At 35.0% G+C, this 288,358-nt stretch overlaps 11 protein-coding genes across 27 annotated transcripts in view; 5 read left to right on the top strand and 6 right to left on the bottom strand.

The window, feature by feature from the left end:
- Positions 1-106,441, top strand: part of LOC106672101 (trithorax group protein osa) — a 198,004-nt gene extending 91,563 nt beyond the window's left edge. Inside the window, exons 5-21 of one of the 4 annotated variants that reach the window (XM_014403244.2) lie at positions 75,001-75,133; positions 91,405-91,647; positions 92,023-92,165; positions 92,238-92,445; positions 92,661-92,798; positions 92,868-93,079; positions 93,652-93,693; positions 94,860-95,051; positions 97,107-97,323; positions 97,384-97,509; positions 98,543-98,635; positions 99,917-100,052; positions 100,113-100,642; positions 100,710-100,891; positions 102,490-102,630; positions 103,908-105,593; positions 105,790-106,441. In XM_014403244.2, the coding sequence (XP_014258730.1) occupies positions 75,001-75,133; positions 91,405-91,647; positions 92,023-92,165; positions 92,238-92,445; positions 92,661-92,798; positions 92,868-93,079; positions 93,652-93,693; positions 94,860-95,051; positions 97,107-97,323; positions 97,384-97,509; positions 98,543-98,635; positions 99,917-100,052; positions 100,113-100,642; positions 100,710-100,891; positions 102,490-102,630; positions 103,908-105,593; positions 105,790-106,170 (4,803 nt within the window). In that variant the 3' untranslated portion in view covers positions 106,171-106,441. Of the gene's footprint in view, positions 1-75,000; positions 75,134-91,404; positions 91,648-92,022; positions 92,166-92,237; positions 92,446-92,660; positions 92,799-92,867; positions 93,080-93,651; positions 93,694-94,859; positions 95,061-97,106; positions 97,324-97,383; positions 97,510-98,542; positions 98,636-99,916; positions 100,053-100,112; positions 100,643-100,709; positions 100,892-102,489; positions 102,631-103,907; positions 105,594-105,789 lie in introns of all 4 variants that reach the window. The other 3 variants (XM_014403243.2, XM_014403246.2, XM_014403247.2) reach the window with 3 other exon arrangements.
- A 7,485-nt stretch (positions 106,442-113,926) lies between these two features.
- On the top strand, positions 113,927-122,188 carry LOC106672134 (multivesicular body subunit 12A). Its single transcript, XM_014403311.2, has 7 exons — positions 113,927-114,387; positions 118,060-118,258; positions 118,322-118,451; positions 118,834-118,923; positions 118,986-119,304; positions 121,068-121,118; positions 121,184-122,188. The coding sequence occupies exons 1-7, from the start codon at positions 114,289-114,291 to the stop codon at positions 121,220-121,222; spliced, it is 927 nt and encodes a 308-aa protein (XP_014258797.1). The 5' UTR covers positions 113,927-114,288; the 3' UTR covers positions 121,223-122,188.
- Positions 122,189-123,659: 1,471 nt separating this feature from the next.
- On the bottom strand, positions 123,660-130,750 carry LOC106672137 (RNA pseudouridylate synthase domain-containing protein 1-like). Its single transcript, XM_014403315.2, has 4 exons — positions 130,365-130,750; positions 126,895-127,138; positions 123,958-124,231; positions 123,660-123,903 (listed from the first exon to the last, which is right to left on the bottom strand). The coding sequence occupies exons 1-4, from the start codon at positions 130,545-130,547 to the stop codon at positions 123,765-123,767; spliced, it is 840 nt and encodes a 279-aa protein (XP_014258801.1). The 5' UTR covers positions 130,548-130,750; the 3' UTR covers positions 123,660-123,764.
- A 2,000-nt stretch (positions 130,751-132,750) lies between these two features.
- Positions 132,751-134,024, bottom strand: LOC106672116. Its single transcript, XM_014403287.2, has 3 exons — positions 133,834-134,024; positions 133,600-133,733; positions 132,751-133,538 (listed from the first exon to the last, which is right to left on the bottom strand). The coding sequence occupies exons 1-3, from the start codon at positions 134,021-134,023 to the stop codon at positions 133,269-133,271; spliced, it is 594 nt and encodes a 197-aa protein (XP_014258773.1). The 5' UTR covers position 134,024; the 3' UTR covers positions 132,751-133,268.
- A 27-nt stretch (positions 134,025-134,051) lies between these two features.
- On the bottom strand, positions 134,052-146,709 carry LOC106672113 (isoleucine--tRNA ligase, mitochondrial). Its single transcript, XM_014403281.2, has 17 exons — positions 146,430-146,709; positions 143,779-143,901; positions 143,545-143,701; positions 143,338-143,489; positions 143,214-143,263; positions 142,852-143,159; positions 142,538-142,704; positions 142,245-142,481; positions 142,029-142,183; positions 141,844-141,976; positions 141,629-141,786; positions 135,303-135,446; positions 135,019-135,235; positions 134,848-134,954; positions 134,641-134,786; positions 134,381-134,577; positions 134,052-134,322 (listed from the first exon to the last, which is right to left on the bottom strand). Exons 1-17 carry the CDS (start codon positions 146,619-146,621, stop codon positions 134,101-134,103), a joined length of 2,865 nt encoding a protein of 954 aa, XP_014258767.1. The 5' UTR covers positions 146,622-146,709; the 3' UTR covers positions 134,052-134,100.
- Positions 137,236-139,180, top strand: LOC106672115. Of its 2 annotated transcripts, XM_014403286.2 has the most exons (3): positions 137,238-137,464; positions 137,527-137,636; positions 137,703-139,180. In XM_014403286.2, exons 2-3 carry the CDS (start codon positions 137,594-137,596, stop codon positions 138,290-138,292), a joined length of 633 nt encoding a protein of 210 aa, XP_014258772.1. In that variant the 5' UTR covers positions 137,238-137,464; positions 137,527-137,593; the 3' UTR covers positions 138,293-139,180. The 2 variants fall into 2 exon arrangements, with proteins under 2 accessions (XP_014258771.1, XP_014258772.1); XM_014403285.2 differs by having other exon boundaries at positions 137,236-137,636.
- Positions 146,710-146,745: 36 nt separating the features above from the next.
- LOC106672114 (FK506-binding protein 15-like) lies at positions 146,746-153,805 on the top strand. Of its 2 annotated transcripts, none has more exons than XM_014403283.2 (15): positions 146,746-146,888; positions 148,823-148,975; positions 149,050-149,194; positions 149,270-149,368; positions 149,429-149,581; positions 149,640-149,753; positions 149,826-149,962; positions 151,357-151,501; positions 151,560-151,721; positions 151,781-152,017; positions 152,086-152,317; positions 152,376-152,563; positions 152,915-153,392; positions 153,491-153,549; positions 153,617-153,805. In XM_014403283.2, the coding sequence occupies exons 1-15, from the start codon at positions 146,845-146,847 to the stop codon at positions 153,707-153,709; spliced, it is 2,439 nt and encodes an 812-aa protein (XP_014258769.1). In that variant the 5' UTR covers positions 146,746-146,844; the 3' UTR covers positions 153,710-153,805. The 2 variants fall into 2 exon arrangements, with proteins under 2 accessions (XP_014258769.1, XP_014258770.1); XM_014403284.2 differs by having other exon boundaries at positions 152,915-153,059; positions 153,617-153,764.
- Positions 153,806-157,131: 3,326 nt separating this feature from the next.
- Positions 157,132-222,185, top strand: LOC106672135 (sodium- and chloride-dependent glycine transporter 1). Of its 3 annotated transcripts, XM_024225230.1 has the most exons (16): positions 157,132-157,310; positions 160,195-160,352; positions 186,775-187,412; positions 190,053-190,292; positions 217,979-218,121; positions 218,186-218,316; positions 218,400-218,547; positions 218,606-218,782; positions 218,864-219,024; positions 219,083-219,305; positions 219,365-219,651; positions 219,716-219,847; positions 219,941-220,168; positions 220,234-220,434; positions 220,658-220,833; positions 221,043-222,185. In XM_024225230.1, the coding sequence occupies exons 2-16, from the start codon at positions 160,338-160,340 to the stop codon at positions 221,437-221,439; spliced, it is 3,297 nt and encodes a 1,098-aa protein (XP_024080998.1). In that variant the 5' UTR covers positions 157,132-157,310; positions 160,195-160,337; the 3' UTR covers positions 221,440-222,185. The 3 variants fall into 3 exon arrangements, with proteins under 3 accessions (XP_024080998.1, XP_014258798.1, XP_024081000.1); XM_014403312.2 differs by lacking the exon at positions 160,195-160,352; XM_024225232.1 differs by lacking the exons at positions 157,132-157,310; positions 160,195-160,352 and adding an exon at positions 175,609-175,950.
- An 816-nt stretch (positions 222,186-223,001) lies between these two features.
- On the bottom strand, positions 223,002-224,440 carry LOC106672089 (erythrocyte band 7 integral membrane protein-like). 2 transcript variants are annotated; one of them, XM_014403222.2, is made up of 7 exons: positions 224,212-224,440; positions 224,049-224,152; positions 223,845-223,997; positions 223,691-223,788; positions 223,475-223,636; positions 223,258-223,423; positions 223,002-223,197 (listed from the first exon to the last, which is right to left on the bottom strand). In XM_014403222.2, exons 1-7 carry the CDS (start codon positions 224,252-224,254, stop codon positions 223,099-223,101), a joined length of 825 nt encoding a protein of 274 aa, XP_014258708.1. In that variant the 5' UTR covers positions 224,255-224,440; the 3' UTR covers positions 223,002-223,098. The 2 variants fall into 2 exon arrangements, with proteins under 2 accessions (XP_014258708.1, XP_014258709.1); XM_014403223.2 differs by lacking the exon at positions 224,049-224,152.
- Positions 224,441-233,397: 8,957 nt separating this feature from the next.
- LOC106672127 (band 7 protein AGAP004871-like) lies at positions 233,398-255,674 on the bottom strand. Of its 7 annotated transcripts, none has more exons than XM_014403298.2 (8): positions 250,224-250,311; positions 248,414-248,605; positions 237,495-237,598; positions 237,272-237,427; positions 236,992-237,089; positions 235,610-235,771; positions 234,930-235,095; positions 233,398-234,869 (listed from the first exon to the last, which is right to left on the bottom strand). In XM_014403298.2, the coding sequence occupies exons 2-8, from the start codon at positions 248,553-248,555 to the stop codon at positions 234,759-234,761; spliced, it is 939 nt and encodes a 312-aa protein (XP_014258784.1). In that variant the 5' UTR covers positions 248,556-248,605; positions 250,224-250,311; the 3' UTR covers positions 233,398-234,758. The 7 variants fall into 7 exon arrangements, with proteins under 7 accessions (XP_014258784.1, XP_014258788.1, XP_014258785.1 ...); XM_014403302.2 differs by lacking the exons at positions 248,414-248,605; positions 250,224-250,311 and adding exons at positions 252,170-252,251; positions 255,490-255,674 and having other exon boundaries at positions 233,703-234,869; XM_014403299.2 differs by lacking the exons at positions 236,992-237,089; positions 248,414-248,605; positions 250,224-250,311 and adding exons at positions 235,950-236,047; positions 252,170-252,251; positions 255,490-255,668 and having other exon boundaries at positions 233,703-234,869.
- A 1,559-nt stretch (positions 255,675-257,233) lies between these two features.
- LOC106672100 (E3 ubiquitin-protein ligase UBR4) lies at positions 257,234-287,202 on the bottom strand. 3 transcript variants are annotated; one of them, XM_014403240.2, is made up of 56 exons: positions 286,682-287,202; positions 281,003-281,100; positions 280,623-280,931; positions 280,318-280,505; positions 280,059-280,240; positions 279,733-279,938; positions 279,530-279,660; positions 279,289-279,455; positions 278,997-279,228; positions 278,814-278,937; positions 278,558-278,721; positions 278,100-278,489; positions 276,652-276,778; positions 276,150-276,595; positions 275,891-276,066; positions 275,684-275,828; positions 275,332-275,476; positions 274,841-275,259; positions 274,620-274,777; positions 274,325-274,549; positions 273,107-273,501; positions 272,885-273,047; positions 272,622-272,816; positions 272,293-272,551; positions 271,573-272,217; positions 270,914-271,501; positions 270,511-270,645; positions 269,743-270,439; positions 268,904-269,321; positions 268,685-268,837; positions 268,429-268,627; positions 268,197-268,365; positions 267,687-268,133; positions 267,401-267,621; positions 266,604-267,249; positions 266,398-266,542; positions 266,113-266,332; positions 265,494-265,916; positions 264,861-265,427; positions 264,591-264,765; positions 263,868-264,532; positions 263,521-263,805; positions 263,236-263,447; positions 263,037-263,172; positions 262,620-262,979; positions 262,344-262,563; positions 261,878-262,266; positions 261,439-261,807; positions 261,153-261,374; positions 260,676-261,077; positions 260,214-260,348; positions 259,504-260,144; positions 259,276-259,434; positions 258,851-259,217; positions 257,694-257,853; positions 257,234-257,620 (listed from the first exon to the last, which is right to left on the bottom strand). In XM_014403240.2, the coding sequence occupies exons 1-56, from the start codon at positions 286,795-286,797 to the stop codon at positions 257,556-257,558; spliced, it is 15,795 nt and encodes a 5,264-aa protein (XP_014258726.1). In that variant the 5' UTR covers positions 286,798-287,202; the 3' UTR covers positions 257,234-257,555. The 3 variants fall into 3 exon arrangements, with proteins under 3 accessions (XP_014258726.1, XP_014258728.1, XP_014258727.1); XM_014403242.2 differs by having other exon boundaries at positions 268,706-268,837; XM_014403241.2 differs by having other exon boundaries at positions 268,904-269,303.
- Positions 287,203-288,358: the final 1,156 nt, after the last annotated feature.

The raw sequence follows: 288,358 nt of genomic DNA, 5'->3' as shown, positions 1-288,358 counted from the left end.
TTAAATGTCATCTTAAAATCAACGTTATGTCATCCGTGAAACCCAGTGAACCGCAATTTGTCTTTTAACCCGAATCCTATCCAATCATCCGCTAACATCCAAGAACACCTTGAGCAAAATGAAGGACAAGTCTGAATGAGGAAAAACACACCCAGTGCACTTTGAAAACATTGAAAAAAACAGCCTTATCCTCCACTATAAATTACCAAGGAAGCTAGTTCCACTCAGGTCTAATAAGACTATACATACACGGTATGACGTGGAATCCTCCCACAAGACTTAGACAAATTGCCAGAAAACTTGGATAACCACGAAGACTTAAAAAAAGGCCGAATTATGTTTTGAACGTTAGAACTCAACTAATTGTGCAAGATCCTGGATCACTTTGGTCATATCTAGTGTGGAACTGTGGGGTTTCAAGCCATCCAGCATCCAGCGGAACCAAGCTTTACAATCAACTTTAGAGAAATTGCCATCTCTTTTGTCACTATCTACGATTTCAGTATTCCTTTGTCGGCGGACAGATAAGATCCCGCTTCCAAAAGTTCCAGACGAAGCTCTCGATCCGTCCTAACCCATAGGCCCCTCCCTAAACTCCCATCCCAAGAATCTGCCACGTTGCCTTAAACCCCGATGCCGTCGCGGCTGGAAATAAGACATTAGACAAAAATGTACAAATTGTAACGAAAAATAACCTCAATCACTCTTTAAAGACTATGTCTAATATCCTATTAACACAGGTTCAACTGTTGCAAAGGACCCAGGAAAGATGGTGTCTAGAAAACATAAAGTAACCTCAGACATCTTAAACGATATATATTTTGGCATCTGATAAAAAGCATTACTTTCCAGACAAAACATAACTTAAAGAAAGGAAAACCGAAGTAACCGGAGACAATTTTTAAAATATTCTCATTTAGACGTTTGATACTATTGACATCTTCTCAAGACACTTAAAGAACCGTAGTACATATAGACCAAATATAGTTTGGCAGCTAGGGAAGGAAAAACTAACCTGACGTCACCTTAAGGTCCAGAAATATAATGGGCATCAAGAAAATAGAGAAAAACTAAATTAACCTCAGACATCTTGAAACGAAATATATTTTGACATCTGAAAAAAGCATTTTACGTCCGTACCCTCGTCATAAATGTTAACGTTACCTCAATATTACATTCAAGACGAAACATTCCTCAGAGAAAGGAAAACCGAAGTAACCGCAGACAGCTTTTAAAATATTCTCATTTAGAAGTTTGGTACTATTGACATCTCAAGACACTCAAGTACCCTGATGCATCTTAAGACCACATTTTGACATCTACCGTCAGGAAAACCTAACGTGACATCTCATTAAGGACCAGTAATCTAGGCATCAAGAAAATATAGAAACACTAAAATAACCTCTTAGATCTTAAGACGAAATATATTTTAACATCTGGGAAAAGCATTTTACGTCTTAAAATGTTGGTTAAGATAAAGTAACCTCAGTATTATTTCCAGCCAACATATCTCAGAGAAAGGAAAAATGAGGTAACCTAAAACAGCTTTTAAAAAATTCTTAACTGTGAGAACCTTATTAAAGTGATCGATGTTCAAAATCAAGACACCTCAAATTTTTACATATCAAATGCCTCCTTAAGACGATAAAATATATAATTTTGGTCTATCTTGGTGAAGCTCGACCTGTTGATAAGGAAGGAATAATAATTACCTACTTAAAAAGTAGGCCAAAAGGCGCAAAAGATGAAAATACGAAGGTCTCGAAGGTCAAATGATCGGTTTAACCATTAGGGTCATAAATTTATCGGTTACAGATTCTTATTTGACTGTATTTATGGGAGAATCGATTAGGAGTTTTCAAATCAATCATATTTAAAGGTTTGGTTATTTTCCGTTGCAAAAAAAAATCTAGGGCATGCTAATGACCATTAGGTGCAGCCTGGGCTGAAATGTCGAACTGGAAGCCTGCTCACCTTGAGGTAAAAGCCTGAAATCCAACGAGCTCTAACGGCTTCTTGACATTTCCACTCAAAAACGATATAAATCATAAATATAATTAATTTACAACCACAAAACGTTTTTACGTTACAATTATTAATGAAAACTGCACTCTTGTTTTTTTTTTTTTTTTTTTGCAAATGGTCAAGTTAACTTTCTTTTTTTTTTAATGGCTGTAATATGTATTAATTATTGTTTGACCTGCTAATGGATGGTTTGTTCAGTTTGTTTGCATCTAAACTTTCTGGTCCGCCTAGTCTCGCTACATATCGCTGCCAAATTCGTTCAGGCAATTTAACATAACAGAACAAATTTTAACACATTCTAAAGGCATGCAAAGCATATTACCATATTAATTTCAGTATAAAGGTTGTTGTTTTATTTATATATTCTGTTTATATATTTCTTTATATTCTCAATTAAATTGAAATTATTAGAAAATTCTATTAATTATATTTATATATTTTTTATCGAGAAAACTAGGCAGTCTTCACGTCCGGTTAATCATGTATCGATGTATTCTGCCTGCGCCAAATTATGGAAGAGATGTTAGCGAAGGGTAAAGACTTCATGCTGCTGTGTGTAGACCTAGAATAGGCATTAGGAATCGGTACCCAGGGCAAAGATTTAGGAATATCTGAAACGCCTTGAGGTCTCCCCTGGCAATTAAAAATATGTATGCCGAAAATCGCTCCATTATAGAAGGACGAAAGTTGTCCTTTGAAAGCGTTGCGGTGACAAGAGGGTTGAAACAAGGCTGATGCCTATCTCCCACTTTATTCATAATATACCTCGAGAGATGGGATAAAAGCTGTGGAGGTATGGGAATCCCTGTAGAAGACCATCGTGTTCCATTCACTTGTTTCTGCAAATGACCAGATTTCCGCAATAGCCGAGTCGTTAGCGTGATAAACTCGTTGGTTCAATTCCCACAGATGCCCCTGATATTTTTTTCATACTCCCCTTCTCTCAAAACCAAAACTGATAGCGTTTTGGTTATGGAAAAAATAACGTAGTTAAAAAAATAAATTAGGAAATCGGTAAATCTTCATTAATAAAATTACTAAAAATTTATCCTTACGTCCGATAGATATCTTAATCTTCCTGAACCTATTTTCCATCTGACTGATGTGATTTTTTTTACTTTTCTCTCGGTAACTAAACAACCCCTTTGGGGTGATGGTATGGGGTGTGGGGCTTAAAAATGTCCCGATTACAAATCTCTAAAAACTGGGTCATTGTCAATCCCCCTCAACCGCCTTCAGTTAACTTTTACCTGTTTAATACACACATACAAAATCAATATCCTTATAATGTACTAATTACTTTTTTGCTTCTTTTGTTCCAGGTAAGTCTCCTTTCTACAAAGGTCACGAAAGATGAAGGTAAACAGCCTTTGGTCCTGGGGGGGGGACGATTCACCCTTCATTTCGGCTTCACCCCCAACCAACAACCCCCCCGGCGGAGGTTAACTAACTTCCGGTTTTATTGGCGACCCAAGTTTGTCATGTTAGGTCAGTTACCTCGAGGGCGGCCTTGTCTTTTTGCACCCTTTTGCCCTTGAAACCATCCCTTATTATCACAACATTGTGTTTAAACATAAATTATTGCTAAAGTAGGGTCATTTGAGTTTCGAGAAGACTTTGAAACATCATTTTTTTTTACCTTTCTGCCCCTTGTAAAACCTTTTGTGACTTTTTCCCGTGAGTTTATTCGTCGTTAAATAATTTTTTTTTTAAATAAGAAAAGATATTTTCTATAAGAAAATCTCATGACGCATCACTTTATCACCACTCGAGCCTTACATTCTATACAAATAATCCTACCTCTTTAAAAACCCATGTTTGCTTTTTTCCACGCTTATCTAAAGTTGCCCTGGATTACTTTATTTAATTAGGGGAACGTTATATATATTATATTATTGGCCAGAAGATTGATATTTTCTCGAAGAAATTTCCTAAAAAAACTCAACAGCCTACCTTAACCATTAATTTACTCACTATTTGGATGTATACGTTACTATCCTTCGCTTGTTAATAGCTGTATCCGCTAATCTGTACCTATAGTGCGACGGTGAATCTTAATTCGTCAAGAAATTAGATCTATTAGGTTTCGTGATTCGATTGACCAAATAAATTCTTTTCAATTAATTAAGGCTTTGGTTGACATAAAAAAATGGCAAAAAGGATGGAAAATTCAAAAGGTGGGGGTTGAGATGGGAAGTTAGTGTCCGAATGGATCAAGTCACGATAGCTCAAGTGGTAGAGCAGCGGCGTATCTAGCCAAATGTCGTGGGTTCGAATCCCGCTCGTGATACTGACTTCTTTATCTCAACCAAAGCCTTAAGTAGATTATTAGGTTCGGCTGCGGTGGTTGTAGTTCTTCCATGGTTGCCGTTGTCCTAAGGCACTTTCTTCTACAAACTGTGTTCGGGTCTCATTTACTTGCAGAGCACAATCTTTCTCAAATATCCTTTTGATGAGTCTTTTCCTGCTCTCTATAGTTTCTTTCCAAATCTCGCAAAAAGGTTTGGATTGTTTGTGCTCAGGGTGTGATTCCAATTGTCCCTAGTCGGTACAGTTAAAAAGATAACTTTTCTCCTTGGGACAACTTCCCAGACCAGAAGTTGAAGAAATCTCGCCTTAACCGTATACAGGCATGCATCAACAAAGCCGGGAAAAACTTAGAACCATTGCGGATCTGTTGGTATACCGATCAATGAAGCAATTAATCTGGTAGTCAGTCCCACTTCCTATGCACTGCCAAGGAAAAAAGTATAATCCGTAGTAGACAATTTGTTTGAAAGGAGAAAATGTTAACTTTTGGACAAAGAAAGCATAACTTAAGGCGTTTATGGGTCCCTGGACATTCAGGGCATAGAGGGAACGAATAGGTTGACCTGTTGGCCGAAAAGGGAACCAACGTGACTATGGGCCCAGAACCCTACTGCGGCCTAGCAGCCTACCACAAAAAAGGATACATCTTAAAATGGATCCTTAATGAGTTCAAAACCTGGTGGAACAATACCGCAGATATGAGGCATGCGAATTCTGGTTGGCGCGCATGCAGATACTGCCAGGAAGAGGAGGTGACCGCAGAAGACATTTTTTGTTTCTGTGAAGGTCTATGTAGGTGCATGTTCTTGCAACTAGGACAAGAAAAACCATAAGCAAGATCTTACACCAAGGAACCGCTGGCAAAGCTGGAGGCTGGTTAATTGTCTGAAGCTGGCCAGCGAGTTATAATTAACAGAGTAGCACAATAGATGTATTTAGGTCGAGGTGCAGCAGGCCTTGTGGCCGCCTCTCGCCGTTGATGTCATACAATCAACTCCTTGATTTATATCCTAATAAATCATATTTTAATTTAGTATTTTCGAAATGAAATAGTTTTCTAGTTAATTTAGAGAGAGAGAAACATTTCGGGCACTTCCTTACACACCTGCCACTAAGTATCCAGGCGACTCACTTTGTTACTAAGCAACTAGCTTGTCACCTCCAGTGTGGCCTTAGCCTTAGTTACATACGAGGTAATAATTCGGGGTGATGAACGCTACTTATTAACCATCCCAGCTACTATAGAAGTGTAAATTTGTTCATCCCCCCGTTTGATACTTTATTAATGAATTAACAGGCGAGAAAACACTTTAAGCTGTTTGATTATTGCTGGCAAGTTTTACTCTTTCCTCGAAGTTCACGAAGAACATTCGCTGTTCTGTTTGGGCTTTTAGTAATATTACATAAAATTTATTTTTATGCATGTTTTCCTTAGTTCATATTAATTAGGACGATTTCGGCAGTAATGGAATTATCCACCCAAGACGTTCTAAAGAAACGCTTTCATCGCTCGTTGATTCCAATTAAAGAAGGAAATCGTCGGGCTGACGTCTGATTAAAAGTCGGCTCGGTACTGAATTCTTCTTTTTTTCTAGGAGTGCCTTCGGCCTGTGCTGACTCTGCGGGTATCCGGTGACCGAGGGAAACTGGAAATTCGAAACCGTCCCGCACCTATCGGATATCGCCCGGTTATAATCCATTCCCAGCTAACCCCCTGCATTTAAGAGATTTTCTCAAGTTGAAATTCCACTTCAGCAAATAAGTTAAAAAAAACTGCCCCGCGTATATTTGAACATGTATTAAGTACGCTTTCAAATACTCTGATATAAACAGATTACTCGCAATCTTTTAAGGTGTATCATTTGGAAAAGTTGGAGGCGGTACAGTTTTTATCGAAGAATTGCGATAAGCTATCGTAAAGCAAAGTTCCGAATGAGCTCAGTTAGTTTAATTTACAGCAAGGTGTTGTTTGTGACTATAAGCAAAAATTATTTATTTTTTATTTACCATACATCAGATTCGAAGAGCATGTTGTAGGCTTTATAGAAAATTACTATAGATTTATGCTATCAATAATTTCAAAAGTGCGAGTTATAAAGACATTCGGTTACACCAAAAATAACATGAACTTATGTACATTTAATGTTAATTTGCCTGTAGATGAACCTCAAAAGACCACTGGCGATCGGCACTTATATCATTTGCTAAATTTTCTGTAAAATAATTTTATGTGTTTCTCGAATTTCATTCTCTCTCTATCTATTTATCTAATCTATCTTCTCAGCTATCGTTCATCTTTTACTATCTCCTTTCCCATTCTCTCATGTCATATTCCCTCTCTTTTTCTCTCTCTTTCTTCCTTTCTCTCTCTCTTTCTTCCTTTCTCTCCCTCGCTCTCTTTCTTCCTTTCTCTCCCTCTCTCTCTCTCTCTTTCTTCCTTTCTCCCTCTCTCTCTCTCTCTTTCTTCCTTTCTCTCTCTCTCTCTCTCTCTCTCTTTCTCTCTCTCTCCTCTCTCTCTCACACACACACACACACCTTCTTATCTCTTATTCACTCATTTCTCCTCACTTTGTTTCTCGATTATTATGTGCAAACATAATTTTGGTCCTCCGGGCCGGATGTGGGACAGACTTGAAGCAAATTTTCAAGCTTTTTTGTTGTTCGCCCTGTTGTTTGGTGTGTTTGTGCATGTGCTTATGGTGGCCTTGGATTCCCTGGTTCGGGAGAGTACCGATGATGTTTCTCCCGCTTTCGTTTCTTACCACTTCTGAAGCCTGTGGAAAAGTGAATTTATCTCAAACAATGAATAGTAAGATAGTGAAACCGATCGGTATTTTAGTCCCTGACTGATGGATCACTCAAATTACAAGAAACTGTGACAAGTCGTCGAAATTCCTTAATTTCAAATCTCCATCTTGTAGCCAGAGTTTTTTCAAACACACCACATCAACCAATCCAGTGGGGAGCTCGGGCTTGATCGAGTTTAATTCCGGTCGGCGACTATTTTTAGACGAAAAGCTCCTACCCCTGAAATGCGGGGTAATTTGGGCAAAAACTCCCACAATTCCCCACCCCGTAGTCCGGCGGTTTGTTTTCCCCCGTGACAATGCGTATGGGAATAAAACACGAGAGGGGACCCCGAATTATTCGATTGTTACAGCTGCGTGCACAGGACGCCAATTAGTCTCGCATGATGCCGAGTTTTGTTGACAATCGGCCTGTCCTATCTGCATCGCATTCTCCCCCCCCCCCCCCCATGGACGGACGGCCGTACCCGCGAGGGAAAAAAGGCAATTAGTCCTGGCCTGAATTAACAATTTTTTCACAGGTTTGCAGTTAATTAATCATTTTATTAGGGCATCTAACTTAGAACTGTCTGATTACTTAAATAAAAAAATAAATAACTTGGATGCTAAACAACATTCATTTTTTAAACTAATTATTTATAGCAGAACAAATGGGTTCATAAAACAAAATTATTCGCTACAGCAAACTAACAATTCTTAAGATAAGCTTGATTTCCTTGAAATTTATTTTAACGTTTAAATAATGTTCTCTTGGTTGTTATCTGGGATATGGTCAAAGAAAGATATTTTTAATTTTAAATCTTCGCTTTCAGGACTTAATCGTACCTTCTTCAGGGCTCTACAAAAGGATATACATTTTAATTTTGGCCAATTTAACATCAAATATATAAAAGAACAAGACACTCAGTTTTGATGCGATGATTTTTAATCAGAAGTATATAAACCTAAATCCTGTAATTTCATAATAAGACTGAAAAAGTTTCACTTTTTTTCTTCACCTTTTCAACTATGAAATGACATGACTAGTTTTGTATAATATCACAGACAGTAAAAATAAAAACAATGACTAATGTGACGTTTTTCTCAGGTGCGGTTTATATCATGTACAGGGAAAAGCTTTTTAGCAAATTTCCCCTCCCCTTTGCTTTTATAAAATTCATAAATAATAATATAAAAAAATAAAATAATATAATAAAAATATTATCTATAAACCTCTTTTAATGTACTAGTTTAACTATCTTTTTATAAAGTGAAAATGGTCATCATTTAAAATCCCACTATATATTTAACATTGAAAAGTTTTTCAGTGTTAACATGAAAAAAAAAAGAATTTAAGATTATATAGTTCTGACTAAAAATCAATAAGTAAAAAAAGGTGTACATATTTTGTTGAAGTCGTGAGGAGCGGTCAAGAATGAGGTTGTTTAGAAAAACAATTTTTTTTTTTTTTTCCTTTCGGCCTTTATTCGGGTCATCTTCAGGGCCTGGGTAAATTGCAAAACATATGTTGATTTAAAAAAATACAATTTAAGACGTAAGTATAAATTTTGAACCAAGTATTAAAAGTAATATTCTTTGGTCACATCCCTGATAACATCCAAGAGAACCACTGCATAAGTTGTTCGATAAATCTATAAAAAGTGTAGAGATTAGTGACCGTTAATCGATAGTTATTCAGATATCGTGAGATGCGGTCGGGTGTGATGTAGGTTTCAGAAAAACCTACATCCCACCCGACCGCATCTCACGATATCTGAATAAAAATCTACAAAACTTTACGTTCAAAGCCAAAGTTTAATTTATTTCATTTTTTAAAAAGAACAATAATAATTATAAACGGAAACTTATTTTATAAGATTTCATTGATTAAAAAAAAACTTTTCTTTTCGTATCTCATAAAAGCATGTTATGTCATTATAAGAAGTCAATGGAATGTCTAAAAAAGATTTTTCCGAGTTAACATAAAAACAAAAGTACACCGGGTTTCGTTAGCCGCAAAGTTCCCCGAGGGGAGTTGTGCAATACTGAAAACAACCCTTTTGTGCTGGTATTGGGCAAAAGTTCGTTGTCCTTCGGTGGTAAACCTTTTTCTGATTCGGCAGTTTTATGAAAGATAGACGGGGAAAGGTGATGTCCCCAGCATCCTTGGTTGATGGACCGTCGCCGATTTCCGTCTACATTTTTATGATCTAAATGAGTTTAGCGTAAGACTGAAAAACATACAGCAGTTAAAAAATATAATAAGAAAATAACTAAAAAGAATAACAAATTATTCAAAAATAGCCCTATCAAAGATGATATTGACTCGAACATTTTCCTCGTTTGTTAATAATAAAAAATGGAAAAGGGCGAGTTCTGGCATAATTGATTTTATTAAAGCTGAAAGTCTGGTTGTAAAAGACATTTATTTAATAAAAGGCTATCTGTATAGGAAAGGGGTGTCCTCCGGCTGACTGATTTTATTAAATTGACCGTTTTAGCTTTACATTCACATTTGTCAAAAAATTCTATATGAATGAAATTGTCCTGTGGTACAATTTGGTTGTCTATCGTTCTACGAAAGTCTACTGCTTTTATAAAAATCGTTCTAAATCCTACATGTTCAAAATGTGCTCAAGACAATAAATTTGTTTAAAAAAATATGCTACCAATCAGGGATAGTGCCAATTCGTCGAAAGAAAACTACAAAAATAAATAATCTTGGGTGATATTTTAACCATGGAAGTGTCTCCATCTTTCTGAGAAATTCTCTTACAAAATTCTTTCCAAATGACATTCTTAGTCTTCATATATATTAAAAATTTATTTGACCGCAGATTAATTATTTAAAAGTAAAATGTCCACTAGAACGATTTAAATCCGAAAATAGAGTAGAAATGGCCAAAAATCAACTGTTTTTCTTTCTTGGTTGATAACAAACCCTGCAAATACTGTTATTACTAATCCATATATGTATTTAATAGTCAAAATTCACCGTATTAATTGTTGTAATTATTTTTTTATCGAAGGTCTTGGTTGAGATGACAAAGCTTCGCGTCATGAGCGGGTTTCGAACCCATGGCGTAAAGCTAATATGCCTTGCTGGAAAAGCACAAAAATGGTGAGAAATTTGAGGAAAATTAAGGAAGACGTTTTGTTTTTAAACAATGCTTTTTAGAAATTCAGTTGAGGAAATTTTTCGATACATTTTCATTTTGAGGGGGTAGTGAATGATTTTCTAATATTTTAAATGGTTTGTTCTTTGTAGCAGACGTTTGATGCCCTTTTTCATTTATTCACTATAAAAAAACGTTAATAAAAAAAAATATTAACTGTGTTGTGCAGGCAAAATACAAATATTTATTTGTAGCAAAAGATGTTTTTTTTATTTTTAAGTTGAATTTCCCGAAAAAGAGAAGGGTGAAAAACTTCCAGCTAAACAATATTTCGATTAAAATTGAAAAAATGGCGAAATTAAAGCTAAAAGCTTAAATTGTTAGCACAGCCTAAAATAAGACCTTTTTTATCGTGGTTCAATATCTTGTCAGCCCTTTCTTTCGATTTTTTTAATTTTTACTTAATACAACAGAAATCGACGGTTATTTTGAATTTTTACATGGGAGTTAATTAAATCTTCGAATGGCAAATCCCAATTTTATGGCTTGATGATGTTGAATGAAAGTTGAAATAATGAAGAACGCGAAATTGAAGAGAAAGACTCAAATTATGCTTAAAATTCGCCCGGATAGCATAAAGTAAGACTTGTTTCCTTTTTCCCGATGGCAGCATCTTTTCAGTACTTAAGTTCTGCTTTATTTGCATATCAATCAACCAGAAAACTATGGCAAAGAAAGCGAAATTAAAGCTAAAAGCTTAAACTTACGTTTAAATTCGTTAGCACAGCATAAAGCAAGACCTTTTTTTAACATGATTCAATATCTTGTCAGTCCTTTCTTTCGGTTTTGTTTTTAATGACTTAAACTTAATGCAACAGAAAACGACGGTTATTTGAACTTTGGCTTGGGAAGAGTTTGCAAAATAATGGTCAAATTTTGGCATATTCGACTAGAATTAGGAACAATCAAAATCCCTTCTATCTACATTAATTAGATCTTCGAATGGCAAATGACAATTTTATAGCTTGATGATCTTAAATAAAAGTTGAAATAATGAAGAATTACGCGAAATTGAAGCCAAAGACTCAAATTATGCTTAAAATCCGCCTGTATAGCATAAAGTAAAACTTGTTTCCTTTTCCCGATGGCAACGCATCTTTTCAGTGCTAAAGATCTGCTTTACTTGCATATCAATCAACAAAAAAGTCTATCTTGAATATAAAGACTTATGAGGCTTTTGTAGAACATTAATAGCCAAATTTTGGCGACCAGTGTTAGCTTAGTTGAGGGAGGGCAGCGTTGGCGCATTGGCCCGCGCATGCGGCTATGCTGGAGCGAGGAGAGCACCTATAAACGATATCGATATGGAATATAACTCCTTGTAATATTTTTTTTCTCTTTTAATTCCCGTTGGCTCTATTTCATTTATGATATCACAAATCGACGATTGCAGAACAGAGATAGAGAGAGAGAGAGAAACAAGAGTTTGTTATACCATGCAAGCAAAATGGCGAAGTAAATATGTTGTTTTTTGTTTTCATCTGAGAGAGAACGGCTGACGTCCTGTACAAAAAATACCGGGAGAGTGGCACGCGAAAACAACTAGAACGTTAGATCAATAGTGATCTGGTGACGCAATTTCCTCCAATCGACTCAAGCATCATCTAAAGATGACAAAGGAAAGACGGATTTTGATTAATTAACCAAAATTGTTATTCCTTTCATCATCCAGAGAAGTAGAAATCCTATAATTACTACAAATTCAACTTTAAAGATTCTGTTAGACAACTGACTACAATGCGCAAGCTTTGCTTTATAAAGTGCTTATAAGTACAAAGGATACACGAGTTGATACATGGTGGAAAGCTTCTCTCTTTTCTTCCTATTCTTCACTTGCCTCCTATTGATGGATAGTCAGAAACCTAGTGCACTTCTACGTCGCTATGACCCTACAGAGTACATCAGGAGAATTGGTACAGAGATAAAACGTCTTGTTTTTCTTCTGAACCTTCACCTACTCCATATCAGTTGATACCTAGTGACCTGCCACGTCATAGTCCACTATGAGCGTGGAGAGTCGACACTCATATAAAAATGTCTTTTTGTCTACCAAACCTGCACATATTCCATATTGGACTTCCCGCTTATGTCTGATCCTTCACGTACACCATATTGGCTGATATTTGCTGATCAACCCTAATGACCTTCCACGTCATAGTCCACTATGACCGTAGGGTACATCAGCAGAGTTGACATTCATATAAAACGGTTTTGTTTGTCTTCTGTACCTACACATACTCCATATGGCTGATATTTGCTGATCAGATATATAGTGACGTTCCGCGTCACACAGTCCACTATGACCGTAGGGTACATTAGCAGAGTTGACATTCATAAAAAAAGGTCTTGTTTGTCTTCTGAACCTTACATACTGCATATTAGCTGATATTTACGGAGCAGATCTAGTGACCTTCCACGTCATAGTCTACTTATAACCGTGCAGAGCATATCCACACGGAGACTTCTCGCTTATCTTCCAATCCTTCACATCACACCTCATTGGCTGATATTTGATGATAGATAATTAGTGACTTTGCACGTCATAGTCCACTATGACCGTAGGGTACATCAGCAGAGTTGACACTCATATAAAACGATATTGCAAGTAGTGTTTGATCCTGCGCTTTTCTTTTAAGATCGCGAATGTTTTGCGCTATATTGTAATATTCTTACATATTTTGTTTGTGATCCATTTAGATTTGTCTTGTTTTACAATGAACCTTGTTGGACTTCGTGTGCCCATATGTTTTGCGTTTTGACGACCTTAAAGCCCGCATCTTTTTTTTCTCTCTCCCTCTTCCAATATCGGTCAATGTAATACTCGCATACTAATCGTTATGGACGTGGGGAAGAAAAGTAGGGCTTTGTGACGTCGATTAACGAGGTCGTGGGGAGTCTATTATGAGAACGGGCCGTATCGGGGCGAGGGTGGTTTTTGAGGCCGGCTACCCCACCTGGCACTGCTACTCGACTCGACACGGCATCCACATTAGCTACAGATGTCCCATTGCCGACAGTCCTCCCGTCCGCGGATAACATGATGCATAGCCGTGTTCATCCCCCGGCCCCCGACTCACGCATTCATCACCGACAGGCCCGACGTCCCTAATTAAATTTATAGAAGGGTCTAGCGACCCCAATTCATCACCGGCGACACCCCCAATTATCTCAATTAATTATGAATTATCTTTGATACCATTGGGCTACGTGTACGCTTTCCTCTTATGATATAATGACCGCACAAAAAAGACGAAATGTTGGTCGATTCTTCAATATAAAGTTTGATCCAATTTAGTGTCAATATAATAAATAATTGAATTGTGAAATAATCTTGGGTTCACATCCACCGTTGATTAAGCATATCTATTATTCGTGTTTGTCGCTTCCGCGATTTTTGTTTCATCCAGGATGGCGTAGTACTTACACGTCGTAAATTAATTCTATTAAAAGGCCGAGAATACTTAAAGACAAGTCATATCTTTGCGAAACTAAATCAAAATTGATCGTTGTTTGTCTTGTTGGGTAGATTCCAGAGGCAAACGCCCAATTTTAATTCTATCAAATTACAACAATTCTTTCACTCTATTGGTTTAATTTTGCCACTAATAGGCAGAAAAATGCCGGCCAAGATGCAGACCAGCGAAGGACATACCAAATAACAAATAGGATATTGGCCCGATAAAAAAATAATTGTGTCAAAGTAAACTTCCGATCAGATAACTCAAAAGGCCAGAGTTGTAAGCAAATATTGACAAGGTTTGGCTTCCCTATCAAAAATGAAAATGTTACTACTCGACTGGTGTGTAATAAAAGATTCTGACTTTGAGTTAAATGATTAAATAACACATTAATACTACTAAATCGTTCGTTAAAATTGATTTTTCTGTTTTTATCAAATTGGCTTTAAAACTGTTCATACTTAACTACACCAAGGCATAGATTTTATTTAAATCAAATTTTATTGATCCTTGCTTGACTTTTTTCTCTCTTTCGGTAATTTTAAACGGTAAGGGTTAATTTTTTTTTAGTTTTGGCTTTGTAGTTTGTCAATGATTGGCGATCAATTCCGTTCGAAAACGCAAACGATCTTTTTTATTTTTATAGCATGTGTGAGTCAAAATCCTCTCCCCCAAGGGGCTGAGCAAATATTGGTTCAGTGACTACCTTTATCAATATTAAAAAGATCGCCATGCTTGTTTCAAGTTTACCCTTATAAAAAGAACAATAGTAATAAATAAGCTTATTAATTACTGTAATTGTGGGGGGTTGTGTCCTTAGCGTTAGGGCGTTCCATTCCTGCATCTGTTATGGTGTTGGTAGTTTCAGTTCGGAATTAAAACCCAAAGAACCCAAATTTTAAAAAAACACGTACAATAAATTCATTCAAAATTTCCTTAAGGTTTTTTCCACAATACCAATCCGTCAGCCATTGAATTTTCCTTTTCTCCATCTTTCAATTTCTTCATCTTTGAAAAAAGTAGTTAAAAAAGAAATTACACCACTATAATGTGTTTTAAATGTATACGTTTTCTGAAATTGGCTGGTCCCTAGGTTTGGAAATAGAGAATCACCATATTAAGTTTTTCAACTTTGAAAAAAAAAATTTCATAGTTCTCGTTACTAAAACGCTAATTTCACGAACGTTTACAAGTTTAGATTGATAACATCCTATTGGAAAATCTACGAAGTTTTCAATGGTATCAACAGATTTGTCCAAAAAAAATTAGTTTTGTAGTTATGTTCGTTTGAAAGGTCATGAAATCTTTAAAAAATTAGAAGAAGGGGAATAACTCCGAAACTGTTAAGATTCGGACCATATTCATTCCGACATATTTAGCTGCATGGTATTATTCTTTTTTTTTTCATTTTTGTGTCCATTCGTTTAGCTTATTACAAGCATTTTGAAGGATTTTGGTTGAATGGTTGCTAGTCGGTCATACTATCACCGCTGTGTCATCTGCAAACGTTGCAACTTTTGCTACATCAATTTTCGGGAAATCACTGGGGTATAACAAGTAAAGATGTAGACCTAATATGCTACCTTGTGTCACTCCTGCATTTATTGTTTTTAATTTTAAACATTGATGTTCTTGTTTAACTCTAAACAGTCTGTCAGTTAGGTAGGGCCTGATATCCACATACCGCTTGGTAGCATCCCTTTTAGTTTATTGATGAGTTCTTCAAGCCAGTTCTTGTCAAAATCTTGTTACATGAAGGAAGATAACAGAACGAATTTGTTTTTCTTCAAGAGATTTTTTTAAGTCCTTTACTCGGTGAATTTCGTATATGTCTTGTTCGGAATCCAAATTGGAGGTCAGGGATGATTTTTTTCTTCTACAATTGGTTTTATTCTTTTTAATAATAACTTTTCGAAAAGTTAGACAGTCGGTAGTAGTTGGTCTACATGATTTGACTTCGTTTGCCGGTTTTCCCGATTTTTTGTATCATAATGACTTCTTCGAATATGCTAGGAACATATTTCAATCTGATTGCAGCATTAAATAGGTATGTTAGCTTAACTATCCCCTTTTTTGGCAATTGTTTTAGTATTTCTCCAGTGTTCAGTTTATCCTGGAGTCGTTTTAGCAGGTAAATTTTTAATTTCTTGTGCTACTTTTTTAGGTGTAACTAACTTTATATTTTCTTCTTGTGGAATGGTCGTTACTTCAACTAAGCTGCTGTTGATGTTTTCATTTGTTTGAAAATTTCAGCAAGGTGACTCCTCTTTCTTTAACGGAGGAATTTGGGCATTGTGTGTATATAATGATGATATAATGTAATAATTAATAACTATAAATTCAATTTTTGTAAAGACCCCTCCTTATATTATTGCATTATTGCTAGTGCATTGTGTTCTTTCCCCTGATAATTAACCATTTCTCATATGGTGTATAAGCCTGCAAGATAAAATTTTTCCATGTGTGAAAGGGTTAAGGTCGTCGTTAGTAAAACCGAGCCTAGTGTGCATGAGAGGATTGAAGGAAACAAGCCGAACAAATTTACGAAAGGATGTGCATCACGTTCGCCCATAGGAGCTGAATTATAATTAAGCACACCGCGTAGCATGATGAAACTAGACACTGCAAATAAGTAGAGGAAATCCCAACAGACCTGCTGACACTGTTGCTACACTTCTCACAAGGAGAAAGTGTTTTGGGTCCTGCGGTTGAAATAAAACCGTTGCAGCAGTCGGCTTCCTCGACGATTGGTATTAATCATTGAAAGGATGAACATGCAACCTGCGTCGTCATCACTGTTGCGTTATTGTGGTGTGGTCTTTGTGCTTTTTTATGCCTAATTAGTTAAATACACTGTCAGTATGTCTCTTCACCTGTGTAGACAATTCTGATCACCTGCACTATTTTTTTCATTGTCTCTTGTTTACTAGTTTATTGATTGCGTCTAGCCCTTTTCTATTGTTAATATTTCGTTCGTATTTCTCGGTAGTTATTGTTTTTGGTCAACCCGTCTTCTATTTTTATGCCTACACATCTGGGGTGAGTGGTTTCAGTCAGCTCTTATGATGTTTTTTTACTGTTGGTTGTATGTCGAATGTTATGTATAGTTCTATAAAAGTATATACACTTATGTACACTATTGTGTTCGGGTTCCGCATTTAACGTGATATTTTTATGTAAGGTGTATTAGGTTATCATCAAGTCATTAAGTTATCGTCATCATCACACGATTGAGCTATATCATCAGGTATATAGACCTTAATTGGATTCTTCATTACATTTGGTCGTTTCTGGTCGTTATTTTATATGTTATTTCGCCGTTTTAGTTTGTTTCAACGACTGGCCATATTCAGTTCTGGATTCTGGATATAACCAAACTACACGTTTCATCTCCCTGTAGGCCCCTAGGAGGATGTTTAACTAGTTGTACAATGTTTCATCATAGATTTGATCAAAAATCCCGTTGATAGACAGACCGAATTAATCGGAGTACAAGCCCAACTCAGATCCCAAGAAGAATGACAAAATGGATGAAACTGAGAGGCAAAAAAAGGGGCCACCCTATTAGACAATTCTCTATTGAGTATCTTTTAACAATATTTGGTCCTTTTTAAGGGATTAGAGGTAAATAAAGCACAGATACAATCTCGTACTTGTGTTTACAATTAGATTTTGTAAATAAATCTTTCAACAGTCACTGTTCTCCCTGTTGGTTCTTAAAGCTTCTTCCGGTGGTTTAAGTTGTTTAAGTGATGGTCTTAAGTGATACAGGCTAGAATTGTTGCAAGATGGAAGAAGTCAAGCGTATGTGGCCAGTGTGCTTAACATTTCCAGATTCCAAGGGGTCTTTCATCGCTACCAAGATACTGGAGATTATTCGAGAAGGATCAAGTCGCCATCGTGTCATCTTACTCAGTAATCAACATTCTACCGCTGTCGAGATCAAGAAACGATTTCATCAAGTTAGAAATGTTAATGTCAGTTTACGCACTGTATGGCGAGGACTTTCAGAATATGGATTTCGTGCGAGAAAGGATGCCACGGGTCCAGAACTTCCGACAAAGCACAGAAAAGTTCAGTTAAGTTTCACAAGATATCATATCAATTGGTCTGAGCAAGATTAGGTTAAAATCTTGTTTTCGGATGAGTCAAAGTTTTGTTTGAGGTCTGACAGCCGAGAGAGGCTTTGGAGGAGAGGGGAGCGATAACACCCGCAAAATTTTCACTTCGAAGAAGCTGTGGACGTGGTGGTATTATGATTTGGACAGGCATTTCTATGGAAGGTCGCACAAACTTGATATACATCGAGGACTCCCTAGCAGCTGCGCAATCATTGAAGATGTGTTACCAGAAGTTGTCCCTTAAATGCTTCTAATTGGCGATGGCTTTATTTTTATGCGTAACAACGTAAGGCCTCACATAACTAAGATGGTTAGTGACTATTTGGTACGGGCCATGGAAGATTCAATGTTTGGAGTGGCCAGTATGTAGTCCCGACTTAAACCTTTGGGACAAGTTGTCACAGAGGGTACAAAGTCGCCCAGTGATGCCGAAGATTTGCGGAAATTAAGAATGGCACAGTAAAGAGCTAAAAATAAAAATTATAACGATTTAAATCCATTATATTTAGAGGTCTATTGACCAAATTACTTCTTTCAATTAATTAATCTTTTTACGAAAGGTTTTGGTTGAAATGAAAAAGTTTGTGTCACGAGCGGGATTCGAACCTACGACCTTCGGCTAGTTATAACGTATTATAACGATGTATAAATAACGATTGCAAGTATTTTTTTTTTAACCCTCTGTCTCTCACTGTTGTAAAACACTAGTGGACAGGAAGATATAATTATCTGGTATTCTTGATATAATATTTTTTTTAAAGCAATCTTCCTATTATCGCTATTATGATTATGCGTGTTGTTATCGAATTAGTGCTATCTCACTGAGGTATCTGCGATCTCCAAATCGTCCGTTTTTAGCATTTACCAGTACGATTTATCATTATTTAAAGATCGTGGTACGAGGTCCGGTGTGATGTAGGTTTAGAAAAACATTTTCTTTATCGTACCAACGTTTCGATCTTTATTGAGATCATCTTCAGGGCCGGGGATTTACAAGCATTGCTTAGATTATACAAATGCATTTAGGTTTAATCGAAGTTATTTGTTCGCTCAAATGTGCGTGTTTTCTGTGTAGATGTGAGACGGTTGTGTCGTGTTAAGAGTGTTAGTGAGATATTAATATTTTTTTGTTTGTGTATATTTGATTTTGAAGGAGTGGGGAAGGAAGTAGGGATAGAAATCCATTTTTCTACGAGGAGTCGGTTTATTTGAGGTGGAAGGGGGCGACAATGGAAAAAAAAGGGTAATGGTTTGTCGTTCGGAGTTAGTTTGCCTTTCGTGATTATTAGGGAAAGGAGAAATTGGGGATTTAAGCTATGTAGAATATTAATCCATTACGTTTAATGGTCTAATTGACCAAATTACATCTTATAATTAATTATTCTTTTCATGTAACGTCTTCGTTGAAATGAAAAAAATTAGTGCCACGAGCTGGATTCGAGTCTTAGGTCGTGGGTTCACTCGTCACACTAACTTTTTCATCTCAACCAAGACCTTACATAAAAATGATAACTATGTGGAATTGTTTGATGTGTGGAGAATGATATTGGTAATCATATGTATATTATTGATATTGCATTTAATTTATGAATATTAACGTAGCTGCGGCTGAGTTTACATGTGTCTGTTATATATTTGATGCTGTTTATCTCTGTTGATGTAAACCATTTATAAAAAGTTACGTTTATGTCTGTTTTGTTCCGTGTTTAATATTTTTGGATTGTTGAAATCGAAATTGTGTTGGTGTACAAAATGGTGGGTAGGCAGTGTTGTTTGGATTGGATTTTTTTTTTGTAATCATATGTATGTTGTTTTACCTTCTTATCCACATATTGGGATGTAACAATTCCGATGTATGTTGCCGAACAATTTATACCCTTGATTTTGTAAATTACATCAGTCTTATTTGTAACATGTGTGGGATCTTTATTATTACTATTTATAGCCTAACAGGTAGTAATTTGAAGAGTGGGCGATGGTCCGGGGATTAATCATTTTTTGATTTATTGTGCTCTGCTCGGTTTTGAAGGAGTCAGTCGACCCGAGGTTAGATGTTGAATGAAGTTTTACTATGAGACGTGTGTGAAATAGAATCTGTGATGATCGTGGGGCGGGGCGGAGGTGTACCCTTGGCCTTTTTCCGCTCGCCGTGCGAACGTGTTTGACGGGAGCGGCTGTGGCGGGGCCGGGGGGCGGCGAGATCTCCCCGACGGTGTTGCCGCTCCGAACCCCACGCCCGATGAGGGCCGTATTGATTTTCCCGGGGCGGCTCCTCGACGCGCAACGTCGCAGACCCTCCTTCCGCCGCCCCCCTTTTGACCAATGAAAAAGACAATAGGCCACCCTACCCTTCGCTTCATCCCCCTCGTACTTCAAATTAAATAAACTTCCACGTCGGTGGAATTCTGAATTGTCGGTCACCGCGTTTGATTTACTGCTCCTCTCTCCTAATATACTACCTCGTTAGTTGGGAATTTAATATTCTAGCGGCGGCGGTACACTGTAAATAGGAGATGGGAAGCCTGTTTGCTTTATCAATGTTTCAATTGGTTTCGATTCCTAATTGTCTAGCCCTATTACTCCTTTCAGTGCATATTTTCAAACAACTCAACTTCCTTTATTCTACATAATCTCATTCCGTTCGCCCTTCCTACAATTACCGTAATTGTTGGCCGAAAATAATTCCACCTTCCCAAAGTAGTTCTGCGAAGGACAATGTCATATTAATTCGAAACATTTCATCTAGTCGTAAAACTGATATATTAAAAATAAAGCGATATTAATGTTAAAAACCTAAATTATGCTTATACTATTGAACAAAGCATAATATTTTTTTATGCAATTAGTAGAACAATAAATCATGTTTATTTAGACGTAGGTACTCATAAAATAATAATTGCTCAACTTGGTCGTCGCATATGGTTAGGAATAGGATCTATCAGAAGTAGTTCGTTAAAAGATAATATGTACTAATCGAAATCTTACAGATAGACGATGGTTCCTTTAAAAATGCACAAGAAAACAAAATTACGGCTAGAAAAATATTGCATAAAAGTGTTTGTAAAATAATAGCCAAATTTTGGCCAATTGGACTGAGTATAGTGACCACCATAAAATAAATCGTTCACCATCGTAATATTTACACCAAGTAGTTATTCGAACTAATGTAATATAAAATCTGCTTCGACATATTTTTGTTATCAATTTTATGATTTTTATTGTTGTGGCAAAACCGTTTCCTATTTACTCAACTGTTCAGATGTGTTAACTTTTTAATATAAATAACTTGCTTTTATTAATAATAAAATTGGCAATCCCGGAAACAATAATAATTACTAAAATTGCGGTGCCGTGACACCCAGCTATAATTAGAGATATTTAACATATTTTTCTTTTTGTCTCATGGTTTCTACCGTATGTTAATGTATATTTAACAATATTGTATCCTTATCTGCATTTAAATGTCCCTAAAATGTTCCAAAATGTGTGTATTAGTGTCAAAAGTAGTGACTTAACAGTTTAGACCAAGAACATTGGTTTAATATTATATTTTTATGTGTTCCTACTCAATTTGGCTTATACCTATTTATAAGGTAAACATTTCCTACTAAACTAACGTTATGGGCATACATGCCAAACCTAAAACTTATACTCTAGCCGATTTTATACTTTTGGTCATTAGGCCACTCCGTTGTTCCTACTGGATGTTTCGTTCGGAATGGCAGGCTCCTTAATCGAACTCTGGGTCTCAACTGATCGTCACCGATATTTTACTTGGTCCGTCTTCTATTCTCGCTGGTTTATACGCCGGTTATTAAGTGATCAATGTCGAACTGGTACCAACTTTATCTCAGTGACTGTTGATGTTTATACCCAGTTTGTTGTTATATGTAAATTTATCGCTCAGAGGAGTACCAATGAGCGATCGATTCGTGTTAGAGGCGTGGGTGTATCTTGCAAAGGTAAGCCTTGGCCTCAGCATGTCCTTTTCTCTCAATCCAATTCCTGGGACTGTGTGCAGTAGGTAGGAGACTCCAACAGACCCTTCCCAACCCTTGATTGCAAGGGGGTTTGTTTCCAGGCTCAAAATAATGGTGTAGTCTTTAGAACGTGACGCCCTCTCTAAAGCAAAGGCTGTATTCGTGTTTCATGGCGCGCATGATCGCCTTAAGCACCTTCAGCGTGCATTTGGATGATAGGAACAAGGAAGCGTAGAGCACTCGAGGATGCAAAGACTACGCCTACCTAATCGCTAAATGTGTTAGGGGAGTTGTTGGCTTGAGAGCTGGCCGCGGACGGTGGGTGCTTGGATCAGCGGCACACTGGGTTAGGATACCAGGTCCTGTCTGCCTAGACGGGGGAGGGTGCATAACTAGCTGAACGACAGGTAGCTCGGTTCTTCAGTACCAATTACAGTAGCGTGCTAAGTGGGAATGGTTTCGTCGTTGGAAGTAGGTTAGACCATTGAGGGTTCCTAGAGAAGAGGCTGTTGTTCAGTGGTGCCCGCATGGGCTTCCTTTACCGAAGGCAGAATCCTCTAGAGTATGGTTAGAAATTACACGTATCCGGCGGGGCCCCACTCAGGAGGATAGAGTTGTAGTCTCATCTAGGGAGCGCGTTAGGAGACGGGCTGATGCATTTTAGCTTTTTCGGGTATCCCTTTACGTGCGGCACACGGTTGAGTGCACTATGTTAATCCATCCCTTTGGACGGGGCAAGCTGGAGAAGTCAGCATGTCTGTTTGATTGGTCTGTGGATTTGGTGGCTTCTACACCTAACCTCACGTTATCACACTGTCAGCCGTGAGCGGAGGTGAGTCGCTCCTAACTTGAGAAACGTGTGACAAGGCCTCTGTGCCAGGTGCGCACGTTAAAGAACCTCTTTGTAAAGCATTGCGGTCCTCAATGGGAAACATATGTCATACGTAAATGTTGATTTAATGCCCAATACGTATTTCACAGTTTTCTTTACTGTTTCTTTAAAACAAATGTAATTGATAGTCATTAGTCATTTAAAATGTTCACATCTTAGGTTAAAAAAGAACATAAGAGAATGTTTCTTCCCAGTTGCAAATAAAATCAAAACCACAGTTGAATAAGAATCTAATAAAGTTATTTGTCGGTAGGTTTGTATGTACAACAAACAAATTACCATTTCCCCCTGTGCACATTATGAAACGTTAAATATGAAAATAGGAACGGAAACTGTGTTTCGACTTGTTTCAGGTGGATAATCATTTTCGAAATCCAGTGCAGTTTAGCTGCCTGGAAGGGATCGCTTCTTTGTCTGGACGGAATTCACCCCGGACGTCTATTGTTTTACTTCGTACACATCTCATGGCGAAGCTTGGTAATATTGAAAAGACAATGTCCCTGTCGTTTGTAGGGTCGGCCGTTAGACCGGGGTGCGTCCGTAATGCCTTTTGTTCTTGTGCGAAGGCGTAAGTGGTCACTTTTTTCTGCTGCGGAGTCAATTCTGAGGTTGACACTGTATGGCCCGGACACTAGGGGATGGAATTACAGACTTTTTTTTTACTCTTGTAAAATTTAACTCCTGAAAAGAAATTATAAACATAATTCCATAAACAGAAAGTTTTATTTTATTTATTTTTTTAAGTAGCCTATGACATTGTATGAATTGGGATTTGTGTAATCGCCCTGTATGAAACAAGGTAAAAATTTATTTAAGGCTAGCTATTAAAAATATAAATAAATTATGGCAGTACATAATGAAACGAACATTCTATTAAATTTGCCGCAAAAGGCCATAAAACGTAAACTCTAAAAACCCGCTAGGCTGTCGGTTTTAAAGCCCGCGGGCTATTAAAAAAACGTCAGCGGTTTTTTCACTCCTGTTTTCGCAATGCAAATTCGGCTTGTTTAGGAGACTGAACGTTATGACTGGTGCCGTGGATTCGAAATCATTCATGTCCTGGAAAAAGGGACAGCAAATAGAGGGTGGATGGGCGGTGGGCCATTGGATTATTGAATGCCGCCTCCACGTGGCCTCTCCTATCGACCAGGGACAGCCCTCTTCCCAACCTACTTTCCGTTTCCTAGCAGCTTTTCTGAATATGGAAAATTTATCTTTACTGACCTTGCATGTTTAACCTGGTGGTGATTTGGAAAATAATTGAAAACTAACAACATGAAATCCACTCGGTTTTATTAATGAGATTGTAACTAAAAGTCGTAACACTCATGATTATTCTCTTTGAAGGAGTACTACGCGATTTTCGGCGCATTGTATCTAATAATTAGCTCACAATTGGGTTAATTATATTTAACTGTTTTATTCTTAGATAACAATTAACAATGTGAGGACGAGTTAACAGACCTTAAATAATTAATTTTCGCGTGAACAATTTCCAAAGCTTTTCTTCTTTGCTTTTCTTGAACGCAAGTGGCATAGGCGTTATTACTTGATGATGGATACTAGGAAGTCGGGGTTTTTTGTTCCCCCAACACTAGCCTTTTCGCACTTGTGGAACTATCTATGTACCATATCATGTATCTGATGACCTGAATTCTTCTCCTTTACAGTCTGTTGAGACTCAATCATGTAGTCAGTACTCAGTTCTAAGAATGGGTGTCTGATTTTATTAATTATTGTCGTGTGCCCGAGTTGTTTAGTTCTCCATCAGTTTGACTTTTTGTGGAGCCTGAATGGGCTGTTTCTATTTGCCTAGAAATACCTTGATTAATTACTTTAATGGTAATAAAATACCCAAAAGAACAGATCCAATATGGCCGAGGCCTGTGGAATTACAGATATGAATTGGTTCACGAATTTAATTTTTAATTTAAATGTTTTTTGTTTTCTTTTTGAGTAAGGAATAGTGGGCTATTACTTATAATTTGTTAAATTTTGGCGTTAATTTCATTTATTCTAGGGTAAATAAATTTCCTTTTTTTGCTTATTTTATTTACCGGTTTCATTCGTAACTGATATTGAGTTTTTATCTTTATTCTTATTCATTTTTATTTTATCTTTTAGTCTATACTAATTTTCATATTCAATTTATGCTTACTAAATTTTAGGCTTTTATTGTTTCAATTTTTAGTAGCAACCTATGTTTATATTAAGACGCCATTACACATACATTCTTGTTTCTTTGTGCAACGACCTCCGACAGACGGACTTTGTCCATTTGTATAATATACTTTTTCTATTGTTGTAAATATTAATACTATTAATAAACGTATCTCTCTCTCTCTCTCTCTCTCTCTCTCTCTCTCTCTCTCTTTTTCTTTCTTTCTTTCTTTCTTTCTTTCTTTCTTTCTTTCTTTCTTTCTTCCTTCCTTCCTTCCTTCCTTCCTTCCTTCCTTCCTTCCTTCCTTCCCCCCGTCTTTTTCTATTTCTATCTCTATCTTTTTTTTTTGAGATTTGTAGCTATTGTTGTTGGGTCTTTGACTTTGGGGAAAAAATGTATGTACTGTTTTATGGTATTTAAAGCTGCTATTTTATTGTGTTCTGAGGAGAGAAATTTACTCAATTCGTTTGACAATGCGTGGACGAATGCAATGGACATATACATAATACATGTGGGATGTGAAAAAAATGAATTTATACAATTCTAGAAATTTTAGACTCAATCAAAATATTTGTACTTGATACTTGTACTTTGATTGAGTATAAAATTTCTAGCATTGTATAAATTGACATTTTTTTACATCCAACATGTATTTGTATAATTTAAACAATGTTTATAAATCCTAGGCCCTGAAGATGATCTCAATAAAGATCGAAACTTTGGAACGATAAAAAAAATATTTTTCTAAACCTACATCACACCTGACCGCATCTCACGATCTCCAAATAATCATTAATTAACGGTCACTAAACACCACACATTGATATTGTTTTTGTGTAGTGCTGAGTATTGTTTATGATTATGTTGATTTTTAAGGTAGTTCTTATATTTGTTTGAATGTTTGAATTTTTTTAGGTGAAAGGATTCACGATTTAGAGATCAGTGTTCATAGGTTTTTGGTACCAGTTTGTAATTAGTGTGGCATCTGTTTTATTACCTTTGCGCTAGGAATGGTATTTTGTTTTTTGTTTAGATTTATTTATAAATCCTAACCTTGAAACTTAGTTATTGGGGCCGAATGCGTTTTACACGGCAATGGCCTGGCTAAAATAGTAGGGCCGTGTTGAATTGTTTTATAATCAGGGCTCACGCAACTTTAGGATCTTTACGAACGTTTAAGATGTTATCGCCCCAATAACAGCGAGTACAAAAGTGTTATGATTCGCTAAACGGAGAATCCTCAATTAAGATAAGCGGTCGGAAAAGCGCCCAGCGAGAGATAAGAGCCCTTGTCAAACTTTTAAACTAGGGCGAGCAATTACTTTAAAATTTACTTTGCCGATTACGAGACAAACAGGGAGCAGTTAATAAAGCACACACTCCTGGAAGGACTTGTGAAAGGGAATCGTTATTCATTAGAAGGCAGTTTAAAAAGAAAGAGAGCGTGTGAGAGGGAGAATTGTAAATAAACCTCCTCCCCTTTTTCCCAATCCACCCGGCTGTTTCATTGACCCCGACGAATAAATCTGTTCAAGGTTGAGACTATTACTCCCGCTCTTCAAAAAAAAAAAAATGGACTTACAAATTTCTATTTACTATTTTTCCTTTGTATTTTTCCCCCATTGATGAAAAAAATTGTTTCAAACGGGCAAATTTGTTTTAATTATTGTATTTTGGTAGGTAGTCAGTGCTCGGGTGGTTACGTTCCTCAAAATGTAATTCAACCGCGATTATTTAAGTGATGTTTAATTATGTTTTAATTAATGTACAACGGCAGCAACTCAGTTATGAAGTTTTTACAATGCTAATATAAAAGAGATTTTACTTACGTATTCATGCAGCTCGTTTTTGACCATTATACAGGTCCACCAACCTAAAAAAACTAGCTAAACCCCTCATAGAAAAAAGAGCAATTGCGATATTTAATTTTGAAATTGAGAACAGAAGTTTTCTTTAGACAACTACGTGAAAAACAAATTCGATTGTTTTTGCAATTCAAAGTTAAAAAAAATTTGTTTATGTAATTTTCTCGTCTTAACGGTTAGTTATTATGCAGGTCTACCAACTCAAGCAAAACAGCGCCAAGGGGCGTAACAAACATTTTATAATTACTAAAGATTCAATTTAAAAAATATATAAACATTATGTTTTGAATTGCAAAAATAATTATATTTTGATGTCCAATAGGACTGAAAATTACTCCTAACGGGCGATTTTGTTAATTAAGCTATCAAAAATGTAGTATTACTTTTTTCTAAATACTTCAATGTATTAGATATAAGAAAATAAATTCATTTTATATGCGTTAATCGGGAAAGTATGTTCTACAGTTACATTTTTCCGTCTTAACCTAGAGACGGGCAGTTACTATTGTAAATTGAGCAGTTCTGAACGTTTTAAACATTTCTTTTTTTATTGTGATGTGTATTTTTGAATCGGATTATTATTATTTCTATCGGTAATAATCCATTCTTACGAAAACAAATTACATCTCTTGAATAATGTTTAACTAAAGCTAGTTGCCGCAGCTTCCATTTCGACGCTATGCAGGTCTACCAATGCGCGCAATGCAGGCGTACCAATTCAAGAAAAAATAAAGCCATGTTTAAAAAAGTTCAGGAGACCCTTCCATAAAATATCAATTAGCACAATTAATAAACCATTAAAAAATTACATTTCCTTTTAAAATATGCAAATATTATTTGCATTGTAATATAGTTTTAACTTATAGAAGATAGATTAATGCTGAGAAAATAAGAGAGAGAGTAAAGCCAAGATCGTGGAAAAAAAATCGTATTTTAATTGTCAATACTGTCTGTGTCGTATTTTTGATCTATAGAGACGATATCGTTCCATAAACTCTGCAAGGTTTGTAAACAATTCTGAAAGAAATTATCTACTTCAGATGTACACAAGCCGAAATTCCCGACGTAGTTTATCAGTCAGCATTCTATTCCAATAGAAACCACTGGTCAGAATGTTAATACAGTTTAAAAATAGGCATTGTATAAATCGCCCTGCTGTATTGTTTCGTACCGATGCAATATTAGGGTCACCGTGTCCCCGGCCGGCTGTCAATTTATGTCATCGATGTCGATTTGACACAACGCCCACACGCGTTTACATGCAAGTCAATCAAAGCATAACCGATTTTACTTGCTTAACAAACAATTTCCAGTAATTAAATGTATACTCTCCCTTTGAACAGACTGTGAAAGGACAGAATCAATGTGCGTTGGCGTTTTTATGGAACGTTGCCCCCTTTCTGTCAGGTCGAATGGAAAATGAAGAAGTTTTCGCATTCATAAGCAGAATATTTAACCAGGCCGTGCCAGTTTTATTTAAAAACTTATTTTTATTAGCATAACGATTAAAGTGTTAAGCAGAACGATCTGAGACCATCCCGTAGGGTTTGTGCCTTCAAATTACAGCAGGACAATTGGTTTTTAAAAGGAGATACAGAACAGAACGTTTCTCCGCTGTGTTTGCCTTGTTAAAGATCTGTAGAAAGGAAATTGATGCTCGACACGTATTTCATACATCAGTTCCGCTTTACGCGTCTTTCCTCGGAGCTGCATGACATTTTCGACTTTCTCCAGATCTGTACCGGGGCTCGGCGATGTGTAATTAATTTAAATTGATTAATTTCCGATAATATTGAAATTATTGCCCGCGATTGATTCACGTCGGATGGTAAAAATGGATTGAGCTGTGGTCGAAAGCATTCAGCCGAGAAAACAAAACCGGAAAGCGGATGAGCAGACACGCTTTGTTCTAAAAAGTACACATGTGAATGTCGGCTTGAAACGCTGCTCAAAATTACCATCCTGTCGCATGGATACTTCTTTAAATTTTATTATGTAATATAATCGTTTATTAGCTGAGAACCGATCAATAATTTTAAAATAAAACTTTACTCCAACCACAAAGTTGCGTTCTGGTTCTTTCAGCTGCCAGGTTGGTATTTTATCCTGGCTGATATAAAAATTGAAACGTCTGTTTTTATCATTTTGCTTAAAAAGAACAAGATAATTTCTATCAGAATTTTTCATATTTCACCAATGTTAACATAATTAATTTAAAGTGTAGTTAATACCACGGTGAAATAATTTTTTTACCCCAAAAATTAATTTAAATAGATCCATTATATTTCGTGGTCCGATAGACCAAATAACTTCTTTCATTTCATTAATCTTTATTTATGGTATTGGGTGAATTTAAAAAGTCAGTGTCACGAGCGGGATTCGAACCCACGACCTTCGGCGGAGCAGCGGCATATAGAGCCGAAGGTTGTGAGTTCGAATCCCGCTCATGACACTGACTTTATTATCTCAACCAATACCTTACATAAAGATTAATTAATTGAAAGAATTTAAATAGATATGATTAGTTGACAGTATATTATTGTACATGATTGAACATTGTTATACGTAAATGTTTACGCTTTTGCGCCTATTGGTAGACCTGCGTAGCATCTATAAACTATCAACCACAGTTAACTAATCTTTATTTAATTTTTTTAAATTTATATTATTTATTTAAAACAAATCTAGTTGCTAAACAGGCCAGAATTTCAAACAAAATAAGTGCGGTAAGGCTTAATATCCAAAGTCCTTAAGTTTCCGCAGGGTTGGCCTTGCGTTATCATTAAGTTAGCGGTCCCTTACGGTTAACCAAAACTGTGCAAAGAAGTTGCAGTTTCCCGTGCATTTTGTCAATTTCTTGGCAATATTTCTCTGCTATGATAGTTTCACCATAATTCAGGCAATTATAGTGAATAAACCCCCCAGCAGTACCAGACCTTCTTTGGGTGCAGATTTGGTTTCGGGAAGTGTTTTGGCGATTCATCCTTGTCCGACCACTGACCTGTACGCCTCCTGTTATCATATCCATTTGTCATCGCACGTGATGAATCGATCGAGAAATGGATCGTTTCGGTGGCGCAACGGAAGAGATTGGCAAATTTCAAAGCGCCGATCTCTTTTTGCTTCGGTTAATTCTTGCGGTACCCACTTGTAGAGCTTCTTTAATTTACCAGATGACAACAACAGAATATATCCTATGTATATACACATGCGGGGTTTGTTTTGTGCGGAAACAGCGTATTTGCCAAGTGCCGTGAGAGTCCTCAACGTACTACCAATTTTGACGCACAACAGTCATTGCTGCAGCTGCGGTTATTGCTTTGTGTAGTCCGTTTCCACGCATCGAAAACCTCGTTCCAAAAAGAGGGGAAAGTCGAACGGTTGTAGGTTTTGTTGGGGAGTTGGTGTCCGAGAGATCGAAGTAACGATAGCTCAAGAGGTTAGAGCAACGGTGTATTGAACTGAAGGTCGTGGGTTCGAATCCCGCTCGTGACACTAGCTTTTTCATCTCAACCAAAAACCTTAGATAAAAAGAATAATTAATATAGCCACTTACGTCCACTAAGCAAATACGGATTAATTTAATAATTAACAAGAAATTACCACTTCACTAACAGCTCCCCGTGGCCTCTTCACAAGTCACTGAGAATCGAATCCTGATTACACGCCATTTGAAAATATGGCAGAAAGAAGGAAAATTCGTCTGACTGTAGGTTGAGATAGGGAGTTGGTGTCCGAGGAGATCGAAGTCACGATAGCTCAAGTATTGGGTTGTCCGGAAAATAATGCAGGATTTTGGTATTAAACAAAAAAAAAGAAACTAGTTACTTTAAAGCAATGTTCTTTAATCAAAATAATTTCCCATACTCTCAATACATTTCTCCCAACGTGTTGGTAACTTATTAATTCCGTCTGAGTAGAATTCAGAATTTTTAGAATTGATAAAGTCAATAAATGCATTTTCCAGTTCCGTTTGATTTTTGAATATTATGTGTTGTAAGTAGTGGTCCAGGTGTCTAAAAAAATGGTAGTCAGTAGGCGAGAGGTCCGGAGAGTAGGGTGGGTGAGGCAAAGTTTCATAGCCAAGCTCCAATAATTTTTGTGACGTTACACGTGACACATGTGGTCGAGCGTTGTCATGCAACAAAATGGGCCCTTTCCGATTGACCAAAGAGGGCTTCATTACTGCCAATTTCTGATGCATGGTATTAATTTGGTTACAGTATGATTCAGCATTGATGGTTTCGCCAGGATTTAAGAAGCTGTAGTGTATTAAACCAAATGAAGCCCACCATACCGTAACCATTACCTTTTTTTGATGAGTTGGGGGCTTTGGAAAATGTGGTCAGCGACGGTCGTTTTACTGACTTTGAGTTGCTCTGCAAGTTCTCGAACAGTTGTTTTGGGGTTTTCTTCCACCACTGATCGCAGAACATCATCATTAAGAGAGGAAGGCCTTCCACGACCTTCTTCATCTTCAAGGCTGAAATCTCCCTCCCGAAATTTTTTAAACCACCTTTGCACAGTGCACTCATTAACACAACCCTCGCCCCAGACTTGGTTAATGTTTCTAGCCGTTTGGGCTCCGCTTCGGCCGAGTTTAAACTCGTAAAAGAAAATCGTACGAAATTCTCGCTTTGACATTATAAGGATGACTGAATTATTTCCAAGTAGCGGAATGCTACAGAGGTAAACAAACAATATCATTTGGAAGAGGATTAATAAGTGTTGACATTCATACAAATGAGTAATCCTGTAAACGTAAACAGAATATTTTATATAGATTTTTTTTAATGAAAACTTAAAATCCTGCATTATTTTCCGGACAACCCAATAGTTAGAGCAGCGGCGTATTGAACCGAATCGAAGGTCGTGGGTTCGAATCCCGCTCGTGAAACTAATTTTTACCTCAACCAAAAACCTTATATAAAAATAATAATTAATTAGACAATTATACTTGTACAAGCTACCTGCGAAAATATAACAAATTTTGATAACCTGCATTTATTTTGCACCAATCCAATAGAACGACTGTCGTAGCGGGTTAGGTACTGCCGAACCTTGTTCTGCTATGTGTGAATGAAGATATGAAAAGGATTATTCTAAAGGAATCATGTTTAGAAAAGAAGTTTGAATAGGTTTTTTGTCATGTGAAATCAATAGACGCCATATGTTGGGTTATGTTGTTCCTGGACTGTTCAGGAGACAGGTGGTTCCAGTGATGTACTACGATTTGAACATAGTCGATCAGGGTAGGGTTTATTTTAAAAAAATAAAACTAGAGAATTGTAAATTATTTTTCTGTTTGAATTTCTTGGCAATTTCCTGCTCGGCGAGGAGGAAAGCCGGGGCGAGGACCGGGTATTGGCAGTTTTGGTACGGAGTGCACATGCGCTGTTGGTCAGGGCCGCTCGCTGTAGTTTCTAGACCCGATCCGCGGCGTCCTTCCCGGCTCGATCCGACTAAATTTACTCGGCCGGATTTCTCGGAAAACGGCCGAGAAGGAAAACAGCCTGGGTGAAAAATCGATTTCGACCCAAGTCGTTTTTCCCTTCATTGACCCCATTCCATGTTGAAACCGTCTCAATACGGTTTGTCTTCCCTATTATTTTTCCTTTGGTACAAAGAAATCTTTTTTGTATAATAAGAGACTAAACTCGGAACAATGGTACGAACTGCTGGTTTTTTCCCCGATATAAGACAAAAACCAGGGTTCACAGTTGCCAATTATCGGTTATTGTATGTACACACCGCCCCCTCGTTCGTAAATGTTTTGTGAGGTCGAGGGCCCATGACGTGTCCGCTGATTGATGGAGGGTTCAGCCCTAATCAGCTGTGACCATTGTGAGAGGTCATGGAAGCCTTTCGGAAAGCCCAACTTAATAAAAATTCCGTTAATTTCACGAAAGAATTCATTCAGAGACCAGGAATGGCCGATGAATTTCAGCCGACATCTTCGACATTTCGGTATGTAACGGCCCTCGGAACATTATGAATATAACCGTGTGTCTGCCTTTCCTTAAAAAAAAAAAAAAAAAAAGGAAAAATCAGCACGATGCCCAAACAAACCAAAAACATAACCAGGGTGATAGGAAACGACCTAACTATACTTTCTTTATAGCTGAAGCCCCCTTACCTCTGTCCTAATTGTTCATACAGAAATCTCATTAAAACACACATAGGTACCACCAAATGTTCAAAATAAACCGTTGGCTGATACCTACATAGAAGTTGAGTTTCAGTGTAGGCTACTGGAGTAAGAAGTTTTCCATTTTTCTAGTCAATATTGGCTGTTTTGTACCTTCAATTTGGGAACAAGCTAAAGAGTGTATTGAAGCGGTTTTGTTTTGTGCTAATGATATTTAGGAGCCTCTTGTGCCAATAGACCGTCCTATCTGTTTTGCAGCCTTGTGCTTCTATTACTTTTACATTCCGAACTGAGATTAATCAGTATGACAAGGCGAGTCAATGACGGTTGAAAATTTTCTTTCTACTCTGCCTCTCGGGTTGCCACCCAAAGCGTTGACCGGGGCCGGATTTATCTCATATCATCATGATGATGCCGGAGGGGGGCCGCCAGGAGGGGAACATGACCTTGCAGCAGATGAGTCTGACAAACTTAGCCCATGCACGAACTCCGAAACTTACTTTTCCCTCGTCCCGCCGACTAACTTCATGCATCAACTTCAATCTTAAACGTGTGAACTCGTCCCCCGAGCTTGTGCCCTGCGGATAAAAAAAAAATTCAAAGAGCCCAACGCGAGCGGTTTGTGCTTATAAACAAGCTTAAATGCTTGTGCTTAAAGGCGTGTACTTCGGCAAAGCACAACACCCTTTGATAAATTACCTACGTTTAATGTGTCAACCGACGGCGTAAATGGCTGGTTAATGGTTTAATTGAGGTGTCAGTGTTTCTAGCGTGAGAATAAGGCATTCGGAATAAAACTTCCTGTTTAATTAGAATAGTTAATTAAAAAATATTACACAATGACTGCCGTAGTAATTTAATAAGATTTAAATTAGTTTAATAACTATTATTAACTATAATTCTTACGATTTTTTTCTTTGGGTTTATTTTAATTTTTTTCTACACATGTGAAAATTTGGGGATTTGCTGTGTAATATTTTACAATAATTTTTATACTTGTCATTTTTTATATTAAGAATATGATTTCTTTACTGCCCACAAAGAAAACCCGTGCTGCGTAATATTTTACTAATTTTCCTTTTATTGCCAAAGTTAAAATGATTTATATAGTTTGTTTTACTTGAATTAGTCGAACTTTTTTTCATGATAGTTTGATTTATTTTATTATTTAAAATTTTATATTAAAAACTTAAAAAACACCTAATTAAATTGCGGAGGGGCGTTTATCGGTATATCGTGTGCATATCGACGGCTGGCAACACTGCTCAGAGATTTCGCGGACCATCTGGCCTTGCAGTTTTCAATTTCTCCCTGAGCGCTTTTTCTCAACGAGGATGCAATAAAATTTAAAATTTTTGATTAATTTTAATAATTAAGTTTTCGTAGAAGAAATTATTTTTGTACACCATTCATACCATCATGTTTTGCATGTATGTAGACAGTTGGCAGCATTGTTTCTGCATGGATGTTTTTACATCAGTCTGATAGAGCTTTTCCCATGTTTCGGCAAGAGTACTTTTTCATCTATTTTCTAGTCACGTAAATTAAAGGTAATTGTACATAATAATTGTTATGGTTGCGTTTAAATTGATTAAATGTAATGTTTAATGTTTTGGATTTGTTAATGATCGTTTGCCTCAGTTGTTGGCCGTGAGGAAATTTTCGTTTTGCATATGATTGTTATAAGATTGCATGTTTTTCTTGAGAAAGGTCTCTATTTTTTTTCATTCTGTATAGGGATGAGCAAAAAAATAGACATTGTTAAGAGAGAAGGGTGGGTTGGGCGTGTTGATAATTTTGGGTAGGAAAATACTCATATTTTCACCGTTGACGTCATATTGGATAACAACGCGTGCCAAGGCCTATCCCGCCCGGACCTTCGGGAACACGCGCACACGTGTTTCCGTGTCAGCAGTTAAACAATTTGAATAAAGGAGACGGGAACGACGCCGAGAAATAAAGTTGAGCTCAGCCGGCTACGTTGGGATAGGAGAAATATAGCATGGGTCGGAGCCGCTGCGTTGTCGGATCGTGCCCCCGGTTTGAAAACCGCCCTTCGCCAAAACTCCACCGAGTGTCGCCGCCGACCTGCTGTCCCGTCCAGTGGCCGGTTGGCTTTTTTCGACCAGTTTCCGAGTGTTTCCCACACGGAAAATCGACTGGAGACGGCGGACCCAAGGGGCGAAAATCCGGCAACGTCGGAAAGGAGCGGTTGTTAGGTTGGGGCCGCCATCCCCCACCCTTCTTAACGTTCGTCGCTACATCCCTCTCTCTCTCTCTCTCTCGCTCCCTCCCTCTCTCTTCTGTATCTCCCATCTCTCGCTCCTTCCTCTATGAACCAGTTCCAAGTTGAGGGTAAATTTTCAATTTCAAAAAGCACAACCCCTTGCCTTTTCAAAAACGTTGATTTCAAATTAATTTTACACAAAAACTGTCCAGAATAAAAATTTTGGATCACACATCATTGATTCTCCCACAGACATTATCATAAATCCTTTTTACATTTTATTGAAGTATGTTATCCATTGTAAACACTATTCTCATCATAGATGCTGAATATATACACTTAGTAAAAAAAATTCTGTCCACCATTCTAAAACACCTACATATTGACTTAAATATTATTTAGACTATTTCAGAAACAACCACTCTAAATATTTATTAAAGACTCTCAAAATCATTACAAACAATTTCAGATTCAGATAATTTTAGAATATCCCTAAATTCTGGTGTTCACAAGCAAAAATGTGTCTACCCACTATCAGCTACAATATTGTAACAAACTACATATTATTTAGATAAATTTTGAAACAACCAGCCTAAACATTTATTAAAGACTTTCAAAATCATTACAAATAATTTCAGATAATCATAGAATATCACTAAACTCTGGTGTTCATGTGCAAAAAAAGTATCTGCCCACCCTTAGCCACAATATTGTAAATCAACTACATTACTTATTATTTAGATATTAATTAGATAAATTCAGAAACAACCAACTCTAAACATTTATTAAAGACCCTCAAAATCATTACACATAGTTTCAGAAAATAATAGAATACGTCTAAAGTCTGGTTGTCATATGCAAACAAATGTCTCCTCCCACCTTCAGCCACAATATTGTAAAACAACTACATTACTTACTATTTAGATATTAATTAGATAAATTCAGAAACAACCAACTCTAAACATTTATTAAAGTCTCTCAAAATCATTACAAACAATTTCAGATTCAGATAATATTAAAATATCACTAAATTCGGGTGTTCATAAGCAAAAATGACTCTACCCACTATCAGCTACAATATTGTAACAAACTACATATTATTTATATATTATTTAGAGAAATTCTGAAACAACTAACCTAAACATTTATTAAAGACTTTCAAAATCATTACAAATAATTTCAGATAATCATAGAATATCACTAAACTGTGGTGCAAAAAAAGTCTCTGCCCACCATCATCCACAATATTGTATAACAACTACATATTATTTAGATGTAGATGTATTAGTCGGCGTTTGATATACTGCGCCCTTTAAGAGCTATTGTACCGGTGAGTCCTACTTCATAGAGGAATTTGAATGTCTTCTACAGTCACATTGTACATCCAAAACACTTCCTCCTGGGGCAAATGTAGCAGCACAGTTTGTCTATGGGTGTGTTGGTGTCTCAGCCTCTTTGCTGAATCTGCATATGCCCTCTTAGATCTGCTTTAAATGTCCATTTAGTTTGCAGTGTCCTGTTAAGAATCCTGTTAAGATTCGCAGTTTTTCCTGTTTCCTTTGATACATTCTGTCACTTATTTCCTTACGAAACACATAATGCATCATCTGGTGTTCTTCTGCAAAAAAAGACACCGTATAGTTTTTTATATTTTAAACATTTTTTTAAACTAGGTTAGAAATTTATTGCTCCTCCTTTAGTTTTAATTACTTATTTCAATCGGTTTGGCACAGAATGGTCTGATTTTTTTAATGTCACTTCAGTAGAGATTTGGTGCCACTTATGCATGAGAGCATTTTTCATATTTGTTTTTTGCATGCCATTTTCGCATTTGCTAGCCAATTTCATCTCATAAATGTCCTATGGCGTTTAGGTCTGGAGACTGTTTTGGGGTGTACAAAGTCGATGGGGGCTATTATACAAAAGCCATTCTTGTATTTTTGTGCACAGCGTTTCGGGTCGGTACCCTGTTGAAATGGAAAATTATTTTGTATATTTAATTTCCCGACGCTTCATTAAATCTCTTTAAAAATATTATTTGTTCATTACACCATCAGTTAATTTCAAATTTCCTACACCGACAGCACACATGCACCCACACACCCATTACCCCTCCGCCACATGCTTATCTGTTGCTCTTAATTTTTTGTTTCAAGATGTTAGTTTGGTTTTCTACAAACTTTATCTCTTCCATCAAAACCATAGACATTTTTACTTTTATAAGTCGGAAAATACGGAAATCGGGTTATTTACATGTTCTTTTGCGAATCCTTGTCACTTTTACTATTTATTTTGCTAATGTAGGACTTCCGGTATGGCGTTCGACCGTGGTACCAGCTTCTTTGATCTTATTTTGTACTCTCTGGGCTGTAACTTCAATATTATAATCGGTAGCGGTCATTATAAACGATGCTATTTCGGTGGCACTTATGGATGGTTGATCTCTTATGTGCCCAGAATAAAACGTTTATGAACATGGAGTTTTTCTGCCAGGCCTGATCAGAACCTATTCTTCACATTTCCTTATTCACGGTACTTCTTTATAGTATGTCTAACAGTCGAAGACCTATAATCAACAATTTTACTAATTTGACGCAAAGATTTACCTTGAGATTTTAATTTCACAATTAATTAGTGTATTTCATGTCTCACTTCCGTTGCTATATGCAATATAATATCGGTTACTGAACCATTTGTGAACATTTATAATTTTTTTTTACGCAAGGTACTCCTTAATGTCTCTCTGTCCAACAGCCGAGTGGGCAGACTTTTTTTTGCACCCGTTAATTTTCTTAAACTGTTATATTTTCATTGTTAATATTGGAATTTAATTTTAGAATTTGTGAGAATGTAAATAATTGTCTTAGTTTTCTGTTTCAATGAGTTCTTTTTTTCCATTTAAAAAATAACACGTATAATAATTAATAATATAATAATTTTTGCAAATTCCCAAGGGGGGGGGAAAGGCTTTTTTTACTAAGTGTACGTATTATGTACTTTTAATTCGGTTCCTTTTGGCTATTTCGAAATCTTTTAGTTTGACATCAGAAATTGAACACGTTTTATCTATTGTCTGTTTCCTCCAGTTCGATGGATTCGTCCTTAATTTGATCCTCCCCCAACTACTTATTGGTCTGTCTCCCTTTATTCTTTGGTCTGTCAAGCTCGTTTCTTCTTCATTTGTCAGGTGCACATTTATTGATGATTTTAGGGCACCCCTTTTTTCTGTAGTTCAACCGGTTTCAACATGAGTACCGCCCAATTTGACAAATTCGGCACATTCATTCTGCAGTCGGTCGACCAAGATGCGTATATTCTCTCTTTGAAACATTAAACTAAAGCATCACCGTCATACAGCATAAAAATTCGAAGATATATTTTAAAATTGTCTACTTCACTGGTATATTTGAACATTAGTTCTAATAAAAAGGTGCTTCATTAGATAGTAAGAATTACAAAAATTGTTTACATACTTCAATTTAATTTTAGTTCTAATTCATAGACACTATCAGTTAAAATCAATATTGTTTGAAAAAATTACATACAATCCAACCATGTATCACTTGCAACAGTAAATATCACAGACATCGCACACCAAATCCTCCTATGGTCATGTTTTATGCATCTAATGGTAGAATGTCCTCCGTCCCTGATATCGGTTTGCGCAACGGTGGAAACCCATTGCCATAACTTATGGCGCGATGAATCACATCAGGGATTTCCATGAGCTTTCTCATCCCGTGGAAAGTTATAGGATTGAAACTTTAAAGTTATGTCCAGCCGGAATCGAATCATTCATTTTACTATTTTTCTTAGATTGCCTGATGGTATAGTATAATGGATAGAAAGTTGATAAATACGGTGGATATTTATTTAAACCTTCAGCTATGTGAAAGCATGCTGGAAGGTTGTCAATATTGAAAATAGAAACATTCATTTTATCATGTTTCTCAGATTGCCTGTTGATGGTACTACTTAGCATGCCTAGTGGAATGGATAGACAGTTGATAAATACTGAATAAATCTTCTTTTTTTTTCAGCCTTCAGCTATTTGAAAGTATGCTGAAAGGTTGGACAATATTGAAATTTGATTGCCGTTGGGGGGGGGGACTCCATGCCAATTGGTAATATATTTCCTGATTTCCTTGTTTCTCAGATTCCCTGTTGATAGTACTACTTAGCAAGCTTAGTGGAATGGAAAGACAGTTGATAGATATTGAATTTTTTTTTAAGCTTCAGCTATTTGAAAGTATGCTGAAAGGTTGGTCAATATTGAAATTCGGTTGCCGTCGGGAGAAAAAAACCCTCAAACTTCAACCCAATTGTTAATTTATTTCCCGTTTTGCTTATGTTTCTGTTTGACAGGAAGAGTCAATTTAGGTTGCAAAATTTCTCCGTTCAAAATTTATAAATATTGAAGATATCTGTTATCTTACGAAACCAATAAGCTCTTTTAAAACAGGCGACAGTAAAAATTTAAGCGCTTGGCGAATATACATTTCTGGAATGATGTTAAAATGTCTTTGGCTATATATACAAGCGCACTCATGTATATTGGAATGTGAGATAAAAGTTAATATTGGTTTAAAATAAAAAATTATCAGTTCGACATCATTGATTTTTATTTGGATAGCACAATTCCACGAAGACTGATCTGTTAACGTAATAGTTTATTTTTGTTATTTAAAATTACTAAAATTATTTTATATACTCATTCTTACTCGCGGATTATAAGCCTATTAACGTTATGAACAACGCGTTATTTCAGTTCCCTTTACTAAAAAAATAGCATATTATTTTTAGGAGTTAGCCTGTTGAGCATTCGAGCGGGCTTTTTTTACATTTTAACATGCACAGTTTTGTTTATTTAATGACGCGAGACTAAGCTGGACCAGGATAAATGTCAGAATGTCCCAGCAAAATTTAACAGCATGTGTAAAATTTTCTAAAATTCCGTTACTCGTGTTTGCAATATACCATTGTCGGAAAAGGTTTTACGTTGTTCAAATTCGAAGTCAATGCTATTTTTGCTGCTTCAGGTGATAAACTCCACACAGATGTATAAAGTAAAAGAGATAAGGGGAAGATTTAAATACGATGATTTAATATATTATTAAGTGTGAATTAATTACTTTGTCCGATATAGAAATTTTAAAACAATAGTTTTGTGCAAATAAATGGATATTTGTTATTTTCACGTACATATATATTAGAAAAAGTGGAAATGCATTTTAGGCGATATTTATTTATTTAAATGTACCTCGAAATGTATCAAAGAAAGTGCATATAAACATGAAGAGTAACATTAAATGGAAAAATGTGACATATTGACTTTATATAAAGATTTGTTATAAATATAATAAAATCGATATTTATTCAAATATCTCGTTTTATGATCAGATTTAGGCAGAAAGGAAAAAATCTAAAATAAAAACTTATCTCGTATGTATAATCATATTATATCAAAATTTATAAATGAAAATTAATAATAACAAAGGATAATAATTTACGTATACATTTTTTGTATCTAGGTAAGATTCAATAGCACATAACTTTAGTTGTTTTTTTTTCGCTTTTTGAAATTGATATTTGAAATCTTATGACACTAATTTCACAGCCACGTAATTCTAATTGTATTGGTTATTCTTACATATTTGTGTTTATAAGGTATGAAAAATGGAAAATTATTACGGTATTCGTAATATGAAATAATTTTCTTTCGAAATCGATTCTCCGGGAAGATTTGCCTCTGTCTCGTTATAAGTTTTTATTTTTCATATGAATACGAGACAGAAACCTTCCACATGTAAGTTTAATAATTTGATTATTGAATTCCTGATGTACTTACTTGTAAAGCAGTAAAAAATACCTTCATTTATATAGTTATATAGTGAAGTATACTTAAGTTGTACGTTATGTAAAATTGAGGGGATAATTCAAGGGTTAGTAGGGAAAAAAGGAAGAGAAGCAGAATTTTCAGTCGTTAGTAAGGACACGGGATGTCGTGGCGGTTCAAAATAATATTAATGTATCGTTAACTTATACGTTATGAGATTAGTTTATAAAAATGCGGGATAAGGCAAGGGTTAGTAGGGAAAAATAGAAGTGAAGCATAATTTTCAGTCGTTAGTAAGGACGCTGGATGGCGTGCGGTGCGGTTCGAAAGGGGATCGGGCGAGGCGAGGGCTCGGCCCGGCCGGGTAACGTCGGCGTCCCCCCTCCGCACGGCGCGGCCCGGCCCGGCCCCGGGCGGCCATCAGTCGGCCTCTGCCGGTCCCACGACTTCAATTGGATCCGCGGACGCGGTTGTGCAACGAAACGCGCCGTTCTGCCATCGTCCGCTGTGAAGTCAAATCTACGCCGCGCCACCACGGCCCAGAGGCGGGTCTACGTAGGCTCCTATCGAACGTTGCGCCGGCGGGGAGCGGCATCCGCCCCAGCCCGCTCTCAGTCCTCCCTCTACGGTCGATGTATCCGCACGTTACCGCTTTCGACTCGGCCCGTACTCGAAAACAGACGAACTGGCAGGGAAAGTCATCACACAGTTGCCCCATCAGGACTGGGGGGCCCTCGCTTCCGAAACGGCAAGTACACATTTATATAACAAAGACAAACAAACGAAAAAAAAAAAGGAAATGCCGCTCCTCGGATCAGTCGCACCGTACGAGAAGCCCGGGGGCGGTATAAAAAGTGCGACGAAGGGGGTGAGCGGCCACGTGGTCGCCCCACCCCCGGCAATCAGCTGATTGTGAAATCAGTGTCAAGAAGAAGTGTTTTTCCATGGCCGGAGGGCGCGCGAGTGTGTGCGTTGCCGGGGCGCGTAGGCGCGAGCCGATGCGATCCTAGCGCTGGGCCGCCGACATTCCTCCGATTAAATCCCCCTCCTTGACATTTATCCAGGAGCCCGTCTCGCCGATTGTTTATTATCCGACGGGATCAGCTGTTTTTGTTGTCTGCACGTGTTTACGTCGACCGGCACCGACGGAACAACACCTTAGCACATAGCACAGGCCGCCGGCTCTTCTTTTCGTTTACACTTTCCTCCGACCGATAGCAATTATGAACCATCCTTTCCTTGTTTATATTGATTTGGCAAGAATGGCATATTTTTTAAATTATAGGTCATTCTGTGACAAGATTATCTGCACATTGTCCGATCACCTTTCTACGAGTAACCATACAAAGATGATTTCGTTTCTAATAAATCGAGGAATAGTATTTGTCAAAAAAAAAGGCATAGTTTACAAATTACTGGGTCAATATTGCGTCTGTGGATATTTACTGAAAATCTACGTTAGCTTTTTCTATTTTTCTTTGTGCGACCAACCATACAAAGATGATTTTAAATGTTATAAATGTAGGAATTTTATTTATAAAAAAAGACATTTTGCAATCTACTGGGGCAGTACGTGTTTGTGGTTTTCTTACTATTACATGCTAGCTTTTCTATGTGTAACCATACAAAGATGATTTCAATTTTTATGATTCTAGTAATTTTATTTATACAAAATATATATTTGCAAACTTCTGGGTCAGTATTGTGTCTGGATATTTCATTAATTAATCGTTAGCTTTTCTATGTGTAACCGTACAAAGATGATTTCAATTATAATAATTCGAGGAACAGTAAGTACTTCTCAGAAAAAGACATATTACAAACTGGTTTGTACGTTTTTGTAGTTGTTTCTTTATTATAACATGTCAGCTCACATGGCTCCAATTTTATTAAATCAAGGAATTTTATTTGTGAGAAAAGTATTTTGCAAACTACTAGGTCAGTAGTGTGTATGTGAATATTTACTGAAATTCGACGTACTCTTTTCTACATGAAAGATGATTTCGATTATTATAAATCAGGGATTTTTATTGATAAAAAAATACAGTTTACAAACTACTGGCTCAGTATTGTATCTGTTGCTATTTAGTTAATTAAACGTTAGTCTTTCTATGTGTAACCATACAAAGGTGATTTAATTTCTGATAAATCATGAAATTTTAGTTTTAAAAATGACATTGTGCAAACTACTGGGTCAGTATTGTGTTTGTGGATATTAAACGTTTGCTTTTCTATGTGTAACCATACAAAGATGATTTCAATTCTTACTAATCTAGGGATTTTATTTATCAAACATGGATATTTACTGAAATTCTTCGTTATCTTTTCTATGTGTAACCAACCGTACAAAAATGATTTCAATTATAAATGTAAGCATTTAATTTATAAAAAAAAGAAGATATATTTTGCAAACTACTGGGTCAGTACGTGTTTGTATTCTTACTATCGCAGGCTCGTTTTTCTATGTGTAACCATTGAAAGATGATTTCATTTCTAATAAATCTAGGAATTTTATTTATAAAAAAAACAAACATATTTTGCAAACTACTGGATCAGTACATGTTCATGGTTATTTTCTTACCATCGCAGGTTCGTTTTTCTATGTGTAACCGTATGAACATCACTACATTTCTTGTGAATCAAGGAATTTAATTAGCCTGAAAAGTATTTTGCAAACTACTAGGTCAGTATTAGCTATAATTAGCCATTAAATGCAGTAATTTTCTTTATAAAAAAAGAAATATTTTGCAAACTACTAGGTAATATTGCGTCTACGGATATTTACATAACAGTATACGTTAGCTTTTATATGTATAACCATACAAAGATGATATACTTCAATTCTTGGAAATCGATGAATTTTATTTATCTAAAAAAGACCTATTTTGAAAATTACTGGGTCTGTAATGTGTCTTATGTATATTTTCTTAACATTGCACGTTTGCTTACTAATTGTGAACGTATAGATGAGTACAACTTCCGTCAGCTCGACTTTTGATTGAAGATTGTATTTGTTATATTGTACTCTGTAGGGCCTGATGTCGAGGAAGATGGATTTTTAGCCTTTCTTCAGCTTGGTTTTAATTATTTAGTTTTGATATTGGTTCTTAACATTTTGGTCAATGAGGGAAGGTTCGATACAATTTTCATATGAGCTTAAAAACTTCATGGACTCAATTTCGTTTATCTGTCAGTTTTTCCATACCAAATCTTGTCATAAACGATGATATTTGAGCAATTTCTACAGGTGTAGAATACTAAAAAGAAGCCCTGTTCCGTTACAAAAATCATTCTGTTTTGGCATTAATTCTTCTTGATCAATTAGTCTAAACAAATTCGATAATTGGCTATTTTGAGATACAGTATAAAAACTGTCAAGTGAATATTTACCCGAAATAGGAGGATTTCATTATGAAATGGGCCATTGATTTATCTACCATGCTGGTTTTTCAGACTTGGCAGCTTGATAAGGTCTTTTTTCCTGGAGTACCCGCACGTTAATCCCTTACTGTCGACAGGGGCAGATCTATTGTATATCGACCCTACTTTATGGTCATGTCCACTGGGAATTTAAACAAAATATCTTAGATGCCACTTGCAAAATGACCTGACTCAACAAGCTTGTTTTGTTATGGACAGGTGTGACAGAACATTATTATAAAACTGGCATTTCAAATTTTAGGGCTGTTTCTGTAAAATTGCTAAGTAATATCGGGTTGTAATGTTTATGTAGTTACGTTATGCCCATTTGATTTGCATTGGTGAAGGTGTTACTCTATTTCTATTGAAAGCTTGTACGTTGATCAGTTTTTCTTTGTCACTCTTTTTCTTTTGGTCTTATTCACGTTTACGTTTGGTACCAGGAAAAATAAACTTCGTTTATCCTTTTTATTTACTACCATCGTATTGTACTTTATCATGATTATTACATTATTGCGGTGTCGAGATCACGCCAACGAGGACAGCAGCTATTTCGTAAGGCTACAATTTTTTTCCAAGAGCGTAATGTGTTCTATTCCGACAAGTGAAGGGATGTGGTTCCCCGGGACAGATGGCAGGAGTGGATGGTGGCGTCGGGAAAGTGTAGGGAGAATGGAACAGCTGGCCTTCGGGAGATGGACATCCGCTCCCCACCACGGCTTAAAATAAGAAGGGTTAAGCCTTCTCAGGGGGATAGAAAATTTCAATTCGAAGTTCCAACCATCGGAATGGGAATGAGAATGAGTCAGGTAGCGGGTTTTTCGACCTGGCAGTGGAGCCGTTTCGAAAATCGGCTTTGCCCCTTTCTCAAAACCGGCCCTTTCTCTCTACCAAATATAAAACGGATTTGTTGTTTTACTGTTTTTGGCCTAGTTCATTTATGGATTAAAAAGTCAATATCGGTTTTGGATTTAGTTGTTCACGTTTCACCGAGTTCCGTCTTGGTACAGCTTATCACCCGGGCCCTCGTCGTCGAGGGGAATGACAAATACAACAATTATCTCGTAAATTAGCATCAGGCTATTAGCATACATTACCTCGGACGTCATGGCACTCCCTCGGCCGAGTGTCCATTCGACACAATGCTGCCCAAATTAACTCGGCGGAGAACGTTCGCCCTGGTGTTCAGATTTACGGGGTGGCAAATTCCTGCCCGTCCTTTCACTGGCGGTCAGTTGTGGCCAACAGAAATGGCAATTTCAAAGAACAAATTCGTGCTATAAATCTATGCAACGAGAGACACAATCATACTCACCTGAATAAAATTTAATGATTACTGTTTCCTCTTGAGATCTGCGGAGTCATAAATATGATCGTTTCCGATAGGCAGGTCAAAATGATCCAAAGAAACTGCTTATATTGTTGTGACGGTTGGTCTCTGTTATTGACCATTAGGGATACGGATAGCCTCACTATGTTTTCTATATGAACAGTTAATCTTTACTCCAAATCCTTCTGAGTAATATAGATCGATGATCAGAGTCGGCATAAACAAGGATTATGCTCAATATAGCGTTTTTCGTGTAAAAATTGAAATCCGCGTTTCTCCGAATCTACATCAAACGAGTAAATTAAGCAGTTCAGACGATAGCCCTTAAACTAAAATAAGCCTTGATAATCTTATTTACTTCATATGTTGTTAATTTTTTGAGAGTTTATATAGCTCTTGCTACAAGAAACAAGCTAAACTAAGCTGGCCAACAATAAAAAGAGTTAAATTTTAAAAAACAAAACAATCCATTTTGCTTCACAGCTCGCTTAATTTCCAAAGCTTCCTGGTTTTCTGTCGTTCACTCAATAACTAATAGTGACTGGTCTCGGGAAATGGTTTATAACTAAAGGATCGAGTACAACCTATGCAGACCCACAGTATATTTACAGATTAAAAGATATCCTTATATCAATTAATTATTCTTTTAGTGTGTCTTGATTAATATTCTTATATCAATTAATTATTCTTTTTGTGTGTCTTGATTGAGGTGAAAAAGTTAGTGCCACGAGCGGGATTCGAACCCACGACCTTCGGCTCAATTCGCCGTTGCTGTAACCACTTGAGCTATCGTGTCAGTAGGGGCGTATTGAGCCGAAGGTCGTGGGTTCGAATCCATCTCGTCGCACTTAACTTTTACGTCTCAATCAAAACCTTAGATAAAAAGAATAATTAATATGGACAATTGTGACCGCTAAACATATATGGATTGATATCCTTATAGTTAATTATTATTGTTGAAGTATCTGAATTTTTTCTGTAACGTGTGGTGTAACGCGCTTAAATTTATTATATGTGTGCATTCCTTGAGTCAAGGATCTGTAGGTGAAAGCTAGCCTGACTTCTAAGAACCCAACGAAACGTTGCGGGTCCATGAGGAAAAAGAAATCTTGAAGGGAAATTAAAAAACGCATTTTGTGCTATTATCCGATTGCTCAATTATTCATAACTTGCGGATTTTCATCAAGATTGATTTTTTTTTTTTTTTAACTAACTAATGTTCATTCAGAAAATTTTTCTGGAATTGGATTGCTGATTTGTCGGAAGGCGAAAAATATAGCGAACCGTGCGGACCTTTGTGCATTATTAAAACGCAAGTTTTTACAACTTTATTATTTTTAGACGTATTCGAAGTTGCAAGACGGTTGTCCATTATTGCTCGTGCGTAGCGTGGATTTTGGCTCAAGGATTTGTAGTAAAAGTAGCTACAGTAGCTATCCGGACCAATGAAAAGTAATTAAATAACTAACCATCTATAGGGGCAACAGAACGCCCCAGAAATAGTTCTACCCGGCGTGCTGTAAATTCAGATTTTGTGTGTTTGGCACAATTTATTTAAGGAACTATCACGAAAATAAAGTACATATGTTGTTATAATAGTTCATTATTGTTTATATGTGTTACTTTAACCATATCGTTGTGAAAAGTGATCAGTTCAATATATAGAGTACGTCTTGATGATGAAGGGTTGGTGTGGTCGCTTCCGATAATTTTGTTATTATAGAAATCACACAGACCGAAGAAATAGTGACAGTAAGAAAATCGAAATGATCGGAAACGTCCAAACTATTGATAAGCCTGGATAATTAATAGCCTTTTTTCATGTGTCTGCTAGCTTTATTACAGTTTTAATGTTTTCTAACAGTTTTTTTTCTTCTCTGTTTACAGGTAAGTCCATGAGTCACTTCCTACACGGGAGAGGAAAGAGTTTAATCGCTAGAAAGGGTAAGCTTATTAAAATACCTAACCTGTCCCAATCGTTCTAAATCATCTGGGATGTGGGTCAGTCGAACCGCGACCGATTATGTTTCAGGAGTTTTGTAAGGTTGTGCTGGAAAGTGGCCGAGTGGGGAGCCGATGCTGTAGGAGTTAGGTCCTTTTTCCCATTCCGTCCACTTCCGAACGGGTCCTAATTGAGGGAAGAAGTTCCCTCACATTTCATCCGTAATGTATTCCTCTTAATAGGCTTCTCTTCTTCTTTTTTTATGTTGTTGTACCGTTTAAATCCCACTTTGTCATAATTGCTTCGTATCTTTGCCTCTTTTTTTTTTTAACCGTGCCCTAAAGGGTAGGGTGGCAGTTTCCACCTTCGCCCGTTGTCATAATTGAATTATTTTTAATGATTTACTACCATACGATATCGAGTTTTTTTTTTTAACGGAACATATCGTGTAAATGGCAATCATCACAATTTTTCCGTTATTATTGTCCAATGTCCAATTAATTCACTGTTATTACTTATCTAGCCCCTATGACAATCCTAAATTGTCCTGGATGTTGATCATATTTCTCACTGTACATACAAAGCATAGTTTAATACGGTTTGGGCCTAAGCCTGCGCAGAAAAAGGTTGCTCGATGTACCCCACATAATAGTGGCGTGTCATGCCTTGGCTCCATACAGAGAGCGTGTAGGTAATCCGCCGGATTTAAGAAGTTATAGGACACGGTAGCGAGTTCAGCTTTTTAGGGGAATTGGGATTTTTTTATTGTATATAATGGTCAAGATATGTTTTGTATTTCTGTGTTTTGTATGAAAGAGTGTATTAATTAGAGTGAATGGGGAGGGGCTGATGGTGAAATAGCAACCACATCGCCTCTCAAACTGTGTACGTGTCTTGGCTCGATGGCGGAATATTTATAAAAGAACCCCATCGACTCCAATTAGATTAGTTTGTTATTGTATGCAGGTTGATGAAGAATATTGAGTACTACATGTACTAAACAGAATGAATGCAATGTATGGTGTGAATGTATTTATTTGTGTGAGCGTGTGTTGTATTTTGCATGCGCTCGGGGCTGAAATGACCAAGCTGTCGGAAGCCCCTTTAAAAAAAATTAATAATAAAATAAGGTCTGAATTTGTATAATCAAGACATTAATGAAAAGAAGCACAGCGAGATTTTGTGGATGGATCAAAATGCAAGTGTTCAAAATATTTTCAGGCCTCAGTGTTATTTTATTTTTCAATTGTAAATCCGAATTATTGTAGTATTCTTTGGGTCTGTTTTCGCGGTTTTAGTAGCCAACATAGCTCTATTGGCATCAATGAAAGGACGAAAAAAATGTCTACTCTACAATAAATAGTATGAATATTTGGAAACCTTCTGGTTAAAATGAGCCAAAAACAAAAAATTAAAAACAATTAGGGATCCTGTTTGATAAGAGACCGCTATGATCGAATAATCAAATTACAATGGGAAAAGATAAATGTCGAAAGTCTTTGATTTTTTAGCGCTCGTTAATTCCAGGTCCGCGTAATCTCGCTGTTTTAGTGTTTCAGCTACGCTCCTAGCCTACTGATAACTGAATAGCGAAAATAATCGCTGCCACACTAATTTTTAATAAATTAAAAATGAAAAGCATTTATTTCAAAATTAGTCAATAGCATATAGGTTAATAATAGAGCAAGCCCTATTGGCATCCATGAATGTACCGAAAAATATGTTTATTCTACAATAAATTGAATGAAAAATTAAAACTTTTTGTTTAAAATTAGTAAAAAAGAAATGAAAACAATTAGCGTTCCTGTCAGATAAGAAACCGGGATAATTGAATAATCAAATGACAGTGGGAAAAAATGATGTCTGTGATTTTTCAGCACTCGTTGATTCCTGGTCCGCCTAATCTCGCTGTTTTGGCGTTTCATCTATGCTCCTGGGCTCCTGGGCTCCTGATAACTGAACAGCGAAAATGATCGCTGTCGCACAAATTTTTTGTAAATTAAAAATGAAAAGCGTTTATTTAAAATTAATCCGTATTGGTTAATAATATAGTATTATGCCTATTCTATATTTAAAGAGTATGAACCCTACAATGATCTGATCTCTTAAAAAGGTCATTTGGACGGGAGTAATTAAAACGCATAAAATATCCATTGATTAATTACATTAATTAAGTATTAACATTGCTCATTTGTACTCCCCCCCCAAGTTTAAGCATAATAAATTAGGTAATGAGAAGATTTTTAAAAAGCATTGTAAACGAATTATTGTACAATCGTTTGGATTAAATAAATTATTTATCCTTGTAAATTAAAATTAGTGAACATTTATTACATTAACGCTAATTTATTTAGAAATCGTGAGATGCGGTCTGGTGTGATGTAGGTTTCTGAAAAACATTTTCTTTATCGTGCCAACGTTTCGATCTTTATTGAGATCATCTTCAGGGCCTGGGATTTACAAACATTGTTTACATATAACAATTACATTTTGGATGTGGAAAAGTGAATTTATACAATGCAAAATATATTTTTTCATATATTCAATCAAAGTATTTCTACTATTATAAAGCTAATATTAATTTCCTTAATTTTATAGACTATTATTATTTGTGATAATCAAAAAATATATTGTACTAACCGTTCATTTAGGGCATTCTTTTAGTAGTAATTAATTCTTAAGCGAAATATTGGAAATTATTTACAAAGCGGTCATTGTTAACAGATTGCTTGATGTGCTCACAAGGAAAGAGTTAATTTAAAGGTACTATTTTGTAATATTACGTGTTATTTGATTGAATATAATAGAGACGTGATTATTTGATTGTTCTGAGTTATAAATTTATTTTGGAGGGAGGATGAAGGCGTCATTTAGTATCTGCAAGCGATTTTGTTAGTCGTTACAGGTCAATTTGTATGTAAAGGGAAACGCGAGAACGCCTTTTTTCCCTCCGTTTATATTGAATTTGGCGGAAGAAACGAGGCGGGAAGGGCCAAAGAGAAAGAGAGAGAGAAATGTAAAGAAAATTGGTTGCTCATCAGAGATTTCCAGATCCAATCTAAACTCCCAGCCGTCCAATCGATTCCATTTCTCGGAAAGGGAAAAATGAGAGATTGTTTTCGCAATTCATTATTGAGTTTGTGTAGTCTTGGCAACTCCAGGAGACGTGGATCAGGGTTTGTTTTTCCTCCCCACAAGAAATTCCACAAAGAAGCAGACCCAGCTTAGGGAGGAAACCCCGCTTGTCTTGAATTTTCTACTATTTCCTTCTTTTTGCAATTTATTTTTATATTACTATATAACTTCCTTGCCATTTCCCGTCGGCGGTTTCCGCGGCATATGCAATTTCCTCGCGGTAAATGCCAGGAGGAAAAGGGGCACTGGGAAGAGTAGCTGACGGGACAGCGTCAAATTCAACCGAAATATTTCATTATCCGTGTTATTTATGGGAGACCCGGCCACCGCGGCAACCCCGCATAAATTACACGGCTCACCCCAGTTTCCTCAACAGGACGATGAACCTAGGGGGGAAAATTACGTGCTAGAATTTCAAATTTTCCAATTCGATGCAGGTATGATCGTGACCTTTAAAAATTATCGCTTGATTGTGAAGGTTAAGAAGAGCGCGTGCTGATCTTATCGGCTATTTGATCATTCTGGTCCGCCTGTTATCGCTTTTTCTTCTAAATGGATGTGAAGGGAATTCACAATAAAATCTAACCCAGGCTTAGATAATTCGAACTTAGACATGACACCTGCCAGAACACCTGTAAAGAAATAAGCGCGAGATTTTCAGATTATTTCCAACCTGAAGTCAACCAAGATGAACATGACTTTACATAAATCCACCTACATTGTGTAAAAAAATATCTTAAATTCTCTTTTAAAGGAGGGCATCCTGTCATCCTGGTCCACTAGATATGTACGAGATAGTGAAATAGATGTCTTAAATGAAATTTACAATAACATGAAACCCCAACAGGTAGGAAACATGCCAGAACGATAAACATGGAAAAAAAGGATTGCCTTTGAAATTTTCAAATTCCAGCCTTATATGGAGCAGAATTATGTTGAAAGTCCCTTATCCAGAGAGTATGACTGATCCCCCCCCCCCGTTTTACTTTTACTGTAGTTAGTGCTATGTAAAAAGAATAGCAATAACATTAAAACTAGATTGGATAATACGACCTATGCTTAACCTTTTCGAAGAGTAAGTCTGATTTTCCTCCGGTTTTACTTTTACTGTAGATAGTGCAATGTAAAAAGAATAGCAATGTTACAACTAGGCTGGATAATACCACCCAAGCTTTTCGGCAATTGGATCAAACTTATCTCCGATCCTTCTTTCAATGTAGATAGTGGAATAAGATGTACGAAAGGAAATTCACAATATTATCCAAACCAGGCTTAGGTAACAACAATCTCAGGCAGGGTACTTGCCATGAAGATGAACCTGGAAAAAAGATTACACGTGGACAATCAAATTTTCAAATCCTTACCAGAAATGGACCAGGTGTAAGGTTTTATCTTTTTTTTTGTTCTTTTAACCTTTAATAAATTTGCATAATTGTGAATAATCAAATTGAAAGTGAACTCACTGGCCCAATTGAAGTCTTGGAGACGGTGTATACAGTGGGCAAATGAGGTATTCCTAGGGTTTATTGACCGGTCCGTCTGTTATCGCTTTGTTCTTCAAAAGATCTTAATTTGATTTTTCAATTTATGCGATATCTAAACATTTAGTCGGTATTTCTACTTATAAGAAGTAGTGAGCCTTTCTAAGCCCTGGTTTTCAGTTTTCCTGTGAAATGAAACATTTTACACTGGAATTATTTTGTCGAATGACTTAACCATTTTAGCTTCACTTTTACGGCTTGTTGATCCAATGGACGTCGTTAAAAAAAAATTAAACATTAACAAAGGTGGAGCTAGCCACCTGCTCCTCCGTTCACCTGCTTCTTCCCCCCTTCGTTTTCGTTTATTTATTCACCGTTGCAAGCCTAACTTTTCCCTTCCGTAAAATTAGTTCAGTCGTTTAAGCGACAAACCCATTTGATTATTCAGGCTTTTTATTTATCTGGTTGATTTCCCAACAGCCTTATAGCGAAAAATTATAATTGGCCAAGCGATAACATTTAAGACACGGTTTAGCCCATAAACAAGTCAAAGGCACGAGTCAATACGGCATTTGGATTAATTAGCTCTTCGGATGTGATTGATACTCACTGGCTCAATTAATCTTGTTGACGAAGACGGTGTGTACAGAGGGAAATGATGACCTCCCAGGATATTTGTTGACTTAGCTGATCGTGGGTCCATTTGTAGCTTAATTGCTCCCGACTCTCTAACGTTAATCCCATCAGAGCAAACGGCCCGGGAGCTGAGAGCTAACGCTATTTGAAAGGAGACCAAATTGTTTAAATCGTGTCAATTCGTTTGGAAAGTTTAAGACGTTTATTTATTTATTTATTTATTTTTTTTTTTTTTTGAAAACTGTTGTTCATTTTTGCTTTTCCCTTGAACTTCAATGGTTTGATACACTTGTTTTTTGTTTTGTTTTTTAAATGTTTTCTTACATTTTTTGAAATTTTTCCGGTAATACGGTCCATTTTCTTTTCATTGTCGGATTGTACTTGACAGAAAGAGAAAATATGCTATAGTGTGTGTTGACGAGAGATAGATAAAGAATGTGATAGAAATAAATATTATAGAATATTTACTATAGATTTAAATATTATAGCAATAGAAAAAAATGGCAGAATGGAAGAATAATCTTATTAATATGAATATACCTATGCATATATGTAACATATGTTATTCTGTCAATACCAAATCAGTTTGAGTATGTTAGCTTTTGTACAGTTATCCTCAACCATCAAACAATAAATACATAGATAGATATGGGAAGAAAAAAATATCTTTCAACTTCGATTAAGCCGTCTTTCCGCCAAAATTTACTCCTGGCGAGGCTCATTTCTTTTTTCCAAATTAAATCGAACTTCTTTAATAAAATAAAACAAATCCAATCCCCCCCGGGAATCCCGTTATCCTCGAGGACATAGAACACATGATAATGCACTGCAACAAATATTATTCTCACAGAACTATCATTTTCAATGACCTGTACAGAATGCGTGACGTAGAAAAGCCATTCACAAATCACTGTTGGCTGCGGAGGACAATAACATTTACAAAGCCCTCCTGAAATATATGCACGATGCGGACATGCCAATTTAAATTGAGGAGCGTGATTGTTAAAAAATGTAAAGAAAGAAGAAATTAAGAAAAAGAAAGAAAAGATAGGGAGCTATTCTCTATAATAGGCTTATTCTCTATAATAGAGTTATGGCCAATTGGTAATAACAAAGGTAAAAAAAAAAAAACTATAATCCCTTCTCTAATCCCAAGCGCTGTACCCTCAAATCGAATTTTCAGTACGACATTAATTATTTATTCTTATCTATTCTTTACCTCCCGGATCGTTAAAAAAAAGGAACGTAGGATAACATAGAAAATTAATTATTCAGAATTCGTGAGATGCGACTTTTAACTGCGAAGGAAATATATTAATTCATTACGGTTAAAGCCCGAGAGCGTTAAGTTGACGAGAGAAAACATACTTTAGCGGGCTTAATTGTTGAAAGTAGTACAGATTGTTTAAGGTTCTATTTCCATAAATCGAAGAATATTTTTAAAAACCTTAGTTTTCGTGAAATTTAAAAAAATCCTTATTCTACCTGCACATATGTTTATAGAATTTATTATTTTTTGACTATTTTGCTGTTTTCCCATTCAACCGGTTTCTCTCTCTCTCTCTCTCTCTTTCTCTCTCTCTCTCTCTCTCTCTCTCTTTCTCTCCTCTCTCTCTCTCTCTCTCTCTCTCCTTTCTCTCTCTCTCTCTTCTCTCTTCTCTCTTCTCTCTCAACATAAAATGCCTCCATAAATCACGTTAGGTGGATAATAATCGAAAATCCCTTGNTCTCTCTCTCTCTCTCTCTTTTTCTCTCTCTCTCTCTCTCTTTCTCTCTCTCTCTCTCTTTTTCTCTCTCTCTCTCTCTCTCTCTCTATTTTTCTCTCTCTCTTTCTCTCTCTCTCTCTTCTCTCTTCTCTCTTCTCTCTCAACATAAAATGCCTCCATAAATCACGTTAGGTGGATAATAATCGAAAATCCCTTGTCAGGTCGGGGGGTAGAAGAAGGACGCGGGGATTAGTCCTCGTCAAGGGTTTTATCCGGTTCTCCTCGGAACGGCGGGACCGATACCCTGGCCCTTTCATAAACCGCACAAAAGCCCCTTTTCGCCTGTATTAGGGCCAGAAAGGGAGGGAAAAGGGAATCCAACCGGGCCGGGACACGTTCCGCAGAAGGCAGCGACCCTAAAATGTTTTTACCTGGCCGAAGGAATTTCCCGTTGGAAAATTCCCCCGGGTACGCCACTTGACCCGGGCCTTTAGACCGCTTAAGGAAACGTTCCTGCAAGGCAATTTTCCTTTTACTACACTCATTTTGGATGGGGAAGAGAATTTAAAAAGTTGTTTTCGACAATTGGTAGCTAATTATATCCTGCGTATCTAGAAGAAAGTAGATAAATGTCTTTAATATCGCGAAATAAGGCAATTTAATCCTCTAAAAAAACATGACCGATAATTTTTATTTGCATTTACAATAAAAAGTCCTTGTAAATTTAATTTGATGATTTTATCATCGTTTGTTGGAATCTTTTTGAACTTTATATACCATCAAACTCCCACCTGGTACTATAGTTGTGTTCTCAGTGTTCTATCGTTAGAAGTAGCTTGTCCAGGCGGACCTATTGAATTGGCCCATACGATAAATATCTGCCATTCCAGTCGATCCCCGTGGTCGTGAAGGTTTAGCATCTATGCCGTGGGTGTTTCTCTCTAATGGGCTTTTTCATCGTTTTGTTGTGCCGAGGGGGAGATCAGTGGGTCTTTGGGTAAACGGGCGCCTTCCCGTTCGAGAAGACCAGTTTTTACGAGTTGTCTTTTTTTCTTTTTAAACCCCGACCAGCATCACAAGTGAAAACAAAGCTGTCCTTATTTAGGCCATTGCTTTTTTTTCTCTCTTTCAAAACCCCCTTTCTTTCCTGATCACAATGAATAACGATCTCGTTCGTTAATTAATTATCACAATGGATGTATCTGGTCCATCCACGAGGTTATTATAAATAGCAAGTTCTTCTTTCTAACCCTCTTGATAATTCAGGATTAATATTTGTTTTGTTAAACTCTTTGTCCTTTTGTCTTCAAAACCATGATTTATTTTTCTATTTCTGCTAATATCAACTGCTTTTTGGGGTTTTAATAATCGACGTAGCACCGTTACGTTTTGGCCAAGTTTCAGGACACTTCAAAAACGACGTGCGGTCCAACAAGCTACCCAGAACGTATTGACAGCGGTCAGTAGGTAGTTGTATTGACAGTATGAGAGAGAGAGAGAGAGAGAGAGAGAGAGTGAGAGAGTGAGGGAGTGAGTGAGTGGAACTGGAGAAATGTCTAACACAAGACGGTACTGTTTGTCCCTACAGTTTTGCCTTTGCTCCTTTCATTCTTCATCAACCGTCATCTGTTTTCTATATTTTTGTTATCAAAATATCTTCTAATTAATATTTACACCTCTTATCACACTCTTCACCCACATATACTCAGTTTTGTCTCTACTTCCTTCATTCTTTATCAATCGGCATCAATATATCGGTTTTTCTCTTTCTTTAGCAATCTTTCTAACTAAACTATTTAGACGTTCTTATCACACCCTATCACCCACTTATGCTACCTTTATCTCTTCGCACACAGGCCTTTCTCCCTTTATCAATTTTGTTAAAATCTATTTATATCTCATCACACTGACCATTTATTTCTCAACAACACACTTTATACCTATCTTCTTTTCTCTCTTCCTCTCTATTTCTCGCTCTCCCTTTTTATTTACGTGTGTGTGATGTTTAGTGACCGTTAGTCAATGATTATTAGGAGATCGTTAGATGCGGTCACTGGTGTGACGTAGGTTTTAGAAAAACATTTTCTTTATCGTGCCTACGTTTCCATCTTTATTGAGATCATCTTCAGGGCTCAGTGTTCGTTTTCCGTGTAGATGTGTCATTCTTGTGAGTCGTGTTGAGAATGCCTTTTTATTTACCTTTCATCAACACATTATATACATTATCTTCTTATTTATCTCTATCTCCCCCTCCACTTATCTCTAATCATCACGCACTGTATATATTATCTTCTTAATCTCTCTCTCCCTCTCTTTTTTCTTACTCCTTGTGTGCTATTTACTCACCTCTCCTCACTCTGTTTCTCCGACCTCCGATTCCCCTCTCTTCTCTCTCTCGCTCTCACACCCTTTCTTTCTCACTACTTATCTCTTATGCACTCACTTCTCCTCACTCTATTTCTCCTGGCTAACGCTTCTCCCTTTCTTCTTTCTCTTTCTCCCTCACTCTGTCCTATCTTCCAGTCTCATCCCAATAGATTCCACCACTAATCTATTTTTTAATTCGATGTTCAATATTTAATTTATTGTTTATGTTCTCTTTGTTTAATCTATATATCTATTGATCTATATAACTTAATTATATTTTTATGTAAGGTCTTCTGTTAGTGTCACGACAGGATTCGAAGGTCATCGGTTCGAATCCTGCTCGTAACACCAGCTTTTTAATCTCAACCAAGACCTTAAAAAAAGAATAATTAATTGAAATAAGTAATTTCTCTTTCTTATTTGATCTCTCTCTCTCTCTCTCTCTCTCTCTCTCTCTCTCTCTCTCTCTCTCTCTCCATCTCCATCCCCATCCCCATCCCTTTCTTTCACTCGGTCTCACGCCAATAGTTTCCACCACCTATCTATCTTTTAATTTGGTCGATGTCGTATATTCTTTAATTCTCTATCTTTCTTGTTTGATTTATCGATCTCCCTCTCTTCATTGAACCATTCAAGCTTGTAGCACTGTTTTGAATTATTGGAACATCCAAATTTTATAGATAGCGTGTCTCCAACGTGGATAAGAGTTGTGCACCGTCTGAGATTGCCTCTTGGTGGTGAGTTTCAAAAGGAGTGTCGTCTCGCCGCTATAAAAGGGAAAAAAAGTCTGGGGTAGTAATGGGAGTAGAGCCTTCAAAAGGCCCAGTTTCTGAGGGTTGTCAACCCCTCCGGCGGGGGGGGGACAATAGCGTGAGTGTGGGGTGGCTGCGTTCTCCGGAGTCATGCATATGTAAATGTTAGCCGGTGGCGGCGGGCGTGGAAAAGAGAGCCGTGGCTCGGATTAGTATTCAAGATCCGGTGTTGTTCCGTGGTGATCTTGACCCGGTTTGTGCCCTTTGGAGATCAGCTGATTTCTCTCCCCCATCACATATCTTCCCTGCCCACTTTATCAAACCCCCTTCGCCCCAGGCAGCCCAGGCCCCAGACCGATTCATTTTCCATTCCCCGCCCTCGTAAATCCCTCGACGCTACTTTTACTACTAAGGGCTCGGGTTATTTTTAGATTTTCACGTCAGGATCATTTTTCACTTTCACACTCATCCTTCTTTCTTTTTTCTTTCTTCTTTTTCCTTGTAGTTACCATTTTTTCACATTCGGCCTACATTTCGATCTTTGTCAATCACCTCTGAAACTGAACAACTGAAACAATGAATTCATATTAGATATATTCCATATAATATTAAAATAATTGCTACGCTCATGCTCGATATATTTCGGTTAATAACTCAATTTACACTAGATAAGAAAAGAGCGATTAAAGTTCACCCACTTCAAGAATTCAGGAAGGGTTCTCAGTCGTAATAGCCAATTTAAGATGTGTTCTTTGGTAGTAGTAGTCATTTCAGTAAGGGTAGTTTTTGTAGCATTGGTCAATTCAAGAAGTGTTCTTTGGTATAATAGTCAATTTACTCAGGTCATTTATAGTAATAGTCAAATCAGCAACGGTTCTTTGTGGTAGTAATAGTCAATTCACAAAGGGTTCTAGGTAGTAATGGTCAATTCAGGAAGGGTTGTTAGTTGTAATAGTCAATTTAAGAAGTGTTCTTTGGTAGTAGTAGTCAATTCAATAAGGATTTTTTGCACTAAAAGTCAATTAAGGAAGTGTTCTTTCTAGTTACATCAATTCAGGATGTTTATTTTATATATACATATTTTTTAGATAGTAGTAAGTGAAGTTAGTAAGTTTAATAGTAGTAATAAATTAAGAATGGTTCTTGTTACTAGTAATAGTCAATTCAAAAGCAATTGTAAGTAAAACGTAGTTTCCAACATCGGATCCAATTAGTTTACCTATCCGCATTGGGAGACCACCTCCTAAAAATTAACAGTTATATTGTTATTATTATTTTATACGTTTTTTATTTATTTCTTGAAGTTCAGACTGCCGATTTAATGTGAAACAATATTAATTATTATGCGTGGTGATTAGTTACCGTTAATAGATAATCATTCAGAAATCGTGAGATACGGTCTGGTGTGATGTAGGTTTCAGAAAAACATTTTCTTTATCGTGCCAACGTTTCGATCTTTATTGAGATCATCTTCAGGGCTCAAAGACTTGTGACTCTCAACACGACACGCAAGAATGGCACAATTACACAGAAGACAAACACTTTGAGCCCTGAAGATGATCTCAATAAAGATCGAAATGTTGGCACGATAAAGAAAATGTTTTTCTGAAACCTACATCACACCAGACAACATCCTACGATTTCTGAATAATTATTAATTATTATCCAAAAATGGCTTTGGAGGGATGTTCAGACCTCACTTTTTTCTACTTTTTGATATTAATAGTAATATTTTTCAAAGGGAAAATTGAATATTTAGAAAAATTATGCATATATTATAGATTATTGTCCGAATACGGCATTGGAGGAATTTTCAGGCCTAACTTTTTTTCTACTTTTTGATATTAATAGTAAAATATTTACTCGGAAAATGGATTATTTAGAAAAATTATGCAAATATTATAGATTATTATCCGAATATGGCATTGAAGGAATGTTCAGACCTAACATTTTTTTCTACTTTTTGATATCAATAGTAATATTTTTCAACTGAAAATATATAGAAAAATTATCATTGAATTACCAAGTAATTTTTAAACTTTTTTAGTGCACAAAAACTTTCTTAGGCATCATAATAAATAATGTATTTATATATAACTCAAAAATATTAATATAATTAGGTGAATGATACAACCCTTCGCGATTCAGGTGATGAAAAAGTTGAAAATATGATTTGGCTGGTTTAAGCAGGCATACGTTTAGATATAAATGTGGATAAATCTTTTGTTAAATTAATTTATTTTATTTGTTTATTAAACGTCAGTCCTGTTCGGGTATTTTTGAATAAAAATTTATTAGGTTTCAAATAAACTCTTTTCAATTAATTAATATCTAATTAAGTTTGGTTGAGATAAAAAAGTCGGTGTCACAAGCGGGATTCGAACACACGGCCTTCGGCTAAATACGCCGCTGCTCTACCATAGCTCAAGTGGTACAGCAGCGGCTTATTTAACCGAAGGACGTGGGTTCGAATCCCGCTTGTGACACCGACTGTTTTATCTCAACCAAACTTAATTAGATATTAATTAATTGAAAAGAGTTTATTTGAAACCTAATAAATTTTATCCAGCTTGTCTCACTGACTTTTTATCTCAAACAAAACCTTAATTAAATATTAATTTGTATAATAAGTTGATAATCGATCACCAAAATTGCACTCACAAAATGTCTAAACATGGTGTTGGGTAAATTTTACAATTAATCTATTTACAATATACAATATGTATGTTTTTCAATGAAATACACAATATTAACAAATACATAGTTATTAATAATACAATAATAATTATCAGCAAATTTTCGTTTTCTTTTGTCCCAACATCGATTTCGGCTCATTGACAGAATTGTATATTTAATTAGACCCTATCCTCATAATAAAAACATTATTTATTACTATTTCGGGCCTATTAGCCTAATCGTTCGACAATTGATTACAGTCTTAACCGGACACTTAAGATATAAAATCAACATTAAGGGATACGAGGCAATTAGTAATAAATGTAATCCAGTAATTACTTTTGGTAGATGATGAGTTGGACCAACTTCCTAGAAATTAATTGGACAATCTTTAAACAAATCGGGCTAATTATTCGCTGAGAATTAATTTTATGTGTTGTGATCATAAAAATATCTAGTTTCTCCATTGTTGTTTAGTTTTTGACTGTAGTTGTCAAGTTTTTGTTTGTTGTCTGTTTTGAGGGATGAAGTTAGAAAAACGTTTTTTTAAAGTATTCGTCACTACAGTACGAGGTTTATTCACAGAGATTATTTGGATATATAGTTGAAGTTTGTTCATGGCTATAACTAGATATATTTTAAAACAGGGTTTTAAATAGTTGATTTTGTTAGTTGGTATTCTGGACGAAGTGTTTCTTTGACGATGTGATATTTCTCTTTCTGTTTTTGTACTGGCCTGTTGTGAGTAATGATAGTTAGGAAAGCTGTGTTAAAGTTTTTATCTCCGTACGTCACGAGAAAACGTCATGAAAGTAATTTTTCATGCGCTCACCTCAAGGCGAGGGTTGAGTATTTATTTTGATAAAATACTCACGGTTTTAATTTTATCTGTTGCTTATTTCTAAACGGTCATTGAATGATAATGTCACGTTAAAAGAAATTAGGCCTAAAAAGATTGAATATGTCAGTTCTATCGGGCCTGACCATGCTGTCTATTTTCACTAAATTTAGGCCTAATGTTTTTCAATTAATTAATCTTTATGTAAGGTATTTGTTGAGATAAAAAAGTCAGTATCACGAGCGGGATTCGAACCCACGACCCTGCCTCTGCTGTAACACTTGAGCTATCGTGACTTCGAGACGATACTGGGATACTAACTTGCCATCTCAACCCCACCTTTCGAATTTTCCCTCCTTTTTGCCATTTTTTAAATGTGTTATCAGGATTAATTCTCGGCGACAAATAAAATAAATGGCCCTGGAGAGCTTTCGTGAAGATATACTTCATTTTACTTATTAAATTCATTAGAGTTCGTGGTCCGATTGAACGAATTACGTTTTTCAAATTAATTAATCCTTATACCTAATCATTATATATGGTATTTGTTGAGATAAAGAAGTCACCGACACGAGCGGGATTCGAACCCACGACCCTCCGCTAAATACTGTCCGAGTGGATCGAAGTCACGATAGCTCAAGTGGTAGGCAGGTGTATTTAGCTGAGGGTCATGGGTTCGAATCCCGCTCGTGACACTGACTTTTTTATCTCATCAAATACCTTATATAAAGATTAATTAATTTGAAAAACGTAATTCGGTCAATCGGACCACGAACTCAATGAATTTAGGCATAATGTTATAACTGTCTGTTTGGGTGTAAACTCTCTTAAATGGTTTAATTCGTTCTTGGCCCTTTTGTTTCCCTCAGGGACAAACTTCCGCCTCCTAAATATAAACTTTTGATGCAGATTTGCCCCCTGGCAATGTCATGTCTCGGCCTTCTCTAACTCTGCAAATAATTGGGCGAGGGCGGGGGACCAATTAGCCGTCGGGCCAAGTGTCTCCGACCGGAAGTTGGCCAAATTTACATCACCTCGGCATACCTAAGGTCATGGCACCGTTAATAATAAAAGAAAAATCCGACGCATCTTTGTTTTCGTTTATTTTTAATGCCGAGCATGAGAACGGCTTGTCAAAACATCGCGATATTTTAGCGTAGCAGTGGGCATTTCGTTTCCAACGTCCGTATATTAATTTTGATGCCAGAGACTGCTTGAAATTCGCAATGATATCACTGCTCAAACAGGGATAACAGGCGTTATTTATCGCTGTTATCAAAAGAATCCTCTTGTTTGCCTTTCCCGAACACATTGGGCCGTTGAATCCCAAGATACACTAAAGTAACGCGTTTACTAGAAGGGGAAGAAAATTTTCAACAGCCAGCCGCGCGATCGGTTTTCAAACGGCACAAATTGACTCACCAAGGCTACTGTGCAACAGTTATCCATTTAAAAAGGAAAAACCTTGGGGAGTTTTCTACGCTCTTGCAAGTGATGTAGTGTTCTTTTACAGTTTTGACGTAATCCAGTTATTCCTTGTTTATCAGTGGTGATGTCAATGCCATATTATGCTATAGAACCTTACTGGGATTTCGCGACCTAACATCCTTCCTATCAGATGATTTTTCAAAATTAATTTATGGGCGGTTATTATTTAATACTCGTAATAATATTTAGTTGCCAATCCAGGGAATATTTGTTTATAGTGATAGTAAGTAATTTTCAGCAGCACTTAATACTTTGTACTAATTGTCAATTCAATAGTTGTTCGGTCTTTGTAATAATTTATGATAATAATCTGTTATAGTTGAGTAGTAGTTTTTTTCAATAGCAATTAGGTATTAACGACCCGTTTATATTTTGTAGTAACAGTCAATTCAAGATTTTTTTACATTTATTTATTTTCATTTTATTATTATTATTTGTATTTATTTTGTCTTTATTAATTTTATATATAATAGTGTAGTATATAATATAGTTTATTTAGAAATCGTGAGATGCGGTCTGGTGTGATGTAGGTTTCAGAAAAACATTTTCTTTATCGTGCCAACGTTTCGATCTTTATTGAGCCCTGAAGATGATCTCAATAAAGATCGAAACGTTGGCACGATAAAGAAAATGTTTTTCTGAAACCTACATCACACCAGACCGCATCTCACGATTTCTAAATAAATATCGATTAACGGTCACTAATCACCACACATATAATATAGTATATAGAAATATGACAGTAATTCAATATTTTTTTGTAGTAATATAGGCTTTTCACGAATTTGTCGTTGTAAATAGTCAAACTATTTAAACTATTATTTATTTCAAGAATTTTTTGTAGTAATAGTTCATTTTTTCCCCAAGGATTTTTGGCAGTAGTAGTTAATTCAAGATTATTTTTTTAGTAATAGTAATTCAAGAATTTTTATAGTAATATGGCTGTTCAAGAGTTTGTCGTAGTCAATGACAACTTTTTTGTACAAATAGTAATTCAAAACTTTTTGTACTAATTGTTATTTCAACAATTTTTTGTAGTAATATTTGATTCGTTTTTTCTAGGATTTTTTATATTAGTAGTTAATTCAAGATTATTTTTTTAGGGATAGTAATTCAAGAATTTTTTGTTGTTATATAAGCTATTGAAGAATTTGTAATAGTCAATAAGTAATAGTCAATTCAAAAATTTTTCGTATTTCATCACTTTTTGTACTAAAAGTCACATCAAGAATTTTTGGCGGTAATGGCCAATTCAAGATTTTTGTTGTAGTAAATATTCAATTCAAGGATTTTTTGCATTATTAGTCAATTCAAGACTTTTATTTATTATTCATGGTCAGTTGAGCATGAAATATTTTGATAATCCATTTGGAGGAACCCCTTTGTAATTTGCGTCAATTCATTGTATTAATGATCAATTCAAGAATCGTTAAGTCTTGTACTATTTATAGTCAATTTGGAATAGTCTTTTTTTTAATTACTAACAGGAACAGTTAGTACTTATTTTTTGTAATAGTCAATTCAAGATTTAGTTACGTCTTGGTAGTATTATATATAGTCAATTTAGTTAGTATGTATAGTATCTATTTTATAGGAAATAGGAATTAGCTGTACGGGAACAGTTAGTACTTATTTTTTTATAATAGTCAATTCAAGATTTAGTTACGTCTTGGTAGTACTATATACAGTCAGTTTAGTTAGTACATATAGTATTTATTTTATGGGAAATAGGAATATACGGTACAGGAACAGTTAGTACTTATTTTGTCGTAATAGTCAATTGAAGAGTAACCCTTTCATCAAACTATTTACTTGAAAGAAAAGGGCAAAATTAATTAACGATATTTCAAACAATCCGATAACCCTCAAAACCTTTTACAGCTGGAGTTGGTGAAGTGTGAAACAAGATTCAGCACAAGTTTAAAAAAATTGCTTAAGTGAAAGATAGATATAAAACGAAAGTGGAAGTTAAAAAAAATTAAGCTCATCGGGAAATTAGCCGCACGGGGTTAAAAGAAAATGAGGAATTTAAATTAGGAAAAAATGCTTTATTTAACAGTCTGTTGTTTAAATTTTCTCTTTAAATTAACAGCTACTGTACAATCATCATTTATTGAAATGTATAAAATTAAACACCATTGTCTTTAATTGGTGGCGAAAACGGAAGAAACTGCCGATCCAGTCGGACTGGTCAAAAGTTGGCCGAGACTGGATAAGTTCACCTGGAAAAGGACATGATCGGCGTCACTTAATAAAACGGCGTGTTCTGTTTAAGAAAACTGGTCTCAGAAATCGGGATATCTGATAACCCAAAGGGGTGTCGCCGAAAGTTGTTTTTTTCTCTCCATGTGACTCAACAGTTTGTCCATGACACTTGAGGTCGGTTATCGAAAATGCTGATAAATATACAAAGGGTGTTCCTATCCCAGAATTTGCAGAACGAGGCCTTTCAACGAATCTCCAGTTAAATTTCATTTTTTCCTGATGCTCGTTACGTAGTCGGAGTTTTTAATTCATTTGTTCCATAAACAGATTCGTGATAATTTCTATTTTATTGCCACTAATCATCTTGCCTTCTATCTGGTAATCGTTAACAGTTTTTATTTTAATATTAGCCTTGTTAACGACAAAATTCCTAGTAAGGCTTTTAAGCTACAGTTTTCTTTTTAAAAAAATCAACAATGAAAAAACTGATCTAAGTTATTCCAAAACTTTTGATTTTAATGATCAATAAATACTGTCCATCAAAAGAAAAAACCGACCACCTTGTTTAGCACGAAAAAATGGCCAACTTTGTAAATCCATGTTTTCTCAGCCTTTTAAGTCCTGCTCTAAGTCTCATTTTTTAGAAAATTTTACGCTGAACAAGACGGCTTTTTTAAATGGTTTCGCAGCGTCAATCATTCATCAGTTCAAAAATTGGGGTACACGTTAAATTTTGCCCTTTTTACGCAAACTTCAAATTAAGGTGTAGAGCCAGGAAATCTGGTGCGGCGCCCTGTAGCAATGGAAAGGAAATTGTAATAAGCATTTCCATTTTGCACGATTTCTCAACCGTTTTCGAGTTATTCGCAAATTTGGGCAAAAAAACGTACTTTTTAAATTAATTAAATTAAATTTAAATTTTGAACCGGCGTGTTTTCGCAAATTTTACGCTATGCGACTTTTGATCCGAGCACTTTTTCAAAACAATGATTTCAAAAAGTGATCAAGGAAGCAACAATCCTTACATTTTCTTACTAAGACCTTTTGCGATGCGGAATGCTTCTGCTGTCGATAAATACTTCTTTACCTTATTACGGAAATTCAACTCTTCTTTCCGATTTCACAGGTGTTGTGGCAGTTTGGCTTCGAATAACGTATTGAAATAATAAGTTGATGTAAAAATCGGGCAAAGTGGAAGGTGTCCAATTGAAAGCTTATAAAATTGTCTATCAATTGCAATAGGACGCCGCTCCAGGACGATTTCCAGGCTCCACAGCTCAATTTTAAGTAAAAAGTGCATAAATTAACATGTTCCCGAATTTTTGAATTTACTCATGAACGACTAAAGCTAGGAAAACATTTTAAAAAAAGGCATCTTTATCTAGACTGAGTTGTCTGTGACTTAAAAAGGCTGAGAAAATATGCATTTCAAAATTTGGCCACTTTTTTCGTGCAAAAACCAGGTGGTCGGTTTTTTATTTTTTATTTATTATTATTTTTTTTATGAGCTGTGTTTTAGGGCATGCCAAATATACTCCTCCAATTCTTTTTGAAAACTACATCGTTATTGATCACTGATCACCAATCCGTCTCTAAGGATCCAATGAGAAGATGGCGTCGTCTCATGCCCAACAGGGAGATCAGGCGGACCTGCGTCTCATAATTACGTTAATTTGGCGGCATGAGACTTTTGAGAATTACATAAGGGACGGCTCGTTTTATTTCAAAGCTGTCTTTTATCTCGTAGTTCTATCCTTTTGTGCCAATTCGGATGATCGACCGGCCCCGGCGGCAGTGTCATCAATTATTGCCTATGACCTCCGTATTTAAATCGATCCCGGTCCCGACGTCGGCAGCATTTCACGTCCATTCACCCGTCAGTAGAAAGGGGCTTCGGTTTCGAAACGTGGCCCCTCTCCCCCTCATCTTCAATGTTTGTTTATCGAGGCCGGCGATTATTTTTCCCTTAACGCGGCGCCACTCCGTCTCTCAATTTATTCCCCCCGGCTTTTGGCCCGAGCACACCTTTTCTCCTTTCCGGACGATCAGACATCAGACGATCAGAGATTGTTTGTTCTTTTGGTTTTGCCTCTTGAGGAATAACAAATAAAGCCTCAATTGCCTGTAACACCTTTCTCCAAAGGCTTGCAATGCCTTTATCCTAGCTTTGATGGAACGCCATGAAAGAATGGCATAACAATTTTCGGCAGAATGTTACAATGGACCCACATATTGAGAGACCGCATGTGCGCAACTCTTCCGTTGAACAGTCTAGTCCCCATCAAGCATCGCATGAACAGTTCGTACATCCTTCAATTCACTTAGATAAACAACGCGCCCCGTGTACACTATAACAGCCTATTTCATCCGTTGAAACTCACTGCAACCGTCTAAACTATATCAAGCCTGTCAGCCTTATCATGGCTGGTATTATCTAGGTTCTTCCAATCGACATGACTCTTGGGATTTCGGTAGTCCTAACCATTCAGAGTAGTTGCGACCATAGCTTTATGTCATCCTTGTCAGTGTGTTCTCGCCGAAAGCATGCTTTTTCAACATCTTCCCAGACTTCAATTTGCACTGTAGAGGATGATGGTATTTATCATCCATTCGGTAACTATCAATTACAAATCATTTATTTAAATAGCAGCAATAGTGCTGGTTAGGTTTTTGACGATAGTAATAGCAATAGTCTATTCTAATGAAGTTCTTTGATAATAACAGTCATTTTAGCAAATATTACGTAATAGTATCATTTCAGGAAGTAATTCTTCGCTAGTAATAGTCAGTTAAGAATGTGTTCTTTGTAGTTATAGTAATAGGACTGATCACTATTACAGTCCTTGGCAATGTTGGGACTGAATCGGTCTTTAAGGTAATTTGAGATCGCCTGTAAAAAAAAAGTTTCTTCATTTTCCCTGATAATGACCTTAAAACAGGTCGAAAGCTTGGCATTAGCAACTAAATTTGCTTTCTTCTTCTTCAAGATCATACCTTGATCCAGAGTATTAAGTGAAAAAGTGGTAATATTTCTAACATTGAAAACAGTATTAGTAATTTCAGGAAGTGTTCTTTGGCAGTAGTAGTCACTTCAGTAAGGGCAATTTTTGTAGTGGGCCAATTCAGGAAGTTTTCTTTGGTAGAAATAGTCAGTTAAGAATGTGTTCTTTGTAGTAATAGTCAATTCAGGAAGTGTTCTTTGGCAGTATAGTCAATTCAGTAAGGGTAATTTTTGTAGTATTGGTCAATTCAAGAAGTGTTCTTTGATTGGTCAGTTTAGGGAGTGTACAGTACAATACCCTTACTATTAGTAGTTCTGTTAATCTAAGAAAGTGTTCTTTGCAGTAATAGTCAATTCAGGAATGGGTTCTTTGTAGTAGTTATATGGTCACTTCAAGAAGGATTCATTTTAGTTACAGTCAATTCTGGAAGGTTTGGTTGTTTGTCGTAATAGTCACTTCAAGATTTTTTAAGTACTAGTCAATTCAGAATGGGTTCTTTGAGGTAGCAACATAGTCACTTCAAGAAAGATTCTTTTTAGCTACAGTCAATTCAGGATGGGTTCTTTGTAGTAGTCACATTGTCACTTCAAGAAGGATTCTATTTAGTTACAGTCAATTCAGGATGGGTTCTTTGTAGTAATAGTTAGTCACAATTGTATTAGTTAGGTCTTATTGGTATATACTATAATTAGTCAATTCAGAACGAATTTCTTGTAACAGTGGGCAATAATTTTTCAATAGAACACATTTCATTGATGTGATGTTTGGAATATAGTCAATGCAGCGGTTTTATTCATCGTGCTCTATAGTCAATAGTCGATTGGTAGTAATACTCCATCCAGAAGCAATTTTTTGTAGTAGGCACTAGTCATTTTATTTTTGCTTGTTACTCTATTGTTTTGAGCTTAGTTCTCGAATGGTAAATATCATGTATTTTAGTAGGAGTTGTGCAATAGGCGATGTCACGAAATGTGGGCGTTTTTGCAGTTCCTTTTATACGGTTTGTCTTTCAACCCAGGCTTTTGGCTCGTTTCGCCGATTTAAAAAACGGCCAAATGGAGTCCAAAATTGACTCTCTCCTCGGAGTAATACGAGGAGTTGGAAGAAGCGTTTCGTCCGTGGTGGTCGGAAGGAGGGGCAACTCCCCACCAGGGCCGCAGCGGGAGTGCGCCTCATGGGGCACATGGGAAAATAACGTTCTCCAACGCACGCAATCATCAGACGGCGAGAACGAAAAAAACAAATGTTCCAAAGTGGAAAATATAAAAAAAAAAATTTCCCCTTTTCATTTTCAAAAAACTTGGGAGAGAATTTAAACAACCAGATTAGGCAGAACCGGTCAAATGAAATGGAAGCGAACACAGATACTAAGAAAACGTAGATGGTTGAATTCTGTATCTCCTATACAATATCCTAAATACACAGCCCTTTTGTTTTCTTAATAAATTTTTCATTTAAAAATATTAGTATGCCTGGATCTTTCGATATTGGGCAAATAACGATTTGGATGTTTACATAAACCCTATTTCTCTTCTAGAAAATAGCACATATAGATTCCATAATTTCTAAAATTGAAAAAGGAATAAGTATCTTTTTAGCCGTCTTCTATTTTCGTTCTGAGTTTTAAACCCTGATACAATTTTCAACTTTAAAAAAATGAAGAAATCCGTTTTCCCCATTTTTCACTATCACGGGCACAATTTGTGTAGTCATAAAGGAAAAGAAGACTATTTGTGAATTACTTGAACGAAAATATCTCCCTGGCCTCCTTGGTCTTGCTATTTTCTTCAAATGCGCAACAAATGTTGAATACTTCGCATAAAAAAATAAAATATTTAAATAAAGTTAAAATAAAATAATAAATAATTCCTAATTATCTCATGTTTCAATATTTTACGAAGTTTTTCAGCCTAATATGTAAAAATAATGAGGTAACTTAGATTGTTTCAATTGTACAATTAAATTAATATATGCTGTAGCACGTGATTTTTACTTTGGCTGGGAAAAATTACCTACAACATGGAAATCTGATATAATTGACATTTCCACGCCAGCAATAAAACTAACGCTGACAATTATTCCTATGAATGAAAGTTGAATTTGGTTTCCTTAAGTTGGTAAATGCTGATTTGATTTGAAAAATAAAATTTGATGCTTCATAATTTAAAATCTCGTCAAAGCCAACAGCAGATTAGTATACAAAAATCAACTCCCCCTGGTGCAGCTCGGTCGCTAAGACTCGCTGTGTTCACTTCAAATCTATAAAATATCATTTTAGGATCAAACTGAATATTTTAATAACTCACAGGCCATATAATGGAATCCAATATTTATTTAAGAAGCTTTTTTAAACCAAAGGAACGATCCTCACAGTTGTTTCCACTTGAAAGTATTATCTTAAAATTTAGACAGTCCTTTTTTTAGGAGAGCATTCTTACCTTAAGCTCAAATATAATAAATTTTGCGAGCTTTTTTTTTCTTCTTCTTTTTTTTTTTCTTCTTCTTTTTTTTTTTTTTTTTTTTTGAAAATGGGAACGAGTGAAATAATATCGGTATTAGTGGTTGGTCTGCGGGTGCGTGAACACGTTGAACTGATGGATAGTGCGATCAATTGAATGGGCTTCCGTCTATTCTCATTTTTCATCATTGTCAATCATTCCATCCATTCGCGAACGAAGCAACACTTGGCTTTTTGAAATGGGTGGGCACAGTTCATCACTGAAGATGGCGTGAAGCCAAAACACGACCGGGTGAATGTAAAAGAGCGAGAATAGGCGGACCAGTCAAATGAGCCTGTTTTTTATGTTTTTTGAAATTTTGATAGACGTACTTAGGCAGTTTTTTGTTATTTATGCGGATCTACTCTTATTGATTTTGGTCCCGGTGGTAATAAACTGATCCAGATTATTTGGTTCATTTGGAAAGGCAAAACTCGGCATAGGGTGTCTTAAGGTCATGGATTGATTCAAAAACGTGTTTATTATAGTTTATATGAAAATAAAATAAAAAAGGAGAGGGATTCTGTTTGGAATGCTTCCAGAGAATTTATTTATTCTTTTTTTTTTAAGGAGGATCAATCGTCGGGCCCAAGTCCGAAGTGTACGTGGTGATTCGGGTCCGCCGCGTCTCGCCCTGTCGAAAAATGCCCCCGGGTGAAAATGGTGAAAATCGAGTTGGACGTCGAGCGGAGGAAAAGGCTGTTGAGGCCGTGGGGCGGTAACGGGTAGAACCGGCAACCTCTGCCGACGTTGCCGTTATCGCCGGGGCGGTTTGGCAACGGGGCCCGGGCTCCTTCTCTTCTCTTCCCTTCCATGCCCTGCCGTTCCGTTCTATCTGCATAAGGAGTGCAATTTGCCTCGCGCCTCGGCACGTCCTGGCCTTTTTTCTATCTTTTTTTTTTCGAAAAATTAGAGAGAAAAAATCCACCGTGAAAAACCCCCCCAGGGTGGTTTTTTGTTTTTGTTTTTTTGAACAAGGGGCGAAGGGGAAAACGCTAAACCCGCATGACGGCCGGGCACGCACGGAATTTTCCTCAGGCCGACTTGAGTTCAAATGGAATTCCAATTTGATGAAAACCATTTATCCCAATATTAAATCAAGCTTGGGGTTACTGAAATCTAAAATTTCATACCTCAATGTTAAAAAATAATATCATTTTTTCATAACTACTTTTTACACCATCACGGTATGGTATGGTAATGAGGATACTAGGAAGCGGGGTTTGTGCTCCCCAGGCACGTATACCATCATACAACAACATTTCACAAAAATCCGCACTATTTTAACAAAATTATTGCTTCGAAATTAATAAAATATCCCAGGAGATAATACGCGATTTGAACACGTCATCAGCGTTTCATAAGTCGTGAACAAGGCAACACAGCGAGACCAAACGGACCGGACTCGATTGAATCGTTTAAAACTTGTATTATTCTTTTTAAAAAAGGTGTCACATATATAATAAATGCGAAAAAGATAGAAAAAGAGTTCAATTAATAATAAGACATGTTTACTTGTTAGAATTATCAAAGTAAATCGGCTCTAGTCAAGCCGATATGTATATAACTGTGTATATAACAGTGTATAACTGAATTTTTTTTTGTCTGAAAGAATATTTCTTGCACAATTTGATTTGCGTTTGAAATGTCCACATTCATTTAATCTAAGAAAGTTACCCGCATATGTGTGATTTGGATATTTGCTTACTCTGCACCCTTTTTGTTTGGTTTTTAAATCTTGTTTAAATCCTAGCGGATAAAATACGGCATAAATCGCAGATTATCGTTTTTATATCTGTCATTAACTGCTACAAATACAGTAAAATTTCTATTTTTTTAATGTCCTTATGAACTTTGTATATTACCCAAGGAACGTTATATCTCATACGCGATGCGTTTTTTTTTTTTCGTGGGAGGGGAAGGGTTGCGTGAAAAAAGGGCCAGGGGCGACGGTGGGAATCGAACCCGCGACCGCGGGGTCTAAGAGTCTAGAGTCACGCTGACCATTCGACTACTGCAGTATTATTAATTTTTTCTCACTCCATTTTTTCCTTGTACCCCGTCGAAATTGTGCATAGGGAACCAACAATATGATCGGAAATTGCCTGTTTATCAAAATACAAAAACGGTACTACATAGTTAATCAGAAAGAATGGTCCAGGAAACCGTGGACAATACGTCCCCGTGTGGTACGGGATCTGAAATCATCACCTAATCGCGATTTAGGAGAAATAATGTTACTGCGACAAAGATATAGCGAGGAGTGGGACAGAAAGGGTGATATTACGGTTACGACAATATCGTCAATTGTCATGGGCGAAGAATTAAAAAAAGATATTACGACAAAAACAATTTGGATGGGGGAAAGAATAATTTTACGGTTAAAACAGCAGGGTTGGGTGTATAAAACGATATTACTACAAAGACTACGAGTTGGTAGGGAATTTTTTTAACTTTATTGCAAGGTGATACGACAAAAAGAAAGGTTTTGCAGAACTAATCGACTAATAGGTGATACAAAAATCATCATAACAAAGACAATTGCTAGGAGAGGGGACAGAAAGAATGATTTTACGGTTAAGACAAAATTTGGGTTGCGTGAAAAAAGGGCCAGGGGCGACGGTGGGAATCGAACCCATGACCGCGGGGTCGAGAGTCGAGATTCCATCACGCTGACCATTCGGCTACCGCGGTCCACTTACGTTATTATTAAATGCATGTTTGTTTTTTTGTTTTTTTACTCCCTTTTCCCTTGTACCCTTCCCTTGTGTATAGGGAAAAAGAACAATTAAGGGAAATTGCCTGTTCATTAAAATAAACAAAACTGTACCTACATAGTTAATCAGAAAGAAAGGTCCTTTAATCTGCAATAACTGCGTGGCACGTGATCTGCAAAAATACATCACCTAATCGGGAGTTAGGAGAAATAAAGTTATTACGACAAAGATATAGCGAGAAGGGGTTAGAAAGGATGATATTACTGTTAAGAGAATATTGTTATCGGCGGGGAATTTAAAAAAAATTAAGACAAAGACAATTTGGAGGGGAAAAAGAATAATCTTACGGTTAAAACAACAATGTGGCGGGGGTGGCAAAAAATGTTAAGACAAAGGTAATTGCCGGGAGGCAAAGAGGATAATTTCACGGTAAAAACAACAATGAGGTGGGGAAATTCAAAATGTTATAGAAAAGGCGGTCAGTGATGGATACAATACATAAATTATCACGACGAGGTAGTAGATTGATTACGATGAGGTAGTAGAGGTGATGGGACAAAAAGAAAGGTTTTGCAGAAAAATCATCGACTCGTAAGTGATACAAAAATCATCATAACAAAGACAATAGCTAGGAGAGGGGGACCGAAAGTATGATTTTACGGTTAAGACAATTGTATCGTGGGCGGGAAATAAAAAAATATGTATTAGTATAAAGACAATTGTTGAAAAGAAGAAATTAAAAAACAAATATTATCAGGATCGCGTGATTGATTTATTATAAAATTTATTACAAAATCAAATGCGAGGGGGTAGGACAGAAAAGAGATAATAATGCAACTCTGTCGAGTGGTAGGTGAAATAAAAATATCTTGACAAAGACAATTGCGGGCAGGTAAAGATTAAAAAAAAATGATTTCACGGCAAAGACGATTTTATGAGCGTGAAGTGGGTCGAAAGAAAGAATATGACGCCAAGACAATTGCATTTAACGAAGTGACAAAGATATATTTTACAGCCAAAGTTGTTCGTGAGTCAGTTGTTATCGTTGAAATGTTTTTTTATGTTTGTATGTTTAAACATTCTGAAATTATGGATGTCGAAGATAAGGGCGTTATTTACGAGGGATCATTTTAATTAATAAACATCCGTTTTTATTATTAATGTTATTGGAGTTGTTGGTCAAAACACGAAGTCCTGGTCCGCCAGTTCTCGCTGTATTTTCCCAGGTCAGGCACGTTAAAGTGGTTACGAATTTTAAGTATGGTTAATAACTGAAATTTCTCTTTCTCTTTTATGGCAAAGAGGATTTTTTTAAATTTTAGATTGTACTAAAAAAACTTAATTGAGCAAGAATATGGAGGAAATTCTTTTAATTAATTACTGTTTTATGTTACCCTGATTCATTTCACCTTTTTGCTCTCTTCTTAGTCTATAGCAATTAGTTTAACTCGGTTAATTACGTATAATTTTAATTTTAAAAAGTGATATTAAACCAATTTCGTCGTTGAGATCACATTTATGTCTTTTACCATATATAATGTTTACTTCATCATGATATTGAAATTTATATGAAACTCGAAATAAGGCATTTCATGTTTTTTAATAAAATCAAATTGGTTGAAGAGTTCTAAAATAAAGCAAGTAAGCTTTATAGTTTGTCTTTAAAAAAAAATATTTATTGGTAAATGAAAATTATCTTGGGGGGGAATCCTCAGGGAAGATTTTTCTATGGTTTGCCTTGCTTCTTAAAGCAAGAATTTTTTGTTTGTTTAATAATCGAACAGTGTAATTTTGAATTCTAAATGTTTTTTTCGTGTTACAGGACCTGACAGGGCAGAACAGCAATGACAGTTCGAGTGGGGGCCCGGCCCCCGGGACACCCAACTCCCAGGGGATGAGGCCGACCCCTTCTCCGACGGGCTCATCAGGATCCAGGTCTATGTCACCCGCCGTCGGTAAGTCGAATCTTCATTTAACTTGATTCTCGCGGGGGACGCGCGGCGTCCGGGCCGGGGGCAGAGCCCTTTCAAAAGGCTGTCACTCTCCACCTGGCCCGTTTCCCCTTTATCTCCGGAGGACAGGACTCCATTCCCCGACAGGGGAAACCTTTTACCGACTCGGGCAGTCGTGACTGTTCACTTAAAGGACGCCTTTTTTCTTCCCCTCTTTTCAACGGGACGGAATCCCCTGAAAGGTTTTGAACTTTTCTAAGGATTTTTTTTTGTTTAATTTCGCTCCCGGCCTCTTTCGCTGATATTCCCTTGAAACTCTACAACTCTTTAACAGCCTAAAGAAGCCCAAGAGGAGAATTAACTCAACTGCCAGACTGTATTGTACACAAAAGCTTTCATAAGCAACGATTAAAGGTAGATTTACACACATCAGTGACGTGACAGTGCCGTGACGGCCACTGTGACCGTACAGAGCTTTCTATTCCCTGATCAGTATTTCATCCGTGCCTTTCAGATGATTTTGAGTGGCCAAAATGGCAATGTTTTCAGATGATAACTTTTGATTTTCGTACTGATTTCGATAAAGAAAATCAACTACAAGCGAGAAAACGGAAGTACGTCCATCAAGCATGGACCAAGAGAGGGGTAAGAAGGGGAATTTGCTACACTTTACAAACAATTAGTGTACGATGGAGCAAAATTTTGCTTGCTATATAACTTAAGTCTTAAACTTGTTAACATATAAGAAATACGATATACGCATGTATAATTACGTTACTTCCCAAGTGGATTCGAGGAATTAAAGTCGAACACTATCTCTCTTGGGGTTATCAAATGCCCATTTTTTCCTTTTTCCTCCAGAAAGATTCTTGAAGTCTGAGTCCATATATTTTGAATTTGCCTGATCAAAGAACACAAATGATTCGCACTAACTCAACGGGTTTTTCGTCGTTCATGTTTTACGGCCGTGAAAACTAAAATATCGCAACAATCAGACGATCACGGACCGGTGACAACGGCAGCACTGTTTGCACGGCCGCGGTCGCGCTCCGGGCGAATGTGAACAGTCAGTTTCCGAGAAGAATATTTTCAAGCCCACCGGTGAAACAAAATGCCGGTCACGGCACTGTCACGTCACTGATGCGTTTGAATCGACCTTAAGATTTCGCGATACCAAATAGGCCAGTACAAGACAGTTCATATCGTTTTGTGTCATTGCAAGTCAATGTCTCAAAGAGAGCCCACCCGATGAACATAAAAATACCGTCTGCGCACACCTCGATCCTAATCGCGTCCATACGTTGAGCATCTAGATTTTCCACGAGCCCTGTCTGTTTTATATCTTCCAAAGTCCAAATATTGATGACTGGTACTTAAATACGATAATGTGTTTGTGATATTGAACACAGTAAGTCTATAAAAAACGTATTAATGATTGCAAAGAAAGACAAAAGTTTATAAATTCCAGTGGGGATCAGCTGTGGTCGTGAATGAAGGCTTAGGAAGCGAGAAGCGATGATTCAATAATTGAAAATCGCCGTCCGTTCCACATTTAGAAACGGAAATTACTGGGATTAAAATGTATCCTTTTAATTGGATAAGTAGTGGTGTTTTAATGTCTGAATGGGCCTCCGGACTAGGGAAGGGGATACTGGGTAAATGGGCAATGAAAGTGAACATCTTCCGTTACCGGAAGACAGGTTCAGCTTCCCCCTTCCAATTTCGCTCTCGTCTTTTGTCTCATTTCGAAAATATAACCGCCGAGATCTCCGACCGCCCAGCCCATCACTCGCGCTTTCGGGGATTGTGACTTCCTAGAAATTATCCTCGGTCGATATGCAAGTTGTGAGCTGTCAATTTTTTTCTTTTTTTGGGGGTGTTGATTGTATATACTTTTAATTTCCATACCGGCCAGTTTCGTAAATGCGCAATGGTCTTGTATAATATCTTCAAAATAGGCCTGTCTTCTTTCTCACAAGATAGACCCTAAACAAGTTTCCGAGTGCGTGATAGATCAGACTGTTTTAGGTTGATTTGGACGACCTCAGTACATGATGGATTGAGCAATTCTTACACGCATCTATCCTCGGCACTTGGTGTGTACCATAAAATCTTCACGACGTCACGGGTCTGGCCAGATTGAGTGCATGCAGGTTTGGGCAATCTTCATGTATGGCCATTTTATGGTTTGATTTGTTCACGTTCAGTACATGATAGAGCTTGAAAAACTGATGGATCAAACCGATCTTTCTTCCTAGATTGAGCAATGTTGAATCTTGTCCATTCTCGTCACTTGACATGCTAGACAATCTAGCGCGTGATGATTCAAGTGTTTTAACTAGATTTGGGTAGATTAAGTACATGATTGATTGGACAATCTTTAAGCCCATCACTACTTAGGTAAATTGATGGACTAATCCATTTATGGCCAGCTTCAATACATGTTTGTACGTCTTCAGTAGTTGGTGTACCAGACAATCTTCACGGCGTGATGCAACTATAATGGTGATAATTTTCAGTCCATGATGAATTGGGAAAACCTGAAACGTGTCCATTCTCAATACTTGGCGAACTAGACAATCTTCACTAAATTAAGTGCTTGGTGTTTGGGCAGTGTTGAAGCTTGTACTCATCACTACATGGGATACCAAGGCGTGATGGATCTAGTTCTGGTCATTTCAATAAATGGTCGATTGGGCGAAGCTTAAGCGTGCTCATTCTCAATACTTGGCATACTAGACAATCTTCACGGAGTGATGGATCAGGTGTTTTAACCGCTTGATGGAGTGGACAATCTCCTCCACCTCAGTACTTGGTGTACCAGGCGGTCTTCACGTCCTGATAGATTCGCTAGGGGAGGTAATCTTTAGTACGTGATGGATTGGGCAATTGAAATGTTTCCATTCTCAGGTCTATCAGACGGTCTTCACGATGTGATGATGTTTTGCACCCGGAGGACCCCTGACCAGTTTGAGTGTGTCAGTTCTAGCAATTGTTTAAGGCTTTAAGGGTATTTCACCGTGGATATAGATAGACTGATTAGTTTTGTTTTTGAGAATCAGTGTTTCTGGACACGAACAACAAAAAATACAATAGAGATATTCTCGGCCAAAGTGGGAGAAAGTTTATCAAGAATACACCAATAAGCCACATTTGGTTAGTGGTCATAATTAACCATATTAATTATTCTAATGAATAATTCTTTTTATCTGAGGTTTTTGGTTGAGACGAAAAATTAATGTAACGAGCTGGATTCGAACCCACAAACTTCGGCTCGATATGCTGCTCCTCTAATCACTTGAGGCTATCATGACTTCGATCCCCTCGGACACCAACTCAACTTAATCTACAACCATTCGAATTTTATCTGTTTTTGCCATTTTTCAAATTTCAATTCATATGGTCAATTATGACCGCTAAACAATTTTTTAAGGGACTAGCAATTAGTTCCTCGTCTCCTGTGGAAAATAAATGGTTAATATGCCCCGTTTTTCTTCCAGCTATCAACAATAACTTAATCAACGGACTTTCAAGAAAAAACTTCATTAAGTTCGTCCGTTTTGCTGGGACGCAGAAACGTACTGACTCTCAGCAAACGCGCACAACGTAACCACCTTGTTCTTAAGAGAATTTCGGACGTATTCGTCAGAACAAAATTTCGCCAGAATTCGCATCCATAGTAACAATTTATTTTGAGTGCATGATGGTTAGGGATGGATCTATTTTGAGTGCATGATGGATTTGGTAATTTTTGTCGTCATTACATCATTGGATCGGATCTATTTGCAGTTGATAAACCTTTACATTTCTCTTTAATGATTAAGGGAGTTGTTGTTTTGAGAAATAGAGCATTAAACACTCTTATTGCTCTTTTTATCGAATTTATTGTTCATTTCCGTACAAAACTATGAAAGTTTTGAATCTAGTGGAAAGTTTGGTTCTAATTGGTATTTCAGCCCTTAACCCGGCTGATTAATAGAGAACGGCTATGGCAGTTAACTCCTTATTAAACAATTACGGTTTTCGAACGTCCAGAAAGTGAAGAAATATCTGAAGAGAATGGGACTTTCTCCTCTCCCTAAAAGGATTAGCGACAAAAGGACCTCACCCTTTCCCATTCCAGAGTTTTCCTTCTTTCTCGGTAATTACGTCAAGTCCTCCCAATTAAACTTCCACCGCCGTAGACATACCAAAAAAACCGAGGAGTGCACCGATGGATTTTGTATTTCTGCTGAGTCGTCCTCCGATCCTATCTCGACGCAGAACGGCCGTGAACGTCTGGGCCCCCCGTTCAAAAGGGCAGATGAAAGTCGCCGATTATATCGCTGAAGATTTTCTTCCTTTACAACCGGTACGTGGATGACAGAAGTGTTTCCAACTTGTTTAGGAGAGAATATTCAAAATTCAAGATCTTTTGTTCAAAACAGACAAGCTTTACGACTTTGTTGCGAAAAGTAAGGGACTGAATCGCGTTGGGTGGATTTGTATTTTACATTTTCTTTTTAGATGTCAGGGGCAATGAAGAATATCTTCTGTTGTCAGCAATGTAACTTGAAACTACTGCATAAAAAGAACTTAATTTTCCCTTTAACATTGGGTAGTACAGCGATTTGCGATTCCCTTTCGAGATGATGAATGCCCTGACGGGCTGGAAAAGCAAATTGAATCGACTGCTATCACATTTTGAAAGGAATTAGGAAGACATTTGTGTGATAAAATACCCGGGGGGGGGGGGTTGAGTCGATTAGGGCTGGCAAATGCCGGGCATTAACGTTTATTCAGTAATGTTAGGTAGGAAATCGAGGCTGGTGGAAATAAGACGGAGGAGCCTAATGAGAAGACAGTCGTTAAGATCACGTTACGCCTTGCCCCGTCGTCCTCGAGAAGAACATTTGGCCGGAATGGGGGGCTCGTCTGGGCTTCCAACCGCCTCGGAAACTCGAAATTGATCGAAAACAAATCGCCAAGACTGCGAAGTCGGCAATTTTCCTCAAGTCACAATTTCATCCAGGACCCGGGGGCATGTCCTCGCTCCTTTGGCTGGCTCCAAATGCGTCCTCTTCGGAAGGCAGATTAAATTTTCTTTCCGGCCTCGGGCTAAACATCGCCCTGTTCAGTCCTACTGTTAAGTCTTAAAATGTGTTTTTATCTAAATTCTCCCTTTAAGTCAACAATTTTACAACAACAGAAATCGACTTGTTAGATAAATAATCTTGGTCCGCTTTATCTCGTTTTATTATTTCGACTTCTTGACTGAACCGTATCTACGTTCAGCTATGCAAGCAAATACCCTCATTATTTTAATAAAATAATTTATCTGTATAGTAAAACTCTGTGTTGTTCATTAATTAACAAATAGCTGATCTTTGGTCATCCTGATCCGTCAATAGTTTTTTGTCCATTTTAAATGCCAAACATTGAACCTTCACAATGATGTGAATGGGCAGGAAAATTCGTAATTATCACTAAAGCTAAAGACACGTGGACTTCACAATCTTACCCTTCTTCTGTCCTTACGCGTTGTTTCTTTGTATTTTCCTTGTTGCTTAATAAATTTTTTAATTCTTGCATTTTTTGTGAAAAAATTTGCCTTTTTCTTAGCATTATTTTGTTCCATTCACGTCGTTTCTCTTGTCTTTCTTTATTGATCAATATATTTGTTAATTTGATGAATTATCCGTAGTATAAGGGAGAACCTAAACCCAAAATTCCAAATTTGCCAAGCTTTCGGCCCGAGTTTCTAGATCTAGCCCGGGTCGAAAGCTTGGCAATTTTGGGATTTTGTTTTCATGTTCTCCTTTGACCACCTACTGATAATACGTCAAATTAATGTCCAAGTGGTCGATACCTTCCGTTTAGTATATTTGTTTTAATTATTGCCTAAATTTTAGAATCTTGGCCTGTTTCTTATCTTAACTGCCACGTGGTTTATATTTTCTTAGTTGGTCCTGCCCTAATCCAGAAGTTCAAGGATGCTTTCTTAGGCCCCTATTGACACGGAAATTTAGGGATGGTTATAGGTATACTTCGTATTTTTGTATTTTATTTTTTTGTATATTTTTCTTTTCTCTCTTTTTTTCTATTATTCTCTCTTTCTTCTCTAAACTGCATATATATTTGTAAACTAATGACCTCTGGCAGACGGATCGGGCGATCCATGTCCATAATGCTTTTGTTCTTTAATACAACATCAGTTTAAACTACGTAGGTCGATCAACGTCAACTAGAATAACGAAGAGTTTTAATTTTGTTTTAATTAAGCAATTATTATTATTACACGGAAATTTGACTTTTCAAATTGGATTTTTTTTTCTAACAAAAACTGAAATCGTTGGTAGAATCAACCTGTTTTCAGTAATTAACCCCCCCCCCACGAGAAACGTGGGTTCATAGTTGGACATCATGCAAAGCCAAAAAGTGCAATTCGCGAATTAAATCACCTAAACAAATAATCTAACCTTTCCCCTTTAAATATTTCCCGGCATTTCGTCCAGGGACGACTAGTCTCATAGCGAAACACCCTGTATAAAAAGCAACCGTGCACCACACCAACAAATGTCATGCCGTTGTTATTTATCTTGTGTAGTAATAAAGAAAGTTTTCAATGAATTCTTGCCCCGATTACGAAAAGAGTGTATTACAGGGAAGCTTTTTTAGATCTATATTGTTTTCCCTATACGCTAGTACTAATTAACGTATTATATGCATTTTTTTAAATGCGAGATTGAAACTAATTTTGTAAACCCTTGTATGTATATATTTTAGTTAGCGTTGGGCTTTGAAACATATGTTGTTTTTTTTGTAGTTGGTTTACTCTTGTCCAGGAGTACATTTTTCTTCATGTGGAATGCGCATAAGGACGGATGAGTTATTTTATAGAATAGTACGTGCATTTATGTTAAGCTTGGATTCCTTGGTTTTCCTGCTTTTGTGAAAGCGGTTCGAACTTGAGACGCTTGTGAATTTGTAAATTTTCTCCACGGACCGGTGATGGAGGAGCCCGTCAGTCAACACTCCCACATGAGCCGAGAGAGGAAGGATGAGGGTCCTTGACTTGCACAATTGCCGGGGCCACAACTACGGCCTCGGGCAGACTGTTGGAAAAGAAAATTCAACCAGTCGCTCTCCACAAGAAACCCGTTGAATTCAAGCCCGTTCGGCCGAGAATACAGAGAAAAAAGAAATAAAAACAAAGTGAAAAGACGGGTGGATTAGACAACAACCCATGACGCAAGACAAAACAATTTTCAACGATTATATTACATTGTATCAGAATAAAATTCTATTCTACAATGAAAAGAAAAGGGAGGTAAGAAAACATCCTTGTTAGCTAGTTTTTCTGCAGATAGCGTTGCCCCTGAACCTATTTTAATGAAAGAATAAGAGAAGAATTTTCAATTTTTTGGCGTTATTATTTAATGTAATGAAACACTACTCCCAAATAAGCGAGTTCACCTTCCAAATCCTATTTGCTTTAAACTTGATAGGATTATTAAACGATCAAGTTGCTGAGGCCCAAAAAGTATGCTTTATGAGTCGGCAACGGATTCATATTTTTGCCCTTTTCCTCTTTTATTTATCAACAAAATTTGATGAAAACTTTGCTGTATATTTCGTCTATCGTCAGTTAATACAAAATGTGTACTGGTTGATATTGATATTGGTTCTAAAAGTTTAGTACTGTCTACTACCGTGTTCTAAAATAAAACTTTGATATTTCCTCTAAAAGTATAACAGAATTTGATAAAATCACGAAAATAAATTGTTCAGCAAGTCTAACACAATATACGATGTTTTGTCAAAATTTGTGCTGTTGATTTCTACCAGGTCCTAAGCCTGATTCCTGCCTTCTGACGTGGACACCCCCCTTAGGATGTTTTTTCTTCGCTATCTCCCCTAGCTTTTCAACAATATTTGATCAAATTACGGTTAATAATTGATTGCTTATAATCTCACCAATCTTCAAATTTTTATCAAAATCCGTGCTTGTGCCATCGGGGTACAAAACTTAAAGCACTGTCTTCTTATGTGGACAACCAATTAGGATGCCTTTTCTTCGATATCGCCCTAACTTTTCAACAAAATTTGATAAAATTACGGTTAATAATTGATTACTTATAGGATTAATGATCTTCAAATTTTTGTCTAAGTCCATGCTTCGGTTCTCAGCCATCGGGGTACCAGACATGTAGTGACCAGACTAGTGGTGCCTTCTTATGTGGATGTGGACAACCACTTTTAGGTCTTTTCGTCGATATCTCCCTACCTTTTCAACAAAATTTGATAAAATAACGGTTAATAATTGATCGCGTATGGGCTTAGTTCGCCATTCTGACTTTTTATGTCAACCACTCCCCTACGATGTCTTTTCTTCCATATCTATCTAACTGTTCGACAAAATTTGATAACATTGCGGCTAATAACTTATTAGCTTTAGGCGAACTAATTTAGAAATTTCTAGCAAAATCTGTGTTGTAGAGTTTTGGAATCGGGATCCTAAGAACTAACGGTTCAGCCTTCTCATTTTGGGAATCCTCAAGCCATTGCAGACTTCATTTGCTGAAGCATAAAAAAAAACGTTCAGAAATTGACGTCCGGTTTAACCGATTTTTAAAAAGCGAAAATTGTATTCATCCTACAATAATCCGAGAAAAAGTGTCAACGATTGGAAAAGGGTTTTTTTTAAGAGACAAACCATGTGGATTAAGAAACGAGATCTTGTAAAACTTAATGGGGGTACCTTTGTAGAATGTATTTACTATGTAAATGGGGGAGAGAAAGAAAGCAAGAGACTCATTCAACTGAGACCGGGTAAAAGTTAGTAACCCACCCCCTTTCGACCTTTACCCCTTTCCCATCTCCCCTTTTCCAACCCCCGGTTCTCTCTAATTCCGTGATCAAAGTCAAAGGAACAGCTGATCCAGCGTCTGATCCTACTCTGCGTCCAACCACCCCATATGTGCCACGGGTCCATTATTTCTTTATTCAGATCTACCCTCTCGCCCATTCAACGGCCTTGGACGATCTGTTTATTTGTTTTATCATATGGTTGATTTTTCCTGTCCTAAAGAAATTTATCGAACTGCAAACTTTTTTTTTCGTCCCTTAAGGATATTTGTTTAAAAGATGATCCGTTCTGAATTTCCAGTGTTTGGGATCTTAATGCCTACTTACACACTATAATTTAATATATAGAAATGTTTTAAAAAATATACCATATATGCCAATAAATAAAAATGGACATTTCTGTATGAAAGATCATCTTTATAGGCTGGGGTGTTAGGATAGAATTTCCAGAAAGTATGCCGAAGCGGAAAGAGGAAGAGGTGAATCAGGGCACGACGACATGCCAAGTGCTCTCAAATATATAAAAAAGAAAGATAACTCGATAAAATCATTAAAAAAAGAATATTTTGAAACATTTCTCGTTCGTTAATCAATTTTAAAATGAATGTTCACTTGTAACAAATCTCCTAAAATATAACTGAAGAAGATAAAATAAAAAATGGTCGGTTTCTTGGATTATTTCTTTGGCACTGAGAGGTAGATCGAAATGGAAAAACAAAATAAGCAATAGATTGACAAAGACAAAACGGTTTGGATCCTTCGGTAAAGTATGCGGCTTTGATCTTTCGATAAAAGATGCGGCTTGGATCCTTCGATAAAAGATGCGGCTTGGATTGGTCGGTTTCTTGGATTATTTCTTTGGCACTGAGAGGACATCGAAATGGAAAAACAAAATAAGGAATAGATTGACAAATCGACAAAGACAAAACGGTTTGGAACCTTCGATAAAGGATGCGGCTTGGATTGGTCGATTTCTTGGATTATTTCTTTGGCACTGAGAGGTACATCGAAATGGAAAAACAAAATGAGCAATAGATTGAAAAAGCGATAAGACAAAACGGTTTGGATCCTTCAATAAAGGATGCGGATTGGATCCTTCGATAAAGGATGCGGCTTGGATCCTTAGATAAAAAATGTAGAGCTAGAGATTAATTAAGAAAAAAAGGAAATCTAAGTAGCGATAGATAAAGGTTTTTAGATAGATAGAGGAAGATGTAGGTATTCGATAATGTTAAATAGATAAAGACAGGGTAAGGGAGAAATCAAGAGGTAGATAAAACACAGTAGAAAAGTAGACGAACCTAATAGATAGACCAAACAAATAATATAGATAGACAAATAGAGGTAGAAGAGAAAGGAGAAATAGATAAACAGACGATCTGTGTATATATTGCATTTAGAAGGAATCATACAATGAAAGGAAACGTTTAGACCTCCTCAGTAAATAGTATAAAAGCGTTTCTTCGTACAATGCAATCTACATTTTAAGAAAACTAGTCAATCACTGAGTCAATGACTTTCATGTAACACGTTCAAAATACAATAAACGCCTTTGTGGTTTGTTTTTTATTTCTGTAAAAAGTTACAGCGTAGCACGTTTGCTTCTTGGAAAAGAGTTGAATCACAACGCTTTACTACCTGCTAAGGCATACCAAAACCTCAGCAAAAAAAGATTATTCTCAGTAAAAATGTAAATAAATAAACACTATCTATTATTTTGTGATTATTCCCACACTGCCTTTACAAGAGGCTGTTTTATGAAATCAATGAATAAAACCATTTTATGATTGAGCCAAGCCAAACGCATATTTTAGCTGTTTCCATTTAGATATTTGTAAAGTTTGAAATATCCTTGATTCTCGCTGTATCCGTTGTTTAGCCTCTACGAGACCTCTTCTTAGAGAGGGACAAACCAGCGAGACTGGGCGGACCTCGGCCAGGGACGATCAGTCAGCGTGACAATCCCTCAGAATTGATCGTTCGGCCGTCGTCGACTCTGTAATAAACTAAAAACGTCCAAGGCCCCCGTGGCAACTTTCTTCCTCACTTTCACTCCGACGGCTTCCCCTCCCTCCGCTGGGAATTTCCTCCGGGTAGCCCCTCATGAATCATTCTCGGAGAGTCGGGCATAAAGAATTGCTCACGACCGTTCCCAGGGACTGGCTCGCGGAAAAGGGCGAAAAAGAAAAAGCCTCCGGTCCTGAAGAAATTACATTGCATTATGATAAGTATGAATGAATTGCAGAAGTGAAACTGTTTTTTAAAAATTACCCTTGTAAGTAGGTCCGTTTACAATTATGATAATTAACATATAAAACTCCTGGGAAGGTCGTGCTATATTGTTTTGCTCTTCTAGATGCCTGGTTTTCTGCCCCCCCCCGCCATTAAACCAATGTAAACTATAATATCTCATAAATACATTTAAAAAAAAAACCACTTTTTTCCCATAAAAATTGGAGAAAAATCACAATGTTTGAAGAAAGGACCACCTTTGGAATCTTAAAAATCTCTTGAAATTATTGTCGAGCTTTATAAAGTTTGCCCCAACCCTTGTATGTCTTATCTTCAATACCTCCCTAACTGTTCAACAAAATCTGATAAAGTAACGGGTAACGTTTGATATGTTAGAAGCTGACCAAAATTTTTTTTCCAAAATTTGTGCTGTAGATTTCACAATGAGGTCCTAATGTCCTAGAAGGCATCCTGCCTTTCGATGTGAACACCCCTGGAATGTCTTTTCCTTCTTCTTGACAGAGTATAGGCTAACCAGTATACAATTTTTTTTTTTTGGTCAAAATCTGTGCTTTGGATTTCTCCTGTTGAGGTCCTAACATCCCATGTGCTAGAAGGCGTTGTGCCGTTTGGTGTGAACACCCCTGGAATATCTTTTCCTCGGATATCTTTCGAACTTATTGACAGGATTTGATAAAATTACAGAGAATAAATTGAACGGTTATAGGCTAACGAATATACAATTTATTTATTTATTTGCCAAAATCTGTGCTGTGGATTTCTCCTATTGAAGTCCTATTTTCTCATGTACTAGAAGGCATCCTGCCGTTTGATGTGAACACCCCTGGAATGCCTTTTCCTTAGATATCTTCCGAACTTATTGACAGGATTTGATAAAATTACAGAGAATAAATTGAACGGTTATAGGCTAACGAATATACAATTTATTTATTTATTTTTGCCTAAATCTGTGCTGTGGATTTCTCCCATTGAGGCCTTTATATCCCATGACCTAGAAGGCATCTTGCCGTTTGATGTGAATACCCCTGGAATGTTTTTTCCTCGGATATCTTCCAATTGACAGGATTTGATAAAATTACAGAGAATAAATTGATCAGTTGTAGGCTAAACAATAAACAATTTATTTTTTTATTTGCCAAAATCTGTGCTGTGGATTTCTCCTATTGAAGTCCTATTTTCCCATGTACTAGAAGGCATCCTGCCGTTTGATGTGAACACCCCTGGGGAATGTCTTTTCCTTGGATATCTTCCAAACTTATTGACAAGATTTGATAAAATTAGATAGAATAAATTGATGAGTTATAGGCTTACCAATATAATATTTTATTTTTTTAATTAAAATCTGTACTATGAATTTCTGCCGTCGAGGTGTGCTAAACTTGACGTCCTACCTTATTTTGTGGACCCATACTAGGATTTTTTTGCAAACTTTATGTCCTGCCTTCTGTTTTGGAGTCCCCTAAGACATAATTATAGGCTTCATTTGTTGAAGAGTCCTAACATTAAAACCACCCTAAATCTCCAACACTTCCACAAGATCCATATATCCTTCTGATGATTATAATTAAAACAACTACTACAAATAAAACACTTGTTTTGCATAAAAATTCTGAGAAAAAACCGTAAAGTTTGAAGGGACTATCCTATGGATCTGAAGTAATCTCTTTATCACTTGAAATTTAAATTATTAAGTTTCATTCTATAAAGTTTGCCCCTTGGATGGATTTTTCTATCCTCTTGCCCTAAAAACCAATATAATTTTATTATTAAATATTTATCTCTCTCACAAACACACGCAAAACACATATTTTGCATAAAAATTAGAGAAAAAATTGTCAAGTTTGGGAATTTTATGTATATCTTTGGTTGTTGGTAACTATTTTTCTGCATAAACATTAAAACCTCAGAATCTTAAGTTTTTCTCTTTCTAGAGGAGATAGCGCAGAATGCTAACATGCCCTTTATTTGTTCTCTTGCACTCAAGGCAAATATAATGTATTGTTAACTATTTTTTTTCTGTATAAACGTACAGAAAACCCTAAAATTTCATACTCTTAACTGTTTCTCTTTCTAGAAGCAATAGCCTTAGAAGCTTAACATGGTTAAAAAAAAAATAGACCAAATGTGACTTAATGAAAAAAGATCAAAACTGTCTTTCGGAAAATTTAAACTGCTCATAATTTTTCAAATTGAAAGCTTGCTAGGCAGTTCCTCGGGTCGACTTGAAGCCTCCTATATAATATTCATACCTCCTCCGGCCGTTTGTCATAATCAAAAACCTTTCGGGAAGCGGTAGGAGACAAAAAGAGGAGAAAGGGCTAGGTGTGAAAGACGTGGGGGCCCTAATTGGCCCGGCAATGACCTGGGTCAACCATTAATAACACATCAGTGCCGAGAAGGCTTGTCCAGAATATGCAAATCTGATCAAAAGGGGTTCTATTGGGTTGTCCGGAAAATAATGCAGGATTTTGGTATTAAACAAAAAAAAAGAAACTAGTTACTTTAAAGCAATGTTCTTTAATCAAAATAATTTCCCATACTCTCAATACATTTCTCCCAACGTGTTGGTAACTTATTAATTCCGTCTGAGTAGAATTCAGAATTTTTAGAATTGATAAAGTCAATAAATGCATTTTCCAGTTCCGTTTGATTTTTGAATATTATGTGTTGTAAGTAGTGGTCCAGGTGTCTAAAAAAATGGTAGTCAGTAGGCGAGAGGTCCGGAGAGTAGGGTGGGTGAGGCAAAGTTTCATAGCCAAGCTCCAATAATTTTTGTGACGTTACACGTAACACATGTGGTCGAGCGTTGTCATGCAACAAAATGGGCCCTTTCCGATTGACCAAAGAGGGCTTCATTACTGCCAATTTCTGATGCATGGTATTAATTTGGTTACAGTATGATTCAGCATTGATGGTTTCGCCAGGATTTAAGAAGCTGTAGTGTATTAAACCAAATGAAGCCCACCATACCGTAACCATTACCTTTTTTTGATGAGTTGGGGGCTTTGGAGCTTCTCCTTTGTCGAGCCACTGTCCAGAACGTCTAGTGTTATCGTAGAGAATCCACTTTTCGTCACATGTAACAATTCTGGCCAGAAATGGGTCATTTTTGTTTCGACAAAGAAGTGATGCACAAACATCAAAGCGCTGATTTTTTGGCGATCGTTTAATGAGTGTGGAACCCAATTTTCGAGTTTTTTCACTTTTCCAATCGCCTTGAGGTGGTCAGCGACGGTCGTTTTACTGACTGTGAGTTGCTCTGCAAGTTCTCGAACAGTTGTTTTGGGGTTTTCTTCCACCACTGATCGCAGAACATCATCATTAAGAGAGGAAGGCCTTCCACGACCTTCTTCATCTTCAAGGCTGAAATCTCCCTCCCGAAATTTTTTAAACCACCTTTGCACAGTGCACTCATTAACACAACCCTCGCCCCAGACTTGGTTAATGTTTCTAGCCGTTTGGGCTCCGCTTCGGCCGAGTTTAAACTCGTAAAAGAAAATCGTACGAAATTCTCGCTTTGACATTATAAGGATGACTGAATTATTTCCAAGTAGCGGAATGCTACAGAGGTAAACAAACAATATCATTTGGAAGAGGATTAATAAGTGTTGACATTCATACAAATGAGTAATCCTGTAAACGTAAACAGAATATTTTATATAGATTTTTTTTAATGAAAACTTAAAATCCTGCATTATTTTCCGGACAACCCAATAATTAGACCATTGGAAAAAAGTTTTATGCTGCATTTATATCCCTTTTTAAAAACTGCCCAGAGTGATTTTATTTAATGAGCCACAGACTCAAAAGACATTTAGACCTTAACCATAATATTGCTTGTTTTTACATATAATTTGTTGGTATTCCCATTAATCTAGGGGATAACAAAATCCCAAAAGGCAGGAAACAACTCAGATCACTTATGTTACAACTTAAATTGACGTTCTATGGGTAGTGGTATGGAATTAATTTATAAATAAACTTCCCGGTGATAAATGAACCTGGCTATATTCCATCATGTCATCCCAAAAGTGGCAAAAGAGGAGGTGTTTAGATGAAGATAAATAGGCGGAAATTTATAAAAAGGTTATGATGCGTCTTGCTTAATTGCCGTGTAGAAAATAAATTAATTTGTTAATGTATCAAATGTCTTAGAAAAAGCATGAATACTCTTTGAGAAAAGAAGAATAAGCGTGTATTAAAGAAATAGTTTAATCTTGGGAAAATATTTAAATGAAGAGAAAGAGACTAAATTTATAAAAACCATGACATTACACAAAAGTAAGAAAGTAGATTAAACTGTCCCAAGTTATTAAGGCAAAGAGTTAAAGGGTGTAAAGGGTTTTTTCTATTTTCTCTACAGCAAAATACAGAGCCAAAATTCTAAAAACATTCTCTATAAAAAGTAGAATATATAATTTTGTATGTAGCATTTGTAAACGTCCTAAAACAAGAATAAATTGTTCAGTTGTTCAAATAAAAAAGAAAAATGCAAAATTAGAACTTAAAGACTATAAAGGTTTTGCGTTTTATTTTTTAACTTTTACATGATTTCAGCTAATGAACCAAACGAGACAAAATTTTGAAAAGAGCACATAGCTCTTTCATAATAAATTTACAAGAAAGTTACACTTGAAAGAATGTTGAAATATAAATTAAATGTACAAAAGGAAGAATAACTAATGAAACAACAATTGTTCTAGCTTTATCCTTAATCGCTCTATGTTGGCTTTAAGTAAAACTGTCCAAATTTGTGTGTGCTGTGGCCCAAAAAAGAACAAAACTGATAAAAGAAGTTGTAAATAGACAAAATAGGCTAGATAGCTTCTTTCGCAAATTTTCTCTGGAAAAAATGCTGGAAATCTATTTATTTCCTCCATTTTAAGCGCACCGCATCAAGAATATACTCTATGATTGAAGGAAACTTATAAGACAAATTAATACAACTCTGCATTCTATGGATTCACTCCTCAATATTAAAATAGTGATTTTAGTCATTTTTCTATAATTCCTTTAAATTAAGAAACTATTTTTCTACAAGCATTTGTGATTTGAAATGTTGAAAACTTTTTTCACAACAGTTTTATCTCTTATAGTTAATTGTTGATAAATGATTTTTCTTGTAATTAATTTATTGAATTAACGTGTTTAATATTTTTCTCCCCGTTTTACAGGCCAGCAGAATATTGCGATGCCACCAAGGCCTTCAAGCGGTCAGTCCGACTCTGGGAACGGTCCCACTCGGATGAGCCATTCTCCAATGGCCAACCAGGGCGGTTATCCGGGAGGCGGGCCGCATATGCACAACTATAAAATGGCACCTCATCAAATGGCACCACATGCGCCTCCTCCCCAGTCGCAGCAGATACCACCTTATTCGCCTCAGGCGCCCCTTCAGCATCAATATCCCCAACAAGGTATTTTAGCAGTATGAACATTTTTAATTATAACTGAAATAGGTGGCTTGTGTCTTTTTCTTATGTTTATTTACATAACAATACAAAAAATTTTCCGAATGTGACACGATCTTATCTAATCGTTATTATTACACTTACAGTTTCTGAAAATAATAACTTTAACATTATAAATCATTTTTTTATCCTCTTTTATTATTATTTATTATTTTTATTGGTTACGTACATATTTCCTTAGCTTGTCATTTTTGTATAAAATGCAAATTATGTCAAATTATGTCCCATACTTCAATATTTCAGGAGAACTGATCTATCAATTTATGTGAAAATTCTGTAAATAATATTTAACAACTGACATTTTTTTTTAAATTTCTGAAGGTAATTATGGTGTACGAGGAGGCAGTATGGGATATGGTAGTCCTGGGTATCAGGGTCCACCGGGCGGGATGCCCCCACAGTCACAGTATCCGCCGCGAGGACCGATCCCCAACCATGTACAGTACCCTCCATCTCCTTATCAGGTAAGATGAATCGGTATACTTTTTTCTTTTTTTTTACAAGCATTCTGCTCAATTCTGAACGTGTCTTTTTAGCACAAAGTCGGCTACAGCGGCAACATGCCTCCAAGCCCAGGCAGCTACAATTCCCACAGCGGTGGTACAATGGGCCCTCCGGCACCACACCACCCAGGGATGCCACCACCTCCTCCTCCACACCATGATGGTCCAATGCCGCCACCACCACCAGCCTCGACTCCAACACATGAGGTGCACGATTCATCAGTCACAACAACAGTAGCCGGTTAGTATTTTTATCATTTCAAAAAATCTATAGTTTATATTTTAGATAAAATAATCTAAGAATCTATAGTTTATATTTTTCTAATAATTCTGGTCTGTACATTCTCACTGTTTTGTGAAATCACTGAAGATCCAAGATGATAAAAATTGACAAAATTACATATTATTACTTTAACCTCTTTTAAAAAGTTTTATGTTATTAATTATTTTATTAAGGATCTGGCATGAGCAATGTTACACCGAGTCCAGGTGGACCAGCTCCTGGCAGTGTAACATCAATAGTAACTACTGGTCCAGATGGAGCCTCATTAGACGAGGCATCACAACAATCGACATTATCAAACGCTTCAGCTGGTAAGTTTTTTTTTTCCTTTCTTATAACTGCATCGTTCGACCAATTTGTAGTTTTCATTTATCAAACAGCATCCGGTGATGATGGCAACTGCACTCCAGGCAAGAGTAGAAAAGAAGGCGGCGGGGGCAGTGGAGGCGGTAGCGGCATGATGGGCTACCACAGCCACCCCACTACTCCGCAGAGCACTGTGCCATCCCCCGGTGCGGCAAGCCTTAACTCGATGCACGAAGAGTACCCTCCTGACCACAGCCCGACTTGGCCGAGAACGCCAGCCAGTCCGGTAAGTCCACATCAAGTCTTTTAATCATACAATTTAACTTTAAATCTTATTTATTATCCCCCTATATATGATTTTGAAAAAAAAGTTATTACTGTGCCCCCCCCCCCCCGATGATATATAATTAGTTTTTAGATTTTATAAGTGTTTTTATCTTTATGCGTTGTATATATATTATTCTTATATTTCCATGTTTTCTTTTTAAATGTGCATGAGCAGTGTTTTATTATTTTTTTATTATTATTTTATAAATGTGTATTCAATTGACACTTTTATCCTTTTACGTTAAGAAAACACATTACAATTGCTTTTCACATTTTTATTTTTAAACACAGAACCTCATTTTTAGATAATATCTGATAATATTTTTTCCCCTTTAAATATTAAAAACAGTTACAGTTTCATACATTAGATTTCAACTTCACCTCCCCCTTTTTTTATATGTGTTTATGTGCTTATCAATGTTTTTTTAACTCCCCCCCTCACAAAAATTGTCTAAAGTTGAGAAACACAATTAATTGAATTATGTGGCAAGATAGAAGGTATGAATCTTGTGTGTATTTGTTTGATTCCAGGTGTTTAACAGTCATGTCCCCCAAGATCTGTACAGGCCGAAGGTTAATAGTTTTCCGTACATCTCACTTTGCCTGCTTTGTCTTGAATGCTATTGTAACAACCGCCCCGTGTCTTGCGCTATCCCGTACCGAGAGGCAAGGATGGCCCCAACGGAAAAGCGCAAGTCACGGGCACAATTTTTTTTTTAAATTTTTTTGTTGAGATAATTATTTAAAGAAAACAATAGCTTCCAGAGGTCATATATGATAGCACCGTGTGCTTTGGCATGCCTATGCCTCAAATTTTGATAAAATTTCATGCATTTTTTTTCTTTTTCTTTGGAAGGGGATTGTTATTAACATCCATTTCTTTTATACATAACAACCCTAAAACTTCATTTTACATGAAGGATTATTTTTAATGTTAAAAAGTTTATAATAGTTTCTGGGTTATTATGTATGAAAAGTGGTGTATTTTGAGGCGAGCCACTAGCAATTTTGCATTCGAGATCTAGGTTTTTTAGGTCTTTAGGAAGGTTAGAATGAGAAATTTTAAGGAGAAAAATGCATGTCTAATGCTTTAAGCATGATTTTTTTTCTTTTGTTGTGTCTTGGCTCTATTAATTTCTTTTTTTTTTGTTTCATTTTATTTGTTTTTTATATTTTAATCACTTTTTAAGAAGATTTTAATTAATCGAGGTTGAGGTGGGCATGTGTTTCAATTTTGTCATTTTACAGAAGAAAACTGTGAAATGGCACAAAAAGGAAAAAAGAAATTGTGGGTTTGTGCAAAGCCGCATGGATTTTCATTTTCACTGCAGCATGCAACTAAACATACAGATTATATATTTAAAATAAGAAAAAAAAAAAGAAGTAAATTACAAAAAAAAAAATACTTTCTCTTTTCTCGACACTTTAATAAAATTAAATATGAGACTCAAAAGTATTAAACTTTATAACTGGATTACTCTATATCTACCAGAATCATTTTAATTTTGAGCAACATTATATTAAAAAAAAGAGAGAGAGATAGGAGGAAGTAAAAAACAAACTTTTTGAGTGATTTAAACAAAAAACAATTTAGTTATTTTTAGTAATTAAAATTTAAAAAAATTAAATCCATATTACAGTTTTTGTAAATAGTCTGAAGTGAGTAAATTAACCCTTTAAAACCATTTTTTAATTTTTTTAATCTTATTTTGAATTAACAGTTTGAATTGTGTTTTCAGAAGCAGCATGATAGTTTAGGTAAGCTGTATGAAATGGACGAGGCCCCCGAGCGCAGGCTGTGGCTTGACAAGCTCCTTCAATTCATGGAGGAGCGCGGTACGCCGATCACCGTCTGTCCGACCATCTCCAAGAACCCCCTTGACCTCTTTCGGCTCTACCTTTACGTCAAAGAGAGGGGGGGCTTCATGGAGGTATGCAAGGTGCAGTGTAGTTCCATCATGGTACCTGGTTTCTTTTCCTAGATTATAAGTTTTAACCTTTTTTTTATCAGTTCTTTTAATTTCTTTTTTCAATTTATTCTGATTCAAGTGGGATTTATTGCATGCCCAGGGGGAGAAAAAGTGTTTCTTTTATCTCAGTAAATACTTTTTCCTCCTTGTTTCATTGTTTTCTCTTTGGGCTTGGATTTTATTTTATTGTTTTGAACTAACTTTAATTTTTTTCTATCTTTTTTGTCATTGCTTTTTGCACCTTATGCCATATTTTTTTTAATATATTTGATTAACTTTTTTTCTTCTTTGTGGAGGAATTGGTGTTTTCTTTACCCGCAAACTTCCCTGCTTCGCGTACCCTCAAACCTCCCTGACCCCACCTGAAAAAAAAGAGAACTACAGTTTCACTGCACATTTATTTACTTAATTATAATTATATAATATTTTTACAATTTAAAAAAAGAAGATAAATATGTTTTTTTAATTTTTTATTTGGCACTTGGGTTTAGTTTTTACCCATTTCACTTGAAATCGTAAGATTTTTCTTCTCCATTTACAGCAGCTATACTTTTCTTTTTATAATGTTACTCTAAAAAGAATTTAAGCTAAAATCATCCCTCATAAAATTATTTATATTATTTTTATTTTTCAATTTTATACACATTTCTTGAAATTACATATAAAAGTGGTATGCGTATTAACAAACCTAGTGCCTTTTTTTTTAATGATTTGTATTATTTTAATTTAGAGCTTTTGATTTGTTTAAAGAGTTTATTTATTTAATTAAGCTGCACAGTTTAGCACATTCAGTTATTTAAATTTTATTTTTTAATATATTATAAAGCACATACCCCCTTTGTTTCAAGCCAGAAAAATGTTGCTTTTGTGTTCGTTTTTTAAACTTATATTTTTAAAAGATCAGTCTTGCTTTATTTGTTTCTTTCCTTGATTTTTTTTTCTGTTGAATTATTAGATTTTCAGTAGTTGAGTCACAAAGTAGTTTTTACGTAGTTTAAAGCTTTTTTTATTTATTTATTTTATTTTTAGTGAATTGTGTTTGTTTTTTATTTATTTTAGTTTTCTTAATAATTCTTCATCTTAAAAAAAAATTAATATATTGTTGTAATGTTTTTTTTCTCTAAAGCAAAGTTGCAGCATAAACGGCTGATCCTGCGTACCAATCAACTTCAAAAACAACGCTAATAATGTATTTTCTAAAATAATTAATTTTATTCTTTTATTATTCTAAACGAAGAGCATAAGAATTAATAGTTTTTAAATTTTTGTTATTTTTTTAATGCAAACATAAACTAAAATAGAAATATGTTTATATTAATCTTTTTAATAACAGTCATTGCAACACGGTTCGTATTTTTTCTCTCTCTCTCCTTTTTTCCACAATATAAATTTATCAGCACAACACAGTGAATCATAAGAAAAACCCTCAAGCTTTTATAATAAAAAAAAAAAAAAAAAATTAACGATTGAGTCTTGATATACAATAGGTGATTTGTTAATTTAATAATAAATATTTTTCACTTATCTCCTCAAGAAGTGCAACGGTTTGATCCCACAAAACGGTAAATCTTGTTTAAAAATTTATTGCTGGTGTTCATTCTTCCCTTTAAAACTTACATTGAGTGGATATTGATTCATTTGTTCAAGTCTTACTGAGAGAAGCCCCTGAGATCTGAGCCTCTTGTTTCATTTATCATGTACTTAAAACTTAATATCCCTTTAAATATGTTTTTTATCTTTGTTCTTTATAATTAATAGTTGTAGTGAATAAATAAAATATTAGACTTATTAAAATTGTGGTTTGTAATTTAATTTAAATTTTTTATGGTTTATCTGCAATAGTGTTGATTCTAAGATTTTGATTGGCAATTGGGAACAGCCAGTAATTTTTTCTAGTTAGTGTTGCTATGCTTTTTTTTTTTTTTTTTTTCATTTTTATCATTTTTTTCTGAATTAATTAGACAAAAGTTTATTTAAATTTAGACCAGACTGTGTAATAATGTTGATAAAAAATAGGTGACCAAGAATAAGATCTGGAAAGACATCGCCGGCCTGCTGGGCATCGGGGCGTCATCGAGCGCTGCGTACACGCTCAGGAAACACTACACTAAGAACCTACTGCCTTTTGAGTGCCACTACGACCGAGGCGGGATCGACCCGCAGCCGATTATAAACCAGGTCGAGGCATCGTCGAAGAAGAAGAGCACGAAAGCCGCCCCTGTTCCTTCACCAGGTAACGGACGCTTTAATAAACTTTCTAGGTCCCTCCGCTCACCCGTTCTTTTCATTCCAGGATCGTCCAACTCTCAAGATTCATTTCCAGGACCGGGCAGTGTGAGCGGTGGGATGGACGGCTACGGCTACGGTTACTCACAGGATTACAACAACCAGCAAAGGCCTCCTTCGCAAACCAACCAAGGTAGCTTTTTTCTTCTTTTTTTGTAAATATAACATCTAAGTTTGTTTCATTCAGTTCGTTGTTAAAAAATATTCTTTAAAAAAGTATTGAGTTGTAACCAACAAGCTAATTTTTCTTTTTGTTTTACAACTAACCTTTTTTTATTTATCCAATAATTTTATTATTTAAAAATTTCTGTTTGATTGGGGGAAGGAAGTCATTACATATATTTTAATTTGGCTTATTTTGAGCATTACATTTCATTTTTATTTGTTTTTTGTTTTTTTAAATACAAGTGATCATCTCAAAATATTGATTGTCGTACTGTTTGTTTAAATATAACTTTAAAAATTATTTCATAATTGTGGTTTTTCAAATATTTGTAATCATTGAAAAATGAAATGAATTAGCTTGAAAGAGCAAGGTTTTTGTTTTAGAATTTTATCTTTGTAAAATGATCGTTTGTTCGTTAATTTTTAATAATGATTAATAAAAGTACAACACCTTTTTAAAAGATAATTGCCATTGTTTTCTCAAATTAAAAATTAATTTTGGAGTAATCACTTTTAATATTGATTGCATACAGATTTAATATACAAGTTTCTATTAATTACATTGCATTTCGTGGTTTTAATCAATTTATTGTTGATTGTTTTGGAAATCGGGTAAAAAACAATTAAAATTAATGGGCCTGGGATTATGAAACATTGTTTAAAAAAATTCCTTGAACGGATTGCACACTTAATTAATTTTTGTTTTCCTTTTTATTTGTATTTTAATTTTATTATGCCATCTGTAAAATAATTTTACTTGCGTTAATTTCTGGTGTCTATAAGGGAAAAATTTTCACGTGGAACTATTCAGATTTATATCCTTTAACCCAGAATTCTAAATAATCAACAATCAAACCACAAGATCTGCACGACGCTACAAATTAACTCTTAATTAAAAGCATAGTGATTACAAAAAAAAAAAAATCAACCTCTTAAGTAATCATTGAATGTACTGGGTTTACTGAGTAAAAAAAACGGCCTTATCGTCTTGGTTGGGATAGGTGTAGGCGTTCCGAGTCAAGTACCTGGTGATAACATTAGCGTGTCCAACCCATTTGACGACAATGCTGCGTCGCCGAGACCCCCTAGGCCAGGTAAAAACGATAAAAGGAGTCTATGAGGTAGTGTGAGTGCGAGAGAGATTGGAAAAAAATAAAGGTTTCAAAGCCCTAAAGAAGGAAGCATGACCGTTGGAACCCGTTTTTACTATTTTGTTATGTTTAATGGGGCATGTGATCGAATTTTATGTCTTGTTAACTCGTTTTTCTTCTCTAGCTATGTGTTTTGTTGTTTTGATTTTTTCAATTTTACCATCGGTGCACTCTTTATTCAAAATTAAGACTGCCCGGGAGCAAAAGAAACATCACTTTTGTGTCATTCAATATTATTTATTTTACCCTATATTTATAAAGGACATATTAAAATTTTAAATTGACCTGTAATTATATTATTTTTCATAATATAATTAATTCTATATGCCTATTCTTCATAATAAGAAGGATTTGCATGATTTCAAACAATTTCATAGGATCTGTGGATTGTTTTAATTTTCGCTTCACCATTTAGCATTAGTTTTAATAACAACCGTCTTCACTGAAAATTTTTCATTTAATAACACCCAGATTTTTAATGAGGGCGAAGAACATAACCAGTCTTAATTATGAACTTCAGAATGCATTAGAATCACTTGAAAGAACACAGTTTGCTGTTTTTGTTTTTTTCTATCTCTCACATTGTATTTTTGTCAAATGCAAGTTTGTAAACAAAGAGAGTTTTGAGTTGTGTTTACAAATAAAGATTAGACATCGAGACGCGTGACGAAGGCACTGGAAAAAATAAATCAAAGACGTCATTTCTTTGGTTTTGTATGTTTTGTATTAATTGTTTACATCAATAACATATTACACGTAAATTTGTTATCTAACATTTTAATATTTGATTGCTTATTATATCATGTTTTTTTATGTTTCTTTAATTTTTCCGAAATATTTGTGAAGTATCTGTATGTATGTATTTTTTGTTTTGTAGTTATTTTTCTAATTATTTTTTCTGTTACTTTTTTTCTGATCATTCATAAGGAGAGATTTGTTTATCTAGCTTGGTGGTTACTTCTCTGTTTTATCTTTTCTATCTTCATTATAAATTAGATGAGGGAGAAAACAAAATATTAAATATGTTTTAATTTAAGGGGAAAAAACGCTGAGTTTACAGTAAATTCTTGGTGGTTGGATATTTTAGTTTGCAAGCAAAAGTGTGCATTTGAAATAGTTACTGTTGGAATACTTTATTAAAGTTGCTTTTCGTGTGTTTTTTTTTTTTTAAAGTCTTTATTTCTAATGTGTTGTTTTTTAATATTTAATAATTGTATATTGAAGGTATGCCCCCTAGTGGTGGTTACCAAGGGCAGCAAGGAAATTACCAATATGGTGAGCAATACAATCAGCAATATCCAGGTGGTTCTTATCCCCCAGGAAGGCCAATGTATCCCCCTTACGGTCCCGAGTCAGACAGGTAAATTTATAACATTTTTTTTTTTAAGTTTAAAATATTAAAATGTTCATGTGCAAGCAGGGTTTACAACCAAAGTAGTACAAACAATAGTGGAGTGCCACCGCCGAGTGGAGGACCAGGAGGTGGTGCCGGTGGACCACCTGTGACTGGCGCGCCGCCAAGCGGAGATTACAACAGATACATGCCCGGGACAGGGACACCGGGGCCGCCTAATGCTGCTGGGCCTACTTATCCCGGCAATCGAGGATATCCTCCACCGAGTCAAGGGAGTGCCAGCCCGAGCGGTACGCCGCCAACGCAGCCACCTCCTGTCCCTGGGGTTCCACCGACGCAACAGCCGAACCAACAGAACCAACCTCCGACTCAGCAGCAGCCACAACAGCAGCCTCCTCCAGGTGCACCGCCCTATCAGCCCCAGCAGGAATACTACCGGCAGGACGGCGCCTACCCAGGCCCAGGTGGCTATCCTCCGAATGCACCGAATAAAACTATGCCACCTCCTGCACCTCAGCCGAGGCGGCATCCTGATTTTGTGAAGGAACCACAGCCGCCTTATCCTCCGTACAACCAACGACCCAACATGTATCCTGGTAAGTCCAACAAAATCCATTGTTCAACTCGTCTTATATTTAATATATAATTTTTTTTCCTTTCAAGCTGGTTGGTCAAATAATAACAACAGCGGCGCATACAGAGGACAATATCCCCCTCCAATAGGAGGAACCCCTGGACCTCAACAGTGGGGCCAAGGGCCTTCCAGGCCTGGCGCACCACCCAATCATCAGCCCAACAGTCCACAATGGGCAGGACCACAACCGCCATACCAACAGCCACCTCAGGTACTTAAAACCATCAGTTCTGTAGCTATAATAAACTGTAAACAAAAATATATAACTTTTGCTATTGGGCTGGTGCAAAAATAATGCAGGTTTTGAAAAGGCAGTCAAGAAACTCTTCTTTTTCGGTTGTTAACTTTTTATATTTCTTGGGTTTCTTTTCAGGAACTAGACAACCATCAAAATCTCTTTTTTCCTTTTTTTATTGATTCAATGGGTTTGATGGTTATCTAGTACCTGAAAAGAAATCCAAGAGATATAAAATTATAGTTAATTTTTATAAAACAAAAAAAAATGTATTCGATAAAATTTCCATCACAATAAAGGCGTTTTCGGCTTCACCGTATTCTCTAAAAAAAATTTAGCCATCAAAAAGCAATCAAAATGTCTAAAAAAAGTAGTCTATAGGTTGGGTGAATATGGAGTGTGCGGTAAGGTTTCATACCCTAATTGCTTAAGTTTCCACAGGGGTTGGCATTACATACCGCCTGGCATTACTGTAAAGTAGAATCAGCCCTTTACGGTTTATCAATGCTGGACAAAGACGTTGCAGTTTACCGTGCGTTTTGTCAATTTCTTGCCATTATGTCTCTGCTTTGATAGTTCCACCGTAATTCAGGAAATTATAGTGAACAACCCCAGCAGTACTCCACCAAACCTTTTTTTGGTGCAAATTTGATTTTGGGGAATGTTTTGGCTTTTCATCCTTGTCCAACCTGTACGCCTCCTGGTTATCGTAAAATCCATTTCTTTGGACTTAAGTTAGTTCTTGCAGTGTCAATTTGTCGAGCTTCTTTACTTTACCAATTTACTCCTGATGGTGAACAAACAGTTGCGGAGTCAACACTAAGCTCTTCTGCAATTTTCCATGTTGTCTTAACGTGATTTTTCTTCAATCAACTTTCGAATTGGTCATCGTGTACAACAGAAAGCCTACCACGACCTTCCCTCAATCGAAATCTCTGAAAATATTGCTGCACAGTGCGCAAAACTGACTTTATGTTATGGCTGCTCTTTGCCCATGTTTAAATTCGTCGTTAAAAAAATAAATTAGCCCAAAATCTAATTTGGATTTAATTTTGCAGGCCCTCACTCTTATAAAATTCAATACAAACTAAAATGTTTTGTATAAAAGATAACAATTAAAAGTATTTATTATAATCCATAAATTAGATTTTTGAGGATTTAGCTTTGTGTACATGACAAGCACTTGCAAAATAAAACAAATTTGCAAAACCTGCATTAGTTTGCACCAACCTTTGGTTAATTTCTTTCTCTTTTTAACTCTGTTTACAAACAAGTCACTTTCAGTTAATTAACTGTATATATGAATCTTATAAATTTTGACAAATTTAGCTTTAATAAACAAGCTGCCAGGGCTTAATTTAAAAGTGTTAAATAAATTCTTACTACAAATATTCACATGATTTATATAAATAGAATTACCCAAAGTTAGGGTTCAAGGTAAAAAGTTAGGCTATTAGTAGTCCTACATGTTTTGGCAATTATTCAGCTTCCAATTATTGTGTCACCTTTGACCAGCTGATCATGTTCAATGTTTTTGCATAAGGTTATAGTAAAAATTCAAATTTGAATTTCAGACTCAGCAAGGTTGGGGAATGGCGACACCGGGAGTAGCTCAGAGCTCGCCTCTCAGGCCACCGATGGTCGGGCCGAGGCCTCCGTTCAGACCAGACGCCAAGCCTTATAACCAGATGCCGCCAGGACACCCGGGTGTAAAGGTACGTTAAAAAAACAATATAATCCTTACGTAGTGTGTGTAATAACTGTTAGTAAATTATGAATTAATCCGTCAAATATTGTGTGATGTATTATTTACTTTTTCCAATTCTGCGCTGTATAATAAAAATTTTCGTTTTATTATATTTTCAGCATGCAGAACGAGATTCTGTAAGTAGTCTTGTTGACTGATATATTCATAATTATATTTTATTTTTTGAGCTGTTTTCTTTTAACAAATTTCGGTTTTACCTTTTAACAACGGCTCTTTTGTATTTAACAGGGGGTGTCACCAATGTACAAATAATCAGCAATGGTTTCGGCGCTAAACTTACTTTTATAACTTTGGTGATTTCTTTGTGCAAATTTTCTACTTTTGAATTTGAAATTTTTTTTTTTTTTTTTTTAATTTTACTAACTGAACTGTGTTTCTATTTATTCAATTTAAAGTTCGTTTTCATTAATTTCCCACTTAACCCTAAACATATGTTGTCATTAAAGTTTCTGTTTTTTACATTAAAAAATCCCTTTTCTCTCACGGTAAATGGCAACAAGAAATCATCAAAATTACATTTATTTATATATTTTGTATAAAAATATCACAGAAAACGTTTTTCCTTTAAATATTTAAGGCTTGTATTATGGGCAAGTAATCCTCCACTCTTGAAAACCTAGGCCCATTTTAAAAATCAACAGCCCTTTAAATAAGTTTTCTTAGAAATAATGTGGCCAGCTTTTTTCTCTTTTTTAATATTGGCTTTATTTGCATGAAATCATTTCAAATGTGGGGAAAATAGATTTTTCTGTCAAATTGGAGGAAGGGCACAAAATATGGCAATGTGTAAATACGAATACAATATAAATACAGTATATTTGTTTGGAAAGTGTAAATATTTATTAATTAAATCAATAAGGGTGTCGGTGGCTGCTACGGTTTAGGCGTTGACACGGCGCTAATCCCTGTAAGGTAAAGGTTCCTGGTTCGAATCCAGTGGCTCCGCATTCGAACCCACCATACTTACAAATGTTTTTTTTCTTTATTTAGTTTATTTATTTATTTTTTGTTTTAAACACCGGCACCCCAAGAGTTCATATAACCTCGTAATTAAAATACTGTTGTAAAAAAATTAAATCCATCTTTACACTTGCTCTAAATTAAGAGTATTTTTTTTTTTTTTTTTTTTGAAAAAGCCACTCTGGTACACTTACCAAACAAATTAGTGACTTATATATTAAAGAAATTAATAACATGGATGTTTTCTTTTGTTTTTATAATCAGGGTCCAGTATTTTATGGAGTACCGCCAGGAGGTAGTCCTCAAGTGAAACGAGACATTGTATTTCCTATCGACAGTGTTGAAGCGACGACTCCCGTTTTGTACAAAAGAAGACGGCTGGGAAAATCGGACGTTGCGCCGATCGAAGCGTGGAGGATAATGATGGCGTTGAAATCCGGCCTGCTGGCTGAGACATGCTGGGCGCTCGACGTGCTGAACATCCTACTGTTCGACGACACGACGATACCATATTTCGGTCTAGTCCACCTCCCCGGGCTCATGGACATTTTACTCGAACATATGAAGAAAGCGCTGACGGATATGCTCGAGCCGATGAGTGTACCTCCGTTCAACGAAGAAGTTAAAGATGTGACTCTTAGTGATATAGGTGCGGTCGAAAGTTTACCCGATCCGAACGATAGAGTCTGTCTCCTCAAGTCGGCCGACTACACATTCAGGTCACGTAAAAACCATCCTGTGACGATATGCCCCGATTCGGATGACATATTCGTCACAGCGACTAAGAGGTCGTGGGACGTGGAAGATGTGGTTGACGATGCGGTAGAACAAGACTCTGGTAAATATATAGTTAGTTGTTTTAGAGCGGAATTTGGTAAAATACCTTTTGTAAGAATAATACCCAATCGTAAAAAAGAAAACGCTACAGGAGCAGAAGAGGCTCAAGTCATAGAGGAACCGAAAAAGGAAAAGACTTCTGTTGAAAAAGTTAACGAACCTCTCAAAGAAAAGAAAGAAGAGAAAAAACTCAACGAGAGGGTAACTAGGAAAAAAATTAAGACTTTAAGTGATGTGTTATCTAGGATTAAAAAAGAACCGATAGAACCAGCTAAAGAAGATAAACCCATCGAAGTCGCACCTGAAGCGACACCTATCAAGGAAGAACCTCCTACAATAAAAGAGGAGCCGAAAGAACCTGAAGAAAAACAGTCTGAAGAAGAAAAGTCTGCAGAAAAGGATAAAACTGAAGAAGAACCAAAAATAAAATGTAATATCCGGGATCCGGCCGGGACTCTGAAAAGAAGGCGGATATCGGACTATGAAGACGAGTGTTACACGAGAGACGAAGCAAGCTTGTATCTCGTGACAGAGAGCCAAGACTCCATAGCGAGGAGGTGTGTCTGCCTCTCGACAATCCTTCGCAACCTGACCTTCGTACCAGGCAACGAGTACGAGTTCGCCAAAAGCGGCACCTTCCTCGGCCTAGTCGGCAAGCTTCTCCTGCTCCACCACGAGCACCCGCCGAAGATGCCGAAACACAAGAAGTACAACAGGGACGAAGACGACGAGCTAGAAGACTGCTGTTCGAGTTTACAAGGCGACAGTGAGTGGTGGTGGGAATTCCTCCATCACCTCAGAGAGAATGCCTTAGTCAGTATAGCCAACATTGCCGGCTACGTCGACCTTGGGCTTTACCCAGAGGACATTTCAAGACCGATACTCGACGGGCTTCTCCATTGGGCGGTCTGTCCAGCTGCCCAGGGGCAAGACCCTTTCCCGACTGTCTCTCCTACGAGTTCCCTTTCACCTCAGAGACTAGCACTTGAAGCTTTGTGTAAACTTTGTGTTACGGACTCTAATGTAGATCTTGTCATCGCGACACCACCTTATTGTAGACTCGAAAGACTGGCTGCTGTTCTCGCAAGGCTACTCTGCAGAAGTGAAGAACAGGTACGGTTTAATTAATCAAAATTAAATTTTATAACAGTATTATCAATGCTGTAAACATTTTTTCTGAGGTACATCCACTCACTATATTCACCAAAAATGTGATTATTAAGTGGTAATTAATATTTCTTTGATTTTTGGTTTTTATTTTACAGGAACAAAATTATTGTCAAAATGTTAATTTCATGTCGGTTTTCAGGTTTTGAGGGAATTCGCTGTTAATCTTTTATTTTACCTCGGTGCCGCCGACAGTGGGATGGCGCGAACCATCGCCATGCAGAGTCCGTGCGTGTCTCAACTAGTCGGTTTCATCGAGCAAGCCGAAGCGAGCGCACTGAGCGTCGCGAACCAACACGGACTCGGGGCCCTGCGCGAGAACCCCGACTCGATGGGCACGAGCCTTGACATGCTGCGCCGTGCCGCCAAGACTCTGCTCCACCTCGCGGCCCACCCGGACAACTGGCCGCTCTTCCTCCAACAGGAGCAGCGGCTCCTGGCACTCGTCATGAGCCAGATCCTCGACCAGCAAGTCGCTTCGATCATCTCAATGGTCCTCTTCCAAGTATCCAGGGTTACGTAGTCCCTCGAAAAAATGAAAAAAAAGGAAAGAAAGAAAAAGAAAAATCCGTGTGTTGTCTAGTTGTACAAAGTGAAAAAGAAGCCCGCGCAATCACACCTCCCCCGAAGAAAATTTAAAAAGTGTATAAATACTATTTGACTTTTAACAAGTGTGGTAAGAGTGTGATATTATTAAAAACAAAATATTTGGGAGAGAGAAGATTGGAAAAAAATTTAAAATGAAAAAAAAAGTGAAATTATACGATTATACGAAGATACTTAAATAGGTATGATACTTGTGATGTTAGGTCTTGTGGATATATATATATATATATATACAATTTTAAATTTTTAGGTAATGTTTTATTTCTTTTTTCTTCTTTTTTTGTTTTTAATTTTTTGTTTTTGAGAATAATGTTATATATAAAGACAATATTAATTCCTTCGATACTGTGGTATATTCAAATTATATAAGTACCTCATGTGGTACATTGTATTTATTTAGCTATTATATATATAAATATATAAAAAAAAAACATACCACTTATCGAGTGTATGGACTAGTTAAAGCGAACACAATATGCGGAAACAAATTGGAAAAAAAAGAAACTCTGTCTATGATATGTTGACTTTTATCTTGGTTTTTAACATTTCTGTGTTCCATAAAATTTTGTTTTTGCAAAGGAAAATGTGAGAGAGGAAGTTTTTTACAAAAAACTCAAGTTTTTATTTTTTATCTTGTAAAAGTGGTTTATCTGCAAGTCTTCTTTTTTCTTTTTTTAATTTTTATTCCGTTTATAAAAAAAACTTAGTAACTTTTAAAATAAAAAGTTTAAAAAATGGTATTTACTTGTGCAAATGCTTTATATATATATGTCTGAAAATAAAATATTGAAAATATAAATGTAAATAAGATGATTAAAAAACAAATCCACAATGTGTTATAATGATTTATTTTTTAAACTAAAGAAGAAAAAAGGAAAAAGAGAACTAGTTGTAGTGTTTATAATAAATTGATTTTAAAAATGTCTCAGGGTTAATGCAGTTAGATGTTTGCCATTTTTCTTTTTTTTATTTTGAGACAGTTTATCAAAAATCTGATCTTGCATAATGGCTTGACTTGCATAGGAGAAAAAAAATTGGTGGCCAATTGGTAGTATTAAAAAAAAATTTTGTTCAGTGTCTCAGAGTGTATAGTTGTCTTTTTAAAAAAATTTTTTGTAGGAGATAACTCTTTAAAAAAAAATTATAATCCGTTTTCCCATTTTTAAAAAGGAAAAACAGACAACTTGTTTAACACAGAAATTTTTTTAGACTCGCTGTGACGGAGGAAATGCTATAAAAGGATATAAAAAAACAAAAAAAAACAGTAAGATATTATCAATAATGTAAATAATTATGCATGATAATTATAGGTATTTAAAAAGAATACAGATTTACAAGTTAGTGCCTGATGGATTTGTATACCTGTTTTGTTATCACAGGTGTGGATATGAATGATGCTGAATGACGATTGATGAAAGAGAGAGAAAACAAAAAATTAACCAATTGTACATTTTTTGCGAAAGATTTTTTTTTCTAGATAAGGAAAGAAGGACAAAAGTAGACATTTTCCTTCAAAGAACAATAAAAAAAAGTCTTTATTAACTTTTTACGATTAACGTATAAATATATATATAAATATAATAATTCTATACAGCTAAAAAAATGAAAATGATGGGAATAAATCAAGTGGATAAAAGAAGAAATTTTTTTTAAAGATTTATGATCTTGGCGATAAATTATAAATGTGTAAATATAAATTAAATAAATTTATAACTGAAAGTCAAAACTATAATGTGTGTATAAGAAAAACCGTGCATCTTTTTTTTTTCTTTTTCTCTTCTTTTAAGGCCTGAAAAAATGTATTATATACATGTTTTATATATATAAAAAATGAAAGGAATATTTATGTTTAAAGTTATTTCTTCTTTTCGAGGATCAGTTTTTTTTTTGTTTTGTTTTTTTATTTCATCCGAAGATTCGGAAAACAATGAAGGCCGTTAAACGATATTTTTGTTTCAACCCTATCCTCATCCTAATTCCTATAAAAAAAAATCCTTTGATCTCAAAAGCAGACAAGCTGAAATTCAAGTGAATAGGAAACATTGAACTTATAAAATAAAATTTAAAAAAAGGTTAAATGGTACATGAGTTACGAGGCGCAGATGCAAGGGAACCCACTGGTAGGATGAAAACAGTGCCCGATGGTAGTGCTTACTTTTACTCCAAGTTACCTTTTCTTTTCAACCAAAGTATCCAGATTGTTCAGAAGGATGTGCATGAAGTGCCGGGGACTTGATGCGGACCAAGGAAACTGTAGGAGAGTGCCCCGTCCAGCCCAAGAACCTTCAACCGAAGAGCACCCAGTCCCGCCTATGCCACCCTCAAGTTAGCCATTTATTCATTGTATTAACATCATCATTACGCTTATATTAATGGTTTGGTTTTCTTCAAAAATTTCATTAAGATATGTAATGAAGTTATCACCCAGAATTTCCGGAAGATGGTGAGGTTATAAAGTCTGAATATGCTTCACTGTGAGGCTTGTGTGCCCTATTTGCAGATGAGACAGTGTTGCCTCATTCTAGAAGATAGGATACCCATGGTCTTGGGGGTTTAATTTCTTTCAATTAAATGTTCTATTCCCGATGTCGTTGCCATGATAGCCATATCCTTTGCTTTAAGTGTGACAAGAAATCATCATGGGGCATGTAACATGACCATTCATCATTTATAACAAGTTTTGCAGCCCTATTCAGATATCGTGAGATGCGGTCAAATTAATTAACAATTAACGGTCACTAATCTCTACACATTTCTATCCATTGTATCGTTTCCACCTGTACTGCAGTTCTCAGAGAAAGAGCTTTCATATTTTGGTTCTATAACTGTAATACTGAACAAGAGGACTTATGAAATTAAAATATGTAAATGGAAAAATAGGATGTGATGAGGGATGCTAGGAAGTGAAGTTTTTATATTTTCTGAGCTGACATGGGTTGTACTTTTCCTAGTTACTTAGGCCAACTACACCTTCCTACTAGGCCAGCCACAGAGGTTTACCCGAACCAATAACTCAGGTATTGTGACCTGTTCAAGTGAGAGTAACTTTAAATGTAAATTTATGAACCTAATGTGATGATGAGGGATGCTAGGAAATGAAGTTTTTATATTTTCTGAGCTGACTGATGGGTTGTACTTTTCCTAGTTACTTAGGCCAACCACAGAGGTTTACCCAAACCAATAACTCCCGTAAATCTTCAAGTAACTTGATCTGTTCAGTTAGCCTAGACCAGATCGAAATTCAATTCTAACTACCTGCACAGGTTTCAGTATTCAGTTTGGTTGAAAGCAGACGCTCTTATTTTGTTGAAAAAATATAGGTATACCGTTTCATTCATCTTCAAATAATTATGGTATTCTGCTTGTTCCACAATCAATTCTTGTAAATTAATTTGATGTGAGTGTACCAATTTCTTTTCAAACAATCTTTATACCATGTTTTCCCATTTTCTTTTCTTTGATTTAATCAGCCTCTGCAATCATCATTTCGCTAGGAAGCCATGACCAATGAAGCTAAACCTTGTATGAGCTCGTTACCCATGCAGGTATACCATTCATTGTCCAAGCAAATTGCAACTTTTATGTCCAACATTATAGTTCCACAATAGACCTGTCACAGTAGGAGAAAGAATTGCCTTCTGCATCAACCCAATTGGATCTGGATTTTTTTCCCTTTTTTTGAAATCAGAAGTTGGAGGATCCATCCCAATAAGTTCTTGGTATACATATAGTCTTGCAGATCCTCTGGTCAATTTGTTGGGTTTTTCATTATATAGAACGGCTGTGACATCGAGACTGGAAGTTTAATCCCCCTGTTCAAATTTTGTATTTCCAGTGGATCCAGCTCGAGAACTTTTTACTCGTTCACTTTCTCACAATTCAATTTTCAGTTTGACAGATTGTTATACAGGTCATGAGTCATTCAAGTTTAAACATGTTTGACTGTTTCCTATTCAATTTTTCACTCTATACATGTTGTTTTGTCTTACTTTTTGTTTATAAAATACACTGATGAACAAAATAAGTGCACCACCCTTAAATTTTAATGTATTTAGGTTTATTCATATTTTGCATACCAAAAATATGTTTCAGTTGTAAAAATTAGAAACTTAAAAAGAAAATGTTTATTACTTAAGTCTAAAAAAAATTATTGAGTAAAGAACAAAAAAACAGAAAATTTAAAAACAATAAAAATGTAAAAAAACATTAACCCCCCTTAATAGCGAGTATTTTCACCTCAGGCATGAATCACGTTTGTTAAATGATTTTACATTCCTTGGAAAAGATTTTTGGTAAAATCCTGATTCTTTCCCTTTCATCAAGAACAGCCGTTTCCAACTTTAGTGGGATATTAGGACCTTGGTTTTGCCGTTGTACTCGTCGCTTAAGTTGGTCACAAATGTGTCCGATTGGGTTCAAATCTGGACTTTGTGCTGGCCACACCCAGCGCTTAATTCCAACTTCATTTAGGTAGTCGTCCTCAATACGTGCTCTGTGGGGTCTGGCATTGTCGTGTAATTTTTAAGGAAAAATTGACTATAAATCACATAGATGTTCTCTAAATAATTAAAAATCTGGTTTAATTTTCTGAATTAAAAACAAAGTATACAAATTTTACATTCAATTAATCTTTTTAGGTATGAGGTATTCAAAATTCACAATTCAACTGTTTTACAACTTAAAACAAAAATTTCTTGTAAGTCACCTTACTTTCCAGCTTTTTGTTTTTAAGGATTGGTTAGGGATGGGTTTTGTTTTTAATTTAAAAAGTTATAATTGTGTATTTTTGAAAATTATTTTTCATTTAATTACTCATACTTTTATATCAATTATTGTACTGTATTAAAACTTTAAATGCATACCTGTGTGGATTGCAAGATTTTTCTAAGTTGATAAACCGATATGGTATTCTTATCTTCTGTATAAATTTTCATAAATAAAGAAATGGTTGGTCGACACAACATATTACATTCAATAATATTTGGAAATTAATTTTTGTATCCATCACAATTATACATAAGTTACTGTATAACAATGCAAATTATTTTTTTAATTGTATACATATAATTTTCAGTAATTCTATTACAAATTCTGCAAAATCTAAATGTAGAATTTGAAACGTTTGTTCTTGGGCTGTCGCAACTTTACTAATAAAATTCTTTGATAATTCTCTATGTTCCAAACTTATACAAGATAAATATAACACTTTATATATACAGGATGTTCGGCGACTCGTGTTACAAACTTTGTCAGCATATTCTACATTCAAAATGGACTCAAAAAGTCCTAATTAACTATGGTTATTCCCCTTTTTCTGATTTTTTAAGATTTCACGACCTTGCTTCAAATCAACAATGAAACTAAAAGGTTTTGGACAAATCAGTTGATACCATTGAAAACTACGTTAAATTTACATTAAGTGAACGTGGATGAAATAAGCGATTCAGTAGCCAGAACTTTGAACACAATTTTTTTTTTTCAAAGTTGAAAAACTTACTATGGTGATTCGAACTACTATTTCCAATTTTTTTTAAATTTCATTTTTCCACTCAGGCAGCCTAAAAAATTCCTGATAAAAGAAACAAATCTTCCACGCAGAACTCTCGTACAAACGCTAGCAGACAAACATTCAAACATATAAGAACTCGGGAAAAGGCCTAAATCTCATTATAAATTCCAATAAATTTAAGAAAGCTGAAAAATGCTCTTCGAAACAAACACCAGGGGCCCAGTAACTCCTACAAATCACTTGAAAGGTTGAGACTTTGCCTAAAGGGCTGCAAAGTACAACTGTCGACCAAAGTATGTTTAACAGTTAAAATGATGCCACTTTGAAAACATCTATGACAAGTTGGAAAAAGAAAGATATTACATATTTCATATCGATATAATATTTCAAAGAATATATTATATATAATATTGCAATTATTATAAAATAATCAATGTAGGAATAAATTGATATAGTAATATAATATAGGATTTTATTATATATAATAATAATAATACAAAATATTATTCAATTAATTATTCCTTTTAATGTAAGGACTTGGTTGAAATGAAAAAGCCAGCCAAAGGTTGTGGGTTTGAATCCCGCTCAAGACATTAACTTTTTCATTTCAACCAAGATGTTACATACAAAGAATAATTAATAACAGTAAGATTTTATATGTAAAATTTCCTCATTTACATCAATTCACTTCTTGTCACTGTCTTCCCTTTTTCTTCAAGTAAAAGAACCAGTTTCCCTTAGCCTCTGATAAAGCCGTTGGAAGGTGCAATCTGCTGAAACGTCTCAATGTGGAAAATGAGCTTGGTATTCTCCTTGCAGTAGCATTACCATTGCAGTAACTGTAAATGAAATCATCAGCAAGATGTGCATTAGAAAACAAGGACATAATTAAAATCACCAACCTGAGGAAGTTGTCAACTGATAACGTAAAGCAAACTGATTGAATTGAACATTAAAGAACTGACACAAAACTCAAGAGCTAGACGGATTTCCTATAAAAAATTGAACTCGCCCCACTTCATGGCCAGTTTTTTTTTTTTCAACAAAATACAAAATTTTTGGGCCTTCCAGAACCGCAATCCAAAAATGTGGGTAAACTAATGGAGAACTTTCGAGGGAATTTACAAAGCTCCGGGAGTTTGCGGTTATTGACAGTTAAACCAATACCATTTTTTAAAAATTCCAAATTTCAACATTTTTTTTTTTTTTTAATTTTTCGTGCAGAATTTTTTCATCAATTCTGCAATGTAAGTAGTTTTCCGGACAGAAAATTTAACGTTCTTTCAGTGGCACAGACCAGTTTTGTACAGTCAGTAATTCTGAAGTTTATAAACATTTTAGTGTCTAATCTAAGTCAAAAAATTAAAAAATACCCAAAACCTGAAATTACTTCTTTGCCGTTGAGATTTGGACAGGGGTTTATAGGAAGTTTTTTGTTGCATATGTTGAGTAGAAACACCTTGAGATTTTTGACAGTGTGTGAGTGGTGTGTGTGTGTGTGTGTGTGTGTGTGTGTTTATGAACTTAATCTTAACTTCTTAAACTTAACTTCTTATTCTTTATGGTATGAATAATAAAGTTTGAGTGCATTTCAAATCTGAAATGACCATAGTCCAATTCGTCTTATTGTTAATATATGAGAGTAAGAAAATAATATATATGTGTGTGTTTATATATATATTCTTTTATTACTCTCTTATATGAACTTATTCTTAACTTCTTAAACTTAACTTCTTATTCTTTATAGTATGAATATAAAGTTTGAGTGTATTTCAAATCTGAAACGTCCATTGTCCAATTGGTCTTATTGTCCATATATGAGAGTAAGAAAATAATATATATGTGTGTGTTATATATATATATATTCTTTTATTACTCTCATATATGAACTTATTCTTAACTTTTTATTCTTTATAGTATGAATAAAAAGTTTGAGTGTATTTCAAATCTGAAATGACTATAGTCCAATTCGTTTTATTGTCCATATATGAGAGTAAGAAAATAATACATATGTGTGTGTTTATATATATATTCTTTTATTACTCTCATATATGAACTTATTCTTAACTTCTTATTCTTTATAGTATGAATAAAAAGTTTGAATGTATTTCAAATCTGAAACGTCCATTGTCCAATTGGTCTTATTGGCTTCGCCACAGTCGTCCCTTTACAGATGGCTTTACCAAAGCCTCTTTGGTGTTGTCGTTGATAATGAAATTTACTTCTTAACCAGATAGTTTATAAAAAAGGAGATAAAAAAGGTCAAATTAATTTCCGTCGGTTCGAACGATGTAACTGGTCAAAAAGGCGGCCGAGTCTCGGTTCATAAGTGTAAAATCGTCTCGTTTCGACTAAAAATGCGGTCAGTCTGATCATTGTGGACAAAGGTTAATTTTGAGTGTTGAGAGAGAGAGAGAGAGAGGGGCTTATTCATGAATCTTCCCCTGCCTTTGTTCCGTTTATTTTGACAATTTCACCAAAGAATCGGCCTCATCCCCCCATTTATTTTACAAATCCTTTTTAAAAATGATGGAAAATGTATTTAGCAAACTGACAGACGATAATCCCATCACTTCGATAAGTGTAATCGAGGATATTGCAACACCACCTCCTGGTTTCATAGTTGTAAGTGATAATTAATTTTTTCTTATAATTTTAGATGGAAAACGCTCGGCAAAAAATGTACGAGACTTCTTACATTGGAAAAATTCCTATTTTCATACCAACCCAGTTTTCAAGCATTATATTCAACAATTAATATTTGGACATAGAATGATTACACTAAGAAATTTAATCCCAACCGTATCACTTCCTTTACATTTAAAATATCAAATATTATGATGATTGTATGTGTATCATTCGTAGTGTACAATATACAGCGCCGTTTAAGAGCTATTGTTATTGTTATTCAGTGTATTATTGAGGTATGGGTTTTGTTTCGGAGGGTAACAGTAATGTTGGTGCATTTGTGTTCATTTATCTTAACTCTTGGTGTGTCTCCAGATTGGAGACAGGTGCTCGGTTATTCGCTGAGCTACAATATTCGTTGCTCGCCTTACTCAACTAATTGTCTCAGTTTCCTTGTCCACGTCACAGTGAAATAGCCGAACTAAAAGCATCTACACATTTGGGAATCAATGGTATTGTACGGATATCAACTGTAATCATCAATCAACACTGCTATTTGTTTTTCAATAATAAACGATTCTTTACTAGTTAGATGTGTTAATGAAAGAACATGATAGCGTTGTTTCTGTCGGTTAGGAATGGATTGGCCCAAAATGACATCCTTGGAGTTCCTCGATTTGTATCCGGCTGAAGCAATAATTTGGAATGCTTCTCTTCCGAATCATAAAAATCAGAACGAGGTTTTCGATGCATGGATACTGATGGAATAACAGTACTATGTGACTATGGAAAGCAGTAACCGCACGGCACTTGGCAAATACATATTCGTTGTTTCTGCACAAATTGGCTGCATGTGTACATAGGCACGCTATTTGGTGAATGCCAAGATGAGCATCTTGATCTTGGCAAATGTTCAGCGGCATTCGGCGAATACTGCATGTCTGGAGCCACCTTAAGACGCAGAATTTGCTCCATTCGACTATTCGCTGCATTTGTATTGGAGCTCCTCTGACGCATTGTGGGGTCATAATCAGGGATAGCACAGCTGTGTCATCGGGAAAAGGAAGGTAGAAAAGTGGAGGGTGTGGTTGGGATATCTTAAGTAAAGTTACAAGATTAGTCCGAGCACGCTGCTCTATGACTCTCAGAGGGCAATATTCGGAGTAGTTGGTAAACTTGAAAGAATGCTTCTGTTAGGTACAGGATTTTAGGTATTTGGAAGGTCATGTTTTAATTTGTACAGGGAACTCTCATGCTACTGATAAAACGCTTGTCACATTCGTGTTCAGTTAGTCAGTTCTCAGATTATGGTTGGGTCAAGGTGAAGTCGTTTAATTCCATAGCAATAAGAAAATTAGTGCCTGTAATATCTGTGTAGTAAAGTTCAGAGTTTGGGATTGCATCAAGGCCCGTCAGACATTGATGACATAAAACGAGGAGGCCGATAAATTGGCTAAGGAAAGTTCGATGTTGATACTTATCAGCCTTGGATCATTATCGTGGCATATCAAACTCAGGCAAATCACAGATCCATCCAGTTCAGCTGGATTGTATTTCAGGACAGGCATGCGAAAAAAGTCCGTTAAAGGGCCATCGCAGAAACTAACAGCAGAAGTACTAATCCTAGGACTTGTTAGCACTAAAATGGTAATAGGGCTACAGACTCAAGAGGCATATTTATATACTCGGAGCAGAAATAAGCCTGCATAATATTGCTAGGAAGAACAAGAAGAAATTGGAAAATATTCTCTGTTGGTGTGAGAAAAAGTGTGAAGGATACATGTGGGAGCTTTGGGATCTGATAAAACACCTTAAACTTAACTAATCTAAACAATGATGAAGATTGCATAAAGTTGTAAATAGGTTTGACTACTTTTAATCTTAATCACTTCAATTAATTATACTTTTTTCAATTCTGACTGCTAAGCATATATGATTGACTTAAACCATGAGAAAGAGAAAATTATAGTCAAGAGTCCTTCCATATACATTCATGCAATTTAAATTCATTTTTTACTAATAATTTTTCTACGTGTGGACCCTTCCCATAAGCACACTTCTGTTAAGCAGATCAAATTGACTGTGAACATAAATATTCAATTAAATGCGTATTTATATTGACCCATTTTTGTATCTGTTTATCCTTTCCTACATTTTCACCGCTTTTCTTGCTAACTGGTTAGCGCTACATCCCTTGTTGGGCTTGGTTCTCCTCAAAACCTACTCTCTTCTGTCCTGTGTTCTTTTTTCATCGTTTTACTCCAAATTTCCTAAGGCCTCCATTAGATCGTCTAGCCAGCTCAGCTTTTTGGTCTTCGTTTCATTCACCTGCTGGTCTCTTCACCACCATATCTGATATCCTTTCAACATGGCCCTTTCAATCTGCCTTTTTTTTTTAATCTGGCTCACCACATCCACATTTTCACTGAAATTCACCTAATTCCAAATTTTACAAGCCAGGTCAAACTTTCCCAACTCCATCTTTTGCTTCAGTACATAAAAACAGATCTGATAATTGTTTTGTAGACCAAGTCTTTTGTTGCTTGAGATACGATGCTTCTTTAAATTTCAAAACATTATTTAGAATGAAGAGGTTTCTATTAAAGCTTTAATTTTGCCTTTTATGCTAAGCACTCAGGTACTTAAAACTTTTGTGATATTACAATTAATTAAGGTTTTTAGTTGAGATAAAAAAGTCAATGGCACGAGCGGGATTCGAACCCACGATCTTCGGCTAGATACGCCGCTGCTCTACCACTTCAGCTATCGTGACCTCGATCCACTCAGACACCAACTTCCCATCTCAACCCCACCTTTTGAATTTTCCCTCCTTTTTGCCATTTTTCTTTTTATCTCAACTAAAAACCTTAATTAATTGTGATATATTAATTGGTCAAGCAGACCACGAAATTAGTGAACTTTTGCGATATGCTCATTTATCTGGACTTATTCTTCTCTACTTACCTTAAACCTAGCTGTATTCATATACTTTATATATTTTATTCAAACTGATAACAAAGGATGCATATGCTGAGTCGACGTATTATAGATTTTCCACCAGGGTTCGTTCAGATTGCTCTTATTGCCAGAAGTCCCCATTAAAATGGATGGCAATGGGTTTATCCTCAGTCGCTTAACCAGCCTCGTAATATTCCAGGTCGTTTTCACCAGTCTCAGTAAATTCAATGGCTCTAATGACCTCATGTTCTTCAGAGCTTTTCTGTTTAAAAGCTGCTTAAAATCAAACAGGTGGCACATGCCCCTAACTTTTTTTTTAACAGTATCGTTAGTGAGAATATTAAATCCTTTGTTGATCTCCCTGCTTGAAGACACACTGATAGTACCCTATTCAGCCTATCACCTTCTGATTAACTGCTACGGAATTCTCGTTCAAGCTTAAATTTATTTTCACTCTAGTTTGTTTATATTGTTTATTTATACTCTCTTACAACACCACTAATTTACGTTTAAACTAATTCTTCCCAATACAAATCCTCACATGGAAACAAGCTCAAAAAAACAATCTCTTTCTTAAACTGACAATCGTCAGTTCACACAAAAACCTTTTTTGACATTATCTTTTTCTCTTTTTCATAATCACTTCTTCAGTCATCTGAACATACAATAAAGGCAAGCATAAAATGATTTTTTTTTTAAATTAATTTTAAGGTGTCCAAAACTCATGATCAAGATTCCGATGCCGACCTTTGGAAAGCGTACAATTTTTTCGGTCGGAAAATATCAAGGTATCTATGCCTTTCCAAAGAGGAAAAGATTGCCGACTACATCGTCGAGAACATAGGGGTCATCGGGGAAAAGGACGTCCCGCCAGATGGCTATTGCCTCATACCAAGGACAATGGACACAGGTGAGTGTTTTCTACCCATTTTAATACACTCGGATAATTAATTCTTGACAATACGATTCACAGATGCGAAAGCCTGGAAGAAAAGGCAAATCTGTTACAGCCTGGCAAGGCGTTACAAGGCAGTATCAGCGGTCACGGATGTCATTCTCCTCAGTAAAAACAGGAAAGCACCTCAAGGTTTTAAATTAGCCGGGTGAGTCATCGGCCTCAATTAGTCATAATTCCTGTTAGAAAGTACATGCGGGTTTTTTTAAAATTATTATTTTAATATTCATGTATTTAAATATATTTCTTACCAAGGGATCTCCAAGTCTTAATTTTCCCCCACTTTTATTATCTAATTTTGCATAACTGTAAATATTTATTAAAAGTAACAAATTATTTGGATCCTTCCCTCACTTTTTAATTTATTTAATTCGCATAGCTTTTAGTTTAATTTAGTTAATTTTATTAAACAAATAAATGCAATGAAAATTTTTTAGGAGTCTTATTTTATTATTTATAGGACTCAACAAGTTGTTAAACAATTAGTTTAAAATTTTTAGAAAGTAGGCCAATAAATGTTCATTTTTCAGCGACATAAATGGATTAGCGGTTTGTTTTAAAGTGAACACAGAATTTAGCATGAAAAAACCTCCATCTCCCACACCAGTACTAAGCTATAGGTAATTAATATATTTCTAAAATAAAACGAACCGTCTAATTTACCTCAATCGTCGTTTAAAAGTTTGAGCCCCAATGGAATCCAGTTGTCGGATGTGCCGAAGAAACAAAACCAGCCGTCTAATGGAATATACCCAGTGGTGAGCCCGCCGAAGCCGACTTCGCCCGGCGGCGATGATTATGTGAACATGCTCATGCCAAAGCGTAAAGCTCCGCCTGTTCCGATTTCGCCGCCTGGTCCTTCGACCTCTTCGCCACCGCCGTTGACGTACAAGTCAGCTCATAACCCGAGCAACTACAGCACCCTCGGCTCATATCAAGGCCTCGAGGGTGTGCCATTCGTTTTGCATCCTACACTACAACTCATCACACATAAAAATCTAGTGAGTTATTCAATTTATAGACATAATTATTTTAAAATAAATTTATAGCCCATGATTATTTTTTTAAAACTGTGGTTGCCAGTTATCTGTTTTTATCAGGTATTCTGTTGAAAATTTGTAGTAAGGAACCAAATAGGCTTTTCATTTTTTTTGCCAGATCATTCATTATTGTTGCCTTTCTATTTAATCTGTGAGATTTCCTCTTGAAAAATGTACTATGATGAACCTATAATTTGATGATCATCTTCGTCCACATATCCTTGCTACCACACACATTTTGGCAATCATTATCTTCACTATGTCTGTATACTCTGGAAGTATTTCTTTTATTTATTCTTCTTGGGATTTCGTGAGATTTCTTCTCGAGGTCTTTGAGGTGATCAACCTGAAAGTATTTTCATCCTGGTAATATAACCACCTCCGAAGATGCTAAAATACATCTGACAGACCAATGATGATAGCATAAGCAGATTCAGTCCAGTTTCTATTGTGCGAAAACCACTCGCGAATCAGCTGTCTCAGGTTAACCATTTCCGAAGGGGACATAGAGGCAAAACAAGGTAAGCCATTAGATTGCTTGAGACAAGCATGCCGTTCATATCTGTTTGCTATCATGGTGATACTTTTTGTTAAGAATAATAAGAAATTAATTTCCACTCATGCTCTTTCTCGTTCTTAATTACCTATCTTTAGCATTCCACAAGAATCGGTAGCTCTAATACAATGGATAAATCAAATGCAGAGCTCCTGGTTCATTCTGAAGCTTTACACAGAGAAAAACAGACAACACAAAGCACTTTGATGGACATTAAAAAGCCGGTCGGCTCATTCAAAACATCCTATCGCCAAAAGTTTCAGAATCCCACTTAATTATCCACAACATGAGACAAGTTTCGCAAAATAGTTGCGCACATGATTTTTATAAGTGGGTACCACTGTAGCCAAGTGGTTAGCACTCACCCCTGGAATTTTCTTTCACCCCCTTTTCCATTTTTAAATAACAAAGAAGCATATCAAGCTCTCGACTTTAGCCCCTATGGTTGTTGGTTCAATTCCCATTCACCCCTGGAATTTTCTTTCACCCTCCTTTTTCATTTTTACATAACAAACAAGCGTGTCAAACTCGACTTTATACCCCATGGTCGTGGGTTCAATTCCAACTCAGCCCAGGAATTTCCTTTCACCCTCCTTTTTCATTTTTACATAACAAACAAGCGTGTCAAACTCGACTTTATACCCCATGGTCGAGGGTTCAATTCCAACTCAGCCCAGGAATTTCCTTTCACCCTCCTTTTTCATTTTTACATAACAAACAAGCGTGTCAAACTCGACTTTATACCCCATGGTCGTGGGTTCAATTCCAACTCAGCCCAGGAATTTCCTTTCACCCCCCTTTTTCATTTTTAAATAACAAAACAGCTAGTTTATCTATCAGTTTGCGGATCAGTGAGTTTTCTGCGTTTAATTCATGTTTTTTCTATCGTAAAATAGATACAGGGGTAACTTATAAGAAAGAACGGTTAAAACAGTATGACAAACTCCCCCTCCCCGTCTTGAAACCGATTTTAAAGTTGTTTTAAAAATGAAAAGTGATTGTGATTTATGTGGGTACTTATACTTACATAACGTGATGATCGCTTAATAGGTTTTAATTAATCCATTGAATTTTATCCTGGCCCAATTTAACAACGGATTAAGTGACAACCATTGTATTTCACTTAAGATTGCTCTTATTAAGTACTAATATATATTTATCGTTAAAGGTGCCATTTCACAAGTTGCAATTTAAGAAGAAAGAAACACTCGACAAAGAGGTAATATCCTGAAACTATTTCAGTATTTGATTTTAAACAATTTTCTCACGTCACACATTTTTCAGTACAACTATGACTTTAAACTCGAGCGGCAATATACATAGCAGATGGCAGAAGAGTTTTCATTTCACGCCATGAAACGGATAAGCAAGAGGGCCATTAGGAAAATCTGTGCGCCGCAGCCGCCTTTCAAACTGACTCTTCTCGACTCAAACTGATTATTAGGCAGGGACACGCGGGACGATATGCCAGTGGAGGTTTTATTTATTTCGCCCTCCTAGGCAGATTTTCTTTTCTTTCTTATCCTGGATCGTCAATTAAATCTAAATAAGTTCCCAATTTTTGTTTATCTAGCTGAGTTTATTTTTCAACTTAAATGTTTTATCATAGCATACAAGAAGAATTCTGTTTATAATATAATCCAGTTTTGGCTCACGTAAACAAGATTCTCAACTTTCTTTCATTTTAAGGTGATTTATGGTATGCTTAAATGTTGATTGTTCTTCCTTGGGACTAAATCACCTTTCATCTGTTAAAATAAATCAACTGTAATGATTTGCTTTGAACATTCAAGGCCGTTAGGTTAACGACATGTTACAAACTGCCATTTTATTTTTACTTTATGCAATACGTATTAATAGTAGGGATTAAACACTTTTCTGTTGTAGCTGGTGCCAATTTATTGAAATACAAAGTATTAGGGTTCACTGTACATATAAATTAGGTAGATTTTTTTTGCCTTACAGGAGGTTGAAGACTGAAATTTTAAAATGTTTTTAATTAAGGTGCTCAATGGGCAGCGTGTCTCAAAACCTTTTATGAACAATTTAGCCCTCTTTTTTTAACAGGTAACCCTTTTAGAGGTTGTGAAAAACCAAAAACATTATGACAAGACGGAAACCTTGAATGAAAAGTGTCATTTTAATTTTAAGTTTTTTCCTCTTACTCTCCTGGGGAAAAGATATCACTGCTCAAGCACAAGGATCTCCCTAGTTCCCAAACCGTGTTAGACAACGGTTACCTGTATAAGGCAGATTTTTTTTTTTTTTTTTAATTGGAATGAAGTAGAACTAATTAATTGTAGACTACACCCTTACTTTTCTCCCCTTTGGTAAATGTATTTTTTTCATAATGGCACATTTGAAAATTGTCTTTCGATGAAAGCTTGTTTATTGACTCGTTTCGTTGTAAATATGTGTTTATTGTATTTCTAAAGACTCAAAGAAGAAGAAAGATTAAAAAATCAATAATCGTTTCTTTATTAAAAAAAAAAACCAAACGATTTAGAAACTATGCTTTCCCTTATCAGTTTAATATATTTTTATAACAATTAGAGGTGCCTTGTGTTATCAAGTGTTATTATTTGAAAAAAAATCTTAATATGTAATAAAATGTATACAATCCTGTAAATATAATTAGTGGAAGAAAAATAATATATAGAAAGTATTATTTAGACGGGTTTGAACAAATATTATACTAACACTAAACAATGTAATTTTTGTAGAATTGGTTCAAAAAGTGGTGTTTTTAGAGGAAAATTTTGTTCTGTGATAAAAAAAACAACCTAATTTTAATACTCCTCTGTCAGTGAAATGCAAAATACCTTTTTATCTTTACCAGTACAGAAAATACACGCATTAAAAAATCCAAGAGACTACATATTGTTAAAATATGTAATCAAATATGTAACAAGTTTAAAAAAAATTGTTGAATTTTTAAAAATATATTTACAAAACCCACATAGTTGATTCGAGATGAACAAATTTTATAACGGAAACTTTGTCTTGTACAGTAAAAAAAAATTTTGTTATACACTTATCGCTCTGTATTTTTAGGTGATATATTATAAATAATTTTTCCCCCTTGTTTATTATTATGTTATAATCTATTTAGAGTATTTTATTGCTTTTGGATAGAAGGCTTACGGCATTGTTGAACTTATGGATTTCTTTCCTTCCCCAGCCATTTTTATAATTAAAGCGCCTTATTGAAACTTGTTTAATTCCCTAGTCTCTGAATGCCAATTTGCAGTTTTATTTAAATAATATAAGTTTTATCTTTAATTATTGAAAAAAAATAATGCATGTGATTTATTTAGCATTAACAGTTTATGATTTAATTATAATATTAAAAAACAAAAATATTTTCCAGGATCTTTTATGATTTTTTTTAATATATAATTTTATTAACCAGTTCCTTTAACACTTATCAAAATTAGCGCTGCCCCCTAATTTAAGTTTTATTTGAACTTGTATGTAAACCCAGTTTTTATTTAAATCTTTTGAGATAGAAATGAAAATAAAATGATATTAGAAAATATAAATTTTGTAGTATCTCTTATTCATTTAAAAATTGTATCCTTTTAATTTTTGTATTTTAAAACAACTGTTGCTCAATAAGTTATTATGGGCAAAGGTTAGAGTAGTTTGACACAGGGAGACAGCGTCGATGTCAAACTTAAAATATTTAAAAAATTGGCTTTTTTCTTTTCTCAAAAACACCTGCCCCCTGGGATTTTATATGACCTCTGTTAATGTGAACTCCAGTAAAAAATTATTTTATTCATTCAAAAATTATATATTTGTATCTGAGATACACTTTGACACAATTGTTCTTATCTTAAAACTAAACTATTTCCAATTGAAGTCAGCTTATCCCACTCAATTTCATAAAAGCCTCAGCCCCTAAAGAATTGATAGATTCTATAGAAATCCATTTGTTGCATTTTGAGAATGGATCTGGCGTCTCGATGTCCAGGCACTCCACATTGTTAGGAAGCACAAGCCTGAAAAAAGATAATAAACATCTAAAAATAAATATTCCTTATATAAAAATATACTTAAGAGCGTGTAAATATGTTCGGATAGGGCTGATGTCGCGTTGTCTGCTGTAAGTAAAATCGCCGATGATTGTGTGGCCCAAGTAGGCGCAATGAACCCTCAGCTGATGCCTTCTTCCAGTTATCGGCTGCATGAGTATTTTACTCGCTGGGTAGGAGTCGTACAGGCCCCTCTCGAGTACGAGGATCCTCGTTTGGGCCGAACGTGGGTTCAAGCAGGTTTCATTCACTGTCGTCATACGGTGGCTCCCAAATTGCTCACTGGCAACCTCTCCTTTAACACAACATAGCTAATTATAGAAAATTATTTTACTTTAGAACATATTTCCTATGTGAGAGATAAAGAACTGAAGAAGCACTAAACCACCTTGATGAGGATGATGAGGAGAAATCTAGGAAGAGGGGTATTGTATTCTCCAAGCTCTGGAGTCCTGGTCCCCCTATGTTATTAAGCAGTTGCTTTGCATTCGAAGATAATCTGGGTGTTCTTTAATTATGAGCTTACTGTCACGACTCAGGAGATCGCGCGACACGGGAACCGTGGAATCCTTTCCTGACTCAATTTAATAAAATTTTCGCGAGATTTCAAGTTGTCACAAATAAAATTGATAAATATTTTTACAGATAGGACATATTGCCGCTTGGTCTGGGGGAGACGAATTTTTACAGGCAAAACAACTTTCTATAGTTAAGGTAGACTTATTTTGTCCAAGCTTTCTGAAGACATGATCAAAGATAAAATTAAATTTGTTTTCTTTGAGAAAAGAAAAAAAAAATTTTTAAGCAATGAATATTTCAGCCCTCACACGTGTATTTGTAGGGTCCAAAATCCGCAAAGATAAATTGTCACAAACGAGTTGTTTTAAACGGCGATTTTCCTCGTCTGCAGTTTAGGGATGGTTAAAATTCATGCAAGATTAAGAAAATATTATTTTGAAAAGCTATTAGTAACATAAAATAATTTCTTATAACACATAAAATTGAAAATACATTATTAGGATTAATGGATAAACTAAAAAAAATTCTTTCAGGAAAAATGGATGGATCGAGGATCGCTCTGCTACCAGGTGGTACGACCTCCTCGTCTCGCTTTTATGAGACGGAAAATTACGGATTTAGGGATTTTAATTAAAATGTTAAAACTAAAAGTAATTCTATATTGTTAGAAATGAAATTATTACAATTGTAAGAAACAAATATTTTCAAAGGATGCCTTGATTTGTTTTATTTTTATTACCCTGCATTCAACTGGGTCTCCTCCGCAGCAGGTCTTTCTCCGAAAACGTCCTTGGCGCTAATTGGCCAATTGCGGCGGAGTCTCCTTTCCCGTTGAAAAAGGGGGGACACACCCCCACTTCCACGATTCCCATGTCGCGCGATCTCCTGAGTTGTGACGTTACTATGTGTGACATTTCTGAGCTTATTTACCAAAACATCAAATTTTGTTTTGGGACCCTTCTGGCATGGAATCTTTTTAGCTGCTAGTTACCAGGACTTTTGCCAGCACTAGTTCTCCCCCCCCCCCGATATTCTGCTGATAATGCCAAACCTCATTCACACTAATAAAATACATATTGATACCTATCATACTATATATATGTAAAATTCAAAACTTAGCAGCTACTGGATTAATATTTCGCCCGTGCCTCCTGCCTTTTACTCTAAAAACACTTAACCTAAAGCTAACCTAGTTTAGAGGATCTGTGAGGAACTCGATATTCCACCAAAACCCACCCACACATACTCAACACTCACGATAATAAATACATTCATTCAAGACACAAAACACTCACAGAAAAATCGTTACCTAGTTTAGTGGTTCTGATGGGTACTCTACATTCCAACACAACCAGCGTACCTATTCAACACTCACGCTAATAAATACATTCATTTCAGGTAGGAAAAAAGTGTGGAAGAGTCTTGTTATCCGAAAAAGGTTCTGGGCCTATATATGGTCTTGGCATATCCTCTGGCCAGTTTGTATGATTGTTCCTTACTCAAAATTCCTTTGTGCTCTGGCACCTAAGGTATTGTCATGTTGTTGTGTTTTCTGTTTTATGACGTTTTGATGTGAAATGTGCTGATGCTTTTAGGGCTACTTGACTTTCTGATCTTATGAGGATATTTTGTCAGCGTAACCTCTTTTAGTATTTTCTATGGCACACATTCATAATATTTTTATATTATCAGGTATTTCAGCTTAAAATATTGAGGTGTACTTCGTATTTTGGGCTTGCACAGGACGATGGGCTGGTACTTTCGTTATTTTAAAACCATCTGGATTATAATTATATTTGGTTTTCTCCTGAATTATTCTTCTCCTTCATGGCCTATTAAAACTTTATAGGATGTTTGCGGGCCATGTTTCATGTGTGATGCCAATTTCTAGGAATGGGTGACTGATTTAATTTGCTATTGCTGTACGCTAGAACCTGTTTCATCCCCACCCAATTTTTGGAGTCTGTAGGAGCTTTTATCAGCTTCTGGAGGCTGGCAGGCTCCGGCCCTTGTGATCCTCCTCATACAGATCCACTGCTTTTAGTCGCTCCCTCCTTATCCGTTCCTTTAAATTCTGGATTTATTTGTTAATTTTTCCCCCTTCTTATTTAATTAAGCATTGTTTAATTTATTTTTATACTGTTACATTTAAATCATTATTTACATATTCATTTTGACACGAATTATGCCAAAATTTGTACTTTTTTGTTATTCAAGGGATCCGCAAGCCCCAGAATAAAATTTATTTTTTCTTATTCTTCTTGTAAATAAATTTGAATTTTTACAAATAAAATCAAAATACAAGCAGACTTTTTTTAAAATTTGATCGTACCTTGTTCAACTATTTTACATCAGATGTGTTTTATCAAGTTGTCATTTATTTTATCACTTACTTAAAAAATGCCAAGCATGATGATAAAACAGCACAAAAATCGTTACCTATGGGAATATCGACGGACAGTATTTCCTGGCTGACGTGTCCTCTTACGAGGGCTAGATAGTACTTCTGGACGGCCCTCCTCTCGAAAGCTGTAGTCGCAGCCTTGCACGCCTTTTTGTTCAGAGCGATGCATATCACACCGCTTGTGACATAGTCGAGCCTGTGGACGAAGTAAAAGTCGTGCTGAAGTTTTGGGTTTATCAGGCCGGGGAATTCGTGGCTGAGCCGCCTGTGAAGAGATCCCTGCAAATGCGATTTCAATTTTAATTGAATGATGGGTGAATTTAAAACAGGGGGGATATATTTCAGTATAATTGAAAGCATTCTCTTCATTAATCATTGATCTTCAACCCTTATTCTCAAATCTTGCGATAAAACTGCCTATATTTTGTAAGTAGAATTTCCTTGCAAATTGTTCACTCGTTAGTAAATACTTCAAACCGAACAGTTTTTAAATAATAATTATAATGCAATATTGTAAGGAAGAAAGGATGAATTAATTGACCATCAGGATAAGTACAAAACTTTGAACAAATTTTATTATTATTATTTTATTGTCTTAATTTTATAAGACTTGTTCATTTCAGCTTGATCCAAAACCCTTACGATGTTGGATGCGGCTATCATCAACAACCGTAAATGCTCAGATTATCTTATAGTGTTGAATGAATGGTTATATTTATTTGTCTCTCCAATAAAACCATTTCATAAGCCTGACAAGATGACAGTGTGCTTGGTCACCGACGCATTGGTTCCAGACATTTAACAAATCGAAGGCAGTGTGTGAGAATAGACAGCACAGACAATAAAATAGAAGATGTACATGGAGTACCTCAAGGGTCGGTGCTGGGATCAATCTATTTTTTGCTTTACATTAATGATTTACGACTCACCATGGCCTGAAAGGTATCCCGACTGTCTTTGCTTATGATATATCAGTTGAATATTCAGTAAGAACGTGGAAGGAGGTAGAGGAGCATATACAATTTTAAAAAACAACCTAAATTTTTTTAAGCAATGATTTTGCAAAATATTGTTTTTCTCTTAATATGAAATCTATTCAAAGACTACATACAGGGATATAAAAGTCTAATTTCATTATTCAGGTTGTACTGATCTTACGAATTGTAATAATTGTTTCAATATTGAAAAAGTTGATAAAACAACATACTTGTCAATATAGTCAATTAAAGCGGTTCGCACGCAGAGGGATAGTTAAAAAAAAGTTGTTGCATGGCCTAAGGAAGATATATTTTTTTACGCAATTAATACTATAGAGCCTTCCATCTTGAAGTTTATTATGCCCTTATCCAGTCCCATTTTTAAAAATTCAAATTTATTTACAGGATGAATAAGAAAAAAATAAATTTTATTCTGGGGCATGGGATCCCTGGAATAACAAAAAAGTACAAATTTTGGCACAAATTTATGTCAAAATGAATATAAATTAAAATAAATTAAACGTACTTAATTAAATAAGAAGGGGAAAAATTAACAATTAAATCCAGAATTTATAGGTTAAGGAAGGAGTGACTAAAAGCAGTGGATCTGTATGAGGAGGGAGGGGGTAGAGATCACAAAGGCAGGAAACAGTATGTAGAAGACTTAAATATAAATATAGAAAGAGGAATGGGAAGAAATTGTCTAAAACTATGGTTCTTCCCATTTTAGAATACTTAGAGTAGATACTTAGAAAATTCTAAGTAATTCAATAGAAAATGTTCAGAGATAATTTATTCATACTCTTTGGTTTAAAATTACTAGAATTTGGATCACCGCATAGACTTATTAACGCAGAACTACAACTGCTAAACATAAAAGGACAAAATAATAGCCTGATATTTTCTTACAAACTATTAAATAGCATGATCGACTGTCCACTATTAATCAATTTGCTAAATTTCCATGTTTCACAGTGTAACACCAAACAAAAAATATTTACAAAATTTAATTATAATATAAATTATTTATAATTTTGCCAGATTCCTCGACTCATGGAAACTAGTAATAAACTTCCTTTATATTGCGACACTTTTTACCTTTCCATAAGTCACTTTAAACATTTAAAAAATATATATTGATCATGGCGATTGTGTTTGATTTGTTTTTATATTTCAGTGGTTTTCGTTAAATTTTTTTTTTTCATATTTTTTCATCACTTTTTATATATTTTTATACACAAGTGTATTATAACACAATACTTACAATATTTTATTTGCATTTGTTATGTTGAATATGTCCATATTTTTAATTATTGTTATATGTATATTAGTATTTACCATATTTGTTTAGTGGTCATAATTGACCATATATTGACCAAGGTGGGGTTGAGATGGGAAGTTAGTGTCCGAGTAGATCAAAGTCATAATAGCTCAAGTGGCGTATCTAGCACGAAGGTCGTGGGTTCGAATCCCGCTCGTGACACTGACTTTTTTATCTCAACTAAAAACCACAATTAATTGAACTATATATAATTAATAATGAATAATTGAAACATAAGTAATAATTCCAATTAATTATTCTATCTAAGGATTTTTTTATCTCAACCAAAAATCTTAGATAAAAAGAATAATTAATTGGAATAATAATATAGTCAATTATGACCACTAAACAAATATGAGTAAATACTAACACACATATAACAATAATTAAAAATATGGACATATTCAGCATAACAAATGCAAATAAAATATTGTATGTATTGTGTTATAATACACGTGTATAAAAATATATAAAAAGTGATGAAAAAATATGATAAAAATTTAATGAAAACCACAGAAATATAAAAACAAATCAAACACAATTGCCATGATCAATATATTTTTTAAATGTTTAAAGGGACTTATGGAAAGGTAAAAAGTGTCGCAATATAAAGGAAGTTAATTACAGTTTCCATGAGTCAAGGAATCAGACTAAATTTTAAATAATTTATATTATAATTAAATTTTGTAAATATTTTTTGTTTGGTGTTACACTGTGAAACATGGAAATTTAGCAAATTGCTTAATAATGGATAGATGATCATGCTATTTAATAGTGTGTAAGAAAATATCAGGCTATTATTTTGTCCTTTTATGTTTAGCGGTTGTAGTTCTGCGTGATCCAAATTTTAAACCAGAGAGTATGAATAAATTATCTCTGAACATTTTCTATTGAATTACTAGTATTTTCTCACGTGTGACCAAACAACTGAACTGTATTCTAAAACGGGAAGAACCATAGTTTTAAACATTACAATTATAGTTTCTGCATCCATAAAATTTTTTTGTAGTTCTACGTACGAAGCCTAAAATTTGATTTGCCTTATTTACTATGTTATAAGTGATATAAATTCAACCATTTTCACTTATCCATCTCAGTGGACAATGATCATAGTAAATAATAGCGTAAAGAAGCTTAAATAAAATTAAAACATCCATAAATAAACATCAAAAACCAAATGAAAACAATATTTATTTATATGACTTACAGATACCGTCGGGTCATTGCTGTTGATAAGCACATCATGCTCTTTGCTCACAACAATGAAATTATCACTTTTGTGAAGTATCACTAAACCGTTTTTCCTTTCGGTGAAAAGTTTCTTGTAAATAACAGACCAAAAATTGCTATAAAAAAATATCAATTTTATTAATTCTTCGATGATGTTCATATCCGGGGCAAAGACGATCAATCACTTATCATAGTTTTTAATATTGGGAATAAAATCGATTTTCGACCCTTGCTAGTTGGTCAATCTTTTATTTTAAATTGTCAGTTTGTCATAATTTAAACGAATTTTAAGCGTTTATTGGGTATAAAAAAACTTCAAATTATAACCGGTCGGCGTATTCTGTAACCCAATTTTATCAGCAAAAGGGGAAAATAAGCGGGCCTTTTGAACTTGATGAAAAATCAAGCCACTTTTTATTTTTAAATAAATTTGTCAAATAAAAAAAACATGGTCTAGTTTTATAACAATAAGTAGAAATGGAATAGATGATATAAATTCAGTGTTTAGGACCGCCATCATCAGAGTTTTAGGACCGCCATCATCAGGTTTTATTGAATTTTTAATTGGTCTTTTGCTTCGTCATGCTTTCTCGCATCAAAATTATTTAAATAAAGGCTAAATTAAGTGTCATTTGTTTCAAAAACATGTTTAAAAAAAGGCTTCCATTAACATTTTCAAATTTTCACCATGAGAACCTTAAGCTAAAAGCACCCTCATTAAAACTTGCTGAAGATTGATAGCATCAATGCTGAAAAGCAGCAAAATGGAGGCCTCCATATTCATAATGAAATCCTGAAAATGATAAAAAATTAATGAGATGGCTACAAAAAATTCCAATAATTAAAAGAAAATGTTCCTAGATAAATAACAAGAGATGTTTAGAATAATTAAAAACGCTGAAAATAAAAGGGCCTTTTTATGTTATAAATGTAGACGGATCTAAAACGATTGATTTTAATGTACCAAAACCTCTAGACCCCACATCGTCATTATTCCAAGCTGAGATTCACTTCATTCGAAAAGAAATACTCAAAAAAATAATAAAATGTGCATGGATATACTCTCATGCACCCAAGCAGCATTAAAGCTAGATAGGGAATGAACCTATGGATCACTAATCAGGTGGAACAAAGCTCAACAAAAGTAGCTACCCAAACATTAGGCAGCATACAAAGACTAGCAAATTTATGTAACACAGGGGCAATGAGAACAACCCCTACAAACGCATTAGAAACTTTGCTAAACCTACCTCCACTGGAAATATTCATACAAGGAGAGGCTAGGAAAAGCTCACTTAGGCTCCAGAAACAATTAAATTGGAAAGGAACTAAACAATTTGGGCATTCAACCATAATCAACAAAATCAGACACCCATTATTAGAAATTAATTAATGGGTATTAATAGAAATGGGGACTGATTATATGATCCCGGAAACAATCTTCACAACTTCCTATATAGTCTCAATGGACTATAAAGGAGAGGAAGAACACAGAAGAGCATCAGATACAATGATATGGTACACAGATGGCTCCAAAACAAACGAAGGAACCGGATCAGGCGCTTTCTGTACAAGCCCAAAACATGAGCAATCAAACTCATTAAGGAAGTACACTTCGGTCTTTCAAGCGGAAATACATGCCTTCAATGCTTGTGCCCTGGAAAAATCTTAAAAGAGGTTACACTGACAAAAAATCCTCATAAGATCAGATAGCCAAGCAGCCATTAAAGCATTAGCATGTAAAAGAATCACATAAAAATTAGTCAGTGAATGCATCCAAAATCTCCAAAACCTGGGGAAACACAACAAACTGATATCTTGGGTGCCAGGGCACAGGGGAATTTTGGGTAATGAGAAAGCAGACAGACTGGCCAGAGGAGGATCTGCAAGACCATACATAGACCCCGAACCTATTCTTGGGATAATAAAAACATATGTAGAATCCTCCATCACAGAATGGATCCAAACAAACCAAAATAAGTGGATAAACTCTAGCGGTGCTAGACATAGTAAACTTATGATAAAACAACCCTCACCGAGACTGGCAAAAACACTGCTGCAATTGGAGAGAGCCAAACTCAGAGGAGTGGTAGGACTACTAACCGGTCACTGGTATCTGAGAAAACATCTACACAACATGGGTATATACAGCGATGATCCCATTTGCAGTTTATTTAATGAGGAGGAGGAAACAGCCACTCATATCATCTTCGAATGCGAAGCAACAGCTCAATGGAAGTTTAACCTTATGTACGGAAAAAACTTAGGGGAATCAAATTCCAACAGCAACAGTCAATGACCTGATACTTCTAAGAAGCAGGATTGAGTCTATTGACTGAACTAAGGAACTAGGAAGGTACAATAAGCCAGAAGGCTGCAGTGCCTAGGGAGTACAAACCCCACTTCCTAGTATTCTTTTCTCCCATACTATACCATAGACAGGGTATGGTAATGTATCAATTCCTGAGAAAACAAAATATGGCCATTTTGATGTGGATGGTACACAACTGGACCGAAGACTGTGCAGATATTTTTAGGAAGAATAAACAGTGGAATATCTCCTCTTGGTGCGTAGGCCTACACAGACAGGAAAAGAAAAGACCTGAAAACAGGCTGGCTTACGAGTGCCAAGTTTTGGAATCTGGTAAAAAGCTTTAAGATAAATGAAGATCTCTAGACAATGATGGAGAGTGCACAAGAATACCTCGTCAGTGAGCAAGGACGTAGATGTGACTCAACATATTTTTAAATTTCTAAAGAATATATGTGTTTCAGGTTCTTCCTCAAATTATAATAGCGATTGGTTCTCAACGTTACGTTTCATGAAAAGAGAAAAATATATAATTTGTTTTATTTTTATTAAGACGTATTTTTATATTAATCAATAATTTCTGAAGTGATTTGTTGTCGGTACTCTTATTGTCAATGTGCTGTCAGGTCCGACTGAAAAGACCAACTTGTGCCAGTCGAACGCGCCCGGGATGGTGTACTCCCTGTAAATGACCCTCCTGAGCCCGTGTGCTTCCGTCGTCTGGGTGCGTTTGATCAGATCGAACTCCTGAACATCGACGCTCAGCCCTCCATTTATCGGTCTGACATCGACCCTACCCCTGCCTTCCTGTACACCTACATTTTTCACATCTATGTACATCTGAAATAACACGACAGTTACTTTTTTTTTTTTCTTTAAATAATATTTCATGTTATCTTACAAAGAGATATAGGTTTGTAAAATTGAAAATTGTCGGTAGTAGATTGTTGCCATCGTCGAATGGATCGTTTGGCAGTACTTCAATTGTGTTTTGAGCCTTTAGTGGAAATATTTTATTGGATAAATAAGTACCACCTAATAAAAAATTTTAAGAAAAGTCGTATCATAATAAAAAAATATATTGTTTAAAATAAATAATAAACTAAAAAATTCTTTAAGTTTTATCACAACATACCTTTGTACCCAGGACTGCTGTCAGGAGCTGTGGCAATGCATTGTTCCAATGATGCTAGATTTTTCCTCACTACGTCCAGATCTGGCTCGTCGTCAAACTCCGATTGTCTATTCCTTTCCAGTGTGACCATTGTGTAAAGATTTGGATTTTTGTTTTTGAAAATAAATAAACACAGCTGGTGATTTATCATTAAAATAAGGTAATTAAAGATTACAGTGTTTTTTTTAAGAATTACTTTATTTACAATTATATTCGATACATTTTTTTTTATGTACAACTACTAGCGTCTATGATTTGATCGCACCTTTGACAGAGTTCGTCTTTTGTGTCGGAACAGTAACGACGGCACCTTTCACAGTAGAATAAATCAGTGTGAACAACTTCGACCGTAAAGTTTTCGACTTCTTTGTCCAAGTACAATTCTACGCTGGACGCTTGAAGAAAACTGACCAGTTCTGAGTTTGACGATTTTTCTTCATTTTGTAATTTCTACAAAACGCAGATTAATTTATTGTGTTGATGATAGGTTAATATAATTGAAAAGTACCTTTAGATGTTTCCAAACGTCCTTGCAGGCTTTAATGACACAAACAATCTGATTCTCGGTGAGATTCACAGGGCATTTATTTAAAAATTCTTTCTTGACTAAAAAAGCCTCTTTCATGACCTTATCAACATTTGGTTCAATTTTAAATGAATACGCATTAACATCTTTGATTTGTTGAAAGAAAAATGGAACATAATCTAAGAAAAATAAAAATAAAAATAAAAATGTCCTATTTTGATCAAATAAGTTAAAACTTTTACCCTGGTTGTGAGGGTGATTCATATATACTTCTTCAGCTAATATTGGCATAATAGGCGCAAATGACATCGTAAGAGTATTCAGTATATGGTACATGACATGCTGCACACTTTGCCTACTATTACTGCCTAAATCTTCACAGTACAATCTGCAAATATATTATAAACGTAAGTTGTTTAAATTACACAATGACTAAAAAAAAATAACACCTGTCTTTGGTAATGTGTAAGTAAAAAGAAGAAAGATCGTTTGCGAGAAAATTCACAATCCTTGAGCATACTTTATGAAATTGATAAGAAGCATAATATTCATCTATCTAAAATTTCAAAATTAAAATTACACAAATATAAAGTATAGAATTATAACTGTATTCAATGGACCTGTGATTTAAATTCTTTTAAGCTGTTGATCATGTACTGATCAATTAGTTCCATTTTTGGTGGTGCGTTGACTAGTTCGGTCGAGCAGCCGTGCAAAGAGCCGAGCAGGAATTTCAGTGTGTTGCGCAATTTTTTTACTGCTTCGGCGCTGTCATTCAATGCCGATTTGGATACGCGAATGCTTATATTCTGTGTGGCATGTGCTGCGACCCACCATCTGAAAACACTTCCTTTAGCAAGAGGACATGCCTGCTAGTACAAATTAATGCTGTTGCCTAAGTTACCTGACAACGTCGACACCAAACGGTGGCTCTTTCTTGATATCCGACCCGCCGAAACACAAAACCTGGGGGTCTATAACATTCCCGAGAGACTTTGACATTTTTTTACCTTGTTCATCCAAGGCGAATCCATGCACAAAAATGTTCCTAATAAAAAATTTGTTAATTACACAAAACAAATTTGTTTAAAAAATTAAATTAATGAAAAATAAACAACAATAGTATAAGGAAAATGTGACTAGCTATCAATTTAATTGTTTAATAATTTTTTGACATAATTTTGAAAATATCTATAATACTGAAGTCCCCAGGCCAGATTGGAGCTAGAGCTGAAGCAAAAAAGCATGATAGGCAGATCATAAATGACCAAGCTACAGGAAGAAATCCCACAATTTGGATCTAAAGGTTCACATGTTTTTAGACCTGGCTGGCAATGATTCAACACAATTTTAGTACAACACATTTTATAGTATTCCTGTGTAAAGGGTTCAATGTATTTCATCGAGTCAATGCACAGGACATGCTTGCAGGACATGGATGGGTAAATAAATAAATACAACTATGAGTCAATCATTCACACCAAGGAAAACAATACGGTTGGTTAGATGAACTAGGAAGTAGCGGAAAATTAAAATAAAAGGCAAAATAAAATAGAAAGAGATGGGAGAGGCCTTTCGTTTATGATTATTTTGGTCTGATAGAACAAGGACAGCAAGATCAAAGGCTTCCCTCACTTCTAGGAAAGCATCCTAGTCACATTCCTTCAGCTTGAGAGAAGTGATGATATCTGATTATCTGCCACTCTGTGTAACTGTTGAATGGTACAATTCAATGACACTCGAGCTTAAAAGGATGGTGTATATGTGTTTTAAAAGTAAATGGTTAGGGATTAAAGTGTAGCATATATGATACACCTTCAGATCATCTGTATACTCCCATCAAATTTCCACTTGTTTCTGACCTCTATCCACCTAAACATAGTACCGCTAAATTCACTCGTTAATTCCTCATCCGTGCCTCCTACCTAAGGAATTTCCTTCCTTACTATATCTGCCCCATCCCTTTCCACCTTTATGTCCATTCTTTTTGATTTCCTCTATTCTTTACAACTTGGAACTGAATTTTTCAAAGTAGAGTATTTTGACTTTATATGTATATATTTTTTTTAAATGTATCTTTGTATAGCTTTATCAGGCTTGATTATGTTGTATTCATTAATTAATTCTTCAAGGGCACTTCAAATCCAAGAATAAAGTTTATTTTTCATTTCAATTCTTTCTAGTTTCCCTTCTGGTTTCAATTTCCAATATTTGCCTGCAAATTTTCCTAATTTATCTTTCCATCTAGTGTATTGTCCTCCGTGATTTTTATTCTACACTGATTCCAAAATGTAGTTTGTGTTGTCCACCTGTTTCTTATACTTGTTGGCAAAATATTAACGCCATGCACAGGAAATACTAGAAAATGCTGAAAAGTGTAGTATCACACTGCCGGAAGATTTACCGTATACTTTTAGTTCCAAATAGGGAAATTTGTTATGTTTTTTGTATTGTCCATCTGTTTCTCATCTTGCAAACATGTCCTGGGTCTGGCTATCATCGCTGTTTGGTCTGATTGGATGATAGGAAGACCAAAATGTTTGGAAATGACAAAATTTCAAATTTTGTCAGTTTGTTTCCAACAAAGACACAAATTATTATTTTCCTATGAGCATAGAATAACCAATCTTAATCAAGACCAAAAAATAAATTTCTAGTAAAAGGATATTTAAAAACAATAATATTTTGTTTGTTTTATAATCAACAAATTGATTTATTAATGTGTAAGTAATTAAAAACAAATGAATTAAGAGTGGACCATCCCAGATTGCCCTGTATGTCTCTCCACCCATAATCTTAAATATTTTTGTAAATGTTATTTCACATAGTGTATTGAAAATTATAAATATTCTTACTACTGTATGTTACTAGAATTATGCTAAATTTTCTTTTTGTGACGTCTCATGAGACAACGTGTAAAAGTAATAACCTTCTCGCGTACGGCAGTAAGGTTATTACTTCTATCAATTAGAAGCCAAGAAATAAGCTCTCAAGCATAAGTGGATCTAAATAAAAAATAAATAACAAAAATTTCCTAGATAATATGTAAAACACAATTTTTCAGCTGTAATAATAAAAATTTCACAAAAATGAGATAAATGTAATATGGATATTACTAATTTGATCAGATCGGTCCGATGCAGAGAACCAATCTGGAACCGTCAGCATCCTCAGTATAAGGACAGGGAATATTCCATGTTCCTATGGTCTCAGGTAGCTTCAGAAGTCGGAGTAGATGGTAATTTGTATTTACATATTAAAAAAATGCCAACTAGAAAAAATATATTTAAGTTTTTGTTTTTAGTGGAAACTGCGAGGTATAAATGGAGAGGGTTGCGAGACACATTTCGAGTACAGCTGAGAAAATTGAACCAACCACAAGCCAAGAGGCCGAAAAGTCAATTGCCTCAGAAGTGGGAATATTTTGACGAAATGAATTTCGTCAAAGAGCAGATCTACATCGATGTCAACAGGAAGAAATACTACGACAAAGAGAAGATGAGTGAAATCAAAGACGACGAAGACGAGTCAAAAGACGAAGGCGAGGAGGATTTCGAAGAGACGGAGAAAAGTGACGAAGCCGCCGAAGACTACCAAGGCCTCGCCGATTTCTGCATCACCGAGGTCAGGGAGGACACGGGATGCCTCGAGTTCGATTATAACGACGAGAGAAACTCTGATGTTTCAGAAGAGGAGTTGACGTTACTTAACAAACCGCATATGAACTACCTGCTCCAGAGGAAACTCAGATCCCTTCAAGACGACAACTACTGCTTCCTCATGAGCGTGCTTCCACAACTCAAATCACTTCCGAACAAAGAGAAACTCTACATACGAATCAAAATTCAAGAAATGTTATTAGCTGAAATATTAAATCTAGAAAACCAAAAGTAACGCATTATTTATTTAAAACGTTTGATCTCATTTGATGATATTTAAGACTTCTTTTTTATTTATTTATTTATTTAATTTACGCTTATTTGGATTAATGTAAAATTAGTTGTACAAGTATAAAAAGCTTTAATAGTTACAATATTACAAACCTTTTAAAGCCAGGGGCATTGAATTTAATTCATGTATTACAAATTGTAGCCACAGAATGTATTCTGTGAACCCAGGCCTTAAGAGGAAAATTATTAACGAAAAAAACCAAGAACAACTACAAAAAGTTCAACTATAAAGTTTTCATTTAAGTCAAAGCATGTAGTTGTAAGAATTTAAATAAATTCCTTGATATGTTTCTTTAATACAAAAATTTACTTTGACTGTAGAAAAACTGTTCTTCTATTCACTTTGATAGATAATTTGTAATTGCTTATTACATTTTATTATTTTAAAATTTATATAAATCAAAAAAATTGCCAAAGATTTATGTTTAAATTTTAAACCAATAACAATACGTCTAGCAAGGTAAAAGGTTAAGAAAAGGAAAACGATAATCGCACATCACCAGAAGTTTATCTTTAATATAATTGTAGATCCGTCCATTTATTTATTTAAACAGTACTTTCAAAATAAAACTTGTGCAATTACAAAATACCACATTTCAATTGTATCTTTGGGTACAAAAGTACATTATTGATTTGATCACAGTTATCTTTTATAATTAAGGATCCTGAGTGTAATAAAATGTATGTTTTGATACATTGTATTTTTTAAAATAAAAGTCCATTTTAAATTATTATTTGTGTTTAAATAAGGAGAAAAAAGAACGGGATTTGACTTGAAGATGGGAACCTATGTATTGTGACTGAGTGTATACATATATATTTTTTTTCCATATGTACTTTTTTATTTTAATACTCAAACCTATTTTTCCAGTTAAATGTATAAATTATGCTGATCAAATGTTATCATTCTAGGTAATATCTTTCAATTAATTATGGTTTTTAGTTGAGATAAAAAAGTCAGTGTGACGAGCGGGAGTTGAACCCACGATCTTTGGTTAGATACGCCGCTGTTCTACCACTTGAGCTATCGTGACTTCGATCTACTCGGACACTAACTTGACACTGACTTTTTTATCTCAACTAAAAACCTTAGTTAAGTGAAAGATATTAATTGGTCAAGCGGACCACGAAAACTAGTGAATTCTAGGTAATAATGGTCTATTTGTATCGTACATTTGAATTAATACTAAAATATTTTTTATATTTTAGTATTAAAATGTACTAAAATATTTTTTATATTTTAGTATTAAAATATACTAAAATATTTTTTATATTTTAGTATTAAAATATACTAAAAAATATAAGTTTTCTATATATACATTTTTATATACATTGTATATACTGTATAGTATATAGTTTCTATATATACTATATATATACATTTTCCAAATTACAAACTGAGAGCACAAATGATGAAGTAACATAGATCAACAAGTTTCATGAAAATGTAAAATGTACACACTTTTGTATAATGTTTTGCCCTTGTTTTAAACTCATCATTATCAGGACTGTGAAATTGACAGTTACATAAGACACATTGAAAACAGGATATTTCACAGATTTTATTCTAGAATTTTTATTAATTTTTTTTGTTACGGCTATATAATCGAGCGATTCCTGATCTTCCTAATGATAATCTAAAAATAGAAAATAGTAAGTTGTGAGATTTCTTAATGTGGTCTGCAGTGTGATGAACCTGATAACTGGCCATTACCGATCGATGCCAGGGGAGGAAAATACTCTGTGAATTGACTTTTTTTTTTCATTTCAACATTTTTGGTGAAATTGTTTTATTCAGTTTAATCTTTTATTTAGCTATATGTTATATTTTTATTTAAAAATATCCAGTAAACAGCAAAAAGTAAAAATAACAATTGCAAGTATTTACTTACAAAAAAAAAAAAAACCACTGATGCAGACATCCAAAAGGCGCGAAATGCTGTCCAGTCAGCGCTCCATGAAATCAGCTCCTACTGTAAAACCTGGAAGCTCACAATCAACCCCAGCAAATGCGAAGCAAAAATATTTAGTCTGAGAAGACCCCGCAACCCAAACGAATTGAATATCGAAGGGACTAGCATTCCCTGGAACCCTCCCGACAGTGCTGTCAAGTACCTCGGAATAAAAATGGATAGGAGACTAAATTATAACATACACATTAATGGCAAACTGCAAGAAGGATACACCCGCCTCAGTATGTTGTACCCGTTAATGAATAGAAATCCAGGCTTAAGCCTGAAATATCTCTCCTGACTTATACATCCATCATAAGACCTTTGATGGGGTGCAAAATATGGAGGGCCGCCTCACCATACAAAATCAAAAGAATCCAGGTACTACAGAACAAAATTCTGAGGATTGCAGTAGACGCAGAGTGATTTGCGCATAATTCCCAGCTGCCTCAATAATTGCCACCTTCCATCGGTGAAACTATCCAAGAGAGATTCAGAAAGTTTCACTACAGCAGTAAAAGGAGCTGTACACTTCCAGCTGGGGAACAAGATCGCATCGAGGTTAAAGCCGCGTACCCTCCAGGATGTACTGGACATTGTTTGAATATAGCAGATAGTGGACATTATGCACATTTGTGCATGCATTTCCTCCATTGCTGAAAAAAGGCTCATGATAGACCAGATGAGAAGTATTTAATACAAGACAATCACTGTGTATAACTTGTACTAAGTTGGTCTAGTGTAATAAGTGTGTAAGTGTAAGTGTGTTAAAAAAATTAATAATAATATAAAAATAAAAAAATAATTTAGAGCTGTTGTTTGCCTTAAGTATGGCGGAAAGGCGGATGCCTAATAAAAAACCCTCAACATCCTCCGATCTCATACAGGGTAGACCCATATAATTAAAAGTCTAAAAAATATTACTTGGTGACTCTCTCACCTGTTACAGTAACACATTAATAAAATAATTAACAACTGAATCAACAGGTACTATATAAACCACCATAGACACATACAATTAATCCTTCAAGCCTATAAATACATTCACGTATATGTGTAGTAACTGTAGTTTTGAAATTTCCCAATACCTGATTCCTCATACTACAAACATGTTTACACAATACCTCGACTGCTTATTTTACGCTTAATGAATTTCAGCAATATTTTTAGAATAAAATTTCCTTACCCCTCTCTTTTAACCTAATAAAAGATTCGTGTGTGATATTAAAACATACATGGTTTGAAAATCTGCTCTCAGCAATAAGTCAGGGATGATCAAATTGTGAATTTATTATGGCTTAAAATAGAGGGGAAATGTCTGAACTTACTTGTACGGCGCTCTATCTTTTAACGCCACCGAAGTGAGGAGTGAGGACTGGAACCATCCTGTGAACTGGTCGATACCTTCGACGTACAAATCGGCTTGTTTGCCTTCTAAGACTGCTGACCATGATAAGCCGCTGTCTAGCCAGATATCGATGATGTCCTTTTTGTGGAAAAAAAATTAGCTATGTTTTAACACGGCAAAAAGTTTGCTACTTACTTCGCTTTTTGTAACTTGGTCCATGGGCAATTCTGATTTGAGTTCGTTCGGTATCAGGCTTTTCAAGTCCATCCACCACCAGCAATCAGACCCGTGTATTTTGATCAGTTCACATAAATGATCAACAAAATCTCTAAAAACAATTGAATTAACAAAAGAATTGAAAAATTATAAATTGAAGTTACTTTGTTACAACAGGCAAGCCGACAGAGTACAAAGCGGGTATTGGGACACCCCAGGCTCTTTGGCGAGATATACACCAATAAGGACGTTTTTCAAGTCTCGTTTGGAAACTGTCGTCTAAATTTTTTGGTACGATCTCAACATCCTGTAACACTTCCTAAAAAAAAAACTTTTGAAATAAAGCTGTCAAAAAATCCTAATAAAAAAAGAATATTTACTATGGCTCTTTGCTTAAGAATTTCAGTATCGATAAACCATTGTTTACTGGCTCTTAAAATGACAGGGGTTTTTGACCTCCAGTCGTAAGGATACGAGTGTATAATTGATTCTTCATTCAGTATGTCGTTTTTCAACATTTTAACAATTGTGTCGTTGCCTTCTTTCAAAACGAACAGCCCTTCCAAGTCGGGGCCTGCTTCGGGTAAATACTTGCCATTTTCATCCACTAGACAAAGCTAAAAAAAAATTCTCTTTTTTAAAAATGGTCTTGATTGATTGAAACTTTACTCACCACGCTCATTTTGTGAACCAGGGCTAATAAAAAGTCATCAGGGCCATGAGCGGGCGCTGTGTGGACGAGGCCGGTGCCGATATCAGAAGTGACATATTTGGCAGGGAGTAGGGGAAGTTCTTCACCGCTAATTGGATGTGTGTAAGAAGCTTCCTGCAAATTCATTCCTAAAATTGTAAAAAAAGAAAAGAGTTAATGTAATTATACTAAATTATCAGTAGTAATTAAAATTTTTCGAATAAAATTGTATTATAATGAACTTTAAAAAAGTATAATTCTTCCAAATTATTAGATAATCAGTACCAACTTCGTACCTGAAAATGAACTGATTATACTAAAATTTTTGTTGACCTTTTCCTTTAGTTTATCAGCTTGATCTTGCGCGACAATATAATAATCTTTTTCGCCAGAGAATTGGACAAGAAGGTAAGTGAAATAAGGATGGAAAGCGATGGCCTGGTTGGCAGGAAGAGTCCAAGGGGTTGTTGTCCATACCAAAGCGTAAACATCACCCTCCGTAACGGTGAAAGTTTCTGGCAACTTCTTCATCTTAAATCTTAATGTTATAGCACGACTTTTATGGTTTGGGTTATATTCGAGTTCTGCTTCTGCCAATGCAGTCCTTAATAAATAAAAAAATTAAAAAAGAGAAAAAAATAATAACAAATCTACTCACTTGGTAGAAGGTGACCAGAAGACAGGCTTAACTTCTCTATAAACATACCCCTAGAGAGTAGATTTTTTTTTTTTTAATTGTACATGTTTAATAAGATCAAAATAGTGCTTAAAAAAGAAAAAACCTTTTCATAAAGTTTATAGAACTGTTGCAGTTGATTGCAGACGTAATTTGGGTCGAAAGTATGATAACTATCATTGTCCCAATCTGCCATGACCCCCCACGAGCGAAAGACGTTTTTTTGGTCGTCGATCGTTTGTTTGGCAAAATTTCTCGCTAAAAACATCACATATAATACATCGCAGAGAAATATTTATATTACGATAAGTACCTTTTGCACGGACATCCAGCGGATCCAAATTCTGTTCCAAACTACTTGCCGTGAGGGCTTTCAGTTCGATGGGAAGCCCGTGACAATCCCAGCCGGGCTTAAAGTGTACTTTATGCCCGGCCAAAAGCTTCGACCGGTTTATTATGTCTTTCAAAATCTACAGATAATAATTAAATAAAATAAACATTTGAAATTTAATTAGAAAGATCTATTAGCAGGACAGGTGTTACTTGCTTTGTTAATGGCATGGCCCATATGTGGCATCCCGTTAGCGTACGGAGGTCCATCGTGCAAAACAAACTCTTCTCCTTTTACATTTTCTCTCTGCCATCTGTAAAGGCTCATAAAACCACAATTCTAAAACAAAAAGACATAAAATATAAATAAAAATCAACATATAAAGAATATAAAATTATATACATGCAATTATACAGTTCAAGTAAGTATATAAATATTTATTGTACTACTTCACGAGCTAAAACAATAAATTAAATAAAATAAATAAATAAACCAACAATGTTAACCTTTTAAACATATGTATTTTTATTATCCTCTATCCACGGAATATTAATATATGATAACTGCTGTTTCATCAGTTAAAAATAGATCATAATGATATCAAGAATATTTTTATGCTGAGCTGCAACATGTAATTTTCTCACTCAGCTCATATTTTATCTGCCTATTTCTGATATGTTCTATTTAATTTTTTTTTTTTACTGTTTCTAGCATTCACAATGCAAAGTAATACTCAGAGAACATCACTTTTAAGCAACAAAAACACTAATTACCAATAATGGTATATCTATATGTAAAAAATAATCCTTAGGGTGTTTTCTGTTTGGTCTATTTACTCCACAAATCTTATTTGACATACTAGCAGTCTGAGTTCGAATCCCTACATAGCTCTTGTAATTTAATTTGACTATAACTTTTTTATATTTTTGCATAAAATATAGTATAATACACTGTATAACCTTAAATAAAGTGGTTTGACACCTTGAACACCACACCCAAGGTGTCAACGAGCCCTTCTGTTTGACTGAAATTACTTTCATCATAGTTCTTGACATGTGAAGAAAGCCAAAATGTATGAAATTGAACTTTTGCCTCAACATTCCTGGCCTTGCACCTTCAGACTACCACCTCTTGTATGGTGGTTCATTTATTCAAGGAGAAAGGGTTTTATGTATTGGGAGACATTTTATGAAAGCGCTGGATTTACCAAGCATGTGTTAATCCGAATGATTTTTGATTGATTGGTTTTACTTAAAATTGAATCTATTTGCAATGTACAAAAACTAGATTCTGAAGTATTTGGCTCTTTGTTTGTTTAATCATCACTGATCATCTTGGTGTGCCAAATGCCATGATATATTATTTTATATTAAAATGAACCAAAAATTAAAATATAATGTTCAAAACTAAATTAATTTCTTAAAAAGTTAACTTTTTTATTAGTTCGATCTTCACTGATCAACCTGCTGTGCCGAATGCTATTTTGTGTGAAAACATATTTTTGCAGGTGTCAGGTCAAAGTGAAATGTTCTTTAAAGTGGTCATTCAAAAAAATAGGATTTTTATTTTATTTTAGTCCAATATTTACACTAAAAATTGTTGATGTTTTGTGCAATTAAAACTCTTTGGAAATAAAATATCAATATTAAATTGCTTAAAAAGCCCACTGAAATTTAAAAATTCAAATCAAACCCAAAAGATCAAATCAGTCTTTTGATATGAATCAAATTTACATTGTAAAATTTGATTTTTCCTTTCAATTTTGCATACATTTAATCGCAAAATTGCTTGAATTGACACAAAAATAGTAAAGAAAAATATTCAATACTGAAGAGGGCTGAAATAACATATTTTTAAAGAAAATTTCTTACAAAAAAAAAAAAAAAAGTTTTCCCTAACCAGCGGCGTATTCAGCTAAGATAGTGGGTTCGAATCCTGCTCATGACACTACCTTTTTCATCTCAATCAAGACTTTAGGTAAAAAGAATATTTAATTGAAATAATTATTATGGTCAATTATGCTAAACTTATATAGATTAATTAACAATAAAATCAAATTTCTTTGTCATATAATTAATTTCTTAAACATGTGAACTTTGTTATTAGTTTGATCATCTCTGATTATCCGGATGTGTGCGATATGATATTTTATGTGAAAATATGTTTTTTTGCAGGTGCCAGGTTAACATGTTTGCTTCAAGTAGTCGTACAATGATAAAGGCAATGAAACATCCGACAAAAAGAACATAAAATTAACCAAAAACTGTATTGTAGAAAAGCTGGATTCTGAAATATGATGCTGTTTTTGATCGTCACTGATCATACTGGTGTGGCAATAGCCCAATAGCCATAAGTCAGCTTATATTAAAATTAACAATAAACTCAAACTTTATCATATGATGTTTGTAATTAAATTAATTTCTTAAACATATGAACTTTGTTATTAGTTTGATCGCCACTGATTACGTGTGTGCCAAATACTATTTTTTGTGAGAACATGTTTTTGCATGTGCAAGGTCAAAGTGAAACAACTGAGACAAAGCACTGATAAGAACATAAAATTAATCATTCATCATTACATTTTTTATGCCTCATGTCTTTATTGTTATTATGTACATCATTGATCTTCGTGGTATGCTAGTAACCATTATGTTAGGGCTTGTTTTGGCCTTTTCAACTATTTATTTTTATACTTTTGTCAGGACAGAGTGAACCAGTAAACAGACTTTACGATGATGTTTCTGGTTTTTAAAGTTTGGGGCAGTACAGACAGAATACATAAACAGAAACCATTCATATCAGCCAATAATCAATGTAAATATTTCCAATCAGTCCATCGAAAATCGTTCAAATTACACGACATATACCTCGATAATGTATTTGTCCAGTTCGACCCTTTTTGCATGAGATTGCCATTGCTGGAACTTGGTCTTCGGTAGATTTATAGTTTCAGAATATTTCCTCTTTGCTTTACCGAGCTTGTGAGCTTTCAAGTGGGTGCTGACACTGAAATTCACCCTGGGGCACACGAGGCCGAATCTTTTCACGTTTAGAAACATTTTCTACAGATTCCGACTAGCGAGGCAGCATAGTTTAAAGGTTGGAACAGAAAAGGCGTTGGGGAAGGTTTCGCCTTATCAAAACGGGTTTCCTTTCAGATTTATTCTACGCATCTCAGCTGTTTCTTATCACTGTGTATCTCGTTTACATTTGACTAAGGCGTTGTTTTTATTTATTTTTCACTTTTTGAAGATATTGCTGATTTTTTGATGATTCTTCATTATGAACTTGGATTCTGACGATGATTTTCCTATTAACGTGGGAAGGTACGTTTTATTAATCTAATTTTTCAGAATAAATTTTTTAATGTAAACTATTATTGTATTAGATAATGTGTGAAACTTGTACTTCTGTGCCAATGAGATCCCTGATCATAATGATCATCATATTCTTCAGATTATTTCTTTGCAACATATTTTCATTTGTATACGATGATAATGAAAGGAGAGTAAAAAGTGGGGTTTCCTCAAGCACTGCAGCCTTCCAGCTTATTGTTCTTTTCTAGTTCCTTAGTTCAGTGCAATCAACTTGATCCTTCTGCTAAGAAGACGGTCATTAAGTTTTGTTGCTACGATTCCTTTTCCTGGGTTTCTTAGTACACCAGGTTATGTCTCCTTTGATCAGTGCTTTGCAATCTAAGATGATAGTGGATGTTTTTTCCTCGTCATTGTGTAATTTACAAATGGAGTCATTATTTCATCATTGTATATGCCCATGTTATTTTGATGTTTGCTCACATGATAGTGACCAGTTAATAATCCTATCACTCCTCTGAGTACGGCTCACTCTACTAGTAATTGAGCTTGACAATCGTGATGCGGGTTGTTTTAGCAGTCTCTAGCATCTACATTTTTTTTAAAAATCCATCCTGTGATTTTTCTACATGCTAATGCTTTCATAGCAGCTTAGCTATCCAATCTCAGTAGAATTTTTTTTGTTAGTGTAGCCTCTTTTAAGGTTTTCTAAGTCACAGCATTGATGGCCTGTATTTCAGCATAAAAGACCAAGGTTACCCTAATGAGCATGATGCTCGTGTGTTGGGCTTGTACAAAAAATACGTGATTCGGTTGTTTTCTTTGTTTTGGGACCATCTGTATACCATATGCCCTGAATATTCTTCTTTGTGTTTCCAGGATCATCTAGTCCATCCCCATTTCTAAGAATAGGTGTCTGATTTTATTAATTATTGTTGCGTGCCCAAAGTCTTTAGTTACCATCCAATTTAATTGTTTCTGGAGTCTAAATGAGCTTTTCCTTGCTTTTCATTCTATAAATATTTCCAATGGAGGTAAGTTTTTTAGCAGCGTGTCTAGTGCAATGATGGGGTTGCCATTCTTTGTATGCTGCCTAATGTTTAGGCAGCTTGTATTTGCTGAACTTCAGTCGTAAAAAAACTCGCTTGTGACACTAATTTTTCATCTCAACCAAAAACCTTAGATAAAAAGAATAATTATTTGGAATATAATAGATTTTTTATCTCTTACATTAAACCTGTACCCTAATAATATTTGACATACAAAGTAATCACTAATTTAAAATTAGTTTCTTACAGTATTTATTACAGTACTCTTAAAGTAGGATAATATTTAGCTTTTATTTATTTTTTTTATTTTTTAATTTTTTTTTATAAACCCTCAGGGTGCCGGTGTTTTTGAAAAAAAGCCCCACACTTTAGCTGTGTTGTAATTCACGTTTTTCGTACGTTCAGAATTGAGCAGCATTAAAACCACACTTCACGTTGAGAGATGTGTTTTTAACCTCTTGAACCTGATGATGAGCATTTCATGCTTAAAATCCGGATTATAACAAACAACACATCTGTGAGAAGAACCATTATTTACAAAAAGTTAATCTACATACATCTTCATCATTTCTACTACTTATTTTTCACATCTTTGTGCTTACTTTTGCACTCAAACATTTTGTAGACACAAATAAAGGCAAAATAATTAAAAGGAGAGTCTAGGTTACAAAGGACAGCAGTAGAAGATATATGTAATAACGAGGATAATATTTTTAAAAAATTTAACATTTAGGATTTTTTAAACTTTTTTTCTGTCACAATTACTTTTTTGCATTAAATGTAGTATTATTATTATCATTAATTATTGCAGTTTTTCTATAATTTTGCAGGCAATTGTTAAAAATGTAATGTTAGATATTTGCATTATTATTGAATTTCATTGTTTAACTTTTTTAGCGCTAAATTGGCTAATCTGTTTAAAGATAGTGTAAAAAACGACGTTTCTTTTCATTACAATGCGCAGCCAAAGAATCCTGTTGTAAAACAGGCCAAACGGCCTCCTCCTCCATTGAGTGTAGTCATCGGGCGAACTGTCGACGCATTCCAATTGTAAAATATTTGTTTTTATTTTGACATCAAGATTTTTGCGTTAAAAAAATTTTTTTTTAATCATTTCCTTGAAGGAAGAAAAATGGTTATTCGCCTGAAGGGAAAGTTGGCCTGGTGATTTTAGGAAACGATGAAGTCTTCTATTACAAATTGTATATGTACAAGAACGACGAGACGAAAGTGGCGAGTTGTGAGATCACTCCGAATTTTTCCCTGCAGGTAATTTATATTTTTTATAAGTAAAGTACTTTTTATCCAAATAAAATGTTAACAAAAATATTTTATTCTTATTAGGTTCAAGAAAATAACTATATATCATTCCAAGACAGCAACGATATAACTTGGTCTTTGCATTTTGAAAAAGCATCCTGTTTGGTTCTATTTTGCAGAGAAGTACGACAACGAATAAAAATTTTATTTTTAAATTATTCTTATAATTTATTCCATCCTCAGCTAGCACTAGCCAGATGGAAATCTGAGCAGAACATGCTTACCACGGTGGAACAAGATGGTTTCAAAGGCAGTTCCAATCATAGAATAACAAATGAAGACAGGGTCGAAATATCCTTTTCCTGTTACATAATAAAAAATAACAAAATTGGAGAGGTTGGATACTATCAACGCTGTTAGTTAATACATGCAGTAATTTTATAAATGTTTTTAGAAATGTCATTCATGTAGAAAGGAAGATGCGGCGAGTTCGAGCATGTGGCCCGTTAGCCCAGTCCACAAGTGTTTAGACAGCAAATTCTTCCTTATCACGCAATGCGAGCAACTTGTCTGTTTAATGTTACGATCTTTCCAATATGTAATTCTTAAGGTTTAATTTTCATTTGTCGTACAATTTCAGAACGGGTTTGAACTCTCGGCTAATGCGAACGAAATAATCCTCGTGGAAATGGAAATAATAAATGTTATCAGAACAATCGCCGAGGCTCAGCAAGAAAAAGAGAAGCTCTCAGACACGTCTTCATTCAATCAAATGAGGTTTTTTTATTTTCTCTCTTTTATACATTACAATTTATGTTTAGTTCTGTACAACTGGCATTATATCAATGGGAATTTTTTGTATATAAACAATTAAAAGTTAATGCACTAGTTGGTTTATTTCCTGTTCAATTCTCTGCCAGTACTACTTTTTTAGATTTGATTTAAAAACATTTTTAATTTTTTGTCCCTTATAAAAAGTAGGACTTTGCCCATAAGAGGTGAAGTTTAGCAGCGAGGTCAAATCTATAGGTTATAGGTAATTAGGAATACTGTGACCAATATTTCATCTGTTATAAAGGAATCATCGTTGTTTCGAGATCTTCGTTAAGCTTAAGGCATTTTATCAGATTCCAAAGGTTTGTTAAAGACTTTTCAATCCCATGAGTAGGAAGCAGCGTCCATAGACCTTTACACCTACAGAAACATATTCAGCTGTTTCTTCTTCCTGCCAGTACCTGCATAACCTTAATTCTGCTACTCCCAGTTTATACATATACTTCTGGACTTTGCAGTATCCAGTCAGCAGCCTTACTGCCATTCTAAGTGAGGTCAGTGTATGGGTAAAAGGTTATTAGGTGTATGGCGACCAACCAGTGTGCAAGCTCAATTATTGTTTAGAAATCATCATTAAGCTTAAAGGCTTTTATTACAGATCCCAATGTGAGTATCTTTCAGTCTTGGCATTTCATTCACACCAACAGAACATGTGTTCTGCTGTTTCTTCTTCCTAGCAATATCAGGATTTTTTCTGCTACTTCAAGCCTCTGGAGTCATACTGCACAGTCAGCATTCTATTATCTTTCTCAGCGAGGTCAGGCCTATGGGTTTTAGGTTATAGGTTATTTGGAGTAAGGAGACCAATATTGGTCCATATTGTGAACGCTCCATCATTGTTTAGAAATTTTCATTAAGCTTTATGGTTTTTATTACCAGATCTTAAAGCTGTGTGTATCTTTCAGTCTTGGCTATTTCTCTCCCAAGAGTAGAAATCTCAACCTGTTTTTTATTTTTTTAAATTAATTTTTGTAATTATTACTGGCAATATCTGGTTTGTATCTACTGCTCAGTGACTATATATATATTATCCAGTCATACTATCATTCTAAGCTAGGTCAGCACTATAGTTTGATGCCAACTATTTTTCTTGCAGGAAATGTTAGACAGGCTTAGTGAATCAAAATGATTTTATTTCACTAAAATACTATTATCTTAATTCATAATGCCATGTTTCATTAAAAAAACTTATGAAAAACACATACAAAATTCTATTTAACATCCTTAAATAGTTTGTTCTTTATTTCTTCATTTTGGTTAAATATTGTGAAAATGTTATGCTACGACAAAAGTCCAATTTTTGAGGCTTATAATTTAAAATGGATTGTTTGTTTTAGCACTGCAAAAGAAGTAAACCTTGAAAAGAATGTTTCTGTTGAAAAAACGGCAAAAGTTAGCAATCAGTTTCAATCTTTTCAACCTGATGAATGTGAAAAACCTCAACAAAAAACATCGTCGGAGAACAGCTCCATCACAGTTATCGTAATAATTAATAATTTTCGTGTCATCGACTTTTATAACCCATTTTCATTCTTTTTAGAAAGACGAACTCATACCACCGAGCACACCTTCTGAGATTTCTTTTGACATATCGATGAATTCTCAGTTGAGCGTTTTTCTCAGTGAGGTCAGAATGAGCAATTCTGAAATCAGGATGAACCTGAATCGTGTTACAGACAAAGTCGATTCTCTTATAGACAAAGTATATTATTTAAAAATAGGCTTGTTAAATTTTCATTACTGTTTTAACTATTCTTTGAGGTGGAAGCGACAAAAGATACAACCACAAAATGGAAACCATTTGTAGAGAAGGTCGCCTCCCTTGAAGACTGCATATCGGCACTTGTGGATCAGAATCAAACCGCTTTGTCAATGTTAAGGAAACTCGGGGCTGAAGGGAACAAAGAGATTGTTTCTGAAGTGTCTTCATTAATAAAAAGAAACACGATGCTTGAAGAAAATGTAAAAACTGCGAATGAAGCGATCAAAAATTTGGAAGTGGGTACACTGATCGATTTATTTACTAGTTGATATTTATAAATTTTTTTACGCTTAAATTTGAACAGGAAAAAATCCAGGTTTTGGAGAGTCAAATTCAGAATTTTACCTCTGGAAAAGAAATTTCTAAACATAATACCCTAACGAATTCGCAAACTTCATACTTTGAAAATAGGATACAAGAATTGGAAAAATTAAATAAAGATTTGGAAAATCACAATGTCATATTGTCAAAACATGCAACGTTACTTTTAGATGAAAAAAAATCACAAGAGAACAAATTCTCTTCAGAACTGAAAGGTAATTAATTTATATATGTTTATTTTTTTCCAAAATAAATTAGTATTTGCTTCAACAGAAAAAGAAAAAGCTTTGAAGTTGATGTCTGCTCAGATAAAACATTATGAAGACAAAGAGCTAATGGACAGGAATTTAACAGCAGGAATAAAAAAAGTGCTTAATTGTGCAGCTAGAGCTTTAAAATTTCAGTTCAAAGAACTTGGTGATGACCATGCTGTTGATGAAATTATTTCTGACACGTTATTGGTAAGGATGTGTTGTAATAATTATTAAAAAAATTACCAAGGTATTATTGCAATTTAGTCTGTGTTGGCAGAACAATATTTGTTTAAATTTTTTTCTTATGTATGTGTTGTTGAGGAGTTTGTTCATCACTGATCATTCTGATCTTACTTTCTTTAAAACACACCTTTGAAGATAGTGTGAAATTTATCAAACTAAAACAAACAATAAGAATTTGTTGTCCTTGATGATTTATTGCTGGTTAAATCTGTAAAACTATTACTGTCATTATTGAAAGACATTTGTTATAATAATGTTTTTTTTTAAATGTTAAAATAATTTTTATTAGGATTGATTCATTTTGAATTTATATAGGAAGTGGCGCACGATTTCCTTGGAAACTCTTCATCCAGTTCGGGCATATTCCACTGCAGCTGTCAGACAAGTTCGACCGACATTTCACACGAGCGGGAAAATCCGGAAAGCCCCCAGAAGTTGAGAATGTGCAAATCCAATCCCGGTATAAAACCTTCTCCTTTTCCTAAGTCTATACCTAAACCTAAGCCTAGGCAAATGACAGAGACAACACCGTCAAACAGCGCAGATGAACAGACCAAAGACAAACATCTCGCTGTTGTTTACGAAAATGTAATTTTAGACCTAAAAAATAAAAACGATCCGAGTTCACAAGATGAAATTAAACATACAAAGCATGAACAGACTAAACAAAAAAATGAAACAAAATTGCTTGATAATAGTTTATTATCTTCCTCTAATTTTGTCCCTTTGATTTCTAATGAACCTCCTCCTTTACCTGCATTTACTGAGTTTGACGATCCTGTCTTAAATGAAGGTAAGTGTACTGTAAAAAATAGTTTGTAAATAATTTAATAATCTTTTACATTTTATAAATTAATATATACTTATTATAGTTATTTAATTTGTTTTTAGATTTGACGTATGAATATTGTCAGAGTGAAGAGAACAACTTTATACAAGATGAAGATGAAGTAAGTTTAATTAAAAAAATAAAATAAAATAAACCAAGTATTTTTGTTGTCAATATACAATTTGTAGTGGAAAGGTCAACAATTGCCTTTGGAATGCAATGAAGGAACAGATAAGGAGGGTGACGAAACCGCGTCATACAATAGTCATGCTAACTTGTGAAATTTGTTTTCATATCATTGTTAAAAAGCTATTAATAAATTTTTATATAATATTCTTAATATTGTTAACAATTTGTTATTATATTGTATATGGATTAAATTTATTTTTTTCTATGTTTTTGGTGTATGACTATAAATGTAATTTTACCCTAAATGTTTTTTTCCCCTCTTGGTGTCACTGGTGATGATCCCATTCTCTCACAGTGACACTTCTTTATATCCACTTTTTGTGATAGCGTGTATGTACTATTTTTGGGCAAACTTTTTGTAATCACATAAGTTCTGACGGTTTATGTCTCAGTTTTTTTCATTTTTTAAAGGTTTAAACGAGCAATGACGAGTATAAAGGCATATTATTTTTCTTAATAACTGTCTGCTGAGAGAGGTAGGTTTTCACTTTCCTCATTGTGATGGAGAGAAATTTTTTTGATTATTTTACACCTGGTGAATTCATCAACCAATTTTTCAATTCCAATTTGTGCTTCTGGACAAAAAGGATGTGAGGTATGCTCCTGATTTTGTTAGTCTGTTTATTGCCTTCAATGCCTCCATGTCCCGACATCCACACAGAGTTAACCGATTTTCCCAACAGTTGGAGACATGTTAAGTATGCCCTGATCAAGTTTAAGTTGTAGAAATCTAAAAGCTTTCTGTGCTGCTTGGCTGACTGATAATATATTGTCCCTTTTTCTTGTAAACTGACTTTTCTAATCTAATAGTGTGAGAGGTAAAAATTTTGCTAGGCCAAAATTTGTGCTTTTAAACCCTGCTCCCACTCAAAGTTCCATTTTGGATTCATCTGTGTACTAAGGCTCTTTTCGTTTCAAGGTTTTCGATCTTTCAAACTTTAAGAATGGTGTTTTTTTTAAAGGCCAATAAAATTGATATCCTTGAAAGATCGAATAAAATCTTGGCATAGTTCCATTTCTTGATACACCACTCCTTGAGCTCATAAAATTCAAAAGATAGTTGACTAGTTGAGGTTGTTTGACCTGAAAACATGTATTACAATTTTCATGGGTTAAACTGAGATATGGTCTAGGATTTTTAAAAACAATAATTGGGCAATTTTTAAAAATCATATTTTATAAATAGAACTTTAACTAATGGAAGGAGAGAGGATTTTTAAATTATGAACTTTACACTCGCACAAAATTTTCTAAACTTTGTGCCTTCAAAATGTCAAAAATTGTGTATTTTTGAGCAAGTGTTTTTTTGATTAGTTGTGTGTGTAACGTTTGTTTTTGTATGGGTGTGAATAGTTTGTTGTATTGGTGTGTTGTGAGTGCTTGTGCGTGTGTATGTGCGTTGGGAAAAAAGAACGAGAATGTGATATGAAGAATTTTTGCCGTAAAATATCTCCTTTTCTAATAATGCACGTGAAAAGGGAAATTTTGTGTCGGGTCTCTTTACAGTCAAGGAAGCAACTGGGCTGGAACGCTAAGAGATTTTAACGCCGAAGAAAAGGAGGAGGAAGGAAACTTTTTCGGTTTTACTTCATCTTTAGTATTGAGATCCACCGTTTATAGGTCATCAGTAATGTAAATAAGTGAAAATATTACATAAGATATCGATTATTTCAGAAAAACTACTACATTTCCTATCTTGCGATGTTATTTTTGTTTTCTTCCTATCGTTGTGGTCCTATTCTCACTTTATTACTGGTTACTACGATTCTCTGCCTGCGTGCTTTTATGGCATAAACGCATAAATCTTTGGCGTCTGTTTCGAACGGGATCTACGGGAAGCAGTTGCTAATCTTCCGGGTACCACTCCCGAACGTTCCGATACCCGACTGAGAGGTACCATCGCACTTAAGTTCTCCGAGTTCCTAATCACTCGGTAATCCTAAAACTACTCGACGCGTTTTATGCAGTCCTCGAGTGATGTAAATATTAAATTCTCATTAATAGAGTTCAACAGGGGGAGAAGCGGATTAAGTCAAGCAAACACAATGGGTGGAATGCACATCCGAACTCCAACAATTTTGATGCCTCTGCAAAGAAACGTAGGGGCAGCTTTATCATCGGGGCAAACAATCTTCTTGCAATACTGTCACAGTCCTTGGAAAGTTGGGACTGAGGTCTTCAAGGAAATTTGAGATCGCCTGTAAAAAACTTAAACATGTCAATCTGCAGACATATTTAAGATTGTTTTGCCCTGATGATGACCTTAAAGTAGGTCGAAAGGTTGGTAGTAACAACTGAATTTGCTTTCAGACCCTTGATCTTCAAGTCCATACCTTGACCCAGAGAGTTCGTGAAAAAGTGGTCAATGTTTCTGATACAAAAATCCACTAGTTTATTTGAAAATCCGTTTTTTGGGGGTGTTAAGGCAGTCCAAGACTTGGAGGTAATCTCGTAGGGTTGAGAGCCTGACTGTCTGAAAGATGATTGTTGTACTTTTGAGATGTTTTTGATTGATATCACCATCTTGGTGTACATCCGAAGCAGAATGGTCTACAACCCCAGTTTTTTACCTGCTATCCTTCTGGATACCATCAACGCACGTGCGGCTGTTTTTTTATAGTAGCGCCAATAGGTTTCCTGAATGTTGGTGTTTTACCTGGTGTGACTCATAATTGCAGTCCTAAATAAATTTCAAAATATATAAAGAACATGCTTTTCTTGACGATTCATTACAAAAAAAGAAAATATTCTTACTATACAGAAATATAAGGAAAATAAAAAAGCGTGTTAAAGTTTAAAAAGGTGATAAATTTTTGTCTCAAATGTATTGAAAAACCGCCAAAGCTGTATAATACGACAGACCAAATTGGCAGAATTTCATAGTTTTCTTGGAAGATGGTCATTAGCTAGATTTCAAAATATTTTAGATCTTGCCAGGATATCAAACAAAGAAACAAAAAGAAAAGAAGAGAAAGTTGAAGAAAAGGCTTACTATTTCACTATTCTTGAGAAGGTACACGTGACAAAGATCTAACTGGACGATCTTCAGAAGTTCTTATCGTGCACCATCAAAAAACCCCAAACTAATGGTGCCAAAGATTGTATTAATAATAAAACGAAGAATATTAGTTAAAAAAAAGTAATTTTTATTACAGAATGGTTTTGTTTTAAAATCAAAGTTATCGACTCATCCGGATTATAAGTTATGATTTTCGGTTGTTTCTGAAGTTTTGCTTATAGAAACTTTATCTTGGGATTAAGTACTGGTTATAGTAGTTTTTTCACAATAAATTTTTTTTTGACTGCTGAAACGAGCGGTATAGATGTTGTCTTCGATCCGGTTCAGACATCTTTCAGAGTTCAGTTTCAGTTTATTCAGATGTGACGTGGCGTCGCTTATTAAACCTTATGTCTCCTCCACCACTCCCTCCTGTGCCCCCTTCGTTCCCTCTTTATCGTACTTTCTCTTTTCATCTCTCTTTCCTTCTCTCTCCCACTGCCACGCTCCGTGGCATAACCCACCCGACCGCTCTCGGCTAAGCCCACCAGACGCCCGCCACGACTCTCAGTTCTCGTCTAACACACGTCAGAAAACAATCCGTTCGATTAACGAATTTCAGTGCCTTATTTTTTCCATTAAAATCCACCAGTTTTTTTAACACAATCAGGATATATTCAATGAATAATTAAAAGGTAGGTGAATAAGAGAAAAAATTACTTAATGTATGTGTAAAACATAAATATTCACATATTAAACATAAACCTGCATCAAAAACAAACATTTTTATTTATATTTAGAACATAAATTTAACAATAACACCTATAAAAAGAGATTTCGCCACATAAATAAGCCTTGGATAAAACCAGTTTTGTGTCACAATGTTACAAATCAACATAAGGAAGACAAAGAATCGCTTAGGCCTTTATAATTAAACCTTCTCTGTACGAAATGGATTTTTATTGATATCTCTATCGATAAATACAAAACGAAGAACTATCATTGAAAAACTATTATAAGAAGTAAAACAGTTAAATATTTTATCCTAGTAAGAATTAATCATTTAAATTGAACTTTTAAAGCACAAGCTTTCGCCACAGGGTACAAAAATGCACTTTTCATTTACATTTTTGAAATAATAAATAAAACGCAATCTAATTCATTCAAAGAACTATTAATAAAAAGCTGGCAAGAGGAGATAAACAATAAAACAAATTAAATATAAATGCATGTATCTTTACTTCGGACTAGCTTATCCATTTTGACTGAAGATGGTTGGCTTATTAATACGTATAGATAGACTAGAGTTTTAGTAAGAATTTAGTAAGAATTAGTACTTTTATAGAACAACCTTTGGGACAAATGTACCTAGGGAAAGGAAAGCGACAACGAGTCGGTTTGGCTTTTGTAAAGCTTCATAATCTATCAAAATAGTGACTTTTTTATTGATATTGCTTCATTGATAAAATAAATACAATCTGATTTACTGAAATAACTATTGATACAGACACAGGAAGAGAAGATAAACAATAAAACCAATTAAATATAAATTTACACATGTCTCTTATTTCCATTTTGACTGAAGACGGTTGGTTTATTAATACGTATAGATAGACTAGAGAACAGACTATTTAGTAAGAATTAGTACTTTTATAGAACAACCATTGGGACAAATGTACCTAGGGAAAGGAAGGAAACGACGAGTCTGTTAGGCTTTTGTATAGCTTCATAATCTATCAAAACAGTAACTTTTTTATTGATACTGCTTCATTGATAAAAAAAATACAATCTGATTTACTGAAATAACTATTAATACACGGAAATAGAAGATAAACAATAAAACCAATTAAATATCAATTTGAACATGTCTCTTATTTCCATTTTGACTGAAGACGGTTAGTTTACTATTATGTACGTGTAATAAACAAATAAGTGATTTAGTAAGAATAGTAATAAAATTAGTACTTTTATGGAACAGATTTGAGGGCAAAATTGGCCAGAGAAAGGAAGACTACGATGAGTCGCTTTGGCTTTTATAAAACTTCATAATCTGTCAAAAAAGTAACTTTTTTATTGATATTTCTTTATTGGTAAATGCAATACATTCTGATTTACTCCAAGAACTATTAACAAAAACCTGGGAAGAAAAGATAAACAGTAAAACCAATTAAATATCAATTTGAACATGTCTCCTATTTCCATTTTGACTGAAGACGGTTGGTTTACCATTATGTACGTATAATAATCAAATAAGTAATTTAGTAAGAATTAGTAATAAAATTAGTACTTTTATGGAACAGATTTTGGGGTTAAATGTGCCCAGAGAAAGGAAGACTACGATGAGATACTTAGTCTTTTATAAAGTTTTATAATCTGTCAAAAAAGTAATTTTTTTATTGATATTTCTTTATTGATAAAATAACTACAATCTGATTTCCTGAAATAATTATTAATACAGGCAGAGAAGATAAACAATAAAACCAATTAAATATCAATTTAAACGTGTCTCTTTCTTCGGACTAACTTATTTCCGTTTTGACTGAAGACAGTTTGTTTATTAATAGGTATAACAAATTAAACAATCAATTTAGTAAGATTAGTTCTTTGTTTTATGACAATATGTGTCCAGGTAAAGGAAGAGAACAATGAGTCGCTTAGGCTTTTATAAAGCTTCATAATTTGGAAAAAAAACAGCTTTCCAATCGGACTAAAATCTTTTGGTTTATTAATCGTATAAAAATCAAATAATCAATGCAATACGTCTTAGTAGTAAAATCAGTGATTTTTATTGAACAAGCTTTACGTCAGGAGAACTGTAATCAGCGAAAGTATGACAAAAAACAAACTTTGGAAATTTGAAGAAGCCAGTTCGTTTATTATAAAATCGTCAGGAACTTTGTTTTTGGGAAATGTTTTGATGCTTCTTAAACGCTTTTACCAGAATTTTTAATAACGATAAATACAAAAAATAAAACATTCTAAAGGCAGGTTAGTATGATTATATTATGTTATTAATAAAAATCGGTTTACTCAATAATTATATACACCAAACAGCAAAAACTATTTTGATGATCGAATCGTACCTTGCATAAAAGTTATATTTTTGTGAGGTTTTTCAGGAGAAATCAATGTAACAAGTTCCCAAGGTTTTAACTATAAATTAAAAATAAATAAGATTATTGAAAAAAGAAGAAGAGAAAAAAGGACATCTAAAGACGCGAGTTTGTACATTGGTTGATAGAAATCTCCTCAAATATTAACGCAAATTTCTTTTTAAAGATATACAATTGAAAATCCGCTTAAAAATTGTATTTTAGATTTATTGACTGTTTTAATTGTTGTGTAAAATGAACAATCAAAACAAATGTAATTAGTAAAATAATAAATATCCATTCGAATTTGTCACCTAGATGGTTCGAATCCTGTATTTGCCTTTGAGATTTTTTTAGCTTTTATTTACAAAAAAAAAGAAGTATGATTAATTTTATTTCATGATGACGACAATGATGAGAAGGATAGTAGGACTTATTGTACTTTTCCTTTTTAGTTTAATTCATTTGACTCGATTCTTCTTTTCAGATGCAGAAGGTCATTGGCTGTCGACTAGGTTATAATTGAGCGGTTGCTTCACATTCGAAGATAATCTGGGACAGTTTCTTTCTCTTGATTGCACAATCTACAAATACGGTCATCATTGAATCACATATGGAGGTTTTTCTCGTATGACAGTGACCGAGGTATAGCTAGCAATGTGTGCCAGTTTTGTGAGGTTTTTTAAGACTTTACTGTCCAGAAACACTGGAGTTCGTCCACTTGTTTTTGTATGAACCCATGATGTGGGAGGACTTGTTATCACTTGGTTTTGGGCATATTCGGACTTGTACGCCCTCATCTGGTTAGTTTGTCTACTTGTTCATAATCCAAATTGAAAAGTTGATATGTTTTTCCAAGTTTTGAAGCTTTAGCATTCATCTTCTATTTTGATTATGACCTTTTTATTTTCCAATGCTTTTAGGGCTACCTCTGTCTTATGAAGATTTTTTGTCAGTATCTTTTGTGACCTTGAACTTTTGTGACCTTGTAGTACTTTCTTTATCTTCAAGTATCTCTAAAGATGTGTGTTCGTCTCTAATAAGTTTGATCGATCATATTTTGATTTTAAACAGTATATATATATACCAGACCCCTCCACGACTTTTTTGGACGCTGCAAAGGAAATTTTCAAGACCATATCTAGACCTAAGACCAGACCTAATCTGTCCTTATTTCTAGGATTGTGTGTCGGATTTATTTGTTAATGCTGTGTACCCGAAACGTTTTTTCCCCCATCCCGCTTCATTGTTTTCGGAGCCTGAATGAGCTTTTCCTCTTATAAAAGTTTCCAGTGGAGGAAAGTTTAGCAAGCGGTATTTCTATTGATGTGAACCTGTGATGCATAGGTTTTGCCAGTCTTTGTATGCTGCCTAATTTTTGGTCTGTGAGCGTAGGATACTGTAGGCCTTATTACTGCCGTGTATAGCCAATATCATTTTGGGTTTTAGATGCCAAGTTCAACCTTGGGTTCTTTTTGTAGTCATTAGTGGCTTTTGCTTTGAGTTATGATATATTGTAGGAGAAGGTTCCAGGTTAATTTCTTGTCTGTTACGTGCTGTGTGAGCTCTTTATATACCAAATCAATATACCATCAGCATAGCCTTGGTTATTGATTCCTCTTCCAATTAGTCACTCACAGAAGAAGCAAAAGTACTCCTTATGGACACCCTCTCGCCACTGCTTATACTTTTTTGTGGAACACGGAGGTGTGAACTTTTCTTCTTTTTAAAATAGTTTTTATCCATCTGCAGCAAGTTTCATTAGCTTCTCGCAGCCTTAGGGATGTAACCATTTCTTCAAATGCAGTGTTATCAAACGCTCTTTCAGTACCCAAGTCCCAAGTCCTTAATGCTATTTCTAGGTTGTTCAGTGAGTGTTCTTATTTTTCTAGCTTATCTGATACAATAGGGGTTTTCTTTTTAGTGGGTCTCTTTTCAGTAAAAAAGATGTTGACTAATTGTCTGTATGCCTTTGCTTGTTGGTTTCCTATGGAGGTAGGTTTAATAGTGTTTCCAAGTGATTCAACCGTGTGATTCATGACCAAATTTTGCACATTGACTAATTTTTGGGTAGCTTGTTGTATATGTACAATATAGCACTTTTGGTTTTAGTCCTTGAACCTGTTGTCTAATGGATTTTATATCTTTATTTTTTCAATAGGAAATTGTAATGTCGTGACTTTATGAATAGAGGAATATTCACAACGATATAGAAAATGATTAATTTAACCATATTAAAAGCTAAGAACTGTTCATTAAATTCACTAATTTCGTGGTCCGCTTGACCAATTAATATATTACAATTAATTAAGGTTTTAAGTTGAGATAAAAAAGTCAATGGCACAAGCGGGATTTGAACCCACGATCTTCGGCTAGATACCCTAACCATTTTTTATTTTTTTTATTTTGCCTTATGGCTTTCTTGAGCTATCGTGACCTCAATCCACTCGGACACTAAGTTCCCATCTCAACCCCACCTTTTGAATTTTCCTTCCTTTTTGCCATTAAAAAAAGGAAAAAGGAGGGAAAATTTAAAAGGTGGGGTTGAGATTGAAAGTTAGTGTCTGAGTGGATCGAGGTCACGATAGCTCAAGTGGTAGAGCAACGGCGTATCTAGGCGAAGATCGTGGGTTCGAATCCCGCTCGTGCCATTGACTTTTTATCTCAACTAAAAACCTTAATTAATGCTAAGAACTGGTTTCAGGTTTTTTTCTGTTGCGTGCTTTGAATTGCATTTTCGCAAGTCTTCCTTGCAAAACGGTTCCATTCAGGACTGACGGAATTGTAAGACTCTGAGAATAAAATTAGTAAAAGGCGGCGGGAATTTTTATACCTTGTAAGGACAATACGGTCATCTCTTAAAGATCTCACTGCTTCACTAATTGGACTTTTTTATACGCGTTTACCGTTCGGGGCGTTGTTCCCTCGGGTGTTTTCTTTAAAGATTTTTGACCGCAGACCCACCAGTGCACGGTTTGAATATTTTATTCGCTCGAATGAGCTGAGGTCCGAGTTGAAAGAACTCAACTTTTAGATCCTAGTTATGAATCACAGTAAGATAAAAAAAAAGACAAGGCTATTGAAAAACGATCTACTCCTTACTATTGACTATTATTAGAAATTTCTAAATCTTGGATTAATTATTATCAAACCGTATTTAATACAACCAATGATCTTTTGATATATGAGATACACGTAAAGTTTCTCCCGATAAGCATCATGAGATAACCAAGTCACACCTCTCATTGGAGGCACTTTTTATAATGTATACAGCCCCGAGGAATATCGAATGTTCTGGGGAAGTGAAGTGATCAGATTTCTATGTTGTATCTGTTGTGTTTATTTAATTTATTGTAATGAATGAAATTTATTAGCGTGAAAGGAAGGGGTTGCTTAACCGCGCCCCCGAGGAATATAGTGTCCTCTAGAGTGAGTTTGTGAGGTTTGGGGAGTGAAATAAGTTATTAGCGAGAATGGAGTGGGTGGAACTCCGCCCCGGGAAAAATCGTATCTTCTAGAATGAGTTGTGATGCCTGGAGGGTAAAAGTAGTTATTAGCGAGAATGGAGTGGGTTCAATCACGCCGCGAGGAATATTGTATACTCTGGAGGAATGAATGTGACCAGACTTCTATGTTTGTGATAATGTATGTGCAAGGTGTCTCTCTAATCAATGCATTAACTTCACAATCACATTCTACGTCCCAAGGGGGCGTCGGTGGCCGCAAGGTTTAGTCTTTGACAAGGCGCTCATCACTGTAAGGTAGAGGTCCCGGGTTCGAATCCAGCGTCCCTGCATTCGAATCCGACGTACTTACAAATGGGCTTTTTTTCAAAAACATCGGCACCCTGAGGGTTTATATGACCTCTGCTGTTCCGAACCCTCGTAAAAAAAAATTCTACATCCCAAATGGAAGAAAAACACCGGTAGACCATGATACGATTTTCAACCCTTTCGCAGATATTCAACATTTTACTTTTTTTTCAACTATCTACGGTTTACTTCGTAGCTCTTGACCTTTTCATTTTAGTGAAAATCTGAAATGAGCGTTAATTTCATTTAAGAAAACAACCTTCTAGAACTTCCAATTTAATTTTTGGTAACAAAACAAGCACATTTAGTGAAAAATATATTTTCAAAAACGGCTAAATTTAAAATAATTAAAAAAAATTTTTAAAAAATTTGTAACCTCTTTGGAAAAATTCACGGTAGAGCTTGTCAAATTTCATAAAAACCTTTTCGTTTAATAAGCTTTTCAGTGGTATACCATTTTCTATAATTTCATGGAAACAAGATACAGAAATTTTATGCTAAATGGGAAAAAAGAGGAAAGGGTTTAATGTAGTAATTCATCTTTTTGTCGAGGGCAAAATTTATTTCCTAACTTTAACTTAAGAAAAAAAAAACAGGAAAAGAAAGAAAAATTAAACAAAACACATAAAAAAGTGACAATAAACATAGAGAACGACCAAAACGGAAAAATTGGACAAAATATCTACACTAAACACAGACAAAAGCAAAAAACAAAAACAATACAGAAGTTGTAAAACCCAACATACAAAAAAAGAGACAAATTCAATATAATTTGGTCGTTCACGATGTTTATATGGTGTTTTTTCTTCCATTTGGGGTGTAGATATGTTGGAAAAGTAATTGCATTGAGTAGAGAGACACCCTATATATGTATTGTATGTCCAGTATATAATCTGTAGTTGACAACTTTATTTACAATAAAAGGATTATCTGCAAGGACCAGAAAAAGTAGTAAAAACACGCAGAGGGCCGGCGATGACCTCAGCTATTAGTCGGCCCCTAACTGCCCACATTATTAATATTACTTTATAAACTGAGACCTGATGATCATAATGACAATGCCTATGAACATCTATTTTACAAACCTCAAGGAAAATTAACAACGCCTTTGATTACTTTAAGCTGATGAATGATGCCTTTGCCATTTTTCTTCTTTGTTTACTGACAATGTCTTCCTCGATCGGGAGACCTTTTTATTTTTTTCAAAATCAGTTCCAAAGTGTGGAATTGTTCAGTTTTAAAAACTTCGCCGGAACGTCACAGTTATATAATCGGCTCAGTGTGCTCGTTACTAGCGAAAGTTGACTGGAAATGTGGGTTTAGTGGCTCATTCATAGATCACGGTGGAATTCCGTTTAGTTATTCATTTGTACTTTCTTACTTGACTCTTTTGTAATTTTTTTCTTTGATTTAATAACTTTCTTTAATAATGTTTGCCTCGGAACTTTGCTCATTTGTCATAGGTTCCATCATGCTTAAGACTATTTATTTTAAGGACTAACCTGGAGATCATACATTATTTTGTGTCCATTTTTCTTAGAGAACATCTCTTAATAAAGTATTTTTATGTTTTTACAAGTTTTTTTCTGCAAGTTATCAAGAATAACGGACCCACATATGTGGTTAATAGTTCGATCGCCCCCTTGTGTCACTTTTCCGCTGGTTTATTTCAGTGGATGTCTGCGTGCTGTGTCTCGTTCTTTTGTTATTCTAAGTCCAAGAAGTGTAACGTTGAGTTTGGCCATGTAAAGCAAAAAAATATACGGACTTTCGTGATAAACAAAATAGTAAGCAACATTTTTGTTTTATCAAAAATATGGAAATAAACACAATTTTCGCTTTTTTTGCGACAAGAACGTCGAATTTTTAACTAATTGATGCATGTACATCGTTATTAGTTGGATGGTCTTCTAATTGCAAGTTTTCACTCGGATATCATTGAATGTCAGTGTATTGTCTCTCATGCAAGTCTTTTTCATGTACGTTCCTAATTTCAGTCCTAAGGGCTTTTAATAACGTTTTATGGTCAAAAAAATAAGAAAACCTTTATTAGGGGTTAAAATAAAAATAAATGGTTTGAGTAAAGTTTTCGCGGTTTTTCCCCAATTATTTTGTGCAATATTTTAACAAGCCTAAGCTTTTTTTTACAAGTGTCTTAAAATCCAAAATGTCCAATGTTTTCTTCAAGAATTTTGTTGTCGTAGCCTATTTAAATTAAATTCTAAATATTTCATAGCTCAAATGTTTAAAATTAAATAGAATAATATTTTCCTGAAATCCTGGAGTGTGAATTTTCTTTGTAGTCTTTTATTTAAGTTGTGCTTTTTGCATTTGTTCACTTTCATTTCTATCAATCTGACCTCGGACAAATCAGAAACTAAACTGTTTTATTTTCTCAAAAAACATGTAAATCAAGACAAAAATTAAAGATTCTTAATAAAGACATTTCAATTTTTCTGTGCCCAGCGTATCGAATTTTTAAATAATTGACGAACATATGTCCTTATTAATTTGTCAATCGTCCCCCATTGCTTTTGCCAATCGTATTTGTTGTCTTAAGCTTTATTCCTTCTCCTGTAAGTTTCTTCTTAAACGCCAAGGGGTGAATCGATGAATTTTCTAGCCAAAAATTATAAAAATGGAATGATTACCTTGACCAGATAACAATAAAATAAAATTAATGATTTTGTTTGATTAAAAACATGGAAATATTGACAAATTGATATATAATTCGATTATTCAGCGGTCACCATATCGACTTTTGAAATAATTGACCAGAATATCTAGATTAACCCTCATCGCATAGTTCCCCTGGTCAGTGGAGGTCTGTGTGTTGTCTCTCGCGTCTGCCTTTCGTTCGCAGTTCAAGTACAAAGTTCGAGGAGAGTTGTTCTTTTGTTTTTGACAGCAAACATCTAAAATAAACGGACCTTTACCAAAAACAAGGAAGTATTGAAAAAGAGACATATATTTCGATTTTCAGGATTTATTTTTCTGTCTGTGTGTTTTCTTGACTTATTTTTTCCATAAACTACAAAAAAGATCAGAGGTCAGAATTTTAACCAATCGACGAATATATGTCCTAGTTTGATCTTACCTATTTGCAAGTTTTCATTAGGTGTCCGTGTGTTGTCTCTCGCGACGGTCCTTCTTTTGGTTCCAGATTAAAGCCCAATAATTAATTCATAAACATTCGTCCCCATGTTGCAGGTTTTCGCAGTTTATATTTCAATGGATGTCTGTGTGCTGTCTCTCGCGTTGATGCTTCTTCTTTAGTATCTTGGTTAAATTCTAAGAAATGTATTAAATGTTTTATAGCCACACACTTCAAAAATAGAAGAACCTTTTTTATCAGGAACGAACAAATCAAAATCATCGGTAATATTGATCATCGTTTTACATTTACGCTGGTTATAAACGTCTCAAAAATGAATAGGGATATGGCCAATTTTGTAGTATTTACTATTTACTATACAATAATTTTTTTAAACAGTTAATACCGTTTATAATGTCCTCTGTTAGCTAAAAACTCTGTGTACCTGTTGGCATACTGGTTGTCACTAATTTTTTAAGGGATTTCACATCATAGATGTTGCAACGATGCACTCAGTTGTTGCAGGTTAACTGACTGCGAACGGTGATCGAAAAGCCTCCTCTACAACGCTTCCCACGTGTGCTCAATGGGATTGAGGTCTGGAGTCACTGGGGGAAGGGGCAGATGGGAAATTCCCAGGTTTTCTAAATACAGTTGAACAACTCTGCCTTTATGAGGCATTATGATCCAGAAATCGAAAATCCCTGCCAATGAGATGCCTGGTTTGAGGGATATTTTCGTCGATAATTTCTTGGACAAAACGGACTGCGGTGAGGTTGCCTTCAGCAATTTGGAGTCCAGTTCGTCTCGAGTGTAAATACCCATCCCAGAGGACATCGCCTCCTCCAAACTGTACAGAACAGAGCCGCGGCCGGAGCGGATCCGGAAGTTCTTACGCTGGAAGAGCCTCCTCACTCTGGGAGGTATTAATAGAGTGGCCTTCTCTATCTAGGGAGTGCGTGGGAGACCAGGCTGATGCATTTCGGCCACCTTGGGTAGCCCTTTACGCGTGGCATACGGTCTGATGCTCAATGCAGACCCGACCACTCGAATGGGCAAGCGAGGAATGAGGTTCGTCATGGCCCCTCGGGGCTGGGACAGCTTCTTCACCAACGCGTGCGGCTGTAACACACGAGTCATGAGCGGAGGTGCATCACCTCTCATCTTAGAATCAAAACGACCGGTAAGGCTGCCAGGTACGTACGCTAAAGATCCTCATTGTCCTTTTAAGGACGACCGAGTATTTGGGAACGCGTGCACAGAACAGAGCCCGAACTAGGGCATTGTACGCATCCGCTGTTCTCGGTAGACCCTGCTATCACTGACAGAAACGCGGCTCATCAGTATTCCAGCATTTCAATTGGTGTTCTCTTTTAGGTGCCCGCTGTACCATATTCTCCTGAGTTGCTGGTGGCGGGTTGTTGCTGCAGGTCGATTCAAAAGGGGATATGATATGAAGCCAACTTCCCACAAATGGTTACGAATCGTTTGTATCGATAAAGAACTTGCCAGAACCTCCTGTGCTTCATTTAGGATCTGGCGGACACTATGGGAAGGTTCCGTCTCGCAGCAAAGACAATATTTCTGACCTTCCTTAGCGTGGTAATGGTCTGAGATCCACCACCAGGCCTCCTATCGGCACTTCCAGTCTCTCGGAATAGTGCTAAAGCTCTGAGAAACGTCAACTGCTTCTGCCATATACACTTGCCGGTGATCTCGATTCCCTCAATAATATTGCAAACTTCTGGTTCAAGATGGCGTCTTTCCACGGTTAAAGAGAATACAACTGGACTAAAATGGAAAAAAAGACGAGAAAAGGTGTTTGTTTACAAAATGACTAATCCAAATTTGGTGTTGTTTTACTATAGCATGTTACTATTCTTAAGTAAATCCGTTATAAAAATGAGGATTAACTTTGTTTTTTGGCTTATATTTTCTATTTTGTTTTATTCAACGAACAAGAATATATTGGTCAATTTAATTAAAATCAAGAGAATAAGAAACCCTATTCATTTTTGAGCAGTTTATTCCAGTGGATGTCTGTGTGTTGTCTCTCGGCCTTTCTTCTGTAAATTCCTGATTAATGTCCGAGGAGTGTATCGTTTGGATTTTTTGATAGCAAACATCTAAACGGATCTTCGTGATAAAAAAATGATTATTATTACTTTACAATCATTTCCTACAATCGTGAGTTTTTAAAAAATATAATTGTGTATTTTTCTAATTATTATCAGTCCCATCGTTAGTAGATTTTGTACGTTTGTCCAGGCAGACAAATCGTGCAAAAAGTAACAGTTCTACCATTACTGTTTTCTCATCACGATACACTCCGGCCAGGATGAAATTTATTTCTCCCCTTCTTCTTTGTTTTTTTAGGTCAAGCCAGTTAAGCCTTGCAAGCATCCTGCAATGCGTTGACATAACAAAGGAAAAGGATGTAGCGTTTGTAATAATTGTTTGACTCACATCGTACCGTTACAGGGAACCTCGTTGACCGACATTCCGACCGTCAATTTTTAATAAAATCACGAAGATTCGGGACGGACAAGTTAAAACGATCGAACAGCACGTGACTGAGGATTTCCCAAGGGAAACGCAATCCCACCGTTCTGAGAATAGGTCATATCGGAACAAAGACAGTAAGAAAAACTTCCAAACCAGTAAGATCCGTTTAGATGTGTTCTAGCTCCACTCCTAACCTTGTACAGAGTTCAGTCTATCACTTTTCATTGTCCACCGGCAATTCCATCTTTTGTAATTTACAATAAATTACCGGCAGGAGTCAAGAATCGCACACCCTGGTGTGATGACCTCGACCTCGTCTGTCCAGGTTGGGCTCCGGTTGCTGTTAACCATCAATTCAGCACACAACCCATTCACCCTCTCACTCATTCTTAAATACGTTATTCTTACTTACATTACCATTCACTCAGTCAGGGGGTGGAGTATTCCATCACTCTTTTTACCTATTATAAAACTAACCTGATTGAGGGCCGACTCGATAATCCGCCATCGGCCTCACCCTTCACATTCACGCTAGTAAATAATTCACAACACATGCTAGAGACACAAAGCTAACTATATACAATAAAACAACCCTGTTTCTTCCAAGAATCGGAACAGGGAACCCGGATATTCATTGCTGTACTCGAGCACAATTCCCACATGGCATTCCTATGCTCTCTCTATGGAGCCAAGGACTTGCACCCCTTAATCATAAAACAAAATATAAATGGATGTAACATATGAGATATTTAATTAATTCTCTCTGTTTATACCACAGTTTCAATGCTTTACAATGTGCAATAATTATGTTGATGAGCCTAAAAGAGAAATAGAATCAATTCAATTTGATCAGAAGCTGGAATTTCCTCCCCCTGGAACATTTACCAAAATACAGTTGTTAGTTATACAATACCACGTCGTATAATGGAAAAAAAATGAAGCTTTTGGGTTCATTTCTTCCAGAATCTTAACCTTCCTTCACCACGATGTCGAATCTGTTCTTCAGCAGTTCTTCAGAGATAGATCAGCTTTAAAAAAAACGGGACTTTATCCGGGAAAAAGAGATTCGGATCCAGAGAGAAATTGCATGTACTTTATCAGATATGTACTTTTCTTCCCTGCAATCAGGTTTTAAATTCGCAGGCTAATTGTAAAAGATTAAAGACAGCATTTGTCGGCAGAAATGTACTGGAGGCGGATGGGCGTTGGTACGGAGAAGAATAAGCGGAATCCTGGTTTCTTGACCTATCTGATGTTTTATGACCTTGCGACGGAGACAACCACCCATTCGGGCCTCTACGATTCTCACATTTCCACTCTCTGAATTCCAGGTTGCAACTTTGTAGCGAAGTTTTTACGAATTTGTGAAATTTCATCTCTCAGGATGATTTATTTTTGTAGGTTAGATGTTTCTGAACGACCCGTTCTGTTTTTCCTCGCTGTTCCTGGTCGTCTTCGTAGGCGGGGTTTTTCAATCAAACAAACCAATAACAGAATATTTAACAAACGTGTATTAAAAATCTATCTCACAAAATTTTTGAGGTTTGGGCGGTCACCAAATTTTAGTTTAGGTCGCTACCCATCATCTTATATATTTATTTTCTTCCTTTTATCATTATTTTCTTGTAATTACGTTCAATTTTTTGGACTTAAGGAAACGTTAAAAACATGAAATATCCCTACTAATAAATATCTTTTTCTTTCTCTCTATCTGTCAGTCCGTCTCCCTCACTCTCTCTGTTTCTTCCTTCTCCTTTCCTCTTCATCCATTTCTTAATTTTTTATTTTATTCTTTTACTTTTTACTGCCTTAACTGATATAAAACATGTCGATCTCTCTCTCTCTCTCTCGCTTTCTCTCTCTGTCTTTTCTCTACGTATCTGTATGTCTATCTATGCCTTTCTCTTTTCTCTATATTTTTTCTTACTTAATCGTAATAGTTTTTTTTTTATTCAGTCCTTACTTTTTATATTTTGGTCTTTCATTCTCTCTAAAACTAACATAAGAACTCCATTTCTCTCTCTCTCTCTCTCTCTCTTCCGCTCTCTCTCTCTCTTTTTCTCTCTCTCTTAATTATTTTTCTATTTAGTCCTCTTTTTGTATTCAGTTCTTACTTTTTACATTTTTTTCTTCTCTTCGGCCTAAATATGCATAAGAAATCCATCGTTCTCCCTCTCTCTCTTTCTCTCTTGCCTCCCTATCCCCCTCTTTATTATTTTTATTCAGTTCTTCCTTTTCACATTTTTTTTCTTCCTTCTGCCTAAATATGCACATTAAATCCAGCTCTCTCTACCACTCTATCCGTGTCTTAATTCCATTTTGTATTTAGTCCTTACTTTTTACAGTTTGTGCTTGCCTTCTGCCTAAAATGATCATAAGAAATCCAACTCTCTCTCTCTCTCTCTCTGTCTCTCTCTCTCTCTCTCTCTCTCTCTCTCTCTCTCTCTCTCTCTCTCCTTTCCACATTACGAGTCAGAGAGGTCCAAGACCTAATTTTGTGTGATGAAATAAATCTCCCTCCTTCTTACCTCTCTATTCCTCTTCTACTTCCTTTTTGATTCCCTCTTGAATGACTGAAGCAAACATCTCAGCTCCTCTTCTCCTCTCACCCTCACCACTTTTTCCTCATTATCATTTCCGTTTGTTTTGACATTCCAGCTTTAGTTTAGACTGTTTTGGTGTGTAAACCAACTAAAACCGTAAGATGGGCAGACCAACGAAGTAAAACTAAACAACGCGTTGGCTGACCAGTTCGATCGGAAATTATCAAAAAGGTCCATGACCAAACAGACCTCAAGAATAAATCTCACAACTACACTAATGATAATTTTTGATTAAAGACAGAGCGAAATTGTTAACAAGTAAAATATTTTCGCTTTTTAAAATTTTTTACGTTTTTCATATTCGAGGTAAGAGATTTCTGCAAGTGGTTGGTTCGTCACCAAATTCGAAGTTTAATATCATAAACATTATCAGGTTTCGATTCGTGTAAATATTTGAGGAAATCCAACGAATCTACACAAATTCACCACTTAAGAGGGCGAAATGCAAAATGTAGAAAAACAGCGATGATAGGCGGACCAGGACGATCATAAAACAATAAAAATGCAATCCTAAGATGATATACTTACTTCAAGCAAACATTTAATCTGATAAACTAGCGGTTGCAAAAATATCGACATGCTTTTTTTGGTAGATCCAACTTGAACTGGTAGCGTGTGGCAATTGGCAGGTCGTGATATATCACAGACGACGCAATGATGTGCAGAGAAGGTGAACTTTTTCGCAGGTTTCTTAAGCAGAAATAGAGTTAGCGAAATGCAGATTATCACTTGGCCCTGGTTGAATAATTGTGGATTTTCATGGAGAATTAAAATGTTGAAGTTCTGCTTCGAGTTTTGTACCCACTAAACGTTGGTCAAGAACCTTTCGAAACTGGCGAATTGAAAGGTCACAATTTCTTGATTTAAGTTCAGCTTGATAAGTAGCGGTCATCGAGACGAAAGGCGGGAGTAATAAATAAAAAATCTTAGGATCGTGAAAGAAGAAGTTTTCTCGTCGATGATTATTTAGTCACTTGCTACGGGCTTCGAAATGGTGACTAATGAGGTCAACTAGATTGTTTGGAAGCAACACGCGATCAAAAACCTGTCCGGCGTGTTTTTCATTTTTGTGAAAATATTTTGCCTTGAGCATAATTTTTTACATGAATTAATTTGCAGATGAAAAGACCTAATTCCTTGTAATATAATTGCATTTTTGGAATAATAATAAGGTTCGAATAGTTATATAAGGATCCAGAGGATTTTGTGGTTTCAAAGTTACAATTATTTGGCTTTTTCCCTAATCTAAAGCTAATTAGTGGATTTTAGATGTCGCTTTGTAAAACTGTGTTGGAAAAAAATAACTAAGAACGACGACCAAGAGGAGAAATGAAAATTAAATTTATCTTCTCCCTCTCTCTCTCTCTCACACACACACACACACACACACACACACACACACACATATATATATATATATATATATATATATATCACGACCTTATCTTCTCTCTTTTCTTTCTTTCTGCCTCCAAAACTGTCTCTCCCTCTTCCTTCTCACTCTCCCTTTTTCCTCTCTAACATTTTTTCTCTTTATTTTGTATTTCATTATTTAATTTCTACATTTCATTCTTAGTTTTGACCCAAAACAGACCTAAGAAATTCAACTCTCACTCTCACTCACTATTGTATATCTATCACTTCATTACAATTTTTTTTATTCAGTCCTTATTTTCTACACTTCGTTCATGACTCCATCCTTAAATGTACCTTTCTCGTTTTTCCTCTTTTCCTTAAACTCTCCCCTGACCACTTTTTTCTCAGGTTTTACATTCATCTATATCTATCTTCCATTACCTTTTCCTATCTGTTTTCCCCATTATATACTTTTCTACTGCTTAGTTTTTAATTTCTTTTATCCTTGTATTTTTATTTCTTTTAACACCTTCATCAATTTTTTGGCAGTACGAAAATTCCCTTTCTATCTCTCTCTATCTCGGTCTCTCTCCCCCCTCTCTCATTCTCTTACACACACAAACACACACATATCACTCTCCCTTTTTCCTCTCTAACATTTTTTCTCTTTATTTTGTATTTCATTCTTTAATTTCTACATTTCATTCGTAGTTTTGACACAAAACAGACATAAGAAATCCAACTCTCATTCTCACTCAGTATTGTATATCTATCAATTCATTACTTTTTTTTTATTCAGTCCTTATTTTCTACACTTCGTTCATGACTCCGTCCTTAAATGTAACTTTCTCGTTTTTCCTCCTTTCCTTAAACTCTCCCCTGACCACTTTTTCTCTCAGGTTTTACATTCATCCCTATCTATCTTCCATTACCTTTTCCTATCTGTTTTCCCTATTATATACTTTTCTACTGGTTATTTTTTAATTTCTTTTTTCCTTGTATTTTTATTTCTTTTGACCTTCATCAATTTTTTGGCAGTACGAAAATTCCCTTTCTATCTCTCTCTTTCTCTCTCTCTCTCTCTCTCTCTCTCTCTCTCTCTCTCTCTCACACACACACACACACACCACACACACACACACAACTTAAAGTTTATTTTAAGAGCTCAATTAATTATACACAATTTTTTCGAAATGAAAAATTTGTATCAGAGGCGGGATTCGAACCCACGACCCTCGGCTAATACGCCGCTGCTCTACCACTTGAGCAACCGTGACTTCGATCGCCCATACCACAAACTTCCCATTTTATTTTAAGAGCAATACACTAGTCACTAATATAATGCAAATGATATTTCTATACAAATGTATATTTTTATAATTTATTAATAAATTGTAAGACATCCCGACCAATTATTGTATAAATATCATGTTTCAAATTGTGCCTAATTATTTTGTAAATGCACAAGTAATCACCTGCAGTCAGAAATGGGAGCAGGTGGAAATAAACTCCCTGTCTCCAGGGTTACTGCGAACAGGAAATACACACACACACACACACACACACACACATTTTTAATTGCGTCGTTAGGTAAAGTGTGTGCATTTCTCCTTTTTTTTCTTTCTTTGCTTAAGTTTGTAATACTTAGTTTCTCATTTTATTTGTTCTTTTTTTTCGGTTGTCCAAAGAAATAGAAAACCAGAAATACCCCTTTACTTTTCAATTTTCTTTCTCCCCTCCATCTCATAAATTTATTTATCTACTTCTGTATTTATCTACAGATATATCCACCTCCACCTGTAGTTTATTCATTTCACATCTTTATGATTAGTTAGTTTTAGTATTTTAAATTTATTTCCCATTGAAAAATTTAAGATAATATGTGAATACGTTTAAAATTTAAAGTACGTTGGCATGATCCTAGATTATTTTAGGAAAAAAAAACAATAATTTGCGACTAATCAATTTTATGGTATACAGATAGTAGTAATTTCTTTACACTAAATCATTATTGTCTTGGAAAGAAATCAATTTTTACATTTGTATTGTCTGTATTAATTATAAGTAGTACTTTGCGCACTTTTTTCTCCTTCCTGCATCAGGCAATCATTGCGAAGTATTGCTGTATTTACTCAATTAATTATATACAATGTTTTCGAAATGAAAGCCGAAAGTGGTGGGTTCGAATCCCGCCTGTGACACAAATTTTTCATTTCGAAAAATTGTGTATAATTAATTGAGTATGTACATAATTATTAAGTAGAAGCTTATAAAATAATTAAAAATTTAGTATTAGTGTTTTTATTAAAAGACTGGGAGCCAATCTCTCAGCAGCACACCTAAGAAACAGGAAACAGCGGAGGCAAAGAAAAAAAGTTTTGTTTTGAAAGACCAGTCGTGATGCCCTTGAGAGGATGACGGGCAAGTTTGGAACACGAATTCCTCACTTCTCGCCTCTCTCGACCCATCGAATCCGGACATGTAGTACTGGCTATAATTAGTAACTACTACAGGGAGGGCTTTTAAACTTTACGCTCCTTCGCTTTTGAGTCTAATGTCAATTGTTTTGCCGCCGGGTCAATCGAGGATTTCGATTTTTAAAACACTCAGACTAAGGTTAAGTATAAAAAAATGACATATCTGATCATCCTGGCAGGTATTGTTTTGTGCCTATTTATAGAACGCAGGAGTCAACGATCTCTTGGAAGGGAATGGGTCTAAAATAAAGAGAAAAACGTAATACAAGCGCTTGAAGGCCGAAAGCAGTACACCACAGCCTCAGAATCGCTAATTTGAAAGAAGGACACAGTTTTGAATTAAAACAAGCCAAATAAATCGCGTGGACCGTTAAAAATACTGAACAAACATCAAAGGTAAACGAACCGATTTTCTTTTAACATAACAAAGAGGACAGGAACAAAGGCCTTAACTACACATGAATTGACTATTAATATTCAAATAAAATCTGTACGACTTTTGAACGACCCTGCGTGAAATTAATGGCCGGTCACGTACGTCATAAAAGGATTCTGTTTTAGTTGACATTTTTATATATATTTCTCTCCCTGCTGCATATTCATTATGCTGGTATGATTATTATAAAAACACATACTCAAAAGCTTGCGCTAGTAATGAAAATTTAGGAAAAATTTTGTGAAAAAACTTGTATATAAGAGAATATCGCATCATGGTCATTATCTGTTGGGCTTTTGTAATTAAAATAATTAATTCTGTGCTCGATTACACAACTGTAATTCTTCTCTGTGGAAATAGTTTATGATGGAATCTTTCTCTTTGTCGTTTCGAGATATTGCATTTAACTAAATTACACGAAATAACTGTAATTTTCCTTTTTTAAAGAATTTTATTACATCACAAATGCCTATATGGAAATGTAGAGTTGTTCACAGATTGGATATTATGATCAGAGAAAATCAAAATGAAAATCAACCTTTTGCTATTTGTAGCAATATAAGGTCCTCATGAAATTCTATTCATTTCTAGAGGTTTTATTTAACAAATAAATCTAAACAGTAGAAGAATAGAATTTAAATTATAATTTTTTTGTTTAAAAGACTAGAAATAAATCTAAAATTGTATGTAACATTCGGAATAAATTAATAATTCTACGGTCAATGATGAAATAATGGTGCGATGAAATAATTTGCTGTATTATTTCTAAAGATTGCATTTTACGAAGAAAAAAAAATCAAAACAGTAAAATACTAGATTGTAAATTATTATTACTTTTATTTAGATCGGTAGGTACAAATTTGCTTTAAAATCTGATATCAACATTTGATAATAAATATAATAAGTATATCTGCTAATGAATAAGACCAATGGTTTTTTTTATTGTTGTGATGGTGTTTTTAGTGTTCTGATGAAACCCTTCTCGTTGATATTTTATTGATTAAAAAAAAATAAAGCAGTGGAAAGCTATATTTTAAATATTTAAAAAAATTCGAACAATCTTTAGAAATATATCTAGATTTTAATATTTTTAAATCTGATATTAGCATTTAGAATAACCGTATAATTGTAAGAATAATGAAATTTATTTCTAAAGATTGTATTTTAGAAATTAAAAAAATATTTAAAAAATATGACGCTTCAATTCTGATCGTTGATAACTGATAACAAACTATCAAATATGATGAAAGTTTACTTTTGTGTTATTTGCTGTGAAATAAGGCTATGATAAAATATTTCGTTCAGTTATTACTAGGGATTGTATTTGACAAAAAAATTAGTTCAACGCCGATTTTCTAAAATAGACTTTTATTTCATTTATCTGTAGAAATAAATCGTGATTTCCCTGCTAAAAAGTCTACTTTTTGCACTTAGCAATAAAATAACGTTACGTTAAAATATTTTGTTCTATCATTTCTAGGAGTTGTTTTTAACATATCAAGACTTAGAAAGCTACATTTTTAAATTTGAATTTTATTTTACCAGGCTGTAGAAACATAATCTCTGGAATTCTTATTGTTGATTCGGAATAAACAGAATTATATAAAAGTCAACTTTTGTGCTTTGATAAAATACTTCATATGTTATTTCTAAGGATTGCATTTTAGAAATTAAAAGAATACAAAAAAATAGGACGCTGGTTTCTAAAAAAAGTCTTTTATTTCGCCAAGCTGTAGAAATAAATCGCCAATTCTGATTGTTGATAACTCATAACAAACTATCAAATATGATGAAAGTCTACGTTTGTGTTATTTGCTGTGAAATAAGACGATGATAAAATATTACGTTCAGTTATTACTAGGGATTGCATTTGACAAAAAAAATTAAAAGAAGTTTAACGCCGATTTTCTAAAATAGATTTTTATTTCATTTGTCTGTAGAAATAAATCTCGATTTCCCTATTATAAATAGACTACTTTTTGCACTTAGCAATGAAATAACGTTATGTTAAAATATTTTGTCCTATTATTTCTAAGGGTTGTATTTAACATATCAAGACTTAGGAAGCTACATTTTTAAATTTGAATTTTATTTCACCAGACTGTAGAAATATAATCTCTCGAATTCTTATTGTTGATTCGGAATAAACAGAATTATATAAAAGCCAACTTTTGTGCTTCGATAAAATTCTTCATAACGTTATTTCTAAGGATTGTATTTAATAATTATTTTAAAAGTTACTTTGTGCTTTTTGCTGTGAAATTAGGTTACGATGAAATGCTTAGCTGAATTATTTAAAGCGGTTGTATTCTGACAAAACTTAGAACATTACATATTATTTCTAAAATCTGTATAACTAAATCGTAAATATTTCAAAAGTATAGTCTTTGTTCATTGTTGTGAAATATTACGTTATGGCGAAATTTCTAGTGATTGTATTTGAAACAAATTAAAAACGCCGATTTTCAATCAGTTTTAGATTTGTTTAAGGTAATAAATCTTTTTAAATAAATCTAAAACTTTTGACAAACTCAGAGACAACTCTAATAATAAAGATCCTTGGATTTACAAACAGATGTATACTTTCTCTTTTTCTGTGATATAAAATTTTGATGAACTCCATGTTTTTTACTATTCAATATTTAACAAAACCACAAATGATGTCTTTACCTTTTGTCTGTTGTTTGTAGAATATACAATTTTTGTGTTATGTTTGTAATTTGGCTGGCTAGAAAACAAAATATTTGTGCTTTGTCTATTATTGGGTTGTCCGGAAAATAATGCAGGATTTTAAGTTTTCATTAAAAAAAATCTATATAAAATATTCTGTTTACGTTTACAGGATTACTCATTNATGGGAAATTATTTTGATTAAAGAACATTGCTTTAAAGTAACTAGTTTCTTTTTTTTTGTTTAATACCAAAATCCTGCATTATTTTCCGGACAACCCAATAATTATAAAATCTACCCAAGTGCAATGTATCTTTAATATCCGAACTATGAAACATTTTATCTATTTAATACTTTTGCTAAGATGTTAATTGTAAATGAAACATGATACAATCATCATCATCTCATCTTTAACATCATCTCATCCATGATAGAATTCTCTAGATGAGCCCGGTCTGGAATTGAAAATGACATAAATCTAAACGTTATTTCACTGCTAAGTGCAAGTAGACTTATTATCAGGGAAATCACGGTTTATTTCTATAGATAAATGAAATAAAAGTCTATTTTAGAAAATCGGCGTTGAAATTTTTTAAATTTTTTTTGTCAAATGCAATATCTAGTAATAACTGAACGAAATATGTTGTCATAGCGTTATTTCACAGCAAACAACACAAAAGTAAACTTTCATCATATTTGATAGTTTATTATGAGTTATCAACAAGCCAAATTGGTGATTTATTTCTACAGCTTGGAAAAATAAAAGACTTTTTTTAGAAACCAGCGTCCTATTTTTTATATATTTTTTTAATTTCTAAAGTACAATCCTTAGAAATAACATTATGAAGTATTTTATCAAAGCACAAAAGTTGGCTTTTATATAATTCTGTTTATTCCGAGTCAACAATAAGAATTTGAAAGATTATATTTCTACAATCTGATAAAATAAAATTCAAATTTAAAAATGTAGCTTTCTGATATGTTAAATACAACCCTTAGAAATAATACAACAAAATGGGTGGTGATTAGTGACCGTTAATCGATAATTATTCAGAAATCATGAGATACGGTCTGGTGTGATGTAGGTTTCAGAAAAATATTTTCTTTATCGTGCCAACGTTCCGATCTTTATTGAGATCATCTTCAGGGCTCAAAGTGTTTGTCTTCTGTGTAATTGTGCCATTCTTGCATTTGGGCACTCTCAACACGACACGCAAGAATGGCACAATTAAACAGAAGACAAACACTTTGAGCCCTGAAGATGATCTCAGTAAAGATCGAAACGTTGGCACGATAAAGAAAATGTTTTTCTGAAATCTACATCACACCAGACCGCATCTCATGATTTCTGAATAATTATAGAACAAAATATTTTAACTTAACATTATTTCATTGCTAAGTGCAATAAGTAGGCTTTTTATCAGGGAAATCACCATTTATTTCTACAGATAAATGAAATAAATATCTATTTTAGAAAATCGGCGTTAAACTTAAAAAAAAATTTTTTTTTCAAATACAATCCCTAGTAATAACTGAACGAAATATTTTATCATCGTCTTATTTCACAGCAAATAACACAAAAGTAGACTTCCATTATATTTGATAGTTTATTATGAGTTATCAACAATCAGAATTGAAGCGTCCTATTTTTTAATATTTTTTGTAATTTCTAAAATACAATCTTTAGAAATAAAGTTCATTATTCTTACATTCAATTTCATTATTCGTTATTCTAAATGTTAATATCCGAACTATGAAACATTTTATCTATTTAATACTTTTGCTAAGGTGTAATTGTAAATTAAACATGATAGAATCATCATCATCTCATCTTTAACAACATCTCATCCATGATAGAATTCTCTAGATGATCTCGGTCTGGAATTGAAGACGACATAAATCTACATGTATAAACAACACCCGTAATTTTTTCACGGAGTTTCCCAAGACAGTAGCACATACTGGGGTCAACGTGACTTTAATTGGCATGCCATAAAGTCCGTTTTATAAGAATTCCTCTTCCCTGTGAACCGACTTGTAAAGGCAATTAACGTTAATGTAACGGGTCCGCCTACTCTCATTGTTATTGTTCTAGACATCCAGTTTTATTTTTTTTAAACGTGTTTGTCACTCCTTGCATGTCCACAAATTAAACGATGATCGGGAGAAGAGAATTCTTTTGTTTAAACTCGGAAATGTAGGCTACTGGGATTGTTTTTGTTTTAAATCGTGAAAATTCGAGACAACCGGTTTCCGACGGACCGTCTGGGCATTTTTAATCCTGAGAATTGAGAAAAAAAAAACAAGTTTTGACCTTTTGATGAATATTTTAAACGGCTACAAAGTTGGCAAGTTTAGCAAACAAATTGGATTTTGTTATGCTTTTGGCTCCGAGTTGAACTTAGGTCAGCGGTTTGACCGGAACGAACTTAAAAGTGAACATGCTGACCATGATGACCGGAGACGAACTGCTGTCCAAGCTAAGCTATAAAACAACCTTTCAACTAAGAATGTTTTTGGAACAGCTAGTTGCCCATTGTACTTCATGATCTTAAGACATAAAACACATACATCTTACGACATAAGACATAAAAAGTTTTCGAGAATCATTAGGAAAAGCTGTTCAACTTTTGAAAATAAAAACTTGGCGATGTCTATACATTCAGAGACCCTAAGAATATGAGGCGTGAATGGGTTTAACATAAATCAAGTTATATAATAAAAAGGTTCTTTTGTGAGTCATTTGTTCCATTATTCCGTCCTGATTTTTTTGTACTCTTTCTACCTTTCGTGATCTTCAGCCATGGGAAGAAGAACAAGTCATATGGCTAAGAAGAACCAAAAATCGATAATCTAAGTTTCGAACTTTTCTGAAATCACTTCTCATTTTGTGAAAAAAAGAACGTCTTGGCGATGAGAAAATGGTCAATCAGGACCACCAAGAACCCCTGGTGTGTACCCGGAATAACTAAAATAATTATTACAAGTTAAAAAATAATATAATTTTAAATAGCAAATAAAATCAAGAAAGCTAAAATAGGTCAATAATCGACTGTTTAATTAAGTAAAAAAAATTGTATCCTGTTAAGGGAGTGGGGCTTTACCGAACTTAACAAGTCCCGTCTGAAACAAAAGAATCGCCATCTATCGGAAGAATGTACGAAAGTATTCCCTCCTTCCGTTAGGTGCCGGGACGTTGACTGTTTTTACAAATTTGAAGAGATTTTATGATTTTTTACAGTTGTACTGATCTTTTATTGCTTAAATTCTACGGCTTACCAATGAAAGATCATAAAATTAATAATTAAAGTAGTGAATAAATCATATTAGTACGTTCTTCATCATTCTTCATAAATTTTAAGAAATTAGTTTGCAAATATTGACAGGTGTCAGAAATTTTGTCATCTAGAATATATATANGATAACAAAATGTATATATATATATATAATGTAAATAGACTTATTAGGTCAAATTATTGACCTAATAAAATTGTAAAACTACACTTATTTACATGGCTTGGAATCTTTATCAGATGAATTTGACATTAGGTCTTAATTACGGTAAATGATGTTAAAAGAAACATATCAAGGGTAAACAGACACACTGAAGATGGCAAAAAGCCAAAGTGTGTCTCACAGACTAACCCAGCAAGTATAGAATTTTGTTATGTATTACTTTTAGATTAATAAACCCATTTTATGTTAACAAAAGGAACATAGGATGCATACAAGCACACGTCAAACATAGTGGCACATGAATAGTGTTACCACTTGAGCTATTACGACTTTGATCCACTCCGACACCAACTCAACCTACAACCTTTCGAATTTTCCTTCTTTTTGCCATATTTTCAAAAATTGTGTAATCAGGATTCGATTCTCAGCAACTTATGAAGTGACCATGGCAAGTCTTTACCAGAGTAATTATTTTTTTAAATATTATTATATTAATCCATATATGTTTAGCAGTCATAATTGACCTATTAATTATTTAAATTAATTGTAATTTTTACGTAAGGTTGATAGATCAACTGGTTAGAGTAACGGCGTATTGAGCCAAAGGTTGTGGGTTCGAATGACACTAACTTTTTCATGTCAACCAAAAACTTAGATGAAAAGTATAATTAATTAAAATAATTTATATGGTCAATTATGATTGATAAGCATTAGTACTCGAAATGCTTCTTCTTCTTTGCCTACAAACCATGATCGCATCCTTAAAAATTATCCCAATCACCGATTCAGATTCCGCAGCTACCAAACGATTCAGCAAGCCCACCATGTTGTCAACACCATCGCCATCTCCCTCAAGCGTAAACTGCCCTGGCGTTTGCCTTGACATACCCTAGGCCTTTGGTCGTGTGCGTCACGAAAGCTTGGTGTGGAAGATAAAGGACATTCTTCCATTTACATACTAGCTCATCCACAAATTCTTCCAAGTAACCCATAGCACCTCTTCCTCTTTTATTTTTCCCATTTTAGTCGGCATCCCTCAGGGCCACATACTAGCTCCCTTACTTTTCTCCTACTGACACTCCTCTACTGCTTTGACAGTGGAGAATCAAGGTTAACAATCAAAAATCTAAATGCATAGTTTTCACTCTTAATCGTAAAACTCTCCCACCTGTCTATTTATACCCCAATTCCTCCAGCGTGTAGTATATGATATCTTCGACTTTACTTTGATTAAAGACTTTCGTGAAATCCACACACACAACTAAAACAGATTAACTGTAACCTTAGTTAATCGACAAAAGATCTCAACTGACATTGCTTTACACAAAATTATTGTGCACTACCCTAATCGCTCCAGTTTGGACCTACAGACTTGTGCTATTCAGGACAGTCAAGCACTCCAATCTTACCAAATTGCAAGCCCTACAATCCAAAATCTTTCACATAATAGTTAATCTATAGATATATTAATTTAATTTTCATGGTACTTCGTTGTAAATAACATAATTTTTGTTTGTTGCATTTTGTATGCAGTTGTAAAATAAATAAATGGAAAAAGATCTTCAACGTTGAAAGAGACTCAATAATGCCACAAACCCCAAAGATGGTGAAATGCTGAAACGCAAGAGAATAATGTTTGATAATGATAAATTAAAGTGAAATTTTAATGATTTAAGAAAGAATAGACCCACATTAAAGAAATCTTTGGTTTGTTCGTTGTTGGATATATTTCTGCTCTTTGATCTTCCATGATCGTTCTGGTTTGTTTATTCTGTTGTTCTTTTCAGTTTACCATTTTCAGATATTTTCTTTATTTCTGTTTAAATAAAATAATCACTAGAAAACAGGGTGCAGTTGAAATGGTCGCTGGTAATGATCATGGCCGATCAGACTTCAGCCAAATGAGCTGTTTATCCATGGTGGAATGCCGTTGTTATGTCTGACACTGGTGGAATTTTAGATTGAAACTAAGAACAAGTTAAAAAAAAATCGCCAATTTTCTCTTTATTCCCTGTAGTTTAATAAATTGGATGAATCAGTTCGCTATTTATTTCTCGGAATCTATCATCGGAGACGTATTTATGTTCTTTTTGGCCGCATTAATTGGCGACCTCATCGATTCTTCTCTTTCCTGCTTCCGAGACATTTAAAGTCATCAAGACTACCTTGATTTTTGTGGCTCACGACGCTCTTTGATATTTAAGAAAGGCGGAAATAAGTGAAATGGGTCACAACGATAAAATCCGGCCGCTCGGGTCATCCCGCACCGGTTCCTCTGAGGGGTTTGTGCCTATTTGATTAGTCATGTTGTCTTCAAAAAGAACCCTGTTCCTATTTATAATAGATCCAAAAAACACACTGGAACTTTGTCGGTGCCGTACAAGGGATACAGACGTACATGGACGGCACCCTTAAGGAACTATTTCCATGGTTTATTACAAAATTGCTTGTTATTACCTATTTAACAATTAGAAGTTAAATTATCAGTTCGGAACCGGTAGAAGTTGCAAGGTTTTTGCGGTAGTCTCGTTTTCTGGCCGTGGCAATGTACTTGGAATGGGAGTTTTCTCAAGGTCCGGCCGGACGGACCGCTAAAAACCGGCGTCCTCGTCAGGGAATAAGCCCTAATAACTTTTTCAAAATACTGCCTTGAAACTGTCTAAATATTTTTGGATGAAATAGATAATTAACTAGGGCTGAAAGGATTAGGAATAAGAAATTAAAACGGTTTGACCTAGTCTCGTCTAGGACAAGTAGGAATCTGGGCTGAATTCAATGCTAAAACTATAGTAAATTTTAAAAAACTTCAAAAATTTCTGGTCCGCAGTTGCTATATAATTCCAAAACTGAAGGAAATGACTAAAAAAATTGACCGTACCCAAAAATAAGCCCAAAATCAAGTAGGGACTCATCAAAACTACCGAAAAGCTACTTAGACTGGAAATAAGCTTCTAATATTAAAAAAATTCTGCCTTGAAAATATTTACATATTTAAGGATGAAATAGATAATTTGTTGTTTCTAGGGTTGATAGGATCAGAAATAAGAATTTAAGACGGTTTGACCCACTCTCGTCAAGGATAAGTGGGAACCTGGGCTGAATTCAATGCTAAAACTATGCTTTACAACAAAAAATATTAATTTTAATTGATGACTTTCAACAATTTGACTATTTGGTCCATCCAGTTTCGCAATATATTTTGACAGAATCAGAAACAAACAAAAATATTCAATACTTAAGAATATATGAAATAATTAAGGATAGATAATAAAATGTGGGAATATACAAACGTCACACTCACAAACTGAACGAAAATACTTTACAGCACACGAAAATAAGCACAGATTTAGTCGATAATCGACAAATGACGAAAAATCTACCTGTTCAGGAAATAAACTCCCAATATTTTTTTCCTTCAAAATACTGTCTTAAAAGTGTCTAAATATTTTAGGATGAAATAGGTAATTTATTCAAACTAGGGCCAAAAGGTTGAATAAGATATTAAGACGGTTATTCTGGTCTAGGACAGTCGGAACCTGGGCTGAAGTCAATGCTAAACAATAAAGTTTCGAACAAAAATAATTAACTTATGATGATCTGGCCTATCTTTCCTTGATCTTTTGATTGAATCGATACGAAACTGGAACACACACACGTCCTTGAAAATTTGGGAATAAACAAACGTACCACAAACAACACAAAAGAAGATTAATCTTTAAAAATCGGTGCGTAAAATGAAACGAAAAGGCGAAACAACTGTTCGACAAAATAAACCAAGAATTGAGTTAAGACAAAAGACTCCTTCTACTCAACATTTCTAAAGGGTGCCTGAGCATTAAGATTGCCATAGACGATTAAAATTAGCTAATAAACAGAAGGGGTCAGATGGATGATAGATGATTGGCGTGAAGAGAAACTTGATCGTTTAATTCAGAGATTCCAAAGAAAACGCTTGATCTGGATGTCTATTATCACATATTTGACATATTGGAAATTATAAAGAAAGGACACTTAAATTTTAGAATATAAAAACTTAATCCTTAGTAATTTGTTAGAGTCGTGACGAGTGGTCAAGAATGAGGTAGTTTAGAAAAACTCTTTTTTCATTTTTTGACGACGTTTCGACCTTTATTCGGGTCATCTTCATAAAGTCAAGCATAAAGGTCGGCCAAAAAATAAAAAGTGTTTTTCTAAACTACCTCATTCCTGACACTCCTCACGACCCCAACAAATTATTAAACAACTGGTCACTAAAAAAACAACAACAACACGGTGTTTCAAAAACACCGGCACCCTGAGCGTTTATATGTCTGCTGTTGCGAACCCTCGTAAAAAAAACAATAACGATATAAAAAACACACACATTAATGCTTAGAATAAACACAAAGAAATACCAATTTTTGGCACAGGTAGCTACTACTGTATTTTATTTTTTTTTTAATTTGTAGTCAAGTTCTACTCCTTGACCCTAATACTGATCATATACCAAATTATAACTTCCAATGGTCGATACCTTCTCTTCAATAAATAAATAAGTAAACAATAAAATCTATTTAAGGAATAAACAAAGCTTTAAATGTGTTCCAATTTTGGCCATTTATATTGGTCCAAATTGCTATGATTTGAGGTAATATATATATTTTTATAAATTTTCCAGGTTAAGATGGATGGTGAGGTCGACCTGATAGAGTTCGAGGAAGGTTCACCGGAGCGTGGAGCCGATGAGCGAAGAGGGGGCTCTGCGGTGGAGAGAGAAGCGGAACAAGGATGCGAACAGGCAAAACGACGTCTCCTCATCACGGAATGGGACGAGGCTTGGGCGAGGATCGTCCCGGAGAAAAACCAGAAGAAGACCAACCAGCTCAAGAGTCTCGGGGATGAGGCGGATTTCCTAGACGCGATCCTGGGCAACATGGTCACGACGACGAGCGATTCCGAAGAGCCGAGCACTAGCGGAACGGGCGAGTACAAGGACGTCGAACCGTCCGCTCCTCCTTTGGAATTGGACTGGGACGACACGTGGGACATGCCGGGTGGATCGGGTTCGGCAGGAGGATGGCAGTTCCTGACTCTCGCCGATTCGACCGAGCCGGCTCTCCTGACCGCAGGCAGTTTCAGACGGAGTCGGAGGAAGGCGGAGTCGGCCGATGGACACAGGTCATCTCCGGGCAGAAGGACCCGATCCGCCTCGCCGTCTTTCCCTGTGAATCATCCGGTCGATGTGGAAGCCGAGGTGGAACCGACAACTCCGGAAACCCCTCCTACCCCGCCTCCAATGGTCCAGTGGCCATCACGGTAAGTGACTTGATACAAATAAAAATACAACATTCCATGTAAAAACATGGATCATTTTATTTGAAACTAGCGAAAAAAGGGATAAATTAACTGAATAGAATGCTAATCCAAGGAAGAAAAAAAAAAAACAAATGAACAAGAAAGAAGTACTCTCTAAATGCAAAAATGTACACGCTGGCATATTCTTTTCTTCTTCACCAATTAACAGAAAGAATCTGAGGTTTTCACAAGGATTTCAATTCGTTATCCTTTGAACAGAACAAAGAAGTCATAAACAAAGAAATCTGTTAGTCAGAGATTGCCAGATGACGGGTTAAAAAAGAGAAAAAACACATTACACTGGCAGGATGTAATGTATTTGGTATATGGCATTGGCAGAGGATAAAAAATACATTAAACAACAAATATTCTCAAAAAAACACAAAAAGTTCGATATTTTTTTAAGTTTAGATTTATGTTACTTGAAAGTATCCTTGATAGCGTGGCATAATAGGTAACATAATTATTAATAGAAATGCATTAACCTAATGAATATGAAACATTTCTGCTATAAAATTTATCCAATGAGATAAAAAAATTTGACAAGAAGAAAATTCCAGTTAAAATTTAGGATTTTTCCTGTCATCTTGGTAAGAATTGACGGTTAAGCAGAAAATTTGTTGTCTAGGAGATTGATGGCGTTTGTAGCCAGCCAATTACAAAGAAGTCCCTATTCGTTTGAGCTTAGGACAATTATACAGGATAATGAATGTAGAAGTAGAGGAGATAAATTCATAGTAAAACTCTCTTTAGTATATTGCAACCGGTTTACAAATTGATATTTAAGTATGGCAGACCGGAGGACTTTCAGTGACTGCCTGCATGTTTTACCTCGTCCTATTTCAAGTTCTAATGAATTAATAGTAAAACTCCGCCTAGTACACAGGTTTATTAATTAATCTTAAGTACGGCATGATGAGAAGATAGTTCCGTTAAGTTCCCCATATTGCTACATTTCAATGAATGTCCTAAGCCCATCTCTAAGTCCTGATGAATTTATAATAAAACCCCTGATAGTGGGTGTAATGGGTTTACTAATTAATCTTAAGTAATGCGGAGTAGAGGAGTTTTACTTTAAAATAAGCAGGCGGTTTTTTCATCCGTCACCACTGACTGTCCACATTTTTCTCTCGTCCTAGTACTATTCCAAGTTTTAATGGATTCAGAGTAAAACTCCGCTTATTATATTACCACAGGTTTATTAATTAATCTTAAGTATGGCATGATGAAGAGGTTAAGTTCGTTAAGCATGTGGCATTTCCCATATCGCCGCATTTCTTTGAATGTCCGCATGTTTTCTCTCGTCCTAAGACTTTTAGGTTCTGCAGGATTTATAGTAAAACTACACCTATTATCTTTAACGAGTTTACTAATTATTCTTAGGATGGAGAAGTTGTATGTTAGTTAGCTCGGCAGATTTGATCACACCGCAACCTTCAGTGAATGTCCACATGTTTGTCTCGACCTAGGTCTTTTCCAGGTCCTGATGAATTTATAATAAAACTCAGTATATTATAACAGGATCTCTAATTGATCTTAAGTATTGAGAAGATGTAGTAGTTGTAGTTTCGTTAAGCAGACGGATTTGCACGTATCGCTACCTTTCAGTGACTGTCCGCATGTTTTCTCTCGTCCTAGTCCTTTTCCAAGTTCTAATTAATTCGTAATAATACTCCGCTTAGTATATAAATCATTATTTAAATTTCTTTGAAAATTACCTTTCTTATTTAATTCGGAATGCTGTTCAAAGGATTACAACTTGAAAATCTTATCAAACAAAGTGGTTTTTTTGTCAGCTATACTTTCGTACATATCAAGATCATTTCTTCATTTCTCCCGCCCTTCGAATAAAACCGATATTTTAAATTATTTTCTTTTTGAGTTCTTCACTTCTCTTAAATTCACCTCAAGAATTATTTGAATTATCTAATAGCATAGTGTCGACAGACGCCTTGGCAAACATCGCCCATTCAATAAAACCATAAAATTTGCATCACTGCCAACTTCCGAGCTTTTTGCTTTCTGTTTCCTTTTTCAGCCGTTGGCCTGCATAAAACCTGTATAAATAAAAAAATTCATAAAAGTTGATGTTATTCGATATAAAAACGAACAGAAAACGTGTAGGTTAAATGTACATTTGAGGACGGTCTGGTAAAATTATTTCGTCCTTTCTTCAAACATGAAATCACGGTTTTGGAAAGCGCTTTTCCCACCTGAAGAGGACGTCCTTCGTATTTCAAATCTAACCTATAATTTCAGTGAATGTTCGGCTCTGTCGTAACAGCAAGATTCTCCCCGAAGACTATTTAAACAACACTTTTTTGTTTAAAAAAAAAAAAAAAAAAAAAAAACTATCTATATTAAAAATTTTCTTTTTAGCCAAATTTTTCCAATAGAAAATTCGTCCAGGTAAAAAACAACTCTTTAATTCATTAAATATGAAAATTATATAATTTAACTGAAAAAATTATACAAATTTTAGGCTACTTTTTTGTCACGCGCTCCAAAATTTTGTAAGAAGTATAGGTTCGACGGCTTATTTTCCTTCGTATAAAAGCCCTTTTTAAGTACCGCTTTGTTAAAATTTCATTTTCGATCCAGGCCTAAAGAGAGTAGAAGGGATGACGGCGGGGATGTCGGCACGAGCAGTGGCATGACGAACTCGGGGGCGGCCGGACCGAGCACCGCTTCCGAAATACAACAGCCGCAACAACAGCCTCAGCAGCAGCAACAGCAACAGCAATGGTTGAGACAGTCGATGAGAAGGATCACGCATTTTCGGCTCGAAGATCCGCCCTCGCCGAGGCAACCGTCACCAGTTCCGGTCGAAGATGCGCAACCGTAAGTTTTAATTTTTTATATATTAACAATTTCATTCTTGTTTAACATGCAAACAAAAATTTTCGACGATATTATTCTAATTTGGTATAATTTAAACAGAAAAATCAACAAAATATTGGTTTTTTTGCATATTTTAACAAAGGTTCTGTAAACAAAGTAGGTCAGAAAATAGTCAAAACTTGACTTGATTTGACCTCATTTTCATAATTCTATCGTTATAAAATTCTTAGTTACCGACTTTCGCGGAAATCGGTGTAATTAATTAATTTTTGGACTGATAATTTCGACCTTTTCTTCCTGCCTGACTGACAGCCCTAGTGCAAAATTTAACATAATTTTTCTCAAAATTTTAGAAAACCGATTTTCATGATGAAAACAAAACAACTTCTTAACAATCGCAAAAATTTAAAAGGTAAAAAAATTGATAAATTTAAATTCAACCAAAAATTTATATTTAGGGGTCTCTAGAGATGTTAAAACGAAATTTCATATTAGTTTCACTAAAAAAAAATTATGACCTAGTTCACTTGAACAATATTTTGTTTTTAGACTTTTTTGGTTATTGATAAACTTAGATAGTTTTACTATATTTTTATTGCAATCTGCATGCAAAAAATGCTGTAAAATGATATATTCAAGTTGATTTGAGCAACTAGAAAAGTCAAATAAAAATATTAATCCGTGGTTTTCCAACTCGGTCATCCCCTTGTAAGCTTAAGGATGAAGATTTGTTAGATAACACACTTTTCCCTAGAGCAGTTTTGAGAAATTTTAAATCCCTGAATCTAAAAAGTAAAGATGAAGATTATGATCATCGAAGCACTACGAAACAAGCAAAAGTTTTAGAATTGTAGCCGTTTCAATCAGATATTCAGATAACAACTTCTTAAAAATCGGAAAAATTTTAAATGGCAAAAAAATCGATAAATTTAAATTAAAACAAAAATTTATATTTAGGGTCTCTAGAAGTGCTGAAACGAAATTTCAAATTAGTTTCACTAACAAAACATTATGACCTAGTTTACTTGAAAAATATTTTGTTTGTAGACTTTTTTTGGTTATTGATAAACTTAGATAGTTTTTACTATATTCTTATTACAATCTACATAATAAAACATCTATAAAATGATATATCCACATAGTTGATACGAGAATATATATGAAATATTCAATGAAACTTTAATGAAACTTAATGCACAGGAGTTTTTGTTGATCCAACCTGGATAACTGTGTAGGTCTGCCGTTTATTTTATTAAAATGTAAAGGGGTCAAAAAATCGATAAATTTAAATTCAAACAAAAATTTATATTTAATGTCTAGAAGTGCTGAAACGAAATTTCATATTAGTTTCACTAAAATAATTCATAATCTAGTTTACTTGAAAAATATTTTGTTTTTAGACTTTTTTTGGTTATTGATAAACTTAGGTAGTTTTTGCTATATTCTTATTACAATCATATAATAAAACATGTGTAAAATGATATATCCACATAGTTGATACAAGAATATATATGAAATATTCAATGAAACTTTAATGAAACTTAATCACAGGAGTTTTTATTGATCCAATTTGGATAATTGAAGATCTACAAAACGTACAAACATAAAATTGGACAAATAAAATCAAAAGTTCGTTTTTTTTCTCTCAACAAATTGGACTGAGGGGAAATGACGAAATCAGGATTCCTCGGTGAGCAGAACACCCACAATTGCTCTTCAGAGCGAAGAACTATTTCAGGAAAAGGCCAACCTCCGACTCGCATGAGTTACGGCCCTGTAGCATGTCTCCGACCAATACCACTCGACCAAACTTGTAACCGTCATCCTGACACCTTCAGACTTTTTGTTAGACTTGCAAAATCTCAATATCTAAGTCTATTTAACAAGAGAGAAACAGCTCATAACACTATTCACATCAATAATAATCATAATTATAATAAAATTAAACCTTTGCTTCCAATTTATGATAAATTAAATATAACTAAGTTCAAAGAATTGTATTATTTAAGCCTGAAATAGAAAATACTATAAAGTTTAGAAGTTTAGATGTAATATTTATTTTAATACAATTTTTAACAATCAGATCATCAATTAATTATAAGGCAAAAACACTTGCAAGTGTTGTCTATGGGTGCAGAAAAGATTCTTCTACGTATTAAAAAATAATGATATCGTTTTAATCCTTTTATAATGAGATTATCTTTTGAAATGTTCTTTGATAGAAATCCATTATATTTCGTCGTCTGATTGACCAAATAACTTCTTTCAATTAATTAATCTTTATGTAAGGTATTGGTTGAAATGGAAAAGTTAGTGTCACGAGCGGGATTCGAACCCACGACCTTCGGCTGAATACGCCGCTGCTTTACCACTTGAGCTATTGTGACTTCGATCTACTCGGACACCAACTTCCCATCTCAACCTACCTTACGAATTTGAAAAATGGCAAAAAGGAGGGAAAATTCGTGAGTTCGAATCCCGCTCGTGACACTAACTTTTTTATTTCAACCAATACCTTACATAAAAATTAATTAATTGAAAGATGTTATTTGGTCAATCGGACCACGAAATCTAATGGATTAATATGTAAAATGAAGTATCTCTTCACTAAAGCTCTCCGTGGCCATTTCATTTTTCGGCGAGAATCGAATCCTGACTACACCACATTTGAAAAATGGCAAAAAGAGGGAAAATTCGAAAAGTTGTAGGTTGAGATTGGAAGTTGGTGTCCGAGTGAATCGAAGTCACGATAGCTCAAGTGGTATTTAGCCTAAGGTCGTGGGTTCGAATCCCGCTCGTGGCACTAACTTTTTCATTTCGACCAATACCTTACATTTTTATAGTAATGTTTACTCCTCTCTTCCAAAATTAAGGGTTAGTTTAGATAGTAATTACGTAAGATCAAGGTTGAGATTGCAGAAATTCATCCTCATCCCAGAAATGTTAACGTTGTGCGCAGTGTAATAAGCGGAAGGAAGTAGGAATAAAAATTGATGTAGAAAGGTCCGGGCAAATTACAAACTCCGGGTTAGAGGACTTCCGACCTCGCGGCAAGGTGAGAAGGGAACAGTCGTCACTTGACCGTATACAGTTGCATTTTGACAATTTCGGACTGCCTTGGAGGATATTTATAAAATTCGGACGGTGGGTCACCCACGTGGGTCGGGTTTTCGAGGATTGCGAGGGACGGCAATTTACAAAACAGGCGACGGGGGGTCCCGTTCTCGATGAGAGGAGTGTCACGGCCGCTCTTGGCTTAAGTTTAACCATGACTCAGGCCGATTTTTCTTCCTTGTACTTCTGATTTCACCTCTGTTGTAAAACATCCGCCGGGGAATTTTCTTCGGTCCTGATCTACGTCAAAACATAACACATTTCACAATTAAAACATGCTAAAATTACAAATTATCAATCGTAAAAGGACAATAAAGATGAATATTTAAAGAAAATGGGACACTAATTATTACACAGAAAGTTTTAAAGAATATAATGTAAACAGCTCAAAAATGAATAGAGATATTGCCAATTTTGTAGCATTTAATTTCTCTCGCATTTTTATTTTATTTTTATTATAAATTGCATTTAAATTTATTAAAAATTATTCTGTGTGGTGTTTAGTGACCGTTAGTCAATGATTATTCGAAGATCGTGAGATGCGGTGGTGTGACGTAGGTTTTAGAAAAACATTTTCTTGCGAGATCATCTTCAGTTTTTTTTTAATCTAAAATTTTCTAGCATTGTATAAATTCATTTTTTTTTACGTCCTACTTGTATTTGTAAAATTTAAACAATGTTTATAAATCTCAGGCCCTGAAGATGATCTCAATAAAGATCGAACGTTTATCGTGCCAACGTTTCGTTCTTTATTGAGATCGTCTTCAGTTTTTTTTAATCTAAAATTTTTTAGCATTGTATAAATTCATTTTTTTTCACATCCTACATGTATTTGTAAAATTTTAACAATGTTTATAAATCCCAGGCCCCGAAGATGACCTCAATAAAGATCGAACGTTTATCGTGCCAACGTTTCGATCTTTATTGAGATCGTCTTCAGTTTTTTTTTATCTAAAATTTTTTAGCATTGTATAAATTCATTTTTTTAATGTCCTACTTGTATTTGTAAAATTTAAACAATGCTTATAAATCTGAGGCCCTGAAGATGATCTTAATAAAGATCGAAACGTTGGCAGGATAAAGAAAATGTTTTTCTAAAACCTACGTTACACCAGAACGAATCTCACGATCTTCGAATAAAAATGATTATGCTTTTTACTGAGGGAAAATTTAATTAAGGGATTTTGGAAAATACAAAATTTTATAATTTTATACACAATAATTTTTTTAACAATTAATACCATGTATAATATCCTCTTAAATTTTCGTTTTTATTGACGTAACGTTCATTCCTAGATTATCCAGAAGATATGGCATTGATGTAAAAAAAACTTGTTTGTTCTACGAACTGAGGAGCAAGTCTCTGGTCCGCCTGGTCACGCATTTTTAGTCAGTCGTCTGTATCTCCTCTCGCGTTTTCATCCTTCGTACACAAAGATTCAGTACGATCAGCCTTACAATTTTGTAAATATTCATAAACCAGAAATTTTGTTGAAGAACTGTAAGGAATAATAAATAATAAATGCTGAACATCTCTGAGTTTTTTTTTGTCGCGGTAATTGCCTGGGTAATCAAAGACGATCAAACGATTCGTTTATCTTAAGTGGATGTCCGCATGTTTTTCTCGCGCCAGTCCTGTTCCACTTACAAAACAAGCGATAACCAATATAAATACCATTAATGGACGTTTCTTTGTACAAAAGGAAAAATCATTCTCCTTTTAATTCTATATTAAAATTATTATAAACAATAACAAGAAAAACGAGTATTAATCCATTCGTGTATAAGTTAATAGAAATTTTATTTGGCCACCTCATCCTCGTATCCGATTAGGTTTCACAGTTATAAAACTTAATTTGTCTGTCATTATAGAGTCCGACGTCAAAGATGACAAGAGAATTTTATTTGTCCATGAGCAGTAAGAATTTTAACAATCTTGTTCGACTGGCGTCAACCTCGAAGGGCTTATAAAAAAATATTAATTATGTAAGTTGGTAACATTCAAGTGGGAAGTGGTAACTATGCTGGTTACTCGACTTAAAGTTTAGTGCACTCTCAACACGACAGACAAGAATGACACATCTACACGGAAAACAAACACTTTTAGCTCTGAAGATGATCTCAATAAAGATCGAAACGTTGGCAGGATAAAGAAAATGTTTTTCTAAAACCTACATCACACCAGACCGCACCTCATGACCTCCAAATAATCTTAAAGTTTAGTATTGCCCACATAGCTGTTTAATTTCTAAGATTTGTTAACGTGATTTTTATTATCTAATTAGAAGTTGATAATAGCGATAGTGATAAAAGAGTCGGCCACAAGGGCTTCTGCACCTCGACTTACGAAGACTTATTGTGCTCCCTTGTTTTCTATAACTCACTGGCTAGCTTCAGGTTGTTAATCAACCTCCGTAGCCTTGTCAGCGGCTCGTTAGTGTAGGATCTTGCTTGTGGCTTTACCAGACATAGTAGCAAGAATCTGCACCTTCACAAAACCATAAAATGTATTTTGAGGTCTCCTCCTCTTACTGACAGTGTCTTCACCGAGTTTCTTATGACTGTTCTCCTATCCAGTGCTTTCTTAATGCACTGTCAGGAGTCCAACCAGAATCCTTGCTGTTTTGCGTTTACCATAGAGTAGCTCTTTTGTAAGTCTTGCGCATGGTTCTTCTATGAATCTGTGGTATGGTTCCACCAGGTTTTCGACTTTCGAGTTATCCTCTTTTTTTGGCATGATGTTAAGCCAAAGAAGGGTTTCTGGATCTAGAGAGTCCATATTGGCACCCCCTTTCGCCAATTTTCGTTGCCTCTATACCCCCGGGTATCAGTACCCGAATGCTCAGGGACCCATGCCAGGGTTAGGTCATTAATGTCAGAGAAAATCTTCCGTGTATGTATTCCTAGTTTTTTATTTACCTGGCGCAGGGTTCAATCGCTATGATTTCAGACTGGAAAACTGTAGCATATTTACCTAGGTTTATCGTTAGTTCGGTATTTGGATTCATCCCGAAGACACCAGCACCCGTGCGCTTGTCGGATTTGGAACCGTCAGTGTATCAGTAGGAGCCTTTAGCGGTGTTCCATTGGCCCATTCTTCCCGTTGTAGTATCAGTACCTAAGTAGATAATAATTGTACATATACATAAATAATATTGCCTAATAAAAATAATTAAATTAAACGTCCGACTAACAAGTGACTAGATCAAATATGGCCTGTTAAACTAAACCTTAAGGGCCCATTGCACCAATCACGGTTTAAACTGGGTTCACTGGAACTTAGTTCATAATTTGAACTAAGTTCAAATGAGGAACGGTTCTTCTGACTCTCGTGGCCTATGTGTGGCCTATGTTATATTGTGAAATGAACTTCTTGAACTAGATTTAACCCAGGCTCGATGGCCACGGTTCACATTTTGAACTCCGTTCAAGATAAAATGAAAAATGGTGATTTTAAAGTCGGTTCAGTATTAAACTGAGTTTAAACCAAGTTGGTGCACTAAGTCATGTAGTAACAAATATATTTTTATATTTTTTTTACTTTCAAATAATAAAACGCAAAGAAGTTTGTTAACTAGATGTGTTGGTTTATAAAATTATAATTAGGTTTTTATGGCAATAATTCCTTGATTGTTAATCGTCCTTGTGTAATAGTCGCTGTGTATTTTAAAGTTTGGTCGACAAATAGATGATATGGGCCTAGGACGATCAAGGACGGTCTGAATATGGTCAACAACCTTGACTAAGGTTTCTTGTCATCAAAATATAGTTATTTCCATTAATTATATCGATGTATTGTTGTTTTCTCTAGAAGGAATTTTTAGCGGTTTTGCCTTTTGCCCTTCATCCTGCTGACCGTTTCTGTGTAGAAGGACGCCGACGCCAAGCCCGTGCAAGGACGCCTCTCCGTCTCAAAGAGCTTATGCGCATTGATGCGAATTGGAACCTTGGCATGGGAAAAGGTAAAACGATCCGCGAGTAATGTTCGTGGTTTTTTTTTAAAGTCCAACTGTTATAAATTATACGGATCCACTAAGAAGGAAGTCCTCCGAGGCTGCCTGCTGATCGCACTTAAAGTCCCGTTGGTCGTTTCACGGCATCTTGAATATTTTGTCGACATTATGGACGACGATGGACCGGAACCGATTATTTTCAGGATATAAACTCGATAAACCAACCGCCAACTTTTGCGAAACGTTTTATAAAGGTTTTATTTAAGGAAAAACCTACAAGAAATCGAAAGTTACAATCTGTTTTTCTATTTCTAAATTGAACTGTCTAATGGCCAATAAACAATATTTTAATAGGAGGAGATTATTAAAGCGATTAAGATTGGGGAAGAGGAGGGAATAACGGTGAACCGTTGGAATGTATGAACAATTGCCCTGGTGTGTTATATAAACGAAAAAGAAAACCATGCAAATCGACTCAAAATAAGTTTGGCCTTGCCATTTTTCCTTTTTCATCTTAGCCTGTTTATCGTCGTTGGTTTTGACAAACACGATTCGGCCTTTCCTCATCATCAGTGGTGGGTTTTGCCAGGATGAAAAAAGGAAGCTTCAGATTCAACACCCCAGTAAATCCCACAACAAAAAAAATGCAGTTTTTTTCCCAAACATCTTGGTCCACCCGATCGCGCTTGTTTGATCGATCAGCCTGCTTCATACCTACGAGGATAGGCAGACAAAATGATAGAAAACGTCCAAAGTACAGGTTCATCACCCTGTAGACTTCAAGAGGGAACCTCACAAGAAAAAGTATAGTTTGGACTGTGTAGATCATACTGGTCCGTTTGTCCTCGCTGGTTTGGTCAGACATTTTTATTCTAACCCTAACCTTCCAAGAACGCAGGTTATAACAACTAGCAGACTAGTTCCTGATCAATTTTCAGCATATTTTTAGCCATAAACTGAAGATGGCGGGTAGAAAAAAACGTGTCTGATAGACCAAATGAGCACTGGTGATCAGGATACTCTAAAACGACAGGAAAACATAAGTGCTCATAGAGTCAATAGCCGATTAATGTTGATTACAGTTTTTTTTTAATCTTGCGGTGAGACTGAAAAACGCAAAAGCTCAAAAAGTAAGGACTGTTCTTTAACCCATGGAATTGAGAATCTTATGGCTAGATCGTATACGATCATCCTGGTCCGTCTTTTGCTGGCTTTATCTGTCAGGATGCTTTCGCTATTTCACCATTTTCGTAGTGGGTTCAAAAACACGATACATTTCCACACAGTAATCTCTTCAATTGGTTTGAAATAAGTTTCTGAGAGTCCCTAAAACACAAGCGGATCTGGAAACAGGTTCTTGGATTAGTTGGGCTAATTGACCAGGATGTTTGGCTGGCAGATGGTGTTTATCTTTGCGTCTTTGCTTCCATTTGTCTTTGCCTCCACCTGCTACAAGGTTTTAGCAGCTTGTGTGTCAACTACGACTGGCAGAACAAACCAGTGAGACTAGGCAGATCAGGATGACTAGAACTGACTAAAATGGAGGTTCTTTACCACAGTACTCGATAAAAAAATCTCACGAGTTTATAGTAAAATATTTTTCGATGTCAATCAGAACACTTTAGCTTGTTAATGTTGTAAAATTTGCTCACCACAGTTTTATTTAACTGTTTTTACGGTTTTGAAACTCATCTTCGCTTTGCGATTTAAGATGGAAACTGTTTTATAAGGGATTTGCGGAAATAAAGCGAAAACAAGCGTTGAAAATCAAAAATACTAACTATTAACAATAGATTGTACTTTTATCAATTTCCCCGTTTAGTTTTGGTTCAAACGGGAGCAGAAGGTTGCTAAACCGGGCGATTCATATTGAAAAGAAGCAAGTGGGGCAGTGCATGGTAAGAGCCCATTTCCATTGACACAACTCCTCATTCACACGGTAATGCCATTTCTCAGCCTAATGACCTCAGAAGAATGTCGAAATATTTTCGCGACGAGCCGACCTCGGCCATTATTGCTTTCCGCTTTTCGACGCGTCGATGCCTGCGGGCGGTCGATGTGTAAATTCGACACGTGTGGAGTGGTAAGTCATCGGAAGACAGTGAAGATCATTCAACCTTCAACTACAAGAGATTTGGTGGGTTTTTTCTGCGAGTACGTGATCTCCTGGCCAAAATCGGTTTAATCAAAGCAATGCTTTTTGTTTGAAGAATTGGATATTTGAACAAAGAGCTGATCGATATATGTAATTCGACTTTCACCTTTGCAGAAAGGACGAACGTGAGGGATAAGAAAACAAGCACGGCATTTGTCGAGACCAATCGGACCGGACTATTAATAACTCGATAACATGAAACAAAAGAAAACTATTAATTATAGAACATTCTTCTGGATGAAAATTTTTTCAGATCATGTTGAATTATACATTTCACAAAAAGTACGAAAATGGAGGTAACAAACAGGCACAATATATGAAAAAAACGAAAACCTGGCTGACCAGGCTATTCTAAACATCAAAACGAGATAAAAGAAAAGAAAACTCTATTTGTTCTGATTTATTGAAATAATTGAAAGTTAATTTTTTTAGAAAATTGTATCTATATTGAATTAACATTTGATAAATGGGACGAACGTGAGAAATGACACTAAGGCTCAGAATACAACGAAACCTGGCGGATCAAACTGTTCTAAAAATCAAAGTTAGATAAAAGAAATGAAAATTCTATTCATTCTGATTTATTGAAAATTATTTTTTAAGAAAATTGTGTTTATATTGAATTAACATTTCATAAATAGTACGAACGTGAGAAATGGTACTAAGGCTCAGAATATGACGAGACCTGGCGGACCAGACTATTCTAAACATCAAAACTAGATAAAAGAAAACCCTATTCATTCTGATTTATTGAAATTTAGAAAATTGTGTCTATATTGAATTAATATTTCAAAAATAGGGCGAACGTGAGAAATAACACTAAGGCTCAGAATATGACGAGACCTGGCGGACCAGACTGTTCTAAATATCAAAATTAGATAAAAGAAAGAAAATCTTATTCATTCTGATTTATTGAAAGTTATTTTTTAAGAAAATTGTGTCTATATTGAATTAACATTTCAAAAATAGGGCGAACGTGAGAAATAACACTAAGGCTCAGAATATGACGAGACCTGGCGAACCAGACTGTTTTAACCGTCAAAACTAGATAAAAGAAAACCCTATTTATTCTGATTTATTGAAATTTATTTTTTTAGAAAATTGAGTCTATATTGAATTAACATTTCATAAATAGGACGAACGTGACAAATGACACTAAGGCACAGAATATGACGAGACCTGGCGGACCAGCATGTTCAGACTACAAAAACTCAACAAAATTTAGAAAACACGGATAATCCTCATTTATTCTTCTTTAGAGAAAACTTGTACTACATATATCGAATTGCGCATTTTTCAAGACTGAAGAATGTGAGAGATAAAACCCGCATGGAGAAAATGTGACGAGACCTGGCGGACCATCCTGTACAGACATCAAAAACTTGATAGTAAACCACAGAAAACACTTATAAATTTATTGGAAATTACTTCCGTAGAGAAATTTTTTATGTTGAATTACAAATTCGAAAAGAAGGTAGAACGCGGCATACACCAAATAGACATGGAATATGACAAGACCAGGCGGACTAGACTGTAGACACCAACGACTAAACAAAATATAATAAAACTATATTTAATTATTATTCATTGAACGTTCTTCTTTAGAAAATTGCGTTTTGTATTGCATTACGTAAAGATGGTGAACGTGAGAGATAAGAAAACGGGCACGGAACATAACGAGACCAAGCGGACCAGACTGTTCAGAAATCAAAAACTCCAGAACACCTTTCGCCATCTACAGTTGTGACTTTGTGCCACCGATTTTTCTCCAGTTTTCACCGACGATGATCTGTCTCTGTACAAATAAAAGAATTTATTTTTCAATTTCTTTAAATCCACTGGTTTTGCGACAATAGAAAACTTTTCACTTTTTAATTTTCGGGTCTGACCGGACAACCCAGATGTGGCGGACCGAAACCAAAATCGGCAATGGCCCAATTACAGGTTCATCAGGCCACACGGAGAAATATCTCATTTTTTAATTTTACTCGGTATGCACCAAGCACATAAGTTGATCGTGGTCATTCTATCCATTCTATACTCTGATCAATTATTAAACCTGTTATAAAAGACTAAGTACCGTTTTATTACAAATTTGTAGCTGGATAGCTAGCACGAGAGACTGAGATGACATTTGTTGTGAAATGCCAATCCCATTTCAGGTTGATTACCAGGTTCAAAATTTAGTTGATTCATGCAAAAAATGGCAAGTTTTGCATTTACCAGGCTCTGAAAGTGCGTTGCTTTTTGGGCCATTTTGTTTTCAAGTGCAACAACACTTCACACAACACCAATACGACACCACAAGAACGGCACCACACTTTAAGCCCTGAAGATGACAAGAATAAAGGTCGAAACGTCCGCAAAAAAAGAAGAGGTGTTTTTCCAAACGATCTCATTTTTGACCGCTACTCACGACTTCAACAAATTTTGTTTAATGTTCATTCTAATAGAATTTTATGTAATTTTAGGAAAAGTTGAAAGGGAAGATTATGTAAATAATTTTTCTTTTTTGAAAAATCAATACCTTCCATGGATGTGATAATAATAAATTATCTACTTGGTTAAAGCTTTCATTTTGAACACATACTGTGAAATATGTGTCTTTAATGTTATATCTTAAAAAGTGTATAAAACTGTAGTGAACTGTTTAGAAAAAAGTGTGTGAGTGAGGCTGCCACGAGGTCGCCATTAAAAGCGGAAACAAAAGCTGGAAAGATTTCCAGATAAGACGGCCGAATATGTTCCGAGTACGTTCAACCCGAGATGCAAATATTTCAAAATTTTACAACACGGATCTTTTTCATTCCTCAGACCCCGTTTCGGGATTTGGCCAATGTTTATATTTGCTTAAGACTACGCAACGCGCCTCGTACAAATCTAGCAGTCTGGTCAAGAATGATGGTGTCAAGAAAGGATGGAATGTTAGAAAACATATATTAAAAAAAAGTACAGTATGAAAACTCATTAACATATAAATAAATTTCAATTCACACCATTAACTTAAACGAACTGGTTGATGTCAATAACCACAACAAAATCACACGCAGAAAACCAGAAACCAACTTTTAATATAAACCTAATCTGAAATGAACAAATCACCTTGATCTACAAAAGAGTAGAGCGCGAGAGACAACACGCAGTCGTTCACTGAAAGCCATTCAACAAAAATTACAGCGAGAATATACGAATATTGTGGGTCAAACTATTTTCAAAACATTACAATTACTCATCCTTTCGATATCACCAAATAATGTCGATTATAAAATATGTCACAAGAAAGGAGGTCATTCTTGGTAAACTAGTAATAGTTCCAGTTTATGAAACAATGTAACAACTAAACCAGGCTTAGTGGGATTAAGGAGAAAGGCGATTATATTTATAATAAAAATGACGGTCAATTAACGCCTTAACTGTCCATTCATTGTCTATTTCACTATCACATTTGATCGAAACGCTTTTTTTACAACGATTTAATGCTTAAACTCTTACCTCTTGTTATATTTTTTTTTTGCAAATTTACTTCACATCAATCACTATGATTATCAAACAAAATTCACGGGCAGTCTATGACCGGACATTGATCATTATGCAAACGCATAAATTATCCATTATGTGTTTAGCCGATCATTTATGCACTTTTATCTTCCATGCACACCCTAATCGCAGTTTTAAGAATATAAATCAAACAAAAGAAGCGATTCGTCTTTTTTAGGCCCAAACTTAAATATGCCAGTATAAAGGATGAGTTGTTGAGCAGTCTATTTTCTTTATGACCAGAATTACCATTTTACAAAATTTTCTTTTAACATTGTTTTTATGCTGGATACACAATTTATTTACGCTTTAACGTTACCGGGGAGTGCGCATAGGTTGAGTTAGGTTAGGTAGGGTTAAGCGCAGATTAAGGTTAGGAATGGTTAGGTTAAGTAAGGTTAGGTCCATGATCATCTATGATTTAACCAATAAAGTATTAATATTAAGCGCAAGTTTAAACCTACTGGTTGTTTTTCCTTTTCCTTTTTTTGTTTCTCCTCTCTAAACAGGTTAACGACCGGATCAGCGGATTTTACAGAAAAGCATTAAAATGTCAGTATGTCTTTAACGTTTTATGGATAACAGGACAGGCTTTTATGAAAGGAAACCGCAGGTTACAAGAAACTACATTTTAGAAACAATTTCGGGCTCATTTAATAGATCAACTAATTTAGCAATGGAGTCCCCAAAACCAGGTATAGAAATGCAGTTAGTTAAACGTACAAAGAGAATAGTTGCTTTATATTAGTTTTAATACAAAAATATTACAGCTCGCGACATATAAACATAATTAAATAAAACAACATCAAAAAATACGTAAGAACTGTAATTTGAGTCCGTGTATCCTCACTTTTTACACTAATATATACGTTACGGTAAATCGCCGTCTTCAGTAGTGGATTTTTTATTTACAATTTGTACAAAATTTGATCTGTTAGCATTAAAACCATAGAAATTTTTGTGTAACGTACTATGACCTGACAAAGATATTTTTAGTTTGGTCGTCTCCGTTCATCCTGGTTCGTCTATCACTTCTTTGCTATTTCCTTATTTTTAGAAGTGTGGTTCTTCTCAACCAAACAAACCAAAAAAGGATAGAATTTCCCTCGGGTATTAAACGAATATCTTTGAAAATTGGTTGGGTCTCGGGTGAGGAAGTTGTAGTTAGGTCCTTTCCCCGTCATTGCAGTCCGCCTATCCTCGCTGTTTTCATCTCCTGTCCAAATAAAAGCTCAGACCCACGGGCCAGCAAACTATCAGTACAAAATTATCGACTCATCGCCGCACAGAAGGCAAAAATCACAATACTGCTCTAATAATAATATTTTATTAAAGCCTAAGCACTTTTTTTTCAACACAAAGTACTTTTAGTTTACAGAAAAGGTCTTTCTTTTTCTTTCTTAGTCCTCCTGCACAGAATAGGTTAATGGCCGGAGCAGTTTACACTATTTTACAGAATATCAGGTTTATTACGGTAAACAGGACGGGTTTTTATGAAACGACACCACAGGCTCATAGAAATTACAGCATAGAAACTATTTAAATCTCATTTAGAGGATAAACGAAGCAATGAATTGATGGAGGCGTCGGTGGCCGCAACGGTTTAGGCGTTGACACGGCGCTCATCACTGTAAGATAAAGGTCCCGGGTTCGAATCCGGCGGCCCTGCATTCGAACCCGACTTACAAATGGGCTTTTTTTCAAAAACACCGGCACCCCGAGGGTTGATATAACCTGTGCTGTTGCGAACCCTCGTAAAAAAAATGAATTGACTACAAGCAGGTAAAAAAACAAAAAAAACACTGTTTATTAAAACAACATGAATAGTGTCTTGTAGTTCTGGTCCGCCTATTCTCGCTTTTTTAGCCTGTCAGACGCGTTCCTGCAATCATTCAGTGGATTTCTTGTTTATAAATTGTTTGAAAAAAATTGATCTGTTAACAGTAGAACCATCGAAATATCTTGGTTATTTAGATCAAGATACTAATTTATTATTACCTCTTTTTCTTTTCGTATGGTCATCTCCGCTTATCCTGGTCCGCCTATCCTCGCTTCGTTGTCTAGTCAGATGTGTCCTTCATTTCTTTATTTTCAATTATATAATTTTTTAAATTAGCCAACAAAGGACAAGGAAACCAGGATGAGCAGGTTCTGGCCTTCCTTACTATTTTGATCGCTTCCGAATGATCGATTCCAAACAAAGTAAAAGCTCAAAAGTTATGCAAACCAACAAAACAAAACCAAAACAAACCATCACTAGCCGATCTCACAACTGCTTCCAAGTTGATATTTTTTAGACGACCTACTGCAAAAATCTTCGACTAATCAAAACGGGTCTGACAGAAGGAATAAGCGATGATAGGCGGACCAGGATGATCGGAAATGACCAAACTATCTGTCGTGTGTTAATGATTCACAACCTTCTATGTTAAAATAAAAGGATATTGAGAAATCCACTTTATTTTTGATCGAATTTCTGCCTTTGCAGTCGTTTTTTGTTTTAAATATTAATTAATTCAATTTGCTATAATAATACATAAACATAACTAAGAAGTTAGCATTTCTTATGTGCAATGCAGTTTAGTCCGGTGAAACTTTAGTGAATTGTTCATTTAAAAAAAAGCCCATCGGTTTTGATTCGGTCCTTTTCGCATCCTCTTGGTCTCGAGATGGTCTCCGATGTAAAATACACCCGGCCAATAATAAAACGCGACATTTGCCAAGGGAACAAGAGAAGTGGTATTGAAAACGGGCTAACTAGGTGAGGGGTAACGGGAAACGGAGCTAACGGTGAGCCGCAAGGGAGAAAGACACCTCCAGTCCTTTCCGAGCTGCCATCCGGTCAAGATCTTAGGTTTCTGGACTTTCTTTTGGTGTGTGTGTTGTGTGGATTATTTATGAACGTGCGAACTCGGTCATTATTTAAAAAACAGGAAGTTTTATGTTAAATGTGTACACCCATGGGTGATTTGTGGCCGCTTTATTTCATACCAACTCTTGTTCAGGTACAGAAAGTAAGTTTTACTAGGTTTTATTGTTTTGTTTTTTTAATTCACGAAGAATTATGGATGACTTACAACACAAATAAAACAATTTTATATTAGGTTTTATGCAAATATGATTATTTCCGACAAACCTTAACGATATTTGAAACAAGTTGAAACAATTATTACAAATTTAAACTTTAGTTATTTTAATAATCACTACTGAAATATCTTGTGAAATGCTTTTATTCGTGAAAATTTAAGTACTTTTAACTTTCGAATCGTTAAAATTACCCAGAAAGGAAATCTATTGTTCACAGATTTATTCAGATAATATTCATTATAACAACTTATAAGGCGTTTCCTTATGCCATTTGTGGCAAGTCGTGCTTATAATGGTTTTTTTTTAATTTTGATTATTTATGCTAATCCTTTTTATATCTACAAGGATAAAATGGCAGCTGTTGACGCCTACGATTTTTTTACTGATTTAACAAATGGTTGATTTAGCCTTTTGCTGGTTTTTTCTGACTGATTTGATATAACTAAAAATAGACAAACTTATAAGAAGTTTTTAATACACATTACAACAATAAAATGGCAGATCTTTTTTACGCCTACAATTTTTTTCCTGATGATATGATATAATTAAAAATCGACAAACTTATAAGAAATTTTTAATACACATTTCAACAATAAAATTGCAGATTTTGACGCCTACGATTTTTTTTTACTGATTTAACAAATGGTCTTTTGCTGGTTTTTTCTGACTGATTTGATATAATTAAAAATAGACAAACTTATACGATATTTCGATATTTGAAACAATTATTACAAACTTAAATTTTAATTATTATAATAATTGCTACTGAAATCTCTTGTGAAATGATTTTATCCATGAAAATTTAAGTACTTTTAACTTTGGAATCGATAAAATTACCCAGAAAGTAAATCTATTGTTCACAGTTTTACAGAATATATTCAATATAACTACTTATTAGACGTTTAGCCTTTTGCTGTTTTCTTTCTGACTGATTTGATATAATTAAAAATAGACAAACTTTTAAGTTCTTAATAGGCCTTACAAAAATAAAATGGCAGATTTTGTCGCCTACGATTTTTTTAAACTGATTTAATTTATAAGGTAATAAAATAAAGGTCGATTTAGCCTTTTGCTGGTTTTTTTCTGACTGATTTGATATAATTAAAAATAGACAAACTTAGAAGTTTTTAATACATATTACAATACTAAAATGGCAGATTTTTTTACGCCTACAATTTTTTCCTGATGATATGATATAATTAAAAATCGACAAACTTATAAGAAGTTTTTAATACACATTTCAACAATAACATGGCAGATTTTGACGCCTACGTTTTTTTTTACTGATTTAACAAATGGTTGATTTAGCCTTTTGCTGTTTTTTTCTAACTGATTTGTGATAATTAAAAATAGACAAATTTATAAGAAGTTCTTAGTAGGCATTGCAACAATAAAAAGGCAGACTTTGATTCCTACGATTTTTGTTTTACTAATTTAACAAATAGTTGATTTAGCCTTTTTCTCGACTTTCTTAACTGATTTCATATCATTTGAAAATATTGTTTAACCCAACAGTTCAATATTACAAGAATAAAACAGCACCTGATAACGTCTACGATATTATTCTAGCTTATCGTGAAAGAATAATTTTAAGTATTTATTATAATAATTTTAAAAAATGGCTGATTTTTTCCTGGTCTTTCCTAACTGATTTTACTCAAGTAAAAATAGTCAAACTTATAAGAAGCTTTTAATAAACATATAAAACAAATAATTGGCAGCTTTTCACGTCAATCGTCAAACAACATTAAAATGAAACGTCTACGACTCATTGTGTACAAAAAAATATTTACTTTGATTTAAACAAACATTAGATATAGCCTTTTCTTCGGCTCTCTTAACTGATTTTATACATACCATTTTTAAAATTGTTTATACCAGTAAACTTGTCTTTGAAAACAATATTTACAAAGAAAGAAAAAATGTAAATATTTATTATAATGATATTGACAATGATGACAACAACATTTAGCCAGTCCATTTCTTTGTTAACTGATTTTTATGTAAGTGTGTATGTATTTTTTTAAATTATTTAAACAAACCAACTAATATTTACAAGATTCAAACGGCACCTGTTGACGTCTATGATTGTAGCTTATTGTCTAAGAAAAGAAAATAATATTTTTAATAAATGAATAATCGGTTTAGCATTTTCTTGGTCTTTATTGACTGATTTTATACAATTTTTAAATTATTTATACAAACTTTTTTATATTTACAAAAATAAAAAGATAGCTGTTGATGTCTACGACTTTTAACTCGTGAAAGAGGAAAGAAATGTATTTAACGATTTAACAAATTGTCGATTTATCCTTTTTCTTGTCTTTTCTTACTGATTTTATACTTTTAAACTCAAACGAACTATAAGCTATGTCAGTACCAAGCTTTCAATAAACATATAAAACAAATAATTGGCAGGTTTTGACGTCTACAACTTTAGCTCATTCTGTAAAAAAATAAATGTTTATTGTTTTAGACTAATTGTAGAATTTTGTTTTTATAGTTTAAAATTTTTGTATAAAAACCCTTCGATATTTACAAGAGCAGCAGTTATCGTCTATGACTTTTATTTCATAGTGAAGAGAAAAAGTAAATATTTATTGTAATGATTTTACAAATGGTTGGTTTAGCCATTTGCTAGACTTTAGGGTGAATTTTTTAAATGTGATTTTTCAATTATTAATCAAGTAAAGTTGATCTAGCTTCATCCTTGTCTTTGATCGCTAATTTTACATATACATATTTTTTATTATTTAATTTTTTTATAGAAAAGGCATAAAATGACTTTAGCACATTGTGAAGGAGAAAAGTACATTAATAGGTGTTTGATATTTTTTAGTTTAACTTCAAACTTTTATCTTTTTTAGAAGAAACATTATACAGGGTACCTCAGACCCAGACAACTTCAAAATATCAAATCAGGACCCTATACAGCCTGACACACGATTTTAAAAGGATTTTTTTACGCTGAAAATGGTGGTGTAATCGGAGCAATTGGTCAACCAATGACAAAGTTGTGGCAAAAAGAAACATGCAGCGCAATTTCGACGAGGAGATGAATATTTTACTGTATCATACAATTAATTAAGGTTTTAAGTTGAGATAAAAAGTCAGTGTCACGAGCGGGATTCGAACCCACAATCTTCGGCTAGATACGCCTCTTCTCTACCACTTGAGTTATCGTGACCTCGATCCACTCGGGCACTAACTTTCCATCTCAACCCCACCTTTTGAATTTTCCCTCCTTTTTGCCATTTTTCAAATGCCGTGTAATCTATTTGATTCTCGGCGACAAGTGAAATGGCCATGGAGAGCTTTAGTGAAGTTTACTTCATTTTAATTCATTAAGTTCACTATTTCTCGTGGTCCGCTTGACCAATTAATATCATACAATTAATTAAGGCTTTAAGTTGAGATAGCTCAAGTGGTAGAGTAGCGGCGTATCAAGCCGAAGGTCATGGGTTCGAATCCCGATCGTGTTACTGACTTTTTTATCTCAACTTAAAACTTTAATTAAATTTTTGCATTTTTACGAAAAGGCAGACAGTTCGGCAGAATATAAAATGTGATTAATAAATAGCAAACCAAATGACTTTATTTTTTATTTTTCACCCTAACTTTGTAATTTTTTGACCAATTTAAAACCGATTACACCTTCGCGTAGAAATGCTTAAAAGGGGCCTGAGGTATCCTGTATAATATTTCTCCAAAAAGAGGTAAAAATTTGTTTATTTTTTTTATAACGTCATTGGTTCAAGACATATATATTTAAATTATTTATACTAACTCTTTAATACTTACGAAACTAAAAAAGCACATCTGAAACCAAAATGAAAGTAAATTTACAACACACTTACATTTTTTCAATTATTTTTAAAAACCTTTTGGTATAAAATTTTATAAAATGACACTCGTTGAATCTAAGAGATTTTCATACATAATCAAGTAAATATCTATTTGAATGATTTTTCAAAATAAAAACAAAAAAAGGTTGATTTAGCCTTTTCCTGGTTTGTGCTGACTAATTTTTAAACACTAAATATTTTTTAAATGATTTTTTACAAACCTTTTAGTACAAATATGATATAAAATGACACCTGTTGACTTCTAATACATCGACTCGTTGAAAAAAAAGAAAAATCTATTACAATGAATAAAAAAATAGGTTGATTTACTTTTCTCCCAGGCTCTGCAATATATATTTTTAAAAACGTTTTGGTATAAAATTATATAAAATGACACCTGTTGAAAACTAAGAGACTACATAATAAAGTAAATATCTTTATGAATAATTTTTCAATATAACAACAAAAAGGCTTGATTTAGGCTTTTTCTGGTTTTTGCTGACTAATTTCTATACACTAAATATTTTTTAAATTAATTTTTTATAAACCTTTTAGTACAAAAAATTATGTCATTTTTTTAAATATATATTTTTTAATATTATTTTTGCAAACCTTTTAATATAAAAAATGACACCTGTTGAAATCTAAGAGATTTTGTTACATAAACAAGTAAATATCTATTTGAAACATTTTTAACTATAACAAAAAATGGTTGATTTAGCCTTTTTCTGGTTTTTGCTGACTAATTTCTATACACTATATATTTTTAAATTAATTTTTTACAAACCTTTTAGTATAAAACTGGCATAAAATGACACCTGTTTGGTTCTAACACACCAACTCATTGCAAAAAAAAAAGGAAAAATCAATTACAACGAATAAAAAAAGAGGTTGATTTACTTTTCTCCCAGGCTCTGTAATATATATATTTTTTAAACTTTTTGGTATAAAATTATATAAAATGACACCTGTTGAAATCTAAGAGATTTTTTTACATAAACAACTAAATATCTATTTGAATGATTTTTCAATATAAAGGTTGAATTAGCCTTTTCCTAGTTTTGCTGAATAATTTCTACACATTAAATATTTTTTAAATTATTTTTTACAAATCTTTTAGTATAAAAAATGACATAAAATGATACCTGTTGACTTCTAATACATCAACTCATTGCGAAAAAAAAAATCTATTACAATGAATAAAAGAGAGGTTGATTTACTTTTCTCCCGGGCTCTGTTGACAATTTTTTAAATATATATTTTTTAATTATTTTTAAAAACCTTTTGGTATAAAATTGTATAAAATGACACCTGTTGAAATCTAAGAGATTTTATTACATACGCAAGTAAATATCTATTTGAATAATTTTTCAATATACCAAAAAAATTTATTTAGCCTTTTCCTGGTTTTTGCGGACTAATTTATATGTACTACATATTTTTTCAATTAATTTTTTACCAACCTCTTAGTATAAAACATGACACCTGTCGACTTCTAATATATCAACTCGTTGAAAAAAAAGGAAAAATCTATTACAACGAATAAAAAAGAGGTTGATTTACTTTTCTCCCGGACTCTGTTGACTATTTTTTTAAATATATATTTTTTAAATTATTTGTAAAAACCTTTTGGTATAAAATTATATAAAATGACACCTGTTGAAATCTAAGAGATTTTATTAAATAAGCAAGAAAATATCTATTTGAATGATTTTTCAGTATAACAAAAAAAAGTGGATTTAGCCTTTTCCTGGTTTTTGCGGACTAATTTATATGTACTACATATTTTTTCAATTAATTGTTTACAAACCTTTTAGTACAAAAAATGACATAAAATGACACCTGTTCTAATACATCAACTCATTGCAAAAAAAAATCTATTACAATGAATAAAAAAAGAGGTTGATTTACTTTTCTCCCGGTTCGGTTGACTATTTTTTTAAATATATATTTTTTAATATTATTTTTACACCCTTTAGTATAAAAATGACACCTGTCGACCTTTAAGACATTTGTGAGAATAAGTTTTGAATTTTGTTCGAGTCTTCAATTTTAATAATTGCAATTATATTATTATTAATATAATTTGTCATTCTGAATGATCAAAACGGTCTAAAGTCCAACTTATTTTCGTACTTTTCTACTCAGCCAAGAGGACCCCAAAATTAAATAATCATAAAAAGCGTACTAATTTCTGGATTGAAGTCTTGTGCAATAGACTAAATAATTATTTAAATAAATTCTATAAACGTCCATAAGACAGCAAATGACGGTTGTTCGAGTACGTGATAGTAATATCAATAATACGTGGCAAATCTGACTACAAAAACCAATTGACTAGCATGATTCTAAAGATACACACAGCATAATTTTCATGAGGGAAAAACTGCCTGATTGAAAATATGATCAAATTAGGCAAAAATGAAGAAATCATATTTTTTAGAAGCGCTGATTTTCATTTGGATGAATTAAACTGGTTGAGTTTTGAAATAAATAAAAATTAACTGAGATTTTAATCAACATCAAAGATCTATAGCCTATAAATTTTTATAATCGATTTTTGAACGTTATTTGAACACTTTTATTTATAGAAAAAGTTAATTTCTGGTGTGTTTTGTGTTCTTAATTGTTTTTTGTATAAGTTAATGTCCTTGAAACAATACGGAAATTTTATAATTAATTGGGTGCGCTTTCAAGGCGAGTGGATTTATCGGGGTCCTGCAGTTTTCCTCAATTCCCTTTGCATGCACTTTTGAAAGTTCGGACAAAAGACGAAAACGTGAGGCTAACGGCGATTTAGCATTTTTTGATAATTTTTGGACAATAACCTCTCTTAATACGAACTTCGTTGATTTCCAACTCTATCGTAAAATTTGAGACTTCTAGGCTCATTTAGAAAATAAGAACGAAAGATGAACAGATCAGCAGTGATTCATATTGAAAGTATTAGAAAGTGAAAAAAGGATTAGTCATTAAAAAAATTATTGACACGATATCTTGAACATCTCACATGGTGTAAATATTTAAAATTTATTAGTTTTTTCTTCTATACTGCTGAAAAATTTTCCTTTTATCCTTAGGTCGCTCCGAAAAATGAAACTAGGATTTTTTTTAGCTGTAAAAACAAGGACGGACACTTTTCTCCTTGTAGGAAACATTTGAAACCGATAGTTCACGAAGGACGTAGCGACCCAGGCATTGACCCTTTTACCCAGATTTTCCCTGACTTAAAGAGAAATGGTGCAAATGGTGTTGGTTGAAGGGGAAAAAATAATTTATATTGTTTCAATATGACCTTTGTCGTTTTCCTCTTTAGTCAATTGTGACGTTCGTTCCAAACCAAAACCTTCCATCGTAATGACTGAAATAAGTAGGTTTGTTTATGATTTTCTTCCTACTTAAATGTTTTTTTGCTTGAAATAAATATGATAATATTGCAATGGTATGCATATATTTTAACAGGTTGACGGTCCACCACTGAGAAACGCAAAAACAACCAGTGTGGCCAGTTGGACCAGGATGTTCAGAACTCAATAATGATCATTCAAAGAAAAACATATTTCTTTGACCATAAGAAATATCAATTTGTTTTTTCTTACTTTGAGATTATCTTTTGGTTTTATTAACATCGACAAGTTTGAAACAAGACTATCGCGTCTTTTGATAACTTGGGAACTTTCAGATCTTAAGATTTGGCTAGAAAAATTTAAATTTATGATTATCACATTGGCATTGCTTGGTTTTAAGTAATGATTTTATAATGATCGTCATAGTTTACGATCAGGACTTTTTACAAGGATAACGTTTTCTTTTTAGACCATCGAGTCGGGCTGATTCCTCTTTGGTAAAAACGACTCAAGAAAAAATTCCTAACTGTCAAATCGAATCGAGTAGAAAAGAGTGAAAAAGTGCGGGAATCATTTCGACCGGATGGATGACTTTTTAAAGATGGACCAGTTCGGTCTGATAATCCAGGTCCGTTTCTTCAGGACGATCCTTCTTCCTCAGAATGCGCTTTGGTCGTTTTGGAAAATACTAAAACGAGGAAAACAAAGGGACAAACAAGTCAAAACTCTTCGATTTGCCTATGAATCACAGTTATTTCAGTCTTTGTATACTTTATGGACTGAAAGCTAAATCCTGTTAACATTTAACACTTGCACGTTTATTGAATATAAACTTCTTCACGGATAGTTTTTTTTTAAAGGTCAATAAAATTGATATCCTTGAAAGATGGAATAAAGTTCTCCTCTCGGTATAATTCCATTTCTCGATTCACCATTCTTTTAGCTCATAAATTCAAATCATATTTGACCAGTCGAGGTTGTACGGCCTGGAAATATATATTAAAATGTAAACGGGTTAACTGTGAGATATTCTCTAGAATTTTATAAGCAATAATTGGACAATGGGTCAGAATTTCTAAAATGATTATTTCTCCTTATTTTCTTATCCTAATCCATTTTTATCCTAATCACCCATAACTCGTGTTTATTAAATCCGTTATATTTAGTGGTCTAATAAACCAAATAACTTTTTTCAATTAATTAATATTTTTATGTAAGGTTTTGGGATGGGAAATTGGTGTCCGAATGGATCGAAGTCATGATAGCTCAAGTGCTAGAGCAGCGGAGTATTTAGCCGAAGGTCGTGGGTTCGAATCCCGCTCGTGGCACTAGCTTTTTAATTTCAACCGAAACCTTACATAAAAAGATTAACTCATTTTATGTTTGTCACTGTGTCTTTCTCACCTCTCTCTTTTTCTGACCCTCTTCCTGAACCTTTCTCTTACTATTGCTATATCTTTTTACTACTCTTCTCTATATACCCTTTATTTTTATTTTTCTATTAATTTCATTTTTCAGTGTAAAACAAAACCTTACGTAACCTAGCCAACCCTAACACAAACCCAACCCATTTTTACATTACATAATTTTTATGAAGGCACTAAACCCCTGAAAAGTCCCTGGTGGATTGGTTCTTTTTTACTGTTTTGACGGTCACAAATTATGGTATGGCGTTGGAATAAATAATTTGTGACCATGCAATGTATCAAAGTAGGATAAAATATTTTTTTTAGCAAGAAACAAATTTGATATTGATTTTTCGCACTCCAAACACAAAAAGAACCCACAATAAAAAAATAAATAAATAAATAAAAATTGCTCTAATCTGTGATCCCAGGCATCTCCCGTGTGTCAATAATGATGGTATTCACACATAATGACAACACAAGATGCCAATTTTCTAAGAATAAAAACCTACTCTTGCTTATAATTTTATTTTATATTATTATTATTAAATTCTCTATTTTCGTGGTCCGCTTGACCAAATAAATTATTTTCAATTAATTAAGGTTTTGGTTGAGATAAAAAAGTCATTGTCACAAGAGGGATTCGAGCCCACGACCTTCGGCTTTGAAATCACGATAGCTCAGGTGGTAGAGTAGCGGCCTATTCCCCTGTTCGAATCCCGCTTGTGACACTGACTTTTTTATCTCAACCAAAACCTTAATTAATTGAAAATTATTATTATTTTTGTGTAATAATAAATAATTTGATTGGCGTTAGAACTGTAATATTGCGTCAAGCCTGATTACCGTATGTAAAAGCATAAACGATTCATTAATAATAAAAACGTATCGATTTGCCACGTGAATATTTTTTGATCAGAATGCCCAATTGAGTGAAGGTTTCAAATTTTCATCTCGGTTTAATATTTATTTATTGATTTCGTGTTACCCGCTATATTTTTTCCCGAAGATTTGGGTCCCGGAAGGGTTCCAACTTGTGCTCGATGGGGGGCTTCAGTTTTTGCCCGTGTCCGGTTGCCTGGATACATTTCGATACAAATCACTCACGCCATCCTTGGTTTAACGAATGGGGTCGATGTATATATCAAATGAGACCGTCCGATAGTCTCTGACCTATTCTGCGAGGTTTGAATTACTTGCGGATCGATTCCGGTGAAACTTGTGTTGCCGATGAGCTTGGAAAAAAATTCTGTTGACCCAATCAACGCATTTTTGTCTAGAGTCAATATAAATTCGAAATCTCTTTCTCGTAACTGTAAAACATGATTGAAATACATTTCTGTACTATTGTATAGCTCTTAAACATACAAAAGATCCTAAGTTGCTGCACGCCACCAACCCTAGCCCTACATCAATTGGTTTTGGAGTCTTTCGTTCAATTGAATATTATCGTTCAAGACGAGACCTCGAACAATAAAAGACGGTAAAGGGTGACAAAAACATCGCGGTTAAATGGTAGAATTGGACTGGAGAAAGTGGCTCGAAGAGAACAAAGAAGATGGTGAGAACAATAAAATGGATAAAAGATAGAAAAGTTGAGCAAGAATGGAGGCGCGGTTTTACCCTCGAATGGAGATGTGGTTACGGTAGCCGGTATTAAAAATAATGGCCCTACTACTTCCTTTTCCAAAAATACATTTCAAATTGGTGTCAATTTTAATTCGCGTCAAAAACAATAGAAGTATACTGGCGAATCCTTTTTAAAAAAGATGGTTCCTACTCACATTAAGTTGTTTCGCAACAATCCGGATTTCGAGCCCTTTAGCTCATCGTCAGGTTGAAGGGTTTCCACAAACACGTCTCTCAACATGAATTGCAGAAGAAATTGCACTTCTGCAATTCATGTTGAGAGACGTGTTTGTGGAAACCCTTCAACCTGACGATGAGCTAAAGGGCTCGAAATCCGGATTGTTGCGAAACAACTTAATGTGAGTAGGAACCATCTTTTTTAAAAAGGATTGAACTCCACACTCACCCCATCATTTATAATCTCTACTCGGCGAATTGTCCTTCTAAGAAATTGGTGCTTCATGTAATTTTTTTATACTATTCATAAAGAGAAAATTTAAATTGAGAAAATGAATAGTAGAAAGAAAGAATGAGAGAAAGACAGACAAATAACCTGACTGACTAACAGGCAGGCAAACAGAGAAAAGAGGTAGAAAAATATGGAAAACTAATCATTTTAAATTAATTTAACAGGGATGATTTTGGGCTAGATACACAATTTTTGGGTTGACAAAATAACCAGCTAGGTTGGGTTTGGATTAGGGTTAGATTATGTTACGCTAGGCTAGGTTAGGTGAACCTAAAACTAACTGAAATAAAGAGAAAAATAAGAATAAAGCATGTATATAATTCAGTAGTATAGATTTGTATAGATTCAGTAATAGAGTCAAAAAGTGTGAGATGGAGAGACAGAAGACAGACAAACAAGCTGACTGTCCAACAGACAGATGAACAGAGTAAAGAGGGGGAAAAATACAGAAAGTTAACATAGATATGCTTTTGAGCTGGATATACATTTTTTGGGGGTGACCATTTTTGCTTCGTCAATTTCACGTTACTTAGTGGCACATAGGTTGAGTTAGGTTTAGGGTTAGTTAGGCAATTTAAGATAAGATTAGGGTTAGATTAGGTTTTGTTTAGGAAGGGTTAGGACTACAGACAAGTTTAGTTACATATCCATTATTATTATTATTTTATTTATTTATTTGGTAAAAATATGCAAATACGAAGTACAAGATTTTTCATATTTTATAAATAGAAACTTAATTAACTGAAATAAAGAGAAGAGAAGGATAGATACAATAATAGAGCCAGAATGAAATCATAAATCTAGAGTTATGAGATCATGAAATTCTAAGAGATCAGAAAGATAAAGTGTGCACATGTGTGTACCTATTTGGCCCAGGTTTATATCCATTATAAGCGTCATTAGCCTCTTACTATAAAAGATCAAAATTACCTTTAACTTTCTGTAAAGTATGGCAGAAATAAAACATTTATTTTGCAAACTATCAAATAGAAGTTCAGAAAAGGCAATTTTCTGTTGGCCATGCTTCTGTAATCACATTTTCTAATAAATTCACAATCAAAAGATAAATTATCCCAACAAAATAATCAATAGTTTTAAATAGTTCATAGGCTTTTATTATAGTTAAATATTAACTTTTTTTTAGCACGGAGTGTGAAATGGCAAATGAATCTCTAAGTCCACTAGGACAATGGCCACATGGCCTGAGCTCGATGCTTGCATGCCTGGCATGTACCCTTGGAATATTCAATATATCAAGATTCGCCATTTTAAGTGTTCAATTTGGAGGTTAGTGTTTTCACCTGTGTAAAAAATATACATATAAAATTAAAATGAGTGAATTCTTTTCTAGCCAATTTTATTCTTCAGTTTTTCCTTATGTCTTTCATACTTGGAATCCCATTGTTCACATTTCACGTATCATTAGGCCAGCTCTTGGGAGCCGGGAGTATGGATATGTGGAAAATTTCTCCAATTTTTCAGGTAAATAGTACAAATTTTATAAAGTCTCTTCAATAGTAACATTTACCGAAATATGCATTCTTATAATATTTTCTTGTTTTCAGGGGATTGGAATAGCTTTAATTTTAACTCAAGCACTGCTAGGTATTTATAGTATAGTCGGTGTATCTTGGATGTTTGTTTACTTCCGAGATTCATTTATTACAAAGCAAGACACGTATAGATGGGCTGAACCGTATATTGGGCTCTTAGGTAATGTACGTTTACTCTTAGAATATACATTTATAATGAAATTTATCATTTGATGTAGGACCTGGATGGAGATACAATTCATCTCTAGAGGAGACAGTACCTGATTACTTCAGCGGAGTTGTTCTGCAGAGGCATACACTCATTTCACCGGCCAACGCGCCAGGGCATTTAAAATTTCAAGTTACTTTTAACTTAGCTGTTGTATGGATGATTGTTTTCATTTCCCTCAGTAAAGGTATATATATATTTTTTTTTTTAATTTTAAAAATACATACCTTAATATACAACTGGGTTTAATTATATTTTTGCGTTCTAGGGTTGAAATCATACGGTAAAGTTGTATTCCTATTTTCTCTAGTCCCAACCTTTGGCATGCTTGTGCTTTGTACGAAACTTGTCAGCCTCACGCCCATAACTCATCGTTTCCACCTCAGTTTTCCACAGACTGACTGGAGCGAATTTTTCCTCAATACAAAAGTAAGTCGATCAATCATCAATTACAACAAGTATTCTAACATACTTTTATTGTTTTCAGAGCTGGTCGGCTGCAATGTCAGAAGCATTTTATACATGGGGCCTTTTAGGTTCTTCCGCAATGCAAATGGCCTCTCATAACCGTCCGAATCATTTGCTACACAGAGATACGACTTTGGTCACCATTATCACGTTTTCAATACTCGTACTAGCCGCATTTTTAGCGAATATGTGTTCACAACTTCTTTTAGCCTACGGATATTTATACGTTCCCAGTTCATTTGGTATATCACGCATATTTTCAATTATTCTTGTCTTATTTTATAAAATATTTCCTTTTTAGAAAAAATGTCAACTTATGGTTTCCTCCACCCTACGAAACTTTCTTATTCAGAACTGCCTCCTTCTTTGACGACCCCGGTCAGATTTATGACACACAATCAGTACCTTACGGGCGAAAAGGTCGTGATGCCTGGGGCTAACTTGAAGCAAGAGAGCGGCTATCAAGCTCTCCGTTTGGCGACAGAACTCGTACCAGCTACTCTTGCTATCATAGGTTCAGACAGGCTGTCACCTTTTTGGTCTGTCTTATTTTATTTCATCCTCATCTTATTTGGCATTGCCCAGCAGGTATGTTCTAGTGTTAGTGCTTTTAGTTCTTAAATAAACTTAATTTTTTTTTTTTTTTTTTCAGCTTGCTATAATGCATTGCGTCATAACTGGAATAATGGCAATAAAAGTGAAAACTATGAAGAACTGGGAGACAACAATTACTTTATTTACCTGTGTCTGCGGATTTATTCTCGGCCTTCCTATGGCTACTGAGGTAATTTAATTAATTACAAGGATTTCAGTTAGTCAAAACGACTTAATTACTCCATAACTGTCGGACTACATACTTGTTTATTTATATTTTTAGCTGGGGATCTTTGTTGTATATTTTCTTGATTATTGTGTCGGAGGAGCTTGGTGGATAATGCTTCTGTACCTGATAGAACTAGTTGCTGTTTTCATGGTACGAGGAAGGCCATACAGTGGTGAGACCATTGTGGCAACTTTGTTCACAAAAGCTAGTCCTTGGCTTCAGAACTGGGCTGCGCCGATTCTTTGTTTCATATGGAACGTTATCCTTCCGGTTGTTTTAATGGTAAAGTCTTTTATGATTATGCACAGGAATTTTTCTCTAAAATTGTATTTAAAAAATTATCGTAGGTTCTTTGTATTCTCGTCTTTAAAAATGGCAGTTATAAAGATTTGTACAAGTGGAACGCTCCGCTGACCTATGACTATTGGCCCGTATGGAGCAGAGAACTAGGCTCATTGATACAAATTTTACCGCTGTTGACGATTCCATTTATCGGCATTGTACAAAGTTGTAGATATCTATCAAAAGGCCCATCTGACATATTTGATGTAAGTAGACATTGTTCAATTTAAATATTTTCTTTTTGTCTTATGAATTTTGCATATTAGCCAAGGAACATGAATGAATCGAACCTATGACCATGGGGCCTAGAAAAACAATAGTTTAAAAACTTTATTTCCTTTGAGAGCATAAAAATTTATATCTTAAATTTTATTAGATAACTTGAGTTCTGTTATACAATTGAATTTACATTTAATATTTCTTCTTCAGAGATTGCAAATGCTTTATCGTCCATCTGAAGAGTCTATAGTCAACATACCCGAAGATTTAACTCCTACTGCTGACGAAGAACTTCCTGCAACATCCAATCCTGTCATAGCTACGATTGAAGACCCACCTCCAAAATACACACCACCCCCATCTTATTCAACTGCTACTGGTGCTAGGTAATAAAGAAATGCTGTTCGTACTCATATTTTTCCATTTCATGAAGAAAAAAATAAAAACATGGATATATCACTTAACCTATTCATAATCCATTTTAAACCCTAACTCTAACTAACCTAACCCATGGATCTCTGGAGGATCTAGCCCAAAAACACATCCACTTTAAAATCTTCAGTTTTACAGTCTAAAATGTTGAATTTTTTTCTAGAATTGCCAAGTTTCTGCGTCAGAGTTTTCGTAGGAGTTTAAGGCGGATAACACACTCTCTTAATACAGTTGAATCAGGGATAGAGAATCCGACCGTGCAGAGTGACACGCTTGCTCCACCGCCCCCAGACTACGCCGCAGTGCTTGTTGAAATAAACCAGTCGCGTACTCCTTCTTCTAGCAACCAGCCAAGTGATATCGCACCGACGACGTCGACCCTGACTGTCAACGAGGTGGCGCAAATCCTCAGAAGCAGCTTCCGACGTGCAGTTAGGGACATGAATATTTTAGAGAGCACCAGCTCTGAAAGATTAGTCGAGAGTGCGACTCCGATCAGCCGTGATCGAATTATCATGAATCAAAGTGAAAGTGATAAAACTATTGAAGGTTCAAGTTAAATCAATCATTTTTATACTTTTCTGTGATAATATTTTATTTTAATTCCTTTTACTTTTTTTTAACTTTTCTAATTGTATTTTTTTTTAACTGTGTATTGTTTTCTTTTGAATTAATGGATAAATTAGTGCAAGGGACAGGTAGTATGTTTTCGAGATATATTTCGTCATGAATTAATTTTGAAAAAAAAATAGTTTCTCTTATTTGGTTACTTGACTGAATGTAAACAATTATTGTTTTTAATTAAGAAACCAGTTAAATTGGTTTTTGAATGCTAGTCCAAAACAAAAAGGTATAAAATTTGTAGTATGTAAGTTTAATACAAATGTACAAAGACTCCTGAATAACTAATCTATTTATTTATACTTTTTTAAGATATATACAAATTTTACATTAAATCTTTTTATTAAACCTTTTAACATCATACTTGTAAGGGGAAAAATCATAGACATTCAGAAATTGTTAACTGACAATGCGAGATCAGATGTGGGATCACTGATTTTCACAAAACATTTTTTGGAGAAGCTAGGTCAGAAAATATTAAACAGCATAAAACATTAAAACAAGCAGCAGAAAACATTAAAATTAATCAAGTTTGAGCATTGAGCACCCCTAGGATCAGCGGGCACTACAAATTCATCACTTCTCTGGATTTTTATCCAAATTCAATGTTATAACAACTGATTATTTAACGGTCACTAAATCTAGTTTAAATGTTAAGTCTTTCTATGTGAGAAAAATAAGGATTAAATTAAAAAAAAAAAAAGTACTTTGTATTTTACATAATGAAAGGCAAAAAATTTGAGAAAAAAATTATTTTTTCCACAGAATTTGTAATCTCGCTGTTTTTGGGTGCTAGAAACAAATATCAATTTTCTTTCTTCCTTAAAACATAACATACTTTACGAGGCTGCTCTGTTATGAATTATACATTTCAACATATTCAATCTTTAAAGGGTTTAAAGTGTTAGATGTTTCGACCAGTTTTTTACCCTCAAATTTAAATTTCTTTGAAGGCCAACTCAGTCCCAATACTGCCAAGAAATCTGAAACTATCTAAATTTCATTGTGTCAATTTGTAGACATCTTTAAGATTGTTTCGCCCTGATGATCATCATAAAATAGGTCGAAAACTTGGAAGATAAGAATTGAATTTTTTTTCAACCAGACCATACTTATACTTAGTGACCTGTTCTAATATTGTTCAGCCTAGTATCACAAAAAAAAAAGATTCATTAAAATATGTGAACCATGTGAGCCTCCCCCCATGTGTGTATAAACATATTACAAATAATAAATATATTTTTACAAAATAGCAGTCATACATGTACATACACACACAACTTACTCATTCACTCTCTCTCTTTCTCTCTCATCTCTCCTATCTCTCACTCTTTTCTCTATCTCTCTCCCACTTCTCTCTCTCTCCCTCTCCCTCTCTCTCTCTCTCTCTCTCTCTCTCTCTCTCGCTCTCTCTCACTCTAACTCTCTCTCATTCTAACTCTCTCTCCCTCACTCTCTCTTATTTTAATTTATTTTTATTCAATTAAAAACCTTTTCCCGATGATGTAGAAAACCTTTATGATTTAATTTTAAAAAGTAAAAAAAAAATTAAAAAAATTAAAATATGAAATTTACAATAGATACTGATAGAGAAATTACTAATTTCTTCTTGATAATAATGGGCAAAAAAGATTGACTGGAAAAACTACAGTTTGTTGATTTTCCCCAGGTGTATTGAGGGTCTGCAGATAACGAAGCTGAAATTTAAAAAAAATCCATGTACCCAGACATACGCTATTTTGTTTACTGTTAAATACTTGTAGTGCAATCGGGTCATTTTCAAATTGTTGAGAAGCTTCATGAAGCGATTGTGCTGCAACTATTTCACTTTCGGCAACAATCAGTTTGGCTTTTGCTTCTCTTTCAGCCTCCGCTTCTGCAGCCATCGCTTTCTGCATTTGAGGTGGCAGTCGAATCTCTTTTCTGAAATAACCACAAGTTGATATGTGTATTGAATTTTTTTTTTGTTATTACATTTCAACTCGTTCAATTTTGATTCCCCAGGAGTCAGTAGCTTTGTCCAGGAATTCTAGCATTAGCTGTGCTATCGATTCACGATTTGACATTATATCTGACAACGCTTTCTGTCCAAGCACACTTCGTAAAGTTGAAGCAGCTAAATGATTTGTGGCCTTCCTGTTTAAGATGAAATCAAAAACAGCTATAATTTTACAAAATTAGTTATGTAACCTGTAGTTGAAAATTTGAAGTATGGCAGACAAAGGATCTTCAATGTGGTAATAAACAACAGCTCCGACGAGTACAGTGCAAGAATCTCTAGTTAAGACCTAAAATATGACAAAGTGATTCTTACAGTAATCATCAGTTAAATATAAGTTCGAACCTCTTGTTGAGGAATAATCATAGATACAGTACGCAGATCGACTATTTCAACAGTGTCAATAAATGGGACGATAAAAAATAAGCCTGGGCCTTGTGGACCTCCTCTTATTTTTCCCAATCTGAATATTATGGCTCTTTCATATTCTGCAACAATCTTTAAAAACAATGTTAATGTTTCTTATACAGATGCAAATAACTAATCTACCTGAAATGTACATAGCACTGTCAAAGGAAATGTAACAACAACAATGAAGTAAGACAGAATAACCAGTACTAACTCAAGTGTTGGATTGGATTTTTCATTTTCCTCTGAAATTTTACTATTGGGTTTATTTAAAAGGAATAGATTCAAAACACACTGAAATTACCATCATGTATCTTTGGAACATGCGAGTCTACGGAGTGATACATGTTTTTGGTTCAATCAGTACAATTGCGTTTTTTTCCCCCTTGACCACACAATAATTAACTGATTGTATCTGCAGTAGAACTAAGTTGACACTTATTACTCTTAAAAAATGTAAACTGATTTAGAAACATCAGACAATGCAATATTTATGAGTGAATTTAAAAAAAAACACAAATTGTTGCAAAATATCCCAGCTGGTAATTGTGCCAAATAAACTGAAGTTGTAAATTTTTATTTTCATTATTGTTATTAACTTTATATTAAAAAACACACTAGAAAAAGTTTAATGTTACATTATATTTAAACTATAAATAAAATAACTTCATAATCAAACAAATTATGACTCAATAAGTCTATAAAATAAGATGTCTGCAGTAAAAAACTGATTCACTTTTGGCAAAATTAATAACACAGACTTAAACTCAACATAAAGTATAGAGAAATTCAATGTTGGGAGATTTCATCAATTTTCTTTTTCAAATTTTTGGACCAGTATAACTTCAACACCAAAACCCACCATTATTTCAAATAAAATCATCTAAGAAACTACTTCTCTTATTATACTATTACAGTATATTTAAATAACCTTTAAAATAATGAGATACAAGGAATTTTTCCTAAGTACATAACATTAATCATCACTCTCCATGCTTATGAAAAATTTGACCTGCTTATGAGCAAACAATGTTTTTTTAGAGAATAATTACATACAATTATATTTGCTGAGAAAGTGTATTACAGAAAATTAGTACTGAGTTTTGGTATTTGGACATATTTTGATGCACTTCTTAATAAACATAAAACCTGCCATTTTGACTAGATAAATAATTTTCTTACATAACTCTTCATTTCAAGATGCCATGTATGGTTTTACCAATAAAAATAGTGCATTTAAAAAAAAATCTAAGCCAAGGTATTTTATTGTTGTTTTGAATTCGTCCTATTTGAATTAAGACCAAATGAAGAGTCCAATCCAACTCTTGAGTTAACACTGACTATTGCCGTCTTACGTCATCGTCATTTTTTTATATTTTTGCCATTTCCTTTGGCGATTCTATGTATATTCAGGTAAATCCGTATATTTTTATTCTCCTTTGATACAAGAATAATTTTCACCTATTTAAAGGTAGCAGCAGAGTATGAGAGAGCGATAATATTCAGATTAGGAAAGATGAGAGAAGGAGGTGCAATAGGTCCTGGATTATTTTTTGTCATGACCTGCACAGACAGTGTGGGAATTGTCCATTTACATACTGAGTCAATGAATATACCTGAACAGGAGGTTTATTATTTTTAAGTTTATTATTTAATTTATGATCTATAATCAAATCAATTCAATACAGTTATCATAACTAAAAATTCGTGCAGTGTATCAGTTGGTGCTGTAGTTTTATAATAGCATTATATATTGAACAACTTCTTTCTGTTAAGCTTCGTGTTTTAAGTACAAGTACGATAGGTTCAAGTTGTAATATGATTATTAAAAAATTTTAAAAATAATTTTGAACAGTGAGGACACACATCGGTTAGATGCTTCAACGTTACGTACTGTCCTTGGGCAGAAATCATTGTTAGATATTATGTCACATCAGGAATCAATAGTGGAGACAGTGAATTTTTTTTTTTTTTTTTAAGAATTGCTAAAATGACTTCTCAACAATTTGAAATTGACCCAGTTGCACTTCAAGTAAAGTTTAATAGTAAACAAAATAAAGAAATAAAGTATGTGTACATGGATTTTTTTTCAGTTTTGTTTTCTGCAGTACCTCAATACAACTGGGAAAAATACACATAAACTGTTGTTTTTTCCAGTCAATTTTTTAGAACCATTGTTAAAAGCAGGAAAATGATCAGTTTTGCTGCCAACAACTTATGTTCTTGTTTAATACTTTTTAAGATTTAATTTGTATATTATATTACATGTATATAGAACATAATCAACATGAATTATCAAAACTTCAAACTATATTACAAATCCCACAAATTGTTTATGACTTACAGACCAAATGTAGTTTAAGAATATGAAGGAGTGGGAAAAGTCAAAGTTAGTTTGTCTGTACGTGGAAATCGATTGATATTAATTTTCTCATTTTATTTTCATTTAAATAAATTAATGAACAATTAAATTTTCAGTTATTATGCTAAAATCTGTATAAACGATAATAATTTTTAGCTTCTTTACTTGGTCTACCTGACATAATTTACAATCACTTCTTATACTGATTTCTTTCTATTATTGCAATTCAATATTGAACTAAAACCTTGGCTATTTCTTCTTATTCACAGAAATCTGCTCAACACAAAAAACAAAAAAGTTTTTAAATCAACCTTTACATTTTTATTGGCATGTTCATCCATATCTTGGTTTTGGTTAATTATATTCTACTATATTATAGTATTTTTGAGTAACTCAACTTTCTATTGTCTTCAGAAATCACTATTATAAAAGTTGATCAAATTGACAATTAATATTTTTGATAATTCAATACAATTACAGATACAAATATATTTATATTTTATCTATCAATGAACAAGAGTTTCATTTTGAAATGAAAAGAAAAATAAACTGTATTCTAAGACTTAAACTCCCTCAAATTATTAATTATAAATGTAACATATATACTGAGATTTAAGTCTGATAAGGTTATACAAAGATGTTTACATAAAACTCTACGCTGGATTAAAACTGAAAAGGGACAAAATTAAACATCATCAGTGCCAAGTTGTAAGGACAAGAGATAATCAAAGAGATAGGATATGACTCTGTGGAGAAAGGAGGAAGGAACAACTGAACACAATAATTCAATGTTTTGGGTAATAGAAGATCTGAAAGTGTTATCATATAGAGTAAAAAAAAAATTTAAAAACCTGATACCTGCTTTTGGTAAACAATACAAGTCGATCATAAAAGCATTGCAATAAACTTTTTATAAGTGTATTTTTTCCAATAAATTTCACTTTTTCCTAGTAGTCTTAAAATGTTAATATTATATAATTCATCTTTTAATATATTACTGTCGCTAATTTATTACTATTCACTGAAAAATTGAACGGCCTACCTTGCCTCAAACATTGAGTCGTTTTCAATCTTCTTGTTTTTTTTTGTTTTTTTTTGCTAACTTTAAATGCAATGAAACCCGGGCAGAAATGAAAATTATGAAATATCTTTTGACACTACTTTTATTTTGTACAAAATTGCATTTTTCCAATTGGTTAATTTTTTTCAGCTTAAATTTTAAGATGTTCGATGTTTGCATATTGGGTATTTCTCACGTCTATCGTTCTTCGGCTTAGGAGCTGGGCAGAATCACTTAAACCAATAATAATGCCTAAAGTTCATTGTATGTAAGTTCAAAATTACAATACAGGAGGAATAATTTGACTAAAAAAATTTAAAGATGTATCTGGTGGAGCCTCTTGACAACCTGTTGCTCCACAACCAACTGATATAGATAACTAGGTATAATGATATCTCTATTATTATATCTAACAACTTCATTAAGGTCCGCTATTAAAATGGTTTTCAAACCCTACTTGGCTGATAGATTGAATGTAAAATTGAATAATGTAATATCCAAGAAATTTTCTGTTTCTTCAGGGTTCACTACTTGGTCGTTTTCTTTTCAATTTATTAATGATACTGTGCTTGTTTTAAAAATATCCAGTTTTTCTGTTTATTGACGATGTCAAAATTTTCAAGTGTCTTCGCATTCCTGCAACATTCTTTATCTCTGATCAAGACTGATGCTACATTAATAAAACTTAATATAAATAAATGTAAAATAGTTTGATTTTATAAACATAGCTTTTTTATATTTTATTATTGTAAGTTAGATGTCAGTTTAGAACGGTCTAGTTCAATCAAACTTCTTGGTATTCTTTTTAGTTAAGATCTGAGTTTCAACAGCCACATTTTTTTTTTCGCTCAAGAAAAAACCATGGTTTTCAGAAGGCGATAACCCAGAAGGAATGTCAAAGGAGTTCTATTCTACTATTTTTAGACTGAAGACAAATCATGGCATATAGGGTAGCTACAAGAAGAGAATTGGTCTGAACTGCCCCACTTGCGATTGCCCTTCAAATCCTTCCCTCATAATTTTTGAATGTCCAGAATACAAAAATGAAAGAGACAAACTGCTAAAAAATCTGAGCAAAGTCCCAAATATTTCCAAACCAATAAATTTAGAATCTGTCCTAGTAAGCAACAATCCATCAGCTTTCAACATAATCTATGGATTTCTAAAGTCGATAAACGTTTCTTTTTGATTATCTTCAACCATGAAAATTTAGAAGATGAGAAGATGATGGAGCTGAATGAGTGGGGGCGGGCGTGCGGTGGGGACCTGGTCCTGGTCGGCCGATCCCGCTCGACAGTAAAATGAAAATAGAAAACTTCATGGGTAATATGCCAGCGTACCCCCCCCCCCAAAAAAAAAGTTAATAATAAATAGTTAAAATAATAGTTTTGTATAAGAGTATGGTGAGTCAAATATTGTATGGTGCCCATATCTCACTACTTACATAAATGCACCCAAGGCAGTTCAAAAAAAGTTTTGTGTATATGGAAACACACGTTATGGATTACTTCTTCTGATTAAAAGACTTCAAACTCTCTCTTCCAGGTGATTCAATAGTGACGTACTCATGTACAAATTACTCCACAATTCAATATGCTGCTGCTGCTCCATCTCCTTCACTTACTTAACTTTTTATATCCCCAGATGAACCAGACATCTCATTTTTTCTAAATTATCCTATACCAGTAACTACCTCAAACTCCAGCTTACCGGGTAGCTTAAGATCAAGGAAAATAAATCCCCATAACTTCCTTGAGCCTAACCTTTGTAAGCTCAAACATTTCCCCTTTTCTGTTTCACACCCTAAGTTTTTAGTTTGGTGCAATCCACCTGTATATGATCTCCCTAAGGTATGGCAGGGTGGTGGATGAGACAAAGAAAAAAAATAATAGCTGGAAAAATAAATGTTTTTGTTTATTAACATTTTTAACATTGAATTTACTGATTGTATTGAATATTAAATGTATAATTACTGAAACTGGCTTTCAACGTACAAAACCCACCATTAATTCAAATGAAATCATCTAAGAAATATTTTCTCTCATCTTATATTTAAATAACTATTTTAAAAAATACTACTCGTGGAACTATTTCTAAATTCATAGCATTATCATTATTACTCTCCATGCTTGTGAAAAACTTGATCATCTAATGAGCCAAAAAATGCTTTCTTAGAGAGCATTATGCAAAACTTTATTCAAAAACAAACTGTAATAAAACAGAAAAAAATAAGACCAGATTTGGGCTGAACCTCCATTTTAGTAGTTGTACTTGGGTGTACTTACCAATTAATAAAAAAAAACCTACACTAGGAATTTTGGCTAGATTAGATAATTTTCTAAAATTAGACACAACACAAAAACAAGAGGTAAAATAATAAACAAGACTAAATCTCTGTTTATTGTTAATATATGTAATATGGCATTTCATTTGTTCTAATAAAAAGAGGTGCAAGAGAATTGAAGTCACAATAGTTCAAGTGGTAGAGTAGCGGCAGATTTAGCTGAAGGTCAAGGGTTCGAATCCCGCTCGTGTCACTGACTTTTTTATCTCGACCAATACCTTACATACAGATTAATTAATTGAAAGAAGTAACTTGGTCAATTGATCTCTAAAACGTAAACGGATATTTAATAAGTAAATGAAGTATCACTTCACTAAACAGCTCCCTGTGGCCATTTCAATAGTTGCTGAGAATCCAATCTTGATTATACGACATTTGAAAATGGCAAAAAGAGGGAAAATTCGAACGGTTGTTGGTTGAGATAGAGTTGGTGTCCGAGAGGATCGAAGTCACAATAGCTCAAGGTAGAGCAGCGGTGTATCTAGCCGAAGATCGTGGGTTCGAATCCCGTTCGTGACACTGACTTTTATCTCAACCAAGACCTTACATAGAAAGTATAATTAATTGAAAGAAGTAACTTGGTCAAGTGACCACTAAAATATAAATGGACCAATAAAAAGAGTGCATTTCTACAAATTTTCTAGGTAATAGACCAATTAAAGAATTACACATATTCACCCTGGATAAATAATCATACTGAAAAAAAAAAACAAAAAAAAAACAATAATAGTTCCAATTGAGTTTAATTTTCAGTTATTTCGAATTTACAGGTAAAAGATTAAACTGTTTTTTTCAGTGAAGTTCATTTGTCATGTCCAACTGTTCTTCATTCTTACTACTGCTTGTATTGTTGTTTTAATGCTTCATCGTTGAAAACAAAAATATGTATCACAGTGTAGATTTACACGACTGATATTTCATGGTAATTTCACTATTGTTGTGAATTCATTCTATTTGAATTAGCAATGGTAATAGTTTAGAATCAAATAAAGAGTCCAAATCCTAAGCTTGTGTTGTCTTCATCTTTGTCATTTTAACATTTCCTTTGGCAATCTTATGTGTATTTCAGGTAGATATATTTTCTTTTTTCGGTAAAAGAATAATTTTAAATTACTTAAAGGTAGTAGCAGTGTGAGAGAGCGATAATATTCAGATTAGGGAAGATGAAAGAAGGAAGTGCAATAGGATGTGGATTATTTTTTTGTCACGCCTTGCATAGATAGTGTAGAAATAGTTGATCTACGTACTGTATCAATGAATATACTTGGACAGGAGGTACAGTTCATCATTTAATTTATGTTCTATGATCACATCATCAAATTCACTTTAGGCCATAACTAGAGATTCGTTTTGTGTATCAGTTGGTGCTGTTGTTATTTACCATAATGAACATCCTCTTCCAGCCACACTTCTTGTTTTCAATTGCAGTTATCATAGGTTAAAGTCATTATAATATAATTATAAAAAATGTTTAAACAATTTTGAACACTGAGGCCACGCATCAGTTAGCTGCATCGACTTTACGTACTGTCCTTGGGCAGAAATCATCAGATAATCACATTGGGAATCAATAGCATAGGCAATGAAAGAATTTTTGGACAAAACAACTGACGCTGAGAGAAGCAAAAGCCAAATTCATCGTTGCAGAAGGTGAAATACTTGCAGCACAAAAACTGATAGAGCATTCGCAAGAACTTGAGAATGACCCAATGGCTCTTCAAGTATATTACATTAAACAAAATAACATACGTCCTAGTATTTTTTTCTTTTCCACTTTGTCCTCTGCAGTCCTCAATTGCATAGAATGTAGTTTTCCCGGTTCATTTATTAGAACCATTGTTAAAAGGAAAAAAATGATTTTGCCACCATCTTACGAACCTTCCACTCTTTACAAATTTAATTAAAATGATACAGCAATCTTTTGTTTAACAACAATCTTTTGTTTATTTTTTTTACAATTAAATATCTTAATAAACAAAATTGATTTTATACTTATAATTGTTATCTAAATATTTATCCTGTATGCTTTGATATTTGGCTTTGTGCTGTAGATAACTTCCAGAATTGTTATAAAAATATTTCTTTTTTTATTATAAAGGTCTAAAAATGCTGTTAATATGATTCTGAGAAAATGCAATAATTGTAAGTCATTCGTAGAGATATAATTGTTTGTAAAATTATTATTCGAGAAACGTTTTTCAAATGGAAGCAAATTTCAGTTTTCCTAGAGAAGATATCTGAATATTATACATCAAAACAGCTGTGGATTTTTTGTAGAATGAATATAACAATTGAATAGCAAAAAAAAACACTAAATACTAATGTAAAAAATTGCATTAAGGCAGCATTACATCCCATAGTCACTGCATTGCAAAGACGTCAAGATATTTTTTTCCAATAACCTGAAAGAAAGAGGAATTTTTTTGAGTTTTGAAGGCTACAGAGTCATATTATTTTTCAAGGGGTCCAATACACCATGCTCAAACTCAATTCTCATATTGGATGGCATTCTCGCGTACATCTTGCTAGGAAATAGCAACAATCAATTAGGTGGGACATAACAAGCAGCATTTTTCTCCATGCCAGACACATACGTGTTCTTTGGCCCAGAAATAAAAATGAATGTTCATGTGTCAACCTCACATGGCCTATTCTTAATTGTGTGAGGATGGCCCTTCTGAGTCAGGTCCTCTGAGGACCTCTTGATCTCTCTGCCCATCAATGCTGCCACTTTCTTTTAACCATGTTTTTTTTATATATTTTTTAATTGAATTTGAATTTTGATTGAAGAGGGCTGAATTGTGATGGTTGAGTCTGGACGTTGGGACGTCCCGGCCTTAGCCACCTCGTTCATCTTTTCGCTACCCTCCAAACCTTGTCCAGGTACCTAGACAACAACAAATGTTTTGCCGAGACTCTCCAGCTCATGTGAAGCCAAAGCAAATACTGAGACTACTTTTAGACTGAAGACAAATCATGGCCTATGGGGTAGCTACAAAAAGAGAATCGGTTTGGCATCGTCTCCGAACTGTCCCACTTGCAACTGCCCTTCAAATCCTTCCCACATAATTTTCGAATGCCCAGAATACGAAAATGAAAGAGATAAACTGCTAAAAAATCTGTGCAAAGTCCCAAATGTTCCCAAACCAATAAACTTAGAATCTGTTGTAATAAGCAACAATCCAGCTTTCAACATAACCTATAGATTTCTAAAGTCGATAAATGTTACTTTTTGATTATCTTCAACCATTAAAATTTAGAAGATGATTGAGCTGAGTGAGTGGGTGCGGGCGTGCGGTGGGGGCCTGGTCCTGGTCGGCCGATCCCGTTGGGGTGGACAGGTGGGAGACAGGGCTTGTTAGCCCCAGTTTCCTCAGGACGTGGACTTTTCCAAAATTAACTCGATGTTATTGGTTTTTATCCACATCCTCCAAGGAGGACACTGAACAAATAGACGAAAGCGAAAAACCGTATGGGTCTTCCTCCTCTCCTGCCCCAGCAGGGGGATGTGGGCGAGGGCGGGGTTTTTCGCCAGGAGACTGTGCCCACGACCCCGCTTGACAGTAAAATTAAAATAAAAAACTTCATGGCTAATATGCCAGCATAAACACAAAGAAAAAAAAAATACTGAGATCTAAAAAAGCTGTTTAAGAATTTAATAAAGGCCATGTTTGCAATGATGAAAAACATTGGAGTAAAAATGTAAGAAGAAAAAAAAAAACAGTTTTTTTTATAAGAATATATTGTACACAAAACAATTACGCACCAGTAGATAAATTGAGAAAATGTGAGACCACTATTGATCGATCTTGACAATAAAAAATAATACCTTTACAAAGAATGAGAAAATTGTTTAAATATCTCAATACATTGCAAAATATTGAAGAATAATTATATAAATCTGCTGCTAAAAAATCGTAAGTTAGTTTAAATTTTAATGTATAATGTTTATATGGTCCCTTATAGTTTATAGTTCTTTTCAGTATTATTATATTAAAGTATTATATTTTATAACTTGACTTTCTATTGTTTTTCTCTTTTTCTTAAATATAACACATAGTGTGTGTACAAAATATGGAAAAAATGTTTTCCCCTAATAGAAGTTATTTCACAGGAGTTAATTTATTATTAGGTGCGGCTTAATTAAATACTGCCTGAGAAGATTATAGAATCAGCTTGTCACTTGTCGCATTCCACACTGAAATGCAATGTTAAACCTTCATTACTTCTTCAATGAATTTTGTAATTATTATTTCTCTAGAGTGCATAGATATTAAACCAAACAAGTGATCAGTACATCAATGCTTTCAAAGTTAAATTGTTATTTTGCATTGATTTACTTTAAATTTCGTTTTTAACAAGAAGTTTCCACATTTAACAAGATTATTACAATAAACCTAATTCTTAATCTACATATACATATTTTTTTAATATCCCATGTGAAAAAACACTACGTATATTAAAAAGATGAAACTGTTGAGACAAATTTTTCTTAAAGTTATTTCTTCCAAGTGGTATGTATCCTTATTAAGATAAGTTTAAATAGACTCGATAAATTCATTTTCCTCTTAAACACTAATATAATCTACACAACTCAAAACAAAATAAAAAAAAACATCGATGAACGTTTTTCTTTAAATTTTTTTTATCATACATTTAATCTAATTAGGATAATACAACATCTTAATCTAAAATTCTTGAGTGTTTAAACATTGAACACTAAATAAAAACATTTAATAAAACAATAAGCACAGAGAATATCATAATCTGTTAGGCCTATAAGTCATCTAACAATAACATAATTCAAAAATAAGTATATTATAAATTTAAATATAAATAAAATTCTCTTTTAATTTATCTTAATTAAAAATATCAACTTAATATACAATATAACTTATATAAAATATATACTTAATATAATAAAACTTTGATAAATAATTAGTGAACATGGCCACATATGCAATCCCTGCCATGAGGATGGTGAACTCGAAAAATATCAGCAACCGAAGCAATGATAGAAGCGTATGTGAGGAAAAACTTCTTAAAAACCTCTTTACCCTGCAAATCGAGGGCACGCTCTTCGTTCTATTTGTTCACTCCGGGCAAGAACGGCGCTAAGAGATCCATGGGCAGAGGGAAAATAATGGTTGAATTTTTTTCGGCCGATATCGTGTTGAGAGTTTGCAAGTAACGAAGCTGAAAATTTGTCGGATGAAAAAAAAAAAATGTAAAGTTCAAAGAAGTAAAAATTGTTACCTGGAGAGCAGCTGGGCTTTCTGCGATAACATCAGCTGCTTCTTTCAACGATCGTGATGCCCTCATTTCACCTTCAGCAGCGATCACCTTAGCCCTGGCCTCTCTCGTGGCTTCAGCTTCTGCAGCCATTGCCCTTTGCATTTGTACCGGGAGACGAACATCCTTGCTAAAATATTTAACGCGTTTTTATATTAATTACATAAAATAACATAGGGTTGATAAAAAAGATTGAGATATTAATAAATTCTTGCTTTCAGGAGATCGTGTTCAGCATTCATCATAAAAAATTCATGGCCACTTTTTTTTATTAAAACAATTTTCCATGGTCAGAATATGACAGGTCATGCCACAATAAGTTTTTTTTTATTTTTATAAAAAATATTCCTGTCAAATAGACGGCCTTAATGTCCAACTAGCAATAGGGTATCACATACGAGGGCCAAACCACTTTACAATACATTTTTCATATTATTTTCAATTAAAAAACCACGAGCATGTAGTAAATATGACCCAGATGCTTAACTACTCGGCCACTAAATTTTTACTTTATCATGAATTATGAGCACTTTTGATTCAATAACTAAAAAAAAATCCCTGATAGTTGTATTTATTTTGCCTTTTGTTTAAAATTTATTTTCATCTCAACTGTGAAAAATGCTAAATGTTTTTTGTTAACATACATTTCAACTCGTTCCACTTTCACTCCCCATGGCTCTGTAGCAACATCCAAAGAATTCTGCATCGTGTGCGATATTACTTCACGTTCTGAAAGGATTTCAGCAAGATTCCTTGTGCCCAGTACATTCCTCAGGGTGGTCGCGGCCAAAAGACGCGTTGAATGGCTGTATTCAGTAGAAAACAGAAATAATTATTGCGATAAAAATCCTTTAATAAATAGTAAAGGGAAAAAAACTAAAATAAATTAAAGCTCATGCAAATTTAAAAACTCAAAGCCAACCATTGGGAAAGAATTGTTTTGACTTTTTTGCTTTTGTAATTTTGTTTTTCAAGGAAAATTACCTGTAATTGGCAATTTGTACAACAGCGCTCAGCGGATCTTCGATGCGATAGTAAACAACGGCATCAACACAAACAGTGCAAGAATCCTTTGTAAGAACCTGACAATACAACAACACTGAACATGCAGTAACTTTTATTAAAAAAAATTTAATTGATAACTATTGTCAAATTTCAAGTTTATATTTGTAGCTGGTGAGGTGCGGTAATTTTTTTCTGGTTGATTGTTTCTATAAAACAATGCTTCATGTTAAAAGAAATATTGCCAAATTTAAATAATCTCTAAAAGAAATTATTTTTCATTTGGATAATTGTCATATAAATAACATAATAAAATAATAACTTGATAACTAACATTTCATTGAGGTGCAAGCAGTGCCAAGAAGTAATTGTGATAGATAACTAGACCAAGTACATGTACTTTTGAACACTGACAGACTTCACCGAGCCTACTTTTGATAATCAACAACTTGTACACCGACAAACAAAATATACATCCTTTAATTAAAATATTAAATAATACAGCTGTGTTTGTTCCAAATTAATTCAACTTTTATTAATAGAACTGTAATTTTGTGCTGGTTTGTGCAATTTGGCAAAATCATGTCAATCAAGTTGAATTTGTTTTACAATTTACGTAAACTGGACATTTTTTGTAAGTTAGCTTTAATCAACAAATACAACTATGAAATAATTTCAACTATGTATACTTTTATTTAGAAAGAAATATTTGGCAATAATTCTTGTTAGCATTGTTTTTGTTTTGTTTTATTCCAATCTGCTAACATTGTACAACTATAACTTTAATGAAAACTACCTACAACAGGCGAATTTTACTATGGTATCGAAGATCCCTCTAAAATAAAACAATACATTAAAAAAAAATAATTGAAAAAGGCGCTTTTCAATTTTCTCGCCCAATAACAAAAAAGCACATCAACAAGCTCAAATCTATATGGAAAAAGAAATGGAATGAAATGAAACTACTATGCTACACATATGTGCTCTCCAGTTGTTCTTTTGTCCGTCTTTTATTTAAATTCACCTGTAATTTTCAACATTGTTTGTTGCCATTGTAGGACTGTTGACACGGTAGAAGACGACAGCATCAACGTGTACTGTGACAGAGTCTCGCGACAGTATCTACACAAATCAAGATTTTGTGATGGACTCTCATCAGTCCAAGGTAATTACATAAAAGGAAAATGCACCCTCTGCTACAATTTTTTTTTTTAAACTTAATAATTAAACACTGAACATTGGTGTTTTGGCAAAAGAAATAATTGAAGGTCATTGTGAATTTTTAGACATAATTATTATAATACCTCTTGCGGTGGGACATCGAATGAAACTGTTCTCAGGTCGACTTTGGCATAAACATCAATACATGGCAGTACAAAGAAAATTCCAGGGCCTCTTGCGCCGCCACTTCTCAACCTCCCGAGCCTAAATATTACCGCCCTCTCATATTCTTGGACAACCTGGAATTCAATTCACCAATAAGAAAATTATTTACATTAAAATATATATATATTGTTTAAATATTACCTTGAATATTAAAAACACGGAAATAGGGAAAGTTAAGACCATCAGAATAATTGCACCTACTGTTGCAATGATCTCCACTAAGCCAGTTGGTTCAGGTTCTGATGCTGAAACAATATTTTTGTTTAAATAATAAATCATTTGGCCTTTATTACATATAAAAACACTGATGTTGAAAACTGCAAGAATCAGTCTTCAAAATTAACCAGAAGGTTTCTCAGATTAACGTTCATTTCATTATAAGAAACTATTGATATTATATTTAAATTCAAATACAGTGAATATTTCCTGTGTAAGTTGGTTAGCTAGACACAGCACTGAAGATGGCGGGCAGAAGTCCATCTCAAAGAATCTCAAACAACCGAACTACAAGTTCACCACTCTGCAGAGCCTCTCATGAAAGCCCAAAATATTCAAAATCAATCCGTGTATCTGCCTTGAGATGCCTGCTATTTCCTGTGTAAGTTGGTTAGCCAGACAGCACTGAAGATGGCAGGCAGAAGTCCATCTCAAAGAATCTCAAACAACCGGACTACAAGTTCACCACTCTGCAGAGCCCCTCATAAAAGCCCAAAATATTTCTGCTGTAAGTTGGTTTACTAGGCCCAGTACCGAAGATGGCAAGAAGCAGAAATCCGTCTAGCAGAATCAGAAAGAGAATAGGCAGACCAAAATGATAAAAAACAATCATACTACAGTTCATCGCCCTGCAGAGCCCTTCATGAAATCCCAAAATATTTAAAATTTGACTTGAGCTCTCTGCTATTCCTTGTATAAGTTAGGTGACCAGAACAGCACTGAAGACGTTGAGAAGCAGAATGGATCTAACAGATTGAAGTAGTCATGTTAGGTATATGAAAATGACGAGAAATGACCAAACTATAGATTCATCACCCCTTGCAGAAACCATGATAATCCCTCATATTTAAAATTCATTTCATATGTGTGTCTTGAGATGTCTGCTATTCCTTGTAGTAGCTCGTTGTTTTTTTTTTGTTTTTTTTTTATTCATTTTTTCTGTAAGAAGTCGAATCTACACTGTGCCATAATTTTAAAATGTAACCTATATGATCTTAAGTACGAGTTTGGTAGATCTTTTATTACTATTGGTATTATTTGTATTGGTTCATGGTTCTGGTTTGGAACTGCATGGAGGCCCAGACGGAAGTCAGTGACACTAATGAACTAACCTTGGCATGGGTCCCTGGACATTCGGGGCATATAGGCAATGAAAAGGTTGACATGTTGGCCAACAAGGGAGCCAATATGGACTCCCTGGGCCCAGAACCCTATTGCCACTTAGCAGCCAGCCACAAAATAGGATACATCTTAAAATGGATCCTTAATGAGTCCAAAACCTGGTGGAAAAATACCACAGGTATGAGGCACGCGAAGATATTCATAGAAGGACCATCTGCAAAACTTACGAAAGAATTGCTGGAAGGCAACTGCAACTGAACCAGGATTCCGGTTGGACTCCTGACAGGGCACTGCCACTAAAGAAAGCACATGAACTGGATAGGAATACTGACAGAAGAAACACTGCAGCTACTGCCAGGAAGAGGAGGAGACTGCAGAACACATTTTATGTTTCTGTGAAGGTCTATGTAGGTGCAGGTTCTTGCAACTAAGACGAGAAAAACCACAAGCAGGATCCTACAGAGCCGCTGGGAAGCTGGTTAATAACCTGAAGCTGCCCAGTGGGTTATAAATAACAGGGGAGCACAATAGATCTATTCGTGTTGGGATGCAGTAGGCCTTGTGGCCACTTCTTTTATCCCTATCCCTATGGTTCTGAAGCTTGTATAATTAAAAAAAAATAACTATGACCTTATGGCAAGGATAGTCAGCATTGGCCAAAACTCGTATGAGCCATAAATATTAGAGGCAATTAAATTGCTGGTTATAAAAAATATGTAATAATTAAAATGGGGTTGGAAAAATAAAAATGTATTGTCATGTGCATTAAAAATAAAAATTCTGCTGACAGCAGTTATAATTTTATTAATTCACTTTTAATTGCGATCCTCTTTTGACTTGAAATCTTGAAATGATCAAATAATTTTTGAAGGAATATAGTAAGTTATATTTTAATTTAAGTAAGCAAGTATACATTTGTATCGTGAAACATTTGTCGGCCATTTTAAACAGACGGACAAAAAGTGACCCTACAGTGCAAATCGCATGGTTTTCACTCGTCCACAATTTTGGAGTGACGTCTTGTCAAAGTTGGATTTATTGTTTGCCGTTATCTTGGTCTGCACGTCAAGGGAAACACGTCGATGATACCAACCCCATTCGAATTTTGAAAGGGTGCGTGTTACACGGTCCTTTGTTTAACGCCGAACGCGTTAAAATCTCTACGGTTCATTTACGAAAACACGACGAAATTATAATCAACTATCGATTTCCGATTATCAATGATCATTTGTTTCTGATAAGCTTCCAAAACAATATTTCAAATCGAACAATTATTTTAAAATAACTCGATTTTTAAAACGACTATTCCCCCTATTCTTTCAAGTTCGTCAACCCCCAAGTTTAATATCTAAAACAATATTGATTTGACCTTAAGATAACTGTTTATAAACGCATACTTAATTGGCCATTAAAAAATATTGACTCTTCGGACACGATCTAATTAAAAATTATACCGTAACTTTTGTAGATCAAAATCACCTTAAATATACTGTCAGATAAGACGGGCCAGATTAAATAAAACACACTCAAACCAAACAAACGATTTCTGTAGAAAAAGTCGTTTAAAGAAAATCGTTAAAAAGTAGGAAAATAAATTTAATCTTGTAATTTAAGTAACATGTTTCATCCAACTACTCCATGGCCCGCCTGTTCTCGTCGTTTTCAAATTTTGTTAATCTAGGGGTCAGCAGTTAACAGCTAGGAGCGTAATTACGCCATAATTACGGATTGTTTATATTTTACGAGCTTATTTTCTTTGACATTTTCAGAAAATCTAAACTAGAGAAACAACTGAGGAAATAAAATAAAGCAATTAATTATGTACGGCTCTTTTTGGGCAGGATACACAATTTTTTTACCTGAACATTTTCACGTCACCGGTTTCATGTTAAGGGAAATCCTTCGAGGGTTAGGTTAGGGTTTTCCCCTGACTAAAGTTTTATTTTTTAAGTTCATTTATATCCACATCTTCAATGAACTCAACTAACAGAGCCGAGTCCAATTGTCGCCTCTCAGTATCACGAGTCGTATTAAACTTGCCCTACCACCTTCGAATATTAGACGCGAATAAATAACATGGCATGTATGAGACTTCAACTAACAAGGACATGCCAGATAATAGGCCAAAGGTATGTCCGAAGCATCCATGAGTGGGGTTCCACTGTGGTTTTTTTAAGCTTTTCCACTTTTTTTAAAATATTGATGCTATATTTGGGAAGAAAGTATTCCTTTTTTACTAGTCTCCGTTTTGGACCATTTCCACTGCCGCAAGAAGGAATCTTAGATCTGAGGTGAGGTCATCGTTGCGACTGACACTTCCAATTCATCCGACTTTCCCAGTTGAGTTTTAATCCATGACCACCAATCTTTATTTGCCATTTCCTAGTCCTACGTAGTACCTAACCATCCTTTATCTGTTCAGCCATTGCCGCGTGGCTTCTACGGTCCTTTAAGATGGACGGGCGCTTCAAACTGAGCAGAGCTTAATAATAGAACAGTGAGCAGTGTTCCGGTTCACACTTCAATGTCTGTCTGTTGCTCATTTATTCAGATTTTTTATTTTGAGCATATTCTTTTGATTTTTCCACGTTAGAGCGATCATTAGAGAACGTATTAAGATTAGATAGAGTTAGTGTAAGAATTAGGCTTAGGTTAGCCTAAGATTACGGACGTGTTGGTTTCATATCCATGATTCAATGTTAGTGTTCAATTTTAGGGTTAGGGTTAGTAGTTTAGTTGTTTTTAGGGTTGTTTGAGGTTTAAGGTTAGGGGCGGGTTAGGCTATATAATCATGATTCCATGTTTTTCCGAGAAGCGAAGGAAATATGACTAATCCGATAGCTTTATCTTCGAAGATGCCCAATCGTTTCTTTATCTTTGACTTTTTTACGTGAATTATTTATTTCTATATTTATTATTGCATAATCTTGAATTCGATTCTGTTCTTTTTGTCGGATCGATCGATATTATAACAGGTAAAAAGAAGAAAGGATGGCTTGACAAAAGCAAACCGTTCAAATGCTGTTGCTTTCGACGATTACATCACCATCATCAGAACTAAGACTAATTTCTAAAAATGTATTATTTAATTCTCTCAATTAAACTCTCAATACACATAAATCAATAATTTTGTCTCATTTTTTATTTATTGCACACAGTACTACATCAAAATGAGGGTGGTTTTTAAAAATTTATGTTGAATATGAATTTTCAATTAAATGTTTCAGACAAGAGAAATGTAAGAAAGATCGATAGAGTGGGAAACCAATTAAAAGAATTATTTTTATCGTTTATGAATTTAGGACATTAAGCCAGGCCACAACTTTTTCATTGGATGTCAACCTGTTGTTCATCACCCTCTCCCCATATTAACAAGATCGATAATCTAATCTTTTTTTAATTATACAATTTTTTCAGAGGGGTGAGGATTGTGTTTGGCTCTTCCTGGCCCGCTTTTTCTCCCTGTTTTGGCCAGTACTGTGGTAGCTTTGTAGACAAATCGTACAAAAAAAAGACTAGAATTTCTGACAAGCATGATAATCATAGAAAAATTTGTTTCGTTGAGGTCTGCGGTGTGAAGTGTTTGGCCTGTTTAGGTTTTTGGTTCGCCTACATTGTTTTGTGTGTATAACATGACAGACCAAAACCGACGAGTATAGGGTAGACCAGGATGAAATAACCAAACCAAAAAAAAGCCAGTTTAAATTTCATTAAATTGTGAAATGAACATATATCGATTTTTTATACCAATTTCGCCATACAAAAAATAACTAAATAAAAAAAGAACATCCCAATTTAACATAGATCAAAAAACCAGTCAGCTTTGGTCATTTTAACACCAAATCATTGACACGAGGTTTTTCCAAGGGGGTGAAAATACTGACAATAAAAAATTCACATCCTTTGCATAAACAACGAATTATTTGGTAGTTTGACCAGATCGATAAAAGCGGTGATGTCCTGGTGGTTGACCTAATTATAGTTCACTGATGCGGACAATGCGATCCCCGCATCCCTTCCGGGTGCACCACCCCTTGCGGCAACATTCGCCGTCCTCCATTTTAAATTTTAAATTCACCCTTTTCGTATTTTTTTTGTAATTATATTAAGCATTACGTGACCGGCTTTAAACGAAATGAACACGCGAAAGTGAACATTTATCTATTTTCCGGTGGAAATACGCCCGATAAAGGGGACCTTTGACCCAAAAAACTCTATGATGCACTGAATGCGATCTTTTAAAAATAATTACAGTCAATTCTCAAATAAAAATCGATCCCATATTACTGCTGGTGTGCTATTTGCATTCCACTGGAAATTATGATTTTTAGTAAAATAATTCCTGTTGTTTGTTTTTAATATATAAATAAATTCAGTACAAGGAAACGGCATCACAAATTTAAAACAAGATAAGATAAACTACATATCTTCTTAACTCTAAATAATCCGATCTTCTTAATTAAGGAACAAATACAATATTTATTTGTTAAAGTGACCTTATTGAAAATTGATAAACGTGTTCTTTAAAAAAAAGTTAAAGTTAGCCCTAGTGCTCACACGCTATTTTCTGTTGTGCGATTCTGCGCCTACAAACTGCTGATAGGAACAGATACTACACTTTGATTTGGTTACGATCCAACAAGGTTTCAGAGTTGTCAACACCAACTCTGCACTTGTGAAAAAAATGTATCGCTTGGGTACGTTTCTAGATGTAGCACAGGTTTTTTATTTGGTCTGACATTCCGGCATACTTTACCAACTTAAACACTTCCTACCCACTCCTTATCATCTTATATTATTATCCTGAAATCTTACCTAACAGCTGCTTCGGAGTAAGTGGCGGCAACGAGTTCTCGGAATCGGACCGAGAGCAAGCCGGCGTCCCACAAGGGAGCATTCTTGGCCCTATCCTTTATATCACATACACGCTGATCAACCTGCACACTCCAATACATCATCAAGCGGACGATACCGCAAGCTTGTCTGCGAATCCTTTCAACCTACTTCCAATATCCAAGAACACCTAGAGGTTATCGAAGACTCGTGGAAAAAATAGAGGACATGTCTGAATGAAGACTAATAGACTGTACATCATCACAAAGAGATACCGACTTCCCTTCAAGTCAAATACCTAGGGCTATATCTAGACAGCAGACAGACGTTGAATCCCCAAGCAAAACTTAAAAGACAACAACTTTACAGAAGACTTGGACAACTCTTCAACACTAAACTAACCTTATACAAAACTTTACTGCATCCACTTTGTACAAACGGAGTCGAACTGTGGGACTCTGCCAAGCCATCCAACATTCAGCGCTTCCAATCAAATGTTTTCAGACAAATCGTCCAAGCGCCTTACTACGTCACTAATCCCATTATCCACTACTACCTCAACATTCCTTTTGTCAACGAACTGATCCGTTCCCGATTCAAAAAGTTTCACACCAACCTCTCGAACCGTCTGCCTTTGTTTCATTTTTGCCGCATCTAAGCCACGTCTGGCTCTTTGCAGCTTGTTGTCTAGCACTGCTATTTATGCTTTTTTGATTATAGACGGACCTTTCTTATTTATATTTGACGGTCGCATCTCCACTCCACCTGGCGAGCTCTTAGTTTCAGTTTTATTAAACTGAGTCCAGGATGGGCCTCGCGGTGGCGGCTCGCTCGGGATGTTCAGATGGAGGAGGTATCGGCTTGTCTGACTTTTCAATATTGTTCTTTATTTAATTTGTCTGCCAGCCTTTTCGTCTCATTATGCAATTCCAAATTTTATGTGTTGCAGTGAAACCTACCCGGCTGGCAATTGCTTTTCTGAGGGCCTCCATAGTCGCTGTTTGCTCATTGATTTCAATTCATTTACGGAGAACAATGTGGCCTTCATAACTTATTAAGACGTGTTCCGCCTTTTCTTCCAAACCGCACTCACACATCGAGATGGGTTTAAGACTGAAGGCAGGGAGTTTGGCCGCAAAATTTCCATGACCTGTCAGAAGTTGAGACGTAAAACGATCAATGACTAGATGTTTCATTTTCATTCGATTTTTTATGTTGGGGAGTAGCTGATAAGTGTGACGTCCTTTGGATGAATGGTCCCAACTTAGCTGCCCTCCCTCTTCATCCACTCATCAGCTTGTTCAGTACTAATAATTGGGATACACGGTGGGTGTCCATTCTTTAACTCCCATTGTGCGCACAGGGCTTTCGCTTTTAAGTCAATTGGTGGTCTGCCAGCAATAACCTGTAGAGCTGTCGTAGATACTGTCCTGTATGCTTGAGTGACTAAGTAGGGCTGCACGCTGGGCACGTTCAAGGATCGCCCAGTCATTCGCCCGTAATTTACTAGACCAAGCTGGTGCCGCGTACAGTATGACGGACTCGCACAATGCCGTGTAATATCTCGTTTTGTACGATACTCCCCACGTAAGACTTAAGGAGCGGATAGCTGCAATTCTTATAGGCACCTTAGCTTTTGTATTCAGGGCATTCGCGCCAAACCTTAGGCCCGATGTGAATGTTACTCCAGATATGTTAGGGCTGCAGGGCTTTTTATGGTCTGGTCGCCTATACGTATTACAGGTGGCGACCTAACATTGAGTTTGCCCTTCAGTAACATGAGTACCGTTTTTCTGGGGCCAGTTGCAACTTAGTTCTCTGGCACCAATTTTCAAGCTTGGACACGGCGAGTGTACCCTTCTGTTCTATCTGTGCTTTCGTGTCTGCTTGTACCAACTTCCCGAACCATCTTACCCCTTCTGCTCGAGCCCTCTCAACACATTCCCATCCCTAGAACCCACCACGTCTCGAGAGACCTCCTTGCCCATTAGGCCCTCACACTGAGTGTCAGCATGTGTCCTACGGGTGCAGTGCTGGCATTTGTGTTAGTGCTTTGACCGTGTGAAAAAAAAGTTCTTTATCAACTAGTTCTGGTGGAAAAAGAAGAACCCTAACCCTACCTAACCTAACACGTCCCTTACACCGACCTAACCCTACATAACCTAGCCATTCTTTACTTCACCCTAACTCTGACCTAATCCTAATCCTGAGAAACATGTTATTTTTTTAAATAATTTCAAAGTTAATAAGATGGCAGTTAATTAAATAATTATGCTTTCATTAAAAAAAGAACCCTAAGTAATTTCTATGAAGACAATTAAGAATAAATGAGATTCACCAATTGTAATAATACAATTCCAGCTCCATTTTTTTCCTATTAAATATAGAAAAAAATCGATCGGATATTGTAATTATTTTAACACTGAATTCTTTAATATCCATTTATTTATTCAATTGTTTAAAGTAATTGATTGAAAATTGTGAATCATTTTGTTATTATCTCTTTGAAAACACAACTTCTGGGGTGTACGACTTTTGTTTTTACTTTTTCAAGTCCTTTAGGCACCTGTTGTCCCCCTTCGGTTGTTCAGGTAGATTAAAGGTCCGTCGCCCCTTGCTCTGTATAGATCAATATCGCCATTTATACACTCGACCACATGTCGAATCGAAATGGAGGCTGTTATTTTTTTTCTTCAAATAAATTAATCACAAATCATACTCGTTTACAACATGGAAACAACGTTACAATGATTATCAGGTAAACTGAAAAGATAATGGCTATTAATATTTCCATAATTCATATTTGCTCAATGGGCTTTTGAGCTGTTAAATAAGTAAGCTGTTTAAAATTAAGTTACAAAACATTTAGAAGGATTTTCAACAAGAAAATCTAGTGAAGCCTAGCTTGATAAATTGTGCAAAAAGCGTCAAAAATTAATCAAAAGTTAGATAAATTATTCAAACAGCTCGAAAATTAAACGAAAAGCTTGATAAATTAAACAAATATATGATAAATTAAACAAAAAAATTTTGATGAATTATTCAAAAAACCTTGATAAATTGTACAAAAAGCGTCAAAAATTAATCAAAAGCTAGATAAATCATTCAAACAGCTTGGTAAATTCATCAAAAAGCCTGATAAATTAAACGAAAAGCTTGATAAATTAAACAAATATAGGATAAATTAAGCAAATATATGATAAATTAAACAAAAAAAGTTTGATAAATTATTCAAAAAAACTTGATAAATTGCACAAAAAGCGTCAAAAATTAATCAAAAGCTAGAGAAATCATTCAAACAGCTTGGTAAAAGTTTGATAAGCACAACAGAATTTTGATTAATTCAACGAAAGCTTGATAAAGTGTACAAAAAAGCTTGTTAAAAGGTTCAACAGATCTATTGACTCTTTAAAAGCATGATAAATTGTATAAAAAACTTGATAAATTCATCAAATGTATGATAAATTTAAAAAAGTTTGATAAATTATTCAAAAAAACCTTGATAAATTGTACAAAAAGCGTCAAAAAGATGATAAATTATATGAAAGACTTGATAATCATTTCAACAAATGTTTGATAAATTAAACAAAAAAAGTTTGATAAATTATTCAAAAAATCTTGGTAAATTGTAAAAATTCTTGACAAATTGAACAAACGTTTTGATAAATTCAATATTAAAAAAGTTAATAAATCAATCAAAAAGCTTCATAAATTGTACAAAAAGCGTCAAAAAGATGATAAATTATATGAAAGACTTGATAATCATTTCAACAAATGTTTGATAAATTAAACAAAAAAAGTTTGATAAATTATTCAAAAAATCTTGGTAAATTGTAAAAATTCTTGACAAATTGAACAAACGTTTTGATAAATTCAATATTAAAAAAGTTAATAAATCAATCAAAAAGTTTCATAAATTGTACAAAAAGCTTGAAAAATTCAACAAATGTTTATCAATTCAACAACAAAAAAAACTAGATAAATTCACTATACGTTTTATAAACTCAACTGCTGATAAATTATAAAAATAAATTGATAAATTATTCTAGTATAAAAATCGTCATAAATTCATCAAAATCTTAAAAAATGTATAGAAAAAAGCTTGTTAAATGATTCACCAGATCTATTAATTCATTAGAAGAATGATCAATTGTACGAAAAGCTTGATAAATTCAACAAACCTTTGTCAATTTAACAAAAAAATCTTTATAAATTGTACAAAAACTTTTTAATTTTAAGAAACGTTTAATAAATCGAACGATAGCTTAATAAATTGTGCAATAAAGCTCGATAAATTAAATGAGCGACTCGATAAATTCAACAAACAACTTGTTAAATGGAACAGAAGCTTGGTAAATTCAACAAAAGCTTGTTAAATGACTAAAAAGCTTAATTCAACAAACATTTGACAAATTTAATTAACTGGTTACTAGGCACGAACTTTCTCTTTTAAACAAAGGAACAACCGATACCATACCAATCAGAATAAACTATAGCCATTGTGCCCTGGCAAATAGTGAACTTCTGGCCCGGTAAAGAGAAATAAATAATGCACAAGGTCAATTAATTATTAGATCAAAAGATAAAAATTGCCTGAAATAAGACTGGAAGTTGTGAATATTTTATGGAATGTTGACCTAATTCCAAAGATAATTGATTGAGTTTCCAAAAAAGCAAAGTTATCTTTTTAGTTTACAATAACTGATTTATAAACGCAATAAATTGATTTTATATGGCGTTTTGGTTCAAAATTTTTTGTTATATCAAAAGTGCGAGAAAATTTAATGTAATTTTTTTTTTTTACTGCTTAATTTGATTTTTGTGGTCGGGACTGTAAAAAAAATTGTCCAGAGAAAATCTACGTCTGTCAAACTTAAAAATATGAAGACCTTGATTTAACTGCTGTTGGTTCATGTCCTCGTGTCCTCCGTTCGCACCTCCTATGAGACGAACGAAGCTGCTCCTGCGTTCTTCGCTCCCAGAAGGGACGGACGCCGCCCCAGGAAGCGAGAAGAGCCTCTCTTCCTGCATCGTTATAGATTCAGTCGACCTGACGTTCTCATCTTGGACCAGGGGCACATCTAAAGATCGCACCGGTGAACATCGGCTACCTAAACCCTATTCTTTTCCTTGTATGTATTTAATGCTATTTGGTGAAAAGTATTTTACCAACAAAAAGACCTTTTATCCCTTACTCACTGTCTTAAAGGCTATTCATCTAGTATTCTACTACTTAATTATTTATAAATTATTCCTAACATTGAAACTATAAACAGATTATAAGAGTATAAGTCATACATCAAAAGAGCTTTTGACCATGAATGATTAAACTCAACTGTTACCCTTGGATCTTAAGCTCATGAAAATTATAGATTTTGTATCTAGCAAAAGCTGTCCAACCCATGAAATTATAGAATTTACCCATGTGCCCTCCTCATTTCTCTCTCTCTCCCTCCTCTCACTCTTTCTTTCTCACTTTTTTCTCTTTGTTTATCTTGCATCTCTCTCCTATCCCTCCCTCTCTCCTATTTCTCCCTGTATTCTCTCTCTCTCTCTCTCTCTCTCTCTCTCTCTCTCTCTCTCTCCCTCCTCTCTCTCTTTCTTCATTTTTCTTTTTTTCTCTTTCATCTCACCCCTCCTTATTTCCTTTCATTCTATCTTTCTTTTTTCTCTTTGGTTCTCCTATCTCTCTCTCTCATCTCTTTCATCTCTCTCTCTCTCTCTCTCTCTCTCTCTCATCTCTCCTATTTCTCACTCTACCTCTCACTCTCTCTCTCTCTCTTTCTCTCTCATCTCTCCTATTTCTCACTCTCTACCTCTCTCTCACTCTCTCTATCTTCTCACTCTCTCTATCTCTCTCATCTCTCCTACCCCTCCTCCTTCTCTCCCTCTTTTTCTCTCACCCTCTTTTTCTCTCTCTCTCTCTTTCTCTCTCATCTCTCCTATCTCTCACTCTGTCTCATCTCTCTTATTCCTCCCTCCCTCTCTCTCTCTCTCTCTCTCTCTCTCTCTCTCTCTCTCTCTCTCTCTCTTTCTCTCTCTCTCTCTCTCTCTCTTAATATTTAATAAATTAGAAGTAGAGTAAAATTAGTAATCATTGTGTTTCACATTACATGTAAGAATGGTCCCTGNTCTCTCTCTCTCTCTCTCTCTCTCTCTCTCTCTCTTAATATTTAATAAATTAGAAGTAGAGTAAAATTAGTAATCATTGTGTTTCACATTACATGTAAGAATGGTCCTTGAGACCAAATCTTGTGTGACTGATAAATAAAGCGTTTTCTCTGCCTGTCTCTCTCTCTCTCCCTCTCTTATCTCTCCCTCGCCCTCCCTTTCTCTTTCTCTTTCTCTTTCATTGTCTTTCTTTTTCGTACTTATTACTACTGTGGTGTAATTTTTTGTACATGAAAGGAACAACCTGATAGAATTTGACACAAAAGAGTTGGATCAGTTTAATACCTAAAAGACATTGGATTTTCTAGAAGAATTCCAATTTAAAGAAGCATATCGTTCATTCCGAAAAGCTGAATATCTTTATTAATTGATCACAAGCGCAATATTGCGATCCGCATATCCAGATTTTATAACTTCCCCACTGTTCAAGGTCTATTTGCTGATGACTCTACTGTGTCAACATGAATTATTTTACATATATGGAAAAGGATGGCATTAACGTTCATTCAAAATTGTTCAAATACTCACTGAACGCTCCTATTTTGGCGGTCTGGTTTCAGAGACTAAATTAAATAACCGGGTGACACGGAGCCCAGAAGCTCGATTAGCTCGCAAAAAGGAGTTGGACGTCCATGACAACCGTGGACAACAGAAAGGATCGATTTTTTCCTATTACCTTTGGCAATTTGTCATATTAATTATATAAACAGATAAGAACAATGCTTATTAAATATTAACCGTTGTATTAATTGTCGACGATGTCTTATCCTTGCTATAAAGGCTTCCTCCAGAAGATAGAAAGCAGAAGAAACTTAAAAAAAAAAAAACAGTCAGAAGTTTGGACGAATATTAAAATTAGGCCCTTATTTTAAATAGAAAGGCGGGCAATGCCCTTATACAAGTAAAAAAGGTAGGAGAGGAAAGTACGCGCTTTTAGATCCGTTATGACAGGATTGGTAAGTTAAATACATATTAATTTTGATAAATCTATAAAAGTCAACTTGGTCTGTTAGAATTTTAGTTTATTTTGTACAAGCTTTCAGCCATTTTATCAAAATGTTGTGTGGATATTAAAAATTTATGAAGATAAACCATAAGCATTTTGATTTTAAGTACACTCCGCATGTTAAACCCGTCGAGGAAAGTGTGGTCGTCCTCGAAATAATCTAGTTTTACATTTTAAACTGTATTGTCAATACGAGAAAGTGTTTTTTTCCAGAATATATCTGAATGTTTCGATTTTCAATAAGCTCAGGATGATACTTAAAACCGTTTAAGTAAATGTGGTCCTCCGGGCCGGATATTCTCAAAAACAAGTTTCACATTTTGTACAATATTCACGACCGCAGGGAATGTTTTTCATGCGGAATATATCAGAGAATGTGAAATCTGACAGGTTAAAAGTTATAATGAGGTGCTTAAAATTTACAAATGACTCACAACAGGTAGTCAAAAGGGTTAAAAAAGATGTGAATTTTTTAAATTCTGAATTAATCGACCATATTTTGTTGAGTACGATCCAATTTATTCCGCCATAACGAGACGTTGAGAAAAATGTGGTCCTCCGGGCTGGATCACGACATAATCTAGTAAATATTGTCAAAATTTTGCTTTATTTTGTACAAGCTTTGTATACCACTTTATGAAGTATCTTGGGTATAAAGATTTTACCCATTTAAACCATAATTCTTCAAATTGAAAAAATGTGCTCCTCCGGGATACATATAAATACCCAAAATATAAATCATATTCTGCAGAAATTGCGGAAGTACACTGCGCATAATATTCAAAACCGTCAAGGAAATCCGGATTCTCGAAACGATCTTTTTAGTATTGTTGAACCCCTTTATGCTAATTTTCACGCAGAATGTTTCTGACATGAGAAAGCTGCTAAGCTTGAAACTCTGAATGAGAGCTAAAAGTTTCGAAATTCACAATTTCTCCAAAATAACTTACAACATAAAAAATTGCTCGCATACTAAATCAAAATTGTTTTTAAATTTTCTATGAATCTTTTAAAGTCTGAGATAGGAAATTTAATTTGGCTTAGAATCTATAGAAAGGATATAGCAGGTGAGCACGCATAGGTACACCAATTCTAAAACGCCTTTTTTGAAGAAATATTTTGTTTTGTAAATATTAAATGTTTACATCGTTTCAAGTTCCTGAAAATGTACACAAGAGTTAGAGGAAATCCAGCGATGCGTTTCTCCGGTTTCAAAGGGCTTGAAACGATTAAGAAGTTTACAACCTGATAAGCCTTTAATTATGCTAGGCTTCTATCTTGACAAGCCACCAAGTATATCTAGGAGGGGGAAAAATCGACTATATTCCGGCTAATTGTTTTCAGCCGATATTCTAATCCTTGTTTTATCTATTTTACTTTTTTTTCAAAAGTAGATAAATATAGTTTGGAGGATATAGTCTATTGTCCAAGCTCGATTTTATCTTTATATTATCTTGAAAATACTTACAGTAGCTGAAACCCATCGGCCTCCTTTCTTCCTCCTCAATGCTCCTCGACGGAGCCACCTTTAAATCCGTAGTTGCCATTTTCTGTCGAACAAAAAAAAGGCTTAGAAAATTCAAATAATTTTAAAAATTGTGAAATAATTTCAAGCAGATTGGCACTTCAATCTAACGTACAAATGAAATAAAATTTTTACACTTTACAAGAAGGAATAAAGAGAGTATAGACCCAGGAAAATAAGAAATATTTGCATCTACACAGTTGCCTGTTTCTACTGTATTGACTGATATAACAAGACTGAAATAAATCCGTGTTGGTCGGCTGGACGTTGTGGAATTATCGAAGCGGATTTCCCGAAATACATACTCATGATAAATAGTGCATTATGAACACAAACCCAATGGAAGGGATGGAAGTGTTTGTTCCGAGAGCCTAGTTTAATTCTTGAAAATCCATTTGGAAATTAATGTGCTCCACATTAGAAATAATAGTTGCAATGACAGTGCACGAAAACTAAATTTTCGGTGTATTTTAAGGTCGTACTGTTGGGTCGAGATTTAAATTTATTCTAAGCAAACTGTAAACGTTTAGATTTTAAATACTCTCCTCCATGAGATAAGGGGAAAATGAGGTCTTCCGGACCGGATTCGAGAAATAATCTAGTTTCGCATTTTAAACTGTGTGAACAACCCATAAGGAGCTTTTTCAGAATATATCTGAAATGAGAAAGGTGCCGTTTAAAACTTAAAATGCTTGAAGAGCTCAAAATCTTAAATTTTCTCTTAACGAGTAGTCAAGAGTTTAAAATGTGAAATTTATTCGTATACTTAATCAATCCATCATATTCTATATTGTGGAGATTCAATTTACTCCATATTAATAATAATAATAAAATGGAAAGTTTATGGGCCGACAAACATCTGAGGGTCATCGTCGGCCCTCTGCGTGTTTTCCTTCTTTTTTGGATCTTTCGCGCGTATTTTGTTTTAAACTGCAGCCTTTTGTGCCATCTGGTTTCTGACTCTCCACCTTAACTATAAATGTTTCCTTTTTAAATAAGTTCAGCAAGATACTCAAAACCGTTGAAGTGTGGTCATCCGGGCCGGATATTCGCAATAAACTAGTTTCACATTTTGTACAATATCACGACTACTGAAAGTGCTTTTGCAGAATATTTCACAAATGAGAAATCTAACACAATTAAAACTTAAAAATATATTGCTGAAGGGCTCAAAATACTCAAATATCTCCTATATATCAATCAATGTTATTCTATTATTTCGCGATCCAATTTACTAAAAGTTAATAAACGTTTAGATTTTATGTACGCTCCCCTTAATATTTATTAAATAATATGTGCTCCTCCGGGCCGGATGATTGGTTTCTGCAATCGTTCTAGGTTCTCACGGGATGACAACAATCCCAGAAGGTACTTATTCTTGCAGACCAACAATTTGAATGGGGGGGGGTCAAAAAGGACCCGTCCTTTTGTCTACAAATTTGCGGGGTTCGAAGTAACAAAATGTACAAAAACTAAATTTTAGGTGCATTTCGAGCTATCTCTATCCTGTCGATTGGAGATTTAATTTTGTCACACTTAAACCTTAAAAATTTATATTTTTAGTACACTTCACATGGTAGTTGAACGCGTTCGAGGAAAAATGTGGTCCTCCGGGCCGGATTATGCATTCAACCGTATTCTGTTGTATGGAGATCCAATTTACTCCGCCTTAACTAAAAATGTTTCGATTTTATATTCACTCAGCATAATACCGAAAACCGTGGAAAAAATATGGTCCTCCGGGCCGGATATTTCCCATAATCTAATTTCGCATTTCAAACAATACTGACAACCCCGTAAGGTATTTTTCCATGTAGTATATTACTGAAAAGCCGCCAAGCTTTAAGCTCTGAATGGACCACCGTTGTTTCGGCTCTAAATTTATCGCCTTCAAAGAAACGTCGTAAAAAAATGTTTTAATATTTTTTCATTACAATTAATTAAGGGTTTTAGTTGAGATAAAAAAGTCAATGGCACGAGCGGGATTCGAACCCACGATCTTCGGCTAGATACGCCGCTGCTCTACCACTTGAGCTATCGTAACCTCGATCCACTCGGACACCAACTTCCTATCTCAACCCCACCTATTGAGTTTTCCCTCCTTTTTGCCATTTTTCATTGTGCATTAAGAGAACAATCAGTAGGGTGAGGTGACATATTAACTTATTACGAACAAATCTTGCAAATAAAGAAACAAGCTAAATAAGAATTGAATGATCTGAAACTAAGAATAAGCTAAAAAATTCCTATTGTGGCAGAACTTAAAAACCAGCCTTTTAAAATCAAAACAACAAATATATCGAGTGAATTATTATTATAAATATATATATAACAATATAATATGATTATTTCTGCCTTATATCAGCGAATTGGGATGGGCCTGAAATGCATGTAAAATTTAGATTTTTGACACTTTAGTTGCTGTATAAATCCAAAATAAAAACTGGGAAATGTATAATTCTTTCGCAATAAATTGAAATTATCGGTCTACTTCCTTTTTTTGACCTTGAATGACAGACAGCAAGTTCATCGTTAATTTAGAAAATTGTCAATACGTTTCAGATTAAAATAAATATATAAAAAATATATATTTTTTAATGTTAGACATTTCGATCGTACCAACTTTTATTGAAAAGTCAGCAAGCTGAGCAATTTAAAAACGAGTTGAATCTATTTTTCGTATTGTTTTTTTTTTTTTTTTTTTTTTTTTTTAAATAAAATTTTTTAGCCTTTTTCATCGATACCAAAATTCATTTTAATCAGCTTGAGGATCAGTTGTTGCATCGTTACTGATACACCCAGGCGTGGTACTGCGTCTTGGGCCAAGATTGAAGATAAATCAGCGTATTTGAATTAATTTTTTTTATATATAGAAAAAATTTCGAAGAGAAAATATTAATTTTTATTCATAATAATTATAAATATTGAATATAGCCAATTTAAAATGCTACGTTTTTTTAATAAATTAAAAAAATTATTTTTTCAGATTTTACATTTTTTCATAAGAAATTATTCGTGTATGTAAATAAATGTCTAATTTATTTATAAAATGTATCTGTTTTCTATTTATTTATTTTAAATGCCATATAGCCACACCCTTTTTTTTTTTTTTTTAATTCCTGCATGTCAATATTAATTTTTAACTCTATACAATATTCAAATATTCACTGTGGAGAATTACACAAAATTAATTAATTAATCAAAATTAATGTTCAATTAATTTTTTTATATTAATAAGAACGGGCAATAATAAAACCACTAACCTTATGAATTTATTTTTCTGTTCAGAAGATGGAAAAGCGATCACGGGAAAAGTCGAGTACGTCAAAGACAAGGCGTGAGAATGGAAAATGCGTCGGTGGACGAAGTGGAATGGACGCAACGCGAGACGAACGTCAGACGAGAGCGACGGTATGGGGAATGGAAATGGATGCAAGGATCGAGCGGCGTCTCGCCCGGGGTCCGCCAGGCTTCGCCACAACGACAACGACGCCCACCCTATTTTTAGAAACCTGGCGTCCCGCTATTTCAAACCACTCCCAGATTATTTTTAGCCATCTGGGCATAGAAGACGATACATTTCAATATATATTTTTTTACAATATTATTATTTTTTTTAATGGAATTTCATCCATTTTTTTCCTATTTTCAGCCTGGAATGGAAATTATATGAGGTGTTCCAGCCTCCTGGCTATTTTTATCCGCCTGGGAATCACAGCCTAATCTCTTCCAAACCTAGTCCTCCTAACAACATTAATAAATTTTATATTATTTTCCTCACAAATTAAAAAAAAAATTTTGTTTAAATTTTTTTCTCAGCAATTCAGTCTGTTTGTAGATGTAGTAGTAGATGTTTATATATACAAATATTTTATTATATGTATATATACATATTTTTATTATCTGCTAGGAACAATGTTTTATCCATCTGATTGTTTGTACCTCCTCCTAGCAACATTAATAAATTTTATATTATTTTCTTTAAAAAAATTCTTGTTTAAATTCTTTTGCTCAGCAGTTCTGTCATCCTTTTTTCTATTTGTAGATGTAGTAGTTTATATATATAGATATTTTATTGTATATGCATATATTTTTATTATCATCTAGGAGCGAATTTTTATCCATCTGATTGTTCTTACCACCTCCTAACAACAAATAAATTTTATATTATTTTCCTCACAAATTAAAAAGAAAAATTCTTATCTAAATTCTTTTGCTCAGCAGTTCTGTCATCCTTTTTTCTATATTCTATAGCGATTTTTTATTCATCTGATTTTCCTCCCTCCTCCTAACAACATTAATAAATTTTATATTATTTTCCTCAAAAATTAAAAAAAAAATTCTTATCTAAATTCTTTTGCTCAGCAGTTCTGTCATCCTTTTTTCTATATTCTATAGCGATTTTTTATATATTATATTTTTATCTATAATTAAACTGCACTGGGATTCAAACCTATGAACCCATTACCGCAATACAAGCTCAACACCACCAACCATTCAGCCACTCTCAAAAATTATAGACAGTTATTTGGAGATCATAAGATGCGGTCTGGTGTGATGTACGTTTAGAAAAAAATTATTTTTTTATCGTGCCAACGTTTCGATCTTTATTGAGATCATCTTCAGCCCTGAATATGACTTCAATAAAGATCGTTGGCACGATATAGAAATTTTTTTCTAAACCTACATCACACCAGACCGCATCTCACGATCTCCAAATAATAATTAATTAACTGTTACTAAACACTACACATTATAAACAGTATCAAACTGCTGTAAAGTTGATCTGTTTGGAGTATTTTGACGTATGTTTCACTATGTACAAGCTTGTATTTTATGATTTTAATTTTTTTTATAGCCTTGGTAATTCTCAAGTCTTTGTAGAACATGTTTTCAAGGGAAATAACACAAATAAAATTGAAAATAATAAGATTTATTATCTTCAGAATGGTTAATGAAATATATTATATATATAAATAGAAAAGCAATTGAAAATACAAATAAAACTACACTTTAAATATTCCTTTTTAATTTATAATTTTAAACACAAAATTTGTATAATTATCATAATTAATATTATTTGGGTATAAACACAAATTGTATATGTATTGACAGAAAAAAAAGGATATTTTTCTCGATCATTGGTGTGATATTTGCCACAAGGTGTCCATTTTTCGATTGCAGCATGGGGATGACTTAAATTTAAACATTTCACAGTATCAGGAATAAAATCCTTCATATATAAGTTAATCTGCTCTTATGTAACAATTAGATACATCACAATATTTAATAGAATTTACAGGGGGGGGGAAGAAAAACAAAAAAAATTCTATGCATAAGCCTGCAGGGTCTCTGCGATGAACTGAACCGGGTCAGATATTTCACCCAATAAACCTGAAATCGATCGAGGAAAAAAATGTGAAAAGTTACAATCGGATATATTGAACTGATAAATTGAAATACTCACCGACAACATCAAAAAACTCTTCTATCGACGTACAAGGGATCAGTTCATCGGTGTAAATCGACATGAGCCGTTCAGAAGACTTGAGAAGAGCTTCATCGTTGTGTCTGATGTAATCAGCAAGAATCGTAACCCATCTGTCTTCGGATGTAACAAAAACTTTCTGCAAAATATTTTAAATCATAATAAAAAAATAAGACTTTTTTTATTACATATGTAGAATGCAACGAGGTTAAAGTATTGAGACCATTAACATTGAGAAATGGAAAGCCTCTCGTTTTTATGCCTTCAACATTTTTATGAACACACTCCACAACATGAAAGCAAATTTAGTTGCTACTGCCAAGCTTTCAATCTTTTTTAAGGTCATCATGAGCACACAACAACTTAAATATATCTACAGATTGACTTATTTAAGTTTTTACAGGCAATTTCAAATTTCCTTGAAGATTTAAGTTTTTACAGGCAATTTCAAATTTCCTTGAAGATTTAAGTTTTTACAGGCAATTTCAAATTTCCCTGAAGATTTAAGTTTTTACCGGCAATTTCAAATTTCCTTGAAGACCGCTCAGTCCCAACATTGCCAAGGACTGTCTACATTTTTGGCCATTTTTTGCAATACTAAATCTTCCGGCGAAAATAATAATCACGTTACTGTAGTATATTGTAAGTATTGACCGATCAATTAAAAGTTTTATGAAACTTGGTCATTTATGATCAAACTGGACTGTATATCCTCATAGCATTCGTCTATAAGGCAAGTATCAGTGTTTCGCCTTCATCAGTGGTGGTTTTATGTGTTATTTTCCTTAGTGGAGTACATTTTACGTTCATAAAAAGAGAAAAGATTTCTGTAGGTGTTATCTTCGATGGTCTGTGCTTGGGTTTTTTCTATTGTTCTCCAGTCGACTACTGGTTCTTTTTTTTATTTTAACATGGATATGGTATTTGGCCTGGAGGAACATTTTTTGTCTGACCATACAGGGAAAGGTCAACATGGATTAGGTTAGGGATAGTGGTTATATAATTGCAAGAGCAATACTGGAAATCAAACTAAGAATGAAGTTGACAATTTAAGTCGTACTTCATATTAACTTACAATATTCCATTAATAATAATAATAAATTACAAAAAAAAATTGATAAAAGAAATTTACGAACCTTGAAATGATTTTTATAAATAGCATCTATTAAGGCATAAAATATAAGATTGCTCCTATAGACTTGAAACGGTTTGACCTCGGTATCAGTCAGCCTTTGGGGGATCGCACTGCTTGATGTTACATTTGTATTGGACGAGTTGGAGGAAACGCTCGCCGACGAGGGCGCGTGGAGCGACCTGACGTGGGCAGTGACAATAAGGCGAGAAAGGTGCTTAAGCTTGAGACAAGCCCACCTCTCCGGCGACTGGACCAGTAGAGACAGCGTCGCCCAGTAATGCGGTCCTTCAGTCTCAAAACATGACTCGAGCCTAGGCTCTTCAAGGTATGTGGTCAGGTTCTTAACCTCCCTTGCACTACATCTCGTCCTGGAAACAATTTTGATATAATATACTTTTTAAAATATACAGTTGATTTTTAACTTACGTATTAATCACATAAAGGGCCATATGCATAAGATAAGGTATGATGTGCATATTGGACTGAGGTCCACCACCTCCTGTATCATCATGGAAGCTCTTTTCTTGTGCAAACCTCAATAAGAGCAGTTTTAAATCATGTACGGTCGAAGTATAATTAATATCACTATAATATAAAAAAAAGATTAATATAATTACAATATTTTAATGAATAATTCTTTATTGAGATAGTTACCGATGCCCAGTCGATTCTTGGAGGTAGGTGTTATGCCTAGCCAGACAGCTCGCAAATGCTGATTCTGGCACCTGTGGCCCCCAAAGAGGTAAAAGCCCGTTGCACTTTGTATTAGCATTCTGAAGAGCAGCTGATTCCCATTCATCCCTCGCTCTCGCCAGTCTCACCGCTGACATGTGACAGTCAATGTGTACAACGTTAAAGTGGGTGACAGTACTATAACCGACTGTTTTTCTTGCTTTGTTCTCAAACTCTTCAATATTACAACGTTTTGTGAATGTATAAACACCGAGAACTTTGTTCGGCTGGAATTTATAGCCTTCGCGACAGATGACGCAAACAAGGCCGGTTTCTTCGCCAAGCTCTTCCATCTGCTGCATCATCGTCTGGCTCTCTACGGTCAACTGGCCTCGGTCGTTGGTTCTCATACCGAGAGCACCCAACTGTTTTTCTCTCATCGCCATGGCCAGTCTCTTTTTCTCGGCTCTAGTTGAACCCCTGACTTCTTCGATCATAGCTGCCGCTCTCTCATTAGTGCACAGAGCTTCTAATAAATTCTCAGCTAATGAGCCCACGTGCTCGTCGGAGGAAACCTGTTCGAGTCTATGAATGATTGTTATACAATCCACTGAAACTGCATCCTAATAACATACAAAAAATAAAACAAATCATTAAAAATTTACAGTGATTTTGGAATTTAAGAAAATTACTTGAGTCGGTTTATGATGACTAGCGAGGCCTGTTAAAAATCTTAAAATATATTTTAACGCAGGTTTCGATATAAATTCTTTCCACTCGTCCGAATCACAGTGAAGAAGAGTTGGTCTGGTTACAGGAGCATACTTCTGGAAAATTAAAAAAAAAATCACAAATAATTTCTCACATTTCTTGATAAGCAACTATAACTCTTTTAAAAATAAATGTGACTTAAAAGAAAACTGAACCCTTCACAGAAGATTAAAAACCTTTCATGAGTTTACAACCTGGGTGGTTAAAGATAAATCAAGATAGAAAATTTCCTCCTCAAAAATTAAGCGCTCAAATATCAAAAATTACTTATCAATTAAGAGAGATTGTTATTTTCCCGTATAACCAAATTTCATTGTTTTATAGTAAACATAACCCCCCCCCCCAGATCAAGCATTATTATATTGTTCTTTAATCTTATTTACCCTGATATATTTAAGTGCGTGGTCAACAACACCAAGTGTAAGTATATAATCTTTAAGAGTATTGCCAAGGGCCGATCTGTCAATGCCGAGAGCCAGGATGCTGAAAAGTTCCATCTTCTGTTCTTCCTCCGCCGTGTGCTCAGTGTCGAACTTGTCGAATTCCCAGAGATGAGGCTTGAAATGATCCATAAGGGCGGCCATTTTGGCCCGGTTGCTGTAAGTGAGCGATGCCAGGACTTGCGCCAGGTGCTCGAGCACAGCCGTGTTCGACTTGACGCTGCTGCAGTTAGAGACGCAGTCGAGGAGAGAATTGATGTGTTCTACACCGCCAAGAGTCTGGGAGAATTTGAGGAAATCGTCTGGGGACTGGGATGCAGTCTTTGACAAAATTGTCTCCATTATCTTTAAAAAATATTAAAAAATAAAATAAATAAATCCTCAATGAATTTAAAAATTAAATAAATTATATTTTTGTACCTCAAGAATTTGTTCAATGAGCTGTGCAGATTGTTGAGTGGTATCAGAAACGCATAATTGGAAAGTGTCTAGAAGAATGTTGATCGCTCCAAGATCAGGATGACACAAAACTTCTTGGTTCCTTGAAACTTTAACACAAAGCTGAAGTAATTTAAGCGTTACTTGTAACAAAGCCCTTGATCTGACTGTATCCCGAATCTGGCTCAATCTTCCCAATAAAACCTGAAGGAAAAAAAATTAATATCAATTTTTAAATTTGATTTTATATGTTTGTAACAATACAAACCTTGAGGCCTTTACAGTCAGCCATGACGTTCGCCATTTTGTAGACTTCCTCGTTATTGACTTCCTGTTGTGACTTCGCTTGCAAAGTTTCGACAAATTCTTCCGTCGCATCGCCCAAGAGGCCTCTCATCCTGTAGACGACTCTCATCGAATCGCCCTCACCGCCTTCGGCGATCCAAATTTTCTTGTAGACCTCTTTGACCGGGAGGTCGAGGCTAATGATCTTGTTGTTGACAAGAAGCTCCATCCCATTATCATCCTCGAGAAGGGCGACAAGCTCGCAATCCTGGCAGATTTTATTCTTGACATCTCTCATGAGTGGGCCTAGGCCGGGTTCATTGCAACTGTACGGATTTCCCAACATCCTTCCCTAGATTGTTTCACAATTAATTTTTTCTTATTAAAAAAAAAAATAAATAAATAATATTAATAAAACATACCTGTAAGAAGTCTTCTTGTTGTGCATCTTTCTCTAGTGTGAGATAAAATTCCCCGACGTCGTTTTCTTCTGGATATATTATAGAACAGAGCCTCTCGAATATAAAAACAGGCGTCCTGACATCTTGTGGCGGGCATCTTTCGACGGTTTGTATGCAAATAGTCATAAACGCTTTAGTCTCGTCTTCTGTGCCGGTCGTCATCTCTTCAAGCAGCTCGAGAAGTTTGTCTTGCGTTTCATCAATCAACCTCGTACGCTGTACAACCAGCCTTCTAAGCGATAAGTAACCATTTAGAACTGCCCCGACCAAACGGCCTTTATACTGTTGTTTTATGCTTGGCTGTTCTAAAAACGAAGCTATCAACTCTGTCAACATTTTTAGTGCATATCCTGAAAATAATTGAGAATTTTAATCCGTTTCAATCAATAATATAACTTTGGTTCTTTATACACTTATTATCTTTTACCTTGAGATAAATCAGAAGTGAGTATAGAGCCTTCAAATTTATGTATTGCATTTATTTCTTGTGTCAGCAGTTCAGCAAGGTAGAGAAGAACTCCTTTGAGTGCGAGATATTGCTTCCAAGGCGAGGGCTGCAATAGACTTTGATAAAGTGTCAAATATTCGGCAGCGCTTTCTCCAGCTGAGCCGAGTTCACCGAGGAAAGTTGTTAATAAGTCTAAAATCTTTTAAAAAAAAGAGGTAAAATTTAAAAATAAATTCTAAATGAAAGAAAGCTTACTTCTCTCTTTGTTTTTGGGTTGGTACACAAGCACTCCAACATGTTGCAAGTTACTTGTCTCGCCAGGATTGAACTCGGGTTGAAAAGGACCTGCCGCAGCCAAGCGACGCCGTCCATCTTCGACTCGACGAGGTAAATCTTCTCCTTCCACCTTGTCACGTATTTTTCAGTCAAGTATTTCTCTCTTATTTCAGCCTTCGACGACGGTTTTGCCGGGGTGATTAGATCGGATTTTTTAACGGGCATTCTCTTGTACCAATTGCTGAAGGAGAATCTCTCCTCCCCGTTGACCCAGCTGTTGATGTCAATCGGCATACTACCGACTACTTTGATATTTACTATGTCCTCCACTGATTTGTCCTATACAAAAACGGACAATTAAATAAATGTATATTTACAAATTTAAAAGTTATTTACCTTGTATTTTTTAGACACAGGAGATAGTGGTTTTATAATCCCCTGAATGATTTTCAGACAAGGGAGAGTAACAGAATCAATGACTACAGGGGATTTTCCCTCGGAACAAGACATCAGGAAAAGTTTCATCACACACCTTGAACAATCAGAACAATTTTATAAAATACTTGACTACAACTTAAAAATTAATAAAAAATACCTTAATTTCTGTTCCCAGCATGAGTCTTCCTTCTGCACGAGAGCAGCTAGGAGGCTCATCTCTGGTCGAACGGCAATCGCGAGTTCAGAAGCGGCCAAGTGGCCGTTTAGAGTCAACGAGACTCGTTCCATGAGAATAGTGCAGATTTCTTCAGTCGCTTTGCAATTATCGCCTGTCACAAGGCAAATAAGCTGTCTCACTTCTTCTTGAACCTTTAATAAATACAAATCCAAATAAATAAAAGCGCCAGATAAGTTAACATGTTTACAAAATCAATTAATATACCTGGGTTGTTCCACGACGTAAATTATTTTGAACCAGTTCTTGTATAAGTCCTTTGGAACAGAGCACCTGTCGGGATTTCGGGTTGTGAGCGAGAGCTCGTAGCAAGATGAGGCAGTGTTCAGTCGCAGAAAACGCACACCCGTAGCATTTGCCCTGCACTGGATCACTAGACATATCTAAGGACGGTTCGCTTTGAGAAATATCTGTAGACTGAGATAAGCTTCCACTCTGCTCTAGCTGGCTTCTATCGTATGAAACTAGTTTAGAGCGGCATGCCAGTACTTTCTAAAATGCAAATAAAAATTGTTATAATTTTTGTTTCATTTTGTTGTTATAAATATAATTACTTGAATAATTCGACTAAGATCTTCAAATGAAGTTTTACAATCTGTGCAGTATCTCTGGGCGAGGAGTTGAATGGCTCTATTGACCATGCTTGTCGATGGTGGGATGTTAGAAGAACCGATTGTGGATGTTGAGTTGCTGGTCACTCCCTGGGATGGAATTTCATCAATACCACGGTCTGCTCTGTGGTCGTTTATCTTGGAAAGAAGCATTTCAAGGGTCGGCTTGTTCCCGACGAGCTGCTTGTAAACTCTGTCCGCCTTCTCTAAATGCGTATTTATAGCCGAGATTGTCTTCTTCCTGTCCTCGTCGTTCTCAATCGGGTCGACGACGCAGCACACCCGACCCGTTATCGTAAAGTCGAATTTGGCGTATTTGCAGAAACCGCACGCGTGGCATAAGAACGGGTCTTTCTCGTCGTAGTTGATCGCACGGCATTTGTGACACTGGAACACGTTTTCGCCGCAGTTCGCGCACACCCCCGGATTCGCCGGCACCGATGATGAGCATCTGGGGCATTGTAACGTTTCTGAGGATGCTTGGAGATTTTCATAGAAATCGGCATATTCGACCATCAGGTTGCAAGCGACAATGGGCAGAGGGAATTCTACTTTCACCTCTGTCTGGCCTGAAGCAAGATTGACCTTCTTCGCCTTGTGCCACATAGCTGAAATTTAAAATAAAATTATTAACTGGACTGATTTCTACTGGAAATAAAAACAAACCTGGTTTGTTCTTGAGTTCAATAACAGCCTGAACACTCTTGTTGTTATAATAAATGTTCATAGTTCGCACCATTTTAGTCCTCTTCAGGTCAGCAATCCTCAACGTGATCTTGCTAATTGTGTGACTACTCACTAATTTAACTATTTGTGTTGTAGTTGTAAATTTTGAATCAATCTGAAATTAATACGGTGTTTTTAATAATCGTAGACATACTATTCGGTAAATCTCATAAACTATTAATAATTAATTACATATTAATGGTAGCGTACCTTGATTGATGATAGTTTAATGTTAGTTAATGGAAGTTCTGGGTTGTTGCAAACTAAACAAGGATCACTTTCTAGGTAATAACCATCGAGTTCAACGTATTGAGCTAATTGCGTGTACAATGACGCGTTTGGATGTTGGGCCAGAACTTGATTTTGGGCACGCAACATATTCACAGCTTTCTCTATGCACTCTTCGATCTTCTTTTTTGATGAATTTGATTTGATGCAGAAATAGCCGAGCAGATCTACAAACTGCGACGCCTTCCTGCCATACGATGGCAGCTGAGGCCACAGGCTCCACATCTGGTCGAGAAGGAGTTCTTGCTCTGCCGGTTCTGAGTTCTTGTAGATCGAAAGTATAAGGGCGTGAGCCTGCCATCTCATGCTCGAGGCGTTCGTCTCGAGCAAGAAAGAACGGATGAATTTTGTAAGGAGTTCTCTTGGTATTTGGCTGTTGAGCTGGCGTACGAGAGTCAAGCACTGAGCGTCTTCCATATCGCTATCGTACACTTTTTCTTTACTCGTCCTTACTACATTCGAGCTCTTGCTACTACTAGGAGCATTTTCCTACAAAAAAGAAAACAAAAATTCGCATAAATTTGTTCAGAGAAAATTAAAAGGTTAAAAGCTTACCTGGCCTGATGGAGGTGGCGGAGGAGATTGTCTAGTCGGGCAAAGAGCGCATCTCAGCAGCTGCAGTGTGGTCTGAGCGACGGGCTCTTCGACCAGGCGGCTCGTATACACCAGAAACGGCAAAACTGAGTTATCTTTTGTGCAAAACTGTCTCCAGTTCCATGTCCTGCTTGTCCCGACTTCGACGCAGGCTTTCAGGTGTTCTGTCAATTCTACAAGAGCGTCGTATGTCAGAGGTTGGACGACATTCCCTTCAAAGCATTGCTTCACGGATTTCATATGAGATTCTAGTGAGTGGAGATCTCTCAACTGTCGATACTTCTCTTTGTTGCCACATATGAACAACAGGAGTTTTCTAACTTGGCGCCGCACAAACGGAGTCTGTTGAGTCATCATGTACTCACACAGATAATAAAACCAAGTCTAAAAAAAAAAATAGTATTAATTATTATGTAATCTATAATAAATTACAAAAGTTGGATTAGATGCCTAACATTGAAAACATATTTATTTATTATCAACACTTAATTTTTGGTTTTCTCCATGTCTTATTCTTTTACAAATGTTTATACTTTGGAAAACTATTAACAAGATCAATATTGATTGATTGAAAACTTACATGCGGGAAAAAGATAGGATTTGGTGTATGCTTCTGCACTTGGTAGGGCAGGCGTAGAGCCATTTCAGTCAGAAGTTGTGGATACGCTTCAAAAACATCTGTAGCATGACCTTTAACGTACTGCCTCAGGAAAAATGGTGACATGTCCGGTGGAGACGAGGGATGGTGAGGTTTTAGAAGCGATCCGCTCACATTTGTGTTGGCCTCTTCTTGTGTATTACTAAAAAGAAAAGTGAACAAATCAATTTAATTTATTTTTCGCCTTGTAATATGTTTAATTTTTACTTTTTCCAATAGGGCAAGAGTTCTTTAAGCAACAGCAGACAGTAGTCGATTACACCAGATTGGAGAAGAATATTGGCAGATGTCTGTGATACAAAATTTGTATTTCCAGTCTTGGAAGCTGATTTAGGTCTTGACATTAACACACCTATAAAAAAGATTCATAATTTTAAAAATAAGTATTCTTGCAAATGATATTACAAACTTACTTAGTAATCTCATGACAACGATTTGAACTTCTCGGCATGGGTTCCTTGTACAAATATCCTGTACGTCTGGTTGGTTCAGGGAAAGTAGGGAAAGTACTGAGTTTAATAAGTTTTCTAAGCAGGCTTTTCCTCTTTCTTCTTCTCCGTCTAAATCGGATGTGAGCATAAGCACAACTTGCATGAAAGGTATCGCCGTGACGCCACCGACTTGTTTCAACTGGGGAATGTGTTGTACAAGTTTTTCGAGTATCGACAATCTTAACGAATGGAGAGTGGTGGCGCCTTCAAGTTCAGTATCGCCTTCTCCTTCTATCCCTTCGGCTTCTTGATTCTGGAATGCCGAAGGTACACCGAGTGAGCTCGTTTCACTTCTTGTACCGGTGGCTAAAGGTTCTTGTTCGCCGTATGCCGAACTCCTTCCTGAAACGTTATGTTCGCCAGTTATAGAATCTACACCACTACCGCCGCTCTCGGAACCTCCTGAACCTCCTTGGTCAGCCGGGGATGTTCTTAATGTACTTCCGTCTGTTGCCGCGGTAGAACCTTCATCATCAGAACCCCCGGGTGATGCAGTTGTATCAGAATAATGTCCCGCTTCACCGGCATTATGCGTACCTCTAACATTTACCCTACTACCTGCTAAAGCCTAAAATGAAAAAAAAATTAATTAATGTAATAATTTTATAAGTGTTTAAAAAAATTAATACTCATGAAAAACAATTATTTGTTTTCTCTTCAAGAAACCAGAGTTTAGAATATTATCCTTGAGAAAGAAGTATAATAAGTTCAAGACTTACTTGAAGTGCAGGCCCTGCAAGGTTGTGGAAAGCCTGCAGGTTAAGTCCGAGGTTGGGAGAACCTTCATGTTCTTGCTGGAGACTGAGAGCGATGGCGATCTGCACCATGGTCTCGTCGTCGGCGTCTGGCGGTATGTCTAGCATAGGGGGGAAGCCTCCAGTGTTCACACCTCCAAGAAGTGCCTCCATATTCATTGACACTCCACTCGCGACTGCACCCGCTAAAAGTTAAAATAATTATAATAAGAATAACTGTGAAGGTTAAAAGAAATCTAATAAAATTTACCTGGATCAAGTAGTACAATTGGTTCTACACTTTCATCATAGTGATTCGGTTCGGCTTCCGAGGAGTCCTGCGACGGTTGGGAAACTGGACCTTGTTTTTCCGACTCCACTACCCCTGGTGTGCTGCAATGTGGTGGGCTTGGGATGTACACTCGGCGTCTTTTCACTCTCGGTCTCAACACTCGTATTATTGCGTGTTTGGCGCTGAAGCAAACTGCGTGGTCAGAACACAGAAGAAGTTCGAGGTATATCTTCGCTGCAAGCGCTGTCATGGCCTCGCTGTGCTCGGCCAAAGTATATGCGTGTATGATTTCAATAAGAGAAAACACAGTCGCTTCAACATGAGTCAGACCAGGAATACAGACGCTGGCCAGTGCCATATTCTGGGGTTTAGCACTGTGCAACTTCCAAAGAATGTCAGTTAATTGGATAATTAAATGGCCAGATTCTGAAAAATAATTTAATGAAGTGAAAACATGATTATACCGAAAGTCTTGATAAGAAACATTACCTGCATCAAGAGGTTGTGAAAATTTAACTAAATTGAAAGGACGAGCGATAGCGATTGACCGACTCATTAAAACAAGCCTGTAAAACGCCTCTGTATCAAGATCTTTTGGATCAGTGATTTGCCTGAGGCTGTTCAAAGATGACATAACATAATTCAACACAGCTTGATCCTGAAAAATTTCAAAAAATTAATAAGTATTTAACATAATATAAGATCATTTTTCTAAACTTACTCTATAATTATGATAGGCTTGTCTAGAAGTGTGTAACGAAGCCATTAGTGATTTTGTATTTTTCTGCACTGTTGGAGAAGTCGGCAGAGTCAAGAAAGTTGTTGAAAGCGAGATAGCGGATGTTTTCAAAGAACCCTTCGCATCGAAGTTAACCAGACTGAAGCATCCGTCCAACACTTCCAAAATTCCCGAAAGCATCCTAAACATAAAAAATGTTTACGATGCGATCTATGTGATAATTAATATTGATTAATACCGATCAAGGAGTGGCACTGACGTGGATAAAGAAGAACTCATGCTTTCAGTGTCACTGTTTGATGAAGCCGTAGGCTGGGAAGCGTTCTGAGTTGCCGTTTGGGATTCTTCATTCTCCTCAGGCCATCCAAAAGCTTCTTTTGTTTTTCCATAACTAAGATTTTACAAATAATTAAATAATGTAAAGCAAAACTTTAACTAAACAAATTAAAATAGTTACACTTTGATAGAATCAACCATTATGATTCCATCTGGATCTTGAGATGTCCCAAATGTCAACGTTAACTTTTTATCGGCTTGGAGACTTTCTTCCCTTGTCAGAGGAAAGTCGAACCATCTGTTTCTTGCGATGTTGGTCTGGATGCTTCTTCCCCCGACCTCGATGTACGCTGGGACGCGCTGTATGTCTTGACTGCCGAGGAGGACTCTCACCCCGGTTATTACATGTGCTGCGTCGTTGTTGATGATTTCGACATTAAAGCCGACGCTTTTAGTCGAAACGACGTACATCCCTGTCGTATTGAGTCTATGCTTGATCTGGGCTGTGTTGTATATTTGCAGTAAGTCGCTTCCTCCAAATTCAACATCGTTCAAGGCGATGCAGTGCTCAAAGAAGTCAACTGGGAATGAAACACTTGCTGAAATATTAATAATATTAAATTACTTTATGTATGATAAATAAGCATGTATTGCGAGACAGCCTTCGTAATACAGATAGTCTGAGAACCGAATTCTACCTTATAATGTGATAAAACAATTTTGACTTAGGTGCCTAATTGGTTTTTGATTAGTTCTGCAGTACAATGGTGCTTGCTACTATCACTATAAGGATTTTTTTAATATATAATCAAGTTAACATAAATATGTGTTTTCAAAGAAGCATTATAGGATATTGATAAAAGAATAAAGCAAAAGAAATGAAAAATAGGAGAAAAGAATAACTGAAAAATAAGAGATAGTAATTTTAATTGATTAAATTCTGCTTGTAATATTGTCCAATATATTGAAAAAAAAATTATTTTATATATAAATTTATTAATAAAATAAATAAACAATTACCTGATGCTTTAACAGGTTTAGGGGCTTTTTTCTTCTTATTTGATTTATTTGATGGTAAACTATTAAGTGCTTGGACACTCGGTGATAGCCAAAATTCAGTCATTTCTGGGTTTGCATTGTAAATCCTTAAGCTTCCATCTTCACAGAGGATGAGGAGAGTCGTACGTAGATCAGACCCTGTAGAGAGGTGCCTGATGACGACCATGTCCATGATTTTCGCCTTCGGCGGAAGCACTTTTATCTCTTGAACGTATATTGTATCTGGTTGAATCATCAGTATTACAGGGTTGTTGCTAGCCTGCAATGTGGCACACACGATTCCAGGATGATTGGGTACTTCGGACCACAGGCAGAGCGGCTGCGGTTGAGAAGATCCGCTACTGCCTTTGTTTCCACTACTGCTGTTCGTCGTCGTGGTCGTAGTCGGCGTAGTGGTCGAAGTGGTATTCGACGCCCCCGTTGTAGCCGGGGTCGTCGTGTTGTTCGAATTGCCCGTAGTTGTTGCACTTCCGGAATTACTTGCTGCTGTTGTCCCTTTTTGCAAATTGATCATGAAAGCGTCAAAAACAGTCGTACCAGTCGAGGGGTCCAAAGGAGCAATAAATGATTTTCCATGAGCGTATGAGAAAAACAACAATCGTAATGTGTGTGAATAGTAAACTGAGACACCTCCTCCACAAACTTGTCCGTTTGATTCCTATAAACCATTTTATTTACACATTATCATTACACTAAATTACAATAATTATTAATGAGAGGTGAAGTCACCTTAAATTCCGGATGGTACAATTCAAGAGTGCTTGTAACATAAAATGCCCCATGCTTCGCAGAACTCGCTTCATTCATATCTTGTGTGTAGATATAGCCAGTAGAGGACATCAACAACAGCATACTGTTTCCTTCCTGAAATTTTTTTAAAATAAACTTATTAAAAAGTATAACATGTGATATAAGCATAAACTTTTGCATGATTTTAAATGTATACTTATAGGTGTTTGTAATTGACAAAATATTTTAATAAACCTGCACCTAACTAATAGTGAAATGATTCAATAATAAAATAACATAAAGGCTTAATTTTATTTTTCCTAAATGTAAGATGACTGACAAGAATAACTAAAAGAAAAGAAGCACTAATAAAATTCTTCTAAATATTGGAAAGCTAGTTTACCTCACTACAAACAAATGTGACATCACGGATTTTTCCAGTTGGTACGAGAAAGTAGTACTGAGGGCTCAGTACGTCTATCGAGAGGTCGTAAATTTTGACAAAGTCAGCCGTTATAAGGGCGAGTTTGGTCTGAGAACCCGGAAGCCAGACGGCCCGAATGATGAAATTTCCTATCTCAAGCTGCGGGTGAAGAACTAGGTGTTCTGACACAGATCCTCCCGATGTGAATGTCAACACGTGACAATCCTTAAGTCCGCATACGGCGAGGAAATCCTCATTCCAAGGATTGCTCGTGACCGTTAGCACAGTGAACGGTATTGGCGCAGATGAGAGTCTAGTGAGTGTAAGCTTCCTTTTGGACGAGTCGGCTTGTTTGAGCAAAGTGCTCAACTGGAGAATGGTTATCTTTCCCTTTTCATGGGCCACTGCAAGATGCTGACGTTTTCCGTGAGGTGAAGCTAAACAACACATCGCAACTCTTCTGATCATATGTGCTGACATAAGCTGACGTATTGTCTGGCCTTGCTCTCCAGAATAGTTCATTCTCACATTTTCAAAAGCTCCTTCTTGAGATCCAAGAGTAGGAACCTAAAAACAAATGTTTAAATACACAATGGATTAAATTTAAATTAAATAAATAGTGATTTAAATAATATTACCATAATCTGGTCGGAGAAAAGGAATTTCTTATCCACAGTATGTAGCTCTTTGAGAGATTTTTGTGAGCGAGAATGACAACCGACTGGGGAGTTTCTTTGACAAGTGGCTTCTACAGCAGGCAAAAGCGATTTGACCAAAGTGATAAGTGGGCCGACAATGCTGTTTTCTTTTCCAATAAGTCCGAGCAATTGGTCAGACAAATTTTCCAACAGTTTCGAGAGTGCAGCTTGCTTCACAACATCCTTCTGATGTTGCGACTTGTCGACAGAGGGCGAGGACGGACGCCTCCTCAGTGAAGACGTCAACATGTGCTCTATTCCGACTCCACTATTGCCGCCGGAAGTGGCAGTGTTCGGAGCGGATCCATTCAAGCCCTGGGATGCCAAGCCATCCGTCACGCTCTGCGGATTCCGTTTAACTAAAGCCTGACAAGACCCCGACTCCCTTGCGCCACAATCACAAAAAAAGTTACCGAACTTGGCGTAAGTTACATCATGACCACGATGGCAGACCCGGGCACATACGGAACAAACACCAACTCTGTCGATCATTTTACACGTATGACAGTGGTACCAATGTTGATTCATAAACTCCTTTTGCGTTATTGTAAATGTGCAGAGTTTATTGCATAAACTATCCTCATCCTGGAAAAAATACAAGATAAAATAGAGGAAAATTGTAATTTATAATATAAATAAATGTCGAATCATCAAACTGACCGAATCGTCACCACCACTTTCATCATCGTCATCATGGGTCAAGTCTTCCATCCAGTCTAAATCGTCAGAGTGAGGAGGCAGCACTAACTCTCCCTCCCAAGGTGGGCTGGAAGCCCTTGCTGGATTTTGCGGAGATAGGGCGTACACGATGTCGGCTATGTAGCGCAAAGCTGCACAGCAAGAGTCAACGAGGCTGCCAGATTTGTTTGACCCGTTTTCAAGGCTGGTCAGAAATTCTTTCTCGCTTATCTGGTCTTTGCTATAAACCATAAAAAAAATTCGATTAGTAATTTTATCATAGTGGCACTATCAAGAACTGAAGCACATACCAGATGGAAATCCACTGTGTAGATGCAATGAATAAATGTATGTGCCCTTTGCCAGTTCCAGCTCCGGCGAGTGTTGCCATAATGTACATAAGCTGAGGAAAGCCGGATCCTTTGCACATGAGCAACAATCTTGTGGCCATCGGTATCAACGATTCAAGAAGTGTCACCGCCACATTTTCTTTTGCCTCAGAAACACTAAAATTTAATTTAAGCATACGAGGGCGTATTATTGAAACTAATGTATATAAATATCAATTGTGTACCTGTTTTGTTTATTATTAATATATGCAGTCAAATGTTGAAGTAATGACTGATTTTCATGAAAAAGTGAGCTTTTTGTCAATTCTTTTACAGTAGGTGGAGATATATTTTCCACAAAGATTAATGAAGGGTCTTTATTCTCTCTACTCGGAGAAGTTGTAATTCCTAAAAGTAAAAGTAATTTTGATTATAAAGACTCAGGAAGATTTAAAAAAGTGAAATACCTAGAGAGAAAACAGGAGACGAGTCGCCGTTTGAGGATGCAGAACTAGTTCCTCTTGATCCAGGGCCTAGGATGACGAGATGGAGCCAATTTGAAAGCTGCGTGGGCTCGACGTGTGCCAGTTTGAGAACGGAATCACAAAGCCTCTCGAGCCCTTCATCCCCTGGATTTTTCTCCATCGTTGTGAAAAGCTGGTTGAAGAATTGGAATATCTTGACGCCGTATGTTGTTGAATTCGATGTCTTCGGACTGGCGACGGAAAGCAAGATCTTGACGAGGGACTTCTCTGATGAATTGTCGAAAAACTTGTCTAACGCCTGCCTCCCGATTGGCTTTTCCAGCAACAGGCCAAGCCATCCGAGGCATTCCTGAATTATTTTTTCATTTACTGCCTCACTGCAATGTAAGAGTTATAAATTAAAAACATCCACCAATAGTTTCAGCAGAAAGAGTTGTCAGTATAATAAGAAAATTAAGAAAGAAAGAAAAAGATGAGAACAAAGTTAAAAACTTAATACTTAATGGCATGAATATGTTACACCAATAATTGCTTGTTTTTGACCATTTTTGTCTATCGCTGTGTGCCATATCGCTTTCAGTGTTGGTCTGAAGAATTTCTTATAGTTGAGTTATACTCAATTAAATTGAAATCACTCAGACCAACCAATGGAGAAGACTAGAAACCTAAAAGTGTCTCATATACCAAGATAGGTAGTCCAAAATTATCAAAAATGACCAACTCCAGGTTCATCACCCTTCATCAACAATGTTACACTCGTTGGCAATGTTGAGACTGAGTCGGTGTTAAAAGAAAAGTGAAACCATCTATTAAAAACTTAATTATGTCAATTTGTAGACGTATTTAAGATTGTTTTACCCTGATGATAGCCTAAAAATAAAGTTAAAAGCTTGGCAGTAAATTCATCAGAGTTCGTTGTCTGATTGACCAAATAACGTTTTTCAATTAATTAAATTAATCTTTATATAAGGTATTGGTTGAGATAAAAAAGTCAGCGTCACGAGCAGGATTCGAACCCCACGATCTTCAACTAAATACGCCGCTGTTCTACCACTTGAGCTATTGTAACTTCAATCCACTCGGACACCAACTTCCCACCTCAACTTCTTGGCAGTAAATTGAATTTGTTTTTTTATCAAGGCCATTCTAAGATCCAGATTATTCGTGTATATATAATTAATAAAAGCAAAAGGTTCAAACCTGCACGGTGTAGTAGAGCTTGTGTATATCATGATAAGGTCATAAATCTGCCCTATTATAATCATGAAAATCGTCATCTGATGTTTATCACTCTCGACTTCTCCGAGCGGCTTTTCCAACACCTTGGCAACAGTTTCGTGCAAGTAGTCGGCAGTCGCGTCAATGGATAAGGGGGCAAAAACACTGACCACTTTGTCGATGACGCTGCAGCTGTCGGTGCACCACCTGGAACAGTGAGAACGGATACGTCTTCTTTTAAATAACTACGCTTAAAATTAAAAATTGATTCACTCACAGTAAGTTGTCAGAGATGAATGTAACTAAACAGTGAAGTAGGTGCTTCAGGCTCGGATTTATCGTGAATGTGTTATGACTCGACAACATTGAAATATGTGCCCTTACAACAGCCATTACATAGCTTTCACCAGGCAGAATGTTACTTGCATATTCAGACTATTATGTAAAAATCATTCAGTTAAAAAATATGAAATGCTTTAGAGTTGATGATTTCCTTACCCATGGGAAATTTTTGACTGGGATTGTTGACCATTTTTCTTGAATTGACGAAACAGCAGGAGGCAGTAAAGGTGTCATTGCGATGGCGAGGCCTTGTGTCTTATTGTTTTTTGTTGAAATGATTGAAAGTATGCATCTAAAAGCGAGCAAGTCACCTTGCGTGTAACTATTCCCTTCGCTTTCCGACAACTGGTACATCAAACTCGATCTTGTTATTGCCAAAACTACTTCTGCCAGCTTGAGGGCATACGGCATCAGCTCTTGAACGACAGCGATGGTCTGAATCGTCTTGAGCGAGTCGTTTTCCATCGAGGACATTTTGCTGTTGAAGTCAGCATAAGCCTGAGCCTTCGCGACGACAGAATTCAAAAGGCAAAGTTCCATTAGCGTTGGCAAATCTCGTTTTGGGACCAAAGGGCCTAGCAAATCAGAAATACAAGTAAAATTAAACTATCATTGTTAATTAAAATTCACAATTATTACAACCGTACCTGATAGTTCTATTGATGGCATCAAAGCAGTAATGCAATTTTTGGCGAGATTGATATCATATCTCACACTACCAACAATGTCAGCTATATTTTTCAATACTGATTCAGCATACGGAGTGTACATTCCTTGCTTTACGAGACAATCCTGCAATAAAAAATGTATTTTACCTGAGCGAACAAAGCTTTAAAGTCAAAATATTTAAATTTTGTGTTCTTAGTTGATTATTAGGTTATCAGACACCAAAAATGTTATTATTTTAAATTTTATTTAGATGGTATGCACAATTATTTGATTTCAATAATTAACGATCATGAATTGTTTAACTGAAGGTAAATCAGTTTAAAATATTACCGTCATCCATGGTATAAACAGTTTATGGGCAGTTCTCGGACCCCAGATGAGAGAGTGTAGCACAACAGGCCAGTCATTTTCCAATTTGAACCCTTGTGCTAGTTTCTCTAGGTATGGTGTAGAAGGCGGCAATTGTAGCAAGAGTCTGTAAAACGTTATAACAATTAAAACACATAAAAAAAAAAAAAAAATACAAATAGAAAATACCTCCAGCAAATGAGAAAACAATACTGAACGGCACATAAAGCCGTATAAGATATTTTTTCCGAACACCTGATCGCCGGTGTGCATTGGTCGGTTATGCTTAGAATATCTATGAGGGAGTCCAACAAAACCGGGTACTTCACGCCTTTATCAGGACTACCCAGTATGAAATTACACGCCTAAAATAAGTTTAAATTTAAATAAGAATTAATTTAGTAATACAGTTTTGGTTTTATTTTTCTAAGTGTATAATGATACTCACCAATCCGTCAAGTTTTGGCAGTTCTTGCGTGTTAACGGTTCCATAAGTGAGCGAGTAGAATTTAGGCCTCATGGAGAATTCTTCCTGAGGCATGAGCTTTCTGTAATTGTCTTCTATCTCATTCCAAGGGCAGTACAACCTTGATGCGACGTTTACACTACCCTCAACGTCACCGGCTTCCTTGATCACGTTGGTGTTGTTCAAAAGATTCCACTGGACCTGTTCGAGGAGCGTGGACGGCGCGTCGTAAAGGTGCTTGACAAGGTAGTCGAGAAGGAGTAGAAGCCGGGCGAGATGTAGGATCTGCGATTCACGCATGACTCCACGGACTTTTTCGGCAACTTGGGTGACACCGTTTGCGCACATTAAGAGCACCGATTTCTTCTGCATGAGGTTCAGAGAGTGAAATAGGAAAAGGACAAGCTGAGCATGTTCCACATTCAAATCTGAAATTCAAAACATAAATTTTTATCTTTTTTTTTTATGAGATTTTAGTCCATACCTTCATTTTCAACATCTACGGTTGTTGTTGGGTTTGTGCAAATATTATCAACAAGCGTGTTAATTAATCTGTGCCAAATACTAATGCACGCTGCTTCTTTTTCAGATTGTTGCTTCAATAAAAGTACCTAAAATACAACACGTATCATTGAATTATTTATTATATTATTAGTGTACTATTATATTATTGAGGTAGTAATCAAGCTGTGGAGTAAGAATAAAATTTAAAAAAAAAAATCTATGGTATGTATGGCGAAATGATGATGAATATACTTTTGGTCTTGTTATACAAATGTATTGATCAATTTGTAAGGTAATAAAGTAGAATTTTTATTTTGTACCATTACTGGAGAAAACTTTTTTTTACAGAAAATGTTATTTTGTCCTCAAATGTTATGAAGGGTGTATTAAATGTGGCAGTAAAGGCCTGCAAAAGGAGCAAGGTTCAAAGTGACCATCTCATATGAAAAGTCTGGCCATACAAAAAATAGTATAAAGCATGAAAAGAAGTATTATATAACAAAAAAAAATCTTAAATGGATAAAACTGAGCTTCCATCATATTCGCAAAGTATCACCGTTTTTTTCGGACAACTACCTCTGCCAAGCAATAGTCATTAATTTAAGACAAGTAGACATGCTAAGACATAAAATATTGGAAATAGCTGACTTCTTGATAGCTAAATGTTAAATACATTAAATTTTAGAGTTGGTGTTCTCTTATTCTCTTGGAAAAAAAAGCATTGTAAATACCAAAAAAGCACGTCTAGCACCTTAAAAAATTAATCACTGTCAAATAAAAGCTAAAAGTACAACTAATAGTTCAGTATTATAGACAAGAATTCCAAACCACTCAACAATATTTTCTTTTTCCTTCAGAATAAACTGGATTTGAACCCAAAACAGCTACCATTTACATCCAGATCTATCTCATTAATTAAAAATTGATTGAGTCGTGTGCTTGGTTATTTACAAATCAAAATAAAACAACAAGAACAAAATAAAACTATTTGAAATTGTTAAAATTTATTTCCGGATCGTCATACATCAAAAATTGGTAATGTTTAAAAAAAATGTTATATCCTTGTCAAACAGTTTAAACACAAACTTAAAACAATTGTTATTCAAGTATGGTCAACAAGAATATAATAACAAGAATAAAACAACAAGAACAAAATAAAACTATTTGAAATTGTTAAAATTTATTTCCGGATCGTCATACATCAAAAATTGATAATGTTTAAAAATAAAAAAAATGTTTTCATATCCTTGACAAACAGTTTAAATACAAACTTAAAGCAATTGTTAATCAAATATGTCAACAAGAATATTGCAAATAAACACAAATTTATTATCGAAAACCATGTCCTGTGGTAAGTTAACAAAACTATTATATTTATAAAACTATAAAAACAAACTGAACAAACATTAATTTTTTTTTTTAAATTACCTGTGCTAGGACAGCCAGTGTCCTTGGGTACACTTGAAGAGGCCAGTTTGTACTGTCGGTACTTGAGACAGGGCTTACGCCCAAGTGTAGCAAAAGAGTCGACTGTAACGAGGCCGATAGTAAGCCTCTTGCCAAGAGATTATGCGTGTAACGGGTCAACGCCTGTGAAAACTCCGTATAAAGCTGGCCAAGAGTCGGGCCGAAGTAGACCGAAATCGTCCCAGTGTCTGTCCTGGCGGTCTCACGGTCTAAATCGCGTATGATCGCCGCTAGCATTATCATCTGTTGTTCTGTCAATCCAGACTCGACGTATCTGGTCATGTACTCGGCTTCACTGGTGACCATGTATCTATTCATAGTGTAAAATATTTGCGTTGCCAGGGCTATAAACTAAACAAGAAAGTTTCTCGGTTATTTTCTATTCTTGATGGATTTTTATTTAATGTAACGTAACATACTCCGTTCGGCTCCCCTTTTTCTGGAACGATAGAAGAAGGCTCGTGACCATTTTTCGGTAGTGTATCGGGTGTATCTTGAGATTGTGTGTTTGAAGAATTATCACAATCAGGGACAGATATTGTCTCTTCAAACCAGAGTCCTAACAAAGGTTCACTGTCATCATCTAAAAAAGAAATTTTTTTTTAAATCTTAGCTAAAAATCGTAAATACACCAATTTTATTTAAAACACTTGGTTAATGTAAAATTTGACTTACCAACATCTGGGGAACTTTCATCAGAGCAACTCATGTCATCTTCATCGTAGTAAGTAGTAGAATCAGACGTGCTGAAATTGTCTCCTTCTGGAGGATGTTTTTGGATTCTTTTCAATGTACAAGCCTACAATAAAATAAATTATTTATGAGATAATAAAAATACTTCTCATATCGTTAATGTACCTTTCTGTAGCTGACTGTTGCTAAATAAAAAAGTGACTGGTTTAAAGGTACTGCGTTCAGAACAGTCAAGGCACGTTGTAAAGCAGTCGATTGGCTTGAAATGCTCAGCTCGGCCAGATCAGACCAAGTTCTTGATGATGCACTCTCGAACTGTACATCCTCAAGAAGGCTTCCTATCAAGCGTAACGCATGTGATGCTAATGCTACTGACAATACACCAAATCCTTGTTGCCTATAGGACGAAAAACGCCGTTAAGTATTTGTCCGAGATCTTTGAATTTAGAAAACTTACACTTTCATTAAGTTTATCCTTGATGTGCCATCTCTTGATTTACTAGGTGATTTTCCTTTATCGTCTTTGCCAGGTTTATCCGAAGGCACTTGGCTGGAAGCGGTCAACTGTCCTTGGAGTCCAGAAACCAAAAGCCAAGCCCCCATTAATGTCAAATTTTGTACAACCTTAAAATTTTATCTTGTTAAAATATCAAATTTAAAAATATAAATTTCATTGTATTTAATCGAAAATAAATTACATTGCCTCCAGCGCGTGTTGATGTTTTAATCACAGATGAAATATGGTTGAATATTTCCAATGCTTTTTCCACGATGGCTGTCGAAAGGACATCAGCATTATTCTCCTCCTCGTTCGACTTGTTGCCAGATACTATTAAAAAAAAAAAAAAGGTATTAAATCTATACTTATTCCGAGAAAACAGGGTTTGAAAAGAACAGAAACCTGTTTGAGCAAGAGGCGCAGTTTTGGGCGAAACGGCAGACGATACTCCCAAAATGCTAGCAGCTGTCGCAGCGGACAACGCAGTGTATAGACCTGTCATGACTATCGTGGTCAGTTTCTCAAGCCTGGGCTGTGTCAACGGCTCTAAAACTGGTAGAGAAAGTACACTCCAAACCACACTCAGATCACTCGCTACTGCTTGCAAACTGCAAAGGAGAAACAAAAATTAACCAATAATTTGACATGGTCCAAATTGTTTCACAGTACATTTTGGTCATTTGTGTTTCATGTAAATAATTATAAAATATGTTATATGACAATAATACCTGTGCCTAATTAATTGTGCTTCGTTTACTGTACTAGGTAAGCTGAAACCTTTTTTCGATACAGCTGTTTGATACTTGTGAATATATCTGACTAGATGAGGCATTTGGAGGCATGTGTCGACAAAGACATCAGCGGCGCCAATTGCCTGCAGGTTAGCTATATTTCTCTGAACAAAAAGCACCTTGAAGGTGGTCGAAAAAAAGAAATATTAATACAATATATAAACCATTTAATTGCGATTTAGTTTTCAATTTCTACCTCAAGTTCATTCGGTTTATCCGGCGACGCTTCTGCCGATTTCGGTTCAGATTCGTTGCCACCAGATTTCTTAGAAACACTCCCATCAAGTAACGGCGACGTGAGTTGTTCCATTATCTGATTTGACAGATCAATTCTAGCTCTGGCCTTAACATCTTTTTCATTTTTTTCTTCAGCCGATTTATCATCTAAGAAAATAAAATAACACAATATAATATTTAACGTAGGTTTGAATACAATAAGCAAACAATGAAAATGCTATTTAAAAAATAAAATAAAAACACTAATTAAAAAAAAAAAATTACCAGAAGCCGGGAAGTTCAACGAAGTCTTAATATGAGGTGGTAATTTTGCATTCTTCATAATAGAAACAAGACCGACCTGGTCGGTACGAGAAAGTGTTGAAGTTGCTGTACACATCGCTTTTATTGGAAGAAGAAGCTGTTTCACTGGTAGGTTGTTAATGGCTGAGGTCTGACCCGAAGACGAGGCAGGGAATGTCGAAGAGAGCGCGGACGCCTCTTCAGACTCACCCTGCTTCTTCAAGTTCATCAAGATGTAACGTAGTAGCACTTTACAGGCAAGGCATACAGTGCCGATCTGCCCTTTTGATACTAGACGAAAATATATTAAATTATACAACAATTTTAACATTCATGTATAATTTTTTTTTTTTAATACTCACTTGCTGAAACATTTGAGCTAATGTAATCAGCAGCAAGTGCTGTGAGTGCAGCATAAAATGTCTCATATTTTTCTTCATGATCTAATAATTCTGGCTCACTGTAACAAAATAAGTTTTGATCTGTAGATATTTTTTATATACGTAAAATAGATTAATATAGACTGTGTTTAAAATAGATTTAATTTTTTGACCATCCGAGGACTTTTGATAGATTTTATTTTCAAAACTCCTCGGCTGGTTAAAAAAAATTAAAACTTGTTTTACAATTACAATGAGAAATGGCTCTTGTTCGGTAAATTATCGGATGAGATTATCAAATGAAGATTAAAAAAAAGAGTAAAATTGCCTATTACTTAAAAAATGATAATAATAATTAATAAAATAAATAAAAAATAATAGAAGAATTAGCACCTCCGCTTTATGAAGAAATTGAATTTTATAAACAAATAAAAAAACTAATAATCATCATATTTTCAACGGTTGTTTAAAATGAAGCAATATTTAAATTGACCAAAGGTGTAAGTCAATACGGGCAATCATTTTCCTCAAATAGATTCAAAACAATTTTATTGACTTTAAACATGTTTATATCTCATTGTTGAACGAACTGGACAGAGATAAAACGAAACAAAATAATTTACACAATATAAAGTATTCATGACCTTGGAGAAGTTTTTGCTAACGTTGTCTGTAACATTTAAATTACAAAATCATGTTTGGTGTATGTTTTTCAAGATGACCTTAGTATCTAGAGCGAATCAGAAATAAGGTCGAAACTGCTGGGAAAGTTGAATGACCCGAGTTAGATTTGAATTGTGAACAATTCCAATTTTAAAGTTTTTCTAGACCCTCCAAGTAGTTTTTGGGGGGAAAAAAATAACAAGAAGAAATATTCATATAGTCTATAAACATACACAAATATCATGGGTCTTTCTCATAGATCTCAGTATTCAGATTTGTGTACATGAAGTAAAATGAAAGTCAGAAAATGTGCCATTATCAAGGGATATTTAATATTTATTATTAATTAACCATTATTTTTCTTTAACTCAGTCTAGCCGACAAATAATTTGAAACCACTTGTACATTTGGCAGTTATAATTAAAGTTGGACAGGATGTTTGTCATAACTCACAAGAGGAAAACACAGACAATTTTTATCTGGTTTATTTATATTCACACAATGAATAATGTTCCATGTAACAACTGGATACAATATCAAACAACATGCATACTTTTCCTTGTATTTAATGTTCGAGAAGTGCATTTTGGTACTTTCTTTTAGTAATAAATCTGCAATGTCAAGTAATAAATCCCTTGATGACATTCATTTTGTGAACGGCGAGGTGTTGGAGGGTTTTTAGCTTATAACATAATGTATCCTTGTAAACCACGGGATAATAAATAAATAAAATGTTTTATTGCTGCAAAAATCAAAATACATGGCTATGTCAACTAAAATACATAATTTATACTGCAAATTAAAAATTCAGGTAGGTGATAGCAAGCCCAGAATTCAACACGAATAATTTTTATTTTAAAAAAATTAAAATACCTTATTTATGTGTGAGCTACAGCCCCAAATAATCAGTCCTTAATTGCAGATTGGCTAGAAACAGCTCATATTGGACACTCTGAATATATATGTCGATAGGCCTAAGCATTCTTATAGCAAAACAAAGTCTGCTGAGTTTAGGTGCAGCTGGAAAATATGTTCCTCCCATGTTAACTTTTATCAAGGTCAACAACTGGGACCAATGAAGACTCTCATCATCTACCCAGATGCCAGCCAAGAACATATGAAATCGCTAAAACTAAGCGCTTTTTCTTTATATTAAGATCAAGGCAATTCTCCGAAAAACAAGCCATGACTTCTTCCATTGTGTGCTTAATTTTTAGCCATAAATCATCAGAATTCCCATGACGATTAAGGAGGCGACGTCTGCAGATAGAAATGTACACCCCCCCTTAATAAAGTCATTAATTAAAAATAAAAGAGGACCAAGTATGGAACCCTGGGGTACTCTGTACTTTGGATCTAAACAGACTTCTTCCCACTTAATTTTGTTTTCTGCAACTCTGCATCTAAGAGGCAAAAAGATCACCAACAACTAAAATTCCAATATTTTAGAACAAAACCATTCTTAATTAAACAATGTTAGCACGTCTTCCATGATTACAAGCAGTATGAAACAATTTCATATATTTAATACTGTTTAGCAATCAGTATTTAATTTAGAAAAACAATATGAGGGTAAAATCAAGGGACAAAAAAGCTTTACAACATAACACGTCTACAATGCAAGCAAAATACAAACTTTCACTTAAACTTTGATGGTTTTTTAGGCTTCCCTATGCAGTTCTGACGTTTTTTGTGAATAAACTGTATTTAACCATGAACTAACTCATTGTGCAAAGATTTCGGCTTATATTTCTGTTTGTAACCTTGCAATCCCTTCGATACTCCATTTTTTTAACTATATGGTACAAAGTGGTTCAATGAAAAGACATATGCTTTACTGAAAGATGTTTCCGATGATTTTTACCTTAAGGTCAACCTAAGCCAAGTGGGATGAAATTACAAAGATATTTTGTTGGCAGTCGGAGTTTAATTTAGATAAAGAAAAACTCAAGCTTTCTCTTTGGAGAATAATAAATGAGAAAAGCACTACAATATAAGGAAAATGGCAATTTTTACTTGGGATATGAAGCTTTTTAAGTTTGCCTTTGCAGTTATGGCATTTCATTGCGAATGAATGGCATGTAAATTGGAAAATGGCTCATTGTTCAAATGGTTCCAGCTTAGATTCATGATAATAGACTTGCAATCTGTTGGATAATCCATATTTTTATCACAACAGTACTGAAAATAGCTTAAATAAAACACCATCTTTTGTTTTTATAACAGGATATCTTTCATGAGTTTAACCCCCCCCCCAGGACCAAGAACCTACAAGAATATTTAATATTTTATGGCATAAGGGTTTAATTTAGATAGAGAACAAGTTGTTTAAAGGCAAAAACAATGTATATTGTTTTTATACGTTTTAGCTGGGGGAATAACAGCATAATAGGTCTACAATATAAAAAAATGTCAATTTTTACTTGGGATTTGAAGCTTTTTAGGCTTCCCGTTACCACTGTCATGTTTCATAATGATAAATGGTATCTAAATAATGGATTGGTTCACTTATTAAACAGGTTCCAGTTTATATTTTTAAGATTATAGCCTTCTTTGATTTAGACAGAAAACAAGACATTTGAGGGCAAAAACAAGGTATATTGTTTTTATCCATTTTATGCTGAGGGAATAACAGCATATGTCTACAAAACTTATTGCGGGAAAAAATGCTAATTTTTACTTGGAATCTGAACCTCTTTAAGCTTCCATTTTCAATATTACATTTTACAATTGGTTGAAGTCGTGAGGAGCGGTCAAGAATGAGCTAGGTTTAGAAAAACACCTTTTTTATTTTTTTGCCGATGTTTCAACCTTTAATCGGGTCACCTTCGGGGCATTCGTTTGGTGTCATATTGGTTTTGTGTGAAAATGTTGTGAGATACAAAACCAATATGACACCACAAGAATAGTACACTTTATTCCCTGAAGATGACCCGTATGAGGGTCGAAACATCGGCAAAAAAAAAAATAAAGGTGTTTTTCTAAACTATTTCATTCTTGACTGCTCCTCACGACTTCAACAAATTATGAAACAAGAGTCACTAAGAAAACACATTCCATTTTATTGTGAATAAATGGCATGTAAATCAGGAAATGGCTCATTGTTAAAAAGGTTCCAGCCTATTTTTACGATTATAACCTTGCAATCCCTTGCATAATCATAACTTTAGATTAATTTATATTTTTAAAAAATTCACGCTTTGTTGCTTTAGAGAATAATAAATGAATAAAGTACTACAATACAAGAAAATTGCTAACTTTGACTTGAAATCTGAAGCTTTTTAGGTTCCCCTTTACAGTTGTTGAATTTCACTGAGCATAAATGGTACACAAATCATTTTTCGAATTGTTCCTGCATATATTTACTGTTATAGATTATAGATGCATATTTTTATCACAACAGTATAATTAAAAGTATGTAATATCCCATCATTTGGTTTTATAACAGCATTCCATGATTTTGACCTTAAGGCCGACCTAACCCAATTTAGATAGAGAACAAGTCATACGAAGGCAAAAGCAAAGGATTTTGTACTTCTGTTGTATGCTGGGAAAATGCCTATTTTCACCTGGGATTTGAAGCTTTTTAAGTTTTTACTGCTGCCATAATGTTAATGGTATGTAAATCATGAAATGGTTCACTATTCAAATCGTTCCAGCTTATATTTTTATGATTATATTTCCTTTTCTTATTATTCTTCCAATCCATATTTTTCCATATTAATCGAGATAAAGAAAAATTTCTACTTTGTGTTGGATAATAACGAGTAAAACACTACAATACAAGGATATTGCCAACTTTGACTTGAAATCTGAAACTTTTTAGGTTTCATTTTTCAGTTGTAGCGTTTCACCATGAACAAATGATACACAAATCAGGAAATGACTCATTTTTCAAATGATTCCTGCTTGTATTTATGATTATAGATTCATATTTTTTTCACAACAATATAATTGAAAGTAACCCATCATTTGGTTTTATAACAGCATATCTTCCATGATTTTGAACTTAAGAACGACCTAACCCAATAGTAGTATGAAACTGCAAGTATATTTAACATTTTTTGACAATCAGAAGTTAATGTTGATTTATGCCTTCTTTGCATTGTGGTAATCCTAATGAATACAGCTCTACAGAATAATAGGTCAATTATATAAGAAAAATACCAACTTTTATGGCTTGTGGTTTTAAGGTTTTAGCTTATATCTATGATTGTAGCATTGGATAATCCAGAATTTAACCACAATTGTCCACTTCCATCTTATGCTTTTCTGGAATCAAATCTCCCCATGATTTTGACCTTGAGGTCAACCTAAACTAATTTGAAACGATAATTACGATTTTAAATGATTTTGGATGGAGAACAAGTGATAAAGGGATTAGAAACGTGGGAGAATTTTTATCTGCATTGTGTTTGGAGTAAAATTATGAGTAACGTGTTCTATGTCATAATTGGTTTACAAGACATAGAATACTACATTTTCCTTTAATTTGGACTTGTTTTTATGCTTTGGCGTTTAATTTTTGCGAATGAACGTAATGCAAATCGGGAAATGGCGCATTGCTGGCAGGAATTTTCAAGCGAGGGGTTAAAGAGGAGACGTGTGAAGAAGGCAGGCGGCCCTGACTCAGCAATCTTCGGATCCGAAGCCGGCGGATTGGGGCCGGATTGCGGATAAGGCCGCGGCCGCGGACGAGGATCCGCCGAGAGACGGTCTCGACTTTTCCCACGACGTGTCACAACAGGAAAATCGATTCCGTCCCGGAGCAGATCGCCCACCGCGGCGAAGGCCTAAATTTAACCGGCCCGTTCCGAAATAAATTACACTCAATTATGCAACGGTTGTAAAAATGGGAAAAAGCGTGTTTAAAAATAAAATGGCATTCATTTGTCAGTGGAAAATGGCGATGTCGGCCCGAACACGGGAAAAGGCCGGGGTGTGAAAAAAAGGAAACGGAAAAACGGTGAATTGGGATGGAAAAAGGTTCTCACTTACCTCCTGATAATGGCTTTGGCTAATTCCGTGATATCGTGTTTGTTAACGGAGCCGTAAGACGCGGCCAAGACCGGTTTGACGATGGAGCCCCACTCGACTCCGGTGTTCCCGACCATTTTTCGGTATGGCGACGGATAAGGCTATCGCGATTGAAAGGGTAAACGGCGGCTGTGGACCGTGGCCGGGCCGGAGTTCATCCTCGGCGGATCCGCCGTCCGTCTCTGTCCTCGGGGCTCGTCTCGCTCCCTCCTCCGGTGGTTGAGGCTGTCCTCTCGAACGTCGTCTCGGGGCCGGGGCGAATGTGGAAAAGCTTCGGCTGAGGCCGGTCAGTTCATCCGGGCGATAACGGGCGACACAATTTCGATTCGAACAACGGGGCCGAGTCAGTCCGTCATTCTACTTTTACACCTGACGACTGAGAAATAAGAGACGACGGAGAGCGAAATTCGAGCGTAGAACGTGCAAGGCTTGGATCCGGGCTCGGTGTCGCTTCGTGGAGCGCTCGGCGGCCCGATTGCGTCACGAGCCGAGCACACTTGGCAAAAACTGGCACACTTCAAATTTGGACAGAATGATTTTAAACGCCCGCTTTTTAAATATTGACCGCTTTCCAAAAAAAATTACGAACTGTTTTTATTGTTTTTGTTTTTTTAAGCGCTTCCGTTAATTAATCCATGGTGGAAAACAAAAAAATTACACCTCTCAAGAAATACAAATCAGAAATAAGTCCAGTATCGCCGTTCCCAAAATTAAGCTTATATATCCAGGGGAAATTTTGGTAAAAACACACACCTCATTTTTTCCAGTTTTGACGAGTAAAAAACCACTGGAAAATTTCCCCCGGCTTTCTTCTAATCGGCCTCTCCCCTGACCATCCTAGTCCGCTAAAATTCTTTTTGTCTCTTATCATTTTATATTTCAAAATTATCTGTTTTTGAGTTGCTAAAAATCAATTCCAGTTCACACATATACTGGTACATTTTTGCCACATTTGTAAAAATTTCGTTTTTCGTTTCAATCGTCTAACTAATATTGTCCATTTCCTCAATAGTCTGTATCAATAAGTAGGATTTGCAAGCAGTTTCTTCTTGAAAAGCAATTCAAACATTCGCTGGTTGGTTTTGTTAATTTGGGAATGACTGCTCTATTTTCTATAGAAAATAACACACCTAAATAATCTTGCTTTCATTCTGGTTCTTTCTGTTTTGCTCTCATTCTCTCATTCACTTTCTATCTCCTTTTCTCTCTTCTTCTTTCTCTCTCTCTCACTTTTTCTCTAACTAAATATTTATTTGCATACACGCTCACTCACTCATTCATTCCATTAATTTTTATCACATCACCTCCTCACACTCCACTCTCTCTCTCTCTCTCTCTCTCTCTCTCTCTCTCTCTCTCTCTCTCTCTCTCTCTCCTATCTCCTCTCTCATCTCTCTCTCTTCTCTCTTCTGATTTCTCTCTCTCCCTTTTTCTTTATCTATATATTTACTTGCTCCCTCACTCCTCTCACTCTCACATGCAAGCTCTCACATTCACCTTACAAGTGAAGTAGTTATTAAGTTTTATCATATCATCTCCTCTCACACACACTCTCTCTCTCTCTCTCTCTCTCTCTCTCTCTCTCTCTTCCATTTGATCCAGATTTATTATTTGTTTTTTAATAAAACCTTATGAAAA

Source organism: Cimex lectularius, unplaced genomic scaffold (assembly GCF_000648675.2).
Source record: "Cimex lectularius strain Harlan isolate CLEC.00 unplaced genomic scaffold, Clec_2.1 scaffold93, whole genome shotgun sequence".
NCBI lineage: Eukaryota > Metazoa > Arthropoda > Insecta > Hemiptera > Cimicidae > Cimex > Cimex lectularius.
The sequence above is the reverse complement of the archived record's forward strand: the minus strand, read 5'-3'. Positions and strand labels throughout refer to the sequence as shown.

Excerpts from the sequence above, each read along its gene's own strand:
- LOC106672134 (XM_014403311.2), top strand. The coding sequence starts at position 114,289 with ATGATGGAAAATGTATTTAGCAAACTGACAGACGATAATCCCATCACT. Across the intron at positions 118,259-118,321 it reads ACCAAGGACAATGGACACAG|ATGCGAAAGCCTGGAAGAAA; the intron begins GTGAGTGTTTTC and ends TACGATTCACAG. Across the intron at positions 118,924-118,985 it reads ACACCAGTACTAAGCTATAG|TTTGAGCCCCAATGGAATCC; the intron begins GTAATTAATATA and ends GTCGTTTAAAAG.
- LOC106672137 (XM_014403315.2), bottom strand. The coding sequence starts at position 130,547 with ATGAACATCATCGAAGAATTAATAAAATTGATATTTTTTTATAGCAAT. Across the intron at positions 124,232-126,894 it reads GTCCGTCGATATTCCCATAG|GAGAGGTTGCCAGTGAGCAA; the intron begins GTAACGATTTTT and ends GTTGTGTTAAAG. Across the intron at positions 123,904-123,957 it reads ACATATTTACACGCTCTTAA|GCTTGTGCTTCCTAACAATG; the intron begins GTATATTTTTAT and ends ATCTTTTTTCAG.
- LOC106672116 (XM_014403287.2), bottom strand. The coding sequence starts at position 134,023 with ATGATAAATCACCAGCTGTGTTTATTTATTTTCAAAAACAAAAATCCA. Across the intron at positions 133,734-133,833 it reads CAGCAGTCCTGGGTACAAAG|GTGGTACTTATTTATCCAAT; the intron begins GTATGTTGTGAT and ends ATTTTTTATTAG. Across the intron at positions 133,539-133,599 it reads TTACAAACCTATATCTCTTT|ATGTACATAGATGTGAAAAA; the intron begins GTAAGATAACAT and ends GTGTTATTTCAG.
- LOC106672115 (XM_014403285.2), top strand. The coding sequence starts at position 137,504 with ATGGATATTACTAATTTGATCAGATCGGTCCGATGCAGAGAACCAATC. Across the intron at positions 137,637-137,702 it reads TTCAGAAGTCGGAGTAGATG|TGGAAACTGCGAGGTATAAA; the intron begins GTAATTTGTATT and ends TTTTGTTTTTAG.
- LOC106672113 (XM_014403281.2), bottom strand. The coding sequence starts at position 146,621 with ATGTTTCTAAACGTGAAAAGATTCGGCCTCGTGTGCCCCAGGGTGAAT. Across the intron at positions 143,702-143,778 it reads TGGGCCATGCCATTAACAAA|ATTTTGAAAGACATAATAAA; the intron begins GCAAGTAACACC and ends TATTATCTGTAG. Across the intron at positions 134,955-135,018 it reads TAAAAGAATTTAAATCACAG|ATAGATGAATATTATGCTTC; the intron begins GTCCATTGAATA and ends TTGAAATTTTAG.
- LOC106672114 (XM_014403283.2), top strand. The coding sequence starts at position 146,845 with ATGAACTTGGATTCTGACGATGATTTTCCTATTAACGTGGGAAG. Across the intron at positions 146,889-148,822 it reads TTTCCTATTAACGTGGGAAG|CGCTAAATTGGCTAATCTGT; the intron begins GTACGTTTTATT and ends TAACTTTTTTAG. Across the intron at positions 149,195-149,269 it reads CTCCGAATTTTTCCCTGCAG|GTTCAAGAAAATAACTATAT; the intron begins GTAATTTATATT and ends TATTCTTATTAG.
- LOC106672135 (XM_024225230.1), top strand. Across the intron at positions 187,413-190,052 it reads ATGGTCCAGTGGCCATCACG|GCCTAAAGAGAGTAGAAGGG; the intron begins GTAAGTGACTTG and ends TTTTCGATCCAG. Across the intron at positions 220,834-221,042 it reads TCAACTGCTACTGGTGCTAG|AATTGCCAAGTTTCTGCGTC; the intron begins GTAATAAAGAAA and ends ATTTTTTTCTAG.
- LOC106672089 (XM_014403222.2), bottom strand. The coding sequence starts at position 224,254 with ATGTATCACTCCGTAGACTCGCATGTTCCAAAGATACATGATG. Across the intron at positions 223,637-223,690 it reads CTTCAAATTTTCAACTACAG|GAAGGCCACAAATCATTTAG; the intron begins GTTACATAACTA and ends CATCTTAAACAG. Across the intron at positions 223,198-223,257 it reads ATGACCCGATTGCACTACAA|CTTCGTTATCTGCAGACCCT; the intron begins GTATTTAACAGT and ends TTTAAATTTCAG.
- LOC106672127 (XM_014403298.2), bottom strand. The coding sequence starts at position 248,555 with ATGCAGGAAGAGAGGCTCTTCTCGCTTCCTGGGGCGGCGTCCGTCCCT. Across the intron at positions 237,599-248,413 it reads CCAACAGCAGTTAAATCAAG|CATCAGAACCTGAACCAACT; the intron begins GTCTTCATATTT and ends ATATTGTTTCAG. Across the intron at positions 235,096-235,609 it reads AAAGTGGAACGAGTTGAAAT|CAAGGATGTTCGTCTCCCGG; the intron begins GTATGTTAACAA and ends TAAATATTTTAG.
- LOC106672100 (XM_014403240.2), bottom strand. The coding sequence starts at position 286,797 with ATGGTCGGGAACACCGGAGTCGAGTGGGGCTCCATCGTCAAACCGGTC. Across the intron at positions 280,506-280,622 it reads GTTGAACTTCCCGGCTTCTG|ATGATAAATCGGCTGAAGAA; the intron begins GTAATTTTTTTT and ends TTATTTTCTTAG. Across the intron at positions 261,808-261,877 it reads AACAAGAAGACTTCTTACAG|GGAAGGATGTTGGGAAATCC; the intron begins GTATGTTTTATT and ends GAAACAATCTAG.